Consider the following 288,358-nt stretch of genomic DNA (forward strand, 5'->3'; position numbering starts at 1 on the left):
ATGGTGTTATAAGCAAAAGTAGAATAGTGTACTTGAGGTCAAAAAAGTACAATATTTTCCTTAAAAGGGATTCTTTATCAAAAGAGCCTTCAAATCCTGTGCAAAACCCAGAGCCTGCTTTTCCCCAAACAGTGTTGCACAAACTTCAAGAGCTAAAGATGTTCCCAGTATAAAGATAACAACCTCAGGCAGAGAGACAAGTGGAAAAAGTCAAGGACATAACACAGTCTTCATGACAAGAATTTTATTTTCTTTTTTTTTTAATTACATTTTGCATTAAATTAAAGAGTTTTTTTTCTTTACAACATACATTAAGCTGTGAATCAGATGTTAAGGAAGTGGAGAGAGTAGGGCAAAAAACTTTGTGACGTCACGATATCTTACAAGCTTACAAAGTTCAAAAGTTTGAGAAGTTGAGAAGAGATTTGCATCTAACAGCAGTGTATTTTAACAAGGGTGAAAGACAAAAAGGCACACACCAAAGAACCTCACTGTCCACAGCAGCCTTCATATGTCCAACCTAATACAAATAAACCTTACTCTGATACCGAAATGCACCCACAGCTGAATGTGCTCGTCCACCCAGGATGTGGATGTCTAACCTTCTCGTTCACATTCTGCGTGGACGAGAGAGCCGACACAGCCAAACACGTCTGGAAAAGAACCATTCAGCTGCAGATCAGCATTATTCCAGGCCTGGGGAAGTTGCTGTTTTATGTACTCAGTACACTGGAGGGTGTAAATCTTTTTGTTCCCTGTCACCAGTTTAGTACAACACTCAGTGGTGATGTGGAAGTCTGGACTGAAGACACAGATCTTCAAGATAATGCTGGGTTTATTAGCAATTAATTAACCGTCTCAACCGACTCCCCTGGCTGCGTTCCAGGCTGGACACCTTCCACCTGTTGCTTCATGACCTCGTCATTTGCAACCCGAACCCTGCGAGAGTCAGATCCTTCTCTTTTAGCTGTGGATTGAGACGCAGTTGGCTTTCCTCCATTGAGAAATAGAAAAGAAATTGTTCAATATCAAGAAAATGTTTACCTATCTACACGTACAACACTAAGGGAGTGCCCCACTGATTTAAGTGTTTAGGTGAGGGGTGGAGTGAAAAAATGTTGGATTAGTCGAACTCTCAGCCATCATTAAGGCCTTGATAATGAGAGTTAGTGAAGCAAAATTAAAAACGCATCTCTAAAGTGTGTTTTCTCTTACAAAAAGGGGGTTAAACAAAGTACAATTTCTAATATTGTTGTTTTAAAAGGTCAACTTTCTTCACAGGAACCAGCCTGTGCTCCATGTTGACGATGCACACGAGAAGCCTGTTAGTACACTGGGTGCTCTGTGTGTATCTTATACTGTACGTTTGCTGTTGGTGATGCATTTTTTTATTTATTTATTATGATCAATATTATTGCAGTGCACCGGAAAGATACACATACGTTGGCCTTCTCAAGTAACAACCGTTAATTGTTCAATTAATTAGTCCAATTAACCATCACTCCGACAGACAGCAAAAAAAAAAAAACACAAGTAGAAACAAATACCAGGACTTTAAAATTGTACAAAATAGAAAATCAAAAAACACTCACAACGTCTTCATCGACACTGCCAGCACAACATAAAGGGTTGCTTTAAGCGCATTAATGGCACAATCAGAAATGAACCACAGAGATGTGTGTACACGTGTGTGTGTGTGTTTGTGTGTGTAGGTGCCGGAGAGTTAACGAAGAAAGGCCCTTTCCTTTGCTCCCTCCAGACTGTAAGTGTGTGTTATGTCTAGGGACCAGAATTACAACAATAACACCTACATTCTTTAATTGCATTTTTATCAAACCAGGGAATGATGATGTAAGAAAAAATAAAAAAAATACAACAAGGAGACAGAGTTAACAGCTATTAAAGAAAACATTGTCACTACTTTAGGGTGTAAGGCACAAATTTACATGTGGAAAAAGAAGCAGGCAATACAGATGTTTGTATAGTTTTCCTTATACGCCTGCACATGTGTGTGATGCCGCTAGAAAAGCTGTTTTTCTGGCGGCCTCACACGCAGCTTGTTTTTGTGTTTTGTGTGTGTGTGTGTATGCGGATTCCCGTACTGTTGCTGCTTCTCTTATATTTGCAACATGCAACAGTGAGCTTTGATGGCACTGGTAAGCCAGCAGCCAATCAGGACAGACGTTTCTGACTCACACAAAACCACAGTGCTGATTGGGAGATTGAAGGGAGGACGCTCATTGGAGGAGTGAAAGGGTAAGAATCAGGAAGTCTTTTTTTTCTTTCTTTTTTTTTCTTTTTTTGTTCAACGATTGGTCGAAAACAATGAAAATTCGGGTCCATGAAGGTAAAAGTCCTGGTCTGGCACAGTTTAAATAAATATCTCCTCCTCGTCTCAGAGGTCATCTCAAGCTGCAGGTCCCACTGAGGACACAGTAAGACCAAGTGGACCTTTAGTCATCAAGAAGTTCTACTGGCTCCAGTTTAATGACTTTAAATATTTTTTTTTCTCACACTTGATTAATTAAAATTAAAAGATCTCTTCTTTGTCCTTTCTCTCTCCGAGCCTAGAAAGTCAGTCTGTTTCAAAAGCACTTAATAAAAATAAATACAACAAGCTATTAGTATTAACAGTCATGTGTTATTCAGTAACCAGTACAGTAGAAGATTCTTCTGGTCCGGGCTTCCAATGGAGCCCAGGCAGGACGTGATTGCTGTAACACTGAGAGGCTTTTCACAGTTTCCGACAGAACTCAGGCAGCTGTCTGTCCTTTCAGTCCGAACTCCATCTCTCCAAGTGCTTCTTCGCTCTGATTCTCCGTTCCTCAAGGTACTGTACAACGATTATTCTCCAACCCACCCCGTGCTGTTTGTTGATGTGCTTTTATTGACGACCAAAGACACCACAAACAAGAGAGTCTTGAATGCTACAGGGCGTCTATGGATGAAATATTCAGGACAACCTTCTTCTTCTTCTTTTTCAGTAGCACATGTTCCCATGTGTGTTTACAGAGGACGTGAGAGCCGGCCAGAGCATGAGCTCGATGGCGGCAACGACTGACGAAACAACCATTTTATCATATTTACATATTTATATAAAAAGAAAGTGTTTCTTTAAAAAAACAAAAACGGTTTCATTTTCCACTGTACTGTACACAAAAACAAAAACACTAAAAGGAGATGCAAGTTGTACAGTATTCCCTGTTTTTTTCTCTCTTTCAGAAAACCCCTTTCACTGCTGTCTGTTCACATTGGACTGACCTGCTAACAAGCTGACTATGTGCCAGAGTCACTGGACTTGACTTTTGTCGAGAGTGAGACTACGGAGGGTTTGGGAGGGACATCAGGCTTGAGATATTTGACGCCTGTTCGAGGCAGTGAACCGTAGGAGCTCATTCCAGGCTGCCGTGACAGAGATATGCCCTGTGCTGTCATTTGTATGGAGTCCACCCTCTGCGGCGCAGGTGGCGGAGTCTCCACGCGGTTGAAGCTGTGATGTCTCGCCAGATGGGAGGAATTAGATGAGTTGGTGTTGTGCTTCTTCAGGGCAGAGGATCCAGAAGCAGCAGACGCTGATCCTTTCCGGAGCCCGTACACTGACGAGTGGACCTCCAGGCGCTTGCCCATCTGTGGGACAGCGGGAGGGATGGTGAGGGAGGCCTCTCGTTGGGGCACACGCGGTGGCAGCGGCCCATCTGGATCCACCATGTTGAGGTTGTGACATGGGCTCTTCACTGTCTTGTACTCCAGGGTCGCCCCCTGGTCATCCATGACAACGTGGCCCATGCTCATATCACTATGATGGGGCTGCTCCACATACTCATGCTGGTAGGACTGCTGGTGCTGCTGCAGGTGAGGCTGAAGCTGGTGTTGATGCTGTGGCAGAGGTAGAACTACCACGCTGGGGATGTGACCCGGTGAGGCCCTCAGGGGCAGGTCTGTCGAGATAACAGGGGAGCCCATGGGTGGCATGTCCTTGGTGCAAGCATTGATGAGGTTCTGGTTTCTCTCCCACTCCCGGCTTCCCCGACTGGGCTTGCGGCGCGGCTGCATTGGAGTGGACTCAGGCGTTGGCAGAGCAGCCAGGTCCAGGTGGTGTTGGTCTGCTTTTATCAGCATCTTCCCATTCGACGTCAGCCTCCCGTTATGCATCAGAGGAGTGAGAATCGCCTCAGGGCGACCATCTTTGGCCTGCGTCTCGAACAGGCCCGTCAGCTTGGTCACACTGTTCATGGATCCCCGGCGGAGGTGGTGGTTGTCTTTTTCCTTGCGGCCTGTCAGGTCCATGTCTCGCCGCCGGTGGTCACAAACACAGTAGACAATAATGCCAGAAAAGATGGCACCCATGGCAAATGCCAGTATGACAGCGATGGCCAAGAGGGTCACGGGAACCAGCTGGTCACGACCCTTCTGGTAGCTTTCACGTATCACACCTGCACAGAGAGACGCAGAGATGACATTTAGAGTGGCAGAGAAAGAGATGGAGCCATGACACTGCTTCTGGGTGTTTGTTTCTATGAAAAAATGAGCTGCTGAGACCAGAAAATAGAAAACGACACAATAATTAAAATATATTTTCTAGTTAAAAAGATTATAGGTTTCACAGAAATCCTGTAAATACAGAGTGGTTTATCCCATCAGAAGAAGCAACTATTCTAAACGAACACAAATGGTAGCTGAAGTAGCTACATTCAATATTTCCCGAAAATCCAACCTTTGAGTGAAAGTGTGTATAGGAGGGGTGATTATGATTCACATTATAAATCCCAGATAAACCTCTCTGCTGAAATGAAAGATATGAGCGCAGATAAAGGAGCCTGAAATACCCAAACCCTTTCTTCTCATAGATGCAAATGGGAGACTTTTCATAAAGCTTGGATCCAATCTCATGAATCACAGAGAATACATTAAAAAGCCTCTGATTAGGCGCTAAATCCAATGAGCTGTGTCATCAGTGTCTCATGAAAGCGCCACTTTCAAAGACCGGCAAAGACGCGCTGCGATACAGCCCAATGAAAGATAATTCAATAAAAAAGCAGCTATGGAGTATTTTAGCAGTGGGAGTGCGGGAGCAGCAGGTTGTGTGTAATAAAACAGGGTCAACAATAAGCTCCACACTCACATACACACACACATGTGAGTGTAGACACATGCACCTCCTACACACATGCCCACAGATGATAACCTGCAGCATGCTGATGAATGCAGACATCTAATGCAGCACGCTGTTCCTTAGGTTAAACACGTCGGTCCACGGCACAGAGACAGAGATTTATAATGCATTCACACATGACCTGTGGCCACCACAGATCAGTTACCGCAGACAGAGGATTAGCCAGGTGGGCTCCATCACTTAAAAAAGCTCCCACAGTGCACCGCTGCACTTGATAACGTGACTCGGTTACACATGTGTGCCGCAGGCCGTGTCTTGTATTACAGCGCATACATACCTTTGAGCTTTTTGTTGTACGCAAAACAAAATCCTAACCCTAAAAGAAGGAAGATTTTATTCCATACAGCGGATATATCCAAGGAAATTTAACAGATGTATGTATGGAATTTAACTACCACAGTGAGTGTTCCTTGTAAAGAAGAGCTGTTTGCAATGATCGATGCTCTGAAAGAAGCATTAGGTGGATGATATGATTGTCATATTATTCAAGGCATTTTAAAGAGAATAAAAGGTAATTCATAAAGGTGCATTGTATCCTGAGTAATGCATGATATCTTTGATCACACTGTATTTTATTATATCTTATCTAAAGTGCACAAATTGCCATTTGAGTGCCAAATGGCTGCTTCAACCTGCAGATATTGTATCATATAAAACAGGACACTGTATACCAGGAGCAAATACAAGTCCCTAAGCATGAGTATGAGTATGAGTGAATACAAAAGTGCAATTTTGCTGTTTGGTATCAACAATGTTTCTGTAATTGTTCAGAAGAAGCTAAATCGCTATTTGCAGTAATTCTCTAAAATCCTGAAGGGGCTGGCTAATCATGTTTGGCTTTTTAGCTGTGTCACAGAGGATGCGGTTGAAGAAGATCTTCTTTCTGCGTCTCCTTCAGCGAGACATAACACAGACACAGAGACAGCATGGTAATCTGTTCTCATGGAACTGAAATCCAGACTCTCTTAAACTAACATCCATAATCCTCACTTGCTGCAGTCATACTTCATTAGACCAACGACGCAGCTCAAACCCATTTTCTGAGATGAAATAAAGCACTGTGATGTGTTTGGTGTCTCTGAAAAGCCCAACCTGCTCTGATCATCCCTCATTATTGTATAAACAAAACATCACTTTTCTCTGTAATGGAGTGCTGACAACATGCAGCTCTGCCATATCTCATTTAGCGTTAAACAAAAGGTTTAAAAACATCTTTTTTTTCTGGTTGAAGTCGCTCCTTATCGTGGACGCACCCAACTGTGTGGATAGTGTGAGAAGTGATGAGTGTTATCTGCAGCAATGCATTGAGGTTTGACAAGTGTTATATCGTGTAACCAAATGGCCCGTCTGACGAAACATCTGCTTTCCATCTCGTACCGTAACATCCACAAGCGAGAGAGATACTTCTCCTCACTGTTATCTTTCACTCTGTTGACTTTTCTCTGTCCTCACTTAGATCTTTTTTTTCACATTTTCTGCTACTTCTCTGCTTTACGGGCACAATGAATCACTCTTCTGACTCTGTTCTTGTTTCACAGTGTTTGCTTTCACACTGTTCGCCTTCCATATGGTAAGCGTTCTATTCGGTGGAAACTTGGAAGCCTGTAATTACAACCTTGTGGTCTTTGTGAGTTATCATCCTTTGGCAGAACTGGCGGTGGTGACGGGCGCTGCTCGAGAGCTGCTGGGTTAAATATTTTTGTGAACAAAGAAGCGATGGATGAGGAATTCAGCTTCACTTGAGGTGGAAATCTACAAAGCCATTTATGTAAAGAAATGAAAGTGCAGGCATAAACAAATACTTTGGCAAATGGCTCCTTTTCCATAATCCTTGTTAAATGTAAATACACTCATTCATCTCTGTCAATGGTGCTTACATGCTGAAAGAGCGAGTCAGAACTGTTTCGAATTTTCATGACAGTGAATTTATTGCTACTAAAGGTTAACTTTCTCAAACCGGGCAATTGGATTTCACATTGAATAACAAAAGCTGGAGGGCAGCAGAGCCAAACGGTTGTCCATTTTGGAGAAGGAGGTGAACTGTGGAGCTGGATCTTTGTCTTCTATTCTGGGTGTGGGAGCCGAGGTTAAAGCCCTATTTAACCTGCACTGCATGGCTCTTCCTGATAAAAAAAAATTCTTTCTTTCTTTCTCACATTTGTCCTTTTCTATTCATCAACACAGCACTCACATCCATACACTTCCAGAAGGTACTCAGCTCACGGCCTTGACTAAAACACAAAAGAAAGAGAAAGAGGCAACTTTGAAGACATCAATCTTTCATGTGAAGAATTGTTTCTCATCCTAACATCAAAGAGAATGAAAGCTGCCACAGAGGACACCGGAGCTGTCTCGGTCGTATCACAGGACTTCAGGGTTTTGAATCTAGGCGACTATGACGCTCACTTTTTTTCTGATCTTGGTTAAACTTTTTCAAAACTTCCACAACACAACCTTGAAAAGTATCAAAGTGTTATTAAAACCCACAGATTTTTCTGCTTTGGTCTCCTCTTGTTGGGGGTTCTGACTGTACAGTGACTTCTAATCTTCTGGTTTCAACTTGCTTCACCCCCAGAGTGCATCGCAAAGACATCCTGCAGTTCAACAGTTCTCGCAGCGGTTGAATTGATTTGAATTTCACACCGCCTCGGGCCTCAACATTCAGATATTAAACACATATCTCAGATACTCAGATATTTCTTGATGTCAAAACAGGCTGGGTCGGCAACACTTGTAAATCAGAAACATTGTAATCTGCTGTGACTGGAACGTGTGAATGCTCTCTCTCTCTCTCTATCAGCCTGACACACATAGACACTCTTACACTCTTTTAATCTCTTCAGAGGCACCAGCTGACTTAAGCCCACAGAGCTTGTCTTTGTGTTGGTGTTGGGAAAACTTCAAACGCAGTTAAACATCACAGAGGGGTTACAGCGAGGGCCCTAACCTCTGACTACAGGCTGCTACACAGACATTGTCTGCAAAGTGATAAAAATCTTAATCAGACTTAACTGCGCTCACTGATGTGTCACCTGTTGAAAGACAGAACGGTGGACCTTCACAGCTGAACAATGGGCCTGAAGACGAAGAGGAGGAGCAGTTTGCTCTGCCATGGCTGCAGCGAGTGCTTTCAGTTTGGTGTCATCGTTCAAAAACAGGACGATGACAGCAAAACCCTCCATTCGGACATCATCCCATTAAGTCTTGTGTATGCTGGGGTTCAAGAGCCACTTGCATTAATGTTGTTATTCAACATTTAAAGAATTCATCAGACAATCACAACTCGGTGCACAGCATACTGATTAGCCAGTTATGATATAATTAAACTCTTAATTATATCATTCTGCACCTCACATATTAACACTGATGTACTGACCTATCTGCCTGCATACAAACTGCAGTGTTTAAGAGCCTAAATTAAACATCCCTGGGAACATTTTTCATCAGCAGCTCTTTGTATTATCAGGTTAAAGATTTGTTAAAATACACCGCTGGCATCAATATCGCAACACAATTAATACGATTCCTCATCGGTGATGTAACGTCCTGACTACGTGCTTCACTGCACCACAAAGGCACACACTGTGATTTGTGGTTTACCACGTTTGTCTGATGTGTCTTAGGTTTCTTTTTTATGTTCTGTCCATAGAAAAGCACATGATCCTGAATTTTCTCTGAAAGATGAAGTGTTTCCATAACTCAGAACATTCTCCTACTTTTTAAGAAAGAGAAGACTGTATTCAGTGTTTATAACGTTTTTATATTAGCAGGAAAATCCACTTTGACATTAAATGGTGAAGAAGCTAGCTGCAGACAGCTTTGTCATGTTATCTGTATTTTTTTCCTCAAACTGTGATCTTGTTCTAACCCTAACCAAGTTGTTTTTTCATAATCACAACCTCGTGTATAAAAGGTTAAAATGACTAGTTAGGAATTTAAAAACGTGTTATACTTTTTTTTTCCTCCCAAAACATACAAAATTATAACATTAAACACATTTTCCTTCCAATTTCGGCTCCCATTAAGTTGAGTCTCCATGAACATGTGGGGGTGCGTCTGGAAACATCAACCTGATGTTTTTCCTGGGTGAGGATGGGAAACTGACTCATTCTGTTGTTGACGTGTAAGTACACTGGAATATTTTATTTATTTATTTTCTTTCTTTCTTTTTTTGAATTTAGAATTTCTATGACGAAAACCTGCAGTCTGAAATCATGTGTAGCTTTTTTTCAGTGACTGTTGACTCCTGTTAATTAGTACTCAAGTCACTGTAATACCGACTGTAATACCCACTCAAGTCTATTTTATCATGCCACGACCTTATGAGCCTCTGACTACAGTGCTGCACTGATATTCATTCTAACTCACCTACTTACAAATGCAGAAATCTTTCAGTACACAAGCGGCCCTACACACTACCACCAGAGAACAAAGGCTCAGCCTGTATCGACTTGATGAGCGGCTCACTCATGGACATCGCGGACGTGGCCGTTTAAATTCAGTTCAAAGTAGAGTAATGACAGCTGAATGTGTGTTAGACAAAAAGCACACACACACAAAAAAAGGACGAGCTGCTGTGATGTGAGATTCAGTCTCACATGGCCGGAAGACAAAGCAAAGCTTTTGAGTGAACCAGCGATGGCGAGGAGGTCTTACTGAGAAGCATAACCAAAACATAAAATTGGAAAAGTAAGCAGCAAATGTGTGTCGAAAACAAAAGAGGTCTGAGAGAACAATAAGCTAATCAGCGGAGGAAATTATGGCTTATGGTTTGACGTCAGTCAGGGAAGTGCGTAACGCTGGGAAAACATCCAGTCCGCTGTTTCTATTATGATTCACAATGAGCTGCGAATAATTCATCTGCTTTACAAAGACCTATTACAATCTTTGGCCGGCAAGAAAACAAAGTCTTCAACTTGATATAAATGTAAAGGTGTTAGAATGACAGGAGAATGAGCAACAGGATTGTTTCATTAAAATACGTGTTTCTTTCTTTTTGTGGCAAAAAAAGGGCCACTTCACCAACTTTAAACCTAAAACCCTATCATCCTTTTTTATTGGATAAACCTAAACCCTATCAGTCACCTGCAGGCACATTGGAAACATTAGACTCCCAATCTGATCAGCTTTTTAGGCTCCTTTTAAGACTCCAGACTCCAAAAATTGTCTGACTGAGTTAAACAAGGCCAAAGCCTCCATTACCTCAAATCTCAGCTCCAAAAGAGAGCAATTTGAGTCATTTCTCTAATAACAACCTCTTCTATGTTGGCTCAGTAATGATGGAAGAAACTGAGTGTTTGTTTTGGTTCATTTTACATGAGGAAACTCCACACATATAACACACAGTTATAACAATTGAGGTTGAATTTATTTAAAAAAAAAAAAAGAAAAGAAAAAAGTTTGGATCTAGAAACTGACTGTAAACAACTAAAATGTGTTATTACTGGCCGTATTTGACAGCCCCCCCTCAACATCTACAGATTGACATAGCATCCCCAGTAATGATGGAAAAATGTTCCTTCAGCTACTTCCCAGTCTGCTGAGATGAAGTGAAATTCGAAGGCTATCAAGACTTTTTGGCATGAAAAAAAAATGGTGCTGTATCCCTGTCTAAGCAGGGTCACAGTCTGCCTCTATCATAGCAGCCTCACCTTGGCACACAGGTGTCAGAGAGCTGTCTGCAGCCGAAAATAACCCTTGCAGAGCAGCTGTCACTTGACAGTTGGTATTACTGTGAAATCCTGACATGCAGGGGAGTCACATCTCTAAATAAATTACAGTAGTAGTCGCGTAATGGAAAAGAAATCTCATTGAAATGTTTTTTTTTTTGGGGGGGGGGGGGGGGGGGGGGGGGGGGGGCATCAAGTTTGTCATGATCAAGATTGAAACATCTTTATCTTCTTTTTCTTCTTCTGCAGCAGTGAAGTGACACATGAATACTAATTTAGTGAATGCTGTGCTGTGACATGAGAGAATAAAAAACTTCTCACCAGATAAGCATCCCTCCTAGAGACTGTGTTTTTATAACATTTGCACAATGACATCATGGTTAGAAATGTAATTTTTGCCTAGATTATGTAAGATGACAGCAGTGTCTCCAGAGTTAAATGCTGTACACTCTGTTGTCAGTTTATTATGTAGCTCTTTCCAAATGAAGAGCTGCCGTCTGCACTGAATTCTCCCGATTTTAGTACAAATCTGTATCGATCGGCTCTTAGTGAAGCATCCTGTCTCCTGCTCCTGTGATCAGGTGCATGCTTTTGTTCCTCTTGAGCCGCTATTGTCGCAGAACAAACACAATACCTTTTGTCTGGGAACGTTTCACTGATGTGCTAATTTTGCAATTTGCCAGTTAATTAACAATCTCATTATGTAGATACAATCTAATCTGGTTGGCAATACATTTACTTCAAAATGAATGTGGTGTAGCAAGTTAGTGAAATATAAATTTAATTTCTAGGAGACAGGGTTGCACCAGATGTACTGTTTAGGCTTTGACACTCACGCCCATGATTATTAAGCAGAACATGCATGAAACATTCAATTCTCTGCTTTTGTCTACATTTTCTAATGACACTACTAATGTTCCTGTTTATATGCTGGAAATGTCTGTGTGTTTTTGACCAAAACATTGGCTTTTTCTTCATCTCTGTGTGGCTATTTTTGGCTTGTTAAAGAGAGACAAGTGTATTCATATTCCTAACCCCTTGTACACATGTCCAAAGATTGCTCTAAAACCCCACCAATCCATGTCCAACATGTCTTACTCTGGAAATATCTAACCTGAATAGGCTGTTTTCATGACCTGTATTCAAATTCACAATAACATCACATTCAGAATAATAGTGGATTATTAAAACTGACTGTTTGGCCACAAACATCTCAGCACATCTTATATCCTTTCTGCTTCTCCATTCTCCCATCTTGTTTGTTCAAATCTCTCAGCCAGCTTGTCTACCCGCTATCGTCCTTATAACCTCCACCGCTACATTATTGTCCTGTTCTGTTTAATAAATCTTTATCATGTGTCTCCCTATCCTCCTCTCTTTTCCCATGCCTCTCTCCCCTCGGTTGTGTCTCTCCATCCCTCTTTCCCTTTCCACCTCTCTACCCTGGATAGCTGCTGTAATGAACCCATAAATTGGAGCAACACAGCGGTGGCTACAGGTCGGGGTTGGGGGAGGGTTATTGTAAGAAGGGGGAGGGGGTGGGGGGAGATAGAGCTGACAGAGAAAGAGACAGGTAGAGATGGAGGGAGAAAGAAGGGGGGAGCAGGGCAACGGTTCATTGCAGGGGGAAGAGATATGACTCCAGTTGGAGAAGAGACAGACTACAAGAGGAGAGAGAGGAGGTGCAGAGATGGGGGAGGACAAGAGGTGGTGGTGGAGGAGGAGGAGGAGGAGGAGGAGGAGGGGCGTTGGGGTTGGAGGCTCCATATATTGGTTCAGGAATGATTTTGCACTAGGTATAAGGTATAGCCTTGGAACATGCCATCCCAGTCAGATGAGAGAGGGGTCCTGTGGAAGGGAGACGGATCACAATGGCAGCAGATGGTGGAAAGTGGTAGGGCGGCTGCTTTTTGAAAGATGGAGGCAGGGTGAGCGACGGGAGGAAAAAGGGTAGAGGCGTATGGAAGGAGGAGTAGAAGACAATGTGACACAGACAGATGAAGCTCAGACAGAAAGACAAGTTAAAAAAAAACAAGCTCAAATGTACTGTGAAACACAAGCAGCCACCTGGCGACGGCCCCACTGGAACGGTAAACAGTGATGCTGCCGGGTGCTAAATATCATCAGTGTGTGAATACTCATCATTTGCAGCATTTCTAATTACTCTGGTGGTGTTGGGCTAATACATATTGGCAGCACTGTAATATTCATTAGCAGATAAGATTCTACAATGTCTCAACTGCAAATGAAAAAGTTAGGGAGCAATTCTAATTTCTTTAAATCGTGAACAAGCGAGCTAAGACTCTGGATATGAGCTAATAGATTTTCACTTTCAGAAACTCGATAGATTGATGGTACAGTTTATTTTCCTCTGTATAATGGGCTGCACAGAGTTTATCTCTTGAAAATGCAGATAAAATGATGTCTTTTTTTTCATTTTCACACACGTAGTTTGTAAAGTTTTCACAGTACAGTTGACACCTGAAGCCAATAATACTGAGAGCGTCAGGAAGGAAGAGAAGGCAGGATGGGTGGAGCGGGAAATGAGTACTGTTGGCTGTGGTGCTCAATTTGCCATGCTGAAAAGCATTAAGCTGTATGGAGGCAAAACTGTGCTTAATACCATCAAAGCAATCAACACAGGAAAACAGCAAATATATAAATAGTTTCAAAAAAAGGAAAAAGGTCTCCAGACCAAGCCATGCAAAATATCAAGAACTGCTCACAAGAAACTAAAGAAAACCAAAGGAATCTCATCACGCGGACTTCTCCCAGAAAAGAAAAAAAGAAAAGACTGCAGCGCTGAAACTGAACTGATAAACAGAGAAACAAGCTGCAAAGGATTCTCAGAAATAATAATAATAATCATAATCACACAGAAAAAAACAGCAGGAAGCATTGTTTTGAAATGTGAAGCCCTTTTGCATTGACCTGAGCATGCTCATCAAGTATTATTACATTAAGATATTCAGTTTTTATTCCCTCACCTCTCTTTATGAGGCCGGAGCACTGTTACACCTGCTCAGGTTAAGGCAACAAGGGGAGCGACAGCATGTTGTGATGCTGGCTGTAGGCATGCTGTCTGAAGTCTCTGCCACCATTGTGCTTGGATCTACCTGCTGGTGTCTGACTGCTTCCAGCTGACACGGCGCCGCTGTGCCTCTGTCTGCTCCATAGACAACGCAACGCTTTATTTCGCAGAGAGAGACGGTGTGGACTCACAGATAGTCTAAGGCTTTCATGTAATTGTGATTTGTGAATAGCATGTGAATGGTGGAATATGTGGTTCTATTACATCTTTTACCTGTTTTACATGATAACTGGTAAGACAGTTAGCAGTTTGCTATGTGTCAACTGCAACATAAATGATTTATAAATAACTTTTATTGCTTTGGTATAAACTTTTCCAGGTCTCCTGGGGTCCATTGAAAGGAGCAGGACTGCCTCTCTGTAGAATGTCTGTGAGAGGTATCTACCGGGCTGCCGATGATTCACAGTATAATTTTAATCAATATCTCCTCAAGGCCATATTGCCTGTAATAGCATGAGCTATATTAAGTTGCATGTTGTTTTAATGGGATCTATGTCTGTCTGTTTTATTAAGGGACAAAACAGCAGCACTACATTGACCTTTTTTTCTCCCTCCCTCTATCCGCTGTGTGTCGTCCCCTCGTCTCCTCCTCCTCTTCTTTCTATGCTTCTCTCTCATTTATCCAATGAGCCGTCCTTGAGGCGGTACAGCATTAGGCAGGTTGTTAACACTGGAGAAAAGGGCGTTCAATGTCATGTCACTGTGTCGCAAAGCATGACAGAGCCCGGGACTGGGCCATCTTCTCAAGGAAATAAATACATCGCCATCTTCCTTTTCAGAGTGTAATGGTCTGGATATTACATCTCCTGTGGGACATTACTGTCCATGGATAATAAATCCATCCTACAGAGTGTGTGTGCATGGGCTTCTGTGTGCCTTAATGAGTGCCGAATGTGCATGTGCCTGCATATGTATGTGTCGATGTGTTTGCGTAGGTTTGCGGGGGGTTCACGTGCACAGTGTGAGGCAATTTGTTCCCTAGAGAGAAAGTGATCCAGTATCTCTACACCTCGTCAGCTGGAAGCACCCAGGCAGCCGTAAATCTCAATTACACAAACCCCTCCCTGCCAGTGCGTCCCTCCCCCTCCCCCTCCCTTGCCACAGGTGACAATGGACCCAATTGACTGCTCACTGTTGCGTTCCAAGGCTTACCATTGGCTTCGGGCTGAGTCTGTGAGGGCACGGCCACGTAGGGTTCCTCCCCTTTATCTGAACTCATGGGGGGGTCCTTCCGCTCCACCATGCGGCCCCGCCCCAGCGGGCCCTCTGCGGCCTCGGGGAGGGCCGAAGTGGGAAGTGAGAGGGTGTGGTGATGGTGGTGGTGATGGTGGCCTGCCGGACACAACACAGGTTAAATGATGCTCACAGCGGACAGGGACAGGCTTCAGTGTATGCAAGCACAGGCCAGCAGGGGTGGACACACACACATATACACACACACACATCTATTCCTCCTTTGAAGCACACTGACACACACATACACAAGGACAGCTGCTGGGCTGTGTGAGGCAACAAAGTGTTCCTCCCTGTGACCCTGGGCTACTCATTAGTAGACGTGTGTGTGTTTCTTAGCATAGATTCTTTTTTTCTGTCACTCGCTGCCTCTCCCCATCTTTCTCACTCTCTCCCCCCGCGCTCTGACTGACATGTCAAAGCTCCGTCGGGCCTGTCAGAGCAGAGCAGAGCTTTTTCTCCACACTCACCACAGGGTGCCCACCTTTGATATGAAGGACAAGAGAACAAACTTTGTTCCCATCGCTCCGGTTGAGAATTCTGCCTGCAACTTTTCTTCAGCTTAAAATTTGAGCTCCAGTTCTTCTCGCATTATTCAAACTTTCTCATCAGTCAACCAGTCAGTCAGTTTCTGTAGCAGTTTGCTTTGTTGCATGTAGTTCTAATGTCTACTAAAAGGTCTAAAACAGAACACTTTGGCAACTATTTTAAAGGCCCAGGAAATGCACTAATGATACAAAAAAACAGAACTTTGGATGGTTAATGTTGTCTTTCCTGAACCCTGAACCATGTACATTTATTGCCAACCTCATCAAGAGCTACACACACAGCAGCACAAAATGATGGGAAATTGTCTTAAAAAAGATTAATGAAAAAAGAATAAACCTTGGATAAAAGCAGGTATCTCACAACAGCAGAGGTTTTTGTTATGAAACTACACCATCGTCTGTCTACATTTTCCTCAAAAAAACTCAAAATATTCTGTGGGTTTAGCATTTTAGGTGCATTTCAATTACTCCTCTTCATCTCGTGTCTCTTAAAAGGGAACTTTTTTTAACACGAAAACACACAACTCTGTCCACAGATCTATAAATTGAACAAATATTTGATGAATTTATTGACACTGACGCTGAACAACGCACAGCCTGTGTGTTGTAATGAGTTCACCGAGAGTGCTCCTTTATGATGTATAATACCAACAGTATCTCCTGGCTGTCTGTGTCTCCACGTGGCTCCAACAATCTGAGACATCCTGCATCCGCCTGTCTCATTTTCTTTCATAAGCAGAATTTGTGCTCCAGCTTTGTCTGACTGTTTATTTTTGAACCATGTTAATCATATTACCATCCCACATGCTTACAGTTAAGCCTCCCTACACAATTTTGCACAAGCCATATACTGTATTTAATATAATGCTTTTTCAACCACATGTTTAAAAGCCTCTCCACTAGATGAAGACTGACAACACTTTTATCAGCAGCTTCTTCTGGAGCTCAACCTCCAGTTAGCGTTTTGACATGCTCTCTCTATCCACGGAGGAGGTGACAGTAATGTATGTGTGTGTGTGTTTGTTTAGCTCCTTTTCAGTGTGTGTTTATGCTCGTGTTTGAAGATGGGGAGGTGTTTCAGAGAGCTAATGCTGATGCTGCTGGTAGAGTACACACAACAGACACCCACACATACAACACCACCCAGAGCCTCCTCCTCCTCCTCTTCCTTCTCTGTGTGGCGTGGCAATCATTAAAATGATTTATTTAACTATTGGCCCAAGGCTGAGAGATTAGTGTGACAGGCCTATTTTATAATTCATTCCCCCACCGCCAGGGGAAGTGCAATTCAGGCAGATGACACACATAGAGAGAGCTCGGAGCCTCAGAGCTCCTCCACGGATCAGGAAAAAAAAAAAAAGCCCTAAACTGCCGACGGATGCACATCCCTCTCTGTCTACAGATTAAAAGAGAGGCGAGTATGTCTCGTCTGGAGTAGGAGAGAGGAGAATGGAGAGGGGGCATTTATTTATCTTCAAATCCATATCAACCACCAGCAGATAGATGTGCACAGGGGCTGGAGACTTTGTTTGGGGGAGGGGGGTGGGTTGAAAACTGGGTGTGTGCCTGGAAACACGCAGCCAAGCCTTTGGGAGCATATTCAGCACTATAGGGGTACACAGAAACACAGATGCTTTTTCTATTTTTCCATGACCCTGGATGTCCGAAAGAAGGGAGAATCACAGTGGGGGTACAGCCACAGGAGGGGTGGTGGTGGTGAGAGGGAGAGAGGGAGAGAGGAGCGCTGGGCTTTCTGGAACAACTTCAAAATATCTATTCTTGTCATTCTGTATGGATCTAACTGTTTTGATCTGGCAGCTGCAAGGTGTGTGCGTGAGAGAGAGAAAGACAGAGAGAAAGATTCACTGTAAACTAATGCGCCCTTCGATAAAAACATGCTGGATGTTGTAGTTGTAGTGTAGATGTGGGTAATATGGATAACAGTGACTTTGCTGCAGGCTAATCACATCTGCTTATCGTTCTTTAAAATAAGACTTGAGTGAGGAAAATGGTATCAATCAGCCCGTAGCAAATTGTGATTGTGATCAAACATATCGGTGAGAAGGAGCCGGCAGTGAAAGTCTGCGTGCATCTTAACGTTAGCCCCTTTGAATGAAGCATCTTTGACTGTGCAGAGAGTCTGTGTGTTTGGCACAAGCATATTCACTGACTCCAAACAGGCCGGTTTGATATCTCACTCTCTCTCTCTCTGTTGACACATGTCCTGTTTAATGTGCACACTGAGGCATTTCTTCGCTATCAAGGCCTTAAACAACCAACAACCAGATCCATCCAATTAGCGAAGCAAAGGTCAGGGCTAATCGATGCTATTGCACAAGGGATACAGAGGAAGGGGCAGTAGGCATGAGGTGGGAGAGAAGGTCTGATAGAATTAATAAAATCAGAATCAACATCAAAGATTTTTTTTTAATTCTGATTTCTATCTCTACGACCTTTATTCTAAACACCAAAGGAGACTGCATGATGAGAAACGCTACAAGCGGTGAAAGTGACCGACCGTGTCTTAATGTTTCATTACCTTCGTAACTGGAAGGGACGTCTATCAAAAAGAAGGAATGAAATCAATTCAGTTAAAACCTTGAGTCATTAATAATCCGTCTTTACACATGTGGGAGGAGATTTCATTTCCCTGAGAGCGGATGATTGACTGACTAGATGAAGAGGTGTGGCTGAAGTTAAAGAGTTGGGGGAAATTAAATGTAGCTGTATAGCTTTTATTTGATTGCCTGTGCAGAACATGTGGGATACTTACCATTCAGTGCCACAAATGTATCTGGAAGAAAGAAAGAAACGAGGAGAAACCTGTTATTGCTCGCAGTAAAGGGAGCTTTCGCTTTAATGTGATCAACAGCCATATCTTTTAAAGTAATTCAGAATCGACAGGCTGCTCGATATCCTCCTAACTTCTAATCAGAGAGGATCTATATAGCTAATGAAAGCCAAGATTACGGAGTCACCAGACTAAACACACTGATAAAACCGAAGGGTAAATTTACACCTGTATTTGCTTTGAGTAAACAGCTGGATTTGAGGTGAAATAGACTAAAATGAGTTATTTATTGTGAAGTTTCTTACATAAACTGAGCAGCTCAGTGGAATATCAACAAGGTATCACATTTAACAAATCCAAACAGTTTTTGTGGACATGAAAATATCAAACATACAGGCTCCATATGTGTTATTGCCCATGTTACAGACTTAAAGAGACCTTTCAGCACTTCGGTTCAGAGCCCTGTCTTGTTTTGTGTTTCAAAATGAGCCCCATGGCTGCTCACTAGTGAAATCCCTTCACTGTGTGTCGCTGAATGTTTGTGTTGTGTTTTCGAGGCGATGTGCAAGAAGGAACCCAGTCTGTGCCCAATGGGACACAACACACTATTGACCGGGGGACCAGAGAAACAGCGGGGAGAGGACAGAAGAGGACGAGAGCTGAAAAGGACAGATGGATGGAAGAGGCTGAAAGAGAGGATTGTGAGGGCGGAACAGACGGGGGGAGAAAAAAAAGGTGACGGCAGCGAAGAAGGGCTGAGAAGAGGAGACGGACCCTCCGAGAGAGAAGAGAGGAATACTGGTGGTGGGTATAAAATAGAGGAGGAAAGATAAGAGTGAAGAGGGCCTGCTTACTTTGGCAGTCTCCCAGGCCATCTGTGTTACCATGCTCCACGTCCTGCTCAAAGGCTGATCTGCGGGGAACAGAGACATCATGGTCAGCAGTGGAAAACAGGCCAGGGCATGCAGGCCGCCACACCTAACAAAGCTATAGGAGAGCCAGTACAAAAACATCACCAAACACAGCATATCCCAGGCTAGCACACAGTGTAAGCTGCAGAAAGCCCACAAAGCTGGACCAAAATCAAAGGACACCTAGCAGGTGCCCTGGAGGCCTAAAATCAGTGGTTATGAAGAATACAGGCAGGCTAGTAAATCCATAGCTGGCACAGGACTGATTGCCAGTGGTGTTGGTAAAAATAGAGATTTTATTTGACCAGGATAAAAAAAAAATATTTTGTGTTGCTTTAGAATCATTGAACAATTTGGATGCTTATTAGCTTTCTTGCCAAGACGAGGTGGAGTAAAGGTGATGGAAGACTCTGATGGCTGTGAGATGAAGGCAACCACCAGCCAGTTAGCTTAGCTTAGCACAAACATTGGAAAACTGATGGAAACATATATTGCACTGAACTGGGACTCTGGGAAGCTGTCCACGTAAAGTTTGGATGGGATGAAATGTCTATTATGTTTTGTCCGCTCACTTCAACCAATCAGGTCACTCGTGTCATCAAACCTAGCACGCACCTGTCACTGCAGGTATTTCCTCACAATATACTGATTAGTCTGACCCATGGAGACAGAAGTAAATATCATGAAGCCTGGCAAGATGGACAACAAGGCCACATTTTGAATGATATCTTATCTTATCTTTGGGATATGTTGCTATGCAACCAGTAGAGACTTCAGGAAGTCACTGGGCCATCATACAATAAGGTCCTTTCATAAAGTAGGACCAGGTCATCAGATGTGTGGTTTTTGTGCCAGACAAGCTGTTTGTTTCCAAGGCTATGCTAAGCTAAGCTTATCAGCTGCTACCCTTAACTTGAAACATAATCTACAGACATGAGAGTGGAATCAGTCCTCACATCTACCTCTTGGCAAAAAAAAAGAGGTACATGTGGTATTTCCCAATTTTCTGTTTTCACGATCTATGCTCACACAATATCAGACTTGATCTAGCTTCAACACAGATCTGCTATAATCACATGGGCCAAGACCCGAGCAGTGAGGGGTAACCATGCTTGAGGGCCATCATATGACACAGAGGGAGAGAGTTTTGGAGATGTTATTTTCTGATGCGGTGTTCACCGAGACCTGTTTTCTCCCTGAAAGACCACCAAGCAGGCAGTAAGGAGATCTGTGAAACAGAGCGGACCAACTGTCAACCAGGATCACAGTCACGCATGACAGCTTTTCACAGTCCTCCTCAGCTTCACCCCCGTCACTACTCCTCCTCCTGCCTGTCCACCCGCCTCTCATCTTCCTCACCCTCCACTGGTCAAATTATAGCATGAAAAGAATGATTTTCCAAAACAGCCTCACACACACACACACCCCTCGTTCCCTGATCATAGTCAAAAACATGAACCTGACAAGGACAGGAGTTTTTTAGGTTGGAGATTGAGTTTGCACCAGAAACAAAGCCAGAGTCAAGGCTTCATGTATATTTATGTGTTGGAGATGATTGAACTTTTTCATGCATTCTTCTATTTGTCATTCTTCCCCGCCGTTCAATCTTAATTGGGAAGAAGACAGTGAATCTTGATAACCAATTCCCCTTCAGAATGAAGCACAACAACAACAAGAGCGGCCTCCGTGTTCATATCTGGGGGTGCAGTTAATCAGCTTATCTGATGTGCTTATCATACACAGTCATAATCACAAAGCAGACGCACAGTTGCACATTTGAACCTGTCAAAGCACAAACGCAGTCAAAGCACTCCTGGTATCTGCTGGATATCCCTCGCAGACATTGTCACCTCATCCCACCCTGTCGTGAAATGCTGTTTGTCTTAGAAAACACCAAAACATGGGCGACCTCACAGTCATGGTATCAAATATAGGTTGATAACACCATTAAAAGGCTGTGGCAAGATGAAGATTTCAAGGTTTAAATCCCCTTGGTCTTAAGATGAATCGACAATGAGCAGTCACACTACAGCTGCAACGTCTGGGCACATGTAAAAGTGAATGAAGCACAGTGTGAACCTTCAGTTAAAAGGGTTCAGGTCCCACGGCGGCTGCATTATAGCAACAGAAGTGCAATCTGTTCGAATGTGACACTACAAGCATTCAGCTCAGGGTTCAGGATCCCAGTGCAACCACATAATGCATATTTAAATCAGATTCTGGCTGCACGGGTTCAGCCAAGGCCCCCATTTTATGTTAGCATGCATCAGATGTGATTATTATATGAGGGATTGCCCAAATGCAGGTCAGGCATTAATTATTCATATCAGAAGTGAACAGGCGACCAGGGACATAATATACTGTACGTATAGTGCAATATAAGAGGGCATATGGTTTTATGATTTATTGTTTTGATTTTAAAAAAGACACAGCCTGAAATTATTAGCACTTAATTATTAACATGTCGATCATCAGAAAAACTGTGTATCTACAAACCGTTTACAAAATAACAACCACATAAAATCATATGCAATTACATGCAGGAGCAGGGGGGGTGACAGTGGACCATATTGCAGGAGACCAGAGTGCAAGCTGTTTATAGGCAGTAGGTATAAGAGGCATAACTCCACATGGGAAAGCTGGCACGCCGGCATCAGGGCCAGATGGAAGAAGAAAGGAGGGGAGGGTTGCAAGAGAGAAAGGATGTCAGAGGAACGACAAGAAAAGAAAGATGGATTAAAAATAGATACACAGATACACAGGTGAGAAGATTTGTGGCTGGTCAGGTGGAGGGATCCGGAAATGGTGAAAGTGATGAAGGAACAAGGTCAAAGGGAAGATAGATTTTAGGAACCTGGCTATATGAGCAGACCTCTTTAAACAGCCTGGCAGCCTCCTCTACAGCCTGGCAAATGTTTTCAACAGCTCACCGCACACCATCAGATCATGCCGGACCTAATCCCCTTTCCCTCTCTAACTTAGAAATCTACAGTAAGGGAGCAGGGTCATCTGCCCTCTTAATGCCGCTGTGCTCCTGCTCCAAAGTGGAAACTCAATCAGAGCAGTCCACCACTTCAGCTTAATAATAGCGGGCAGTGTATGTGTGTGTTTTTGCTACACAAGCTCTGTGTGTACATGTGGCATACTGGCAAGCTACACCAATCATTTTGCAGCAGGGGGATCAAATTCGTTCATCGTCAAATAGCCTGTGGAGCACTGGTCCTTTTGTTATGACTTCATCTGTAAAATGTTTTTTCCCACCACAAAACTCCATATGCTGTTTGTTCAGAAAGCATAATCTGCTTCTGTGTCATAACTACAGCCACAAATTATAGTCACTGTGACCATCAAGCTTTCCCCTGCACTGCGTACCAAACCCCTGAGCCAGGGGCAAACAACGCTTTCCTTCCATCCATCTGTCCAACAGCTCCTTCAGCTATCACTTACGCACCATAAAATCAGAAAGATCTCAGATATGGCAAATGGAGAGGGGAATGACAGCAGGTATGAACACACAAAAGGTGTAGTCCAAAGATATAAACGTGGTGCACAGTTAAATATAGATGTGGTTTAGGATAATGTGGTGGACAACCCTTTAAAATAATGCACATTTAGAAATGTTTTCCATAAGTTTCATAAGCAGGGTGGAACTACAAAAACGACAACACACACAGCTGCTGTTGCTATGAGGGAAAAATGGCATAATGAATTTTTCAGGTTTAGTATTGTTAGGTGAAAGATTTTATTTTGCATGATGTTATTATGTGGTGTGGGTCCACATATCCAGAAGTGTGTCCCTAACATGAAGTTTTCATTTCTGTATGCATATTACTGTAATGTGTTTTATAAGTACTTATGTGTTAAGTAAGTTTTACAGAAGATCAAAAAAAGACCGGTATACTGAATGTATTGAGAAGTGTGTAATTTCCCTACTTCTCATAGACTTTTGTAATTCATTTCCTTTGTTAGCTGTTGTCTGCTCTTTGGAGACAGCTCTGGTTGATATCAAGCTAAGGTTGTAAATCTAGATCTTGATTGAAGTAATGTGTTCATCCCCTATGACCCCATTTTACGACCCACCTTCCTGTGAGTTTGGTTTCCTGGTCACTCTCAGATTTGACCCACAGCTTATGAGATGTTAGGACTTAAAGTGAGCTTACATGGGGGAAGAGGTGTAAGCTTTTATGGGGCGTCATAAAGTCACTCGTATGGGACAGTGATCATTCTCGTGGAGAACTTATCTTCAACTTAGGTTTACGACTGACAAAAGGGGACCCCCTGCTATTTCTTTCTGTTTTCTCCTGACTCTAAGGTGTAACCATTACCAAATAAGGTAAACTAAATATCAGTTCAGCTGACCCCATTGGTGAAGAGTTAGGGAAGGACATGATTTTATGGGATCTCAAGATAGGATAAAAGGTGTTTACAAGAATGGCATATTGTTCTCTGGCTGTGAGGCCAGGCAACCACAGAGATCTCTGTTTGTGTGACCCAGAATTTGCTTCTTTACTGTTAGAATAAATTGTAATTTTGAGACCAGATATTGTCAACTTCTTCTTAATCAAAGAACCGGGGAAGATGAATGAAAGGATCCAGAAGATTTTTATGTCCCCTAACAATTTGGTGTTTCCGCCCGGTTTGAAGAAGTGAGGGTCTAACAACATCCTGCCTGACTGAGTGACTACTGGCTAGCCAACAACAAACAAGGTAAGCAGAAACCTGTTTAATCAAATTCTGCATATTGGACACTCTAAATTAAGTAGTCACTGTGACTGGTATGGTGTTTTAAAGTTAAAATTGTATGAGGCAAATTGTGAGTCCACATAATTGAAGAATTATTCAAAAATTAAATATTAAAATAAAAAGAGTAACACATAAAAATTTAAGAAAGTCATTGGGTTTTGCAGCCCCGACTATGTTTGGACGCGAGCATAGATAAGCTCGGTTGAGAGCCCGAGGGAATTTGATGACCCCTGAAAAGAAAGAATGGATTGGCAGTAATAGAATCAAAGTGTGTTAAATGAATGAAAAAGTGAAAAACTTGATGTAAAGATTGGGCGTAACCAGAATAAAAGCGGATTGGCAAAAATAACGATTGATTGGCAATACGTTTAAAATGTTTTAAAAGATTGGCAATAAGTTTCAAATGTAGGCCTAAGTAAATTGAGAAAGCGCTGTATTATTGAGAGAAAGATAAACCGGTGATTTGTTTTGTCTTGTCTTGTTTTGTTGTGGTTGTTTTATGTACTCCATACTGTCGGAGAATTGTTGTGTTTAAAACTGATTCTGCGTTGGCAGAGAAGTGAGTTTGTGCAGAGTGTTTGTTGTAAGTTGAATGTGTGACATGAATGTGTGAACGTGTTTTTAAGTGAAAGTGTGACTCTGTGTTGTCAGAGTCACAGTGAGGGACAGAAGAAGGTACATAGGAAGTTAAATTTTAACATATAGAAGGAATTTGTAAGTGGTAATTATGTCTGAGTGGAAGACAATTGATGAACAGATGAGTAAGATGTTAAGTCGTTGTCGTGGACAGGTAGGTCCGGACAACAAGCAGAAGGTAGCTGCTGAAATGCAAGCAGTGGTTTGTGAAGCGGTGACAGAACAGGGAGTGAAAGGAGATGATAAAAAGTTGCTAAAAAGTGTGATTGCAACAGTGGAGAATAAAGTTAAATTAGAGAGAGAGAGAAAGGAGGAGATTATTAGATCCTTAGTATTAGAGACAGTTGAGTTGAAGAAGGCAGTGAAGGCTGATGAGGAGAAATGTAAGATTTTATATCAGGCATATCTGTGCTGCATAGATGATGATTGTGAGGAGTCTGGTAGTACCACTGATATTAAACAAGAAGTAGAGAGCGAGGGAACTCAGGAGGCGGAGATACCACCTCCTTATTCGCCCGCCTCCACAGTAGCCGCTGCGCTATCTCAGACCCCACCTCCTGGGATGTACCCCATCATGACTGTCCCTGATGGGAGGGGGCGAGTAACAGACAGACAGACAGGAGAGAACTTTAGTCAACCTGGTGCCCAGCAGCACTGGTATAGACCAGCAACAGTGGAGGGGCTTCCCCTGTTGCTTCAGCAGGCCTGGAAAAATGACCCTGATTTACCAGGAAGTGATTCTGTTGCTTGGAAGAGACATGTTGTACACCATATGAATCTACACACTGACAAAGAGACCATGGAGATGAAAGGGCTGCAGACACAATTATTAAAGCTGCAGTTAGCTCAAGCTAGAAAGGAAGCAGCATATCAGAGGAAAATGAAGAAATACACCCATACATCACAGCTGGTAGTTCAGCCTCAGCTCACTCTCCCACCTCAGCCACAGTCCCCAGTTGTGGGAGAACCTGATATGTATTTAACCCCACCTTGGGTCACCCGCACCCACTATCGTGATGGGTGGTGCCAAAGTCATAGAGGAGGTAACTGGAGGAAGAGGGGTGGCCGTAGGGGAGGGGGGCATGGAAGGGGTGGATACAGCGGTATGCGTGGGGGTGACTGCTTCTATTGTGGAAAACCTGGCCATTGGGAAAGAGACTGTCCCTACAGAGTGCAACCCCTACACTGCCCACAAGGGGCTCCCTGGTATCCTCCCCAGGGAAATGGCATCCAAGGATCACACTGATATCTGATATCATTCCATCAGTTGGCTTCTTTGGGGAACTTCAACATCTGCCATTCACAGAACTTGTGAAACTGCATTAGCAGACCAGCACAGACATTGTTTCATTTGCTCCAGCTCATCACCAGTGAATGTGATGGGCAGAGACTTGTTGATCAAAACTGGAACCTCCATTATGTGCTCCCCAGATGGACTAACAGTGACATTCACTGATGAACAGAACTTTGCCTGCTCCCTGAGTGTTGGAGTAACTGGATAGTGGCTGATGACACCACTAAGATACAGAGACTTGTGCAGATATCTACTGGATTTGCCTCCTGCCTGAGTTTCCTCAAGGGGGTGGTCTCCTCAGTCTATTCCAGCAGTGGAAACCCTGGATAATGTCTCTCCGATCCTATAGGCTGCCACAGACCCTCTGTATGTTACACTCTTCTATGACAGGCATGAGGATCTCTCTACCAGGAGAGGTTCTCTTCCTTATTAGAGGGACGAAATTGGTCCATCATAGTAGATGATATGTTTGTGGCTGAGGAAGGAGTAGTTGCTGATTTTAAGTGGCTCAAATGTGTGCCACATGTTTTATTAGCCATTCATCCAAACTATCAAGCTGTAGAATTAGGCTCCATGGTCAAGAAATGTAAAGCTACTTCTGATAGGTGGCTATCACAGCGGATAGGTATTCAGCATTCTTCATCCTCAAACCTTATTAGATTACCATTCACAAAGTAGACGATTCCATGTTTTTTAACACAAACACAAACAGACGGTATAGCAAATGATTGATCATAAGGCTCAGGAGCTGTTAGCTACACTACCACATAATTTCTGGATGTAAGTTGTTGTGTCACGGTACTCTTGTCTCTTTCAGAGTCTCAACTTCCACACTGATCTGGCTCTTCTAGTATCCACATAAATTGTTATTAGAGGTAGCAGAGCAGTCATTTATTGACTTGAAGGAGTCTCTGGCATGTGCTGTTGGATTAGCCCTCCCAGACCACTTAGTTCATTTTACTTGATGTTTCTGAAACAGATGGAGATGTGCATGGTGTTCTGTTTCAGAAAAAGGGGGGTAAGAGATAGGTTTTAATTTGTTTTAACTTGGTTAAACAGTTAGATTGCACCAGACATGCAGCAGGAATTATTAAAATGGTGCAGAAAATAGCTTATCAGGTCTTTAACTTCTCCCAGGAAAAGATGGTCCGGGTGTAGAGGGGGCAGAGTCAAGAGATAGAATCAAGATGTATGTGATGTATTCCCCAGAAGGGAAGCCAGTGCTTCCACCACGGCTCAGGAAGAGCGTCTTAAATGAGGTGCATGGGCCTGGATTGTGGGAAATAAATGTTGAGGAATTTGACACATTGGTGGCATCCATGTATGGCAGGGATCGACCAAGAATTGAGTAAAAGAGTGTAAAATATGTATGAGTATAATTCCAAACACATAGTGAAGTCAGACATGGGAAGTTTTCCACTCCCAGTTGTACATGGACAGGAAATAGTTATTGATTATACAGACATGATAGAGAAACACCAGGAATGTCAGTACCTCCTGATGGCAGTAGATTTGTTTATATGGTGGCCAGAAGTGTGGCCTGAAGAGAAAAAAGGTGTGTGTTGAAGAGAAAAAGTGTTTTATCTGATAATGGGTTTCACTTCAAGAGTGCAGACCTAGAAAAGGTGGAGCAGGCTTTGGGCCTAAGACACAGGTATGGTGTAGTATATCACCCACAGTCACAGGGAAAAGTGGAAAGGATGAACCAAAATTAGAAACAAAAATTGGCTAAAATCTGTGCACAGACCAAATTTATATGGGTTCAAGTGTTTTTATTGTATTAACGTGTATATGATGTTCAGTGAATAACGCCACATAATTCACATAATATGAGTTTTTTACAGGCTGACAGCCTCTTGGAATGAATTTTAAGCTTTGGTGTGAGTATGTATATCACAGGTGAAAGGAGAAACTGAGAGACCAGATGAGGACATGCCACACACTGAGGGGGTCCTCATGAAGGTGATAAAGAAGAAGTGGTCGGAGCCTAGGTGGACAGGCCCTTACCAGGTGGTGGAGCGCACCTCCCATGCGGAGCGGCTGAAAGGGAAAGGAGGCCCCTGGTATCATTGGAGCTAGTGCACCCCGGCCTTGGAGCCAGGGCAGATGCTGGCCGATATTCAGATGGAGCAGGACAAGGAGAAAATACAAGGGGCAGAATAATCCCCTGAACGCAGGAATGTGACCAGTAGGTAGTCTACCCTACTGGTTGAAGAGGACGAGACGGTGAATTACAGCTGACACGAGTGAGCAGTTGATAAGAGGAAGGTTTGAAGCTTCAGGAGCGGAGGTTCTGGTTCCTGTTATCAGGAAGACTTTGACTGACAAGATGGGACTCTGGGGAAAGTGGAGAGTGTTGGGTAGTTGTATTCTATTGTTTGTAATTGTTGTTGTTGGTTGTTGTTGATTCTATATGTATGGTATTGTCATTAATCACTTCTTTTGCAGCATTCTTGGGTATTTTAACTACATATGGTGGTTGTTGTTGTATTCTTTTTGTGCACTGTTTAGGTACTAGGTTAATTGCATTAGCTATTGAGAAGAAAGATATAGGTGTATGTCATGCCTTTGTTGGTAGCAGAGGTGCCTGAGTCGGGAGATGAGGAAGAGGAAGCTTTGTTGTGAGCTCTTAAATGAGCTCAAAAGGGGGAATTGTTAGGTGAAAGATTTTATTTTGCATGATGTTATTATGTGGTGTGGGTCCACATATCCAGAAGTGTGTCCCTAACATGAAGTTTTCATTTCTGTATGCATATTACTGTAATGTGTTTTATAAGTACTTATGTGTTAAGTAAGTTTTACAGAAGATCAAAAAAAGACCGGTATACTGAATGTATTGAGAAGTGTGTAATTTCCCTACTTCTCATAGACTTTTGTAATTCATTTCCTTTGTTAGCTGTTGTCTGCTCTTTGGAGACAGCTCTGGTTGATATCAAGCTAAGGTTGTAAATCTAGATCTTGATTGAAGTAATGTGTTCATCCCCTATGACCCCATTTTACGACCCACCTTCCTGTGAGTTTGGTTTCCTGGTCACTCTCAGATTTGACCCACAGCTTATGAGATGTTAGGACTTAAAGTGAGCTTACATGGGGGAAGAGGTGTAAGCTTTTATGGGGCGTCATAAAGTCACTCGTATGGGACAGTGATCATTCTCGTGGAGAACTTATCTTCAACTTAGGTTTACGACTGACAAAAGGGGACCCCCTGCTATTTCTTTCTGTTTTCTCCTGACTCTAAGGTGTAACCATTACCAAATAAGGTAAACTAAATATCAGTTCAGCTGACCCCATTGGTGAAGAGTTAGGGAAGGACATGATTTTATGGGATCTCAAGATAGGATAAAAGGTGTTTACAAGAATGGCATATTGTTCTCTGGCTGTGAGGCCAGGCAACCACAGAGATCTCTGTTTGTGTGACCCAGAATTTGCTTCTTTACTGTTAGAATAAATTGTAATTTTGAGACCAGATATTGTCAACTTCTTCTTAATCAAAGAACCGGGGAAGATGAATGAAAGGATCCAGAAGATTTTTATGTCCCCTAACAGTATATAACATTGAACTCAGCAGCACAGGCTTTTACCACTCTAACTTACACAGTCTCTCTTCTATTTTGGAAAAGATAGAAGAGGTTGGCCGCCTTTACCTTTAAAACAACGTGTGATTATTTAAGCATAGCATGATGAAGACCATTTAAGTCCACAAACATCAGCGTTTACTTCACCTATGCTCACCCAAGACATTTGTGACATTTCCTGTCAGACCAGGAACTTTTATGTTTATGCACCAAACTGGCTTAAGTTCAGAAAACAGATGTTTGGGGAGAAGCAAATCTTAAAAAATCTCTGGTTTCTCCACCTTCTTGTGGATAGAAATCCAATGGAGGACTCACAGCTACCTAAACAACATCTGCTTGTTGTCACCATCCTGGTGAGGACAAGATGTAACTTTTGACACTTTCCATCACATTTTCCTCCCACTTTGCACATCTCATGCTTGGTGTTTACTTACTTAATGTTGCCAACCACCTCTCTGCAGGCTCCTTCTGACACCCAACCACAGTATGGGTCTCTTGAGGCTATACAGGACCTGCAGGACAATAATGTTCTCCGTTATGCACTGGGACAGTGTTTACCTTTCGTTTAGAGGTGCTTCACAGTGTGTGTGATTTAAAAGGCAAACATCAAACTTACTTCTTGCACCGCCCGTGCCTTTCACAGCGAGACAGCGGCACCTTAACCACACAGGAGGTGAAGGCGACCCAGAGTGCGTGTCCCTTGCTGTCTATCTGCATACCAATGATGCGTTTGTCGTCCACACCCTCTATGCTGCACCTAGAAGAGGTGAACAGAGAGGGATAAAACATGGATTACTTCAACTATATTGTGAAGAAAAAGTTAAGTTTGAAGAGTTCATTTGAAGAATAAAAAGAAGCAGATTAAGATGTGGCAGAAAGACAAACTGTGAGGTCAATAGGAACAGAGATAATGCTGGACTTGAGATGAGGTCAGGGTGGGAGATAAAGAGAGATAAAGGAAGAGGTGATACAGATACAACAGATAAACAGACAGATGGGCACTGTGAGCAGTCAGCAATAGCACAGCACTTAACTGGAAAATCCACTAACACTAACTCAAACCTTTTGCCCCCCTTCCATCCCTGCTAGCTGTCTTTGTCTCTGCAGCCCCACAGGAGCAAACTCTAATCCCTCTGGGGCGTGTCAAGCATCTTTCTATCCCTTCTCTCCCTCCACTGCTCTCTCCCATCTTGCCATCCAGCTACTGGGATTTAATCTCCCCTATACGCAGAGCTCTGGTCCTGCATTAACGCTCTCAATTAGGGCTTACAGTCCATCTACACTGGGTAATGCACGACAATCGGGTCTAGGCTGATCCTGCCGGCCAGGCAGAGAGGCAGGCGTGCAAAGTGTACGCAACTAAAGCCAGATGGCCGGCAGCCGGCGAATGCTCGGCCACAGTCGTAGAGACAGAGGAGAGGAGAGAAGAGAAACAAAGAGGGAGGTACAGCAAGGGGAGAGGACAGAAGCGAGGGCCTGCCCCTTATCCCTTACGTGCGGCTCGTCACATGGCAGCAGCGTGTTGGATAACAAACAGTGGTAACCTTGGAAGCCCTCCCATCAAGTCCTCACTCTGTTTCCCTTCTTCTTCTCTGCTGTCTAACATAATAATGTGTTCTCCCCTCGGCTTCTTCTCATCTCTCCTCCCTGGTCTTCACCGCTGTTCTCTCACTCCCTCTCTCATGTTTGCACTGCCCTCCATTCCCTCTGATCCATTACCTCTCAGCTAAATATTTGCTTTGGCAGGATCATTCTGTGGCTGATTTTTCCTTATTCACTTATACTTCAAATACCCAACAATGCTCAACTCACCCCTCTGTTCACGTACCACCAGACGTGCAATGTATTAGCGAGAGATCCCAGGTTGGCTCTGAAGACAAACACAGGCCTAAGTGTGTGTGTGTGTGTGTGTGTTTCCTTTAATCAGCCTGTGTTTTGGAGGAGCTGGGCTCCACTGTGGTCAGGAACCACAGCACTATGTTATCCAGAGCCTTAGGGTCTATGTCTTTAATTTAGTAGCTGTGGTTGGGCAGAGTGTAACCTGATAAAACTCTTTTAAATGATAGAGTAGCCATCTGGTTGGCTGGCTTCACTATATAACTTGGGTCAGGGGAACCGACTGGTAGTGATGGAGCTGGTGGGTTGGTGGGTTGGCTTGGTGGAAACATGCAAAATCAAACCCATTCTTTTTCACTTACACACACATGCAACAACGGGGCTTCCTACGTTTGTAGCAACTGTATCAATGTCTCTAAATGTGTGTGTCTATAAATCTCTCACAAATGTATTCCCATTGTGGACATACTTGTCAGGGTTGTAGACGTTGAGCTCCTCTAAAAACAGGCTGTCGTTGAGGAAGCCGTTGTTGATCTTGACCAAGAATTTGAGGATGATGCCTTTCTCAGATCCCAGAAAGACCACGGTGTGGTTCTTATGGGGGCCCGCCTCACTGTCCACCACAATGCGTGTCAGACGATACCTAGAGAAGAGAAGTCAAATCATCCCGTCAGTCAATCAATAAGTCAAGTTTACCCACCAACAGAGGCCCAGGTCCACTGATTGGAAGATAAACAGAACATCACCTGCTGCATAAGGTTCAAAAAGTGAAATTTAATAAATAACCAGACGAATATAATGAATGTCTCTGACAATAATTATATCAACCAATCAATCATTTAACGTGCCTTCCATCAAGCACGTCAGATGTCTAAAAAATAAACAGCAGGAGACTCTTATAAATTTTATTAATTGATTGTTATTTCATTAAAAACTCAGTCAGATTGCCATGGGGCATGTTAAGTGCTTCCTAAAAGTAGCTGAAGCAACAAGCACTACTTTCTACTTGATAACTGACAGCTGCTGATCGCACAGCTTGGCTCTGCACCAGTTGGACGTGCTTTAACCTCCCAGGCATACCAAGAAGGGTCCAGGTTAGCAAATTAAACACCTGCCAGTCAGACAGTTTTGGATTGGTGCCCTGTTGTGCTTATAAACAGATAAAAAAAAATTGAGAACTGCATCTTGAGGCTATTTACTTTAACCATATGATTTCATTGCATCACAGATGTTGGTATCTATCTCATTATCAGGGCAGAGAGACTGTTAAAGTTATCAGAAAGGTACCAATTTGCACATCAGTGTGTATTATGCAAATCAGATTTTTTAATTGAAGGAGATGGGATTTAAAGATTAGAGATGAGAGCTTATCTGGGTATCTAAGTCCACTTTTACCCTCATTAATGTTTATGGAATGTTTTCTAAAACTGGGTGAAAAGGTAAAACAGTCATTATGCTAAAAGAAGGCTTCATGACAGAACATTTAACCCTATTAGAGTTTTTCCCCTTTTAAAAACAAGGTCACATCCTTTCATCCTTTCTACTGTTTTTTTTTTTTTTTGATATTTGCGTCACTGCCTTTGTCCAGTTAACATTAACAACAATCTGAAGGTCTACAGTCATTTTTTCAATCATAACAGGAGCTCCAAGGACTGCAGTCAATGGAATTTGATCTCAGTAAAATAAGACAATCTCAAGGAGTGAGACAATCTCTGGCTTTCCTATTCAAGATAATAAAAGTCATAATGGGGGGAATTCTTCTGAGTGTTTTCCCCCCCTCTGAGTGATTCATTGTGCCCAGCCAGCTGAGGTCTTTGCCACACACAGCAAGTCTCAAGACAGAAAGAAAAAAAAAAAAGCGATTTTAGATTTGAAGCAAAAGCTCTTGCTGGATATGGGGGTGTCCTCTCCAGGGTGTAGCACAGATCAAACCCTATTACTGATTTCATTTCCAATTGACTTCAGCTGAAGAACAGTATTCCACATCAGAAAACAGACACAGATAAGGCCTCCTCCAACCCCACGAGCTTACATAATACCTTTAACCACTGCCTTCATAGGCTCTGCTCAGAGGGGTGATATATTTAAATCAAACAGCCTGACTGATGATTATGCAAAGGCAGAAACACTGTGTCATATGATACAGTAGCCTAATGAACACAGAGACTTGTAGGGATAACCTTAATGAAAGCTCTTCATATTCTGACTAAGCCAGCACAGTATGTAGGTCAGACCTCAGCAAAGCGGCAGCAAGATGTGATACGATGCAAATAACTTGAAGTTTTTTTTATGTAGCTGATTTTTAAAGTGATGTTACCACCACCGCTGAGGCCTGTCAAGGACCTGGCAAGCTGTCCTGACCTTAAATCTCACACAGCTGCAATTCAGAAGCAGGTCCACATTTTTCTACTTTTTTTTTATATATATATATATATACCAAATGCGCTGTCAGCTCATTTTGCATCGCAGACGGGATGGTGGTGCGCTGTCGCGATCCCCCCAGAGGCTGGCTGAAATGTCTGTGTGTGTGTGTAGTGGAAGTAAAACCCAGACAGACCTTTATGATCAAACGGCATCAGCCACAGTGCACTGGCTTTTGGGAAATGGGCTTAACTGCAGAAAACTCGAGAGAAAAGCCAACCACAGAACAAAAAAAAGTACTTTTTAATCCTAGCATCTCTTTGAAATATCAGCCCAGTTTCACAGAAAGTGAACAGTAGTTACCTTAATCTATAGCTCCAAATGCAACCATTTCAAAGTTTGTCTACACACCTGGTTGCAACAAACTGCTGAAGGCTGTTTTTAAAACTAAATAACAATTTGAACCCTAAAGATGGAAGCAATAGAGAGGAGATCAAACAGTCTGAGATCCTTCATTGTCAACTTTATACAGTGTGTGTCAGGTTCTGATGTGAGCCCAGGTTAGAAATATCCCAACAGTAAGTAATGTTGTGGAGCATGTTATAGTTTACTCACTACACAGTCACTGAAAGATAGTGTAGTGTAGATTAGTTTCCTCTACTCCAATGAAAATAGGTCAGTGGTTGGTTTGCGGCGGAGTACTGCTGTCTTTTAATGAGGCTGACTCTCTGAGCAGCACTTCATGTAATTATTGTCCTGGGCTGAAGAGGCTCACAGACCTTCGGATGATGACTTTGGTCTTTCGAGTGAGTAACACTTACCGGACCATGGTCTTGAGAAACCATGGCCTGTTAGCAATGGAGGGCACGGCCTCATCCATCAGAGGATGCATCTTGATGAAGTTGAGTGTGTCATCAGGGAACTCATTGGATACCTTGTACCTCTCCATGGATGGAGTGCCAGCACAGCTGCCCGGCCTGAGGAGGAAGAGGAAGGTAATGAGGAGGAGGAATGGTGAAGGAGAGGGGAAAAGTGATGAGCAGGAGGAGGAAAAAAGCACAAATGAAAAATCATTGAGTGAGAGGGAATGAGCAATTCTTCATGGCGAGAGCTCCAATAGAAGGCAGAAAGTTCAACTTCCCCAAAATCAATGGGGAGTGCAGCTTTAAATCACTTAAACCCTCATTCCAAGAGGCTTTGGTCAAACAGGAGGACACAAGATGTCTTCTTTTCTCTGGATTCAGGGTAAGGCACTGAGACATTCTATCTATCTGATCCTTTTACAGGCAGTCGGGCCGCGTCTTGTAAAAGAGAAGCTGCTTTTGATAGCATATCCCCTTTGCAGGCATCTCACCTCACAGAGCTTGTAAAACCTCTTTACTGCGTGGTCTTTGATACCTTGCCTCTGAACGTATAATCCACATCAGGTCCTGGCAATATTAGCCAGCTGGCCGCTGACGTTGTCAACATTTAAGGATCAAACCTTAAAATATATATTGGTGGTGTTACTGTAAGCTTTCCAGTCCAAAGTGGTTCGCTATATCTTTTTTTCAGGTAGTATTATTTGCTCCGAATGCAGATGAAAGCTGCTGCTAATTTCAACAACTCCCACTGTAAGACAAAGGCAGTAACGCTCAGCGCTATAATATATTTTCTGGACAGAATGGAAACAGACACCCCTGAAATACAAAAAAAAATCTGTAAATGATTCCGAATGACAGTGTAACACATGGAGGAACAGTCTGCTGCAGGGCCAGACCTAGGTGGCATTGATACAGCTCTCCGTCTGCTTTGCCTGCAGAGAAAAGGTTCTGAACACGGCAGACGATGGAAATGAAATCAATCACATCAATTACTGCAGAAACAATAGCAGGTATACCCGATCTTTGAAACGTCTGACCTTGTTGAACATAAACACGTAATTACATGCTAATTGAGGAGGGTTCTCATATGTATACCACTTTATTCACACAATGTGTGGAGGTGAATGAGCACATGAGCTAAGTACAGGCGAGGAAATGCCTCCTCAGCCATATGGGAACACACACACACGCACTAACAATTATCATGGCCTAGATCTTTGTAGTAAATCTGCCTTTTTTGTGGAGTAGCTCTTAGCGCACTAATTAGTGAGCAATAGATGTAAGATTGATCAGGTTGGTACATTTGTGGAATTAGCCAGCCATCTGTAAAATGATCTCATGCTTCATTTGTTGATACCGATGCAGCTGCATGTGGGGGGATGAGGTAATGGTTTAAGGTGTAAGAGTGCATGCAGTGTGTGGGTGTGACGCAATGAGACATAGGATGTGTAACCTCGGACTGAAATAATATGGGGACATGTTGCTAAAAAAAAAAAATGACGCAACATGAGTTAAAAGTGTGGTGATATTAACACATTATGAGTCTTATGCATTGATTAGCGGGCCAGTTGTTGTTTGAACAAAGAGGAAGAGATAGATGTGTGTGTGTGTGTGTGTGTGTGTTCGTGCATGTGTGCAGTGGTTAATTAACTGCTGTGTACCTTGGCTTGGGAACCTTCTCTTCAGGAAAAGGCGTCCAGGTGGAGTCTGGGGATTTCTGCTCTTTGAAACGCCCCGTGAATGTGTTGGCCACCTCCGCCATGTCATAGGCACACACAGCTGAGCCTGGAATACTGCCATGACACACACACACAGAGGAAAAAAAATACATAAATAACTCTCCTGACTGACTGAGCATATAACACGTTGCCAATTCTGGACAATATCACCAAGACATGAGAGAGAACTTGATTTAAAATTTCCCTTCGGTAGGGTTAAGTCCCTCCATTACGGCTCATTTTAGCTGTTTGCGCAGTGTGATACAGTCAAATTTCAAAAAGTAGTCAGAGCCAAGTCAGATTATTAATGTTAAGGGCAACAAATTCCTTATCCTTACTTGCATTATTTATACAAAAAGACTAACTGGGTGGTGCAAATGTTGCATTTTTAATAGAAGAGATTAAATTTTGGAAGCAAACATTTTTATCTTGTTATATATACGTTTAGAGTGATGTGATAGAGAAACTTGATCTAAATGATTTCCATGAAGACATGATGCCAACATAGGGGAGGCAAAACTGGACTGCTGAATTCAAATGAGGCACAGAGAGGCTAGAGGATGACTCCTTGGACCTGATCAGAACTGGATTCAGCATCAAGTGCTGCTGAAAAGGGTCACACTTTTACAGAGAGATTCTGCATTGATTTTGTGAGACAACTATGGGAACAAAAAATCAGGAAGCCTGAGTGGACAAGGAGTGCTCTTCCACAAGTCCTCAGTGATGATGACTGCCATCCAGGAAGGTGGATTTAAACTTGTCTGTCTCCCTGTTCATCTGATTGGACACCATCAGTGTACGACTTCCCCCCCATGCTCAGGGAAGCTGCTCAGTGATTGCCATTTTGAAGGCTCTGTGACTGCTGCACTAAATACATATATGTAGGAGTCAGTTATGTTATGTAAATGTGCTTGGCCATGAACCTATCAGTCAGTCCATGAACAGTGTCTGAGTATCATGAGGATACACATTCCCTCACTCTCCAGTCCCAGACTGGGTTTCCCCAAAAGCCTGGAGGCATCAGACCTCATCCACTGTTGGCCTGAAAATATAGACGATAGATTATCTTATTATTGCTTTTCATTTTAACGGGAAAAAAGGCCATCTTGTGATAGCAGTGGAGCCACTGACTTCTCTCTGTCTGCACAGAATCAATGCATAGCAGATTACTGAGTCACTTTTCTATTTCTTTATGCATTTGCAGACAAAAATAAAAACTAAGAGCTGTTTACAGAGAGAAAAATGTCCTTCTCTCGCTCTCAGCTGGCTGGATTTTCTTGCTGTTGCATCATGGGTTAAAGTCATTACAGAGACATTGGGGAGACAGCATGCACAAGGGCAGTATTATAGAGAGCAAGGTCAGAGAGCTGTTAATTCTTGACTTAGCTGCTAAATTACAGTAATTACCCTCTGCATTGGCTATGTACAGAACGCTAGCCAGTCGTACTGTATGACTGTTTATGGCTGCTAACAAGGCAGATAGATGGTGAACGAGGCGTCCTGATACTGTGACTCAACAAGTGCGCAGCTACACGGCCAGACACACAATTAAACAACACAAACCCCTACGTGCTGTCTACAGTCTGAACGTGTTCCCTTCCAATTTCAACGCCTGACTATGTAATGGAAAATTAATGCTGGGATCAAAAACGGCACTTATAGAAATTTTCAGAGACACCGCTTCATTGGGTTTTAATGTCCATTAACTATGCTCAATTGCGTTGTCACAAGCAATTGTCTTATCTGCTAAAAAGCAGCCATAAAATGGAAAATTACAATATGTGCAAGCTATCAGCCGAGCTCTATGACTTGGTGGTAATTTTCAATTTAGATAAAAACTCCCACTGCCTGCGAATATGAAAGCAGTTGTGAATGTGAATCATAAAAGGGAAAATAAGATTAAACACCTGCATGTCAAAAGGGCAGCAGAACTGTTTTGACAGAAGATGTAAATGTTGACCCGGTAGGCTCAGAAATTACATGTCGCCAGGAGGCACAGCAGGAGCACACGCTAGCAACGTTAACAAAGGTCAGGCTGTCATGGTGTTGATGAATTGAGGGCATTTTAAAAAGTACTTCAAGCTGAGAAATATAATCAGGATAATAAAGGGAAAGTTGTTGACACATTCGAACGTGTCTGAGATGAGAGGAAGAGCTGAATGAAATAACCTCGAACAAACAGCAGCTCAGCGCTGATTTTCTGTCCTTCGGGGTACCTGTTGTATGGTGTGGAGAAAGTTGCCATCACTATGTCTTTCCCACTGATGTGAATGACATCTGTCACAGCCTGCAGGATGTTGAAGTAGAAGTGGGAGTCGCCCGGGATGGAGCAATTCAGGCGAGACTTGAGAAATGAGGTCCACTGCTTCTCCAGGACGCGAGGCGAGCCGCCACGGTCATTCTTACAAACCCTCGCCACCCGAGGAAACACCACCTGATGGAATAATGGCATGGCGATGAGGTTACAGACATTTTACCCTATATTCTGCAACTTTATCCCAAGATCAGAGAATTTTAGAGGTTCATAATGTATTCATATTTTGCTTGTCATGTCTGCACATTTTAGGCTTTTTCACCCTTTTTACAGCCTTAGAGGAAACACTACACTGGTCCTACACAGCTTGAATTAGGTCAGTAACTGCCTCTATTTTTCCACATACACAGTCCTTATGAGCGTTCACACACCTTCAGCCTAATGTTGATTTATTGATCTTATAATGATTGCTTTTGTGTTGTCTGTCACCTATAGAGAATATCCTTAAATTTGGTACCAATGTCCATTAAGAATGAACTGGATGTTGATCGATTTGTGGTCACTGAACCCAGAACTCAAGCATTCATGTTGTAATTATTACAAATTTCATGCAAATGTATAGACATTTTATATCTAAAAGGCCAAAGCCTTGATTTTCTTTACAGTAATCAATATGTGTATTATCATACTGGACACATATGGATGTGTACAACCACGAGTTCCAATCTTTCTTACTTTCTAGCCATTCATTCATTTTTTGTGGCATTCATGTTGTAAACAAGATGTCCACAAAGTTCTCATGAACCTCCACTATTCCTTTTCCTGCCGTTCTCACTATAGGACTTGTTTGGATGACAACATTTTTGGGAGACACCGCAGTGACTTAATCCAGTGTTTCACCACTTTATTGTAAATTAAAGACAGGGGAGTAAATTGGTGCGTTTGATTTGGTGTTAAAGAGTCCACACCTGGCAACAGAAAGTTTAAACTACACAGCTTCAAATAGGAGCAAGCGCCATAATTACAACACTGCCGCAAGATCGCGTAGCCAGTATTGTAATTAGCCGTTGTCACACTATACTTAACAGCTATAAATCTAACCCTGACCTAAAATTGACAGTGTGAATGGGAGCAAACATGCATTTAAACCAGATCCCTATACACACACACCCTCAGACAACCACACACACACACACACACCAGCGCATACACACCATTGACACAAATATGAGTTTAGAAATGCAGCTAAGAAAAACAGAGCCGACACAGTCTGTGAGATTTTGAGCACGGAGATGATAGAAAATGGATTCCACCGAACAGGTAAGGCTCTCAAGTGGAAGGTGGAATTATGTCAGCTTTACACATTACGGCTCGATGTGTCACACACGGGATTATCTGGGCACAACTAGACACACAGAAAGGGGCGAATACACATCATTCACATCGAACGAATACCTCACTCCAGGCTTGTTGATTCACTCGTGTAATGAAATATTTATCCTTTTGTGTTTCCCAGATAATAATGTAACAATGCAGCATTAAAACCAAAGCAAACGCAAACCTGCCACAGCGGATTTATCGGTTTGCCATAAAGCAAAGACGACTGTGTACATTGTTAGTGAAGGCCATTCTGCTGTGTAATAATGAAGAGATATCAGTCACTAAATGTTGAATTGCTCTCTGCTCCATCAGTTCTACCACCACATGCATAATTATACTGACACTGCTTTCAAAACACCCAGCAGATTGAGAGGCCTGATCTGCATTTGTGCTCTGTATAACACATGGCTGTCACTTCTGGCAGTGAATCCATTATTTCTGTGTTTCTTGTTACCTCCGCCCCTCTCTCATGTCCTCTCCGCTCTTCCTCACCCTCTCTTCCTCACCCTGTCCTTCCATTTATTCTTTAAAGTGCATATTAAGCAATATAATTTGCATTTTCTTCTACCAATTAAACCTTCCCAAGGCAGGGTCCAGAGCTGAATTGAGGAGATTAATCAAAAATAAATGGCATCCTTCTGGTGTAATACCTGAGGAAACCTTTCCTTTTCCCAGTTCGTGACATTTCTCACAGACTCTTGGGTGGAATCCCTCTTGGGATACATTGAGACGATAGGTCAAATGGGAGCGCTGCGGGACGATGGCGGACGTGCAATTCAAATGTTATATTTAGACTTCAAAATGAGATCTCCAGACATCCATAGATTTTCTTTTGAATCTATTTTAGGGCCTGCATCCTGCCCAGTGGTTAAGTGTTGCTAAAAAAATGTTTTGGCCTCTTTACAGCCCCTGAAAGCCTCCTTCCCGTTATGTGATACACCCATATCCTGTTAGTTTCCTGTGGCACTTCCTGATTCTCCCAGTAAATAGGAAGTCACCGCTGATTAGAGTTCAAACAACAGCAGAAGAATAGGTCCTGTGCTTACCTTTCCCATGGTGTTGTACTCCATAGCAATTTCCCGAAAGAAGAAATAGATGAAGTCCCCATAATCGACTGCCTGGACAAAGTAAGGCTCTGCAGGAAGAAGAAAAAAAGGAAAAGAAATGTGAGCCAAAGTGTCGTTTTGCCGTGACAAAACAGTTCTGACACCATATTTCACAGTAAACAGGCGGAATATCTGTCATATTATGCAGAAAAGCACCGACTGTGAGCACTGAGAGCTTCAATCTATCATCCATCATATCAGCGAAATAATTTGCATGCAGGAAAAGACAGATCTCTCTATTGAATTTTGACAGACTGGACAATTTAAACTCCATGCAAGAAGGCAGGTCGGCCAAATAACGGCACCAAACAGAGCATGCAGCATTAGCATAAGTGCTTCTGCTCTTCATACCTGCGTTCACACACCGAGGTGCAAGGACATGTTTGCACATAAATCATAAGTCCCAGAAAACAAACATAGTCAAGCATGCATGTAAAAACCCCAGTTTGTTTTCTCACTTGTCACTCAGCTTGGTGCTCTCCAACCACAGCGACTTTGTTTGTGTGTCCCCCACTCACCTTTCAGCCATTTGGAGTCGTGTTTGACAGTGCGCAGAGTCGGGCTGTCTCCAAGGCTACGATAGATGACCGCATCGATCGCAAGAAAGTCTGTTACGGTGGCCGAGTACAGCTTGCCATCTGGAGAGGACAGACCACACGGACAGAAAGAGCAATAAGGGGGAAAGATGAAGATGAAGTTGAGGAAAAGAATGAAGAGAAAGAGAGCCATGAAGAAAGAGAGAAAGATGAAGAGAGTGAAGTTAAATCAAGACAGAAACACATAAAGCACTCAGAGATTTCTGAGGCTGGGTACACAAACATGTTTCAGATGGCTCAGGCCTAGAAAATGAATGAATCACAAAAACCGAAGGCTTCTTTGATGGACAACAAACAGGCTGAACACACACACACACACACACACTCAAACATGTTTCACATTTGTAATTGCAAACACTGCAATGTGCACAAACACTGAGGGCCTGCACACACTTACAGGCACACACGACAACACAATCCACCATCGGCATGACCTCAGCCTGCCTTGGATATAACCACAGTGGAAACTCAAACTACATAATTGAAAGGATAGCAACCCTCTTGATTACTCAGAGCTTCCACCTCCTTCCAAGTGGCTCTGCTACACATTAGCTGGTCAAGCTAAGGAGTTTGCTCTCGTGCTGCAGAGCGGCAGGGACAGCTCATCAATAGTGCCATAAATCGGTTCACAGCAAATGTGAACGGAGGACTGGATGTCTTTAGCAGCCCGTGGGTCCGCTGCATCAGAGGAATCACACCCGCCAACGGAAAGCTGACTCACTCTGGTCCCTTCCATTTGTGACTTATTTTTAATCTTATGCATTTTGAAAGAAAGTGAATGAGCATGACAGAAAAGAAGAATAAAAGCCACAGACTCTGTTTTTACTGTTGCCACGGCACTGTTTCCAAAGAGAATCTAATGAGAGGCGAATACTCTGACACAAATGTAGCCCCCAGTTTGATGATTCGCTCTAGTGCGTGTTGTCGGAGAACCATTGCCATTAGAATAAACCGCAGGGTATTAAGAATAATATTAAATACAACCGCAACTAATCCCTCACTCAGATACACTCAACTTTCCCATCTAGCTCACACATGTTCCAATGTCTAATAACTGCAGATAGGAGAGTATTGGGATTAATGTTTTTGCCTCATGGCAGTTGAAAAACAGCAGAACTATCATTGTCTACATTCATCTCTTGGAAACTTGTATTTTTCTCATTTTGGACCACAAGCACAACTTGCCACACAGATGCAGTCATGTTTAATCTTACCAGCAAAGAGGGCAACATTGGCGTGCTTGGCGTCATACGGACAGCGTGCCATCCCACCGATCTCATCGCCCAGAGCCTCCAGGGTGTCCATCTACGGGCAAAAATGAGGTGAAAGGTCAGGAGGAGGTCAAAACAATGTAGTATGTGGTGTCAAACAAGACAATAGACTGAAAATAAAACTTTAGGAAGAGTTAATTCCCTTTTAGAGGTGAAAATCTAAGGGCACTAATAAAAATAAACACGTTATAATGAAGAAATATGGTGTGAGTCATTGTAAAATTACCCCAAATTCTGTGTTACACAACTGTCAGTGTCCGTCAGACTGCCCTAAACTAATATACTTTGGATGCCACTGTGGTGTCCTACTGAGGGCTGTCAAAGCAGCCCATCTGGGAGTATCTGGGAAGCTGTCATGGTGCGAGGTTTAAAAAAAAAAAAAAAAACAGACATTCTCCACAGCAACATGTTTCACAGTATGGGTGGATTTGGTTACACTTCCCCCCCGCCATCTTTTATCCTTCAAATGTACTAGTGTCAAAGAAGAGTTAACTACCCTCAAGACAGATCAACCCATTTACTGCAGCGCTTCCCTCTGCCCTGATTTCTAAAGTCTGTGCTTTTTGCTGGGCATAAGAAGAAAATGGGTGAGCACACAGCCCTGAGCGGGGAACGTGAGAATTTTTTACCAAACCACAGTCGTTTTTAAATAGCAGATCATACAGTAGTCATTAAAGCCTCAGCTTTTGTCTGGTGCTAAGAGCTTTTCCTTGGGCGAAACTTGTTCCCTGATTTGTTGTGTTTCATACTTAATTCTGCACCAAGACAGCAGGAGTGTAGTTTCTCTAATGTGTTATTCAGACACTCCATTCCTCTGCACTATTTTCAGTCGTTGTCCTTTGTTAGCAGGAAGATCTCTGTGAATTGGAATGTTGACAAGTTTTTCTTGTTGTGCACCCGTTTTAGTTGCAGTGCGATTGGCCCGGCACGGCGGAAGATCAGATGTGGGTGAAAGGTCACCATCATCCCACCATGGGCAGGCTTGTCTTACGCCTCAGGACACTCTCTTAGCCTGGCTAAAAACCACGGATACACACAAGCACACAGGCCTAAGAGGAACCACACAGCTCTGACGAAGAGGCTGAGGTCAGAGAAGATTACTACACACACAGTTTGCCAACAAAGCTCACAATACATAGTCATTTTTCTTCTCTATCTCTGTTTCCATCTATCTCTTACTCTGCTTCCCTTCTTCCTCACTTTCTCCTTTTCTCTTGACAAAGAGGAGCGCCGCTTGCCAGGCCTGCAAACTGCTTACGCCGCCCTTTTCTGGTCTCTAAACAGGTCATTTTGTTTTCTATTCCTGTCTCGGCGGAAACGGTTATCATCTGCCCACTAAAAAGGTCACACACACACGCCGGCGCAATGCTGGAAAATCTTGCCAGAGAAATTGTTGAGGCTGATTTGGCAGAGAAAATTACAAGTGACCTTTCACAACAAACACAGAACCACCAGCAGCAGCGGCAGCAGCAGCAGGAGTGCGTTTCTCCATCTCTCATTTCTTCTGTTTGTTCAGAAATTACAGGAGGGTAATATATGGAGGAAAGCTGGACATATATTGTTATTAGACAGTGGAGACTATAATTATAGATTAGACTGAGTTAATCATAAGAGACGTGAGTCGCTGAAGGTCAGGTGTGTCTACTGAATCAGTGTGTACGGGGTGACATGGGAACTCGGTTAAGCTTGAAACGTCAGCAGCCTCTGTGTCATCGACCTAATGCAAACACTGCCTCCTCCTCTGACACATCACAAACATGCACTCACATATCTGTAACACCACCACCACCACCACCACAGCCCCCACCACAACTCCTCAGCTTGATTTCACAAAGGTAGTGACCTCTGTCTGCTGGGCATGGCCGCCTGTCACTAATCTATTCCTGCCTTTGAAGAGAGGAAGACACTCCCAGTCCGGCTGCAGATACGGCTTCAGTCAAGCTGGCATGTGAGGAGAAACAACAACCTTTCTTCCCCCATCATTAGCTTTGTCTGAACCAATATCCATTTTTTAAAAAAAATAAATAAATCCATAAAACTGCTGCTGCATTTTTCAACATTACCATGAAGAAATCTGATGCCAGAGCAGCCCGCCTTGTTTACCTGGGAGACATTATTATTGCTGTCAAGAAAGAAATGCCTCTGCTTTGTTGCAAAACACAATTCAAAGTAATAGGAGGGGAACAGTAGCAGCACTGTCACACATCACCAGGCCTGCCTTAACAGCACACTGTTCTGTAGGGACCGAGCAGATGAATGTACAGTAACCTTGGCTTCGGGTGCAGTGTATCTAGATGAATTAATTACTATAACAGCTCATTGGTGTTTTCCATAGGCTATATGCTAATTAATTAGACAAACACAATGTAGATTCAAAACATGCCCATCAGCAGGGTTATAATTGGTTCAGTCTTGGCTCCGGTATGCAGGGTTAGGGATACTCTTCAGATTCTGTGTCTCTTGTTTTTTTATGAGGACTCTTTTATGGGCTTTATTCATCATTGCAGAGGGATTTGTGAAATCTTACTGAGGACAAATATAGGGCAAACTGAGCCACTTATTAACGATATGTCTGAAACAGCTTGCTTGAAATATAATGGACTTGTCAATTTACCCTCATGAGGCCTTTGTGACAGTGTTTGCAAAAATAACACCAGATAAATGGCAAAAGTGAGATATTGTCCTAATTGTTGGAGTCTCAAAATGCAGTTTGTGACATCTGTATAACACCCAACAGTCCCAATCAGTCGACAGGGCATTAAACTAATCAGCACAAAATCTATATAATGTCCAATTAAGCCCATGTGCAAACAGATCTGATTATTGCACTGGAATGTTCAGCCAGTAAGTGTACACATTGGAGATGTGTAGCACCCTTGCTAACAGTGCCTTGATTATGGCCAGTCTCCTCCGCTGTGCTACATTTGTCCAACTTCTAACTTTGTTTATATGTGACTTTGACTCTGTCCATGTGTAAAAATGCCCAATGGTCCCCTGCTACCAGCATGCTAATAAATATTTCAGCTTTGTGACCTACAGTTTGCAGCTGAGCTCCAGCTACATGTCTTTGTATGCAATCCATATTTCCACCTGCAACAACCTTCTCCATCCATAAAGGTCAAGTGCACAAGTTCACACCTGGGCCATAAGCGGCTGTGTAAACCAAACAAGGACATATCTCCCTGGGAGATTAATAGTCATGGCCCATTTCTCTGCAACCTGTTTCAGAGCAGCAGGAGGACGAAACCTTTCGCTGACCAGTTTTTACACCAGAGCAGGAAGTCTGCTGAACTAAATGTGTTATTTTAAGCAGCAGGATCAGAAGCTCACAGGAAAGTGATTGAACAGTACTTGCACAGGTATTATTATGATTTATCATAATAATAATAACTTTTATACTATTTTGTCTTGTAAGGAACATTGTGTTAGGTACAGCTTCTGGAACAGGTGACTGTGGATGGATTTTCACCTGACTGATTACAATAAATCCCTCAGTGTGCACACATCATTTCAAATGCAAAGGCACAGAATGGATGAAATTTCCCAGTACACCTCAGTCCACCAGCATCAAGTTGAGGACACATCACCTGGGAGCCGATGCCTCCAAGACGCCCCACCGATCCCCCCCGCTTCACCCAGCAACAGGCGATGAAACTGACTCCAGTCATATATCAGCCCAGCTGGATCGGGTGTTTATTATTACAACACAGCAAGGGAGTGACAGAGGGAGAAAGCAACAGAGGGAAAGATGGCGGAGTGGTGGGAGCAACGGAGGGGGAGAGGAATTAAGGCTGGCAGGAGGAGAGAAGGAGAGAGAGAGAGGGGGGGGGATGAATAGAGGGAAAGACGATGTTGGGTGCTATGTGGTGCTAAGGGACTGTGCCATGCTGCCAAGGTGTCTGTCTCTGTTCTTTCTATAGCGTTACAGTGTGTGTTTAAGCAAAGGTGACACTGCCAGCACGGGATGAAGGCACAACGAGAAGAATCGATACATTTGTGAGGACATTTAGAGACTGGGAGAAAAAGAAAAATGTAACGAGGTGCAAAATGTGTAAGAAGACAAAACAACATGGGATCTGTGGTGGATTGGGCGGATACCCTCCTTGCCCCCTTTGTGTCTCCCTCCCCTCTGTTTCCCTCCACCTCTGCTCTCCCTCCATGCCTCCCATCCCCTCCCGCTTGCCCTCACAGTGTTGTTGATTAATGTGGGATGAGGCTGGCCCCAAAACAGAAGCTCTTTTCAGTGCTGTCACACTGGGGAGATGGAGAGGCAAACTGTGGCCAAGGTGGATTTAACCACAAACACACACACACACACACACACATTTTTGACCAAGCAGAGTGGATGAGCCCAGCACGCCATCAAAGGCCTGGTATCTGCCCAGAGAGTCTGCCAGCCTGCCAGCACAGTGTGTGTGTGTGTGTGTCTGATGCTTTTGTAGAATGTGTGTTGTAAGGTTGCATGTTAGCACAGTTGTCACAGTTTGTATGGGTGCATACACACATTTGTATATCTATAAAAAATGCATACATGTTTGTATTTTTGTGTCCAAGTGGTTATCATTTTTGTTGCATGATTTTGTTAACGCCTCAATTATTTGCTGTCTTCAGCACAGAATATTGTCATTTGAATGATGTTTTTTAAGGAAGTGAGCAGTAGTGATGCTTGTGGTTTTATTATATCGTTGTGGACAGATGTTTCAATTTTCAAAAAATTAGTAAATCAAACTAGACAAGCATGCTTTTCATTTTTATGTTATTCCTGCCGTGTTTTACAACACTTCCTCTCCCTTCCACTCAACTCCAGCAGGCTATAGCAGCAATATCAGTGCAGTAACAGCTAAAACACAAACCTTGAAACCATAACCGTAGGCACTATAAAAGCTAACCACGCCTGATAAATGCAGAGGCATAAATTCCACTTTCCCTGCAGGAGGAGTTGGTGAATTGAAAGACATCCACTCTGTGTGCTTAGCATGCTGAACCACAAAAGCAACGAAGCGGAGATGTCTTGTTTTTCTGGTAAACAGATCTAGTGAACCAAAGCAGGAGAGTTTTCCCCACAGGCTACCTAGATAACATCTCCGTGTGCTGTGACCATCACATCACATCCTAACAAACCAAACAATAACCTCTCCTTCAGGACAGAAGCACTGCACAGTCTCTCTCGCTGTCTGCTCGTCTGTCTTCCTCTGTCTTTCTTTTCTTGTTCTTATTCAATTTTTTTCCAGTGTATATTTCTTCCTCCTACTTGAATAAAATGACAATTGTTTTGGTCTTTGGTTGGTTTTGAATCTTAAGCATAATATGCACCTGAAAATTAATGACAACCAATTACAGTTGCTTTTCTGTCCTATCAGTAGTCCAACACTTTTTGCAAATGAACCAAGGCCGACTCTCTGTAACAGAAATTACAGATATTTCACATAAAAACATCATATTTATGCCACCAAGGAAGGAAGAAATTGGGACATTTTCAGCCCATCCATGCTGTCCATCTGCCTCCCTGTATACCAAACGTCCTTCTCTTCTGCCTGTGTACCTTTTATATTGACATATTTTTGTCCGCCAAGTCAATCTTAATGTCTACCTGCTCTCTTTATTGACCCGAGGTCAATAAAATGCATCATTTCTTTTCATGGTTTGACTTTTTCCTGATGGAATTTTGAAACTATTCCAGACATGCCCACACAAATATGACCAGGAGGAATGTTTACAGGAGAAGGTTGAATTAGGTTTCAGACCAGTGTGTGTGTGTGAGTGCAAGAAGGTGGTTGGGTTTCTCTGCTTCTAAATCGAGCATGTCAAAGTACACCTGGAGATAAAGACATAGAAGGAGGTCCTGCTGAGTTGTGAAAGTCATCCATCTATGTCCATATCCCTGTTGCCCCCTCCTGTGAGCTCTCACATGACTGGGGTTGAAAAAAGTACTCAAAAGTGTGTTTGTGTGTGTGCAACAGAGCAGCAAAAAAAAGTTTAAAGAGGCCAAATTATGCTCATTGCCATGCTGCAAATTTGGGGGGTCTGCCTGTTTTAATGTACAATATGTTGGAGTTACTGGTTCTTTAAGGCCCTTCACAGTCTGGTCTGATTAGACAGATGCCCCTTTCTGGCCACTAACAACACCTGGTGCACAAGAGTGAGATTAAAACAATGAAGTCTCTTCAACCTCAATGCTCGCCATCTTGGCAAAGTCATGTAAAAAGAACCATTTTTCTAACTGGCAGCCAAAGAAGCAATACCACACTATACAAATGTGAACCAATTAGACTATATGTTTATTAGGTAGCCTGTAATGATTCAGTACCACAAGCTGCGGACTTAATAGATCACTGCATATCTTTTCCAGAACACTGCCCTGCCAAAAGTGATGCCCTACACATGTATGCACTTGGTGCACACATTGTGCTGCAGCATGTACTAATGAATTATAGGGTGATGTAGATGGGTAACAGAAGGAAAGGCCAGACAGAACAGTGTTTTTAGTGGGAAAAAAGTAAATCCTCCTCTGCAAGCACAAAGAACCATATGGCACATTAAGAAAAAGGATAACCTCAACTGGCCTCTTTAAGACACATTATTTGTTGAGTATAGATTATGAGTGCCTGTCACTGAGATAAAGAAAGGGGCAGAAATGCTGTGTATTAACCTTATGTGTGTATTCTCAGATCCCTGTGCTTCCTTACCTTGTAGGTTCGACAGGCGGGGTTAAAAGCATTTGTTCCACAAACAAACAAGGTGTCATCATTTTGCTGCAGGAGGACTTTGATGAAATTGTGGCACTCATCCTTCAGGGAGCGCGGGGCAGCAGAGGAAGAAAGAGAAACGGAAGAAATTAGGTCCACGGTGACATTAGTGTCTTTCATAATAGATACTTTCACATGTGGCTTGTAATACAGGAGACTCTTTCTTGTCGTTCTTTTGAAGTACGGCATGTAGTGCTCTACAGACAAGTAAGAGGCGTGTGTGCAGCAAAATAAAGACACTTACATACTGCAGGTTTGTCGAACATAAACAAATTAATCTTTCTTTTTCAGTGGAAGGAAAATAAAATTATACTGCCATTAGATATGAAGACTCCCTCTGATGTGCTCCATTAATCACGATAGCAGAAGGTTATATGAACTGCGGGGAGTGTGTTATTGCACCTTCAGGGTCTCGTGTCAGTTAATGTGTGTGTGTGAGAGAGAGGGTGAGACAAAGGAGAGGAGACATTGAGAGCTATTGTGTCTGCCACAGGTCGTCTGCAGTGTACAATGTGTGATTGACTAACGAAGTGTTTTGTGAAGAATAGGGTGACATTTGTTCTATAAATGAAGCACAGGAATGTGTGTGTCAGTGAGTGTGTGTGTGTGTGTGTACCTTGTGCTTCCCTTTCATTCTGCAGGTATCCACATCTCCCTGTCTGGACTTCCATGTCATTTTCTGAGAGAAAAAAAGTGAGACCAATAAATTACAGAGAGCACTGAAGATAAGCATCAATAGTCAATAATAATCAGTAATGATCATCTGACATTCTTTGTTATTGATTCTCTTCACGGGGCACCTGCTCTGAGGTGAACTTTATTCTAAGCACTGTTTGGAGCTCAGTTTACCTCCTTGAACGTCAAACTCTCTGCCAGAGAGAAGAAAATACGATACCGACCCCGGATCAAAGTCCTGAGTTCTGTCCAAGGACAGAACTCGGAGCAGAGAGCCGGTTTCTTTGGATTGATAGGCTGTCCATCCTTGTGCACATGTACATACACACAAGGCCTGCCTTGGCCTGTGGGTCAAATCTAGCCCACTCCTGTCAGTCAACCCCAAACAAACACTGTAACACACACTTACGAGTTAGTGCTATCCAGCCACACACACACGTTATTGCACATATACACCTCTGTCGTCCCTGCCCCTGTGTGGCCTGAGGGTCAGCGCTGAGCCTCCGGTTCAGGCTGCTGCGTACCGCCACTGTTGTACAACATGTTTGGAGCTCAGCCACTGATTAAAGACCCCTCAGTCATCAATCAATCTGCACATCTACCACCAGCCTTTCATCTGCAGCCCGCTCTCATTAGGACCCACTCGCCAGGCTTTGACATTGAAGTGGATGAGGCGGTGGAGGGACGGCGGGTTGTTGTACACGTGAAAACGGCCTTGTTTGAATTCTGTTTGCATGCATTATATTAAGGGCAAGTGATGCCAGCGAGGAGTGGCTGAAATGGAATGGAGAGTGGGTTCTTACAGTGGAGGGTCTAGTATGTATGAGGCTTTTTGAATGAGCTGCAACTCTATGGTGTATGGTTTTTCTCCCCCCCTTTGCCTCCATATTGTCTTTCTCACCCTTCTGTAATTTTCCCTCATTTTACCTTTTCCCTGCTGATCCTCTGCTATCCCTCCCCCTCACTTCCTCTACTGCACTCACAGCTTCCGTTACACACCCATCAGCCCTTCCACTGTCCCACTGATGAGTGTGGATGACGCAGGCAGTTTGCTAGCTGATTGATTGGATAATCTTCTTAACGGGGTCACCATGGTGAACACTGCAGGCTCACACCGGTGAGAGGGTGAGTAAGACTGCTGGCAGGCGCACCCACGTGCACACAAACACACAGCAGTACTGAGGGTGAGGTTATTAGGGTTACATTGTCAATCAGAGCGCAGTGGGAACAACACATCCTCAAAGAGACAGACGTCTCACTCACCTTACTGAAAAAGATCTCGTCACTGTTGGCAGTGTCTGTGTCCACCGTGTATATGTGATCCCTGTGAGCGATGAAGGGAGGGCGAGAGAGGTTGAGGAAAAGCAGGGAGAGAAAGGGGAAGATGAGAAGATAAGAGGTCAGACAGCGGCAGACAGTCAAAAATTCAACAAACAATAAACCATTTCTCTTCTTCTCTGTTTTTTCCCCTGCAGGCAGCAAACATCGTCAGAAAATGGGGCTTTGTATAAACTTTGTTCAAACTTCAAAAAATGACAATAAACAAAAGGAGGCCAGCGCTATTTGCTCTGTCAGACAGAAACAGTCAACAAAGGTTTAGAGCACTGCGGCGCAGGCCTGGGGACAAAAGCCTCTTTGTCCCAGAGTAAGGTCTTGAAGGGGGGGTGGAGGGAGGAGGGAAGGTTGAGACGGGAGGTGCCAAGTCACTCAGAGCTGTTCAGGTCAATTAAGCCTAGTGTTTGAGCCACAGGAAATCTATACTAACACTCATTATAGCTCAGACAAGAAGACTTATGTGTGCTGGCCTGGAAATATACAGGCTTCTCCTGTATTACACAGTCCAGCCATAAAGGCCCCAGTAGGGCATATGGAAGACATAAAACACACAAGGGTTAACTACATCTCAGACAGACGGACCGGCTGGTTGACTAGGCATGTAGCTACACCTACTTACCATGGAGAATTAGGGTGCAGACGGGGGGTATAGAAGGTGTTGGTGGTGGTGAAGCAGGATGAGGCAGAAAGAAAGGGGGATTTATCTCATTTAAGGAGGGAACCAAAGGTGACCATGCCAAACGATGTAACTGCTTTAATTTGTTGGAGATTAGCTGTTGAACGTGTTTTTAATCAAAGTGTGTAACAGTGGCATCGTCAGACTCACGGCTTAATTACGTTCCAGCTCCCCAACCTGCGCTCAGTCAGCCTGCCTGCCTTGCTCTCTCATTAACTAAATCTAATAAAGTCTTCGGAGGAACAGGCATCTTGAAATGAATCCACTTATATCGCCTTCCTGGGGGCCACCACTGTCTCCCGGTCTACTGTACATTATCAGCCACCATGCTTAAATTGAATAATTCATCTTTGAGAGAGAGGTAAGAAATTAAGAAAACAGCAACTTCCTTACCACTTTTACCTTAATTGCTGTGATATGTCAGAACTGACAACAACTTAATATTTCAGTATAAAATGTGGGTAAAGAGCAAGTCGTAAGTCACTGCATCCTTTCACTTGTTTGAGCAAATGCAAGATGCTGCCATGATTAAAAACGTCTCAGGCCAAAACCACACACTGCACTGTAAAATGTTTTTCATTAAGATTCACTGGTTGCACTAGTATTACACTACTCTGTCCTAATTGATCTGGACTGAATTTCCTGGGCTTCTATAGGGCCATGTTTCATTGTTTTCTCCTCCTACTTCCAGTGTAACAGGATAGCCTAACACAAAAATCTAATTTACTGTGGCAACTAATTCAATTAAAAACTGCAATTTATGAAAAAAAAATCAATCAGGCTTCTTTCATTATGCAGGAACGACAGAAATAAAAAAAAACTAATGTGATGGGTAATATGATTGCAATGTTCTGATGCGTCTCCTTAAGTTTTGCAAGTTGTTCATTTAACTTCACATATATCTTTATAATAAAATTCAAACTTTATATTAAAAGAGACAAACTAAATCAAAAGCCATTAAATCAGAGGATTATATGGCGGATTTAGTGTAATCCCCTGGGTTATTTTACTGCCTGCAATTTCAAAGGAGCTCATGAGTAATCTGTAATTGACTGCTCCATAATTTTCAACAGTAACCTTCCCAGTTATTCTCCCCTGTCTTGTGCCTCTCCTGCTGACAGTGTTCTCGAGGGCCACGGCCTTCCAGCCACAGGGTTTTTGGTTCCAGCAGAGATTAGAGGGAGCCAAGCGATGAGCCGTCCCTCAAACATCCTGACTGGAGATGGAGGAGGACAATGGAGCGGCTGTGTCTGTGTCAACACCAGCTCTACAAACACTCACATGTGCAAGTAGACCCCTGCCTTCTTTTACCCCAAAACGATCTCACACACACACACACACACGTGCACCCGCTCCCCTCTTCAAGCACTGCACCTGAACTCATATTAGAACATAGTCACTTCCCTTTTCTGTATGAGTCACATGTAATAGGGCCAATGTTGTTAAAAAAAATGAGGGAAAACACACACTAAAGTCAACAGGAAAGAAATATGAGACGTTTTTTGGAAAATGCAAAAAAAACTTGAAATCTTTAGAACCCAGATTCATCCTCACTGCAGAGATCTGCCTTCATGAGATCCTTTCCTCCTCCACATTAGATCCTTTTCCCTTTTTCTGCTAAACCATCCATTCTGAATGTTGGAACAGAGAGGAGTTTATTTTTAACAAACTGTTAAAAACTTAATAGAGACCAGTGGGCATGTTCTCCTGACCCAGCAGCCTGCAGTCGAGTCTGGTTTCAGGGCCATTCCAGCCGGCTGAGCACAGTTCAGTCTGAACAAGCTGCAGCCTGGATTGGATGGAAGAAAATATGTCACAGATTTGTCCTACAACCTTTTATTTGTGTTGAGTAATTCACTGTGAATGCACCAAACCTGGAGTCGATTGTTTACTAGAATAGAAGTGTTTACATTACTGCACTAAATCACTCCAACCAGACCCTGAAAACTATGGGGAACCATTCTTTACATTTCCCATGATCCTATTGTGGGGTCTGTGCACTGGAGGCTTTAACCGTTTGTGGGCTGCAGCTTCAGTCCTGTTTTGTTGGGCTATATCAGAGATAATCCCATCTTCAGGAGCTGGGAGTCAATGGTGTTTCATGAGTTCAGAATTATGGATGAACAGGAGTGCTTTTTGGTGCAAGCTGCATTTAACTTTGAATTTAGGCTTCTACATTTGTTGCTCTTACCTTTGTCACATGTGACCAAATTTACCTAAAGTCCAGCCAGAATTAAGGCCTTTGTGTTGTTGTCTTTGCTATAATTTCTTTTTCTGGAAATCAAACAGTCAACAGTGACAAAGTTGCAGAAAATATACGTGTCTGTAGGGGTTGCAGTGCTGCTGATGTAATTCAAAACAACGTTGATATTCCAAGGGAAATGAGACAGCAGCCTTTGACAGCAGATAAGTGCGGAACATTGGGTGTCAATGTGAATCACTTGGCGTGGATTTCATGTTTCCCGAAATTCAGTGACAAAAATGCGTGAGTAGGACGGAAGGTATGTAAATATCCTCCAAGGCACTGTAAAAGGATGGGTACACACTGAGAGAATGAGCTGAATGATCAATTGAAGACAGTAGACCAACTGAGTGCGGGCAAGAGTGTGAGACTGAGTGCAACAAGGTCTCCGTCGGACATGTAGCCATGCGTGGCCATGAGAACACAGCGTCTTTGTGTGGAGGAATGTCGTTTTCATAACAGCGCGTTTCTTCTGGGGGTGACCGCAGGCCAGCTTGATCCATCTGCCGGGTCTTTGTCAAACTATCTTGCACTCCAGAAACAGAAAAGCGGGGGAATGTGATTAGCATGCACCCCACACCTTTTGCCACCGCCCAAAACTAAATGCCTGCACATCCACCCTCCTCCTCTCCACCTCCCTCCCCCTTTCTCTCTCATCACCCACTTCACCCATATTCCTCTCTCTTCATAACTGGATCATGGGTGGTAGAGGAGGGCCCATTGTACATTGTTTTGGCCTTCACTGGTTCAAATCCTCTTCACAAAGTGGATGGGAGGGAACCGAGGAAGCCAGCAGGCACCTTTGGGCTGTGAAGGGAGTTGTTGAGGTTGTGAATGGGCCGAGGGCACAGAGAGGCCCTCGGTGATGTGATGGCATGAAATACAACAAGCCAGGGTTCACTCACCCCCAAGCTGTGGCAGGTTGTTCTTTTGGAAGGTTGAGGTTCTCATTATGGTTGTCTACATTGTCTAGAGATTTACTTGTGTGTGTGTGTGTCCATGAATGCATGTGTGTTGTGTGTGTGGCAGCTTCAGAGGGTGAGGAGCTTAGAAGGACTGAGCTGAATTAAAGTGTGACTGCTTCTGCAATTGTTGTTTAAAATATTTCCACAGCTTCATTTTTTTAATCTATAGGGTCCAGAAATTAATCATTTGTAAAATTACAATTTGCATTTTGTACTTCACTTGTGCTCATGAATTAATGATTTGTACATGCCAACTAATAGAATATGCCATCAAGCAAAAATATACCATGTTAATGATGATCATGATATCGACACATCTCTGTGCAAAGCATTAGTTTTTCATTACCTCACCTCATTTACATTAGATTACTATATGCAAATTAATTTTTATTAAGAATTGAATTGATGGTGTGTGCAGCATATATACTGTAGTTGGCTAGTAATGCATTAAATACATGTAGCCAGACACACTTCTGATTGCAAAAAGCCTTCATTCCAACATTATGTCTGTAAATTGTAAAATTAGTACCTTGAAAGTAAAAGTAGTAAAGCTCCCTTTCCCAGTGCAACTGGAGGAGCCATTTTTTATTAACCATCATCATGTCATGTCGTGAACTACTAGAGTTGCATGCAAGAATGAAGGCCAACGACGGTTGTAGAGGTTACTTTATGATAGTTTGACCGTTCTTTTGTGGCTGCAGAGATGCAGAAGTTGTTGAAAGAAGTGCAAAAACCTGTGTCTCCACCCAGGTGTCATGTGGTGTCTAAGCTGGAGCACTTGAGTCACTTGATCCAGTGCCAGATGCTTGATTGTCCAGTGAAGACAAAAGCCAGATGTTTGTGGGTCTAGGTGTGTCCTGTGTGAACAGAGCTTGACTAACCAGAGAAACCACATCAACCTGTAACTTCAGCAGCTCCTCTTATCATAATATTGCATAATTAAAGAGCACCAGTTATGAAAGCAGACCTCCATCTAATGGAAGCTTGTTTCAACCTAATTCAGGTGATCATGATTAGTGTGTGCTTTGCTTCAGAGTGTAGACATGGTTGCATGTCGTTGGTGCTGCGAGGAGAGGGAGAGGAGGCAACCATGTAATCCTAGTCATTAGTGGGTTTTAACAGGATTTGGTGGAGCTACAATAATGGCGACTCTAGTGGCCTCCACTGCGAGACCCAAAGAGACCCAACAGGGAAGAACAGTGGCCACAGAGGCAGCACTGTTCCAGAGGACTGAGAGCTATGAGAGCTGAGTAAAGGTAATCAGGATTTTTATTTTAATGTGTGTGTATGCTCATGGAAACCACAGATTTTAGTGCTTGCAGTCACAGATCACTCTCTTACACACACGCACACACACAGATTCTCTGACTCCCATGCTCCCCAGCCTCATAGAGGGGTGTAAACAGAGTGTGGCTGGCGTTACCATGGCAAAGGCTGACTGAAGCCCGAGAATGGCGACTATGCCCCGCATGTGGAGAGACCTAGGACACGCTCGCTATAGGCTGGGTATACAGTAACACTTTCACACATATCCACAGGCACAAGCTGTCTCATTCTCTGCATGTCTTCTCTCCTCCTGCCCTTAAAAGGAAATTCCTCTATAATGTAACCTGGGTCACCTCTCATAGTTTTAACCATCATTCCTTTTGATAAAATTGTGATAATTAAGTTCATTGCTAAGATATTGGAATTTGTGATTGTGTGTGTGCATACATTTATTTTCCCAATTAAGCTGCTCTCACCTACATATTTTGCATTTCTGCTGCCAGACAATGGATTGAGTGTAAAATCGTGACTGTAACATAGCTGGTTATTACTACATCCTGATTTGTCACCTAACAAAATCATCATAAAGACAACAGCTGTGCTGACATAGTCAACCTTCATCGTCTGGTGGTACACTCAGAGCCGAGGCGAGTGCAAGACGGGGCCACCCACCTCTGATTAGAGGGTGTTAACATTCTTTTTTTAAATTTATCTCTTGGCGTAAAGAAGGTTCCAGCAGCAGATGGTGTGCTGAGGCATTTTAAACCCCTTATTCAGTTGTTTAATATATGCAAATTTGGTAAATGCTAATATTAACACTAGTTTTGATTTGTTTAATTACATCCATTTTTTTCATTGTGGGTTATTTTAACTGATAAAACGTTTAACGGCCACAGTGGTGGAGCGTGTGCAGAGCTGAGGCAGACACTGACCTGTCACTCACAGCGGCCACACCCAGAATCTTGCATAACTAATTCATGGATGAGGTAAATATTCAGCCCTGTACTGTTGTCATGTATTGGACAAAATTTCCTATAGAGAATACAGCTTTTTTTTCTACCAGGCTGCAAACACGCTTATTTCCTTCCATTTTTGTATTTTGCAAAAAATGTTAGAATTTGATTAACCATTTATCCTGGTAAATAATACAGTTAATGGTCACAGTCTCACATTCACATGTCTGAGAATTAAGGGTAGAGTCTGACTCCCTCTGTCTTCAATCAGGTCAGTTAATTGAACACACTCTCACACATGCTTATGCTGTGGATACAGATTTGCATGCAGCTCACATTCTCATGCAAACATTAATATTTTTCTTTTGCAGAGATCAAAATGATAAATGTCCCGTTGCAGTATGATGAATCTCCTCTGAATGCTGCACATAGTGTACCCTGACCATGAAATACGACCATCTGGGAAGGGAATCCTCACGCGTCCGTCGTTCTCTGAACAGTTTATTGCTTTTAATAAACGTGACTCTGCTGCTAAACGCCGAAAGCACACATAAACCACTGAGGAAGTTTTTATGTTCATTACCCATAATTCAATATACATCATGTATCAGTTTATCATAGCTCTCTGCCGTCTGTGCCTTCACAAGCACCTCTTGCTATGACTCATAAGCAATTATTAGAAGGTCTTGTATTCCTCCTGTTAAAAGCAGATATTTAAGAGGAGAGCAGGAGAAATCAACAGTCTTTCACTTAAAACTGAACAAACAAGAGGATTCCCATAGCCCGCATATGATCACACAGCAGTCTAATATCTTCTAAAGCTGCAGTGTCTCTCTGGATAATACACTTTATGAAAACTAAGCCATGAAATAAGATTCACAATGTTAATACTAATCTAGGAATGAACAGAGTTCACATTCAACATATATATATGCACAAGAAGGCAAATGATATTTAAAACTTAATCCACACAGTCATTTTTTTCCACACACAGTAACTGAGACAGGACTGAAAAAGGAGCATCTGATTTCACTGAATCAATACATTTCATTCACAGCTCAAAACTGAGGATAAATTATCAATCGCTGCATCTGTTGCTCAGTTCCTCTGTTGCCAAAAACTTGACTCTTTGGATTAAGCCACTTTTGTCTATTTACATTTTCACCAGTTGCTATGTTTGTATGCATCTTACAGCTTAAAAATGTTTTTTTTTCTTTTAGTTTTTTGGCAATGCCAAAGAAAGAGCCAGAAGGGATTTAATACACTGAGCAGTCATTCAAAAAACAGCCTGAAACAGTGTTGGGCTTTGGACTGCATTCACAGTGGCCATCTGCAAGCTGCTGTGCACCAAGTACTGAGGCGCAGTAGTCTAGAGGTATGATGGCAAAGCTGTGTGATGCTGGCCCCAGAATAAACAAGCCATTTGACTGGACAACCATCATAAAGGCAACTATTGATGTTTTTTTTTTTCTGCAGAACTGTGCGTTGTGTTGTAGCTTGCTGGCTTGGCCGTTTGCTCTCTTTCACATTGATTTCTGAAGTGGTAATTGTCTCTGCTGTTTGCCTTAAACTGTTTGTCATTTAACTTTTACATGCCTTTATCGATATCCCGTTAGAGTCAATGAATGTTTGTGCACTGGCCGTCATTTGTGTGTCCGTGTTATCGACTCCGGCATTCCTCTCAGTGTCAGGATCAATGGCGGTCATCCGGCTCGGTCTAATCTGAGGCAGCCATTCCAGCCATCCAGGGGTCACATAACTCGGCCATGTGTCAGCATTCCCGTCTGCTTTAAGCAAGTATGTGTCCGACGCACCAGGTGACCTCGTACAAACTAGCCCCTTCATGCACATACGATCACGGGCGGCAGTCCCCACACCCACAACATATGTTCCCCATCCCAAATTTATATCATATACACACATATGGCCGCATGCTACCCCCAAAAAATCATTTTTAAATCCACTGGACAACTGCTCAGCATACTAAAGTTGGCAACACACACACACCCCTCCAATAAACCCTCTGTGTCTCATTTCCCTTCACTACCCCTCAGGCCCCTGCCACCCCATGTGGAGCAGGTGGGCGACAGGCAGACCAGAGTCTCTGGCACCCCACCACACACACACACACAGACTCTCTCTTTTCGCTCTGTTTCCTTTCTCACTTTCCACACACCTCCTCTTAATGACCACAGATACGTTAAAAGCTCTGCCACTTAAAGCAGCCGCCTCCCTCGGCCACTTAATTTGACATGCTTGGGAGGAAAACAAAGAAAGACCCCTATTGTGGCTTTCAACAGTATCCAATCAAGCCTGCCACTCAATTAGCCATGGACGTCAAAGAGCAAGCATATAAGGATCCATTTATTTGGACCGTTTTTTTTTCAGTGCTGCACATTTTGTAGGTAAACCTGACTGTTTTTCAGATTACTCATTTTTGCCAGAAAGTGAAGTAACACGAACATTTCTAAAATACCGATGACAAGAGAAGATGACAAAATCAATATCGATTTTCTCTACAGCTCCAGATGATGGTGTAATTGAGCAATATTATCTCAGAAACAAAATGAGTCACACAAAAATACACTCAACAAAAATATAAACGCAACACTTTTGTTTTTGCTCCCATGTTTCATGAGATGGACTTGAAGATCTAAACTTCATTCCAGATACACAATATTACCATTCCTCTCAAACATTGTTCACAAATCTGTCTAAATGTGTGATAGTGAGCACTTCTGCTTTGCTGAGATAATCCATCCCACCTCACAGGTGTGCCACATCAAGATGCTGATCTGACATCATGATTAGTGCACAGGTGTACCTCAAACTGCCCACAATAAAAGGCCACCCTGAAATGTGCATTTTGTTTCTGCTTTATTGGCGGTCTGGGGACTCAGAACCAGTCAGTATCTGGTGTGACCACCATTTGCCTCATGCAGTGCAACACATCTTCTTCGCATAGAGTTTATCAGATTGTCTATTGTGGCCTGTGGAATGTTGGTCCACTCCTCTTCAATGGCTGTGTGAAGTTGCTGGATATTAGTGGGAACTGGTGCACGCTGTCGTATACGCCGGTCAAGCACATCCCAAACATGTTCAATGGGTGACATGTCCGGTGAGTATGCTGGCCATGCAAGAACTGGGACATTTTCAGCTTCCAAGAATTGTGTACAGATCCTTGCAACATGGGGCTGTGCATTATCTTGCTGAAACATGAGGTGATGTTCATGGATGTATGGCACAACAATGGGCCTCAGGATCTCATCACGGTATCTCTGTGCATTCAAAATGCCATCAATAAAATGCACCTGTGTTCTTCGTCCATAACAGATGCCTGCCCATACCATGACCCCACCACCACCATGGGCCACTCGATCCACAACATTGACATCAGCAAAGCGCTCACCCACACGACACCACACACGCTGTCTGCCATCTGCCCTGAACAATGTAAACCGAGATTCATCCGTGAAGAGAACACCTCTCCAACGTGCTAGACGCCATCAAATGTGAGCATTTGCCCACTCAAGTCTGTTACGGCGACGATCTGGAGTCAGGTTAAGACCCCGATGAGGACGACGAGCATGCAGTTGAGCTTCCCTGAGACGGTTTCTGACAGTTTGTGCAGAAATTGTTTGGTTATGCAAACCAATTGTTTCAGCAGCTGTCTGAGTGGCTGGTCTCAGACGATCTCGGAGGTGAACCTGCTGGATGTGGAGGTCCTGGGCTGGTGTGGTTACTCGTGGTCTGCGGTTGTGAGGCCGCTTGGATGTACTGCCATATTCTCTGAAACGCCTTTGGAGACGGCTTATGGTGGAGAAATGAACATTCAATGCACGAGCAACAGATCTGGTTGACATTCCTGCTGTCAGCATGCCAATTGCACGCTCCCTCAATGCTTGTGGCATCTGTGGCATTTTGCTGTGAGACAAAACTGCACATTTCAGGGTGGCCTTTTATTGTGGGCAGTTTGAGGTACACCTGTGCACTAATCATGATGTCAGATCAGCATCTTGATGTGGCACACCTGTGAGGTGGGATGGATTATCTCAGCAAAGCAGAAGTGCTCACTATCACACATTTAGACAGATTTGTGAACAATGTTTGAGAGGAATGGTAATATTGTGTATCTGGAATGAAGTTTAGATCTTCAAGTCCATCTCATGAAACATGGGAGCAAAAACAAAAGTGTTGCGTTTATATTTTTGTTGAGTGTATATACACAGGTGGATCAACAGAAAGCAATAAAGGCAGGTGGCAGACTAGAAAAAAACAACCTGAGAAAAGAAACAGAGTTTTTAAAACTCAATTGGGAGGTGTCCTGTATTACTGTTTATTGACAGCATATAGTGTGTATTAAGACCATCCGGGTGGTCAGATGTGAAGTGTTTTCTTTAAGATTTTCATCTGTGTGTGTGTGCTTGTGTGGTTGTTTAAAAAAAACAGGCCACAAGTCTTCAGGGACGTCTTACAAGGTAAAGGAAGTTTTAGCAGACGGTGACCTCAAAATAGAAAAAAAAAAAATGGAGGGGGGTCCACAGTGATTTAGAGCAGCAGCGTTTTGCTTGAATTAGTCCCTCCTGAATCAAGAAACTTTAAGAGAAAACAGCACAGCGAGGCTCCACAGTTCCGTTTGTTTGGTCACAACTGCTTCACAGCCCTCGGCCAGTTAAAACATGGATCACATGTCCACAAAGCAGCTGTAATATGAAAGAGGATGATGAAGGATTTAATAATCCTGGTGACGCCACACTTGTTCATGGTAATTAGCCTAATCTATTATATGCTGCACATTTGTTCTGTGAAGAAAAGTTTAAAAATTCAGTTGTCTGTCTATTGAAAGGGGTTCAATAGAGAATTGAGACGCATAAAATAAAGTGGATAAAACAGCTGTCCTCACTCACCTGGCAGCGATGTATAACGTCCTGTTCATGATCATAATGAGCTGGATGTCCAGTTTGTGCCGCTGTGTGTTGTTCCTTCCAGGTTTGTGGCCTACAAATGCTGGATACTGCTTTGTGTCTGTAGGGAGAGAACAAAAATTAATCCCTGCGTGAATTAATCTTCTCATATCAAGATTGATAAGCTTGTGGCCTAAAGTAGATGGAGATGAGCTCTCGTTACATGCACATGCAGTTCGGCTCTATTTATGTTTGAAGTCAATGACTTTAGTGGTATTTATGGAACTGAAAATTTAAAGACCACAAAGAAAATGGCAGAGATTGCCTTGCATGAAGTCTACTTAAAGGATTATTTACCTAAGCAGGTCCAGGAGGACACAAAGGGAAGGTGTTCTCTCTTACAGCATAAGAAGTGGGCTGCTGAACTGTGCAATACTTTCTTTATGCCACAAACTTATCAATCAGTCCGTGTAAATATTGCACTGACTTTAGAAACGTGTGAATGTCACGGCTTTTATGAAAGGGTCTCGTGGGTCTTAGGTAAAATGTCAACCCGTGTGTCTCAGCTGGATAAGGAAATGCTACCACAATTGTTGGTTGAGCTGCTCCTGCAGCCGTAAATTGTATAGGCTAAAAATATGCTGCACTGTACCATGCAGACATTCTATTGTTAGTGGCTTTGGATGAAAGCGTTTGGTTTGAATAAACAGTCTGATAGAGGACAGCGTGGCTATGGGAGGCTGGCTGGCTGGCTTGTGTTTCAACTCCTCCTGGCCAGGAGATACAGCGTTACACCCCAGGAAGGGACGAACACAGGCAGAAACAGAGGAAAAACAATGACCATATCTTTATAGCCTGCCACGGCGTTTATACTATCACACACAGCATTAGGAGCCCAACAGAAAAATAGCGGATTATCCTTTGATGTAGGGTGGGCTCCATTTCAAATGCTGCCTTAAGTCCTTCATTTTAGTGTGTGGAGAGGGCCTATCCTTGGGCGCCAAATTACACTCCATGCCTTTAGAATGTGTAGGAGGTGGAGTGTGGAGGGGGTTTAAGAGGAAGCAAGGGTTGCGAGGGATGTGGAGGAGCAAAGGGATAGAACAAGTGAGACAGATATAGAGAGGGGGATTTGTGAGGTAGAAGACAAAGAGGGAAAGGGAAACTAGTGCAGGCAGAGAGAGCGAGAGAGGACTTGTAATGAGAGAAGGGACAGTGCACAAGAAGAGTAGGAAAAGTGGGCATATACTTACAGTTGCCGTGTGAGATGCTAATAGGCTCGGTGTCTTCGGGGAAGCCTGCCCCGGCTATCTGCAGTAGCGTGAAGTAGAGTAACAAGGCCTCCGACCTCATGGTCGCACCAACGCTGCTGCTGGTCCTCTGCTACAGATTTGCCTCAGCCTGTGCATAGAGAAACAGAAGTGGTGGACCAGGAGGAGGAGGAGGAGGAGGAGGACAGGGAGGAAGATGGAGAGATGAAGGGGAGAAGAGAAACGAAGTTTGTCAAACAATGTTTTTTACCTGAGTGCTTCAACAAATACTTTCCCCTCATCAGTTTTCTGCATCTTTGGTTTAAAACAAAGAAATTTAGAAGCTTTAAAGGAATTTCCTGAACATATTTAAGTCCACCTGAATTAGCTGTTTGTGCATTTTGCATGGCCCATTGCAGCCTGTCAGAGATGTATTTATAAATGCATTTTCGATGACTCAAATAAGCCGCATTGCAAGCGAAACAGAATTAATTGGATTAGGGTGGTAATATGCGTCATAGATCGATGTCAGGCAGAGAAGATCTCTCTCCCTCTCCCTCCCTCTCTCTCTCTCTCTCTCTCCCTCCCTCTCTCTCTCTCTCTCTCTCTCTGTGACAGGGTCTTAGTGAAGAGGGACAGCTCTTTGCCTGCTACAGAATATCAGGAGTACCATGAGATGTGGCAGGAAGGGCAGTGAACCCGCCTCCTACAGTTTAATGACAACATCCTCTAATAAACATTTTACCACAGTAATGACAGTGCAAGCCACCTTGAGGCTTTTATCCCTCACCACATTTCTCATTGCATTTAGTCTAAATACCAAATGTTGACTCACCTCCCTCACTCAGTAAGCATGACGAATGCACCCAATACCAGTATGATCATTCTCCTTTAAATCCTGGAAGTTGAATGAGTTGAACTCAGCCAGCTAATTTTCGAATGTAACTTATATATGTGCCCAGTGAAGATGACTTTACAGCAGATGCCCTACGTTGTGTTGATGTAACGTCTTCGTGGCACAAACCATGGCAGCCAACCCTTTTTCTTACTTGCTAGGTTGTGGCAACCAATTACACCCATAAATCATCCATGACAATTATTGCGTCTGTAATCTAATCAAGAATAAAGCATTTAATTTGCATAAAGCACTGTTTCTTTTTCTCAGTTGAGGCTGCAGGGGTGAGATGTTGCCGGGTAGATAAAGTCAGGGATGCTTCAGGGATGAAGAATTGAATAAAATAGTCGATTTCATTTGCTCCAGTCTGATAAAAGTTGTTTATCCCACGCTGTATTTTCAATCGCTATTGTATGTCCAAGGGGAGAACGAACAGGAGGAAGGAATATGGGAGAAAAGAGAGGAGGGGAAGGAGGAGGTAGAGGGGGTTACTTTCTCTTTTCATTGTCATGTCTCTCTCTCTCTCTCTCTCTCTCCCCCTCTTGTCCCCCCTCCTTCCCTCTCTCCATGCTCCTGTGAATCTCATTCAGGAGAGGAATGAAAACACTATTCACTGGTAGAATCATTTTACCACTGAGGAGAATACCAATACTAAAGCCTGGATACGACCTTGATCTCACAAGCTGCTCTGTTCCCTTCCCTCCTTTCTTACTCCTTGGTCTCCCTCCTCTTATCCTTAGACTATTTTTTTGTGCCACACTATATTTTATGAAGGGAAAAACACAAAAATAACTTCTCCCTCACCTTCCTGTTCATCACACAGCCAAGACTGACTGAGCTGCACATTAAAACATTGTCTAAACTGAAAATAAAAAGTTGGATTTCATCTGAACGGTACAGTAAACCTCTGTAGATGGATATGAATGTGTGTCTCCCCTGAACTTTGACCCGGAACTCTTCCAGTAATTGACTGATTGATGAGCAGGAAGTGGCGTACGACAGAGTGGTTAGCCCTGAGGGAGCCAACACCGTGAATGATGGATGGAGGGCTGCGCTGACCAAGAAAACAAGATGTGATCCAGCTCTGTGCAGTCTGATAAAAGGGGATAATTCTGTAACTGTATTTTTAGATTTGGACCTGATTATGTCAAAATCAAAGTATAATGGGTGCTTGGTCCATATGAATGCAGAATGCTGTGTTTGTTTGTTGAAATTGATCTCAGGAGATTAATCACCCTGCAGAAATGTCTCCTTTTAATCAGTGGTCATTGTATTTGAGTCACATCCTCCCGCTACGTCAGTAGAGTGTAACAGAATGCTAAAAACTGTTAGCCAAAGAATCTCGCACTGCCTACTCTAATACACAAAATAAATTGAGCACAAAATGACTTAAGTGAAACCTCTAAGCCTTCCAGTGGCCCTTTCATTACCAGCAGCCACACATGAGTAACAGGAGGGAGAGAGACACAGTCTGTCTTTACTGAATTACACTCTCTTTCTGTGGAGGAGCAAATAGCTTCCTTGTGTGTCAGTGCATGTGTGTATAAAAACCCTGAAATGCTACTTTTGTACATCACTGCAGACACATGCAGAACACGAGGTTTGAAGGCTGAAACATGTGCTCAAACTTCAACAATATACTACCTGCTACCAGAAACCACACTCAGGCTGGTGGAAGTGTGTGGATTTCCTCTCTTGTAAAAGACGTCTTTTGAAAAACAACCAAAAAGGAGACATAAAGAGTAGCAGTGGATCCCTGTGCCTCCTACTCCTCCTCATCCTCCTCAGGGTTTTACTAGATAATAACAATTTGAGAACATTAGCTGCTATTTCCCTATACCTGCACACTCGCCGTGATAAAGTAGCTGTTTGCGTGCTTGTGTTTTTTGTGTGTGTGTTCACATGCGTGTGTGTGAAGCAGAAGAGGGGAGAGAGGGTAGAGTTAATCAAGCTCGATGCTGGCAGGAGGCCACCAGCAGGTAATAAAAACACAAGGACCCCCCAGAATCCCTGAACGTACTGCACCATCTTATGAATAACTAACCACACATGTGCTTGCGTGCATCATTCAGTCAGTCACCTTGTAACGCTCACAGATAGAAGCACAAAGCTTTAAAAAAAACACACACACACATAAATTCAAACTGTATTAGCAATAAGCAAATTCATGTAACTCACAGCCGCCCCATGGGAGCAGTGTACCCAAGCATGCATTGGATTTAATAATAAACACATCAGCAGGCCTAATGATGCCATTGCTGCTGTTGCATCAACATGTTAGCTATGGGTGCTGAAAGTTAAACAACAACACACATTCATTACGAGGACAAGGTCAACTGCAGTGGGCTTCAGGTGAGGAGGAGGAAGGAAATGCTACCCAACATTAAACTATATGTTTGTTTGCACAAAGACATTCATGAAGCTTCAGGGAAAGATTTTCACACACACACACACACATGACAGGCTGATAACGAGACATTTTATCCCAGTGCCAGACTGCGGAGGAGGAGGAGGCCATTAGACTTCATCAGAGTAGACCTGTTGATGCAGTTTGCCATCAGAAGAACAGAGGTGAACTTTTAAGAAGGTTGAAGAGTAGCTTCTGTAGAAGCCCTCCCTTTGCCGTATGATTAAGTCCATGTAAGTTCTCACAGTCAGGGATCAGAGAAACTTATTGCAAGACTTTTTCAGAACCTAACCGAGTAGTGTTGATGTCCATTTATACCACCCTAGCACTGTTGATACACAAGGCCTCCCCTCAACTTGGAGGACTTCTCCGTGCCTTCTTTCCTACTTGCTTCATGACCAATTGTCTCTATATGTCTACTGTCAGTGGCTTTACATCGCACCACTGAATACAACAGTCCTCCTTTATATGTTAAGATAATGCTGTGTTATGTCATGTTGTGCCTCACATGATTAAATCGTGCAATAGCGGATATTATATCTTCAAATATGTCATTGTTATTAACAGAAGCTTGTTTTTCCACAATTGGGCTTTTGATCGTAGTCAAGGCTGGAGAAAATGTTCCATATGAGGGTTTTAAAGTAGCAGCTTCTTGTAAATGCTGTCTGACAGCTTTGAATAGAGCGCAGTCTGCTTGTGTTTATATTTGGCAGCCTGGGTAATGTCCACAGATTGGTGCTGAAGGTTTTACAGATGACAGGAATGCCACAGAGAGGGGGCAGCTTACTGGCAATGTGCTGCTATGTGTCTGTAATTATGGCCAGTCACCATGTTAGGAGGAGGCGTAGTCATTTGTATCTTTAACTGGATTTTTGTTATAGCTGACACACGCAGTGTTAGGATTTGTTGCGTCATGGATTCTAACTTGTAATCAAAGTTTGGGTTTTTCCAACTTAGACCACAGGCAGAAGAACTTCCAAAGAAGTTCACATAATTACCGTGAGAAGCCATTTTTGTAATCCTTCAATGTGTTCAGGTGGAAGCAAAAAGTGTGAGACACCCCAACAAGTACATTCAAAAATAGGCACATGCCTCTACAGTGCTACAGATAAATCCACCCTTTACACATCAAAAAGCAGTAAATGGATGCCTGAGTGAGAACTGGAGTTTATGTTGCATTTCATGGTTGCTGGAACTGAATAAAAGCTGCTGTGATTTAACAGATGAATGAACGACGGCGGGGTAATTCCAACAACTTCTGAAGCGTCTGCTGCGCGACAATCTCACAGCACTACAGAGCACAAACCGACCTTACACGGAGGTGTGATCACCCGTCACAACACCAGACCACACTAAAAAACCAGACACTTTTACGACGCAGCCACATAAATAGCATGCTGCTAAACCTAAAGGAGCTTGCAGCCATCGTCCACTGTGACACCTGCTCGCAGGCATCCTGGAGGAAATGGTGTTTGAGGTGAGGTGTGAAAGTAGAAAGAGAATTAGACCAAGCAGGGAAGTTTGGAAAGACAGCCCGGTGAGAATAATGCATTGATCCACCATATGGGGATAAAAAATGGAACACATCCAACCACCTAGGGCTCCCAAATAGGGAGGATGCTCTGGCAGGTGTTTACACTTGTCAGTCTTGGCCTGATAAATCAGAGAGAAAAGACAGGAGGAGCTGTCTGCCTGAACCCAGGAGGCCATGATAAGAGGAAGGAATAGAGAGGGAGGAACCTGCCTGTCTTTTTGAGAGCAGGAGCCAAACTAGGATCCAGTATAAACACACACACACATACACACATCCTCCAACATATAGCCTTTGAGCCATCAAAAAGCATACTGGTGTTTTCCTTTTTTCCTCCCCTTGTTTTTCATGCTTTCAAATGAATATGTCTATGGAGGTAATCCATCATGGTTTGATTATTAAAAGACAATGAAGTGGACATGAATGAGGCACCCTGTCGCTGTAGGCCCTTTTATTGAAACAGAAGACCAAACGCAAGAACGTCTCCCTTTTAAAGAGGTGACGGATTGATTCTGGAAACGGGCCAAAGACGACTCAAAAAGATGAGGGGGAAAAGAGAAGGAGAAGGAGGACAGAAGAGGGAATAGAGGCAAAGCGCCAACTTGGAACAACAGTAACCTAACAAAGACATTCAGAGTCTGGTGATAAGCTGCTATCTTTATAATGCTGACGCTGTGATCTAAAAGCCATTAGGCCTGGACATGCCTCTGTGGTTCTTAATCATTAAAAACAATTATCTGTTCCAAAGCAATGGGTATCCTTTTTTGGGGGGGGATGTATTAAGGACACTCTTTGAAGCAAATTAGCATAGATATAGCAATGAGGATGATTATAAAAAAAAGTTAAACAAAAAAGTAATGAGTAATAAGGAAAGGAAAGGAAAGGAAAGCAAAGGAAGGGAAAAGATAGAGCAGACAGAGAGGAAGAGGAGGGGAGGTTAATGGGTGTTTAATGCTGTCTGACAATGATCCAAAGTAAACTGACATCACACCAAGCTCGCCACCAGCAGAAATCAGCCGCGGAGAAAGATGAGAGGAGATAACTACCACTCACTACATTGTTTTCTAAAGTAGGTCAAGAACTTGTTGGGCTGCCGAGGCTGAGATGAGCTCCCAAAATTACACTTGAACAACATCTAACAGCTGAAGATTTAGCTTTCAGCCAAAAATAATGATATAAGATAACATAGAAAACAAATCGGGGGCGACTCCTCAGTCAGTTACCACTGAAACATCTCAACAGCTTTTAGATATATTAAGACAATTTTGTTTTAAGAATCATTTTTGTTTAGTCTTTAAACTATACATACAACTGTATATTTTCCAGAGTGCAGTACTAAAAGCTGCCAGCATAGCTGCAGGCTCTTGTTTTCTCTTTGTCTGCCGGGCCCACACAGCCCAGCTTTTTGTCCTCAATGTTCCCTCACTACCTCTCACAGACTTAATGAACATTTGTTATGTTATCACCATCGTTTTTTTTTCTTTTCCTTCTCTCTCCTCATCCTCCTAATGCTCTTCACATCTCTTCATCTCTGTGAGAGTGGCAGCAAAGCATAAAACGGTGAGCATGGTGGTGCAGGCTGCTCTTTTGCTTTGTCTGGAAAAAGCATTTATGAATCAAAACAAGCCCTGCTTGGTGACACACATTCAACTATACAAACACAAAGCCTAACTCTCTCTCTCTCTCACACACACACACACACACACACACACAAACTGGTGCTTAAGAGATTGACCCCAAAAAAAGAATGAGGTTACATATTTAAATATCAGAACCTTTTCCAGGCCTGCCAATCATTGCTTGTGAGGATACTAGCAGGGCAGCTTCATCAGTCTGGAAGCAGCTGATACAGAGCTGTGTGGGCAAAGCAGAGAAAATTGCAGCTGATAAGGACGTGCTTGGTAGCACATGGCCTTCTCTGTGTCTCTTTTGATTCAATTATCTCTTGTGCCTTAGTGATGGTTGGACTTCACCCTGTTTACTCTTTATAAACCCTGTAACATCAGGACATACTTTTGTTATTATACGTCTATACCAGTTTGTGCTGAGTTTGACCCTTGTCAGAAGAGCCAGGTGCAAAGTGACTCAATTTTTTTTTCTCCTGAGAAAAAAAATGTCAAAATGTCACAGAGCTAAATGCCACATTAACTCCGCAGAGACAGATGCTGGAACGACTGAAGCAGTGCCCTGTGGAGCAGCGATTGGAGTGTTGAAACTGTCATGCAACATAACGGCACATTTTACTTAGAAACTCGCTACACGGAGGGCCGACTGCAGGGCGCCTTCAGGCGATGCTGCGCCATTTCATTCAGTGCTTAGTCATGACACAGACCTCAGCCTGTACGAATGGAGAGTGATGCTTTGAAATGAGCTGCACAGGGTTCGATACATACATTCAGCTGTGTGTTTAAACACATACTGAAGGAGCTAAAGAGAATCTCTCATTCGCTGTAAACAGCAGCGGAGCCATCAGCAACAAGAAGCAGAAGAGAAAAATCTATTTCTGTGGACCTACAAATCCAAAATGCATGAGTCCTTAAATGATTTTTTTATGTAATTTCTAGAAGAAAAATAAAAGGTTCAGTAGCAGAAGGAGAGTGCAAGGCTTGACAGACTTGCAGCAGTTCATGCATAAGTTCTTTGAGTCCTGGCAGAAATTAGTCTGGGTCTTTAGCGAAGTGCAGGAAAAGTAGCAGAGGGACACAAGTTTTCCCCCACAAATAAAAAAAAAAGGATGCGCAATCAATAAAACAATAGCTCTAATGTTGGCCCGAGAGCGGGATAGTTACAAACCCTTTTCCTCGACAGGCCCCGGCTGTAAATGAGAAAAGTCTCAAAGTCAATATTCAACGGCGGCTCGCTAAGTGGTTTTTACTATGGATATAAAAGGCTCAAGGAGATTTGGGGGAAAGAAATCGGAATTTATATCCTTGCTAGACCTTGACTAAATAGACACAAAGCTGTAATCAATATGGTATGTATGTAAAGTATCATAAAAATCAAACGCATCAGTGTCTGCAAGCAACTGATAAAGACACAGAACCAGTCATTAACCTTGTCTTGTGGTACGACAACACCGCCTCCAAGAATTCACTTTGCAATGACATGACCCTATCTACACATATACACTGCATTTGTTTGCATGTGCTTTAACACTCAGCCCGTGCAGCTGTTTTTGTGGAGTTCTGCTGCTTCCCTTCTATTAAACAAAACCAGAGAAGCAGACGCAGGATGTAAGCAGGGTGGCCTTCAGGGACTGTCTGAGAGGTGTGATGGTTTTCTGTTGCTGTATCCATCTGCTGCAGTTTTCACATCTCACAGCCTCCTGCTTCCTCATAATAGGTGTGCTTCAGAGTTTTATAAGGTGTGATACAGTCTCTATCAGCACCTCATTGTGTACCTAACACAATCATCAGTATGTTCGCTGTTTGCAGCAACTTTTCCCACAATCAATCCGAGCATTTTTTTTTTATACCTGCACCTTTTTGCAGAGCAGCGGTGCAAAGAGAGGGAGAGAGCTTATATCATCAGTTACATGTGACCAAGGAAAGAAATAAAAGCCATTCTACCGTGTAAGTAATGGTGCTGGATAACACATCATGTGCATCTGTTTTGGCCATAAAGTTCTGTGATTTAATTTGCTGTTTTACTGCCACAGAAAATCATTTCTGCTCTCTTGATGACATTTTTTTTTCCTTGAGCTCCCAGCTCTTTTGATGCAGGTTCCATTATGCTAAGTGACTGTGAGTCTGTGTCCTCGCTGATAACTGGCTAACTGGCCTTCCGTTCCACAACAACGGGGTCCTATCAGATCTGACTAAGCATGATGCTAATCTCTATTAAGGTTAAACATGGGTTGGGTAAGGAAGAGCACACACACACACACACACACACCTTCTTATTCTTTCATTATCTGTCCATTTCTTATGCAAAGTGTAGACCTTTTCTTTCAAATATGTTCAATCTTTCCTGCAGCTACACACCAAAATGCATCTCAATAAAATAAGATCCACAGGCTCTCTCCATCTGTGCCATGACAGGAAACATATATTTATAATGGAGTAAACTAAACACAATTATGTTGTGTTAGCCAGTGATATTGTAATACTGATAACAGAGTATCTTGTTTGCTGCTAGTGCATCATATCCAATAGCATTATGAATCATCTGTGATAAACCAGGACATTCAATCCTGCTGCTGCACCAAGGCCGCAATCACCAACTGACAACGCATTGTAGCACAGTAGCTGTTGTATTGCCAATGTTCAGCATGAATCCGCCTGAATGTTGTTATCTCCACAGACCACATTGTAGAGAGAGATGCTGCTCGCATCCAGCTCTGAACTAATGAACGAGATGACAATGCTCAGGCAGGCGGATCATTGAGACGTCCCGCCTCAGCATCCAAAAAAAAAAATCAAATAAATAAAACACAAAATGTATCGAGAGGAAGTGTGCTACACGATGCAGTACATAGAAGCACTGTCAGTCTGCAGTAGAGTGTTGGTTTCACATAATGAACTGACAGTGCAGTGGCTATTTCCTGTTTGTGTTTTTGTTTTTTTTACACTTTAAGCAAATGAAAACTAGCGTAGAAGAAGAAACAGATTTTGATGAGATCCACAGGGAAAGTGAGTCCTTCATGTCTCTGTCACTGAACCTGATTAAAGCCAAGCCGATCAGCACAATTAGTGTGTCACTACAGCCATGTTGCTGTATGTCCAGTTATCTGTAAGACATGTTTCATGACAACAGGGATACATGCACATCTACAGGCCAGGCCCCAGTCAGTGACGGCCTGTGAACACTGTGCAAAAACACACTTGAGCTTCTCTATAAGTCCTTATTGTAACCTGTGTAGTGATGATGTCATGCAGCAAACAGTAACACAAACTACTTAGTGTCATCTAATTGTCCAAACAAAGCTACGAGCCTGCAAACACAATCCCTTTAGGTTTGTGCGTACATGGAGCTGGATTACGAATTAACCTCAGTTAACTCAAGATGTGTTATTGGCAGCGTTTGGGGTCTCCAATGGGATCACGTGATAACAATTACCACTATAATACAAGTTATAATAAATAGAGTTTGGTGCTTTTTTAATGGCAAACAAGTTATAAAACATTGAGCATTTGTCTGACGGGCAGGCAGGCACTGAAGCAAAAGTTAATAAACAGCGAAAGCCAGCGTCATGTAATGAGCTGTATGAATACTGGTGCCACAAGAGAGGTGCATTCTTTTTAATGAGACCACAAAATCAATACAGACAAGGCGCTCCGCTGCTCCACGAGTTCATTTATGCAGCGGCATAAAAGAAAAGCTCTGGGATAGGCAGTGAATCACTTTAAAAATGTTGTGCGATCAGCTCATGAGAAAAAAAAAACATTAAATTCTCCTGCTGTTGTTTCTATACTGTAGCATTCAAAGCACTTAGCAGGTCGGAAAACGCACATATGCTAATTGGAAATATAACAGCTTGTGACAACTAAAAATACATGCTGTTTTCTTATGGGAGGTCATTTACGACAGAGATGAAGAGGTCCAACACTTCGGAGGTTAATGAGACATACAGAAAAGAATACAACCCTGTGTTTTCTCTACAGCTGTTTGAACCCAAACCCTTTCTCATATGCTGGGTAATTATGCAGTAATTACAGTGTACGGTTACAATGAACACTGGCTGTGCCTCACAGACGGAGTCAAAGCATGTACTGGCGAGTGTATGAAAATGGATGAAATTACATCTGATTGACCTCCGTGTTATCATTTGTGTTGAAATCCACTTCAACCGCCATTCCAACCCTTTAAATTTATTTCAACTGTCTTACTGGATGCTGGACAATAAATTCCAAGTGTCACATGAGAGTTTACAAGCCTCTCCTTCTGAAGGAACACACACACACACACACACACGTCTCTGTCCCTGCCTTCCATCACAGATTTCAGGCAAAGTGCAGATGACGGTTCTCCGATAAGTCATTTTCCATGCTATGTCACAGCATCTTTGTGATCACTAACTTCTTATATAAGCTCTGTCAAGCAATTTTTCTAATGGAAATGTTGCATTAATTCAGTAGCCAGGGCCATATATCACGTCTGTTAAATTTCCCATGTGGGAGCTGAACTGAGCCGGACCAGACCACGCTGGGAGCTCATCTGTATGACTTGTGCTGGTTGAGATTTAGGCAGCTCCTTCTTTCTGTGCGCAATCAGTTCAACTTTTTTTTTTTACCTCACATGAACTGCCATCATGATGAAATCATGTTCTTTACTCTTCATGTCTGCCAATTTGGAAAAAAAACATAGTATGTGTGGCCCACAGTAAACAATAAATGCATCATAATCGATTCAACAAAGAAACTATATTAAGCAGTGTAATTTGCTGAATACAAATGAGCAGTGAGCAGAAAGAAAAACCTGTTTGCACTGCATAATTGCTGAAAACTTGCAATCTGGAAGGTGGGGGACACAATTACTCTTTCTTTCTATGCTCTCTTGTTTTCTCCTTTTCACACCATAACTCGCTAAGTGTTGTTCCTCTCAAGTGATAAAAGCTCTAACAGCCTACCATTTCACGCCTACAAACCCTGATTACATTTTTTTTTACATTTATTTTGTATTTTCATAAAATAGTTCATAGTAGTTCTTGGGAAAACCCTCCTGCCTGCCAAAGAGCTTAAACAATTCTCCTGCCCTTTGATGTATGACCTCCTAACCTCTTCTGTTACCTCCCTCAGAAACATCTAAAGATCTGCGTTTACTACTTCCTGTCATCGTAAGGGCAGAGGAGGGGAGAATAAAAGCGAGGGTTGCCAGACTGAAAGTGGCGAGAGCCTCGGCCTTGAACTATTGTTCTCAGTCTGAGTGATAATGAAGGACAGAGTGTGAAGAAGAAGACTGCAGCGATGGCTTGTTGTTGAGTGTTTGTGCAAAGCGCCCTTGCTGGTGTTGTGTTACAGTCAGTCGGTCAGGTGGTGGGCGTGCGCCTACCTGCAGCAGCTCCAGGGCTTTACACAGTGGAAACACAGAGGGAGAACCTGAGCCAGTGCAGCCCACTCACTGTGATGTTAAACTAATGCCAAGATTACTGCTTCCTTTTAATCAGAGAGCATGAAAAAAATCTACCTGTCTGCTTTTGTCTTCTGACTGACTGCCAGAAGATAGTGCAGACACACAGGTTCCCTCAAACTTCTGCTTAAGCTGTGCACGAGACTGAAAAAACAGCTTCTCAGTTCATGGAACGATTTTACACAGCTTAAGGAGAAGTTTGGGGACAGCTGCTGATGGAAAATGTGCTCAAAAAAAGTCTCACTTTTTGGTGAAGAAGACGCATCTATCATTGCAGTTTATTCAGTGGATAAGAGTTATCATGTCTGCCCGCTGTTCAGAGGGAGTTTGATGAATGGTGTGAAAGGAGCCCCCCTCCCTTTGTCTCAAACATTTCAGTATTTGAATGAGACAAAAGCACGCTTTATCAAATCTGAGTGATTGAGAGCCAGAAGACATTGATTCATGCCTGCAGCAGCGCCTCTGTACACCTTTATTTTGCAGCAGATGACTGATTATTTGGCTTTATTATTCAAACCTAGCTCTCTGTGGTTGTTACACAGCAGCACTTTGAGCTAAATGTTCAGCAGCGCATTACTGTAGCAGTTATGCATTTATTTTACATTGATAAATCTGGCAGACAGGCTAATCTTTGCTCTTTTTGGGGGGGAACAATATGTTCCTCAAATTCTATCCATATTTGTTCAAGCAGTGTTGAAATATTTTGCTGCTGAAAGGCATTGGAAACAGACAGAACAAAGGAAAACATGCTGTTTGTTTCTGTGACAACACATCCTGGGAATGATCTGATGAAGCCACTCAAGGGGCCATGCTATGATTTCAGTTGCCTTGGTTTTAAACTTCTGCATATAGCATGATGTGGCTTATCAAAAGTCTTCACAGACACCCCGGGGATAAGAAAGTATGGACTTGTATGCAGTCCCAGCAGCCCACACAGTCTCCGCGATGAGATCTTGTCTTAGCTCCAGAAACAAACACCATCCAGACACCGAGTTCTACATGAAGGTCAGGACAGAAGTTCTGCATGTCACCCCTCACTATACACATAAATATATGTGGACTAACAGCCAGGAAATATATTTTTCCTCAGAGATTTACTGCATGACTGTAAATATTATGTGTAAATTTGAGTGTGTGTGTGTGTGTGTGTGTGTGTGTGTGTGTGTACTCTATAACCAACCATTTCATTTCCCCATAGGAGGACTTAGTCTGGCTGTGACTGCATCCTCTGGCACACTCGCATTAACATTTCATCCTGATTGTCTCTGTCAAAGTAATTCATCATCATTGACTAAAAGACTGTGACTGGAGCCTCCCCCGACTCCCACTTTCTGTTTCTAGTTTCTCTCCCTCTCCCTCTCTCTCTCTCTCTCTCTCTCTCGCTCTCTCTCTCTCTCTCTCTCCCTCTCTATCTTCTACCTCCCGCTTCCTCTCTCAATGTTTCTCTATCTTCCTCATGTCCATCTGGCTCTTGAGATAAACACAAGTCTGGCTCTCCTCACGCAGACAAAATATCTATAAAAATGAGCGTAATCACAGTGAACTATGCTGCTTTGGCAGTTTTAGTCCAAGTGACCCTCCGGTAGAACATAATCCATCTGTCCACCTCTTTTTTTTCATACCTCAGTTTTTCTTTTTCTTTTTTTCTTTTTTTAATTCTCCATCGCAAGGTTTCAGATTGACAAGCAGATTATTTCCAGGGGAAAATATGATTAATGAGTTTGCCTGAAAAACTTAAATCAACCTAAGTTAATTGGAGGCACAAAAATCAAGGAGCGAAGAGGAGCACGAGGGAGGAAGAGACGGAGTAGAGTGCTCAGGGTTCAAATATCCACTCAACTGAGAGACAACAGTAAGCAGGCCTCAGCTGCTGTCACACTGGCCTTATAGAGAATAAGGGAGGATCGGCAATGTCCTCTTTTTTTTTCCGTTCTTCTTGCTTCCCTCATTCTGTCTTCCTATGATTAGTCCCCGGGGTAACCTGCCCCTCCCTTCCAGCCAGCCATCCATCCATCCATCTCTACATCCAATCCTTTTTTCATCCACATATGATCCTATCCAACCATTACCACCAAATCCAAGGACAGGAACATCACACACACACACACTTATATGTGCACACAATCATGGAAAAAGCCTGCAAGAAGGCACGTTACAGTCTGCTAGCTGCAACCATAAAACCTGTGCTGTGCTGCCGGAGTTAGGACCCCTAAAGACATAAGAGGATCAAGTTGCTCATCCGGTACCTTAAACCATTAATTTGTTTGTGCATTTAATTCGCCTGACATGCAATTTTTTTCAAGAGAAAACAATGCAAAGGAGCTATCTTGTCTGACAATGTGGAGGCTTAATAACCCTGATCAAGCTAGCTTAATGGAAATACTCCTACAGAATTTAGAAGACTACTTATGTCAAAGGGGCTTTTAACAATCTTAGCAATCATAAAGATGCATGTATGTGTATTTTCAAGGACTTTAAAATCTGCTTATTTTCTCAAGAGTGACTTGCTACTTTACCTGCAAACTGTGTCTTTGTGTAATTGACTTAAAAGATGAAGTTCAGCCATACGGAGCGTCAGCAGCATCTAGTCTCATTGTTAAAGGAGGATCTGCGGATTACTACCGTCAACTTTAAGGTCTCTAACTAAATCAGTAAAAGAAGGATACCGTAACAATGGGATAATTAGCAATATGCCTGATAGGGTCTTTTGGATTTAACTCTGAAGCACAAAACACTCTTGAACTGACTCCCAGCTTGCATTTCTGTACACAAGTTATTTATTTAAAAACTAATTATATTACTGTTTCACTAACCGGCAACATTTATGAAACTGTGTAAAATATTTAGGATTATATTTCTCCCTTTATCATTTTTTTAAAGTTACTTGACATTTATGTTAAAACAATACGATTTCATGTTCATACAGTTGTAGAGTTTAGAATTAATGTCGGCAAAACCCCGCATTTCATATCTTCCTGTTTTAGCCTTGTTCATACAAGAGATAAGAACTTCAGCTGGAAATAATTAGCATGTGTAAATCACATTCATATACTGTGTGCGTCTAATCATTTACTGTCTTTGTTTCAGCCTTAGCTCAGGGTGTTAATTGGTAGTTCAGTTTGCGATAGAACCAATTCGGTGCAGCAATCCAGAAGACTTCATTTTTTCATTTCCATTTTCCTCCTGCAAAGATAAACCATCTGTGAAATGATACTGTAGAGGTTCATTCTCCGGTGGCATATTAATGTGAGGAATTAAAATCGCACACTGACAGGTTAGAGGAGAATTGGCAATTTGGTATTTCACTTTAGGTCGATGTGGGGGTTTTGTTGTGTTTTTGCATTATGTGAAGCTGGTTTTAACACCTGTGTGGCCAATGGCTGTTTTGAATTTAGTATTTGCTGAAAGGAGTTTCTCTCTGGGGGGGGGTGTACTGTAAAAAGACACACTCTGTATCTTTATGCCATGTTGAATCCAAGTAATTTCTGCAGAATCAATCCAGGCTACACAGGTATGCTTTCATCTGACATGTTTGCAGAAGCACACACAGACATCTGCTCCGGCCTTTGACACCGTTTCTATCTGTCAAAAGCTGAAAATTGAAGTGCTGTCAAAAACTGCTGCTGCGAAGCAAAATGGCCCTTCTGGACTGTTGGACTACAAGTACACTTGTTGTGGCCAGTGAGAGCAGTTGGTTGGTTGGTTGGTTGGTTGGACAGGACAGCAGCAGCAGCAGCAGTTAATCCCCTCGTGCCATGGCAGCAGAGCATGGCACGAGGGCGTACACACGCAGCTGACAAACAGAGGTCAAAGGTGACAGGTTTAAAAGTGTAGCAGGAAGTGGCAGAGACAGTCACATTAATTCAGTAGCAAACATTTTACACAAATGCCATTAACATGCTTATCTACTAACCCTAACCACCTCCCTGTGGCTTGTGTGCACTACAGAAATGTAATACTCCCTAGTGAAAAAAAAAACATCACCAGGAAACATAATCCAGGCAGCAATTACCTTCCAGCACAGAACATAATTGGAAAAACAAATTAGTAGTACACAAACGTAATTTCTCGGAGACCTGGTAGGATGAGGGCCACTTAAGAACAGGACTCATAGGTTTGAAAGGTCCCTGCAGTGTATTTACATGTGACTCTGTAAGTGTACATGAAAATACATTAAGTGCTTCATGCTAATCCAGATGGACAAGATAATCTACAGGCCATTCAGATATAATCTCAGTACAGTTCATTTCATTATCCTGAATAACATTACAGTCTCTGCAATGACAATTAAGCACAGTGCAATATAGAGTACAGTGTTCAGACAAGTCCGAGTAAAGTTCCCTCGAAACAGCAGAGCCTGAAAACAGCCTGATGGAGCCTAAAGTGCAGAGAAACAGCATCATCACTTTTATTTTCAACACTGAACACTATTTTTAAGGTTCCTGGTGGCTCACAAATATGAGACACAACCAGATAACAATGGAGCTGTGATTTCACCAGGTTTTTTTTTTAACCAAGAGTAACAAAGAGACAACAAACGAGAGCCTGAAAAGTAAAAAGACAGCATTGATGTCACAGAAGAATGTGTAATAGTTACATCACTCAAAGCACTAAATCACGAAGAAAGGCTGAGATAATGTGAGCTGTGCAGTGACCGTGGTAATCTTGTATTAACCATCTGTTAACACAGATTGGAACTGTACAGCTTTTATTATGAAATACTGCTGGACAAGCATTCTTATGTCAGTCTGTGTTGAACGTAAACATCTTGCTAATAGCGAACTTATCTTTTCTTGTATGCATCATCAGATTAAAACCTTGATCACCCCCGATTTCTATCACTCTAGATAAGCACCTTCCTTTCATAAACAAGGCTTTCCCAGTATATACTGTGCAACTGTGGTATTTGCATCTAGAGCTGGTGCTATAGAGCTGAAGAGATGCAACAACAACACAAGCTAATCCGAGCAATGTGCCTCAGAGGGGTTTAGCTCATGGGAGGGACTTAGAAGAGAGGGGGAGAGACGGAGAAGGAGAGAAGGAGAGAGAGACTTAAAGCAGTCATTGTCCCTCCAGGAGCAGATTAACTATTTTAAAAGCAAAGGTGACGTCCTCGCTGTGAGGGCCAGCCAACTCTTGTGTGAGCTCACGTTTCTCCGTCTAATTGTTTATCTCTCTCTGCCTATTTCTCTTTGCCGGGCGCATTCACCTTTTACTCTGGTTTCTGTCTTTATCTTTCTCCCTCCCTGTGTGCTCAGTCTTTCTTTTCCCTTTTGATCAAGAATAAGCTCACTCGGAGCAACAATCAGAATTGCCTGTGTAGGGAGCGGAGCCAAGGCCATAATGAAAACACTGGGTGCACAGGGAAGACTGCAGATTAAAAGTTATTATGCTGCTGCAGTGGCACCAATGAGTGAATGGGAGATGTGGGGCCGTAGGGGCTCCATCCACAAATGGGTGAAAGAGGGGAGCATACACATGGGTATACAGTGGATGACACTACTTGAGGAGGGGGGGGGGGGGAAGTAGGACGCAAATATGAGGAGGAGGTGAGGAGTGGAGGCGCCACAAGGGAGAGAGGAGATAAGCATGAGACTGGAGGAGGAGAGAGGGATTTTGAAAGTAGAGAGAGGGCACTGCACACAGGATACACTCATGTTTACTTAAAGGAAAACAAAGACTGCTGTGGAAAAGCATGGCACAGAAATGCAAATACATCCCCGCTCTTTGCCACCAGAGTGTTTTATTAAGTCTATGAAACAGCATGAAAGATGGAAGGAGGGAAGGGAGAAGAAGCAATCATTATTTCTGTCGCCTTTTGTGTTGTGCGTGTATTGTAATGATTCGTCATACTTTTCTCCCCCCCTTCCCTCTCCCCCCCCTCCCACCCTCACACAGCAAACTAGTCCTCTTGTGACATCTGCATAATGCATGAATTCTCTGTATAGACTGTCGGGGGGAAAGTTGGGCACAGCAGCAACAATAGAAAGCGAGCAGACTTTATGTATATGTGTATAATATGTAGTTCTAATGAATTATTACATAAACCCCTTCAGTGCTTTCTTTGAATCTGCAGGAGTTCTGCTCCTCAGCAATATAAAGACATCCTACCGTAAGTGTTCACTGAGAAGAAACATCTTGTTGATACACTCCAGCACTCCTGAACATGGCCACACACACATATACACACACACTGAATGAACATGCTGCACATGAACGCACACCTTCATGTCACCCTGCAGCATCTGCCACTCCGTCTCTCCCTCTCTCTCTCTCCATACAACACTATTCAGCTTGGTCATAATGAGGCCATCATGATGAGGGAAACACAGAGTTAACAGACAGCCATTCATACAACAGAGCCGTGGAGTCTCCTCAAATCTCTATCTGGCACTAACCCCAGTGTGTGTTTTAGTGTGTGATTGTGTGTGCGTGTGTGTGTGGCTGCCAGGCAGGGTGGGCCCCAGAGGAGAGGCCTACATGGCATGACCTCAGCCAGAGACTTCCCTCCTCCAGGCCCTGGCACTCACACACACACACACACACACTGTGTGTGTGTTCCCAGCGTTCCTGGCAGCACCAGTCGATCCAAACCACTGCTCCACATTTTTCAGTTACTGTTGAGCTTCGTTTATCTCTGCTATAACAATTTATCTACATTGTCCAGTTATCTTACAAAGACGTCTTTGATACCAGAACATGTTTGACATATTACAAAAAAAAATCTGCTTTGTTTCAACGCCTGGAAACTGGGAAATGATTCAACAGCAAAAACACAGGCAGCGCCAGTTTCACTCAGTGTTCACATCATTCATATCTTGCTACGACCAGTGGTAGGAAGAGCGCCCAGCTTTTAAAGATGCCAATGTCGGTCAGCCGGCTGCATGGTCAAACAGGGCGGTCAGCCCAAACAAATTTTCAGCGCTTTCACAACTTTCAGTAACCATTTCAGCTGGATGATCCTCAGATCCCACTTCTTGTATCTATATTTATCACACGAAGAAAGACAAACTTCAAGAAAAACATCTGGTCCAGTTATGGCAGCTCTACTTTTATCCAACAGTTAATGTGTATAGTGTTTGTACCCTTGTTAAAGGGACAGTACACCCAAAAATCTTGTGGTTTCTTAGTTTCTAAGATAAACTCTGTTACTCAACAGACTTGCTGTGAGCATTTTCATGTAACTAATTTCTACTGAACTACACCCACCATCCATCCATGACCAATGACAGATGTGGTGTTGAAATGTTCCCTCTAAGGAAGCTGTTGATAGACAGTCTGACCAAAGAAGAGCAGCTATTTTGTCCAGTTCCTTTCATCAGGTTGTCATGACTAAATGCACAGTGTGCATCTCCTTTCAATATCTTCCCCTACATATACTATGACTAATTTCCTTGTGCTAAAGGCAGAGTCTCAGATTTGCATAACTGTGGCGTATGGAGACATACAGCACCAGCCTTTCTGTGCATTGCATAATTCATCTGCATTACAAGATATCGTCCAAGGAAATCAAATATTAGAACTCTTAAAAACAAACACACAGTTTAAATTTGAATGAGGCCATTTCTTATGCAATGAAAAAGAAACACTCACAAAGTTTTTTAAAAGGAAAATACAGATCTTTGTTTAAGGACATGCAAACTTTCTGGTGCATATTTGATGAAAGAGACGTTTTCACTTAAAAAAACAGGATTTCAAACTTTATGCACAACACAAAATTCAGCCTGAATCAAGGTTAAATTGGGTAATATTTAATGCTTAGAAATAAAAAGTCACAGATAATATAAGAGACATTTGAGCACAGGAGGAGTTGTTGTCATGCTAACGAATGGAATGAATTATAGATAACCTGCATCACCCCAACCCAACCTCTATCGCTTCCTTTGTCTGTCAAAATGTGATGAGCTAAGAAACTCAAGAAGCAGCTTTGGGTGTGAAACTATATCCGTCTCAGGGGGTTTCAGCCATTTTGTTGAATTTGCATCTTAACAACCTTTCTGAGTAATTGAAAAAGTGGTGTCAGAGCCCAGAGTCTTGATCTCTGATATGGTAATTACCTTCCATTTATGCCAGAGACTTTCAGGGAGTCCTGAGATCCAGAGGCAGCAGCTGTCTTTGAGGAAAAAGCGTAATGACCTGCATATGTCTCGCTCTTCTTGGGAGCTATCAAAATGCATTTGGCCAGGCATTTTCATCTGTGGTTGACATGTCTGATTATAAGATCCAGTAAAGTTGTCTAATCTTCTAACAGCAAACGAGCGGAAGGAGAAAGAAGAAAAAAAAAGGGAGGGAAGGGGATATGGGTGGAAGGATAGGGGCAGGCCTTTCTTGTGGTTTTCACCCCACTCTGAAATGGGTTCCAGAAGCGAGCCTGCTGCGTACACACAGCACTTAACTCTAAGCTTTTGATGACATGCTACTGGTTTTGGTGTGGTGTGTCTGCTGGAAGATGCATTGTGAAGTCTGTTGATCAATGACAACCCTCACGCACACACAAAACACACACAAAAACATTTCAGTCAGGCCCATAAATCTATCCTTCTTACTTTTTAGTCAAGATGGGTTGTGAGCTGAGTAAAAGTAGGCCAGGAATAAAGTAAGAGACAACATAAACGAGCTTGACTAAAGCACACAAAAAGCACGTAAAGCAGTACTTAGCCATACATACTTTAATGGTACAAGCAATTAACTGCAACAAAGCCTTTGATAGAGAACTCCTTCGGAAAGATGCAGACAAACGCCTCCTCCGAGTCTTTACTTTACCCAACACGAACGAACGTTTAATCTTCCTAGATATACCTAAAACATGACAGCTGACATACATCCGCTGCCTGTAGGACTGCTGCCGCTTTTATCATTTTATTCAGCTGCATCTTTCATCTGGATCTATGGACACCGATGCTGCAAGACGTCAAAACAAAACAGCTCAGAGGGACCACTTCAAGAAAGAGCGCTCTGACAGATGAATGTGTTTGTCTTGGCTAATGTAAACATCTTCAGTAAGCGTGTGTGTGCGTGTTTGTGTAATGCATGTGTGCTACACTGATACCTGATTGTCTAACAAAAGAAGTGATACCAGGTCAGTATATATAAAAAATGTTTTCTGGGTAAATACCTTCATCTGAAAAATATACACTTTTTAATTGCCTTCCTGCTTGACCTACTGTGAGGCCACACTTTACCTCAATCGCTTGATTAGCTTTAAAATCATTCGTCATTTATATTACTCTCAGTCCACCCACTAATCACGGGTACATGGAGAGGGAAAAAAAAACGGTGGAAGCATGGAGAGGATGAGAATGAATTAAATGATCCATGACACGTTTGTAGCACCCGTTCTCTGATTTATCCTCTTTATGCCTTTATGATAAACTATTAGTATTAGCTTCATCAGCGGCTTTTAGCAGCATAAATGCCCGAATTCTGGCTGAGGGTGAACAGGCTAAAAGGCTCATAAAAACATGCAGAGAGATAAATGATCAAACTATGTTTAAAGAAAATGAGCATTTTACTTATTGGAACAGATGTTTCCCCCTCTTTAGTGCCTCCTGTGCAATGTCACTATCAGGGCTGTGGTGCTAATTACATACAGGACATTATCCCTTGGTATACATGTAAGTCTTCCTCTAAGTCCTAATCAATACTGAGTTTGTTAAAGAGCCACTAATGTCCATGGCTCCATGCATCGCAGACACTAACGACCTTGCTCTGGATCCAGCTATGACAGCTGAAGACATCCAGCACACACAGCAATCAATACTTCCTCATACTGGGTCAGTCTCTCACTTGCTGTCTGTCTCACCATCTGTCTTATTGCCTCTTTATTTTATCTCTCATGCCTATCTTTTCCTCCCCTTTCACCTCTGTCATCTCAGCTTCTTATCTCTTCCCCTCTTGTTACCAAAGATGCAATCTCTCTCTGTCTCTTTTACCCCAAACACTTTCAATACTTCCTATCACTTCATCTGCACCTCTCATCCATTACGTTGGTCTCTCAATTATTCACTCTGTCCATCTCAATTTATTTCTCTCCGTTTCCTTCTTTCTCTTTCTCTTCTACCCATCTTTCCACCCCGTCCTTTTTCTCTCTCAGCCCAGCCAACAGCGTCATTGTCCTTGGGTCGGGGTGAACAATGTCGTCCCACATGGGGCCCCAGTGCGGTCCCAGCCGAGAAGGCAGGGAGCACCGGAGAACACCCATAACTCAATGTTTCAACTGGGCTGTGGGATAAAGGGAAGCCTCACACATGGCTGACTATGTGGGTCAGCCTTGGATCATTTGTAGAAGAGGAGGCCAGCAACTGGCACCAGAATCCCCCACTGAGTGTGTGTATATGTGTGAGTGTGTGAATGAGTGAGTGGATGAGTGAATGAGTGCGTCATGTCCCCCTTGCAACCGAGTGGCAAAGACCACCCCCCCCCCTCCCCTCCACTCGCTCCAAGTTCATCCCAGCCAACTATTCTATGGGAAACCTGCTCTTCTCTCCATCCTCCCTACTGCCACTTCCCCTCCACCCCCATATACTCTACCCGACCGCACCCCGATGCCTTTGTGAGCAGCGGGGACAAAACAGGGGGCTCTTTGGGGCCACCAATTAGTCCTCCCCCATGGGGTGACATGGCCGATGAATAGAGAGACCCCCAAACCGTCCACGCATATAATCTCAGCATTCCCTTTGGTGGCTGCGCTGTCACAGCCACACAGATTCAACCTTGTTTTATAAAGGTCTTCTTGATTTAAAGGCACGACCCGCTGGTCCAAAAAGCATCCGGATGCCAGTGAGTCATTTTGTCAGGAGAATAGGATGGAACTTGTTCCTCTCGCTGTGTGTTCATACAAGGATGGCTCTGGGAGGGGAAATGTGGGGAGAGGAGGGGGTTAAGAGAAGGTGAATTTTTCCCATCAATCACCGAGTGACATAAGCAACAATAGCAACTTGGAATCCATTACCAAAACAAACAAAGACATAGCAGGAGAGTCTGCAGCAGGAACCTCAGACAGAGGGACGGGCTATGTAAACTGAAGTGGTGATTGAGTAGGCGCGGGGGGAACTTTTGAATGAACAGCCCAGATTGCTGGTGAACCAAAACACATGTCACAGTGACGAGATGTCTCAATAGTACCATTATCACTTCTATGAGCCCCTCCCCCCTCTAGCAGCTTATTGATAGTTTTTAAGGTGGAAAAAAGGCTGATGATGATATTCATTGCAGTACCTGAATTTACAGAAAAGACACATTTCTCTCTGCCTGTAAGTTCAGTGAATGTTTTTATGACTCCAGATTATCTGAATCTCCACTCAGACTCAAGAGGATTTTCTTAGCCTGTGCCTTTCTAACATTAAAACATCCCTTATGTCTCCTTGCCTCTTTGAAAAACAGCTTCTATTGACTTTTATATGAGAGATTATGCGCCCGAGCTGCACGCAGACAGTCTGGCACTAACCCCCTCACTAAGCACGCTAATACACACTAATTAACACACGCACACATACTACAGGATTAAACGTGCCATTTTGTCTTCTCACCTCTTCCGGACTGACCATTGGCACAGAGAACATAGCACGAGAGAAGAGTCTGAGCTCAGATCTCAGGCAGAGACGATGATGAATGTGAGATATTTGCGGACCTGAGTTTTCTCCAACAATCCTCTCTCCTGCTGTTCATCCCTCCTGTCCAATGTAATAACAAGCCAGGACAGGTGAAGCCTGCACAGCAACCTCACATCTCATCAGGTTCTAAAATAAATCCACTGTTAAACCAGACCTTTTCAAAAACATAATCCACTGCATATTCTTTCTGAGAAATGGTTAATATGTCCCAAGTGCTGCAGATATTCATTGAAGTCATGCTTCAGTTAAATGATCCACTCCAAAAAGTAATTTCATTATTAAAGAGCAGGCTAAAGCTTTCCCCTGAACAGCAGCAACACAACAAAAACAGAAAAACATCTACCCTCCTGCAGAGGCACACAGTCTCTTTGTTCATCATCATCCACCATAATGCTCCATCCAGCTGTTAAACACTTAGCTGCAGAGTCGGGCAGTATTTTCTGTCTTTGTTTCACTTCAAATACCTGAGGAATAGTTTTTATCCCTAAATGCGGCACAGGGCACGGATCTCAGGGTCACAAAGTAGTAACATCAGCCTGTGTTGTGTGAGGCTGATGGTGTCACTGAAAGCATTTTCGACTTGGGCTCCTTTCACGCTGATATTTTATTACCTCACTGTACAGCTGGTATGCCATCTGAAGGTGAAAGCTGCAGGGTAGAGATGCTTTGTGGGTTCTCACTGAGAGGAGGAGATGGAGGATGGGGTAGGGGGAGGTTGTGGGGTGCAGGAGGGCCGCTAGGCAATAGATCAATGACTCCGTGTTCCCACTGAGAGATATAGGAAGTACAGGGCAAGCATCAGCCAGCACCTTAAAATAGCTCCACCGACTGCAGCTCAGCTTTAACCCAAATAATGGGGAGGCTGACCAAGGTCTGCAGAGGGCTCTACATTTTTGATTAGCTCATGACCTCCTGATACAGTGGAGACAGAAGAGAGATTTCATTCTGAAGAGATAGAAAATTGGGGCAGGTTTGACCTATTCTGTCTCCGTCTGTGGCCTTGCCAGTCTTCTTTGAGCCGCTGCTTTGGTGAACATTCGAGTAAAAGTTCAGAGCGTGAGATGGCAATGCAGCCCACACACAACAGGTCCATGTGTGTGTGCGCGCTATAAGAGTGTGTATGTGTGGAACGTCTGCATCATCCATCACATCTGTCAGATTAGACCTACCTTGTAATGGCTTCAGGGGGAATGTCAGACAGGCACCCAACCACCCACACACACACACACACACACACACAAACTCCCATCTCTATCCATAACAATTCTGTTTTTCAGAAACAGAAACAGACATATGAAATGTATAATTATCAAAGACTTGGTGCAGCCAATCTAAGTAAACATTAAGATAAGTTTACACTTTGTGGTGTCAGTGGGTTCATTATTACTATAAAAAAACGGTGATGCTCATGACAAAAATGATCGCACTGAGTATATATTCAGTTAATTAATTTGATTCCAACTAGACAGATATTTACCTTTCTCAAAGGTGCTCTGACAGGTATTTTAATGTTTACACTACAGGAACCAAAGGGTCATTTTTGGGTGTTCCCACCAGGAACTTCCCCTCTAAACTCATTCAGGAGAAGTGTGTCTGTTAGACGCCACAAGAAACTGTTATTGCTCCATTAGAAAATAAATTGCACAAAACATAGAAAACCACCCACTGCTAGTTTAACTGGACATGCCGATGTTTTCCTCAATTATCTTCCTTACCTACCATTTGTGGTCAGATGCTATCAGCCATAACCCTTCTGTGCACCACAGTGTCCTGTGGCCTCTGACAGCACTGCTGCTCATCTTAACGGCTGTTTTTACACATTTGCATTAATATTGATTGCTGTCTGTGGGCCAAGCTGCACATTAAAGCTGTTTTCTGCTCCTCTTTATTGCATGTGAAATCAATCTCTCATGTAGGTAAAAAAAAATCCCTATTTTGCATTTTTTCATATATTTTCCCTGCAGAGCCACAATATCTGTTTGACGGTTATCCTAATGTGGCTTAATGAGAAAAGACAAGACTCAGCTTTTCCCTGACCCAGAAGGCAAAACAGCAGATCAGCATGCAATAAATAGGCAAACCATAAATGGAGCCGTAAATAAAAATTCAGTAAATAATTAGAAGGATGATGATTCTGGACAAGTTACCTCATTAGTAAACAGGACTTCAGAGGAATCTATCTTATTGTGCGGAGCGTTCTCCAATACGACTTTTTCCTGTCGACTAAACAGATTCCAGTGGAGAGCTGCTTTTGCTATAATGAAGCATCCTTTCTTTTCTTTCTCCCTGTCTCTCACTCTTTATCAGTTTCTCTTTTCTATTTTTGCCCCCCTACTGCTCTGTCCGTCTCTCTCAGCCTCCCTCTTCTTCTTCTTTCTGCACTCACCCTCCTCCGCCTCCACCTCCCCCGTCTTCACTCGCCTTTCTCAGGGTCAATTAAGCTACAGTAACTAAACAGCAGTGCACCCTGTCACATTCCATCCAGTCCCCCTCGCTGAGTGACTACAACTTTCACTAAAACAAACGGGCTTTGAAGGAACCCGCTTCAGCAGCTATTACCATATGAACAACTCACTTCCTACCACACAATGAACTACCTTGACAGACCTTCTGTGGCCTCAGGCTGTCCTTCGTAGAACCCTGTTATTAATGGCGCATAAAGAAGGGTCTGTGTGCAGGGTTGTCTGCCCTGTTTCGTCTCTGCTGCCTTCTCGGACCCGGTCCTCCTTGCTCTGCTTTCCCAGCGTTGCAGTATTTACTTCACGTGGGGTCAACAGAGCAGCGAAGATGCACACCTAAGGTTCACACAGCCTCACAGCAAGGGGTGGGCATAAGTACAAAGAACACAAAACATGAAACAAAAACTTTGAAGTGCGCGCACTCGCACATAAAATGCACACAAAAACATGCACACACTTTCAACTACGAGAGCGCCATACTGTGCACTCGAGAGGCCGACCTCCACCAAAGGCAGATCTATTTCTCATCTCCTCATCCACCTCCTCACAGAAACAGTGCAGTATGTCAACAACTGACATCTTTAAGAAGGAAGAAAGCAGCTACTTCTTGTTCTTTTCTGAATTTTCAAGCAGTATCAGACATTTTCTTGTAAATAAATTGTCTGTTTTTTAAAAGACCCAGGTGGACCTTTTCTTGGAAGCATTCTCTTTGCAAGAATTAGAACAACAACCAGATAATATGCAGCAACATCCAAAATCGTTGAATGAAATGTGTCAGTTTTCACACTTTGTCTTGTTTTACTCGGGAAAGGACAAACTGCATAGGTGGGTAACATTTCTTGTGGTAACAAACCTGTAGGCAGGTAGATCAGCTTTTCTAGTGATCTGATACTTTGCATTGCATCTCTATGTACCTTAAAGGCTGAGAAAACAGACCTGCAACATTCAAACGAAACAGCCGTATTGACTGAAACAGAGAGGAGGAGGAAATATCATATGATTTGGTCAGGCACCCAACACGAGTTTGTTTGTCCTATCTATACATTTGATCTGTTTAGGGGAGGAAGTGCTGTTAAAAGGCCCTTTGTGATCGACCAATATAACTTCTAGCTTACATCCTGGGCCTGCAGGGTGGGTGGGCATGAACGCAATCAGATAAGGTTTGATTGAACACTCAACGGCACTTAATGGAATCAAGTTCTTTTCCGTTTGAACATGACAAAACCAGATCCATAGTCGATGGATGTGTTCAGGAAAACACACCCTGCTATTAGGTCTACCTACATCCTCATGACACGTCTCAGAGAGGAGAGAATTCACCACGCTGCAATATATATGTAATTGAGGAAACAGTCAACTGTTATGACTCAGTGTCCTTAGTTTGGCTGCGCTCTTATGTTCACATCCACAAACATATTGTGACTGAAAGAAATTGGAAACAGCAGATGGTGTGACAAAGTGTTATTTTATGCAGAAATATTGTAATGTACCTTGTTTTAATGCTCCCAGTTGAGTTGTAGGGAGTGGTGGTGCCAAAAACAATCAAGACAGGGAATTACATGGCTTGTGTCAAGCCTCTCTCCTTCTCTGGGACTAAGGAATTTGATTAAATAAATCAATGGACTGTATTCATAACATGTTCTGTGTTAATATATCGTACAAAGAGTAATAAGTTCCAATATTGGAACTTAAGATGATTTTTGGTGATCCGAGTTACATATAAATAAACAGATTTTGACAACTTTAGATGAATGAATACCTTAGAAAATATTTCTTTAAACCTACTCAACTGGACAAAAGTCCAATATTTTACACATGCACCATCAGGAAACTGGGAAAAAACTACAATTTCCCATAATCTGAAGCCCTTCCCACACTCAGACAAAACCTGCCATTCACTCTCAGGTCAAATGACTCTGCAGTATTCATGGGTGCTTATCAGCTCCAGCTTCATTTGGAATGAGTATAAACATTATACCCTAATGGTTGTGTCTCATTCTGACCAAATTCAGTAGAAATCAGTTCAAAACACCAGCAATCATAAATGATTGTAATAAAGCCATCACAACCCCACAATTAGGCAGCTTAACTGTCTCAGTAATAGATTGTTTAAATGTTTTTTTGTAGCATTCTGTGTAAGTCTCCTAAAAGATGAATTAATTGTGTCATTTCTGGCCCTTGCATCACACGATAAACTGCCTTTTTCATCATTACACTGTGGTCTCCAGCAGGCATCTGACTCCTACCAAACAAAGAAAAACCTGAGTCAGAGAATCCGGCTTCTCGTGGATCAGATCTTCATCTGACCACAAAGTCATCCGACTCCCAGCACATGTCTGACCCATCGACACTTGATACACTGAATCCAGCCCAAAACCCTGATAGTAGATACCACAGAGGGCAGGGACACATGTGCAGCCCAGCTCGCACAGCATAGCATGTCTTTAACCTGAGGCACTGAACGCTCCTGTGGATGTATGCGTGACACTGAGAGGTACACTTCTAGGATACACATGCATGTGCGTGTGTGTGTGTGTGTGTTTGTGTGTAATTTTATGCATGCCATCTAGGATTTCCAGATAGCTGTCATATTGTTATAAAAGCTTATCTCTCACACATATTTGTTCATCTAACTTCACAGTAAAGCTCCTCAGAGGTGGATAAAGTTCCTTCATCTGCTAGGTAATAAAATACACTATTTGTTCTCTTATACAAATGGCTGCAATACAGGTGTGCTCCTCTCTCTCTGTCCATTTGAGAGATAGCTATCAGTTAAAAGGGTAACCAAAGCCTCTCTACTTGCCAGGTCCCCCCGCCCCTTTTTTTTCTCCTACATTCAGCTCCTCATTACGTCCCACTGTGAATAACATCTTTTAGCTCTGTTTACTTGAAGCATATGGCAGGCCTACTGTAGTCAGCAAGCTGTCTCTATGACTAACCCTCCTTCCCTACTATGGTTTTCTTACTACACTCTTATGACCATATCATACGGTTTGGGCCATGAGCTGAACTCATGATAGAAGTGGTAAAGAGGAAGGAAGCAGCCATCCACGAAAAAGAGGAAAGACACACAGGGCAAAAACAGTATTAATGCTTCTATTGATTACAATCTCACCATCCGCTCCTACACCCTCCTTAGATGTAACACAATGCATCCCAGGGAATGAATAACCATTGCTAATAGCTATAAAAAGCTCCTGAGAATGGGCTAACATTCTTGCCACTAAAATCGATATCTCCCCCAACCACAATCTTTATTTAATCTCAATATAGTGGCACAAGGAATTAAGCGGATGAAAAGTGGATGAGAAATTGCTCCGTCAAAACACAACAGGGGACCTTGCTCATTTTGGATTATCCTAAATTGACTGAAGCGCTGCTTTAGCACCTATCCAAAGTTTGCACACTACAACAGTATGAGCCTGATTCATCCGTGCTAAAAAATCCACTCTGTTACCATCCACCAAGGTACTCTGGATAAAAATAGTGCCACTCTCCTTCTGTGGTGTCAGGCCGACTCACACGCACAAGATTCTGAATAACAATTAATTCATTAAGAGCATCTCCCCTGTGCTCAACCCGTCCATTCAGTTGATGCTGTACTCACAGCCCTGGCAGTATTTACTATAGTAATTAGTCCAGTGTTACAACCATGGAAATCACCGTGATGAAGGAGTAACTATCTCACTGCCTCCAGGGTGGGACAGGCAATGAGAGCACTCAAATAGAAAGTCACACCTTATTATGCAAGTGGTGGAGGTAAGGAATACAGCCTCCCCAGGTAATTGAGGCCATGTAGAGATGCTGGTGTAACTCTGCAGTGGTCTGACCTGTAATCAGCATATCTCTCTGACCAGAATAAAATATCAACTATTCAAATATGTTACAAAAAAAGAGCAGATTGTGGGGTTGCAGAAAAGCAAAGGGAGCTGCCACTATATAATCCGAATGCCATGTCTCTGCTTGGTGCTAAAATGGTAAGCACAACTGTGGCACATATGCATAGAGCTATGGCCAATGTGTGCAACTTGAAGCATGTAGAGCCATAAAACATTGGAAGACATTACTATGTGGGATGTATTTCAAACTTGCTCAGCTGTTACATGTTTATTGGCTTTTGGTCTTGCTTTATTGAGTTCAAGATGCTTGTGTTTGTTTGTGCATGTGAGTGTATGTGTTTATAGGGTAATAATTGACCCCATCCTCACCAAGAAAACGTTTTTCAGGTGTTGAAAATGAAGGAGAAGTTTGTTGTAGTGTGCTGTCTAACATGTATTTAATGCGTCTGTTTTACCTGAACTCTGACTTCCATGGCCACTTGAGGGAACAGTCTCCAAATCCTCATAAACCTCTATGTTAAAATGATCAAAGAGTGTGATACCTAAAGGCAGCACTAAAAATGCAAACCCCCCAAACCCTTCTGTTTGCAGACTCAGTCAGTGTTTACTCTACGTCACCCTAACCATCATTTATGTTGTTTCAGGAGTCCTTGGCAAGTGACCTATTTTTGTTTACGTATGAGAATGTGTTGAAAAGACCCAGTTATTACAAATAACATCCTCATTCTTCACAGTGATGTAATGACATCCCCGTCTTGAGCTGTCTGCTCTCTCTGACTGTTGATTTACTAAAAGTCCGGGTCACCCAGAGTTAGATAGCTTAACTAACACAAAGCACACAGACAGACGGAGACAAACAACATTTGCAAGCCCACACTAAGTCCTTCACCTGTTAATGTGTGAAACAAATGACTGCTGCGGCGGCGCCGGAGTGAACACACCACAACGTCCCATCTTATCAGCTGCCTGCATGAAAAGCTGTTTGTTCTAGATAGAGTCTGCTAGAGGGAATTCAGCTGGCCCTGGATGACTACACCTCACAGGACGGAACGGAGTTAAGAAATCCTTGCGCAGCGCAGGGGAAAGCATGAAGATCAAAGTCAGGTACAGACTGCATGACAACAACAGGCCTACACCACAAGATTAACTCCAAACTCCAAATCTTATCTAGGTCAGAGCTACACCTCCGAAGACTCATCCCATCTCCTTCTCTTGCTGTCTGAGTTCTTTGTTGTCATGTGTGGTGATGTAATGTACTGTAATTTTGCAGCGTAAACTCAAAATGGAGGCCAGGTTGTAGAGCTGTGAGATTTCTCTCTAAAAACACAATACGCTCTCTAATAACTGAGACAAAAAAAAGATGCTTCAACAAATTAACCCTTTAAAACAATGCTCCACCCCACGCTCAAAGAACAAGAATCTGCAGGGTTGTAAAAAAGACAACGTGTAAATGATTAACACATAGCGGGTCAAGATAGGCTCACCTGGACCCAGTGTTCCTATCTAGTTACCAGGCTAGCATTACTAGACTAGCTAGCATTACTAGATGTCATGCATCCAGCCTTAGTTCACAGGTATTATGGCACTTACGCAGGGGCAGAGGAAAAGATAGCAAGAGAGAAACTGAAGAGGATGACTAATGAATTAACCATCCACTGTTTTTTTCTTCTTGTTGAGAGCAGCAGTTTTAAGCTTTTATTCAAACAGAGTTTAATACTGTGAAAACACACAGATTCTAATCATCATCTGAAAACAATAATAACTCTCTGACCAGTTTTGACTCCCTCAAACTGTTCACAGGAGCTGGGCGCGCGGCCACGCCATGCCTCCTCACTCACCTTCCAAACTCAATTAAATAATCAAGGATTCAATTGCTGTATAATAGTGCGATCAATAAACAGAAGACGTGTTGGTTATTTGGCTGAAATTAAATTGATCCCACAAGAAGACAAAATACAGAGAACTTATCTGTGAGACAGATGAGATTGAAGATGGAAGTAGATCAAAAGACAAGCCTTTCAGTATGCAGCTGCTGCACTGCCCAATCAAACCAAACTACTCAGAGACCAAAACAGGCCTCATTGCAGAATTCTTAGTCTCTACACACAGCAATTTATGCGGGAGTGCATACACAAACAAGACACAAACTCACATAGATTCACACACCTTCACAAACCCACAAGCAATCACTTCCTGAATAATCCAGTCAGCAAACCTTAACAGGTTTAAGAAAGCAAGGAGGCTTTTTAACAAATAACGTAAAAAAGGCCCCCAGTAGACTGTGATGAATGAATCAGCCCAACCATGCTGTGAACATTATCAGAGTGGGGGATGAATGAATACATTATCATGCAGGGCACAATTTCTCTTTTCCTGCCTCACAGCTTGTCTGTCTTCCTGCCCATCAACCCAGTTGCCTGATTACCTGTCTGCACACAGAGCACCTTTTGTCCAGATTAAAGGGGGATGGATGGAGCAGGGTGAAATATTATTTCTTTTCACAAGAATTCATTTTGAAGAGAAGAGTTTCTTTTTCCTCTGTGTGCCTCAAAGCCTTCGTGCCTGCCTCCCTCGCTGCTCAGTCCAGACTCTTCCTATTACCCTCTCTGACTCTCCGACTCTCTACCCGTCTTCTTCAATATCCCAGTTACTTTTGTGTGTGTACCTGTGCATTCTCCCATTACCCTGACCTGCAAAAAACATAAAATAAATAAATCTGCATACCTGTTTCTTCTCATCTCCAACAAATTTCATTTATATAAAACTTAATTTGCATGGTCACCCAAAGCCGCACCAGAAGGCTGAACTGCACACTGTTAAATGAGGGGAGCTCCCATTTGCATCACCAGCTGCGTCAACTCTGTCCCTATAGAATTACAAAGCAACACTCTTGTTGCCTAACAAGGCAATCAGTATAAAAAGCTCATAGGTCACTAAATTGTTTGGCGACGCCACCATAATATAAAAAAATCCAGTTGTAACTGGAACTAAATTAATCTTCTGACAGATTTTTATGCATAATAATTTTTTGTTACTAAACCATGTGTTAGATGTTTGTGGTAAAAACAGAATCGGTTTTCCCTTTTTAACACTGTTTAAGTTGCTGCTCCATTCTCACCTCCTCTCTGTAGCCTTTATGCAGTATAGATTAAGACTTTCTGGATTTCCAATTTAGGCAGCAATTACATTTCTGCAGCAAGGTAGCTGCAAATTAAAACTGTTTACACGTATTTTCGCTGGAGATCATGTTGCCTTCCTATTTGTCTATCTGCCTGCTTTTCTCCTTATTTTCCTATCAGGCTTTCTCCCTCACAGTCAGCTCAGGCTGCTGTCACACCATACATTTAATCAGTCCGGCAGCCCTGACTACACCGAGCAGTCTCCCTGTGCTGACTGAACTGTGTGCATGTGTGTGTGATGTGAGTGGGCCTTTGTGAGGCCTCCACTCAGCAGAGTGATGATAAGTACTCCCAGCCCAGCGCTCTGCATGAGCTGATGGACAGACAGGCCAAGAACACTGGGAGCCTTGTGGCTGTGTGTGTGCATGTGTGTGTTGTGGTGAAAAGAACGAAGACGGAAGGCAGTAGCTGGGGACTAGAGTGTGTTCGTGGTGTGTGTGTTTTTTCTCCACCAGCCATGTACCAGACCATACCACATGGCTGCAATTTGTTCATTAACTATGTAATAAATGTACACACACACACACACACACACACACACAGAGGTAATATTGTTCAGAGTTCTGCCTGATTGGATTCTGAGATAGAGGACCCTCCAGGGAATCACTTGTAGTCTGCCAGCCACTGTGACCACCAGAAGAAGGATTTCCTAACAGGGGTTGAATCAAACTCTGAAGAAGAACATGCCGTTTTATTTTTTATTTTTAGCTAAGATAATGTGTGTTGTATAAAGTTTCATGTTGTCCTCCAGAAAAACCACAGGTCATTGCATAGATTTAGCAGTCACCTGGAAATAATTAATATGCACCCAGGACAGATTAGAAGAAATCAATGGTCATCCTCAGATGAGCTTGGGATGGCTGCTGCAAATTACCTTCTGTCTAGGATATCAGTCTGAGATGAGCTTGTCCTGCATGAGGTATAGTGAGCACTATTAGATTATGTGGGACTATATGCCTGCTGACAGAAACGTTGCTGTGGAGAACATCCAGAAACATGGATGATAAAGTAAATCTGTCTAGCCTTGTTTGGCCCCTGCGTGGAAACCAGTTGGGATCTGGAGAAGAAGCTGCTTGTTCCACATTCAGCGAGGCATATAGCCTCTGGGAGAGTATGACTGCTGCTCTGCCATGAGCATACAGATCACCTTACACACTGGCTCTCCTCTGCTTTGATGACTGACTGGCGCACGCACACACACACACGCACACACACACACACACACACACACGTCCACACATCCACAGTCATGCATGCCTGGCTCTACTGGTACTAGGAGCATTAAAATGCTGGATTTACACACACACGCACACACACAAACACACACTCTGTTACCCCATCCCCCACCTGGATTAATTCACCTGCTGCACCTGAGAATGCAACCGCTATGATGTCACCTGCAATCCCATCACTTCAAAAGCACAAAAGCTCCTCAGTGCCATCAGCACACAAAAGCAAACACACACTCTCGCCTCTTCCTTTGTCCCACTGTCCCCTAATGGTAATTCCCCTGCAGAAGTCCACACTTGGTGAAGGGAGAATTACAGAGTGTACTCTACAATCAGGTATTCTTGGGTTTCTGCCTCCTGGCACCCGTAGTGTGTAACACTGTAATGACAACAAGCTTCCTTTATTCTTCTCTCTGACATGAAAGAAACTGCCCCTCTTGTCAAATGTGCGTGCACTAACATGTGGATAGATTTGAGTGAAAGGAGGTTGTAGCGGTGAGAATCCCATGATTACAGCGCTGCCTGTTGCCTGCTCTCAAAAAGCTCCCACTGGAAACACACTCACAAGCTGGGTATGATGTGATGAGACAAGGCGATAATACAACCACCACATTAGTGCATGGTTAGCAATTAAAAGACCCAAATGAGATTATGGGGTCATACGGGAGGTACAAAGCCTTCAGCCAAAACAAGAACCACTTACTCAAAGTAACCGCACATGCTCAGCACTCACTCTGCACCGATGGGAGAAAATCCTATTGTGAGAAGAAAAACAGGACAGAAAGAAAGATGTGCAGTCGGAGGCTCTTGATAGCAAGAGGTATCCCCTAGCTTGGAAATTTCCATAGAGGTCGATTTGTGCAGTAATCCGTCATTGAATAACACATGAATTCAGCATGATTTACCATCAAAACATCCAACTGAGCATGAAACAGGAGGCCCATCTCAGCCCAGTGGAAGGTTTTTCCATTGTAATGCAAGGTGAAATAACAGCAGCTCAATGTACTGTAACCCACTGGAGATGCAACAGCCCCATGTGTGTGCTATTCACAAGATGATGCCTACTGTGAAAATATTCTTCTGCTCTCTTTAGGAAGGAGAGTGTTGAGGGATGGAGAGAGTTTGTGTGAGAGACTGAAAAGATGCACACACAGAAGGAGATAGAGGATTTACTGCTGAGATAAAAATGGAATTCATTTTGGTTCTTGAAGCACTCTCATCCAGAGTGTGAGGACCTGCTCAGTGTGTTAGGCTACCATTGCTCTTTCAGTCACTTCCTCTCTTTCCTCCTCTGCTCTGTTTCAATTGTTCTGCTTTCTGCACACTACACTCTTTATATAGTTTTCCACACAGTCACACCTCCTTTCCTTTCCTTTCCTTTCCTCCTCTTCTTCCTCTCACTTTTCCTCTCTCCAGGCAGCCAGGCACCCCAACACTGTCTCAGGTCCTGAAACTATGGCAACGGAATGAGAGAGCAAGCGCTCTCTATGATTAATAGATGAGAGATGCAGTGCCAATCGCTGGGGCCTGGGGAGGAGGGACAGATGCACTCAAACAACGCCACGCAAACATGCACACACACACACACGGTCACAGTGAGTACACACAGTGAGCACACACTCAGATCCCCTCACCACCACCACCACCAACATTAGCCTCCCTCCGAGCTTTGTGGTAATATACACACAGATAATTTTAAACACACCAAACGGAAACGCATAGGCACGGCCATGTTAAGGCTAATAAAGCACATGAAGAGGCTGCAGAGTCTTCCTCATGCTTAACATGCACATGAGACCCACTTCCTTAGTGCTCCCAACAAGCAAACTAACCACAGAACTAACCACAGCCTCAGCAATGGAAGCAGCCCTAATGAGTCTTAACAGACTGCTGTCTTTATGACTCACAGCTGCCTTCCATCACCTGTAAAAGCACTAACTAGGACATCATATTTTAACACTGTGTACCGTGATTTACATCATCTGATCTGAAATACAAGACTTTTCAGGGCCAGACATTCATCCATCTCCCGGGCGATCACACAAAGCCCTGCTGCTTTCTGGATTATCTCTACAAATGCATTCCCTTTCCATTTGAGTAATGACAGGCCACCAAACTCAGCTGTGACAAAGGTATTACCACATGTTAATGTTGCATGTACTAAGTATCTTAAAAACATCCTGCTGGGAAACCTGATGCTGTAAGCTGGGTTTTACATGTTTCTGTGGATGTTTTTTTGTTGTTGTTTTTTTTTTTTGCATCCATGTAACAAAGTCTGGCTCCTGAACAGTCTTCTCCTCTAGTCGGGGCTGGCTATCACTTTCTAATTCACTTAATTTCTAACAACAAAGCCATGCCAAGGACTAACAGCCAAAACACCAACAGACACTCGCTTGCGTGGTCCTTCATGCCTCTGGCTTTTTTGGCATACACTACACAACACGCTCAATCAATTATGCTAATGTGATGAGTATGAAGGGTGTTTAACTCATGGATGGTTAATTCAATGGATGCTGTGTGGAGTTTATGGAGCTACAAGGGTTAAAGCTAAGCACACAGTTAGAACACAACAAGACTTGGTAACTGGAGCATCTATGTATATGTGTGTGTGAAAAACAAGAGAGAAAGCAAGCGATTAGTGAATGATTACATCCTCACTGAGCCATGCTGCGCAGAGCATACTGGACCGTACTGCACAGTGATATATGTCAGACACCCACAGTACTCTGAATATCATTTATCATCTCCTATAAACAGTGGGTGCTCTGCTCCAACTGAACTAAAAAGGATGGGGTGGTGAGCAGTCAAACTTCTGTCTCTCAAGGAAAACAAATATATAAACAAATCCGACATATGCAAATGCAGACAGAGGTTTTTCATCTTCTCCCATCCTAAGTAACATTATTCAGTATTTTCTTAGATAAAATGAGTTCAACTTCAGCGGTAGCACGAGGTAAAATAGGAAAATGTTTACATAAAGGTGGTTGTGCAATTCATTAAAGTATGTCAGAATATCTTCCCTCCTCTTTTTTTTACCTTCTGAATCACAGCAGACTCCCACTGAATCTGAAAACCCGAGCCAACGAGTCGAGTACGACTAAAATCAGCAAATGTGCCACGTAACACGGTGATGGACAGTTCCATTAAAACACAAACTCCTTTCATCATGCTGACCTGTATTTTTTTAAAATAAAATGTGCTAAAACACAAACTCATTTTTTTTACACCCCTTCCTACAAGGGGAGGTTTTGCCATTTAAGGCAGTGTTAATTGAAGCAGCAGCAATTCAAAATGATGCAGAAAATGGAAAATGGGTTAAGCATCAATAAATCACATTCAGATGAGTGAGATGGGTTTGATGCTTTCTTGTAGTCTAATTGTTTCAAAAAAAAGCAGCCCACACACCGAGGAAGCACATCAATAAATCATGGCTTTTATAAAATATGCATAAATACACACACTACTGAATGCCCGGTATTGACACTGACTGAATGAGGACCAGTGCTTAACAGCAGCTGACCGGTCTCATTGTTTATAATAGAAGGCCAATTCATTTGAACAGAAGCAAAGCCAACTATCAATTATTTAGACCCACTGTATACAGACAGCATCTGTCCACGAAGGTAAACACTAACTCTCTCACTTTCTTTCAGCCTCGTGTCCTCACACACACACACATACAGTGTGACAAATCCACATCAGTCACACACAATGCCATCCCCATTGCTATTGTTAGGGGATCGGCAGATCAAACGCTCCACAGAGCATTGCTCCAAATACAAGCAACAACTCTGGTCGCTCCGCTCTGTTCTGCTTCTCCAGGAGGACAACAGGCGGTCTGTTCTCACAAAGGTAATCATGCTGTAATGCATGTATCAGCAACACACAACATGTCAATGTATAAATGTGGTCATAGCAGGATTAGCAATCTGGTTTGTGGGGTTGTAGTCTCCATGAATGCTGGGATTTACAGTTTGTGCAACATCTGGGGGAAAAAAATGCCTCCAGGACATGTGAATGCCTTAAGGCTAATGTTATAGGAGGAGCAGCGGTAAAACAAAGCATTCTGCTATTTTACATGTAAGATCTATATATATGTGTTATCCCCAGCACAGTGTGTACAGGCTGCAAACAAAAAAATAAAAACATAAGGTCACAGATGAAAAAACAAGCCAGGGAATATTTCCAGTTATTTCAGGGAAAACCACTGAACTACACAACACCCTGTGCTCAAATTTTCCTCCCCTTTTTAAAGCTGATATGTTTCCAAAACACCATGTGCTGCTGCAGAAAATCAGCTGATAGGGGGCTTTTCTTTTTCATTTTTTTCATTTTTTTTTGCTGTGTGCATTTTGTAGATTCGCCTTTTTCTATCAACTCCCTTGCACCCTTCCAAATCTATAACCTACATTTAGAGTTTCCAAATCCTTTTTCCAGCATTTCCCAATGCCTCTGGGGAAGTAGGAGAGGAGAGGAGAGGAGAGGAGAGAGGAGAGGAGAGGAGAAACCACAGAGTGACTGGGTGTTGGCACTGGGGCTGCTAGATGAGGTTTGTAAGGCCTCTATCTTCTCTCCAAGCTTATTTAAAAAATAATGTGCACCAGCACTTAATCTAATGGCAGATCTTTTTTTCTTAGACTTGTGCTCTTGGTGAGAATTACAAGCATTTGATCTTTGACATGAGTAATAGTGACCACTCCACCGCCTGCTCCCCTGAACACACCCTAATCAGTGCATGTGTTAAACAGAGAGAGGAAAAAAGTCTCAGCCTGCGGATTAACCCACTTAACAAACAAAAAAAAATCAAAAAGTAAAATGACTAATTCATTTTATCACATCTCTGATTCAAGTTAGAGTTCCAAAGAAAACTAATTTGAATACAGAACAATCAAACACAGGCTGAATCACAGCTGTTTTATTTTTTATCCACTGTAATAACGAATCAAGCACTTGAGTTCTGTGCAATTTACAACTCATATGATGACTTTCTGTCTGATTGTATACTGATAGCTTTGGGGGCTGTTGTTCTCAGGCATCACAGATTGGTCAAAAAAGCCATTAGGTCGATCTAGTTCTCCAAGTTCCTACAAGCCCAGTGTTTATCCTACTTGCCGGCGCCGATGTACCTGCTACTCGTACTGATGTAGACAACTGACACTGTTATGTTCGCATTTTGTCATGAAAAAAAAAATAGGTCCTCTGAGACTCACACTTCTTTATTCCATGTGGGTAAACAGCAGAAGAGGGATTACGCATGAAATGTGGTCTGTCTGTGTGGGCGGAATGTATTCTTCTGGCAGAAAAAAACATCGTGGTTCTCGCGTAAATTAAAGATAAGACGCCTTCAGATGTTTAAGTTTAAAATAAAAGCGTGTCAAAACACAGAGAGTTGACAGAGTAAACCTGTGCAGCGTGTGCACTTGTCGCCCGGTAGCTTGGCTGTAGAGAAAACAAGCCTATACGGGGCTGGAGAGAGACTGGTACAGGCTATAAGCTCATAAAGTTTAGAAAAAAATAAAGAAATCTTACCTTCAGCTCATGAATGAATATGCCTCGGAGTGGTTTACAGCTCTGCCTTTTAGTAATCCATGAGATACGTCTCTCAAAGCAGTTCAGATGGTGCTCGCTTCAGAATAACAATACGAGCGCTACTTTTCTCTTGCGCTTCTTTTTGTTACATGCCGCGCTCAAATCACACCTCTTCAAATCGGAATATCCATCAGAAATCCACACTAGAGAGTGAACAAAAATGACTCTTTAACTCCCCTCAGGTAAACTGAACGGACGGAACCAACCGGGTGTCCCAGAACTATAGCTACGGAGCTTGAACGCAGTCCCTTCCACAAAAGCCGACGGTCATCCTATTTGGAGATGAAGCTTCTTACCAGACTGGAGCGGAGCGCAGAGAGCCCAGCTGTCACCCACCCGCTACACACACACACGCTCTCTCTCACACACATACACAGGGAGGAGCTACGTCTATGGAACGGGGAGCTATTGTGTCAATGGGTGCCAGTTATGGACAACTGTATTTCTATTTTTACGCAGAGGCATTTCATAAGAATGCGCGTTGGAGAGGGAGAAAGCTTAGGTGCTATTAATAGAGTGGACACGGAAAAAGAAAAATAGGTAACTTGGAATTTAATTAAGTTTTACTGGTTTGTTTTGTAGACATGTAGACATGGAGTTTGGCTGCACACTCATTTTGGAGAAACAATAAAGCCTTCCGCGTGTCCACGCTCTGTGCTGATGCGAATCGGAATGTGATCAGGATCAAAGTCTCTCTTGTCTGTTGTCTCTGGGCTTATAGGACTGCCCTGCCTTCCCTGGTGGTCTCCTGCTGGTCCCAGGGCGCGCGAATAAACACACACACACAAAAACAGTGCGTGTAAAAATCACTGGGATTTTACAAATGAGCCCTTACTTCACTCGACTCTCATCTCATCAGAGAGGCCATCAGGTAAACAGCAAAGTTCAAAAAGCTGTTGCTTAAATTTATGCCACATTTAGAGTCTGATGAGAGTGATGCATGCTCCACATACCCTGTCTCTCTTACACAAACACATACGCACACACACCTACTTAAAGCAAGCCAAAAACAACATCAGTTTATCAGATTGAAACCTGAAAGCCTACCACACAAAGCACAAACTACTTACACATGCTCTCAGAGACACAACCTCACACACACACACACACCTGTGTAGAAGCCACCTGTGAAAGCAGTAGTGTAGTTGAGTGTGTGTGTGTAATTGTGCTCCTATAAGTAGAAGCCTGTCAGGCACCATTGCTGTCTTGTTACTGTACCAGCGCTGCCTCTGCAGGCCCAGTGCCAAGCACTATACTGTGGCCCTTTAATGTAAACTAATGCGCTCCTGCCTGCCAAACCTTTCCTCATCTGTTATCATTTAATTTGCTTTAAAAACAGAATTCATTTGCCGCCATGCATCACACAAGTCCGTGTGCATATAATGGAGAAAACATAAGCACTCAGGGCAGTTTAGACTCATGTGGATGTTTAAAAATATCTTATTGTGAACAGGCTTTAATTAAAATGTGAGATGTATGCAAATACAAACATCCACACATGTATCATACATCCGATCTTACAGTATAATGTGCAGCAGGCCTGTTGGTGATCATTAAAATTCTGTGTGAAAAATGAGGCGGGTTACTGTGTGCTGTGTTAACACATGCAGGTGAAACATCATGGATAATATACATTTAAAAAACAGGTGAACAAAGCTTATTTTCATCTGCACACATCAGCGACACACGTACTCTGCATGCCTATAACCAAACCTAATTACATACAACTTGTTTTGTATTCCACACACTCCATCTATACATTCTTTAATCTCCCTCTCTCTCTCACACACACACTCGAGTCGTACGCACGCTTTGAAGTGGAAGTGTTCCAAAAGTGTGGGAGGTGGGAAGTGTATAATTCGAGCTCAATAATGTCAAGATGCACACCAAATAGTTTGAACTCTGGAAATATATTTGTGTGAGAGCTTAGCTCGTTTATCTTCCTAAAGTTCCCCCAGTAGCATTAGGACTCTGTGTGTGTCCATGTGTGTGTGTGTGTGTGGAGTTTGGAATGAAACACCCATCACATGTTGGACCGGGACAACCAGCAGACACACAGCAGTTCTTCAGGGGATCACATCCCTTCTGTTTAGTTTAGTTCTAAGATCCTGTGACTCTTTCCTACTCTACTGCTGGTCTAAACGGATCCATAAAGAAGTGCGCCCACTGTCCTCTGGGTTGTGTAACATTTTTGCACCAACATGCAGTAATTTCCTGTGCCTCTGACACTTCACCCCGCTTCTCCTCCTTTGTCGATACACCACAGCAGTGCTCCTGTACTTCAGAATCAGAATCAGAATCGTGTTTATTGCCATGTAAGTGAAGGGGTTTCACATTACTAGGAATTTGCCTTAGTGATTGGTGCATACAAAGAACATATAATAATTAACATGAAATGATAAAGCCACTAGAAGCTTGTTACAGAAGTCAGTCTTCATCAAAAATGCCCAACTATGGAAATAAACATGTTTACAGTCTCCAAAATGTATTCCATTTTTGAAAAATGTAAGGTATAAAATATACTGTAAGGCTATGGCCTTATACATTCCATGATAGAGAGCGTATTGATAACAATGAAAAAGAAGATTGTTATTGTTTCTTACTAATCACTGCTTTTCATGACATAACTGTAAAAACAAATGTATCCCTCCAACAGTTTTGTTTCTCAATCAAATGATCTGAAGGGAAAACGTTTCTTTTGGTGGTTCTACATACAACTCAGAAACAATCCAAGTGCCACAAGGGGCTTCACATAAACACTGCTTTTGTTTGTTTTGAGATCACAAGCCCAAAGTGTTTGAGAAGCACAGGTTTCATCTTTAGCTGTGTGTTTTATTAGTCCAATATACTGTATGTTTCTCAATCTAAAATGTCCCAACACACAGCACCATTTTCCAAAAACAATGTTGTAAGATTAAACCAAAAAAAGAACACTAAATGTTAAACTACCACACTCTATATGATTGGAGTGAATTGCAAACAATTCAGACTACAGCTTTAAAAAGTGCTTGTTAAGAAATAACAAGCTTGGGCTTAGACAATCCCGTCATGTGTCTGTGGTACAGGTTTTGGATCTAAGCTGGTCGGAGTCACAGGAGTGCTGTTTAAGCTTTCATATCACAGTGTAGTGCTGCTGCGAGGATGTCTGTTCGAAGCCTGCTGAGCTGTGTGTTTTACAGCCGGACCACTGGAGGAGCATGATTTGTTAAAACTGCCATTGCTGCTGCTGCCTGAGTCCTAATGGCTGCTGCTCACCTGTGGCTCACACAGACAGCCGAGAAGGAAACAAAGCCCATTTACAGTGGTAACTGCCACTGTACTGTTGCTGGCCAATCTCCCAGTCTGTCTGCTTCCACTCCTCTTAGTACCTTAATAGGCATTGTTGTGCTGTTTACTTCCCCCCCAAAGGTGTAAAGTGTAAAATACATCTAAAAGTTGTAGCTCATGTAGTGCTGATTAGCAAGCCTTTCTATGTTTGACTGCACTTGCATTAGTAGCATAGACTGTTTCTGTCAGTCTTACAGTAGATGTATACTTGTGGATCATGTTGACAACAGGACAGGAAAAGGGGGGATTATAAGGATCTATTGTAACACTGGTAAACAGCTGGAGGCTTGAAAGTGATACTGTTGGTTTTTGGAAATACTGCTGAGGTTGAGTCCACTGGATTATGGGTCTCTTGTAGTTTCCAGAAGCCGAGGAACAAGCAAACACTAATGTAAAAAGGGTTTACCTTTGACGGCTCATTGATTTTGCACATAAACAGTACTTCTTGTATCAAGTAAATTGTTCTATACCTTAAAGAAGTAAGAATTTATGTGGGGTTTTTAAATTGAAAAAAAATCCTAAAACTGTGTGACACAGCAGAATATGAATCTTCCTCGAGTGTCTTTGAATGTCCACAGTCACACTCATCTGTTTTTCATCAGAATAGGAAATGTTTTCTTCTGATGAACTACAGATGATTTAGCCTTTGTAAACATTTACAGAAGCTTATAAATTGTATAATTTAACTGTATGCATAATTGCTGGAAACCCTACACCGCCCGAAATAACTGTTTAAACTGCACATAGAATAGAAAAATGAAGTGCGCAGTGCCTTTGTGTTCCACAAATGTCTCTCAACTGCAATTTAGCACTTAGGCTTGATCGAGGGGAAATGATTTAACTGATGTCACTGTTGTTTTCCACTCTGAAAGCTTTAAATCTGTTCCTTGCTGAACTCAATTAGACTTTAGAAATTGTAATTCCAGGTAATAGATATGTCAAAAATAGACTTTCAATGCCGTCCATAATTGCCTACACTGTCTATATTTTTGTCACAAATATTGTTACACTCACATTTTTTTGGCACATTGTGTGTATTTCTCTTTTTTTCAGTAGGTACAAGAACAGTTTTCCTTATGCTTCCCTCTGTTTACAGCACATCTGATGTGTCATCTGCTCCTTTGTGAGGAGAACGACAGTTACTTGGATGATGAGATGTCAGTTTATGGAATGTATACCAAAACAGAATAAGCTGTGATAACTGTTGTTTTAAGCAGCAGCGGCAGACATCAGCTACCTGACAGTGGTGTCACTCATACATACACAGATTGGCATGCACATACATGCATACAGTATATCGGATAATTAGATGACAAATGCAAAAATTACAGGAAATGAGAAAGTGTCGCAAGTGCATTCAGATTTTTTTTAGCACCATCCCACCGGCAAATATAACACTTCCACACAATTTTAATTGGTCTCTGAGAAATTTTTGTCGACTGAGTTTTTTTAAAATACCGACAGCCCTTTCAAGTAGAACTGTTTGCACAAAAAAACCTTACTTGTATTCAGAGATGACTGCTAGCTGCTAATATAGAACAATTTAAACAGCTACTTCTGCTTAGCATTGATTTTACCTGTAAACATTCGGAACATTAGCTGCTATGTTGCTGCATATTGCTATCTCCTGTTGTTGCATTCCTGCTATCTTACCGACGTGGGCAGGCCTTATCTGTAAACAATGCTCTTAGCTGTTATCAATGCATCAGCTAAAATGGAAATGTATGAGTATAGTAGTATGAGTAATGCATGATAAAATATAGTCTCCTTTACTGCGCTGCACTGTATTTTTCATCAATATGTAGTAGCCATAAGTGTAAGCTGAAGGCATCTGTGTCAGCATATATGCCCTGAATGTGTGTGTCTGACCTGTAATGGTAAAATGATGTAAAGCACGTCTGAGTAAGGTACAGTAAGAAGTTACTGTAAGACACAATACACACACACACAGGGCAGCCTGCTGGGCCTCGCCCCAGCCAGCTTCAGTTTCCTCTGTGCATCCAGGTTTGCATGAAAGCCATGAATAAGTCAGCATTTCTGCATGATAGGTCTGTAACTAGGAGTGACAGTTAGAGAGCATAGTCTTCAGAATCTCAGATGGGATTCGGTGTGTGTGCATGAATAACTGTGTGTTTGAGTGTATGTCTGTGAGTGTGTGTGCATTTGAATGGATGGCTGAGGAGGAGGGGTGCTGAGTGCTTGTGCATGTGCGCCTGTGTCCTCCTCCTACCCACTCCTTCATCTACCTCACAAATGGACGTCATGCTGCTGATGAGGCCTGAAAGAGAGGAGCAAGCTGGTTGACGTCAGCTGCTAATGGAGCTGTAAGGTGAAGAACCAGTAAGGGTTCAGGTGTAACAGAAAGGCTGGTCACATTACCAAATGTCAACAGTACTAAATATTTTTTTTATTCTTATTGTGTGCGTTATGGTCACTTGATGTTTCCTTTTAGGAAACCAAGATGTTAAGTCAGCCTGTTTACAGTTTAAAGAAAATAAATCTGAAAATAAGTCATGAATCATATGTTTACAAAAAGTTAACATTCCAATCCTAAATAATGCTATGAGGATGTATTTTTATTGCTAAATATTCATGTTGTAATGGCCGGGCACTACATTCTTAGCCCTGTTCCTTAAGTTTGTGTTGTGTAAAGAACAATTTAAACAGATGATCCAGAGTTCATGTTCACCTACAGGTGTTTATCTGCTCTTTTCCCAGACTTCCTGTCAGAGTGTGAGACTCCAGTTAAGGCAAAGGTAACAGTTCCACTTGCGCTTGTGTGATAAATGGAAAGGAAATAGAATAGCGCCTGCTAATGAGAGTTAGCATATGGTCTAAGCATACTGTTGATTGTTTGCATGATGCCAAGCCATGTGAAGAAGCCTTGTAGTGTCAGGCAACAACACCTAAGCAGCAGAAGATCCTTTAAATCCTTTAAGTTGTAACTTGGAGCCGTCATGGATCAGCCTTGATCTGACACTTCCTCCACCACACTGTCGCCAGGTTGCTGTTTTAAGGTCCTATGACCCAGTCGTCTAAGTCACCATAACAACTTGGCCCTGATCATAGTCTCTCAGGTCTTTATATGGGTCTGTTTCACCTACATCCAGCACTGAGGGAACCCACTTTTCATCAGATCTGTGGGCGCTGCTGTATTTTTGCAGAATGTACAGCTGACGTTTGTACCCTTGTTCATGAGCCAGCAAGATATTTGTGTACAGCACTGTGTGCCTTGTTGCACCTATGAACGCATATCAGATGTTGAGTAAAATTGATTTTATGAGGAAATGATGTTGGCAACTCTCTGAAGGACTGAATGAATGGCACACAAAGTGGAAACAAATGTTCTCCTGACTTTGTATATTATTATTATTATTATTATTCCTATCTCATATATATGCCCACACATATATATGGTAGATCCAGATTCGACTCCAGGTCTCCACTTCACCTTGAGTATGATTTAATGACATGTACACACAGTCCCTCCTGAATAAGTCATCTGGCCTCTGCTTACACACCCAAAGGGCTCATCTATTTTTTAGTCCAGGGAACCTCTATCTTTCCTTCTCACCAGCGCTCTGTCTGCCTGTCCCTTTGTCTGTGGGTAGTATGTTTTTTTCAGTATAATTATTCTTATTTACTGTAAAGTCCAAAGGCGGTCACTTCTGTTGAATTATATGTGGCTGGGATGAAGCAGCAGGAAGCAAACACATTGGTTGAAAATTGACCTTTTCTTGACAAACCCGCCAGATTTGCATGTACCACAGGCCGTCATAACAGCCCGATGATTCCTTTTATTGAAAGTGATCGTCAAAACAGTCGCTCCATAGTCATCCTCTCTTCTAGTTTGTTTTCCAGCAGTACATGTAGGTATATAACACTGGACTTCCCATTTGTTTTTTTATTTTTTTTATTTTTTGTCATTGGAGAATTAATGTCATTATGATCAAGCCCTCTGCGTTCCTCCACAGACAGACCTCAGCTTTGAACTGCTAAATGATTGATGGCTGAGATGAAAGTGAATGTAGGTCACTGTGGGTGAGGGTCGACGGAGGCAGCATAAATCAGACAGGCATAATAACCAGATATCATGGAGGATAATGATCCAACCAGAGACATTACAGGTACATTCAACAGCCATAACTCAACAATCTGACAAAGCCACTAAACACTGTATTGCACATTTTAGTGCAAACAGATAATTTGATGTTGGAATCACAGAGGGTTTATGTGAGGCAAATTCCTGATTGGAGGTCAGATACAGTTAACTGTGTGACAGTGAAAGTGACAGAAACGGCACCAGTATAGATCTTCAGCCTTGATTCTTTTCCCATGCTCCGAATCTGGAGTAAAAAAAAAAAGTCCTGTAGTAGCATAAATGTTTTTCATCTACTGCGTGTGTTGTTTAAAAGAGGAAGAGAGACGTGTTGTGGACGTCTGCTCTGTGATCTCTGTTTAAATCATGGAAAAATATTCTTGTCTCCTCATTAAGTAAGTTCACGCTACATATCCTCAGACAGCAGGAAGAATGATGCCAAAAGTATCTGATGATAAAGAGACTCCAGCTCAAAGAATGTTTAAAATACAGTTCAAACTCACTCTGAATCATTAGTGCATCTTACTGCTGTGCTATAAAGACAACATACCTACAACTTTGAATCTGATAAGTGGGATTCAAACAGCCATTTCCAGGAATGACTGGGATGCTAACAGATCCAAAATATCACTACATGATTGAATTAAATCAATGAGGTTTGGTCTGTTTTGCCAACATGGCTAAAATAATTCACTTTAAATTTGCATACCTGAGAATATAAGGACATCAAATTCCTCATTTTAGTCAATACCCATACATTTCTTTTATTACAGTACATTGTTGTGTATCATGAAATATTCATAATGACATAACATCTATATTGCATTACAGCTTGCCCCAGTTTTCAGCTGTATTTTTGACACACATTTGGCTCAGTGCATAGCTAGTCCTCAGCCTTCACCAGCGATTTCCATCAGAAAGAATTTAGTTCCATCTCCAGTCTATTTGTGGAAAAGGCAGCACTGGGTGTATCTCTATCTGTTTGCAATCTGGAGATCAGCTGCACATTCAACACTGAGAGGGAACTTGAAGTTCTCAGTGGGTGAAAATGACAGAAGGAAATTGAGGGTGATGCAGGGCTCTCAAAAGAGCAGAAAAAGACACAAATAAAGGGCCAAAATGGGGAACAGATGGGGAGAAAATAGATGTGAAAATCATAAAGGGCAGTGTCACACAAGAAGAAAAAGAGGTTGAGGGCCATAAACAGCTGAAGCTGGTGTCAGGAGTTAAGGGTGAGGAGACAGAGGAGAAAGTTCTGTTGTCAGCATAGAGAGGACGGCAGGTGATGGAAGGATAATGACAGCGGGAGGAGCTAGCTTGACCCCTTCTGACCTCCTGCTGGATCCGGCTGCTGGGAAGAGGTGAAGGAAGTGGGCGCAGCAGCATGCACTCCTAATGTGATGGGATATCCTGCCGCCTGCCTGCTAACCCCACTTCCTCTGATGGTAATGTCTGTTCCCATCTTTCTACAGACACCTCTGCAGAATGACTGTGCTCCAGAGCAACTGAAAACACACAGGACATACACTCATAGACAACTCATGCAATGCTGACGCACACATGTTCACACGCACACACAGATTGATGCATGCACTGATGTACGCAGGCCTTCACACATGCTGACAGCCAAGAAACTCTCTCTCTCACACACAGACACACAGAGAGAGAGAGACGTAAACACACCTACAGTTGACTCAACATTCGCAGCCAAGGACGCATTCACTCCGGTCACTGCATTACGCACAAATGAAGGACAGTGTAGAAATGATACAACAACAGTGGACCATTACAAACACAGAAAGTCTGCCAGAGATGGCACAAACAAAAACAATATTATCATGCAGTCCAGAGCAGCTGGTTTGGTTTACTGAGCACAAACACAGCCTATTATCCCTCTCAGTGCCGTCTATACATATATACATTCGAATGAAACCTGAAAGAGTGTTTAAAGGATACACGTAATTACCCTGAGATGAGACTATTTATCATTTTGTGATTACTGAAGTCAAATGCTAAATGGTTAGCCTCCACAAAGGAGCAGTTGTTTTATTCTCCATTATGCTTCATTATGGTCACTTACTCGTGTCGCTGTCTGTCAGACAAAGTTCAACGACTTGTGGGTATTTTTTCTTCTGTGGAAAAGCTGCATTTGCTCCCCCCATACACCCACCCACCCACTATCCCCACCACCACCACCACCACCACCAATGAAACAGACATCAAAGCATGGCCACACTGAAACTTCAAGCCCATTTTGGCATTGCCCTCCTACCTCCAGATCCAGTAATTACAGCTCATAGAAGACATCAACATTATTACTCGTCAAACCACAGTATAATAACACCACAAAGTACTTCAAAGAGACAACTCACATTTCAAGGGAAAAATAAAAACTCATGGATTATGTATAAGGAAGACCTGACTCAACCCTCTAAAGCAGATGGGGTTCAATTCATGGTATCTGGAGCTAGACCCAAACTTGATCATCATCAAGATTTACTTTTGGTCTAATTTGAAAATAAATTTTACATTATTGTTAAAACGTGAGCAGGCCAGTGGTTTAGGGAGTATTTTTCAGCAGTCTGTGTTTTGCATTTAAAATGTTGGGCCTATATTTTACATGTAACAATAGGATCATGCAGTGGCCAAGTGTGAATTCAGAGAGTGAGGTTAAATTGCAATGTCCTGACACTTGAAGGGAACATTGGCACCAGATTTTTTTTTCTTTGTACGTTTCAATACTGCCCTCTTGTGTCTTGTGTTGTAAGAAAATCTCATCTGATGTAGAATATTCCTTAAAAAATGACACATAGTGAGTAACTTTTCCAGTTCTCCCAGAAATACCACATATAATGTACAAAAACAACCAAAAACAGGTACCAAAGATCAAAATTAAATGCAGTAATTACTCTTAGAGAATAACGCTTTATGATAAGGGTGCAAACAAATCATTATGTTTTCAATAATGAATGATACAATATGGGTTTTAGTGTGAATTAATGTGGAATGTATTGTTTTCTCAGCCTTAAAAGATGATCAGTCTGCTACCACTTAATGTGATAAGCTCACATTTACAATGATAAATGATATGGATTCTTAATCATTCTATACATAAAGTGATATGTGAACAATTTCAGATTCACATTTGATCTCTCAAAACAGAATAATACAGTTCTTGCCAAGCAGAAGCAAACAATGATAATACAGCAAGTTAAATTTAAATTATATATATATATATATACCAGCTTCCAAAACATAGGTGTAACCAACCTACACTGAGCTTTATTATTTACAGGTTCAGATAGAAACAGAGAGTGTATTTTTATGTACCAACACCTAAAAGAAAAACTGTTGCTGGCAAACAACAAGGCATTCTTACACAAGCTGAAATTCAATAGTCCACTGAGCAGCAATATTTCTTGGACTAGAGTTTGTTTTCTCCTTTATTTTCTGTTTAAAGGGAAATCCACTGGTAGAAACCTAAGATGTTCAGATATCAGAGAGGGTCAGAGAGGGTTACATTATTACACTGAGATGGGTGGTGTATGTGTGTGTGTGTGTGTGTGTGTGTGTGTTGGGGGGGTATATGTGTGTAGGTGTGTGCAAGTCTGTGAGCAAAAATACCCTTTCAGTGTTCTGTGCACATACATTGATCACTTGTGTGCATCAAGACTGGGAATCAATGCAGTCAGCACAGTGATGCGATGCAGCTACATCTTTAATAATGCCATGACCTACTTCCTGAACAGTCAACAGATTGATCATCTCTAAACGTCGCAAACCTCCCCTAACGTCACTAACATGACGGCTATTTTAATTAGTCATGGAGAGTGCCTGTCCCATTTATCTCAAAACGCTTTAATTGGGTTAGAAGCATCCAATCCCACATCCTCATTTACATCCTCATACTGGAGTCTGTGTGAAAATACAGTGAAACTTAAGAAAGAAATGAACTGCTAGATAATATGTTGATGAAGATTCTCAGCTGTCCAGGTCATTTTCATTCAGAAGGTTGAAGTGAGGCATCTGGTCGTCCAAGCAGCTTCATCACATAATGCAAGACAATGTACAGACTACCAGCATAACAATGCATATCATTAAGCAGTCAGTATTAAATAGCAATAATTGGCTATGTTGTTTTTGGTGAACATATAATGTGAAGTATTTATACAGAATATTGGAATACATCAAAACTATTAAATTACAACGGTAGGATGGCTAATGGGTCAGATTTACTAAGCAACAGTGACACCTTGTGGTTATATGAGATCAGTGCTAGTGACATCAAAAATCTCCCATCTCATCCCTCTGTCACATCACCAACAACAGCAGAAAGATGCATTCAGTTTTGACTTATTCTGATGACCTAAAACCACAAAATTTGAGGTTCCTCTCTGATATATTGTGTGATAAGAATGTTTCCTGGCCTCTGATCAGAGTCCAGTGCACCTATAGTCATGGTTACGTACCCCAGTACTTCGGTTTGCTTGCTCACATTTGGATTCCTATCTCACAATCTCCTCTGGACCTTTTAGGTGTGTCAAGGTTCTACTGGTTTATCCTGTGAGCTTCTTTATACCTCTGCTACACACACAACTGGAAACACCTGTCTACCTGTTTGTGACAGACCCTACAGCACTAAAACTACTTTGTGTGCGTCTGAAGATAAATTTCACCTGTTTTTTCACTGTTTTACAGGTTCTCTACATGTTGACATTTGTGTACATTGTCCTTGTGTAAATAAAGTTTAACACAGACACACCTGGAGATCTTTGGAGATTTCAATACAAACACACAAAAACAACCAAAAGATGGAAATAATAGCAGAGAACATGTACAAAACAAAAGAGCTATCTGTTGTTTTTTTCGTGGTTTTGTTATTTGACATTTAAAAAAGTGTGGCTGTAATGACGTTCCCTCGCGTAGCTGCCAAAGCGCGACTACAAGAACCATGATGCATTGCAGGGAAACAGTCATTATCATGACACATCTTCAACATAAGGAAAAGCTTCCTCTTTGGAAGCGTTTCATTTGCTAAGCTGAGGAGAGAGTGTCTCCTACTTATTGTTAGCGTTTTCATAAGTAAATAGCTCTTAGTCTTGGCAAGCAAATATTATCTGCCACTAAATATGTGCTAAAACTGATCTACAGCTAGCGTTGTAGCTCAGGAGCTCGTTAAAGGGGCTAATACAGGCTAATGCTAGCTAACTGAAGAGACCGAAACGGAATTAAATTGGAAAGCTATAATATATTCAGCAGCTGACAGTGGTAACTGTGGATTTTATGTCCACAGGATATGTTACAAAGTGCCAACACAAGGTAAGCAACTCATTACTTTGTGACTTGCCTTGTTACGATGTCTATATAAACTGCAAGTGGCTAGCTAAACTTGTCAGCTAAGTTAGCGTCATGAGTCAAAGATTTGAAAACGTACAAGTCTTAAGTGAAGTGTCCGTTTGAAATTACGGTATCAAGGAGTTAAAGACACATTTTTATATCTAAACGCGTGACACAACGTTAGTCAGATGAGGTGTCAGTTGCTAGATTTAACGTGCTGGCGTGTAAAACATTATCACGTGAGTTTCCACAACACAGGAAACATACAAGAGGTAAACGCGGTTTTAGTTATAAAACAGCCTAACCACACTGCTGTGGTGTAAATGTAGGACACACTGCTGTCGTAGAAAGGGCATTTATTTCCATTTTGTGTAAATTTGTTTTGTAGCATTAATATTAACTCTCTTAAATTCTTGCTAACATCTGGTGATGCAACAGTAGCAAGCAGTGTCTTTACAAATTCACCTCTGGGCACTTTACATAATATGGTCAAGTTTGTACAATATAATGTTGATGAGAGACAGCAACTTTTCCTTTGATCAAGCATTTGGTGCCTGCTTTGACCAGTGGAGGTGAGACGACAGTAGAGAAAGATGACACAGGGAAACAGCAGACAATAACCCTTAGCAGGTTGGTGGGACCAACAAGAGCAGATGTGAAAAATGCAGCTGAGGAACTACATATGAGTGCAGACGTCTGCAGAGAGGAAGAAGAAATGACACATGCTCAGTTAGTAAACCTGCTGGGGTGCCATGCAAGAGAAGCGCACTCAGAGTTACTGCCTGTCTGGTGTACTCTTTATGTTGTCAAGTCAGGTTTGTGTTGTACCGTTTCCTGTAGGTGCCCTCAATGTTGGAGGACAGTCAGAAAGACATAGTGGTTCATGTAGTGCAAGCTTACTGCAACTCAAAATGAGAAGGGAAAATTAGAAATGGTTTAAGTCCCTCTATAGCCTGGGCCTGTAGCTATCTTTTATCATATGTAACAATGTCTATGAGGTGTCCACCAAGACTGCCTCCCATTCTACAGTTCGATACTCTAGGAACCTGCTCTCTGAGAGCAAAGTGTTCAATTGTAATAACACAGTAATATGAAGCCTCAAAGACAGGGTGGAGCTCAATCATTAAGAAAAAGGAGCTAACATTCTTTTCTCAGTTCTGCAGGAAGCCTTAATAAGGGTGAACATAATCTCTCTTTGTAGCTTGGATGGCAACAGATTAGCATAGTCCAGCCTAGATAGAACAAATAAATAGACTGGTTTTTCAGGATTGCTCCAAAACAGGATGTTCCAAAATTTGGCCATATCGTGCACCAGGAAGGCAGTCCTAATGAAATGCTTTTATTTCATTAGGACAAGTTAAAGGACACATCCTGGTGAACAGTGTTTGTGACGTGTCTTTATTTCTTTAACTCACTGTCAGCAAATTCACTGATTGAGGACTGCAGTGTTGTAAGGTTTCAGCCTGCACTGCAGTGACCTGCTTGACCCGCTTGACTGTGACACCTACTCACAGACAGCAGCAGTTTGTGTCAAACTTTCTTTGCTCTCATGGAATCTATTAGTAAGCTATCGCACAGTCTTATCAGCTTTTATTACTTGAGTATCTGTTGGAATTGTGCCTTACCTCAAACTTAATAAGTTTTAATCACTCTAAGATATCTGATTGCCTGACTGCGCTTCAGTATGTTTTCTCTTGCAACAAAACCACCTATCTATCTGATGCCATTTCAGTTATGTGTAAATATGCATTAAATAGTTTTGCATGGGGACAAACACCACCTTGCTTGACTCCATTTATACTTTCCTCCCGTTTCTAACTATCACGGTGGTCAGTTCTGGTTCATATTTGTGCTCATTAACCAGTCAAGCAACAAGGTGAAGGGTTTATATTTTCCATGAATTGACATTATAATCATGAGGTTTAAGACACAGTTAATGGCATTTTTTAAACAACTTGGAGACAGTTTATTTCTTCCTTGACATCATTACAAGGGCAGCATTAAGTCGATTAGCAGTCAATATCTGGGAATCACTAATATACATTGGGTTTGGTACTTAACTGTTAACTCTTTTCTGAAATTACAGGCTACAAACAAAGATGCACACATCCTTCCCATGGTTTCCCATGAATCTCACCTGGTGTGGGAGGGTAATCTGAAAGAGAAGAGAGGTGACAGGAACACACAGGGACGATAAACAAGAGTCATGAATCTCCATCAAGTCCTTACGGGGGCCGTCAACCCTGGGGACAACTGTTTCTCTGTAGGGAGCGTCAACAATGTGCCATTCACGGTAAGATACGTACTTAGGAAATATCTCCCTTCCAGCTGTTCAGGGGCTCTGATTCTTAAGGTCTGATTTGTCTGCATGAATTTACACTTAGTGTAACAAGTACTCATGCACTCATGTTTCCTGAGAATGAAAAGCTTTTTGGAAAAAAAAGAGCAGCTGGCCTTTTTGATGCTGTTACAGGAAGGTGTTTGTTGGAGAAGGACTTTGGTTCCATAAATACACAGCACTCTGATCTCAGGGCAAACTATGATATACTACTCCCATGCTATTCTGAGTGGATCAATAGGAGAACCATATGCGTCCTTCTGTCCTCTTGTGATGCCAGCACGGTCACAGTAAATCAGAGCTCATGTGAGAAACTCTTTTTAGGAGCCAATTAAATAGAGCACAGAATCTTATCTGCTTGTACTCCAGTGCTGTCATATAGAAGCACATGTGATGCCTTGACAGTAGCTCCAGGACATGTCCATTTCATGTGACCCCTCATACAGCTCCAGCTGTATAAATCATGTCATATTCACATCTTTTCCTCCACTTCTTGCTGTCTCTGTGTCTCTTGACAGGCCTATGCGTCAGGTTGTGACGTGGTGATTTTGGGAAGCGATTTTGAGCGGCTGCAGATCATCCCAGGGGCCAAACATGGCAACATCCAGGTCGGCTGTGTTGACTGCTCACTGCAGGGTGGACAGGTAAGTTTAATGGAGAGGTCCTTTATCTTACTAAAGTTTAACACACAGCTGAGGCTCTGTAAAAAAAAATTGTATCTTAGAATCCTGTGCAAAGTTTTGATTCAGTATCTGGTTCTCTGTTCGTTTTTTTGGATTTGGTTGTAGATTAACTGCTTTGCGAGGCGCATTAGTGGCAAAGTCTGGTGCCCTCATATTAGGTGTTTAAAATCAAACAATGTTTTAATGAACTTTAGCTCCCCATCATCAATTAAAAGTAGGGGAATAATCGGCCAGTTAAGCAAGCAGCGGTACAGCAGGCACATTTGCTGCTCTAACAGTTTGTGTTTTTAAGAACAGTTGTGATGTGTTGGTAATTAGCAAACTAATGGGAAAATGGATTAGAGTTCTTTAATGTTGTGTATCATAAAGAACTAATTAGATCAGCAACTCAGAGACAACAAGAAGTCTCTTTTGTTCCACTGCAGCAGATTTAGATACAGTACAGTAGTTGAACCCTCTTGATCCTACCCCCAGGCTGGTTAATTTTGTGGTATTGTCAACCTTGTATTGTCCCGTGTGGATACTGTAGTCACAACTACCAGTTGTTGCTGAGTAGTAAAACACAAAGGGAGGATTCCAGGTACCACTTCACGTAACAATAAAGATGATAAGGTCAGAAGTCAGCTGTAATCTAGGTTTATATTGAATTGGGAAGAGTGTTGTTAAAATAGTCGACAGGCGTGATATAATTCAAATGAAATAGAAAATGCTCACCCTGCTTTTCACCACTCTGATCATGTGATGTATAATTCAATTCACTTGGGCCAGAGCTACCCTCACATGCCTCCAGCATGGTCTAGCATCTGTAAGCATGCAAAGTCGCTATGCTTGCCAGTTCCACTTCATCACCCTTTGCACACTGGGATGTTTGCAATGCCATTTAGTTTACATAGTATATCCTGTTGGGGCTTACTTGAGCTGGTAAGATTTTATAAGCACAAATGACCTGTTCCTGTGAAACGTGTTTATATGTATTACATTCTGTTTATTTAAGTTGTCTCTGTGGGAGTCTGAACTAATGCAATGCAACAGTATGGATGAAGGTTAAGGTTATCTCTACTGACACCAGAACGCAGTCAAATTAATTAATTTTTGCAACTGAAACCAAATTTTTTTTTACCTTGTAGAAACAACTTGTTCCTGGTTAAATAACACCTTGCTGCTGGAGTTTTTTTAATGAAGACCAAAGAAAAGCTGTTTTTTCTCTCAGAGAGTGTATGGTGCCTACTTTATTATCTTGAATACATCTGCAGTATATGTAGCACTTTTCTAACCAAATATTGAATTTGCTGCTTTTATAGAATTTAGATTTTTTTTAAAGTGTTTTTCTATAAATGATTGTGGAGCAGTTCAGTTCAGTGCATGTGTGCGTGTCTGTGCACATGCACACATGTAATTGTGTACATCTACACACGTGCATGTGACTGCTACACAGTATTCATTCAGGATACTCAGGATAGTTTTTACCCCATTGAAGACACAGCTTGTATTCACAAACTGCCATAGAAAGTTTACCCATTTGCTCGGTTTAACATTGTGTCTGTGGCTCTAATGAAAACACTTGAGCATGGAGCCCTAACTGATGTATAAATGGGAAGTGTGCATTCAGTAGGAAAGGATATAATCTCAAGGATTTTGGTGTGCTGTCTTGGCACTGTACCTTTAAGATATGTCAAGTTGTATTGAGTAGGCTGAAGATGAATTTGCTTAGATCTAAAACAGGCACATTTTTTGCATCTTTAAGTTGGTTTTTGTTTAAAATTACTACATTTTGAAAATGATGTGTACAGCAATATATGGTTACAATATATGCTTACAGTAATATCCCATTTAATTCTGTGTTTTTTTTCTCCATTGTCAGATTGCAGCTTCCTATGGAAGCATTGTGTGCATTTTTGAGCCTGTTAAGAATCCAGATCTAAAGGAAACATCGTTGACTGTGAGTATCTGTGCAGTTATGCATGTTCAAGTCATACACAAAAGTAAAATGCCTCCCTTACTCTGCTGAGGCTGCCTTGCAGACACACCTACCTTCACAGAAATACTGTATATTGTATAAGGCCTGGCTTACAGCCATTGTAATGTTTACCATTATTTCCTTTCTGGGAATTTGAACAAATTTCTGTTAAGTCTTTTGACTTCTGGTAAAGACTTCTGTGAATAGTCGTAAGGAATGGAAAGAATTTACACCATCTCAGACACAACTAGTACCTCTTTCTATTCTGGAACTTCCCTAGGATTACAATACTGCCCATGTGGCTTGATCACGTGAAAAAAACGTACGCTTTTGGTTCTTGTTGATTTTTGTTAGCTGTATGTACACTCCAGCAATTATTTTTATTTTAATTATTTCCTTCTTAATTATTATGTTGTCATTGTTTGTTGTGAATAGAAGTGGAACTGCCAATGGCAGAAGACTGGTCAATTTGTATTACAATCTATGGTACGGAACCTGGCCTGGCACCCCACAGGTACATTGATATATAACTCTTTCTAAATTTAAGGTACTCTAAATCATGTCTATGAATGTATCTTGCAAAATCAGTTTAGTTAAATGAATATTCGATTATATTTTTGTAAATCCAGGCAGTACCCTCCTAACAGGCTCTAGTAGCCTCCAGCTGTGGTCTAATGATGGAGAAAAAGGTGAAGAAGAGGGAAAGCAGACAGAAATGAACATGAGAGACTCTCGTTCTGCTTGGAGGTGCATCTGGCAGAGCAAGTAAGAACTGAGAAGTGGTTTTATTAATTTCAACAGTATCCACTGCAGATGGCCTTATATACAGAGATACCTTATATACATGTAATTGTAATTTATTTGTTTTTGTCTGCAGGACTGCATCTCCAGTCAATTTAATGAAGTTTTCTCCTGATGGGGAATTCTTTGCTACTGCCGGACAGGTAAGTTGCTAAACCAATATGGATTTTAATGCAATCAAGTGTGTGCAAGTCATGTTAGTTTTTCCATCATTTATTTACATGGCCAAACACTATTTTAAGTTAACTTAATAGCAATCCAACATAACACTAATTATATCCCTGTCAGGATGACTGTCTGGTAAAGGTCTGGTACAGCACCAGTAAATGGAAGTCTAGTGTTTCCAGACTCTTCACACCTCCAGAACCCACTGTGAGTGTCCAGGGAGACTTGACCTTCTCCTTTGTCTACCTGGCCCATCCTCGCTCCGTCACTGGTTTCTCATGGAGGAAGACGAGCAAGTACATGCCACGGTATGGACATTGTTAGCATCTCATCTGTTGACTAAAAGAAATACAAGAAGCACAAAGTGAACACATGTTTATCTTTTAACCATATCCCTTGGTTGCATAATGTATTCTATTATCAGCATTAATAAAACATTGTGCTGTGTTTTTCCCTTTCTTTCTGATCAGAGGTGCAGTGTGTAATGTTCTTCTCACCTGCTGTAAGGACAGCGTGTGTCGGCTGTGGGCAGAGACCCTGTTGCCAGGTGACAGCCTCCTCTTCGGTCACTATAACAACCACATGTTTGGTCAATACAATGAAGCACTCAAATGTGCTACACCCTCTAAGAAAAATGGCTGCAATGGGAAGACACAAGAAGTAAGTGCCTCTGATGATATTGGTAATGCTTGTTGAAATGAGTGGTGGCTAATATAGCAGTCCTGCAATTGGAGTTTTTTAGTTTTCCTTAAAATGACCATTGATATGGTACAGAATATTCCTTTAGGACAACTTTCTTAACTCTCACTTAAATATTGTTGCCATATTTTTGCGACAGTATCTTAAAGCACTAAAAACTTGCTTTTGTTGTGCATGTTTTGTAAAGCTGTTTCATATACATCCTCAATTTTGAATGTACAGTGTAAAAAGTGTGTGTGAAATGGCTATAATTTACTTTTGTGGCAGAAATTAAATGATGTAAATGATGAGATCCTTGTTTTCCCCATTTGCCCTGGAATGAGAGCCAGAGTATTGTATTTTCTTTTTTGCGTCATGCTCAGGGGACTGCAGAGATGAGGAGGAAAGGAGCAAATGCAGACTAGGAAATTATGAAACAACACTAAAGAAGCAGAAAACAACACATGCCGAGAGGAGTTTAAAGGAAAGAAATCATGTTCTCAGGCATAAGGAGGGTTTTTGAATCTTTGTAGGTCTTTAGTCAAACATCAGTGAAAATACTGTCTTGTTTCTGTAATCTGTGCAACACTCTCTAATTATTGCTTTTGATGCTTTTCTTCTGCTTTTTGTTACAAGCTGTTCTTTTGCTTGTAACAATGGTGTCGTCTGTCGTAAGTGACCTTGGTTGTTGCTGACATCCATAATCAGTGTAGGTCTCAGAAACAATTCTAACATCCATTTCAGTTTGAACATTTAAATGGTTATGGGTCTCACTGGCACTTACAGGGCTCAGGGCACATTAGATTATAGGAGAAAGAGGTATGCAAATGCCTCCACGGTGCCTTGAGGAGAGTCTGTAAGAGTACCTGTGTGGAATTATTCATCAAAAATTACAGGCTGTGCTGGAGGAGCCAGGCAGTGTTAAGTCTGAGGTAATTCTCTCTCCAAAACTGAATAGATGGACAGTACCAAGAGAGCCCTATTTTACACCTAAATTTAGTACAGTGCCTCCAGGAGAATTTGGAGTACAGAATTACTTGCAATTTCAATGAACTTAATTAGGCCCAGTTTTTCTCGATAAGGATGCTGTTTGCTGGAGGTGGCAATCATATTTCCATTTCTCTGCTTACCATTTAAAAGTATGTGTATCTGCCTTGTACCCACATGTATGGTGCATTGGTGTATGTAACAATACATTATAAGTAACATCCCAAAAGGAAAAACCTGTTCACCACGCTAAGCAGCTCAACACGAGCAGGGAGGAGAATAGTGGAGCCTTGTTAGTTAAGTTGATTAATTCACATTGTTCGGAAGCAGGTTTAATCTGCATTGTTCTCAGTCCCTCAGCCTAAAAGAGGAAATTGTGGTGTTTCATTTCCTTTCAAGTTAACAGATCTCGGAATCTGACAAAGCATTTGTTACTGAATATTAACATGGAAGAAGTATTCTTTAATAATTTACTACATTAAATATGTTTGTTTATCCACAGTTCAATTTCCAAGAATCCTGGCACTCCTCCTTTTATCGGGATATACCCCAGCCCTCTCTGACTGGCGGCCTGCCTCACCATCAGAGCCGACACTGTAACCACAAGAAAAGCAGCACTAGCATGCCCCATGCCAACGCTCTCTGCCACTTCCACATCGCTGCCAGCATCAACCCTGCCACAGGTTACACTCACACAATCATCACCATCAGCATCAAACAGCTTCTCTAAATATATGGAAGAATCTGTAGCTACAGCAGTAGGAAAGATTTAGTAACACCCAGAGTGCAACAACATTAGTCATTCCTAAAACTTATAGATTGCATAGATAGTTAGCTCTGCTTGAATAAAATCAGCTGGAGGCCTGAGGGCTTCTCTTTTCTTATGGCAAAAAATGTGATTCATTTTGTATATTGCCTGAGGTTGTTTTTAAGCATCCCAGTGAGTTTTTATGCTCAGTGTAAGCATTTAATTTTGTTCCTCTCAGTTTTTGTGGGGCAGCTTAATTTGACCTGAATTCAAAAGAAATCCTGTAGGTTGTTGGAGCCTTGAGGCTTAGAGCTGCTGTATGATTGTATTTGCATGCTTCCATTTTGTTTTGGACCAAATTACTACTTTTATTCATGCAAACCTGTTTTTGTCCTACAGTTGTGTAGTTCTACTTATTCTTTGTTGAAATGTTATAAGATGTGTATCACTTTATTTTTTTATAGACATTCCTCTACTGCCCTCCATCTCCTCCTTAAGTGCTGTGGATGACGATGAACCTGGAAGTCTGTTTACTGTCCACTGGCTCAATAACAAAGAGCTTCATTTTACTTTAGCTATGGAAGTCTTCCTGCTCAGAGGCAGTCTGCAGCAACAGAATGAATGCTCCAATGAAGGTACAGACATGAACACTTCATCTGACTTGTGTGTGTGCATCCAAAGCTGGAATGACAAATGTCAAACCTTTTGGTAACAATGATTTGCATTCTTTTTTTTTCCAGAGCCTGAGATTGAAGATGACTTTGATGAAGAAGATAACAGTGGCAGGCCAAGTGATCCTCAAGGAGCTGAAGCCGTAAAGCTTCCCACTGCAGCAGTGGAGCACCAGGTGGATGTGCTGTTAGAGGAGTGGAATAAAGGGGCTGACATGCTGTTCAGTATTCATCCCATGGACGGCTCTTTGTTAGTCTGGCATGTGGACTGGTTAGATGAATATCAGCCAGGCATGTTCCGGCAAGCTCAGGTATGTCACTGTCATAGCAGTTTACATAAAACTATTTTCAGTGCATGTTTTATGAACATATGTGTTCCCCTAACCTCTGTCTACAAATCATAATTGATTTCTTTTACCTAATTTGTGCAGCCCTACTTCAAAGGCTGAAAATGGAATGTAGAGACATGCACATGATTATAATGGGAAACCAATAATGCAAATATTAATTATATTTTTGTTTTATGATTTAATGAGCACTGTAAATTAAGCAGACCTGCCTTTAATCACTCTTTCTACCGATCCGTCTGTGTTCCCTAAATTCAAGAAACACACATTTATCACCTCAGTGAGGTTGTGAATAATTTTGACAGCCATGATGGTCTAGCTGTTCTAATAACAATCCACCCAGCCTTTCAGTCAATTATATTGTAATTATGTGTGACTCTGTATCAAATCTATTAGCGGCAAACATAATGAGAACAGCATGACCGTGCAGAGCTGGAAGTCAGTCAGGCATGGCAGTTTAAAGAATCTCAAGTTTCCTTGACGTTCAGATTGATTTGGACTGGCTGCTTTAATTAGTTAAAACAGACAGGATCCTGGTATTATAATTAGCATTAGTATTATTTAAATTTTTTCTTTCTATTTTTTTAAATATATATGAAGGAACAAGTGGAAAAGACTTTAACCCTAGAGTCTCTATTACTGTTTTTGTGAATTAATTTTAGGAAGTCACTTGTCACTCACAGTTTTAATGGTAGAATTCTGGCTCTGTGTTTCAAACTTACCCTTTTTCAAAATGTAATCCGTGTTATTGTTAGCGCATTTTCATGACAACTGTTGTTGTTTCATAACGTATAGTTGACTTACTTAAAACACAATTACTTGTCTGACTGCGTCCTATCAGGATTGTGAGCTTGAGGTTGAAGTTGCTTTTTAGATTTCTTTATTATGATGTCTCTCTTTCTTTCTCAGGTTTCGTTTGTGTCCCGTATCCCTGTAGCATTCCCTGCAGGTGATGCAATTTCCCTGAGCCACAGTGTCGTTATGTATGCCTGCAACAAGAACGTAGATCTGGCTATCCAACATGGCAGACAGCGACCGACTGGAAGTACGTTGCCTCAAGCAAAATCTGCTCTAATAAGCTATGGAGGTCAAGGAAAAGCAGCACCCAGCAGTAGTCTTCGACTGAGCATTTTCACCCCCAATGTGCTCATGATTTCTAAACATGCTGATGGCTCTCTAAACCAGTGGGCAGTCAGCTTCGCAGAAGATTCTGCTTTCTCCACTGTGCTAAGCGTGTCTCACAAGTCACGGTACTGTGGCCACCGCTTCCACCTCAATGACCTGGCCTGTCACTCATTGCTCCCTCTTCTCCTCACCACCTCACACCACAATGCCTTGAGGACGCCAGAGGCAGACAGCATCCTGGCTCCTCCAGAGGCCTGCTCCTCTGGTTTCTCTCATTCCACGTCTCTGCCCTATGGGTCCCGACCCAGCCGGATGTCTCTCGGTGTCATTTCCCAGGATCCAAATGCGATCTACAGTGAGCTGATTCTGTGGCGAGTGGACCCTGTCGGCCCACTGTCTTTGTCAGGCGGGGTGTCAGAACTTGCTAGGATCAATTCCCTTCATGCTTCAGCGTTTGCTAATGTAGCCTGGCTTCCCACACTCATTCCCAGCAGCTGTTTAGGTGAGATAATATTTTTGCTGAGTATTTTATTCTGTTCTATTGCTTTAACAATGACCTATTGTAGTGTGTACTACTTCATTATCATCATGCGTTTTTGTTTACTGAACATTTTTTGGGTTTGAGTAATATAAAGGAAACTTGTTTTTTCAGGACAATTAATCATAACAAAATGAGACTAGTGCTGGTACATGAAACACATATTTTTTAGAATAAAATCCATCAAGCTTGCACTTTACATGTGTACATAGATTCTGTGGCTTTATTACAGTAGTCTTTAACCAAGCTTGTCTGTAATACGTATGTTCTTCCTCATTAGGTGTGTACTGTAACTCTCCGAGTGCCTGCTTTGTGGCAAGTGATGGCCGGTCACTCAGGCTCTACCAGGCTGTTATTGAAGCTAAGAAACTTCTGAGTGAGCTCTCTAATCCTGAGATATCTGTAAGTAATACATCTGATATAAAATGCTTTCAAGCACAACTGAATGACATGAAAAATTAGATTAACTGCAATGATTTTCTAACCCAATACAGGTTAGTTAAAATCCAGCAAAAAAAATTTTTTTCCCAGCTAATTGGTTTCTTTGGGAAAATATTTCAGAAATACTGACTTGATAATATATATTTTTCATGTTTTTTTTTTTGTTTTCAGAAATATGTTGGTGAGGTATTCAACATTATCAGTCAGCAGTCCACAGCAAAACCAGGGTGTATTATAGAGCTGGATGCCATTACTGACTTTGTAAGTACAAATATAGCCTGAGTGAATATAAATGTAGTTTATCTTAATTCACATTCCTCAGAGGAACAATTTTATCATATCATATTCTGAAATTATATTCTGCATTTGTGTGATACGCTTTAAAAGCTTTTGTTGAAATCTGGACAATTTAAGTCATGAAACATTCTGCGTAGTTCTGGGTGTTTGTGACAGGCCAACCATGAAAAAATGAAAAAATGTTTTCGGAGCAAATCTCTCATCCCCTCAGGTAGTTTGTGTCGGTACACGTAAATAATATATGTATACAATAACACAGCCTGTGTCTGTGTCGGTATGCACACTGCCTGAGTGTCTGCCCCTGTTATTGTTTGATGATGATAGCTGCTTTTGTTCCCTGCAGCAGGGCAAGGAGACCCAGCTCCTGCATGTTTTTGAGGAGGATCTGATCCTTGGCATTGAGAGAACTGAGAGCACACAGGAAACTCCTGATTCTCCTCACAGTGGTATGAAGTTTTTGTTCCCTTGTTGCAACTTTATGCTTAAATGTGATATATAAGGTTTACAAGCACCTACATGCACCGTCTTCAGCATTAATATTCTCTGCATCTTTGTATGTTTACCTACAGCCTCCAGTGAGCCAGCCTTCTCGGCACGTTTTTTTCTGGTGGTGGTAGAATTAACCCCAACAGGTCGCTCACTCCTCCACATGTGGCATCTGCATCTTGCTGCTCGGCCCATCACCATGGGTGGGTACTTAAAAGGCCAAAGATCCTACATCTGAGGATACAGGAAAAGCATTCTATCATCTTGTGTAATCCTTAGCTAGATAAATGAATGGAAGCTTAGAGGACAGTTTCACCCCAGAGAAAAGAAGAACTGGAATTCAAATTAGTTAGTCCATTAGTGAGCAATAGCTCACTTTCATGTTATCGCTTCTATCAATCCACACGGACTCAGAGGCACTTATCACTGTGAAACACCCCACATTTGTTATGCTCCAAGTCTGTATTTTTTTTTTTTATCTCTGGCAAGCCTAGTGAGGCATAATCTTCTTACACAGCTGTTTCTACCGCACACATCATCTCCTGTTTATGAGTTTTGAACTTAACAGTATCTGATGATTGAAAAAAGGCCCCCCAGTATCCTTGCACTTCCTGGTTTCACTGTATGCATTGTATAAATGAATTAACATCCTAATTTCTCAACAATATTTCCTTCTGTTTGCGTCCCTACAGAGGAGAACATGACACCGAAGGATGCCACTTCAGCTTCTCCTCTGAACACGTCTCAGTTTATCTTTGACACGCTCAGTTCTTCACTTGCTCAGAAGAATAAATCCTGCACTTCCAATCTGCAGAGCGCCTGTCGCCTCAGCCTCACCACACACAGGCTGTACAGCCAGGAGATGGCTCTTCCAGCAGGGGTAGAAGCCATCAGTGTTACTCCCTCAGCAGGTCAGAGGCAATGAGGAAATGTATGCACATACAAATGATGCCACAAAAGATATCATTCCTTGGTTGTGAGATGAAGCATTTATTGAAACTTGTATGCTTTTATACATAATTAAATCAAAACATATTATGACCTTTTCAAGAATATTTTGTTGCTTCTTGTGTAATAATTGAAATAAAACATAGAAACTGACAAGGACAGGAATTTACATTAAGTGTACATCACCTAACAGTGCATTATGCCCTTCTCTTCGCAGGTCACTTGAGTGCATCGTGTTCTCTGCCAGCTGGTCGTGTGCCTTACCTACTAGCTACTTCCTGTTCTGATGGAAAAGTGCGCTTCTGGAGGTGTAACGTTGTCACAACAGAACCCTCCAGTATGGACAACCTGGTGTATCAGTGGGAGGAGTGGCCTCTTCTAGTGGAGGAGCGGCTTCCCAACAGCAGCGCAGTAAGTGTGCCAGGCCGCCCAGTAGAGGTGAGCTGCTGTCACACTGGACGGATTGCCGTTGCCTACAAGCAGACATCTAACACACCTCTGAACTCAACACCTCATCTGAAACCTCATGGACTGCTGACTTCACCTCCTACCTTGGCATCTTCCCCCTATGTGTCCTCCTACAACGACAACAACACCAACACCTACACCTACATAACTCCAGCGCTCACTGTACAGCACAGCCAGAATCTTACACTCAGCCCTAACCTAGCCAAAGAACCACTGGTCCACATTGGCATCTACCAGTGTGAGTCTACTGGTGGTTCGCAGTGGATTCTAGAGCAGACCATAGTCTTGGACACCACAGAGGCCACAGCTAACTGTGGTATTAGCAGCAACATGATTGGAAGTGCCGATATTCCAAATAACACAGACTTCTCAATACCAAATGAGAATTGTCTTGGTTCTACTAGTAAGAGTCTGGTTCATTTGGACTGGGTCTCCCAAGAGGATGGATCACATGTTCTGACTGTTGGCATTGGAACAAAGATTTATATGTATGGCTGTCTAGCCGGAAAGCCTCCAGAACTGGGACTGTCTTCTGATGTGAGCCGAGACCAGAGCCTGTCACGCCTGGTTCTCCTTCGATCAGTCAATCTGGTCTCGTCTGTTGAAGGCTCATTACCTATCCCAGTTTCCCTCTCCTGGGTGCGAGATGGCATCTTGGTTGTAGGCATGGACTGTGAGATGCACGTCTACTCTCAGTGGCAGCCTCCGCTACCCCCCAAACCTAATGTCACAATTACACATGACACAGATATCAGCAGTAGTGTGTCCTCCATCGTCTCAGCTGTCAGACAGTGCCAGGAGGAGTGTGTGTTTCTCGGTGCCCCCACATCTTTACTGGCCCCTCCCAAAAAGGCCCTGACAAGATCGATGATGAGCCTGGCTCAGAAACTCAGTGGGAAGAGAACAGCTTATGACCTGCCTGTAGAGATGGAAGATTCTGGGCTTTTTGAAGCATCTCACCAACTCTTTCCCACTCTACCCCAGTACCATCCTGTGCAACTGCTGGAGCTTATGGACCTAGGGAAGGTAAACAGAATGGATTACTAATAAAGTTTTAAGCCTCAGCTAGAAGGAGTCAATTTAATTCATTTTAATTAGGATTAGTATTAGATGAGGTCTGGCTGATGTTCCTATTTTTCCTGACTTTCTCCTCTTAACATGTCTAGGTTCACCGTGCTAAAGCGATTCTTTCCCATCTGGTGAAATGCATTGCTGGAGAAATAGTTGCACTTAAAGACAGTAATGCCAATCCAGAGAAACGTTTGCGCTCTCGAACCATCAGTGCAGGAGGTAGCACTGCCACAGACCGGAAGATGTTCAGCAAAGCTGAGAACGCCACCACTGACTATACAGAGATAAGCTCTATCCCTCCTCTGCCTCTATATGCCCTTCTGGCAGCTGATGAGGACACACCAAAAACTGGTGGGTACACTTAGTAGAAATGTACTTTGCATTGTTGCTTCACGATTCATTTTGTGTCTGAGGGTACAAAGTAAGAACAAAAGCACAAACTTGTATACAGTGAAAGGAAAAAATTCTGCTCTTTGATATTTTAATTTAATCCGCTGTCTCCTCAGCAGGAGGGAATTTGTCTTCTGGTCTCTTATGAAATGCACTGGTTTAATACAGCTTTTTCCTTTGCCTCCCTGCAGAAAAAGTGGGCAGTGTGAGTGCAGATAGTGGGCACGGTTCCAGCCATACTGATGCTTATGATGAGCTCTTTCATACACCCAACATAGTGGACCATGACCCGCTGGACACTGATCAAGAGGAGGCAGGGAATAAGGTCAGTTCCTGTTGGGTTGTGCTTATTAATTAAAGAAAAAAACAAATAGAGGTCACAGTAAAAATGCTTCCAATAGTGTCTTATAAATTGTAATGTCGTACATTAAATGTCAAAATCTTGTTTCCTGTCTATAGGTTATCGACCTGTCCCAGTACAGCCCCACATACTTTGGTCCAGAACATGCCCAGGTTCTGTCCAGCCACCTCCTTCACTCCAGCTTGCCTGGATTAACTCGTATGGAGCAGATGTCTCTCATGGCACTGGCCGACACGATTGCTACGACAAGCACTGACCTCAAGGATAGCCAGGGCAAGAGCAAAGGTACTGCAGGGAAATAAAACCATAAATATGAACTAAGATAGAGGTTATGCTCCCCATCATTCAACATAATGTAGTAATACTTGGAACTGACTGTTGTTCATTTACTAGGGGGAGAGACACTGGATGAGTGTGGTTTGAAGTTCTTGCTGGCTGTCAGACTCCATACCTTCCTCTCTACCTCCCTGCCTCCAGCACACCGAGCGCAGCTGCTCCGTCAAGGTACAGCAGCATCATAGTTTTCCAACTGTTTGATTTGATTTTTAACAGACAGGAATGAACAGGCAGCAGGTGGAATTCTTATAACTAATAAGCCAAATGCCCCATATAATTAGCACACTTACAGTAAGCCCTTGGTCTTAATGTAAATTTTGTGCTTGCTGCATAATTGCTGTCTCCCTGTAGACCCTTTAGAAATAGCTCTGAGGTATCTGAGCTGTAACTCTACAGGAAAGCCAGGTTACTGATGGTCTCAGTTGTAAATTCTTGACTGTAAAAGCCTCAGTGGAGTAGTGAACAAGCCACAGTCTATTCATCATCCTCTACTACTGCAGTTACCTTTGAGCAATCTATAAGTGCTCCCATAGAACTCCTTAATGGGCAGCAGCACAGCTGTCAAAAGACTCTCATGGCTTTAAATGTTTAACCGTTTCTGCACCTGTATTTAGCCACTTTAGTTTATATGTTGATATTTTGACTATGAACAATTGTTTCCTGTGTTGCAGGCTTGTCAACATGTCATTATGCCTGGGCCTTCCACTCTGAAGCAGAGGAGGAGCTGCTGAACATGCTGCCTTCCCTACAGAAGGGAGAGCCCACCTGGCCTGAGCTGCGCTCCATGGGGGTGGGCTGGTGGCTCCGCAGCACCAACAAGCTGCGTCGGTGCATTGAGAAGGTGAGGCAAATAATGAAAGTATTAAGTTATCATTCTCACTTGTCATTTTCTAGACTTGTATAATTCTGTGGTGTATATTTTTGCTATTTGGTGTTGTTAGGAGAAACTTAAAAAAAATATTGTTTTTTTCTTTTGTTTACATTTTCACCTCATTTTCTCTACACTTATTTTGAACTGGTGCAATTCTGGCACACTCACCACACTGAAGTACTTTTTCAGCTATGGTTTCCATCTTTTGTTGCCCATTTTCTGCACTGTATAAACATGGCTGCCAAATAGTCTGAATTTTGCTCATAAGTGAGTCAAATTTGGCTTTGTGGCTTTTAAGTAAGATTTTTATTATTTTGTGATTAAATTGAGGTTTAATTTGCTCTCTGGTTGTGTCGCTAAGCAACACATAGACTGAACCAGTCCTCTAAAGAATTGTCTTCCCTTTCTTCAAACTGAATAGTGTAGAATGATTCTCTTGATTCTGTAAAAAAAAATCTACACACAAAGGCTTTGAAAGTCGGCTGCTAGTGTGGAATCTCTGTGAACTTTATATTGATTGCCTCGTTTCAAAATGTGAAATTCTATCAGACATTTGAAAGTAGCGTTTTGCTGAGATTGAGTTACAACTTATTCTGTAGATAACACTGTATAGACTATGGAGGTGGAAGCTTTAGCTAAACGTGTTTGTTCTCTTCCTTTTTGTTAGGTTGCCAAGGCGTCTTTTCAGAGAAACAATGATCCTCTGGATGCAGCTATATTTTACCTCGCACTGAAAAAGAAGGCAGTTGTTTGGGGATTGTACAGGTAGGCAGAACAACCATGCTTTTTGCATATGAAATATAAAGGCACATATCGACTTCACAGTATTTGCCCCCACCTTTAACAGTGTCGTTCTGTCACACTGCTGAAGCCCGCTGACAACGATATTGTTGTGAATGTCATTCTCTTCAGGTCTCAGAAGAATGCAAAAATGACAGACTTTTTCCGCAACAACTTCAGCGAAGACCGATGGAGGAAAGCAGCTCTAAAAAATGCCTTTTCTCTGTTGGGGAAGCAGCGGTTCCAGCATTCTGCTGCCTTCTTCCTTCTAGCTGGCTCCCTTAAGGATGCTGTGGAGGCAAGTGGAAAAAAGACATGACACAATGTTTCCAAGAAGCACTTGTTCTTTCAACAGCACTGCCACATCACAGCCTGAAAATCCTATGTTAGAAAACCTTGCCTTTGGTTTAACTTAATTTAAGTGTCTTATTTTATTTTGCAAACTACCCGTGACAGTGTAATTTGGTCCTTTTCCACTTCTTTTCATAGTCAAGGGCAGCATTTAATGATAAAATAAAAACCACAGAAACCACATTGACAAAAACATGCTGCCCCACTAGAAATTCTGTTGTGTGCAGGCTTTTTATTACACCTCAGTAAATTCCCACAGTGGTATCTTTGTCAAGCTTTTAGCACAATGCACTGAAGAATTATTGATGTTAGCTGCTGACTCTTGGGTATTGCTGTCATTTTACATTTATAAACCAGTACAACCACGGCCTTATGACAGCTGTTTCCACACATGTAAATATAGATTGGGTATGTATGAATAGATACATTTCACAGGGTTATGTTCAGGTATACAAATGTACAACATAGCTCTCCATATCAAGAAGGCCGCTCCTAGTCATCTTGATATTTTTTAACCTTTTATTTGTCAAGGTTATTCCTGTGTAGAAAGTCCCTAAAGCAATGAGTCATATTATTTCATGCACATGAGTAACTGTAATTTCTTTGAGCAATTTATGGAAATGAGCGTCACCCAGGCGAAAGGCTATCATTGACTTTGCTCATTCTCTCTGGCTGTGAGGTAGTCTCATTGAAATGCACCTCACACCTTGCCAGTTGGGAGCAACCGCAATGACTTCTACTATCCACAGATTTTTTTTATTTTTTTATTTTTTTTTTGCTCTGAGCACAGGCTGTTATTTATTTATTTATTTGCGTTTGGCTCCTTAATTTTTCTTTTAACGAATAAAAAAACTAGACAGCTGTGCAGCTAGAATATATATTATGTGTCTGCCTGTGTCTTCTGTTGTGTGTCTTCTGCCTGTGTCTTCTTGTTGTCCCATACATTTTTAAACAATGTCCTTTTCCTCTTCCAGGTGTGTTTGGAAAAAATGCAGGACCTCCAGCTGGCCCTGGTGATCTCCAGATTGTATGAGTCTGAGTTTGAGACTGCATCCACCTACAAAAAGATCCTCCAGAGACATGTTCTGGGACAAGACAAACGGGTACAAAAACACTTTTAAAATGTATAATTTCTTTAAACTACTGATGTTCAGCACTCCAACATGAATGCTCTGCAGAAACCAGAATGTGTAATCTCCTGTATAATTCAGATTCCAGCCCACCAGGACCCATTCCTGCGGAGCATAGCTTGCTGGGTCCTAGAGGACTACAGCAGAGCCTTGGACACTCTAATTGAGCAGCCTGCTAACCGTTTGGGGTCCACTGAGATCAAATCAGATGCTGGTAGGTCAGCTGGTGCTGCTGCTCTGCAGTGCTTTACATATTTGTTCTTTTTTTGCGGTCTAGGTTCACTGTCACATGAATTCTTTGTTTTTTATTTTAATGATTTGGCATAAATTGTACCATCTAATAAAACTAAAACATAGTTTAGACAAAAATTATGCACCATTTTTCTTGTGGATATAAGAGGTCAATTTTGGCTTTGTAGGTAAAAGCAATAAGGAAGACTATAGGGAAAGAAGTGCTTCATATTGTAATGTGACACTATGAGGTCAAATCCTCTCAAACTGCCCCAGCTTTGCAACTATTTTTGTCCTTTAAGTGATGAGAAATTACTCAAGTAATGAACTGAACTTTATATGAACTCCACTTTGACTTATAGTAAAAGCAAAGCATATCCCTGATGCTACATGTATTTCAAAAGTGATGTTCTCAGAGCACACTTCGTTTATAGAAAAGGTAACACTGGCACTGAGAATTCTTATACTGTAGAAAGATTTTCATTAAGAGCTGCCATGTCCTTTGACATTTTTATTTCTGGTTGAAAAGGTTGAACTTGCTGCTTCACCTTTTCTGGAGCCATTCCTAATTAAATGCTAATCTTCTGTTTGGTTTAAGGGATAACAGAATTCAGTTTGTCAGCCATATGTGCTTCCATAGCTGCAAAACTAACATTATTTAATGATTTGACATAAATTCAGTTTATTTTTTTGTCCTTAAGAATCTCAGATTAAAACTTTTTTCTCTCTCTCTTTGTATCTATGGCAGGCTCCTCTTCTGTGTCTACATGTAACCCTGAGGTTTTCAACTTTTACATCTACCTCCGTACCCATCCACTCCTCCTTCGCCGGCATTTTGGCTCTTCAGACAAAGCTAAAGTTGGCCTGACTGCTGAAGGTCGCAGAGCTGACTCCATTAGTCTGGAAGAAAGGAGGCTGTTTTTCACCACTGCATATGCACATCTGCATGCTGGATGCCCTATGCTAGCTCTTGAAGTCCTCTCCAAGATGCCTAAAGTCCACAAGCATTCCAAACTCCTCAGCCAGGAAGATACAGGCATCGCTGGTGAACTCAGTGTGGGGAGTAGGAACGAACCAACATCTGACCCTGACTGGTCTCAGCCAGCTCTGAACGGCTATGAGTCAGACGGGAACAGCTTATCCAACAGCCAGTCGGATTCAGTGTTAAGTTTTGATTGGAGTCAGCCGTCGCTGACACTTCCAGACGAGCCCCTGGAGCTGAAGTGGGACAGTGACAAAGATGATGAAGACAATGATGACAATGAAGAAGAAACTAAAAATGATAAGAGTGGTAGGACTGCAGACAGTAGCAGCGTGTTCCAGGACACACAGGATGCCATTTCAACACAAATGGAGACAGTAACGGAAGAGGATGGCAATGATTTCATTGCACCATCTGACGACATCTTGGTGGCCCAGCTCAAGTTTACTGCCTGCTTGAAGATTATGACCAGTGAGCTCCGGACACTGTCGACAGGCTATGAACTGGATGGAGGGAAGCTGCGTTACCAGCTCTATCAGTGGTTAGAAAGAGAGGTAATGACACACAACTATCAAAACTGTCTACATTTTTAGAACATTTTATGTGTCTGTGCGCTGTGTCAGTATCAGAATATTTGGTGTAATGATTTACTTGGTCTCCCATACTCATGCATTGATTTTGGTTAAGATAAAATTCTGTTTTTCCCCAGGTGGTGGCTCTCCAGCATTGCTGCAGCTATAAGCCTTGCCTGCCAGAGCTGTCAGTCCAGGGTGATGTACCTGTTTCTGGCCTGGTGGAGGAGGAACAGGTGGGTGTCAGGCGCTGGCCGCATTGTGATTTGTCAGATGTTCATAGTGCAGAATCAGTTCAAAGTCTTACTATGTCTTGTGACAGGAATGTTTTCGTTTTGTTAAATGACATTTTACATTCAAAAGATTCAGTTGTGTATTGACGGAACAGATTAGTGTGCATTGTATTTTGCCATACATTTATTTGGCTTGTGTTTGAACCCTAGCCTACTGGATAATATTGATATATATGCAGAAATGCAGAATAATTTGTCAGTAAAATTAATAAATGCTTTTCCAGCCTACCAGCTCACATGGTGACAGCCAGAGGCGCAGGAGACACTGGCTGCAGAGCAACCAACCCTTACTGAGGATGTTCCTCAGCTACTGCAGTCTGCATGGCTCTCACGGTGGGGGACTGGCTTCTGTACGCATGGAGCTTATATTGCTGCTTCAAGAGTCTCATCAGGTAATTGCTCCAAAGATGAATTACTAATTTAAAAAAAGTTATTATAAATAAGTGCTAGACACACTTTCATAAATGTGTTTCTTTACTGGAATATTTTCATATACTATTTTTTGGCGGAGTAGCTCTGGTACTTCATGTTGGAATGCTGACAGTAGTGAGAATAAACGAGAGATGTTCATGGCTACTTAATGTTCTCAAAATGGAGATGCAGTTCTTTCCATCACAGTTAGTGTTTTAGGTTGTACAGCTTGCCCAAACTTTATCTGTCAAAACTTTCAGCTTATCTTAAAATTTTGTCTTAATAATGAGCTGATTACTTGGATTAAAAACATCAGTAACAGGACGAGATAAATATATCTTTGTGCAACTCAAATGACTGCAAGATAATAAGTGTTAGCTGTGAGAACATTGTCATGCTGAGCAGAGTGCCAGTATTATTTAGCTGATTACATATTCTCTTTGAAGGGAGGGATACTGAGCAGATGAGCAGAAAAGTATGCATGAAAGACGAACATTAAGCCATCTGAAAAGCTAGCATTAATGCAAAGAAATTCCCAAGTCTCACACACGCACACACACACACGCACACACACAGGCTCAGACCTAGTTATTGTGCAGTTGCGATTGTCTGCACACCTCCCTGAGCTCCTAAGGGAGGTCTTGCCTTAGGCTCACTATTAGAAGGTTGAGTCAAATTTTAGGAGGTAAACAACTCAATGAGCCAATGTGGGAACAGAGCTCTTGACTATTGGCATGGTGGATGGGCACTGGGAGTCCTTTATACTTTCTTGCTTTGATTTTGGAATAAAATCTGTTTCCCTTGTCCCAACTCTGGTCCCATGGTTGTCAAATTACTGCAATGTTCTCTAGGAAATTTTTGTATTTTTTCCTTTGTCTCGACTTCAGTCAGTGTAGCGCTTTTGTTAAAGGAGGTTAGTGACAACTGAATGAATCATCAAGGGTGACAAACATAAGCTTGTTGTGTTCTTACTCACAGTCATGTTCAGGAATGTGAGAAATACATCCTGTACACAGTGCACCATTGTCAGAGGTTTGTTTTTAGCTCTTTAAATGTCATCCACACACATGCTGAGAAACGTATAGTCATGTATGACATTTCCAGCTCATCTTGGCTTTATTATAGCTTAGAAAAAGGCTTTCAGAGGTTCAAAGCAGCGCCCTGCAGTTTCTACTTCTCTTTGTGAGCTGTGTGTTTTATTCTGTCAAAAAAAAAAAGAAATGCGAATTGCATCTGCTCTTATTTTTAAGTTTACTCTAGTGTGATTTTAGGCTGCTTCATTGGAGCATCTGTTTTTCAGATGGAGATGATTTGACAAGTTTTTTTTTCTGCCAACAGGATGGCATCATTCAGTCAGAGGTGACATCAGCTTCCCAACCTACCTCGATCCCTCTTCTGATGGCATGTACGGCCAACGTGAAGACAGTGGTGGCCAATCCCATTGTCTACCTTACCAACCTAACTCATGACATCTTGCAGACCATCAATGCACTCGACTCTCCTCCACATCCTGATGTTGTAAACAATGAGGTGATTCAACTCATCTTTACCTTGGAGTAGGATGTATTGCCTTAGTATGCTGCGCTGGAGTGGAGTAAATACATAGAGAAATCGTTGTAGAATTATTTTTTTATGTAAGAGCAATATATGGTTGACAGTTTATATATCCAGCAGATGCTGTGTGCATCACAAGACTTGTTTGTATAACGAATACAAGTTCAACAACCACCTACCTTTTATCTCTGTATTGCTCTCCATTCATTTTAATGAGAAGTTCAGTTGAGTGGGAGCAAAGTGAAGAGAACCAAATGATGTTGTGAGCTAAAGGAAGCTGCAGTTCTGTTTGATAACATATGCACCCTCCCCCTTTTTAGCCTTATTGGAGAAAAAAATGCAGCTTATTTGAACATTTATAGCAAGTGTAATTTTTAAAATGCGTCTTATTGCAGATCTATGTGTTGCACACCTTGGCTGCCTCCTTGTCTGCCTGTATATACCAGTGTCTCTGTGACGGACACACCTACAGGTAAGTGCCTCTATAAACAACCCTTTTCATTGAGTATGAGGACTCACCCTCTGTGCTGTCATGTTGGAGGGACTGTTCACAACACAACATAATTAGCTGTTTTAATACACCACAAACCTTGAGAAACTAGGAACACATCTTTAAAAAAGTCTTTTATGCAACCTCACTTAAAAAGACTTGAGCTTAGAGTGGGTTATCCACAGGGTAGCAAAAATTCCTGAATTCTTAATGTCCTCAAGCGATGCTTACCTCAAGTCGTTACTTTTTTCCACCACATTCGCCTTGACTATTATGCTGGATAAAAATCTGTCACAAGATTTTTTCCTGTTCTAAAGACAAAAAAAAAAAAGACAAAAGTCACAATATGCATGTTTATGTGTGTCAAGTTTGTAGACTTATTGGAGCAGAATAATAAGGAATAATGTGGAAGGGACTCAAATGCTGGTAACCAAGCATACTTTATAATGAGAGGCTAATGCAGAGTTCATACTACAAATGTAATGACTAAGAGGAACAAGATTTTAAGATGTTTTTCTTTTCACAAAGCTCTATACAGTCGTGGTTTCATATGAGGCAGATACTAAAAGCATGTTTGATGTATGCTGACTAAAATATGACAGCCACTTGTCTGTTCTGATCGTGTTGAGTATGAATTATATATAATGGCAGGCTGCTGTTTGTCATTCTCATTCTAAATACTTGATTAGATTTTTGGTTTTGACAGATGGGAGAAGCATTGTTTATTTAATACTCTTATGTATAGTAATTCCCAATCACTGTGACAACAACCCAATAGGATTACATTTTTTGGACAGATGAATGTGTCCGTGCGTGGGATTCATAGCTCTGCTGCTATGTGACTTTCTGTCCTGTTTGTGTGATATTGTTCAACGTATCAGATAAGATAAGATAAGATAAGATAAAACTTTATTAATCCCGAAGGAAATTCTTGTGCCAGAGGTATCAAGTCACAATAAATGCAGTTAAGTACAGAGTATAAGTATAAGTGTCACTATAATCCAAAATAAGGGTACAGTACGCAGTATGAGCACAATATATGATACATGGATACAAATATGGAGATGTAAGGTGCTAAGTAAACATGATATAGACAAGTGGAGGGAATGACAGTGATGCCTGACATGATTATCTAGCGCTTCTCCCTACAGAAAGGGGAGGAGTTATACAGTCTGATGGCCACTGGGAGGAAAGACCTCCTGTGGCGTTCTGTGCTGCTCCTCGGTAGTCTCAGTCTACCGCTGAATGTGCTCCTGTAGGACAGCAGTGTGTCGTGCAGGGGGTGAGACGTGTTGTTACGAATACTGAGGAGTTTCCTCAGTATCCTCCTCTCCATCACCTCCACCACAGACTCCAGCTCCACTCCCAGCACCGAGCCAGTATCGAAATATTTGTAACCGCTGCTTCACCAAAGTGAGACCTCGAGCTACAATGCTCTGCCCCCCGAGACGGAATAGCTTGTACAGGTTAAATGATGTGTTAGAAGTGAGTTATTTTTAGGCTAGGAGAGAACAGCCATAATTCCTTAAGCGGTAGGTCTCTGACCTTGCTTGTGACAACTTTAAACAACTCTAAACAAAGTAATTAAAAGAGCAGTTCATCTCTACTATACATATGTGCATCCATCTATTGCGTACTGTGGGGAGACAGGCTGTCTGACTAAATTAACACCAGCATTTCTAATTTAACAGTCTTTGTTATGGTAATTATGATAGAAACTCTCCTGGTGTGTCGCTGCAGAGGTTTGATGAAATGTTTCCTCTTCTTGTGTGTGAGGTGTAAGAATGTGTGAATCTTTTAAAATACTACTAATGGTTATCATATTTACTTCAGTCTAATCTGGTTATCTGTTAGGAAACCAACCAGCAGGTACCGTACATATATCCATAGGAAGCCTTTGAATACATCCACATTGCCAGCGTTGTGTGTAGCCTCGTGGATTAACTTTGTTGTGAGTAACACGCTCACACCAGTGACTGCTGCTCCCTTCTGAATGACATTCCCTTTGACTTCTGAATTCTATTTGATGTGCAGGCAATTGGTTTTTTCCTAGAAGCTTAAAGGGGGCGACTTATTGGGTCTTAGAAACTTAATAGACTCCCTGGTGGTTTAAGCATTCCATATTCTCTGTAAAAAAAAAAAAAAAAAAAAATTCCCTCTTCAACCATCCAAGGGTTTTTTTGTGTGTGTGCATGTGTTGAAAAGCCACTTGACGTGAGAACTTGAGTACTGATGTTTTCTTTATCGCGAACCGTTTCTTCTCCGTTACCAAACAGCATAGCTATGCAGCTAACCTGAGATCCAGCCCATTAGTATTTCATGTCTTGACAGAGCAGAGCTTGTCAACGGTGCCTCATTCTTAGAAACAACATCTCAGGAAATCATCTTAAATCATGTAAAGTTCCAATTTCTGACATTGTACATTTACACCAGCCAACCCAGTTTTTAACATTTCACTTCTTAATACAACATTTCATGTTTAATGTAACTGCATCGCTTTGTGCCCTCATAACAACTCTGTGGGGTCCGTTTCATTCTCTCCCCCAGCCATGTGAACCACTTCACTGGGACTGTATATCAGAGTGTTTTGCTGTCTGAGAAGCAGACGGTGAGAACTGTCAGCTTGGATGAGTCTGTTCAGCCCAACACTTCTCCAGCCCAGTGGCCAGGTAAGTCAGTCTAATCATCCATTTTAGCTTGAGTCAAGTCTACTACTAAAGTAGTCTACTTTTAGTACTTTTTAACCTCTATTCCATCTTTAGCTCAAGACTAATACATAGTAGAAACTCAATACTTATACCACAGGTACTTTACATCATTCCACAGATTCTGCTTTGTGAGCCATGCAACACATATATTTGTCATGGAGCTTACAGCAGTCAGTAGTGTATATGCTGTGAAATAGGAGACCTTTGATACCCTAGTGAGCATTTAAAATTAGCAAGAACGTTGCATGTGAAATAGATTTAAATCATTGGGCCCATTGTCATTTGGGCCTTTGATGTGTTTCAAGTTCAGTTAAAAATCAAAGACCAATTTTTGGTAATTTTAAGTATTTTAATAGCAAGCTCACTTTTTTGCTCCGCTACTGAAAATCACACCAAAATGCTTTTTTAAATGTTGCTGTCTTCCTGCCTTCCTTCTCTTCCTCTCTCCAGGTATCGCCTCTCTGATTCGTCAGTTGAGCTCCGCAGGTGAGGACAGTCAGCCAGGCTTAGTTGTGCTGCTCTGTGAGATCTTGACTGCAGTCTTCCTCAGCCTGTTTGTTCACGGCATGGCCACTCACTCCTGCAATGAGCTGTTTCGCATCGTGGCCCACCCACTAAACAGCACACTCTGGGTGACGGTGTTCGGTGGCGGTGCCCGGACCCCTGTCATAGAGAAACCCAGCAGCCCGACAAGAACACCCCCGCCAGGTGATTGGTTTGGCATGTGTGTTTTTCTTTCTGACAGCGAGGTTTTCTTTTTGGAGGTGACCCAGTAGCTAAATGAAATCAGCCATTGCTAAATTAATTGGGCTCCCTGTAGGTCACGGTGAAATCCGTCAGCCTGTTAGTGTGGGAGCTCTTTGCCTCACACTCTGCCCATGCTGCTCTCTCATGGTTGGCAAAGGAAACCTGATGTAATGCCACTGTAACTGTGTGTTTGTTAAATGTGAGCATTTGTTTTTATTTGTAGGGATGTATTTAATATTATCTAAAGTCATGTCAAGACTTCTGCATGCTCTATTGAACTGGGGAAAAAGCAATGTAACAACGTCTCTCAACTCCCCAGCCTCGCCAAGCGGCTCAGACAGGAAGTCCAGAAGATTCAGGCTTCTTTCATCACGCAGCGGATCAAAGGAAGAGTCTGGGATAGAGCGGGAAGGACCATCCAGTCCCAGACACTTTCCTGTTGTTGAACAGGAAACCCCTTCTGTCTTTAAAGAGCGATTTGTTCCTCCAGAGCTCAGCGTCTGGGATTATTTTATCGCCAAGGTAATCCAGAATATCTGTAAAAGCATTATTTTGTATATCTTCCAGTTATATTCCTCAGCTTCTCTGTTGTTCTTTTTTTACGCTATTTAGCCTTCACAGCCGCCATCAGAAAACAGAATTGAATATGACTCAGAGGAGAGCCAGGGCAGCCAGGATGAGGACGATGACGATGACGGTGAATATGAGGATGTGTTTGACCCCAACTCTCCACAAAGAGAGCATTCGAACCACAATTCATACAGGTAATGATACAGCAAAGAGTGCACACAGTGACTCATGTACGCCACAAGGCGAGCTGCATAGATTAAACCTGACTGTGTTTACAGCGGTTGGTGTCTTTCTGTGGCCTCTAATTTCTGCTCCTCATTCAGTCTGAATACACACTGATCTTTATCATGTAGCAGTATCCATCAAAAGTGTCAGTGTTCAGAACTCCAATTTGTAATGCTTTCTTTTTTCAAGTTGGTGTTTGATGCGCCTGGCCATGGTCCAGCTGGTGTTGGTCAATCTCAAGTCCTTTTATCCAATGGCAGGATATGATCTATTAGGTAAATATTACAATACATTACACACAATGACATGCAGACACACTTACCACGTAAATAAATTCTGCTCTGTTGCTCACTCTCTCTCTCAGCTAATCTTACTCCCTCCTTGTTTGTGCTTTGCTTTTTAACACAGATCTGCCTGTGGGGTCTCCACTGTGTCATGCTGTGCTGAAGACGCTGCAGCGCTGGGAGCAGGTGCTGCAGAAAAGGCTGGAGATTTTTGGAGGGCCCCCTTCAAAGTACATCTCAACCTATCTCCAGGATGAAACGGCCACACCTGGCCCCGCCCTGCTCAGACACAAAGCCCTTTTTGAACCATCCAATACCCCATTCAGGTACGACTGTGTTTGTGTGTCCCGGGGAGTGTGAAGTTAATTTTTACAGTGCCCCTTTAGATTCTCTCACATGAGCTATTAGACATGATGAATGTTCAGTTGAATAGATGTTGATACTGATTTGAGGGGAAACATTCTGTTTTTTCCAGGACGAGCCACCAGTCAGCGCTCCCTGTGAAACGTTTATGGCAGTTTCTGGTCAAGCAGGAAGAAGTGCAGGAGACTTTCATCAGACACATCTTCACCAAGAAACCAGGCTCAAACCAGGTACGTCACTTTCACACCATGCCAGCCTGCTGCTTGAATTGTCTCTATATGGCACCACTAGCACAGTGAATTAACTGACGATGAATAACTCACTTTACTATTTCGTATTAATACAATTCACATCACCCATCTCTGGGCATCAGTATTGCTTTAACATCCCAGCCAGCTCATATGTGCTTATTTATTTTGTTCTGCATGACAGCCTCGTGTGTTATTATTACCTCCAGTTGCATGTTGAAGTAATTACACCCTGTATGATTAACAGCACAATAATTCAGTCTCTGTGTGTGTTTGCATGGTTCACCACTGGTTGTTGTTGTGTGTGTGTGTGTACGTGTTTTGTCTGTGTGTATCTACCCTGTGCTGCTTCGCCAATCTTTAAAGTCGGTTGAGGACCAGACTGACAATATGAAATATTCAGGGATGGACGAGACAGGAAGCAATCAGGTACCGCTACTTCCAATCAATTATTGGTTATGATGTTGGGTTAGGACAGGCTGGGTATCAAACCTCAGATGTAGAGTATGTAAAATGCACACTATATTATACTGCAAAAGTACTTTTGATATTCTTGTCACCTTATGGAACACACTGTAAAATTAGAGCGACAGAATTATCTATTAATACCATTGGACTGGAACATACACATCATATCCTTGTGCTTGCCTACAGTAATAAATGTGACCTGTCACAAATGCTATAATCTAAATGTTAGAAGCGTGATCTCTACAGAAATACCTTACATGCATTCTAAAAGCCATGAACTCACATGCGCTCCTGTCAGAGTTTGATTTTAACCTTACATTTAACTGTCTAAATATTTATGTGAATGTGGACCATAAATGTTAAATCACACTGTACACTGATGCACCGTAGAGGTTTCAAATCCTCTAGCTCTTCCTGTGCGAGCTGCCATGTTGCAGCTTCTCTGTTTGGCAGTGTTAATTAACCCAGTTTTCTCGGAGGACAAGTTATGAAGCTGAATAGCTTCTGATTAATGGTACAAACACTGTCGAAGTGAATCTGCATCCTACGGGCATTATGTGCTCGATGAAAATGGCAAAACACCATATTTAGATTTCTGCAAGTCAAGTTTTACTTTATTCCATCTGACAGAAAGAGACATGGTCTTTTCCTCTTGAATAAATGCGGTGATGAATTTAATTCACTGTCATGCTTTAAGGATGCTCGTCTCATTTTGAGTATGTCCGGCATCAAAGTATAACATCTCTATACAATATGCAGGGCTACAGTGTAGCCTGCCGTGCTGCCTCTCTATGGTACAGTGTGTACTCATGCTTGGTGCTCAAGGGGCTTTTGTGCTCATGCTATCTAATGTTCATAACCCAGTTATGTTGGCTGCTGTGGTTAACAATGTGGCAGGCTGCACCTTACTTGTCCTCCTGTAATCCCTAAAGGCAAGATAACACACAAACACATAAAGTATACTGAAGAAAACAATGAATAGGCTTAGCTTGACTCATGGTAAATAATTTATCAGCTTCGGTCATGGATCTTGTCAGCTCTTGAGTTCTGCAGCATGAAAGCGAATGTAACTGAAATGATGGTTGTTATTTGTCTGCAGGACATGTTTGCTAAATGTCTTAGTTGTGAAGATCAAATCTCCATGGTGGTGATTTGTGTGTGTGTGTGTGTTTTCTCCTGTCTGCAGACTGAGTCAGAGCTGGGATGCCCAGGAGGGAAAGCACGCATCATCCACAAGGAATCTGACATCATCACAGCTTTTGCCATCAACAAGGTAAAAGCCTTTTATCCAGATGTCACTAATCAACTCAAGACAATTCAATGGGTGCCGCTCTGTCTGGCCTGTACTACAGTAGTCTTCTTATTCAGACAGTTTCCTTTATTTTTGTGATGTTTATTGTTTATTTTTTATTTATTCATTCCTCTTGTATGGATCTTGTATGTATAATTTACCTTGACATTTCTGACAGACAGCTAAAAGAAGGCTGAATGTGGGAGTTATGGGGAGCTGACCAGGAACTCACAATATATATTTATATCACTCTCTGTTTGCTTGTTTGGCATTTTAACCTCAGATGCTGACAATCCCCAAGTGGAAAAAAAAATCTATTATTACTGCTTTAAGTAGTTATAGCTTAGCTGTACATAGAAACCGTTCTCTCTAATTCAGTGAAGCAAAAATTCCACAAAGAAAAATTACATTTTGTTATGAATTCAGGATTTTAAAGGGTAGTAGTTTCAAACTGAATTACAAAAATGCCTCAGTGCACCTTCAGATTCCAGACAAATGTAGAATTCTTTTGCCCAGTGGCACAACTCTTACAGCATATCCTGACCCTTTTGATGATGTTGTGCATGTGTTTTCTCTGTTTGATATGAAAAGCTTCAGACTAAGGTGGCCTTGCTAGCTTCTTCTCAACAGTTGATCAAAGAAAGTTGCACATCAAGTCGTCATTATAAGCAAAAAGTTGGATGGTTTTTGTGGCCACGGAAATTTCAGCTGGAAAAATGTATTTGTCTGTTTGCGGCCCGTCCAAGATTCAGCCTGTTTTCCTCACCCCTATCCTCCCTAACTTCCTCCTCTCCCATCTATCTGTCTTTCACAGGCAAATCGTAATTGTTTAGCCATGGCCTCCACCCATGACATTCAGGAGTTGGATGTGTCATCTATCTTGGCCACACAGATCTTGACATGGATCGATGAGGATGAGACTGAAGCCAAAGGGTATGTGAGCTGTGTGTGTGTGTGTTTGCATGTCCACCCTGTATTTGTTGTGACCAGTGGCTATGAGTTTATCCAGAGTAATATCAATTCACCTTTTCACCCTCATACCAACAGAGCTAAATGGAGTGTAGGCGTGGGACAATGTGATGGGTTTAGCAGTGGTTGTGTAGGCGGAGTTTGTGTAGCTGTATTCATTTTGTAGCAGAATTACTTCTATATCTTATATCTATGTTTTGTGTGTGGCTCCTTCTGTATAAGATGTTATTATTGGTTAGGTTATTATAACAGCTCACAGATTTTAAACACGGCTAATAAAGTAAAAAAACTCTAAAACTAAACTCTAATTAAATGTTTTAAAGTCACAGCTCCTGATCTGTCCCTTCACTTGTCACTTGTCATGTATGGATTGAGTGCACAACATCAGAAAGAGCTGTCACACTGTTTCTGTGACAACATCACTATGAAAACATACCACATGCCAGCAATGTTTAGATCTGGCTGATCTGTTCCAACAAATGGGCTGCTAATTCATTTCTGTCTGACGTTTCAGAAGAAACGGACATGACTTGGTTACTCAGTTTTTCTCAAGGTGCCCACATACCAAACACTAAGTGAAGACCTTTACAGTTCTTCCTCAAGGTTGTTTAAGAACCTTCTGTGAATTGAAGTTCATGTCTTCAGTTCGGGCTGTGTTTCCTTGCTCGTGCCTTCTTGTTACAAAATGCAGCTCTTCATGACGTGACATTCACTGCACGTTTGGGCTTATTGTCTGGTCGGCCATGGTCTGGATGGGTAATGAAGCGGTTATATCCATGTTTATTTTTATCCCTAGTGTTGGTGGCGATGACTTTCTGGTGGTCCACGCACGTGACGACTTTGTCACCCTTCACGGCACCACACCGTACACCCACAGTACCCCTGGAACACCCATCAATGTGCCGTGGCTTGGGGCCATGCAGACAGGCAGGGGTGCAGCGGTGGTAAGTAGCCTGTTTGTTTATTTGTTATATTGTTAATACACTGATGTCAGCTATATACAGTTATTTAGAGCAGTATGATCCTATAAGCTTTTCATACAGTGACTTCTTTATGGGTTTATGCTACTCTGCTTTTCTGGAATTTACTTATGTTGATCTGCTCTTCTTTGTACAAAGAAAAATCCTCTAAGCAGTTTAAATGACGTTAATAATTCATCTTTGTTTGCTGTGAGTTTGCCAACCATGGCTTCTTCCATTGACTTACAAAGGGAACTAAGATGTTGTTGACGGCTGCAGCTTGTGCCCAAATCTGTGCTTTCCGCTGTTTATCTGGAAAAGGCTTTAAATGTTGTACTGAGCAGAAGAACTTGGCGTTAGTAGCGGAGAGGAAGATGGGTTTGGTGAAAGCAGTGTCTTCGAATTGAGTAGATGTGACTCATGTTTGTTGATATTAACTGGTCACCCTATTGCTCTTGATATACAGACCGGACAGTAAGAGCTGCTCCGTGCTGTAATCATTTTATTCACTCAAGCAGTGTGCTCAAGCTTGGAGCTGGATACATTTAGACATCATAATTAATACACTTTTCAGCATAGAGGGGCGTTAATGGCTGCCTCTCTGGGCCAAGAGTCAGGTTAGAAAATAGCAGGTGAGCTACAGTATATTAAAAGAGATATATAATGTAAAATCCACTCTTTCTTTATATGTGTGGAGAGAATGTTTCAGCCCCTTATGATGTTGAAAAGGAAGTGAGCTCCTCAAGGTTGTTCAGACATTTACTGTTGAATTCCTGTGTTTTCATTTGCATTTAATGCTACAGACTCTAGCCTGTTAGGAATAAGTCTAGGAGCAGCAGCAGGCAGCATGGTCTCAGTCTGTGCAGTATTTAGAACCTAAACTTCAAAAACACTAAAAAGGGATTTCATCATTGCTGCATTAGACTGAAAAAATGTTTTCTTACCTTTCCACAACCTTCCACAGCTGATAGTGTTGTTATCGGTTGTGCTCCGTCCTACGATAACTGGTGATCATATACTTGATGTTTCAAGAATGTCCTGAGTCGTGTAATTGATCTTTGTCCTCCCATCTGCTGAGTTCATCTCTGGGACTGTGATCCTGAAATGTGATCCTGTCAAACTTTGACTTTATTGTTGTATTTAAGGTCTGTTTTCTCACTAATATTTTTCTCCACCTCACGTTTCTGTTCCCAGATGATCAAGAGAAATATCAACAATGTGAGGAGAATGACCTCCCATCCCACACTGCCATACTGTAAGTACCGCTCTGACGTCTGTCAGTAGATAGGAAGAGAGTCTGCCGTTTGGTACGACCCGGTCATCACATTTCTTGTGTTAATACGGCCTCCAGGGGAGGATTACATCAACCAAAAAGTTTCTTTTGTGTAGACATTTAGCAACTGGCAAGTTGCTTTTTTTTCTTTTGGTCCCACTGCTGCTGTTAATTTGGAAAAGGCTGAATGAGCTCGCTCGCTACAACCTTGTATTTGCCAGTCAAACACCAGAGTGGGGATACAGCTGTGAGGTGTTAGGGTGGAATGATTCCCAGCAGGTCATTCAGCGGCTGTTGAAGCGTGTTGAAATGAACTGTTTCCTTAATCAATTATGAAATAGATGATTTTTTTGGAACAATAAACGCCAAAGCCTCCTGTTGAGACCTCAGCACTCACTGAGATTTTATGGGATTTTTCTTTCTTGTCTACTTCTCAGACCTGACAGGAGCTCAGGACGGCAGTGTGAGGATGTTTGAATGGGGTCACTCCCAGCAGATCATCTGCTTCAGAAGTCCGGGCAATTCCAGAGTCACCAGGATACGATTCAATCACCAAGGAAACAAGGTTACAAAGTCAAACGGACACACAGTCACACCGCCACTGCCACCGTACAGATGTCAGTCTATTCTTAGCCTTACATAGTGATGTGAGCCTGTCAGATTCAGAGACATTCTCACACTCTTCACACACACTTTGCCGTTCAGGCACGAACCACAGTGGGGAGTTTGGCTTCAGTTCACATTGTTCCTCAGCTCAGTGATTCAACCACTCTGAACTCAGTCACTCGCCTCAAGCTAATAATTTTCTCAGATGGTGCCTCTCCTGTGCCAGTACTATCTTATCGGCTTCTTCTGGCCAAAAGAGTGAAAATATGCTTTGGAGAGAAAAAAAATGGAAGAGCAGACATGCAGAGCGCTTGATTTCAGTTATATAAGTGTGACTTTTGAGGCTGCTTTGGAGGGTAATTTAAGAACAATATAAATCATCTGAAGGCAGTGACGGGTTGACAGTATGTTTTAATCTATCAGCTGCAAAATACAGGACTTCATGACAGCAAAGTGTGACATCTGCTTTGTGTATGTGTCATGTAGTTTGGCATTGTAGATGCTGATGGAGGTTTGAGTCTCTGGCAGACCAACACGAGCGGGAATACACCCAAACCGTACCTGGTAAGAAACAACTCACTGTCTCTTTACTGTTTTTTTTTTTGTTTACTTTTCTCCTACTTTTATCATCACTGCCTGTTTCTCTCCACCAGACTCTGCACTGCCACAACAAGACGGCTCATGACTTTGTCTTCGTGGGCTCCTCCTCCCTCATTGCCACTGCAGGGCTCTCAACAGACAACAGGTACTCGAGATTTAGAAGGAGGGTTCAGACTGAAGTCATTTTCAGAAATTGTCCCTCTCAATTAGCTTGTCACAGAAACTACTTCTGTCCAATGATAAACTGTCACAGAAATAATTGCACTGAAGCATATTGTCATTTTATTCCACTGACACAATGATAATTAAATGGCATAACATCTCAACCTTGTGTCAACACACTGGCTTCTTCATACTAATGGGTCCCCCTCTCTTATTCTGCTTAAAGGGACAGTTCACCTTAAAATCATATAGTTAGACTGTTCCTAAGTATCCCTCTAGATTTGAATTGAACTGAACTGTTGTGTTAAAGAGTTTTGAAGTCATAGGACTTTTGCTTTCAGTGTGTGTGGTTTGCTTGAAATCATGACCTGTTTACTTAAGAAAATCCTCAAATGTGGGAACTATTTTTTTCCCCAACAACAACAACAGTCTGTGTTACTATGCAGACAGGAGCAGATTATGCCTTATTGTTTATTCTGCTTGGGACGTTTTGCTGGTGAAGGTGAAAACCACACTACTGCCACTGAGATGTGTCGTACTCATGTAAATTATGAACTCATAATGTGATGTAAACACAGCAGTGAGGTCGGCAGAACTGATAATGGTTGGGGTTGATATTGTAATGTAATTATTATGACAGAGAGCCAACACTCAGGTGAAAATTAAACATCAAATGAAGTGCTCGGTGTTCTAGTCACATAATCACAGGTCATATGATTAAAATGTGTGACTCCGCAGGAACGTCTGTCTGTGGGACACTCTGGTGACTCCTGCTAACAGCCTTGTACACGGTAAGACTTTTATACTTTAAGAAATCAGCTGATTTATAATATCTGTACAGTTGGAATTAGACTGAATGTTTTTCAAGCAACCAACATTTAAATATTAGTTTCCCCCCTCACCTACCTCTCTGATTCTCCTCAGCTTTCTGCTGCCATGAGTCCGGTGCCACTGTGCTCTCCATGGCCCCCAGGCAGCAGCTGCTTATCACAGGTGGGAGGAAGGGCTGGATCAGCGTCTTGGAGCTTCCCCACCGGCACCAGCGGCAGAGCTTCCAGGCCCATGACTCACCGGTCAAAGCGCTGGCTGTGGATCCGACCGAGGACTGCTTCATCAGTGGATCAGCTGAGGGCAACATTAAGGTATTTTTGACGGTCTTTATTTTCTATTTGGAAATGTGCTTCAAACAAAGGGGGGGAGGTCATTAATCAGTTTTGAATATGTGGATATTTCTCAGCATTTGTTGTTGGCTTCCTAAAAGAAGTTTTATTAAACTATCGATGGGAACAGTATTTCAAGAACCTTTGTAATATGAAAACAAAAAGACACACTTTAAAAGACAGCGTGAGCTCCCCCCTGACAGAAGAGTCCTGCAGGGTGCTTGGCACCCAGGTGTTAATGTCTCTGGCTCTCCTCCACCTTGACAGTCAGACAACGTTTGCGTTTATCCGTGGGGACATTGAGCTCCATCAAAGTCAATGGAAACCAGTGTCACTTATGATTAACCACCTGCTCGGGACAACAGAGTGACTGATGGAGAATAATGTGTAAGGTGCAAGTGAGGTGAACCTGGAAAAGGCAAAGCAAAGTGTCTGGAATGAGCAGGCGGGAGATGTGGCTGCCTTCAGCTAATATATTTACGCAGACAGCAGGTCTTTTATCTTTTCGACTTGAATATGTTGGTGCAGATCACACAGCTGTCACTCCAAGGATGAAGCTGCAATGTCACGCAGATGTGGAGGGAATGGTGCAGTGCACATCTGCTTGAAATTCAAAGGACTTTCATTCTGGATGATCGCTCACTAAACCCTCCAAAGCTCTGTGCCATGTTTCTCATTTCAAGTCATTAATTGTATATCAGCTGTGTGAAACTTTAACATGATTGTGCTGCACGTTTAAAAGCTTTTAAATTGTTTGATGAGAGTCAGTGGAACTGGGAGATTGGCTAACATGTGAAGACTCCAACCAGTGAAATACCTTATCAAATAATAAAGCTCCCAGACTGGGATTACAAATCAAACATTGCACGTTGCTCAGAGCTCATCGTGGTCGTCAGTGGACCCTCATCTTGTTTTAACAATTCCCTGTCTCTAGGTTTGGGACAAAAGAACTTACAGGGTGTGTATTTTCTGCAGCTGTGTCACAACTGAGTGGCTGCAGCCTCGGAGAGGATCTGGTCTGTGTACGGAAAGTTTCCTATTACCTTTAATACTTTTAATTTGCATTTGAAAATTTGATCCTCAGGAAGCCAAAGTTCCATTTGCTGTTTTGTCTCTCTTTAAAAAAAAGAAAAAGGAGAAGTCCCACTGTGTACAATGACTCGTGGCTCCACCTGTTGATTCCTTTGTAGCCAGAGGAAATGAGGTCTACATTAGAAGGCGGCGCTTTCGTGATGCAGTCCAGACACGGCTTATATTTTTCCTTTGGAGTGTTGCAGGTATTATATGTTATTGTAGACTAACCTGGAATTCTGACCAATCGGTGTCCTCTGAGGAAATACAGGCGGTAATGGGCATGTTTTGGGTGTGATGATGGAACACCATTGACGTGTGACAGATTACTTTTCATGCGGATTTGTTGGTTATCAATGCAGCAAAAATCCTATATGGACATGTTTTCAAAGATCTTTGGTGGTCGGTTGTGTGTCCTCTTTTGTCGATGACAGATTGTACCATCAGGCACATCAGGTTTTTACTGAAAACCACAAATATAAGCTTGATGGGAGCGCCAGCCTTTATTTTCTGTCTGTTTGTAACATTGAAGCTTATGTTCCTGCCTTCACTTGACTCAACAGGTTTGGAGTCTGTCCACACAGTGTCTCATCCACACCTTTCCTAACGAACATGCGCGCCAGTCTCTGTTCAGAAACCTTGGTACGGGCGTGATGCAGATCGAGGTGGGACCAGCCAATCACATCTTCTCCTGCGGTGCTGATGGAACCATGAAGATGAGGGTCCTCCCCGACCGCTTCAGCGTTACCAACAACAACAACCACGGCAACCTCAAGAGTGACGTAAAGTTCATCATTTAGACAGAAGCGTGGTGGTGTTTCACTGATCAACGTGAAGTGCATTTTAAAGTTTACGGCACCGTCGTGGTAGAAGAACGTCGTGGAGCGACGCCATGATGCAGCAATGATGCAAGGAGAATGTCTTTAATAGGATTTACGGACTGAGCTTGTCATCTGACCGTGCAGTGGAATGATCACACTTGCTGTGATTTGTTGTGAAGTCCGAGTTTGGCTCTAGAGCTGAGCAAACGCAGGAGCTTTTACAAGTATTTTAAACTTTAGAGGGAGCTAAAGCAAGCACAGCGTAACGACTGAGAGCACGTTCAATCAGAACAAATGGAAAAAAGGACAAAAAAAAACCCAGCAGGAGATTCTCTACTATAAACTGCCACCTCAGTGTCCACTGAACTGCACATGGGAAGCTTTTTTTGCACAGGAAGTGAAGCTGAAGCTGCGGTATCGATTTCTTAAACAGTCTCGTCTTCTCTGTAGTTGCTAGTAGTGAGATGGTGGGAGCCCCTCTGCAGTGTGTGTGTGTGTGCAGGAAGACACCACAAGGCTGTGGAGCACATTTGAACCCCTCAAAGCACAGTGCGGAAAGGCCAGTGGACACAGTCATATAAAGCACATCACATCCAATCACAAGGAGAGAAGACAAATGACACCAGCAAGGACGGAGCAGTGGAGGAGTCGGTGTTCGTCACGATCAAATCACACTTTAGGAATTAGCAGGTGTTTCATGTCACTGTTGTATCACGATATATAAAAAAATACATATCTTAACAGTTAAGCTTTGACATTTTGGGAGATTTGGTCATCTGAATGAAAGAATTTGGTTTTCTAATAGAGGTGATTTACAGAAAATGAATCAAACTTTTATGTTGGTCTACAGCCAACAGCAGGCTAACTAAACTCAGATTAAATTCAACGGACCTGGCCCTGTCCACCTGTAACGGCATCACCCCACAAACATCTAGTTACAGTGGATACACAGAGCCAGGCGGACAGGTTCTTCAAGTCTAATCTAAGCTTTTAGCTTAACACTTCATATTACATACAGGCGAACATGACACCTTTGGTTATATTCTAACCTTCTCTACGCCAGGAAGTAGATGTTTCCCAAAATGTGACCTGAGTGAACCGTCAATTCTGTATTTGCACATAATAGTTAAGCTAACTTATATGTAGTGTAACACATAAATCGATACGAGGCAGGATGACAATAAAGCAGTTCTAGACAATAATATATAGTGCAATGTATGTTTATCTGGGTCTAGATTTAACCAGTGGTATTATAATTATAATTATTATTATTATTAAGTGTCCTTAATCTCTAAAGACTACTTCTGCCAATCTGGCACAATACCAGTACTGTTGGTCCTACTATTATTGATGATCCTTGATATTCAGTTGCACAAAGTAGCTTTAATTTAACACGGCCTGGTTGCTATGGGACACCATGAATAATATCTTCTCTTTTTTGCTTTTTGAAATGTAAAGAAGATGTAGCAGGAAACTTTGCTGTTGACAATGTAAATGGGGGGGTTTGGGGAAGTTCAACAAGTTTTAATGCAAATTGGGTTTTTGTTGTGGAAATGTTTGATTCCAATAGCATCGACTCATTTTCCATATGGACCATGACTGACAGCTTGGCCTTGGAAACCATATTGTTTGCCTTGTAGTTCTTTTTTTTGTTATCAGACTTGCTTTATCTGCTTTTGCTTTTCTGCTTCTTCGTCACTGGCATAGTCATTAATTTCCTCATTTTTTTGTATCATTGACTTTTTTTTTTATCATCTAAATGCAGCACATTGCCTTCGCTTGGGAAAATTTAATTTAGGTTGGTACATGGTGCGTCTTCCACCTGAAAAAGGAAGGGGTCCTGAGAATATAATGCATTAAGCTAAGTGCACATAGGAACTTCTCGTGCTGCTGTAGGGAAATAAATATAATATTATCTTTGATTTCAGGGTGGATAAACTGAAGAAAACCCTTTAGATGAAGCAGGTTATGTATGTACATAAATCCATTAAGTAAGCTTCTCATAATACCTACATAATCACAGTAATTAGAAAGCTGGTGGGTGACGATAGGAGCCACTTTATGAAGAATATTCTGTACAAACAGGTATATTTATGAATATGTTCATATGTTTAGGATTGATTTAAAGGCAGATGTGATCTAATTCCTGCTTTTTTTTATTTGCTCCTTTGTGTTATTTCTTTTTTTCCCCATGTCCTGACGTGGGCTTAAAAAAACACATTGCAGGTTTTTGTTGTTGTTATTGTTGTTGTTTTCCACCCAAAATTAAAAAGGTTGGAAAATAACTGTGTACTCCTGCAACAACTGGAGAACAGAATCAATTTTATCAAAAAGCCAAATGCTGTGTACCTCTGCAGAAACTGGAGAATAAAACATTTTTTAAATCAAAAACATTGCTTATTTTTCCTTCTACAGAGACTCACGAATTAATCAGTTAATCAGTGATGAGCAGATGAAACAAACACACACAGCATCACTTTCAGCTTTCTTTCTTTTTTCTCCCCTCTTCAATCTTACAAATGTGAATTTGATCAGAAAATTATAATTTTTATAATGAAGATATTGTAAATCCTTGTATTATATATATATTAAAAAATGTACTGATGTAATAAAAAAATTATGTAACGAGCAGATGTGTGTTTGTAATTCATTATGTCAGTGTGCTCTTTTACATAAGCTCCACTCTGAATCCCCATACTGAGGAAACACACCATCTTTGCATTTTGTAATTTTCACTACTGTCATGTTTTTAGTCTGGGTTCATTTTCATTTGAAACTATGAAAGCAACAGTCATGGCTAGACAGAGACAAAAAATAGGCCACGTACTGCTTGTATTTATATCCTTTTACTTTGCACTTGAACCTGCAGATCAGCTGGTGGTCATAGATGAGCCCTACATTCAAGGACCACTGATAACCAGTGCAATTTAATCATCTTTATCTTTTAAAAATTATGAAAAAAAAGATAGTGGACAGAAATGAGCTTTTATTCTGAAAGACTTTTTATTTTATTATGAAGGATGATTTTTTTTTTAATGGTAGAGAACAAACTGAATTTCATTACAAAGTAAATCATTATTTTTCAGGAAGTCTACATTATTATACACTTTGTGTGGATTACAGAATCATACAAAACACTTTCTGATTAACCAATCGGTGACAGACTGACATTTAAAGAATGGTTCGGATCATATGACACAACTGTCAGAGGCACGTGTGTAAATTAACCAGCTACTAATTACTCTTCCTCCTGATGCCATCAGCCTATTTGCATGTGATATCATAAGGGTAATGTCTCACAGTAAGAGTTAATTTATGTGAGAGAATTCACTAATGTTACTGCACTTCTCCTAAGAGTTAAACCATGTAAGTACGTACACAAGAACAGCAGACAGAAGGAGAGGGCTGGTTAGTTCCTGAAGTCCCTGATTGGCTGGCCGAGGTGCTCACAGCTTGGCGTAGTCCTTCAGGATGACCTCCAGTTTCTGACTCAGCATGATGTTCCCTCTAACCTTCAGCTTGCCAGCAAAAAATGCCTAGAAAAACACCAAACACACACTCGAGTCAGTTTTTTTTTTTCCCCCTAAGGAAGCATAAAGTCCCTTTTTCAAAACGGCCGAGACTCCTGCAGCTCACACAAGTGAAAAAGCAACAAGCTCAGTCTGGAGCAGAAGGGAGCATGTGAGCGCTGGTGCTCTGGCAGCAGACCAGTGACAGAATATTCATATTCATGAGGGCTGAGTGTGCAGCAGGAAGTCCCTTCACCAAGTGGAGTGGACTATAGATGATGAGCACGGCTTTCCTCTGCAATTATATAAACAAAAAAAAAATCAATCACATGACGGGGTTGTGATGAACCTGAATGACAGTTAGCAGCATCTGTTTCAACTGCAGCCACTAATCTTTCCTCAGATGCTCCTTTCATCAGTGGGAAGACGGGAAAAGACCCCGCCTGAGGGATCTCCGGCACACACACACACACACACACACAGGCCTCAGATCAATACCGAGCGCTACAGGAAGCATATAAATTCTTCTCAGTGATGGCCACTCCCGGTGACAGATGAGATGCTCCAGACATAACAAGCAGTGTCGATTGATTACAGCCACTGAGTGCTTTCTGAACTTGGTCTGATAGATCATTGCTTCCATTTTTTATCCGACATGACGAGATCAAGGGAGAAGTCATTCCAGATTGAAGGGCTCCCCAAAGGCACTTTCACTTTAATTAAAATGTACACAGAGTGATTTCAACATCATAAAGACGACAGTATTTAACATATGAAGCCACAGTTGTACAAAAACTGCATTATTAAAGGACACTTTGAGCTGTAGCGTTCTCTTATGTGAACAGAAAAAGCTTTAAAGGAAATAAACATGCACCACACAGCACATAGGACTGATCGTAAATGTCACCTTCTGAGGGTTGAGCTTCCCCTGAACCACCTCCATGAAGTCTTCATCTGACACCGTGATGGTCACGTCTGCCTTTCCGCTGTAAGGTCCTTTGTGCAGGGAGCCGCTGCCGTTCTTCAGATCAATGGCTGCAGAAGGACGGCAGGAGAACAAGCGAATGACAAATACATACACGATGCTTCTGTTCTCACCAAGAAAGACTTGCTTATGTTTAGCAACACATAATGTTTTAATATTATTAAGTTAACAATAGCTCTGGGCATGGAAGTGTCTTAAACCCTCATTCTGTCCAAAGGCCAGCAGGGGGCGACTCCTCTGGTGGCGACACCTATAAGTATGGTCTCATAGTTTGGGAACACGACTAACACGAATAAGTTTATGGCCACGATCTCTGCTTTCAGGTGTTCTTCAACACAACATGAATTGACTTTTCCATGTTAAAACACCCAGCCTTACATCAGACATGAGCACATTTAAAATATGTTGGGTGTGTGTGGAGGATTTACACAGACAGAAGTCTCCAGAAGCTGCATCATGTATATTCAATGTGCATCATAAATGTTCTTAATACTTTATATTTGTATTATTTATGACAAACTGCATCGTGCCTCCCTGCATCATTTATCTTACACATGCTCTTCTTGATGCTGCTTTCCTTCTTTTATCACATTGACCTTTTGTTATGTTTAATACAGCATGTACAGTACAGCAGCAGCAACACATTAACACCTTCACTGCTGCTGCTTTTTTAATGCTGCAAAAATAATTTCCCTTCTGCGTGAAAATCAGAACTAACCCGTGCTTGTAAAAGGTTTGTAAAGCATTCTGGACACTCACTCCACTGTGCAACGTTTTTGCCGTCCTTTGTGATCTCCCAGCCGAACACCGCGTTCACCTTCTTCACCAGCTCTGAGCCCAAGTCTGTCATCCGACGGCCGATCTCTGCAAACACCAGCTCACTCTGAATGTCTCCTCCCTGCACACAAGTAGAATTTCCTGTATTTTTTTCAAGTACAAATTAATTCTGTTGTGCTCCTGTACTAAAACAAATGAAGGGTGAAATGAAGGTGACTAATTAAAATGGAGCTTTTTTTCCCCTCTCACAGACCTGAGTGAGAATTTCTGGAGAGTTATCTGACGCTCCGTGTAAATCCACATAGGCTCCAGCCAGCACAACAGCGCCCGTCTCCTTCACCTGTGTTAAAGAGACGAGCGAACACATAAACACACCCAGAAGCTAAAGGAGAGAGAGCAGCTCTGAGAGGAGTGATCACATTTGCAGCACTGTGATACTCACTTTACACTGGATGTGAACTCTGCTGCCTTCTTTCCACATCTCAGTCTGCAGCGACTCACCCGGCAACACAGGCTTCATGAAGCGGACCTGAGGAGCAGATGGATAAACTGTTTAATCTGTCTCTCTAATTTAAGCCAATAATTCCTTAGTCTTTTCCATGAACTACAGATCCACCCAATTACGAGCTGGATCACAAAAAAGAGTAAAAAGCTATAAATCAGTGGATGAAGACATAAAAACATGGATGACAAAAAAACAACCATGAAGCTAATGGTCAAGTGCCAAAAACTTGATGAGATGTTCTTACACGAGACCCTGAGGAGGTCCACGTAGCGCTCACCTTGATAGCTTTGAACCTGGAAGGGTCGTTGTCGGCGTACTGCTTGAGGACGTGTCTCGCAGCGAAGCCGAATGAGCACAAGCCGTGCAGGATGGGAGTCTTGAAGCCTGAACAAGGAGCATGTTTAAATACATGGTGTTCCACAAGTTTAACCTGCTTCACATCCATCCATGCTCACCTCCCATAGCAGCAAAGCTGGGGTCTATATGAAGAGGGTTCCAGTCTCCACACAAACGGTACAAGGCTGCCTGTGACCGCAGGGGGGAAGACATTGTTTAGATCTATATCTAATTCATAAACCCCTGAACTTCTCATACACAGTCGTGGGAAAAAATTAAATTATCATGAATAATGATAATTATAGCATAGATACCTAAAATGAGAATGTCTTTGAAGTGTTATAGTTGCAGTCATTTAAATGGCTTAGGGGATTCAGTTTTTATTCCCCCCTCTTTTTTTACTTTCTGCAGCGTCACACAGTCAGCATTCTTTTCTTCTGAGACCTTGTTCAACACTGTGTCTAAAACTTTATGATTATTTTAGAAGCACAAAAACAATATGTCCTATTTTCACCCACGTATTATCAGCGCAGCCGATTTATTCCGCAGCAAAACCCACACAGACACACTTACTTGGTCTCTCGTGGTTGAATCAATCATCACAGCATCTGGTGCTCGTTTAGGAGGAGGCAGAGGAGCCTGGGAGGAGGGAAGAAAAAAAATCAAATCTGAGGCAACAAATAGTGGCGATGTCTTATTCTTGTCCGTTTTGATAAAACAACAACTCGAACATGGAGAACGTACTTTGGCCTTCTCAGACGTTCGCTTTCCTCCGAAGCCTCCAGCTCCGACCACAAACACTGAAAACTGGTTGTAGCACACCAGTTCACCGCCGCTGTAGGTGTTCACTGGAAAGAGGCACAAATGTGCCATTTCATGGCAGTTTAATGCACCATTATTACGCTGCAATATCACAATTGTGACAAGCAGAAGCGGGGCACAGTTTTATAAGCACATATTGACATATTAGTCCATAAAAAGTCATAAAAAGTTTTACGTTTTTTTATTATTTTTCTTACCCAGAAAAGAGGTTAGGCCTCAAGGACAATAAACAATAAATGAAAACTTACACGACAACGCATGCTTATCTGCTATAATAGGGTAATATCCATATCTGTAGTGTAATTATGATAAGTTAAAAGGAGTAACAAAGATAGAATAGGTTCAGAATCATACCTTATGTCAAGTGAAGTATATACTTTACAATTTAAATACATTAGAATCACCTATACTAGTTTATTTTTATGAACTTTAAGCCACTAACTCAGCAGTCAGAGCAGGAGAGAACAGCCACACGGAAGCTTAATGTGAAGAAACAATTACCAGCTGACAGAAAGAAACCAGATCCACTTTGCAGCCAATGTGCTGCCTAGTTAACTTCATTAAGTCAATTCAAAATATAACCAGGCATAAAGGCAGAGCTTTCTTCTGCAGGACGTGGTGCTGAATGTTCCGTCTTACCCACAATCTCAGTGTGTAAAAAAGAAACTTCTCCTGTGTGCATGCTCGGGGGAAGCTCAGGTCCCCTTGGTATTTGTTTTAACTTGGAATAATTATAGATCATAGCGCTTCTAATATCATCCATCTCTGAGGAATTGTCAAACAAAAATATGAGCGTTCTCAGGCCATTATTTTTTCTGTCCCTACAGACACGGGCTGTAAATGAACTCTTATTAATTCAGCCTGCGACATGACTTTCAGGAAAAGACACATTACAACAAATATGCATATGGAATAAATACACAATATGTTCCTCACCATCCAAAAGGATGATGGCACCGGATCCTTTGTCCAACACGTCCACCACGGTGGCCTCAGAGGTCAGAGTTCCTGAAAAGTTTTTCTTTTGGTTACACGTTTACTTTGTACTTTTAAACAATCTTAGTGAGTATTAACAGCCTAACTGCTCACGTAAACTATCAGGACAAAATGGTCCGATCTGTCCCAGTATAAAGATTCATCACGTTCCCAAATCCTTATAATTAACAGAATGCTGGGTTAGGATGGATTTACACCTATTATAATGCAGCAGAGAAAAGTATATAGAGCAGACAAGGTTACAGGAATCTCTAAGGATTCCTGAAATATCATCAAAAACCTGCAGTCGGTGTTTTTAAACGACCTTCTGCTCTGGGCTTCTGATAGGTTGTCAGGGATTCATCTTCTAGAAAAATAAAACACGAGCTCTGTGACCTGAATGTAATGGTAATACAATAATGGTAAGAGGCAGAGGGTTGGATCACTCTTTTGGGATATATATATATAATCAAACAGAGTTAGAAACCATGTCTGAAGAGGTAAAAAAAAAAGGTGTAAACTATTAAATAAACCCCAGATCCCATTTATGATGTTATAAAGAGTAACAGACCATTGTAAAATATCCTCTGCAACAGTATTTATTGCATATTTATTATGTGAAATCTAACTGTAATTGCAGGCTGATACATATATGATGTACAGATGTCCAACGTCCCACCGAATACTCTCCAGTGAGCACCTGGATCAGCCTCTGGTGCGCTAACCTCTAAAGGGTGCCGCACAAAGGTCCCCAAACCACCTCAACTGGCTGCTATCAATGTTTGGGAGCAGCAGTTCTAGCCTAGCCAGATGTCAATAGAGTTGTGGGTCATCATAAAAAATGTTTAACTATCAAATTATTTTAATGTTTTATCTGCTGTTCTGGATTAAAATGTGCCAATGTTACATCCATGTTAGTCTTTTAACAGGACCAACACCTTGTTTCTCTCTTGACCACCATACATATTTTATGAAACAATGTGTCTGCTGACTCAAAACAATGATCCCTGATCTCATGGAGAAAGTACCTGAGGTTGGCAGAGGTTTGAAAAGCTCCAGATAATGCTCCCCATGAAGTACCTGCCACCAAACATAACAACAGCTGTAATATATAATCGACATCTTAAAGCCTCATCAGCATAAGGAATGTGTGTACCAGTGTGTGCAAGGCTGTGTGAAATATAGCATATGGATACAAATGTGCATATGTACAAGTTGCATAGATCACACACTGACACTGTTGGGCATGTTTTTCTAACCTGTGTAAAATCTATGTTGAGTCCAGGCACTGCGCTCAGCCCCCCCTCCATCATGGCTGCCTGCGAGGGAATGACCCCGAAGGTGGGGAGGCAGCCGAAGTCCTGATGGCCTTCATACAGGAACCTACATTCAAATGCAAGTGTTAGTGAAGTGTGAAAAAGCTTTCGGAGGAATACTTTACAAGTAAAAATAACAGCACAGATGGCTGCACAGGCGTGTGTGTGTGTGTCAGCATGGATGCATTCCAGTGCTTTCCCCATGCAGGGTCAATTTAAAAGTAATCATGACTGAAGCAGTGATAATCCATGAAAGGCCATTTGAGACATAATTTATATTTTCTCTTAGTTTCAGACAGTATGAAAGTAAATGTAGAAAGACGAGGTATGAATGTTGTTTCTTTGATCGAGGGTCATCCAGCTTCAGGCAGTCAGATAACCCCTCAGATATTAAAAAAAAAAAAAATCCACTGATGTACATCTATCAATATTATGGAGAAATCCAGAGTTTTAGGTCTGTAAGTGTAACCGTTTGCAAAATACAGCTCTTTGAAATTTCATTTTTTTTCTTAGTTTCTGGTCGATTTGCTTTCAGCCAAGTTTAAGCTTTTACTGCGCGGCCTCTGATGCATGTAGAAATCTGGTGTTAGCTGCATACATCAGTGAATTTTTTTGAAAAATATCTGAGGGGGACGCCCGGCAGTCCTGAATGATTTTACACAGAATGACCTTATAATGATCATCCAACAATATATTGTACACACCTCAGATGATCTGGGTCCTTGGTAGACATGCCGACTCCCAGTGCATAGAGGATACACTGTGTGTGGGTGAAGCTGAACGTGGTTGGTGGAAGTTTTTGTCCCACGGCTTCAGCCTGAGAGGAGAGGAGAGGAGAGGAGAGGAGAGGAGAGGAGAGGAGAGGAGAGGAGAGGAGAGGAGAGGAGAGGAGACATTCAGCTCACCTATGAATATCTAAATAAACAGTGAGTCAAAACTAAACTAAATGTAAAATTAGTCTTTAAGAAGCTTCTCCTTGGCTTCTCCATTGAATCTGTGATCAGCAGTCATTAGTTTAGTTAGTAGACCTGTGGCATCTCTCAGAGATCAGAGGATTCAGCAGTTCAGAAATGTACTCCTGGGCCGTACCAGGGAGAGCTTTGTAAACGATCAGCTTTTATCAGCTTTAAAGCGGGTCCTGATCTTGACTGGTGGCCAGCTCAGGGAGGCCACGAGCTGAGCGGCGTTCGATTTTAACAGGCAGTCAGAAAATGGAGCTGGAACTCCCAGGGAGAACATTGCAGTAATCAAGTGGTAACAACACAAAGCCGCAGATGCCCTTTAAAGCCCAGTAAGGTGGAGCCCACAGCTGTATTGTAAATGTTTTAAAACTCTCATTAATCCTGGCCTGTGGTGGTCCAGCGAATAATTCCAGACTCAGACTGCTCATTCATCTTCCATCAGACCTCCTACTGAAACAGGAGAAACCTGCTCAATCAACACTAATTATGAAGCAAACACCATGCTTCTAATTAACACACGATTCTACAGTTATATAATATTTATTTACCTTTTGATCTTTCCGCCTTAACCGCACAGTGCGATCAGGGTCACTGTTGTAATAGGAACAGCAGTGTTTGGGGTTATTCCTATACATTTTTTATGTCAAGCTAATATAATGAAGTTAGTTCTGTAGATTTACTGCAAGTTAATTCACCACATGGCTTAAATCCTAAACAATGTCGTTAAAAGACAGTAGTTCTGCAGCTGCTAATTTCTCATACTAACAACCAGTGAGCTGAGCCATTGTTCCAAACAATATGGATGTCATTCATATTCTGCATAATATCCCTTCTTCACTGGTCAAAAATTCATAAAGCCTCTGGAGGCCTATTTTTAATTAAAACTGCATCTGAATGCAGAGGGAGGACATATCATGTTTTTAGAATCATACCAAGAGAGGATTTAATATGATATGCTCCCATCCAGATAGAGATTACAGCTACAGCCGAGGAGCCGGAATAAAAAGCAGTGCGGGTGCGTGTAGGTGTAAGTCAGTTACTTTGGGGATTTATCCAGATAAAATGTTATTCACTTATTGTTTTAGAAAGGCATTGATCCATTTTTAGAGACTCCATTTTGAATTAGAAAACCACCAAAAACAGAAAAACCACCACTGTGTTCTTTATGTAATCATACAACATTCAGGACAATCAGACAGAAGAGAAGACAGTACAGGCACAGCGTGGCACAGCTCAAGCAATACATCAACCACAGACCACAGCAAGGACAGAGACACACACACAAACACAACTAACAGAGCATGTGTGTGTAGTACTACGGCAACAGAAAATACACACACACACACACACACACACACACACACACACACACACACAGCAGAGCAGAGCACAGAGCCAAGTCAGCTCAGGACACAATGTTGATGTTTGTCTTGAGGCTACAGTGTGACTCTATTCCAAATCTCGCATGCAGACAACCACACACACAGAAGAGCAGTGATATTCCAGACTGAGCGCACATCATTTAACATTTTTGGTACTGAATCATGATATTATTGAACCAGGCTGGTGGGCGTGCTGTTAATGTCTCACGAGAAGTGAAAGAGGAGAATTTTCATGCAGAAAGACAAGTTTCACACTTCAACACATTTTATTCCGCTTCACGCACGCCGCTTTGTTTGTGTAATGAGCTATTTTAATGTAAAATATCTGGAGAATTTAGACAGTCATGTTTTGAGGAATGCTATAAATATCTGTTATTGTTGCCTGACTACTGCACAACAGATCGAGCTCAGCAGAAGATGGTGGCTGCTTCTGTGGATAACTATTTCATGTGATGTAATTCTACTTGTGGCTTAATGTTTTATTTAAGCACCTCAGCCATATGTGAGCTGTAACTAGTTCACTTTCTGAGATGCACTGATAGGGAACACAATAAAGTGAAGGAGCACCTATCCAGGGACGCGTCAGCGCTCCGTTGTGCTCCGACATCTTTTGTACTTCACAGTTTAAGAACTAATCTGAGCGGGCATATGTCTGGTGCGTCACCGTTTCGCATTTACAGGAGACATCAAAGTACTTATGTATGTTGTAGGAGCCTTGCTGAGAGGGTTATTATTATCGGCCCCGGCTAAATACAGTGTGGAGGTATTAAAGAGTCATGAGCTGCCATGTTGGAAACAGTCAGAGTTTACAGCTCCGCGTTTCACAAGTCATTATCGTCCAACCGTTTCAGACACGGTCTCAGTAGGAGGAATGACAGAATAAGGAAGGAAAAACACCGATGCAGCAGTAGTTCATGTGAAGTAACAGTGATGAAAGGATAAAAAAAAGGATGGAAGGAGGGCGACGACAGTGGCAAATTCTGATTTGATTGAATTCAAATAGAATAGAATAAGATTTCACTTTCAGAGTAATTAATGATGAAAGCATAAAGAAAAACACATTTTCAGTTGTTCCCATAAGCACATGACAATTCTCTCTTAATGATATAAAACTACATTAATGTGACCTGAACCCAGATAAGCAGCAGGCAGAGGATGGGTGAAATTAAAAATGATTGCAGTTAATTGTAGATTTCTTTTCCCTGGAATGTGTCCTATTAGCGAACAGAAGTAGCTATTGGTACTGACTGAGACATCACAGCAGATTGCACAGCCTCTTGGACATATTATTCACTGTTCTTTTAGTGCCTCCGTGGCACATCCTCTGCACAGACTTCATAACATATTAAATAAACGGTTGTGACCCAGAAATAGCAGTGACAATCACTTTGATTAAGATCAAGACCAGATGTATTCTGCCAGAGAAAATGAAACGAGCTCTCTGATTTTTTCCCAGACTCTTTTTGAGCAAACTAGTCCTTTTTAACACTTGACAAAAGCTAAAGAAAAAAGGCAGTAATAGCTGCCTCTACTCACAGCATTAATCCCTGATCCCTCTGCCGTAGACATTGTAGCTGCTGTCAGGTTTGCAGCAACGTCTTCGTCCAACTCCACTTGAGACAGCACGCTCACCACAGAGTGCAGAGACTCTACACAAAGGTGACAAAGACAACGAAAGCCAGAGAATAAGGTGACAGATGAAATCATTCAACACTGTTTATTTATCATCTTTTCTATGCTGAAATTTAAACAATAAAAAAACACTATAACCAACTAATAAAATACTGGTAAAGGGGTAAAGACTTGCTTGTTAACATCACTGGCTATCAGAGCAGGAGGAAATACATACCTGACTACTGCAGTCATTTGACTACAGTAGTAGGTATCAGTGGTCTGCTGACATTATACCCACTGAGCCAGTGATGGTTTATAGAGTGGAGGTGAAACTATATTTAGGTTTCAGTGTATGCATTGTGTTTGTAACCACCTTAAAGGCTTAAAAGTTTAATTCTAAACAATACTATTGCTTGCATTTCTGTGGAGACTTTAATGACTAGAACTATAAATGAAAATTTGTTTCATCACAAAATTACCAATTTTTATGACTTTGCTTAACTAAAGACTTCCATTAGCTTCATATGTTGCATCTAGGATAAACAGTGGTATCAGATACCTCTATTAGATCAAGGCAATAAAATGAATTCTAAAATACAAAATCTTGCCATCAGGAATTGAGTTTATACAACTAAATGTATACAGTGCATATAATGTAAGCAGATATATAACATTTTAGGCTACACAGGTAGTTAAACAGTTAAACAGAACAATTAGTTGTTTTTTAGTTAATTAGTTTATTCAAATTTCAAAGAATGTTAACACACCAGTAACCCTTCTCACATGTTTAGATAATTAAGACTTTGAGTCCCCTCTGTGTTTCCTCAGTTTGCCTCAAAATAGAGCTTAAAAAGAATCCATGCAGGTAACACAGGATTTGAACAGCAATGCAGATTCAGACAGCACAAACAAAAGGAGACGGCTGAGGAGCAGAGACAGAGGGAGACTAGGAAGACCACGGCCACTCATTAACATCGCTCAGTGGCAGGCAGTTACCAAACAGAGGTAGCAACAAGTCTTCGTAATAAGCTACAAATGAGGAGGCACTACAAAGCCATGCTAATGAGACCAGCTAGCGCCCTGTGGGACCGCCACCCCCGTTCAGTTAATGTTAACGCCGCCACCCTCACTTCAAATGTACATCTGAGAGCATGAAGAGCAGGGGGAGGCAGGGAGTGAAATAATAACCAACATTTGCCACCTCCTTGTTTTTGTGCAACCTTTCGAGAACAACACTGCACATCGAATTCACCTGGTTTTCTTTTCTCCAATCCACATGAGCTGTTAGAGTCACTGACAGACTCAGTTAGACAATAAGATAACATGACACTGACCAGCTCGTTCAATTACTGCCGTCAGATTTGAAATTTTTAATTTTTTGTTCAGCCCAACTCCACTGTTCAAAACTTCAAACTGACCAATGTTGCATCATGTGAAATAAAATCAGAAAATATAAACAAATCTCAGCTTCAAACCACACTATTTCAGCATAAACCACTTTCCTCAAATGTGGATTATTATTTAATCCTCAGTACAACTGGGAAGCAACAAGTGATACCCCAAGATTGGTGACATCTACGGACACCTGGAAAATGTTGTCCATACTCACTGCAGTTTATTTATATTACCGATCTGCAAAATTAATTATCAGTCAATCAATAACTAATGTAACTCTCTTTTTATGATAGTGCTGTTTCTATAGAAGCGCAACACCTAATATTACAGTGGCACTGACGGACTAAAAATGTGAGAAAAAATAAAATTATTATTATTATAAAAATCTTAAAGTGTAAACATGCAGAACACAAGTTTATACACTAAAACAGCCGCTATTCATCCCATCTGGGTTTTTCATGCGGCTTCACCGCATTACTGTGTGTCACACACTGGAAAACATAAGTAAAATATATAAACAGTAAAATCCTAGATTGGTGTTTTTACATTTTCATGTGGATATAGACCTCTTTAGGCACATGCACCCATTTTGTAGGTTATTACGTGCATGAGTGTGTTGCTGGCACGTTACATTACTGACCTTGTATACTAGAAGGCTTGGTGGCGTCTGTGAAATCACAGATTCTGTCCCACTGGTCCCTGACGGCCTCAGGAGTCATGGGTTGGTTCTTTTTTCTCACAATATGGCCTTGAGAACGCTCCCAGCGCACTGCACACATGGACACACACAAATAAAAAGGGGTCACTGCGTAGTGAATATCACACACAATACAGTACAAGTGAAACTCGTGCTAATGAATATCATAAATGCATAGAGACATTTCCTCAGGGAAAAATACTCACATTTACCAATCCAGCCTGCACCAACCTGAAAGGAGATAAAGAAACATGCAAAGTTAGTAGAAATGCTATATCTTTGTGGATGTTAGTGCAGCATTGTTCTCAATGACAAATGAGGAAAAAGAAAAATTAGCCACAAGGCTACAGGCAGTAGAGTACACTTGTTTTTTTCTCTGTATACCTCAAACAGTCCTCCGTTGTCCTGGCATTGCTCATGACAGAGCCAGAGGACCAAAGGAGCAACATACTCAGGCTTCAGAGATGCCACCAGATCTAAATAAAAGAAAAAAAAGCATACAATAAAGCAACAGAGCTTCTTTTTATTGCAATACATCTATCCTACAGCTGTACTAAAGAGCAAAGGAGCACTCCTCCGTCAGAATCTCTGCGTGGTTGCCATAAAATGAGGCAGATATTTTGTTTGTAGACAGGCATTTGAAGCTTGCTTCAAGGCTTTGTTTAGGCAAGCTCTGAGGCAGGCTTCAAGCAGTCTGTATGCCCTTATGCTACAGTGCTAACACACATTAATACCTTTGCTATTCATTTTTAAAAATATATGTAAAGAAAAACCTATTTTGTTTTGTACAAACAGTAAATAAGTCTAAAATCGTGCATCTCCTGCGGGACAAATGGCACCAAACACAACCTAACACGGAGCTATAAACAACTTTCGTCTGGTTATTTTTGGATGAATATTCATAAAAGTTGAAAACAAAAGAACATCAAACTAATAAGCTGTTCCTGAACATGTTGGAATGAAGTCAACAATCAAGTATGGCACAAGCTTTTTTAATTTCCTGTATGAACCGTTGAAGATTGAATGCCAGACGCCATATGTGTGCTGAAAATATCCTGTGGCCCGGTGATAAAACAGAAGCCCCGCTCTCCTTCCCTGTACTCGCCCGGCGTTTAGATGAGTTTTGTTGTTTAGAAAAGTTTGAGTCGGTGAAAGCCAACATATGGAACGAAGTCACTTACTAAGGTGAGGCCATCCTGTGACAGTTGGCGCAGCGCAGTGTGACAGATGCTACTGTAGACCGGCACGGCAGGGCAACAAAAGCAGCGCTTTAATTTGTCATTTAATACCCGTGTCAGCAGAGCTGCAGTCACAGAGCGTCCCCAATATGCTCATGATGTACAGACATTTACAAATGTGAGGTTTGTTGGGTTGGAAAATATCAACAAAAGCCAGAAATGCCAAAAAACATACATTTTTAAGTGAGTGACAAGGCTGATGTTTAACGTCTTTATCTGATATAATATTTATAAGCAACATACAGTAAGCTATGCTCATAAATTACTTGTTCTGAGAGATATTTCTGCTGCATTGCCTTCTGTCTTGATATAAATAAATGTTTCATTAGCATACAGAGTAGCGTTTTCCTGAATACTTTGGAGGCACAGCTAACACCTACAGTAAAATATAGAGGCCAGAGTCGCCTGTTGAAATCAAGGGTTGACACGTAACTTTTAAAGCACTTACAGGATGCATGATTTCATCAGGCTGTTGGAACAGCAAAGAAAACACAGCTCTTGAATATTAGATGACAAATTTGCATGTCAAACGGGAGTGCTGTTGCCTCAAATTTTATAAATCAACATTACATGTGCATTACATTATGTGACTGCTCTGAAAAGAAGAGGGCGCTTTGGTTAAAATTTGTTTTCCCATTTTGGTCTGTCCCAAAACAATTAAAAAAAAGTCCCTGTGAGAAAGACATAACATGCATTATATAGACCCCCTGCATGCAATATACAGTAGCTACCTGGAGGCATGACGGTCTCTGTGAGGCGTGACCCAGCAACAGGAGCAATAGTGTTGCAGTGGATGTTGTACTTGCGTCCCTCGATCGCCAAGGTGTTAGCCAGTCCCAGCATGCCCAGCTTGGCAGCGCTGTAGTTGGCCTGGCCGAAGTTACCGTAGATCCCTGCAGCTGAGGCCGTCATGATGATTCTGGCCACAGACAACCAGAGGCAACAAGTCAGCATTAATGCAAAGTGACAGGCATCGCTATGGAGTAATAGGAGATGCAGGCAGCCCACACAAACACACACACAATCATACAAAGTGGCACACACTTTTCATGCATGCTTAAGCACACAGAAGTATGCATATGTAAGCACCTAGTCATGTAATGCTAGCCCATTTACACACACAACTACTGTATCACAGATACAGAATAACACACTGTAAATGTATTTGAACCACCCTGAGAACATGTAGAATTTATGCAGAAATAAATGCATGTGTGCACACAGCAAAGACGCCAGTGATCTCATGTAGAGAGTTCACCTCAGTCAAGAAAAAGTAATGAGGTTAAGCATGGACAGCACATTAACAGCAGGAGACATCTGAAACATGCTGTCTCTCTGGTCATTAGAAAGAAGCGATCCATATCATGGCACACTCACACTGTACACTGCAACTGAGCCACCAGGGGATTGGCAATGATAAAATATAAGTGCTGCCTCTACAAGGCAATTAGCCACAAAAAGCACATCTTTCAGTGGTTACAGAGCATCTCATGATAAAATATAACCTGATCTTTTCATATAGGGGAGTTTCTGCTGTACCTTTGAATGCACCATAAACTTCAGTTTGGGATGACTGTACACAATTATTACATTTTAAAAATGCCCACAGGCACTGCAGATATATCTATATAAAATCAATAACTATGATTATTCTGCTCGTCTCCCTACATAAACACAAGATTATCTTTATATCCCATTGTTTGCCACACAGCTGGGAATCTTTCTGCTTCACTGTTTATGGACTAAGGTCATCCCTCGGTAATGTAGGACAGTTTTTTGTGATCTAGTGAAGGGCATCTGTTACCTACAGTAACATGGGAGCAGAGCAGATTGTGTAATACAAGTGCAAAAAAAACCTTTTTTAATAAACAAACAGTCCACTTGTCAGGAAGAAACACCAATAGCACCAATATTAGCTGCATGGAGCAAGTCCAAATGTGATCAATGATCTGCTGGCAAGTCCAAACAGCACAATATGCACTGATGATTTCTTAATTATCTTCTTGCTGCTGCTTGTGGAATAATCAATTTACTAAAGATTTAGTGTTAAAATTCTATCCAGATCATCAGTTCATGACTGAGGTTAAATATTCAGTGATCAATAACATTGAAAAAAATGTTAAAATGACAACATTTAAAATCCTGCCCCATGTGATCTCAGAACAAAAATATTTACACAATGGCACCATAAGTGTGTTAAAGCAACTGTTCGAGTTGAACTAGCAGGTATGGTTTGTTGATTTTTTTATCTATTTTTCCATTGACATTACTACTTCAACCTAGATAGAAGAATCAATGGTAAATTTCAGCAATGGTCTGCTTTTGCAGCATTCTTTGTATGCTGCATAGTTACCTTGGTTTATATCATCACATCAGATTGGCTGCCTTACTGATTAGTGTGCAGTTTTTTATATATATTACACCATGAAACCAGTGGTGCTCGACATGTAACTGAAGGGATTTCATGTAACTGAAGTCAGCACATATCTATGATAATATGAAGGAAGACATGCTTTAAATACCGGTGCGTATCCTCCAGAGCCCACTTAAAGTGGGGCACATAAAAACCACACTGAGTATCTTTAGAACTGCAGCTGATGTCTGAATCACTCCACACACCATGCTAAAATCTTATTGATTACAATCCAGCACTGGTATGTCTACTGAGGATACTGTAACTTTGTTGGATCTAAAAAAAAAATCCTTCCCACGTAATAGGAGGATGACACAGTTCTTACCCACGTCAGTAGCTGTTACTAGCTGTGCCTCTTACCTGCCAAACGATTGGTTTTTCATGTGGTTCCAGGCAGCCCGAGTCACCAGGAAGGAACCTCTCAAGTGAACTCTATGAATCAGGTCTGAAATACAAGAGTAAGAGGAATGACGCAGTTGTAACACACAACAATACAGGCTTCTGAGATAAGAACAGTGAGGATGATCCAAGTTACGAAAGGAGATCTGGACAAGATAATTAGATTATTTAAAAAAAGCCAAACAGGACATGTTTGAGAACAGAAATGAAATGTCTGGTGTGGTTATAGAATGTGTTTAGGTGTGATATCAGTCACTGGTGATCACAGCACAGAGTGACAGTGACAGACGCTGTTAGACAAATGGTTCATCATATGATTTGTGAAGTATTTTTTACAAATGCCCACCCCTTTCAAGCAGTTTCCGAAGACCTCTTTTCTCTTTCCACCTATCGAATCATATGTGACTTACAGTTGGAGTAAAAAGTACTGCAGGGACAAGCTCTTCTATCATTAAGTAAATTGGCAGCAGAAGGGAATACCCAGGTGCAAAGAAAAGGCAGTTTTATTAAGTCAAAGGGAAAAAATAAACATGGTTACAAGCAATAAAACAAATAAATGCCACAGTAAACTGTGATGTAAAGATTACAGCTCTACAATTATTTTTGTGATGTTTGTCGTCAAACAATCCTGCTGCTTCCTCTTTAAGCAATGAGCTAATGCTATATGTTCAGTTTATTTTGTTTATCATCTCGGGAAACATTCCGCTGAATGCCTGATGGAGCTTTATACACTCCTCCCCAGAATATTCGGAAGCACTAACAGGCTTCAGTTCTCGTCAGGAAAATGCACTGTGCCAGCACCCTCCAGTTGCCCTCACCACAACTTTATTTCTGCTTCAGATGAATTCACATTTAAAAAGCAGAAAGTTTAGATGCTGCAGAGTCTGATGTTCAGCTCTAGAAGGTAACTGTGTCCAGTGTGAAGGGCACACAGGCTTCATTATAATGATTTCTTCAATCTGAGCAAAGTCCTGCAACTCCATTACAATAAAAAGTCAGGAGCCGCTTAACCACAAAGGCGACAGCAAGGACATGAAGTCTGATCTGATCAAGTATACAATCAGTAAAAGTAGACGTGTAACTTTTGAGGTGAGATGCCCAAGTTTATTTTATTCTTCTCTCCAACTCTTCTTTTTGATATAGATGAGAGGTTTTGCCTGATGATGACATAAATCTGATTCCATACAGAACCGGCTTACAGGTTTTAAAACTCCCACACAGACCATCTGTGTTTATACACAAAAGAGACTGGGACAACAAACTCAAGGATTCTTCTACAGATAACATGGAGAGGAGCCAAAAATAATATAATCAGATGATAAATATTGAGAGTGAATGTAATGATTAAATTTTTGAATTACCCCAGTCCAGATCGCTTGTCCTGGCAAATGATCGGTCACGAAGGATCCTAACAAAGAGAAGAAAGAAATGTAAAAGTTGTGCTTTGGTAATTTGATAACAGCACCCAAATGGCTACTGTTCGAGCAGATGATGTGATTAAGGTAAAAAATAGGGCGATTAATAAAAACGACTTACCCGGCATTGTTTACAAGAACATCTGGAAGAAAGAACATGGAGCCAGATTTGATGAATTATAGTGAAAACATTGCTGACAATCATTTAATTATGATAATGTAGTATTTGGGATAAGTATCAACTCTGATGACCCCAGGACTGGCATACAAAGGTAATGCATACCTATTCTTCCAAAGGCATCCAGAGCTGCTTGGATCACTTTTTCTCCATCTTCTACAGAATCTGTGCACACACAAGACACACAAGGTCAATATATATATATATATAAAATTCCACACTGAATAAGAGATAAGACTTACATGTTTTGACTAAACTGTGTTTTTTCAAACTGTCTGAGCTACCAATTACACTCTACTTGGCATTTACAAAATTACAACAGACAGAGAAGAGAGACATTTGCAGCCTCTCTCATTTTCTCAGTGTGTTGAGTAATGATGTGTGACATTTTAATCGATTGCTAAATACACTGTGGATAAAAGGGACGCCTCAAACAAATCTGCCATGTTCAAAATTACCACTGAAACACAACGATTTGTTTTTCTGTAACTGCATCTTTCGTATGTGAGCAGCACAAAAATGAAGGAAAGGCTAGGGAGATACACCGGCCTTCAATATTTGCTAACAGCTACATCAGTGAGCATGAGTCAGACTGACAGAAATCAATACTGTTCCTCAAACTAAATACTACAATGTAAACAGGGAAGAAAAACAGATGGGAGAAAAAAAAAAGTTAAGACAAGAAGGATAGTCCAAACTTCTCACCATAGTTCGCCACAGCCTTGCCTCCTTTCGCTCTTATCTCCTCCACCACCTTATCAGCAGCTGCAGAACTCTTTCCACCCCCTTTAGTGTCTGCCCCAAGGTCATTCACTTTATTGCAACAAGGAGAAAAAGATTAGCAATAATGGGGTGAGTTCTGCAATTCTCCACGAGTGATTAGGTTAAGAGAAGTGTGTAGCTAAGCCGATTCCTTGCCAGAGTTAAGTTCAATCCAGACGGCAGGAAAGTTATTTTTGGGGGTGGGCAAATGTTTATGCCAACAAATGCATAGACTAAAAAGTAACCTCATCACTGTGACGGTCAATGCAGCATGCTTTCTTCATGACATTTTCTGGTTTCATTTATCTTAATGCTACTTTTTTCCTTTACCTACTCTGACACTGAAAGCTTGGTCATGATTATCCAAGGTGTGTATCTGTATCTTATTATTGCAGCTGTAATACTGTGCTTGTGTGCATCCCTGATGAAATCAAAACTAGGGCACCTCTACTCTAGCTGTCATTTTTAGCAGTGTGTCCTGCAGGAGAAAGAATCTGCAGGCCATCATGTCATGCAGATGCACATCACTGCTGCTGCATTTGTGTGTACCCTTAGTCAGCAGCAAGTATATTAAACTATAGATTTGAACTGACTTGACCATCTCTCAATGACAAACCAAAAACAGGTTAGAGGTTACAGTGGTTCACATTTAAAAACCCTGGATCCACAAAGCAAACTAAAACAAAGTCCACAGTATTTGTTCTGTCTTTTATTTACCTACTACCGAGGCTCCTCTTTCAGCAAAAGCCAGCGCATATTCCCTGCCAAGGCCTGTGGAAAGAAGGAGAGAAGAATGGCAGGTCTAGGCAGACTTATAGAATAAACACGCCCCCATGGGCACCCACAGTTGTGATGATGTTGCGTGTGCCCTTTCACACACTTTCACTGGACTGACTGTAAAGCTGTGCAATATCTGCACTTTGGTCGCCTGTACACTGTAACTGAAAAAGATAAGAATATATATACGTACAGTGAAGCCCAATAACTTTGCAATTGGCAATATATTAAGCATTTGGGTCTGTGGCATGTACACGGAAAGATAGCAGACTAATGCAACAGCTGTCTATTAGGCACAGAAAACTCTGTAGTTAGCATGTTAGCAGTCAGAGCTAACATTATAAAGCGTCACGATTGTTGACATCCTTGCTAGCGGGGTTTTTACCTCCTCCTGCTCCGGTGACAAGCACGACTCTTCCCTCGAAAGACAGAGACATTGCTGTGTGATGTTACTGTCAGTTTCTGAGCACCACCGACACACTGTCAAGGAGATCAGCACCGCTTTTCTGAGACAGCAGCAGGGTACAAATTCCACTTCCGGATTTACGAGAGGACGTTCTCTGCAAGAACCAATCAGAATCCAAGTTTTTTTCCCACACTGCTGACTTCTTCTTCTCCACACTGTACTTTATGATTTCATACTTTCTAATTCTGTTTATTTATGTTGTCTATTAGGATCTACATATTTATTCTGTTTAACATATTACAATAATGTTCACATAGATTATTACTATCTACACAAGTGTAATTTGTAGATATAACAGTAGTTATTACGTGTACATATATATAGTATAATTACATATGACAGTATAAAGTATTAAAGTAAAAATAGTCATGTAATATAAGGTTATTGTTTCCTGTATAAGTAATGCAATCTATAGGCAGCTGCATATAAATAGACATGGATATGCCTGTTGATTTATTGATTTTCTTGTAGGTGGTTTAACTATTTAGATGAAGTGCAGCTATTATTCCTATTCTAAATCATTTATCTAACACTTGACTGATCTATGCTTTAACTGTGTGACCCTGTAATCATTGGATTTGCACCTAAAAGTGAGGATTAGTATCTTCCAGTACACACGCAATAACAAGTGATGTTTAGCATCATGGAAAAGGTGACACGGGTAGGTTTAGACTTGAAAAAAAGTAGTGTTAATGCCTACAGAGCAGGAGAAGGATACACACATTTATCAAAATGCTTCCAAATGTCAACAACTGGTGTGAAATGCAGTGGTAGAAAGCAAAAGGTGTTGAGAACAACTGCAAGTCACTAGAATCTGGAATTGAAGTGTCAGAGAGAACAATGTGTCCAGCAACACTGGGTCTTGGTCTTTGTTTTCTCCTTCAGCATGACAGTGACCTGAAGGACACATCTCTTTCAGTTAAGTACTACCTCTAGGAGAAATAAATGTTACTTACTGGCCTGCACAAAGCCTTGGCTTAAATCCAATTGAAAATCTGTGCACTGCAGGGGGCCATGCCAGGACACCATCAAATCTTGAGGAGATTGAGAGATCAGCCAAAGAAGCATTGGCAAGGATTCCTCAGAAGACGTGACTCAAACCTGTTGACATTTGAATAACTTTGAACATGAGATACAGCTGGATCAGATTTACCATCCCAAATGCATCAGCCGCTAGATAACTGAACCTTTTAATGCAAATGCTATATCAGGTATAAACGTGTTATCAGCTGCATGTTTGTTAATGTGTTACCTGTCTCTATTGATGGTGATTAATCAACTACATTTCAGCTTTACCTGTTGATAGTGTTTATCAATATAAACTAAAACAGGATATTTGACAAACACAAACAAAAAAATCATTGGCTGTTTGTGATGACATGTTTGGGGTATAGTGTGGTAATGTCTCCCGTGGGAATGCCAGTGAATTATATAAAGTACCGTCATTGACTTTGCATCAGTGGACTAAAACTGTGGAGACATTAGAGCACAATAACAAACATAGTTAACAGCGAGATGTGAAACTAAACAAACAGTGTCAGCAGCAGACGTGCAAGGATGCAGAGAGAGAGCGAGAGAGAGAGAGAGAGAGTGTGTGAGGGGGGGGGGGGGGGTGAGATAGAGCGCGAGGGAGAGTGAGAGAGAGCGCGAGCATGCTCTGCGCCCGGACGTTGGATGCTCAGACTCTCCAAGGAGGCAGCGATGGAAACAGGATGAACCTGACGGGCTGTTTTTCTGGAGTGCCTCTGGGGTGTCGTTACGTGGCGGCTTTTTTCCGGAGTGTTTTATTACCGGAACCGTCTATCTGGAGAGGAGCGTATTACCGTTTTGTCGATATCTGAGGATTATGGACTGTTACACTAACAGGCGTGCTGCCCCTGTTTCTTCTTCTTTCTGTTTTTTTCTGTAGCCACATTTTTATTTTTTGATTTTTATTTGTTGATTTTTTTTTTCTTCTCCTCACAAAATGTTGAATTTTGCGCTCCGTGGACGTGAAGGATATTCGTGCCACGTCACATTGTGTTGCTGTTGGACATAAACGCGTGAGATGCACAGACATGCGGACAGGCGCCGTTTCTCAGACAGAATGATACAATATTTTGACATAATCGTTATTTTTGTGTGTTACGCTCTATTGCGCATGCCTAGTGGTAGATATAGAATGCTGCCCGACGCCACTTCGCTCCGTCCTGGCCGCGGTGATGTGGGAGCAAAAGTGAAGGGAGCGGAGGACTGAATAAAAATGCGTTGGCAAAGTGGCAGCGTGGCGACCAAAGGATTTGACTTGAGATCCTTCGTGAAATAAAAAAAAAATTGTGCCATAAACTGAAGAATGTCAGGGACACCTAATGCAGAAGCTGAAGGAGTAGTCTCCAAAGTACAAGTGAAAAAGGAGATCAAGACAATCGTGGAGAATTTGGAAACCATCCTGGGAGACCTGAAGGATGTAGCCAAAGAGCTCAAAGAGGTAAATTGTGTAGAAAGAGTGGGCTGTGCCATGTGTTGTGTTGTTGTTTCTGCAGGCTGCTCTTTCTAAGCATCCTTGTCAGAGAGGAGATGGGGAGGCTGACATCCAGCACACTGGGGCCTGAAAAGGGCTACACACACACACACACACACAGACACACACACTCAGTCTGTGCTCCTCCCCCTCTTGCCCACTAATGTATGTGATCATTATCTCCAGCATGAAAGACATTTGGCACACAAGGATATGTTGGGTGTAAAATGACAGGACAGCTTCTCCACTCTGACTCACAAGCTTTGATGAAAGTGAGACCAAATGTATCCACAATTAATATTTAATGGACATGTTGGTTGAACCAGGAAAGCTTCTCTTTTGCATTTCATTTCATCATCTTAATGCTGACTGTTGTTTGCTGCAAATTATCTCCTGCCAAATGACATGGAAATGTTCTTTTTCACTTGTCATCTCTGGTGACGCCTCTCTGTTTGTGTTTTAAATCAGGTGTCTTCATACTTTCTTGTTAGCTATCAAAACTCTCAGAGCTGTCGGATTGGCCATTTAAATCTCAGGGATGCACAGCAGGAGTGCTGATCAGGTCAGTTAAGGTCTCTAGGATTTTTTTTTTAGTATAAGGTCAGTAACTCTACAAGTATTTTATTTATATCTCAGTGTTTCCTTTCATTGCCATCTCAGTTGGAAACCGCACAATGCTTTTATGTTCATCTTCCTCCACTGGCCCCAACACACCAGGCATCCAGACTGCTGTGCCAGACCTCTCACCTTAACATGACAAGCTGTCATTCTAATAAAGCCCTATTGCGTACAGCCTCTGGTTCCTACATTATGAATGGGTAGTCGACACAGCGTCTGTCTCCTTCTGCCTCTCTGCTCTCTTTACTCTTTTTTTTGCAACTTGAGCTGAATTAGACCTCTTTGTGTTTTCCAGCAGGTTACAGTGTCTCTCAGCAGGCACCAGACATGAACAAGAGCAAAAACATTTTTGTAATCTGTTGTGATTTTTTGTGATGTCCCCTGTTTTTTATTGTTATTGTTATTATTTTTCGCTTGCAGGAAATTGTGTAGAGGATCAGTTATTCTGACACCACACACACTAAACACACACCTCAGGGGGGTATTACTATCAAAGCCAATGTTTGGGGTATAATCCATTTGAAATGCAGTTATCTGTTATAACTCACAGACTGGGCTGGAGCAGAGCCTGGCTCTGAGGAGGGACCCTGCCCAGATGCTTGGCACAGCCGCTGAAGCTGCCTGGCCTACAGCATGGGGCTACACACTGGGACACTGGTGTTACCTCTTGTGTGTGTCCTAACAAATTATCCATTTAAAGACTGCATGCAGTGTTTAGATCCATTGCCTCTTCTGCCTAAGCCTTCTATCTTTCTCTCTTATCTCTCGCTCTCAGTCACTCGCGCTCACTCGCCTTTCTCTGCTCATCATTTCTCTCTAAGCCTCGTCTCAATCCACTCTTTGTGCATGCATTTGCTTTTAGATGGTAGCAATCAGGTTTTTAAAGTAGACTAAAGTACTGGATATTCTGAGATGAGCATCACTAATTCAGAAAATGAACCTAAGCACTTTATAGGAAAGTGTATTAACTTGAATTTCTGGTGGGATTTTCTACTTTGGTGGGATTTTCTACCTTCTTTAGACTTGCTGAGTGCTGGACTCTTAATAGTCAGGCAGCCATTAATAAAATGTCCCAACTCCACTTCAGCTGTGGGCATCAAAGAAAGCAAAAAAAACACTCCACCGAGGGAGGAGAAGCAGGGAGGAACTGTCCTCCAAAGGGAATGTTTTTGAAAAGACTCCTGAAAGTGGAGGTACCTGAATGTTGCCTCCCAGCAGAGCCGTACACCAGGTCCACTCTTTATTTAATTGTATGTTTGTGTGTATGAAGTCAAACAGCCTCTGGGCTTGTCACTGCAGATATGCAGTATATGGAAGAGTCTGGACAATATTTTGTATGTGTGTGTATATTTCCTGCATTATCAATTGTCACAAATAAACACTTTGTTGCAGCTGTTTTCTCAAACCGATGGTGATTTTTTTTATTGTCCCCTTTCCTTTTGTTATGTCTCTTTCCTCTTTTACAGGCTGTGTCTCTTTTTGTTGACTTGTTTTAATATATAAGTCAGAATCTTCCTATAAACTACAGTAATATTTTTTTCGTCAGTGGAGTGTTGGATGTTTAAGCTGATAAAGGGCTTCTTTGTCTTCTATTGGTTTAATTGTCACTTTTTTATCCTCATCCTTTTTTTTGAGGTTGTCACAGGTAATATTTCCTCAGCTCGTGCCACATTGTCACATTTGTTTACTATTTCTGACCTCGTCTCTCACAGTGACACTGCCTCTTCTCGTCACCAGGTTGTTCATGACATTGACACTCTGACCTGTGATCTGCAACTGGAGGAGGACGGACTGACGGACAGCTCTAAGACAGACACACTCAACTCCAGCTCCAGCTCAACCACCACAACCACCACTGCTTCCAGCCTGGAGAAGATGAAGCTCTTCCCTGATGACTGCATTTTTAAAACACCTTTGCCCCTCACTCCCATCCCTGTCAATCCTCCTGCAGTACTGACTGTGCTCAAGAAGGCACATCCACCCTTACCGCCGCCGAGACTTACCCCACAGAGAGCCGAGGATCACAACATTAAGAATCTGCCTCAACCGACTTTAGTGTTATCAGGGAATGTATCCAAGGCTAACGGGTCTTTACGGAATGGCGGGGTTTTCCCATTGAAACCAAACAGGGATTTATTCTCCTCCACACCGTGCTTCATCTCTAGTGACAGTGGGATCCCTGAGTCGGGTCTTGTTCCTACATTGCCCAGGCCTATGCCTCTTCTTCGTCATGAAAAGAACAAATGCCCCAAGGCCCCCGGCCGAGAGCCTCGCGAGAGGGAGCGTGTTCGTTTCAGTGAGAAGGTCCAGTACCACGGATACTGCCCAGACTGTGACCTCCAATATGATGTGGACGACACAGAACTACACTTACAAGCTGAGCTGAACGACTTGAGGCTCAGCCCAGTGCATTGCTGCTCTTCCTCCTCCCCTCCTCCTCCTCCTCATTCTCTTTCTCATGAACTAATGTTGGAAAACGGCGGTCTGACTGTCAGCCACAGTTTCCCACCAACAGCAAACACTCCTCCGCCTTGTGTGCCTCCTCACACACCTTCCCTCAAGCCCCAAAAAACAATCCTTCGCAAATCAACCACCACCACCGTTTGACGTTGAACCCCCTGCTCTGTCTAACTTAAACATTCTTGAATCATTCATAGTGTTTTCTACTTTATGAGCGCTTTCTACTCCAGTTGAACTTTGGATTATTCAAACAGCATCTGAGAGGAGGGTTTGGGAAATAGGAAACAAAAGGATGGATGAATTAAGTGGAATAGAGAGCAAGGCATCGCCATGGGCGCTGAGACGTACAGAGAGAGAGAGAGAGATCAGGAAGAAGCGGTGAGTGTTTGTGCATATATGAGTCTGTTTGTCAGAAAGGGAAAAAGGAATGGAATTGCATGTGTGCACTGATGCATTAGATCTGTCCACATTACGAGTTTATTTGTTTTGTATATTCATGTGGGTATACAGTATTTCTGTGGGTATATGCATGGGTGTACACAGTGTCTGCAGGCAGGGACCACTGACAGGAAAAATATACAGGGGGCCTAAAAATTTCATGAAAGAACGCTGACAACACTATAACCACATTGTATCTGTGTCTATCTGGATGCTCTAACGAGTTGCAAACTCTGAAAGTTCTGTCAGAGAGGGGCTCTGATTAATTCATGCCCTTCTGCATGAAACAAGAAAACTGGTTTCCCCCAGATTACATCCAAAGCCCTACAGATATCCCCATAAACTGACACCTACTTATACACAAACACTCATACAGGATGTACATCAAAGTAATTGCAGACAGGTAATTATACCTTTACACATACCTGTCTAAACAAACAGTTAGTGTGTGTGAGAGAGAGAGAACTCGAGTACCACCTCTTCTCGTTCTGCTGACAAGTCAGACTGTAGGAGTGAAAGAAGAGAAAATGACATGGTGGGCTGGAGAGAGAGAGAGAGAAAGAGAGAGAGAAGTGTTAGATGACACAACTGCCATTTTGATTTGTGTTGTCGGTTAGCTTTACAGCAAATTCTAATTAAAAAATCTTGCAAAAACATGTTTTGCCAATATAACACTCTCTTTTATAGACATCCACCCTTTCCATGTTCCCTATGATATCTACACCACCACCACCCCACCTGTGATATCTGTAAGATGAAACCAATCAATTCAGCTGTTGAGTGGACAAATTAAGGTGTAAAAAGTGCTTAACTTTATTTCCTCAAGGGAATATATGTCAGTAGTAATATCACACCATCCATATGAGAAGCTTTCTACTTTATTAGCTTCTATTAAGAGGCATATTTAATAAAGTGTGTATTTGTGTGTGTGTGGGGGGGGTATTTAAATGCATTTGAAATCGAGTGTTAAGGAATCCTTATGTGTGTTTCAGTGGAGACTTCTTTGTGTTTGCCTAAAAGTGCACAGAAGCACATGTCACTTTGGCAGACTTGGGGAGACAGCATACCCTGGAGTTAGATGAGAATAGTAGCACCTTCCTCCCAGCTATGCCCTTAATTAGCTGGATTATAGTACAGAAGATAACAGCACTGCTTCAGACAGCCTTTGTACTAACATTAGCCTTGACAAAGCCCTGAACTGCTGCAGCACATATTTCTTGTGATAAACAGAGCTGGACTAGAAACAAGGAGAGAGAGAGAGTAGGTAACAAAGAGACCTGAAAAAGGTAAAGTGTGGATATGTGAGCTCAGGGTTCGGGGTGTTATATAAACAGTGTATTTTAATATGTATATCACTCACTTGTATGTGTCGGGGTTGTGGGGGTGGTAAAGCTTGAAGGTTAAGGCTGACAAAATCAGGGTATGAAATAGTACACACTGATGACTAAATCCAATGTGTGACCTTGCCTGGCCTTACAATCTAAAATCGGCATCTGGATTAGGGATCAGTGGATATTCAGCCATGGGAAAAATAAAAAGTGAAAGAGTGGGGAAGGGGGGGGGGTTAAGGAAAGTGTGGAACAGAAAGGGAATGTGTGATGCTGATGCTGGCTGCATTGTGTTTTGGCAGTATAGCTGCACACGTGGATGCACGTTTGTCCTCTTTGCTCTCACTGTTAAACATCCACTGTGTTTACCTAGTATTAATGGATCCTAATGAGTCTGGCACATTGACATTTGAGCTGAGCAGACTGGAGTGCAGCCAGTATCATCAATAGCTGCAGCATCATAAGGGCTTCTGCTACTGTAGCACTGCCTTGCTAGCTAATGTACTATTCATTGAACTGGGAAAATTGACACAGTGGACTTGGACTTTTGTATTATTAAGGGAACACATTGAAAAAAATGTCCATCTGTGTGTTTCTTTTTTTAACTGTCAGATGTGTACGTGGAAACAGTAAAAAGCAAATAAAGCACAGAATACTTTCTTTAATCAAAAGTTAAGAGTCAAATCTGGCTTCTAATTTAATGTTACATTAAATTAATTGAATATTATTAACCACTTCAGGTCTAAAGCAAAAATACATGGCTGATATTTGCAGGCAACAACTCAGAGATGAGGTACAAAAATGTTGTTTTCTTTCTTTTATTATAGCGATTTTACAAATATTTTACTTCTGATATTGGTAGATGTTGACGATGTGTTATAGTTGATTTAAAAAAATGCATTGTTCAGGCATGAGCAGCCATATTCATGCTTCATTAAAAGCTAATTTAAACAAGGCAGCTGACTACTCAACATAGTCTTGCATATTTTAATCCACTGTGCCAAAAAAACAGTAGTGATGTTTGATCAACAATTTATTATGTCACTACTCTCATCTTCTGCCTGTATTCTCACAATATACAAGACACCTCGCAACTGTGGAGGAGAAAAGATAGATCAGTGTGATGTAGGAGAATCACTTTTGACACTAGCTTGACCAACTCTTGCTGCAGAGATGTTTGGATTGTTCAGTCAATACACCGATGACATGTTATCAGGCTGCTCCCGTAACACAGAAACCATCACTCCTCTGGCCATGGGTGTAGGAGTTTTCACTGTTTTTTTTTTTTTTGTAAAGGCTATCTGAGCTCCACAGCTCCAGGCTCAAGGATGGAAGTTGTAATGGGCAGGGAGGAGGTGGATCTTCACCGCCTCCAACATGAGTCAGGACTGACTCAACTGCACTGACCTACTCCCTACAGCTCACAGCTCTAGTTCATAGCCCACCTCTCTCTCTCTCTCTCTCTCTCTCTCTCTCTCTCTCTCTCCCTCTCCCTCTCTCTCTCACTATTGCTTTCTTCCTTCCCCCTTGGATGGTGCTTCACTCCCACTCAGCAGCATCTGTATGCATAACAATCTCTTTGTACACATGCATTTCTATATACACGTGGGTGAGGATTGCTATTATTAAAACATATCTGACACTACGACACCTTTGACAACATTTTCATTTCTATGTTCAGTCAAAAAGTTCTGTGAAGACCTGCAGCAGTCTCAGCATTCTTTCCGTCTTTATGCTTTTGAATTACAAATGACCTTCCGAGGGATGACGATATGTACTCCTAGTTGTTATTCATCTGCTATTTCATTATTTTGTGCAGCAGCTCCTCCATTTATAGCTTGTGTGTTTTGGATTTCAACCCCATATCCTGCTGATGTCACTGGTGCGACACCTCATTTGGTTGGGTAAATGAGTGAACCTGCTGCTTCCATAATTAATTAAAAATCTCTTAGATCTGATTAGATTTATAAATGTAAATCTGTTACTCTGATATGTACCTTGTACATGTGCCTAATAATTCCTCCCCTGGCTGTATTGTCATCATCATCCAACCTGGCAAGTGTACAATGTGCAGTAAGACTAAATAAATGTGTCAGAGTGAGACACACATTTTGCCAGTGAATATTAATTAGCTGTTGTTTCTTGGTCTGATTGTCGGTGGTGATGCTCAGCCAAGAGACGCAGTTGTCTGTTTGCTCATCCCCGTTCTGCATGCATCATTTACTTTGATTTTTGTTTCCCTCCATCAATCATGTTAGATTAGGATCATGTAAAAATGTTACAAACAAAACAAAAACCCAGTAATTTTGCCTGCCAGAGTTGATGAATCTGTAATGAAGACACTGTATGCAAAAGTTCATTATAATGTAGAATAGACATGACCTAAATTGCCAAACAGCAGAGCATTGAGAAGAAAATCTGGTGCACATTAGGCATGAATGCAGGTTTGTCCTGGTGTTTCTGTACCAGTGACTCAGACAATGTCATGATGTGGGAAAGTGAGTGGGCATGTGATTTGTCAAAATGTGTGTGCATCCTCACACACATACATTTTAATGTTAAAGGGATACATGTGTATGAGTGAGGTGTTTAAAAGACACACAGCCAAACAGTCAAAGGACGTGAGATGGCTTAGTGCACCTTGAGAAAGCTTTGGTGGTGAAGCAAACTTAATTGGAGGATTTCACGCTCCTCTGGAAATTGTTAAAACAGAGGCATCAGGTGCACCTTACCCAGAGAAAGGTAAACAATATCTCAACAACAGGATCAGATTTGTGAGAGCCACATTGGCCCAGATGGGGTCCCTCTGCTTACGGAACCACTCCAAACTTGACTAAGAAACACTGACAAATGACAGTTATTTAAAGAGGTGACACAGGGCAATTGTCTTCTCACACAAGGGGAAGGCTTAATCCACAAAGAAACATGTGCAAGACAATTCAGTCCTATTAACTTTGATGACCTGCGTATGTGTTGCTTTTGCTGTATTTTCATTTTGCTCTGAGAGGCAATTGTCATCGGAACTGTTACTGCTCTGTAAAGTGGCTCTCCTCTGTGCTGTCTTCATACTCACACTAATGCATTTCCTCTTTCCTCTCTGCAGGGCCCATTGAGAAATGAGTGAAAGGAATGCTTGCTTCACACACTGAACAACCCAGATTGGTCAGGGACAAAAGGAAGCCAGGAGCTGAGGTCAAGCATCGATGTTCTTTCGCATAAAGTACCATGGCTCTGAAGATCTTCTCTAGACCAATTCATACTTTGACTTTTAAAGCACTAGACAACCTCCAGGCAGGGCTGTGCTGGTGCAAACAGGGCTTACTCGAAGGTCAGTCGCTGTATCTATGTAAGCGCATACAGATGAATTCATAGATGTGAGGTGATATTTTTTTTTGTTCACGGTTGAATTAGAGATAAGGATACTGCTAAAATGCTTTCATCAAAACTTTGGATGAATATGGTGTGAAATGATGTCAGCCTGCATTTGATTGATGTCTACACAGACTTCTGCTCTGTGCATACTCAGATGGAAATCAATAGCTCCACTCAACCGAAGGAATTTGCCTTTTAAAGAATTGTAATTGTTTGTGCCTGTGGACTGCAGATAAGGAGACAATGTCAACATGCACCATATGCACAGATTATAGACTGATGCTTTGAAATGATGTGGTCACTGATCTGTGTCCAGACATTATGTTCATTGTACATCTGGTGCCATGCGAGCTATGTTTATTCCCACAATAACATGCAGTGCACATTCAGTGGCATCGTGTTGATAGTTACAGCTTTAAAGGATCACTGAAGGAGAAGTAATAATTTGCATCAAATTTTATCTGTATACAAATATACATGTACATGTTTGATATTGATATATTTCAGGCTTTTTTCTACAGAGACTTTAACATTTAAAGAGATGATATTTTTGATATTGTGTTGGATGACTGAAAGGTATTTAACGAAAGCTGACATTCCCTCAAGGTCCGTGTTCCTCAGCAGCATTGGCAGAGCAGGATGAATTATTTATATATTAGAGGGTGGATTAAAAAAACTTCAGTATTATTACTTCAAGATGCTTTACAGAACGGCTGAAGATGAAGAACAGAGTGGCGCAAACCAAATACCTAGTTGTACTTTTATCAGACAGAGAGGCACAGGGCTGGCTGAATGAATGCATGACTGACTCTTCACGTTGTCCTGCCATCACTGTGTTTTTCTATGCATTTCAGTGGAGAGGCTGTCTGTTGGTGGGTCCAACATGCAGAGTGCTTTGCCCTCCATAACACAGAGATATGAAGTGTTCTCATTTCTTCGTGTCATGTCAGGTTTATCCTGCAGTCACTATAAACCTGGGCAAATTGGTAATTAAGACATTAATCATAGTACAATAATGTTCCCTTTATACTTTCAAAAAGGCCATTTTGGACATTAAATGGTTGAAAAAAAAATTGGTGACACCACATATAAACTCCACCTCTTGGTTTGCACTGGACACAGAGACTGAATTCATGACCAAACTCTGGCTCAATAATCAGTTTTAATGATGATTGGAATGTCTGTGATATTTTTGTCATGTGCCCACAAACTGTTGGGAAATAATTTGTGAGAAGTAAACACTTTAAACTGAACAATCATTTCAGTGTTGATGTTATGTCTGTATAGTCTCTGTTGTATATGGCAGCTCTCATAGATTAAACTTTCATAATGTCAATATGCTGTGAACCGGGAGTCAAATGTAGGAAATTAAACTGACCGCAAGAGCATCACACTTAATCAAAGTTGCCAAAAAAGCAGCACAAGCAAATGCCTAAAAAAATAGGGGGGAAAATGAATTAAATGGCATCAGCAGCTCCATCAGTTAATTGAAGATTAGTGTGATGAGATAGCAGGCTGGCGGCGCTAAAGGCCATCAGCTGCCTCCAGAAGATATTCTAATGAATTCATGGCGGCTCGTCATGGTCGCACTTGCTATAATACAGGCAGCAGCACAGCACCATAAAGATGAGGGACAGGGTTACAAGAACAGGGCAGAGGTGGCCTAAAGGACAGACAGGCAAGAAGCTTGCTGAGATGTGGAATGTCATAACTTTGAATCGTTGGACTGGAAAAAAAAATCTACCATCCAAATGTGCATTGTAAAAGCACATATGAGGCTCATAATAAGGTTGTGCTTCTGTTTTCTGCATATGTGAACGGAAAGAAAGCATTGCTGTATTGTTAAAGGCCGCTTTATTGTAATTTCTGTATTAGGATTGAGTAATATGTTTATGAATCAAATAGATGAATGAACCACAAGTGACTACAGATGCTTAAAATCTGTCATTCCCTTCAAACCAGACCTTCGACCTAAGATGCTCCATTTTCTGTAAATTCCAACGGTTTCATTAGAATATGTCACCATAATTGGTAATTATGAAAGCATTTGATTACTCCTTTAGTAGTGATCTTATACTGTAACTTATGAATGAGCAGGGCTTTAATTGCCAGGACTTTTGTCTGCAAGGGGCACTGTATTATGTTATAGCCACAATTACTTATTGTTTTATTAAGTTGTATTTATAGATAAAGAAATAGGTGAAAAGGCAAACAAATTAATTGAGCCAGAAAAAAAGTTTTGCAATATCATATTACAGTAATATATTATAACATTATATATTTTATAAAATATGTCAGTTAGATTGTATTCATTGTAGGAAAATGAGGAGGAGCAATTCTTTCAAAGGCCTATTTTTATTCTTATTTTCCTATCAGGACCATCTCCAACATTTTTCTATTTAAATATGGATCACGTTAAACTTGAGAGGATAAACTCGGTTTAAAACACGGTTTCAGGTTAGGAAACTTGTCACGGTCCATCCATGCAGGTGAAGCAGACGCTGCTGCCTCACACATGCCACCTTTCCAAGGGCAAAGACCGGGCGCGCTCGATTTTTACTAACGCTTATCCGGATAGCCACCGTTCTGGAGACTTGGAAAGACGACCCCGCCCAAGCAAGCTGGTCGTGTACAACACAACGTGTGCATCCCTTCTCGGTCACGTGACAGAGAAGAGAGGAAGGGGAAAAAAGAAAGAAGCGAGGAGGAGATAAAGAAAAAACTGAACATCCAGATGATTATCAGCCCGGCAGAACAACAAGAAGGTGCTTTTATCAGCAGGTAATAAGTAGCACCACTCAGCGTTGTTGGCGTAATATTATCATAACTTGTGAGCTGTACGCAGCGGGCTGCTGAACTCACAATGATGACGCTGGCTGCATATTTATGTCTGCCAAAGTGGCTAAATGTGTTAAGCTAGTTGTCACGAAAACAAACGCGTTTATGGGCGTTGTAGCGTCTATTCGTGTCTTTTATTATTACTAAAACTGAATTCCTGGTAAGTGCTGATGTGTCAAAAGCTTGTGACCAGCCAACCAGCCCCCTTAAGACTGAATCATTCGACCTAACAGGGTTAGCTGGCAGAGGTGGAAAAAGCGGCTAATCTCTAATTTGTCAGCCACTTGTGTCTGGAACAAACTGAACCTTGCAGTGTGTGTGTGTGTGTTTGAGAGAGAGACTCACAACTTCTGTCTTATAGTCTTTATCAGAGGAGGCAAAGAAAAGTCAGGAGTAGGCATTGAAGAGCTCCAGATGTGATGGAGGACAGGGTGGATGTCAGCTGGACATGAAGTACCAACGTAAGTATCAACATGTTTAATGGAATATTGATTTTATTTATTGATTTGATATTGAAGATTTTTGCCATCAAGCTACAAGTACAGCAGCAACAACTTTAAAAGCTACAACTAAAGCTACATCAGGGTCCAGTTTTACATTGGCAATAAAACTGGATAGTTGTTTACTCAGAGGGAAAGTCTGAGCCCTAGTTTACACTAGACCATGTGATTAAACAACACAACTCAACAACTTTGCCTTGCTTTGTAAGCCTATATTTTGAGAGGGTCAGGTCTGCTCTACTTCCTTTACGCTATTCAGCTCTTTTCAATGCAATGTACTGTGGCAGTAAATATGAAAGCAACAGTGTTTGTGTTGGCATAATACCACAATGGGGAGGAAACCAGATGATATCAGTTGAAGTTTTTTTTTTGGCAAGCATATGCCCCTTTTAGGATTCACAGAAGTGCAACACTGAAAAGACCTGATGGTTGACATATTTTTCAACCCATAAAACACAAATCACATTCTCATTATTATTTCCATGTTGATTAACAAGTATAGAGTCGTGTGGTGCTTAAAGCCAAGAGGCTGCAGGTTTTTCCTCCAGTAAACAGATTAACTCAACTCAGAGCCGAGACAGCAGCTAATTGGCAAAATCTGCCTGTGCAGTGACTCTGAGAGGAAGAGCTGCAGACTCTTCTGACATCCTGGCAAATGCACAAATCCATTCAACTTTGAGAAGTGACCTTTGTCCTGACTGTGTTCTTTAGGTAAATAAAAAGGAAAAAATTGGAGGGGAGAAGATGAAGCTGAACGAGCGCAGCGTGGCGCACTATGCCACCTGTGACACACCTCCAGACAAGACGGGCTTCCTGTTTAAGAAGGGGGAGCGCAACACAGCTTATCACCGCCGCTGGTTTGTCCTGAAGGGTAACATGCTCTTCTACTTTGAAGAGCGCGACAGTCGGGAGCCCATCGGTGTCATCGTTCTTGAAGGTTGCACTGTGGAACTATGCGAGTCATCTGAGGAGTTCGCCTTTGCTATTAAGTTTGATTGTGCCAAAGCGCGGGTATACAAAATGGCTGCTGAGAATCAGGCTGCTATGGAGTCGTGGGTGAAAGCGCTGTCAAGGGCCAGCTTTGACTACATGAGGCTGGTGGTGAAAGAGCTGGAGAGGCAGCTGGAGGAGATTCAGGAGGCCGCATCCTTTGGCGGGGCTGGAAATGGAGGCCTACAAGGCAAGCCTAAGTCCTCCAGGCGGAACCAGGTGGCACGATCCAGGTCTGGGGCATCCTCGTCTTCATCATCTTCCTCTTCTTTATCATCCTCATCAAATGCCCCTCCCATGGCAGTCCCCTTTTCTGCCCAGAAGAGCCTCCAGGAAGAGGTGCAGCTCATGGCTGGGTGTTCCAAGGAGAATGGAGTTGCGTGGAGTAAACCACCGGCCAACTTGGCTAATGGCTTTGTTGAGGTAGCATCGTCCTGCGCGGTCTGGGAAGGCTGTGGAGACTCTGGGAATGTCATTGGTTATGGGGCTGATGGAATGAGGGCTCCACCAGTGCCACCTAGGAGGAGAGGAGCATCTCTAGAAAGTCCTGTGTCCCCCGGCACGGGCTGCTTCTCCAAACTTCACGACTGGTACGGCAGAGAGGTGGAGGAACTGAGAGTGCAGTGGCTGCAGAGCCAGTAAACTGATGGAGGTGGATCATCTCCTGTTCCAAATTTATTTCATTCCGCAACGGTCATTTTGCAATACTACCCCTTCTGAGCCACACAGACAATTTTAAGATACAGGTCCAGATCTTGTCTGGAACAGGGGGAATCTGTCTGTGTGTAAACATTCATCGTTTCTTTTGTACAATCTACAAATTATTATATATCCTCATTTTTACAGTTTTGCTGAGTGACTTTTGCCAATGACAGCTGAAATCTTAAGAATACAGTATCAGAATTGGTAATTATCCACTAAAATCACCAGTTTTTCTAATACTATGCAAATAGTGTAGCATTGGTTGGTCTCATAGAGACAATTCCTCAAATTGTACAGCTGTATATTGCCAGTGTTTTTCTGACCGTATAGCTCACATATATACTTGTGCAATTGTCTTGGAGTAATGTTTCTTAAAATTATGTGTGCAGGGTTTGTACAGGCAAACTGCTTCACTGAGCACCTACACAATGACAGAAAACGGGTTAAAAATCATCACGGGAAAGTTTCTTTGTACTAGAATGAGAAACAACAAGGTTCACAAAATGGCCATACAAATAACAAACTCAAGATTTTGCAAACAATAAATCCACTTAGTTCAGAGTATTATAAAAACATGCTAACTATCTCTACAAACATGTGGCTGAATGAAAATAAGGAATCGAGTTTTGATCTAAGGACGTACATCAGGACAGCATTTTGTTTTTAAGTTAATGAATTCATGTTTTCAAAGTTTCCTTCAACTTTAAACCACTTTTAAATGTGATCATTTTAATACCTTGACCTGTAAAGAATTATCTGGGAATAAGAATTGTTGGAGACAACTAGTCCATTCTCCCACTGGGGCACATCTCACCCTGGAGGCCTTGTGGTCGGTAATGTCAGAGCATCCTCTCCACAGTCACTGGGGAACCATGGTGGGAGCCGGATGTCTCGCTCAGAGCAACACACCCTTTATTTTTAGCCTGTATAAGCCAGTGGCCAGATGATGCTGTGTCATGAGAGAGCTTGTCACTTAGTTCTCTTTTGACTCTTATATCACAACAAAGCAGAGAGTCTGTTGTTGTTATAGTCATTTAACATGTTCTTAATTTGATCAAACTGTTGATTGGTTACAGCTGATTAACTTGAATGATACATAATAAGTTGTAGGTTTGTACTGTATATAAATATTTTTAATATTCCATGTTGGAAATTAACACTAACAGTCTTCTCTTGATTGCCTGTACTGTATTTCCTTTTCCAATCATAGATCTGTTTATATTTTGTTCTATTTTATGTGCCTTATGTTATCTTTATTACAGCTCTTCTTTTTCCAACTGTACTGCTCTTTCTTTCTCACCTTAGGCTCATTTCAGTGCAATTACTTTAAGACAATGGCTCAGTTACTTCAGTCTGCATCAATGCACAGCACTGTCATTATGGGTATATCTACTTGCTTGCGCTAAAATGACAACAAAAATGAGTGGGAGTGGCACAGTGCTGATTCTCTTTTTATCGTCAAAGTGGCAATATTGACACGGTATCCTTTTATATTATATATATAAAAAATGTATTAGTGGTGATTGTAATAAAACCAGATGTGAATGTGGCAAATTAAGTACATGATAATCACCCTGAGTGCCAATTGAGAAATGCAATTTAAATGCACTTTTTTCTATTATTTTAAGAACATTTTTCAGTGTTATACACAATTAGCATTATAATGAAATACTAATAATATTTAACACACTAGCCTATTATGGTACCATGAAAAGATTTTTCACTGTAAACCATTGAATAAACTGTATTGCAACTGTATTTTATTTTTGAGTTGTTGCTGTTTTAAGGTACAGTTTTCTATATTGCTGGGCTCTGCTTTTGTCATTGTTTTTGTTGGAGGCACAGTATGCAGACATTCCTGGTGCTCTTCGGCCGACCTCACAGCAGGGGTCGCTGTGCAACAATTTTATGCTATGTCCTAGACTTCAGTGCGATCACCTGGCATTACAGGTGAATCACCAAAAAACGATGTTTCAGAGGAAGAAAGAATTGTTCGTTTTTAAAATCCCTGCAATGATCGTGTTGTAAGCGCTAAGATACCGTCAATAAATGTGTCACCTTTGGATTGCCTCTCGTGTGTTGCAGTTTTTTATGTCACACCACTTGCAATAATTCTTTCTAATATTTTTTGAACTTGCGCTTGTTCCATTATTCTCCATTATTTCAAGGAATTGTTTGGAAACAAAAGGTGCCATATGATTTTGGTAAAGTTGGGACTATCATCAATAAACTACATTTACCAGTCGTGCATTACGTGAAAGAACGTCTTGTTAGAGTATGAACAGTTTGAGCATCTTTCACATACCGTTCTGGTCGGCCAGGCTGCGGACTTCAAGCACAGAACAGGGACGCTACTTCCTGCAGCACTTTCAGCATAAAATAACCAGTTTTATTCCAACTGCAATCTTGAACAGAATAAAAGCTGTCACATTGTTTTATCTATATGTCGTATAAATAGATGCTAAAAACAAGAGCACTCTAATTGTGGCATAAACATATTCCTGATTTATGGACTAATTAACTTAAAGGGTCCCTAACAAGGAAGGATCCATTTTGCCATCCACCCATCTTCTGAACCCCTTTGTCCTGCAGTGCAGGTCACGGGAGGCTGGAGCCTATCCCAGCTATCTACAGGCGAGAGGCGGCGTACACCTTGCACAGGCCGCCAGACCATTGCACAATAAACATCTTGACAAAAAAAAATGTTAAAATACAGCTCACCGGTGAGGTTGGGGAGAGTGATCCTAGTCTGTCAATCTTTCCTAAATATCACTATTAAGGTTAAGCTTAATATTTTGTTTTTTATACTGGGAGTTAGGGGTTATTAGTGCTTAGGGAGTACTTTTAAGCCTAGAGTACACAACTGAGTCACATAGTAGTAGTGCAAGCTGAGAATACTAGTGTGAAATTCAACTCTCATTTATTTTGGGCCATGCCACTGGGTTTATTTTGGCTACAACTCGTTTATGTCTCTTATTTTGAAAATCAGAGCCGGAAGTGGAGGTTGGAATTTCCGCCATCTTGACAGAGCTTGGACCGCGGCACATTTTTTTGACAGCGGAAATGAGGAGTCGCCACTTTTTTCCGCGTCAAGTTCGTGCCTGAAAGTTTTCTTTCCTCTTTTTTTTTGTAGCGGGAGAGCCAAGTCTCATGCAGCCACAATGAGAGAGAAAACGACAGGGTTTATAGCGCGCAGCTTTTCCTCTCTTGTCCAGTTTGTGAGTCTTCTCTCCGGCGTCGTTTAGACTTTAGATGCTTCTCAACACATTTCCGTTATGCGAAGTCCAACTTGTTGGTTAGACGTCGTGCTGCGGTGGGTGCCCGTCCGAGATAACGGAGAACGTGAGTATGTTGTGAAGACTTGAAACATTTGCTGTCAACTTTTATTCCTTTTATTCTCCTAATATGCTTTCAATATCCCTGAACTCTCGATTTGACCTGATGAAAACTAATTCCCAAAACGATGAACGGCTGCAGGAATGTGGACAAAGCTCCAGCCAGACTGACATTTTTTTTTCTTTATGAATTATCGTCGAAAATGTACTCGTGTGGAGTTTAAAGGGCTCTGCGTCTGTCCAGCGATGCTGGCGCAGATTATTTTGCTCTCTCTTTCTCTCTCTCTCTCTCTCTATCTATGTGTATATTTAATGAGAGAAACTGTGACTAATGTTGACTCACTTAGCTGTGTATTTCGTTTATCAAAATATTTAGCACAACACGTGCTTTTGTTTGGCAAATTTAAATTTATTTGGCATTTGTACAACTTTTTTAACGTTTGGACCAAACCGATCTAGTGGTTGTCATCATGGTGATGACGTAACACAAACCCAATTATGACTTAACTCGCCTAAACATGGAGGCAGACATTCAAATGAGCCCCCTTTGCTCATGAAATGTGTTTTGTATTGTGTGTATTTTAAGTTTTGAACGCTGTGTGTGTGTAGATACTGCACTAGTGGTCACCTGTCATGGCCGCTGGATGGAGAAGAAGGAACAAGTGGGGAGCAGCCACCTGGTTTCACTGTGCAGTTTTGTGCTTCAGAAAAAACAGTTTTAATTTGTCTTTGATGAGCGTGGAATCCATGTTATTAGCTTAGAAGTGAGGACATCTTTGGACTTTAGGCCTTTTAGTTGCAAAGTTGAAGTGAGTAGTCTGAGTATAAATATGTGTATTCACATTACACCTTAAATTATAGTATCAAATGCTATAATGTCACCCTATTAAATGGACTATTTCCCTTTAAAAGTAGAGAGAGCTACTGTTGTGCATTACATCTGAGGTATCCTTTAAAACATATTTGTCATTGAGGAGACACACACACATTTTTACCTCCTACAGTAAATCCCAACACCCTGTCTGAGGTTTGCATTCTTTGATGATTCACTCATGTAGATGCAGCAGCTGTCACTCCTTGAGTCACTGAAGTGATAGCAAAGCATGCCTGGAGGGTGCTGAGTTAACACCACATCTATGCAATGTTTCCGTTGTATACAGTTCTAGCTCTGGCGAATAGTTAATAATGCGTTCAAATGAATCTTAGATGTTTTGGTTGTGTTTTGTCTTTTGGTTAGCGTGTTATTGAGAAGAGAAATACTGTTTAAAAACATAATGACTACTATTGATAGAGGTAATGTATTTATCTTAAATTCTTTGAATATTGTGGTTCAAATCTTGGATTCTCCCCAGAAAGGGGCATGAAATTGTTCAGCGTGATTGTAACATGATTACTTGGTTGGGGATTTTATGCACCACAACACAATATTGTCTTGGAAGTTGTCTGAGCCGCATTTCCCTGAAAGACAAGAAGGCTTCTTCTTGTAATTCAGATGTGTTTTTTTAAGTTATGCATACGTGATATATGTTGTAGACGTGGAAAAAAAAAGAGTTAACTCTGCAGTCTCGGCTATCAGCCTGTCATGGCCATGACCATGTCTTTTAACTAAGATGTTATCAGACATCAGTTCTTCCGCTTCCCTCAGGGGTTCTAAGAAATCCACTGATGAGACCACGAGAGAGGTCTGACCCACATTGCCCCTATGGGGAAGGGAGAGCAGAGGAGGAGAAAAGGGAGAGGGACAGGAGGCGGAAGAGAGGAGCAATGGGAGATAATTTGGCAGGCACAAACTGAAGGAAAGTAAAATATTTTTGTCTGGTGACAATGGGGACCTGTACAGCACCTGGTTGCTGATGCCTAAAATCAGAGCTTTAGCTGTAATGTCTCACCACAAACACATATGGGCTACACAATAAGTTGCCTGTATGTGAACATGCTTGGGCAAATGTTAGGGAAGGGGGGTGGGGGATACACCTCCGTCCCAGTGTGTGTGTGCGTGTGTGTGTTTTTTCCAAAACAGCAATAATTAGAGACTGTGTGTATTTGCGTGTGTTTACCCCAATGCACCTCTGTTCTTGTTGCTGGAAGAATGTTGATTATAGGCCCAATTTAGCTGCAGCAGTATGAGGATTTTGCTTGAAATGTGTGTGTGTGTGCGCTTGTGGAGTAGGGTCTGTTTTTGCTTTCGTAAGACTTACCATTAACTTCTGGAAGTGAAATGCAGCCTGAATGGCATCTTTTTTTGTAGCATAAATACCAAAATGCTTCTAAAACATCACATGGAGAGTTTACAGCTCATTTAAAAGAATAGTGATTGAATATCTAATGCCCTTTTGTGGTTATATTTACTCATGTCAAGCATGTTGTTCAGGGCCATAGACTGTTCAAAATGTGGATGAACAGTGACATCGCCTATAGTTTTTTGAAGAGTTTTGAATTTGTGTGAGAGGTTTTGACCATTGCGCCATGTTAACAGCATGTAAGTCTGCCTGAACTTCTACTCTTTCCAAACAGTAAAGGCAAAACGACGCAAGTAGAGTTGAGCTGTTACTTAAAACAGGGCCCTTAATCGTGCAAAATATTAAGTCATAATTAAAATAATTTATATTAAAAAATTAAATCAGTACAAATGATCAAATGCATAATTTGTGCTTCTTTTGTGCACATCAGGCAGTCTTTGTTGTGTTTATTGCGTGTGAAGTATCCGTTTCAGCCAGCACACACACACACGCACACACACGCGCACACACACACGCACACACACACACGCACACACACGCGCACACACACACACACACACACACACACATAGTTTTTTGTTTGTATGTTTAGCAGAAATAGGACTCATGTCTCAGCTGAAGTGAAAGTAGGATCCTATTCTCATGCAACATACCCAATTTGCATCATGTCATATAAGTTTATTCCCAACACAAGCACAGAATTTGCTATCACTGCAAAAATACAGGATTATTGGGTAATTTTTGTGTGAGGGGTATTTTGTGAAAGCTAATACAAAAACTCTGTTGGCCCCTCATTGGTCCCAATGTGTAAAAGTTTATATCTCCTGAATTAACCTTCCAGGAAGTCAGATACCTGCAGAAGATTCACAGCCTGAATGACTGAAGGAGTCAATTATCTCTCAGCCAGACCCACAACCTCACACACAGTGTAGTATCACACATCTTAAATATGCATCCTGATAGTTTACAATGAATCAGAAACAGTTCACAAGTAGGATGACTCATTCATAAAGTGCTTGTGGATTTCAGACAGAGATGTCTATCATACTCTGCCTGGCTAGAACATTGGAGTCCCGAATGCTTGCATTGGCTGAATTGTATTGATTTGACTAAACCAAGATGTGAATGATGGATTGTTGTTGTCAGCTGCTCAGAAACTAAGCCTGTGTTTAAGGGTTCTGGTAAAAGGTTGAGGTCAGCTTTTTGGTGGCTTTGTAGCTGAGAAACATAATTAAGCTGTTTAGTTATTCAGAGTGTGCATATTTAATGTTCTGTACCAGTGTATGCCAGTGTTTATTTTGCATGGGCTTTAACGTGTATGTGTGTCTGGGTAGGAAAAATATTTCTGTGCATGCCTTCAGTTTTTGGGGAGGACAAGCCACTGAATAATCAGATGTGTGCATGTCCAGTTAACAAAATATGACCCTTTCAAAAGATAATAAGGTTCAGTTTTTGTAATTTCGCAGTAGAAACATGAATGAAGTAGCTGTTTTCTGCTTCATAAAACATCTGTTTTATTGAATAGTTTGACTCATATTCATCATTTCTACTGCTATGAACCTTATAATTTACAAATTGCAAGCATGCATAAAGTTTTAATGACGTAATCCAGAAAGCAATTTGTAGAAAGATATAATAATGAAAATAATCACAACTTTAAGCATTAAGTGTGTGGTGAAGATATCTCTGTACTGTGACTTAATGTATCGCAAGCATTAGACAAAAACTAATGCCTAATAAACTTTACTTATAAACCAGTGTACCATGATATGAACATTACTTCACTTCAGAATATGTTGGTTAATATCACAATATAGATTTTGTCTATATTGCTTACTTTTTTAAGATTTTTAGAAGAAGAAAAATGTTAATATTAGGATGTTATGCTTTGTAACACTAGCATTTTTATATTGGCAAGTGTATTATTTAAAGTGCCCAAGGGGTTGTGGTTGGATGTTGCAGGAAAAGCAAAAGGAAGTCCTGGTGTTATGCTGGCATAAAAACACAATCTTTTATACCCATATTTCATGCACATTGTGGTCTTCCGTGCCTTGCTCATAGTATTACAGTAAACTGTGAATTGTAAACCGTGTATCATGATGCACATTCATGAGCCAATACACAGGCCTGTGATTTCTTTTACACGTCCGCTAGTTTATGATTTTCTGACCAAGATTGTAAATTTGACTTCTCCCAGCCTTAATTGAAATGATATGTTTGCTTGTAGTGCAGATCTGACTTTGTCAGCTCTGAGGCCGGTAGTGTGTGTGATGTCTGACAGTTGCTGGTGACCTCATTCCTTCAGTCTCACATCCATGCAGCTGAATCCCAAACTCAATTTTTTGCCTGTCATTATATGAGACCTATAGTTTAGCATTTCCTCAACATGCCAGGGTCTGTTTCTGCTGCATAATGATAGACTCCAGACAGCACAGAGACATTTTGCATTAGTCACTGGTAGGATGGCGGACAGTTGGAAGGTTCCTTGTTAGTCAGAATTTTTTTGAGGTTATTGGAAATTACTGGACACATAATCATCAAATGTGCTGTTTGCTTTTGAGGTGAACCCCAGATTATTTGTTTTAAATCCTTGCTAGTGCTGTGTGATTTACTTCTTACAGTCACAGATCAATCTGGGGTTTTAGTTTTAGCTACTTTCTCCAACCTGGCCGCTGCTCTCCATTCCCAGACCACAGGAAATAGCCAGAAAGTGGCTGGGCTTTATTTCTGTGCGTCCTTAAGAATAGCAGCATTGTGTTATTGTTGTGGGAATGTAGGAACGAGCAAGAGACGTCTCTTAACAAAAACAAAAATGCAGTATGCACCCAGTAGTGTTTTGTCTATACATATAACAAGAGGCAGTGTATGCAGAAAGGCATGTCATTCCTGTCCATGTTTTCTTCAATCAATAGACAGTTGTAGATTTTAGGACAGAGAGAAAAGTGACTTTTTCTGCTGAAATGCCAAACGTAGAGGGCTTATCTTTATTTTGCGGTGTCAATTAGTTTTTTCTTTTCATATATTGTGTTACACAAAATACTGTATACTTCATTATGTTATTCTCATCTAGTATAAACCTGTACATCCTGAACTAAACATTCTTTAGTTCAGGATGTACATATTGATGGTTAGTGTGCTTAGTTGTGAAATGGCTACAGGCCCTTGTTTTACCCTGAATCAGCTGATGCTCTCCTCGGGCTATGGGAAGTTAGAGGCCAAGGTTATCTCATGTTTCAGCAGTACTTCCTCCTTTACAATATGTTCTTCAATTATGTAAGCTGTGTGTGTCTCGCTTTCTGCTCTGTTTATTATCAAAGCTCTTTCACATCTCACTTCACACAAACAGGAACACTGCACCTCAGCCATTCCCAACCCTGCAACTGTAGTTTTTTATTTTTTTAATTCAATGCCTGACTGATCAGCTGCATGAAAAGGAGCACTTTTATCTCTGTGTAGTCAGGTTGTGCCACTTTTGCTTGATGCATAGCAGCTTGTTGCACTCAAGTATAAAACATGAAGTGAAAGGGATGAATAAAGGTCGCACGGTGTCAGTTCGTGTTAACTGGTGTGTTGGCTACCAGGAGAGCAGGCTGTTTTGCCTGTCATAACAATATTAAATGGTGTCTGTATTGGTGGGAATTCCTGTATTTTTTTCTCCTGAAAACCTACTTGCATAAGAGTAGCTTGTGTGTTTGAAATTTTGTGAACATAGGATGTAATGTTAGCGTAGGTTGTATCTGTGTAGGATGGGGTCTGTCATTTATTTTAAATATATCTGAGAAACTACCTCCATTTAGTGAAAACATCAGTTTTCTAGTCCGGTACATTTGTGTGTTTTTGTTACCTAGCTTTGTAACTTAAATACATTCTCATCATGCTCACAGTTACATTTTTAACTAACCCCTGACGTAGGTGCTCCACGTCAGTATGCGTGTGTGCACAGTGTCTTTGCATGTGCTCTCTGGTTGCAGCTTGCCAGGGCAGGGCAGGGCTTCCTGTTGCTGTGATTGCTGCCCAGGCGGAGCCAAGCAGAGATCCTTTGGTCTCTGTTCCTCTCTTACTCTGCCACCTGGACCGTCACCCACAAACCTGGCGCCGTCTCCTCTCGCCTTTTTCACTGCCTGTTATTCTCACTTCCTGCCTGCTCTCTCATTATCTTCCTGCCTTCATCTCTCTTTCACTCTCTTACTCTTAGTGACTCTTATTTCTCTGTCTCATTTCTTCCCTCTCATTCATTGTTGCCTCCTCACTCCTTTCTAAAAACTCTCACATTCACACAATCACTTACTCCCCCGCAGTTTTGTAAATGTATCCACAGTTCTGTGATTCATTCAGTGATTCAGAGAATGAAAATTCAGAGGTGGTAACAAAATCTGTTTTTCATCCTAGACCCTGTGATGCACATGTTGCTGCATTTTTTTTAATGTATTTATTTTTTCCACTCTAGTTTTTACGGGAAAAGCTGTAGTGTTTGATGTCTCAGTGAGCCGTGATGTCACACAGATTAATTGAATTTATAAGAAATAGATCAGATCCAGCTGATTTCTGTAATATGGCCACAGCTATATAAAGGACAGACGGATGTAGTTTGCTGTAAATTACATTTGATCTAATTAGACAATTACAAGCATGTCCTATTTTTGCAGTAGAGGTGCACATGTACACATGTTCTCAGATGAGTTATGTTAGAGCAAGGATATTTTATCAACTGAGTGTAAGTGTCCCTTGCATTAAACAAGCTGTTCCCAACTGAGGGCAACAGTGAGCGCACAGTGGTGTGTGAGAGCTGATACCAGGTCCTCTTGATATAAATAGGGCCTGCCTGCAGTTGCAGCACTGATAATTATCTGTGTCATATAACTCTCAGTCTTTTAATTTCTTGCATAAAATGTAATGACATCTGTCTTTTTTTGTGCAGTTACTCTTTTTCAAATACAATGCTTCTTTCGAGGAAATTGGAATTTTGGCTGTGCTCCCAGTAGTAGTAGTATGTCAGGATGCTGTTTTAGGCACACTGTTGGCTCTTCCATTTTGGCATCAGGGCATTAAAACAGGAATGACATACCACAGTATCACACGTCGAATGTGTCCCGAGGTTGTTTGAAGGTTGTGTTGTTGCTGCATATCAACTCAGCGACTCGACACAAGTCATGAGGTTACTCATGCAGACAAGATCAATTCACGTGTGTATTTCACACATCCTGTTTCCTTCCTGCTTGATTAAAATCAGCTTTAGGCTGTTCCCAGTGATAAAAAAATAGCTTAGTTCCTCTTCTGGAGCAAGAAAGTCATGAGGAAAGGTAAGAGCTGTGTGGCTCGTTTTGGCATCTTTAATCCTAAATTGGGACAGATGGGCTAGATAGCAACTAGGTTGCTCTCAAGCAACAGGGCAACTATTTTAATTTTTGATACTCAGATGTCAGACAAAAAAATTACATGATATTTTGTTGACTGTCACTGCTGACTTTTTTTTGAACAGGTGCATTGGTCCAATAAAGACAAAGGGCTTTTTTTAAATTTTAAAAGGTTGACGCTCACCAGTTGACCACAGTGCAGCAGTTTTCAGGCTGCATGTGGTGTCACTGGTGCAGGAAAAGTCAAGAAAAGCAGTGTGCCAGTGTAGCATGTCACAGAGAAGAATGTAGGCATTGTTAAGGAAAGAAGGGGAGAAGGAGGCAGTGATGAGTAAGGTGAGGAAGAAAAGAAAAGCAGGAATGCAGGGACCTTGTTCAGGAATGTTTTCCGTTTGCAGCTTAGTGCGTTTGTGTTGGCTATATTTTTCTGTCATCTCCTGCTGAATGCTGTCTAGAAAAACAATAATACAATAACAGAGCACCACATTGAGGTCAGAGGTCCTGGATAAGAACAGAGAAAGGAGACACAAAACTATATTACTTGTCTTGTTTTCCCTCACAACTTGAATGTGGTAAGGTAAAAGTAAAGGAAACATGAATCCAAACACATCTGGAGATCCTCATACGAGAGGACAGAAAAGATGAAAAGAAAGGGAAAACCCTGGGAACAGAGATGGCCAAACCCCCAGAGGGATATGTTAAGAGGAAGTGTGTGTGTATGTGTGTATGTGTGTATATGTGTATACGTGCGCGCGCGTATGTGCGTGTGTGTATGTTCTGTCAGTCAGTGCTGAGTCATCGCTGGGCTGGCCAGACAGATAGAAACAGCCTTTGGGGGGGCCAGCTGGAGGGACACAAGGGGGCATGCACTGAGCATGCTCTGAAAAGTACAGGAAGGGAATTAGTTGTTGTGACAGGACAGATCCAGGAACTGTAGTGACGCAATATTCTATGATGCCAAGTTTTCTCAGCCTTATTGACGCATGTGTCCAGTGGTGTGTTTGATGGTAGTATTAAAGGGTAAAAAAAAAGTCTTATTGAAAAACCTGAGCTCAAAAATTCACATCTTTGAATGTTGTCACTTAGGACACGGGGAGAGATGTTAGGGAGATAACGAGACATGTTGCTCCATGTTAGGCCTGACCACAACTACACCCCCCCCCCTCCTAAACTCTGTTTCTTGTGGTTTTCTGTGATCTGTTGGACCACAGACTGTGACTCCCGCCCCCTCCCTATACCAGCCCACATATACCCGTATGCACACACACATTCATACTTCCTGTATTTACAATAGAGCCTTTCTGCTGCACTATAGGGAGATGGTACGTACTGTAGGCACATATTATTATCGTTGTTATTACTACTACAGCTTAGGTCAGGTGTGGACACATTAAGATCTGTAAAGAAAGCAGGCTGTCACCTTTCAGCTCAACTCTGCTACCTATATTGTTGGTGGTCATTGTGCTTTCCTTTGTCAGTTAGACCAGTCAATGGGCCACAAAGAAAGGTCGCCCTGGTACATTTATTTGTCAAGTTCTGGCTTAAGTTTTGCTGTAACAGGCACTCATTATAGGAACATGCCAATGCATGTTTATGTCTTAAAACGTCTTCAGTTTCTATAGACATCGATATTTCATGGTGAGTCAACCACAGTCATCATCTTATGCAACAAACTAAAGTCAGTTTCTATGAAAGCTTGTTAAAAGGCCATTATTCAGCTCTGAGACAGATATACAGCATGTACATTGTGACATCATCCATTGGTGTAGTGTTTTGCCTGTCACCATTTTTGGTTTGTTGAAAGTGATAGTGACCATATTTGGACAAAGGTCTTGGGTGAAGGACACTATGCATGCCCATACTGTGACTTTGCAATAGGCATGCTGTACTTTATTGGTCTGTTGCATATAAAAACACATGTGCTGAAAAAGAAGTGAAATTAGGGATTGAGACAACAAAATCTGTATGAAAATGTTAACATAACAAATCAAAACAGAATTTTTATGCAGTCTTATTTAGTCACCCCTTGCTGGACACTGTGGTTACCTCATAAAGCATAGACTAATTTTACTCTAATGACAACAGTAGCTGGTTGTTCATTGGGGTGGACAGCTTAGGGCATGAGTTAGAAGAGGACTGCTGCATGACATGTTAAGGTTTTTATAAAAAAAAAAAAAAAAAAGCTAAATCATTATGCTTACCATCACTGTGCGTCAACAGAAGCAAAAAAGTAAGACCATAACCCTAATAACAACTAGCAGAAACATACTAAACATACTATAGTAGTAGTTGCACAAGGCTGCTCAAACATCCCAACTGCAATGTATGTGAGGAAAACCGCTTTCCAAAACCTAAAAAAAAAATAAAGACGTTAAAAGCCCTCATTATAATGTATAATTACAGCATCCTGTTTGGAGACCCCAAAACTTTCTGTTATTTTTTACTGACTGTTCTCAACAAAAAAGTTAAAGACTGGCCAAAAACAGACTAGTTAATGTCTGGGTGTCTAAATGTTTTGAGTGATAATTCATGTCTCAAGCGATCGCTAACGCACTGAATGGGAAAAAAAGCAGAAGGAACCAGGAAGGGGATCACATGTAAACGCAAAAACACACAGATGGCCATGTCGGGAGTGTGGTTGATTGAGAAATGTACTAACCATACTTCCTCAGTCAGGGCCTCGTTTACTGTGTCCCTGATTAGCTTATTACTGTTCTTATTCATTTTAAATATTCATCCATCAACAATCAATTAATTGGACTGATTTGGTCATCAGTGTCTCTATCTTCACTCTAGGATATAGTGATCTTATAGCTATGCTAATATTTTTTTCCCTTTTTTTTCCCAACCAACAGAGACTAAATGGTAACTTGTCCTTTGAGTGAACTGAGGTCCTCCTTATCTACTATGATACTTGAGGAGTGGTTGAGAGATTTTCTTCAGGTCCATGTAATTCAATTTTTGCTGTGAAAGATTGAGCAGAGATAAAATTCGACTTGCTCTGTCTTAGGCTTAGTGTCTGAACTTTTTAAATAGTTCACAAAAAAAGCTGTGACTGTTTTGCCAGGTCCTTCTTTAGGGTTCCAGTTCTTGCACAACATCTTAATTATCTTGATCTAATTACATTTCCTTTGTTTGTCCTTCCATCTGTTATTCTTTTTCCTTATCTGTACCATCCATCCCTTCCCTCTTGTCTCCAAATGTCTCCATTCCTTTCTCTGTTCATCTTCTGCAGTGATTCTCGCCCAGTCTGGTTACTGCAATGAATGGTAACACTACACACCCAGCCAACACCACCACCACAACAGCAGGAGGAGGCCCAGGTGTTGCAGTGCACCCAAAAGGCTGGAGAGAGTTCTGCGAGCTTCACGCAATTGCGGCAGCCCGGCAGCTGGCTGGACACTACCGGAGCTTTGCCAGAGAGCGTCCCCAACATGACGTGCTTCCACCCGAGACTTTTTCCAAGCAATTCACCGACCTTTTCCAGCAGCACTTCTGCTGTGAGGTTGACAAAGATGGCACTCCACTCAGCCAGAGCATGTGCTCTACCACTTCAGGTAGTGCTACCTCCACATCTTCAGTGGCCCCCACTCTTCCATCACAGGCCATGATCAGTCGATTGCGGATCACATCAGTGTCTGGGGTGCAGGACTATCGGGAAGCTGGCCGACCAAGTGGAGGAGCTGCTCCGTTGACTGTATCCTCAAAAGTGGAGCCTGTAGTGGTGAGCAGGGAGCAGGAGCAGCCTATGAGACGTACTGCAGGAAACTCTTTTTCATCATCTTGCAGTATCAGCAGCGGGTCACTGCTGATTCGTAGCCGCAGTAATGAGGAGATGTCTGGCAGTGATCGTCGCCGGGTATCTGAACGGTACTCTTCTGACTCCTCAGCCTCCAACCCCGGACACACTGACATCACACATTTCTCTGTTAACCAAATCCAACAGACAGTAAGACGACTTTTTAATAAATTGCCCCGCTCATCCCAGGACCTGTCCCCAACCAATCTCAACCCCACCACAAACAACAGCAGTCCCCTAAATAATGGTGACAGAGTGGGTGGAAATCCCTCCACCAATGAGGATCTATCATCCTCATCCTCGTCCTCCCAGTCCTCCTCTTGTCTGAACTCTGAAGCCACACCCCCAGCTGCTTCACATCGGACTGGAGTAGTCTCTCACATTTTGGATCGTTTCCGGTTAAGCTTTAGAAGACAGAGGAGGTCAGAGGTAAGTGGCTGCTGTAAAGAGGGACGACTGAGGTACCTCCTGGTGGACGACACTGTCTCAGACTCTCATCCCCACTGGCAACGCTGCCGCCTGCTGGTCAGGAGGATCAGAGACGCCCAAGGTGGTGGAGGAGGAAGAGGAGGAGGAGAGAGATACCAGTTGGAGCTCTATGATCCTCCAAAGGTAGAAACACATGCTTGTGTACACATTGCACTTTAGGTCTATACAGACATGAGCAGCAACTTGATAGGTTGGCTTAGATTGCAAGGTGGTTAATATTTAATCTTTTAGAAGTGGGACTTGTTGGGAGTTGTTTGATTGTTGTTTTGATTTAGAATTGATTCATGTCTTTAAATGAGATCTTAAAACAGTTGGCAGATTTCCGTATTTCTCGTATGTGTACAAGTTAAGTCTGTAGATCTGTTTGTGTCAATAAGATGGAAAACCGCAGAAACCTCTAAAGGGTTGGTTTAATGTAAGTTTGCCAAGCAGTCACATACTTTAGCTAACAGACACACAAAGGCACAAAGTCATTTCCTGTTTCCAGCTGTTTTAGTCACAGGGGTTTCCCCCCCCTCCTTTTTCATATCTCCTTTTCTTCTGCCTGTGTTTGTTTTGTTTTCATAAATGGTACTTTGCTGCATCTAAGAAGCTTTTGGTGCCACAAGACAAAACAAGACAAAAGCTGAGGTGACCTTTAGCTTTGTCTCAAAAACCTGCTTGTTTTATACATGGTTTTCATTGCACCTTTGCCTCAAGGGAGGATTTATTTTTCGTCTGCAGCTGCAGAGTGTGCAGCTGCAGATACAGTGGACCAGATATTATAAAGGCAAAGGATGTGCTGTGAGGAAGATGACGCTGTGTATTGATTAGACTGCAGGTTATAAAGAGTGACTCAGTAACAGCTCACCTGTCTGAAGAGTAAATGGTTGGTTAGATTCTGTCTTCATTTTTCAGATCTTTATACAGCTCAAATATCATTATTTGCTCTAAACTAGTGATATTTAAGATTGGACAAGAGGCAGTTTGCCTTTAGACCCAATTAAAGAAGGAGGAAATTGAGTTTCTGCTTATATTAGTAAACAGATTTTATCAGTGTGTGCATCACTCAGGATTAGGACACATTTTATCAAGTACAATAATCTTTTTACCTTAACGCAGCACAGCAGTATCCCAATGTGGCATATATAGATAGACCATAAAGAATTTGCAAGATTCTTCTTTTACTCTGTTGTGATACGATAAGCCTCCTACACTATTTCCTGTTTGTTTGAGGTTTGTTTCAACTAGTCACAACGTCTCCGTACTTACAAAATACAAAATTATTACATCTACCAAACAGTCAAAAAATATGAAAAGGTTAATTAGGAAAGTTAGGATGAAGACCCCTTCCTTTGACGTTTTTGCTTTCATCATAGCACAGCAGGATGTTTTTTTTTTCTGAAATGCATGCTCGGTTCCCCACATGAGACCTTGTGGCATTAAACCCTGCAATATTTCCAGATGGGTCCAGCTGCGAGGCTGCATGTGTTTGCACACCCAGTCCCCTAAGATCCTCATACCAGTAATCAGAGCAGCTAGGTTGACTGCTGTCCTCGCCGCCGCCATGCATAAGGTCACTGTAAGCACAGTTCGGTCCCCTCGGGGTGTGTGTGTATAGGCACAGACCTCCATGTAAAAGGCTGCGTGTGTGTTTGAGTGCATGAGGGTCTATGCTTGCATGTGTATTTGTAGTGTTTTATATTTAGCAGCCCTCAACTCCTCAGCCAGCTGCAGCCCTAACCATGTGTGTGAGGTAATTCAGTTGATGATAGAGCCAGAGATGTGTGTGTGTGTGTGTGTGTGTGTGTGTGTGTGTGTGTGTGTGTGTGTGTGTGTGTGTGTGTGTGTGTGTGTATGCATGCATGTTTGTTCAGAATGGGTAGGTGTTGCCAGGATTTGCTTGGCTGTTTGCAAAGCTGCTTTAGTTAGCCAGCTGCATTGATGCTATGAGTGGTTTCCCCTGTGTGTGTGTGATCTTGGAATTGCAGATAGTTAAGGCCCTGAAAATGGCCTTAAAAGGAAGGAGATCTGCAGACTAGCATGCTTCCATTTTAACATGCACAAGGAATGAGCACATGCATTTGGACAGAAGATATTAGGACACAGTTTGTCACATGTTGAGGATGTATTATGTATTGTGTTGTTACAGTGTTTTTGTGAATGTAAATTGGGGTGTCACACATACAGAGGCTCTTTCTCTTTCTTCACGTAACTGTGAGCATGCATGTCTGCATGCTGCACACATCTCTTTCTTAAATGCACAGAGCATAAGTCCATGGGTAGTGCATGTGTATGTATTTTATATCTTTCTGTGTGCAAAACAAAAACAATATCAGTGAGCTCATTTAGCACAAAAGGACAAGCTGCATGTGAGCTGATAATGCCTTTGCGTGAGAAAGCAGCAGTCGAGGCATAGCCTCTAGTTCCTCAGTATTAGCCTGAAAAACGCTAAAAACCCTACAAGATAATCTGTCAGATTTTATGCAACACATTACATTATCACTGTCTATTTATATCAGGCACACTTTAAACAACAGTGAACACAATTTCCTTTATGAAAGATGCAGTCCTCCCTCTGGGTAAACCCAAAGAACATTCCACATTCACACAGTAAATGGCAGAAAAATAAATGCAAGCAGCTGCTTTCTGTTGCTATAGTTACTATATAGGTTGCTATAGGCACTGGTGTAAAGATGAAATAACATCTAGGAAGGTAAGGTTTACTCTAAGTGACTAGTCACAAACACAGAAGAGCAATTTGTGATACATACATTTAACACTGTGCAGTTATCATGGCTGTCTCATTCATCGCTATGAATGTCTAATGCAGTGCATCACAAGTCAGATTATTGCTTTTTATGCATTTTAACCTCCACAGTTTAAATGTGATGGGGTAGATATGACACAAATAATGCACAAATGTGAACGCAGGGGGTTTGTCTAAAGATAACTCTGGTGAGGCTTAAAGCAAAAACAGGATGGGAAGTCACTATGTGTATGCTAAGCCAATCACTATTCACACATAATGTTTTTTGGTCTGGACCAAGAGAACTGAACTATGTGTGAGCAATAGCCAGTAACAGTCAAATGGCATTTTTAAGTTTAATGACTGTATTGCCTTTGTTTTTATTGGTCAACAAATCACTACAGTAATTAGATGTATTTAAGGATAGTTGATTGCATAAATCAAATGGAAGTTGGAGGAAGAACCCAGCTACACACAAACAACTTTCTACTTTTAGTGGCCATTATATGAGCAAGTTTTTAGGTCTGTATGTTGTTTTGTAGATGGAATGACTGAATAACTAAGCCGATGCCAATGCAACTCATTCTATGCAGAAGTGAATCTTGTCATGTCAGCTTAAAAGAGCAGAAGTCTCTATAATGTTCTCAGTGTTGTCTGAGACGTTATCCTTAAATTGTCTGTCTTGTTTTGCTCTAACACCGGCCTTGAGTTCTCCGATGAGGACAGACTGACTTCATCGCCCATACTATTCCTGTGTTGTCAAGTTGTGTAGTACATTAAATTTTATTGTACCGTTTTGAGCTGTTTTCTTTGTGTCTTGGACTTTTGGACTTTTATCTGGTAAAGCTTTGACTTTCTTTCAACCAAAGTAGCTACAACTACAAGCCCCACTTTTCCTTTCATCTGACGTTCAGTAGTCGAGGTTTGCAGACGAGGTTTGCGCCTTGCCAGGAAAATCGCGGTATTCTGTCTTCCAGAGTGAGTTCCCACAGACTGCTTCAGTCTGATGGCGGATATGTTTCCTCAGACCTCCTGTAGACTTCATCTTAATCATACCCCTCTCATCTCAGCTGTGTGTGTGTGCATGCATGAGTTTGTTCCAACTCCTCTAGCCTTAATCTTTCCCATATGGTTTCATTTCATGCTTGTGTGTACATGTGCCTACACTGTGCATCGTGTTGGAGTTTGTCCTTCTCTGTCTGTAGTTGTTTATTTAGGCATAGAAGGTAAAAGGTTAAAGCCTTTGCTTTCCTTCATTGCCACACGATGCCTTATCTTGAGTCTTCTGCTAAAAGAAAATAGAAGAATTTCCAGTAACAGGCCTTCTTAGAAAATCAAATGTGGTGTAATAGCTAGTTAAACCAACAAAGCCAGAGTAATCTAGAAGTGAAAATGCATTTATGAACGTAATGGATAATTTTGCATCTGTGCTGTGCTTTTTTTCTCTCTCTTTGACAGTAAGAGAGGAGTTTGCAACATCAGTGGAAAATAGTTTTCCAACAACCAAACCCTGCTGTCCATCTGTTCTGTGTTACTTGTTGTACTTCAGTCTCTCATATGGCAACATGCAGCGTTAATTTGGCTCTTGTTGCATACCACAACTGAAGCCCTGAACACATGGACCCCAGTCAGATGAACAAGATGCAGAATGAAACCAACCAAGAGAGACACAGGAAACACAACGGCAGCAGGAGACACGAAAGAGAAAAGACTGACAGTTAGGCAGGCAAACAGTAGAGAGGAGGACAGATGGACTTGGTTTGGTACCATTCACATGGTACCCAGCTGTACCTTTTCGTGTACTGCTCCTTATATTGGTTTGCCATTGCTGTTTAATTCTATAGTAGTACTTACATACTGCAATTTTTCCCCATATATTTCCTCAAAAAGATCTAAATTGCATGTTGGTACAGTTCAGTGGAGTGTTCGGTAAGGCAAGTAAAAGATTAGGCTAACAGTAAGATCTATCGAGGTTCCAACTTTTTATGGTACTGGCTGAAGCCGTTGGCTACTAGCAAGATCACATCACATGTAAAATGTACTTGTTTGCCATTTCATCAGGCTGGGTGTGTTGTCCTGGTTTGGTTTACATTACAGATATTACAGCAAATCTTGCTAGGCATCCACAGTTACAGCAGCTTAAGAACTCAGTATGATTGTTTGACTTTTGGAGGGGGACAGGAGTGATGTGGTTTTACTCTCTCCTTTCTCTCTGACTGTCTTGGAGGCAGGCAACTGCCTGCCCCCAAATGGCCTGGGAGACCCAGGCCATTTGGGGGCTTCTCAGGGCTGTACGGCAGTGGCACTGAACAAAGTTTGCAATGACAGTAAGAGATCTCCCTGTATTTGATTTATTTTAAATGTGTGCAGCTTTTTGTTGCCGTCATATTATTTATAGCATACTAGACTCTGGAATCACCACTGCTAAGATGGACCAAGATAAATGGTGGTCTACAAGTTTGACTCTGTGTCTGTGGAAATCTAGGTAATTCTTTAAGCATTCAAAAGAAGCAATATATGAATACTCAATCAGTCAATCGAGAACCAATGAACTTGAATGAATATAATTTTTCTATGTATAATAATTTAAACAATCAAGGTGTATAATTGTAAAACCCTGTAGAACTTTCACTTTTTTGTAGAACTTGCTGACACCAGTATTTAGAGCTCCTCGGAGACAGTTTCATTTTACATCACAGCAGTCTTAGTACCTCACCCACAAAGTCAAATCTTAACCCCTTTCTAGGGATTGAGTTTCACAAAACCTAGAAATTACACTTTAAAGTGACTGAGTCATGCCAAGTGCGTGGTTGCACATGCTTTCTTGAGATTTCATTGAATGTTTGTTCACCACGCGTATACGTATGGTGAAGATATCATGTAACAGATCCATGTGAATCAAACAGGCCAAGCGTGAGGCTAGATCTCTTATGTTTTGTCTTCATTGGTTTTGTTAAACTGTATTACTTTTACCACAAAGTGCTCTTATAATTTAAACTCATCATATATATGTATCTGTTCCAGGGATGTTTTGAAAGTACAATCAGGATATTAAAACCTGGAACATTTAGGCGGCTGTCCAATCGGCTTTTAGTTTTCAAATGCCTCTTCAAACAACACCTGGTTAGTTGGCGTAATATATATTGTTTTGAAGTGCAATGACAGCCCACAAAAGACTGTCCTTTGCTTAAATTTACCCTGATCTCAAGGAAACAGAGGTTTGCATGAGATTCTTGCATTGTAAACAACCATTACTGGGCGCACCATAGAGGTCATTGGTGGGATGCTGCAGTTTGATTTACTAATGTTTTGGTTTTAAATACCTTATTTTTATAGGTTTTTGTATTCAGTCTCAGCATGTCGACCCATGTTGGGCTTAGTATATCATACTTTCCCGCACCATTTCTGTTTTCTGAGATTCTTCTCTACATTGCTTTAAGAATAATTCATTGTTAGAAAATGGTAGGAAAACAAAAAAAATAAAATGTTCAATATTAGCAGTTAACCAGTTTAATAGTTGTCAAATCTAAACAAATTAAGGCTGGTGCTAACTCATTACATAGTGTATGAGAGGACAAACATGCCTTGTAACTATAAACAGTAATTGCTGTCTGAAAAGCTGTTGTTCTTGATAAACAGTGAGATAGGTGTAAAATCCCCATGCTACATCTGCTTACGTCCAACTCAGATGCACTGAAAATCGCTTACACAGGGGGAAATTACAGGGGTCAGTTATTACATGACATCACCTGCACTGTAGGTGCTTGTACTGCCTCTATAGCTCAAAAGGCTAGAGGTACAGAGCAAATGCTGCCAAGGTGAGGTGTTGAGTTACGGAGTGTAACCAGTGCTGAAAACACTTAGAGTCATGGGAAAATGCAGCGAGGTGCTTGGACAAAAGAAGCCACAAAATTACCAGTGGATGAGGGCCTAGAGGGAGAATTTCAATGAAGTCAAAACACTCCAAAAGCTTGAAATAGTAGAACAAAAACACGAGACAATAAGCAAAATCTGGAAATAAGTTTCAAAGATACTATTGGTGAATAGTTTTGGATAAGAAAATGACTATTTAGATAATAAAGCTTTTTGTTGGAGGTGGATTTCAGGCTGGCCATCACACAGAGCTTTAGCTCATATCTCGTTTTTTCAGTATAATTCAGCATTTTGCTTCATCATTGAAAGTCTTCACAGAACACACTTGCATGGAAGTTGGCTTGAGGGATTAGGGGAGAGTAGAAAGCCAGTGTTTAGTCAAAGTCTGCAGTAATTGCTCTTGTCAGGAATACTGTGAGTCATGCAAAGATCCTACCAAGTTTAAACCCACAAATTTCCAAAGAAAGCACTTGGTGTAAATATAACTGAAGGCTTCAAAGAACTGAAGCCTCTCAGATGTTGTAGACTACAAACAGTAGATTATTTGATAATTTTCTTTTTCTTCAATTTGTCATAACTAATGTGAGTATAGGCTGACAAAACAAAAACGGATCTCACCCCTTTTTTCTTATCTAAGTTCACTGATGTTCTGGTAAACGTAATTGTAGATCACAGATTTGTGATTGAAAAGCTGTAAAACAGAATCCACAAGTTTTCTAAGCCAGATGCAAGTCAGTGAATGTGTTTATATGAACACGTTGACCAAGTAGTACTCAGCAAGAATGATCTGCTAACTTCAGTAATAGATCCATGATGGCCTTCACGATTGGAATTAAGCACAGACTCCAGCCAGTTGTTGGACCAGAAAACAACAGCAGTGAAGAAAGCAGGAGGCATGGAGCCGTCACGGCAGCCGAAACACTTGCGACATCACCATTCTGTTTACATTTAAAGATGCTTCTCTGAACTCAGATTTGCTTCTAGCTCTTGTTGTTGATGTTATTTTTACTGGCTTCATTGAATTATGACAAACCGGGGCGGAGTGTGAAATGTTTTAGGAATCAGAGCCAACTCAGTCAAGACTGTTCCCACATTGCTCTTCCAGAATTGCCACTTTTTTTTACTTGGGAGTACACAGATTATGAGTAAAGGTTAAATGGATTTGGAAATGCACACGCAGATACATGCAGCAGTGTAGAGCTTCCTTTGCAGGATGTTGCACAGAGTGAGCACAAAGTGAAAATTCTGCTGTTTTGACTCATGAGAAGACCAGTGATGTGGTTTTAGCAATAGATACCTACTGGGGAGAGCATAAAGCAGGCCAAGAACAAGCTGAAAGGAAATCGTATCCTACCCAGATCCTCTAGGAAGAACTAGACGTTGTGGCCAGGAAGAAGAAATCAGACACACTTCGCAAATCCTGTTGCAAGAACTGGCTAAATGCTTGCTAATACCAAAAAGAAGACTGACTGAAAATCAGAAGAAGCTGAGCTAAGATGTGGTGAACAACAAAAGCGAATAGAGGACAGGGTTTTCACATCATCTGTCACTTTTGTTTGAGTTTGTTTGGATTAAATCAGACAGAAACTGTATTCCTCGCAGAGTGGAAAACTTCTCTCACTGTGTCGAAAAATACATGTGCATTTGCCTGTGTGTTTCAGCGTGACAAAAATCTAGAGAAACATCTAAAGGAAGTAGAGTGGTTAGAGTCATGTGGTCAAGATGTTTGTCAGATCTCTTGTTCCGTCTCTTTCTAGTTCTGCGTCTTCTTCTGCAGAACAGGTTGTCATGCTGCATTAGTGTGCATCTTTGCTCATAATAATGGAAAGCTAACTTGTGTAGGTCATCGCGCGGCTTTCCTTTGGTCATTACTAATATTTAATACTTAATGCATGCACCTTTTTGAAGTATGTGTGTGTGCTCTTTTCCCCTTTTGATAATGTTTGTGTGTATGTGTTCACAAACTACAACCACAGTGCCAGCGCACATGACCTTGCTGAGTAGCGTGTGGAAAGCCCTTCAGCAGTGCAACACCCTCACCCAACATTTCTCTCTTGGCCTCTGTTCTTCATATTCACCTCATACATATTCTGCTCATACATACCTGCACACACAATCTCACACACCTACACACACACACATCACTATTGTGTTAACATTATGTCATGGTTTGAGTAAGCACAATTGCAGCAGGACTAGGTGTGTTTGAACTCCTAGCACTTACAGTTCAACTTTGTTTATCATGTCTGTAATGCATGGCTCTCTGCAGACCCAGTGCAGTGCACAGAATTGCAGACACTCTGAGCAGGCCATGAAGTGGCATCTGCAGCTAGGGCAGCATGAACAAAGCTGACCTGTTTAGGTTTTCTTCAAAACAATCATGCTGAAAAGTTTTACAGAATTTAAGCTGAACTGTTGATTCGGACAGGAGCTCTTCTTCCTACCTATCCGATTGATTCAAAGGTTATACATGTCCTGTTTCCATGGACACCATGTTTGTTTGCAGTTTCTGCAGATCAGCTTAACTAACCTACAGTATGTTGTCTCCTTCCGGACCGACACACAGAGCACCCCCACTGGTGCATGAAAGTGCAAGAAGAATGTGTATTGTGTTGCCAGTTTATTAGGTACACCTCGCTAAACCTGACCCTTCATGTGCAGTAAAGCCTACAACACCACAAAACACTGGAAGAAAAGCATTACGGCCTTCATGAAGAATTGGAATTATTCCTTGGAGTAGGGATTTTTAACAGGAAGTTGGTCAGTCTACTTTTTTGGAATTTCGTTACTGTCTACATTATAAGAAGATTTGTGAGATGCTGAAACTCCCAAATCAGCATCCAGTCAGGAGCCATTGGCTTGTTTTTGGTGTGACAAAAATTTATGGCGGAAACGATCTGATATTGGAAAGGGCAGGCACACTTCATCTACCACTATTTCTCATAGGCTAATTATTGTTGCTGATTTCACCAGGCTACAGAGCCAAACAAATCTAGCATGTGTTCTCTATCTGTGCCTCTTGACTTCACTTCAAAAAACTCTTACTAATCTTTTTAACATTTGTTGCCAACAGAGATCATTTGTGTATTGGCTTGTAGCATCTTAATAAGTAAAGCATGGTTTTATCTCCTGTGTTGTAGCCATTTAGAGTTCGCAATAACACTAGCAATTGATTATTCTGGTAAGGGTCAGGATCAAAGTCAATTTTTAAAAGCAAAGAGAGAGGGAGGATAGATGCTGATGTTTTACATGCAGAGGAAGAAGACGTTCACTTTTCAACCTGTGCAATTGCAAAACACACAACTTAACAACCTTAACTGACCATCACACACACAACTGCCATATGCCAGGTGTGGAGGATCCTACACGCATCTACTGCTGAGCAGATGATAAGCAGAAATTCTCACTACCTGTTTTTCTATAATTAATGCACTACAACAGTGAGCACAGCCTAGAGAACAGAAAGCTGTTCGACAGGTGTTGCTTGTATCAAATGTTTTGCAACATTTTTTCTTTCTAACAAAGATGTGTCATTGATGCAAAAAGAGGAATCTTACATTACATGGAAATTCAGCCGTAAATGTTCACACCCCACTCACCGCGATGCAATCGCTTGATCTATTTTCTGTTTCTTTTTTTTATACACAGCAAGGTGTTACACTCATCACCACAATGTGCATTACAAGTCTTGGAATAGCCTGGTGACATCTCGTCATTACTGTCAGAGATGGCAGACATTTCTCCAAAGAGAGTTTGAAAATTTTGGAAGATATTTTTGTTATTTTTATTTAATAGTGACAGTAAAGATGTGACAGCAAACAAGTGGGGAGACCTTAAGCCCTGAGTGGGACGCAAATCAAGAGTGTTGTGACTACATGGTCAACGCTCCAGACTATTGGGCTACCGAGGTTCCCTGAAGGTTATATATGTGTAATGCTCTGAAAATTATAAAGCTGCCTTGTGTTATCAAACAGTGCTGGTGTCTGTGGCCCTAAAGCATTAAGAAATGATATTTAAGACAACAAGAAATTAAACGACATCCTGTCTCTGCTGGATTTCAGCAATGACAGAATTCTCAGTGGTGAATGTCTAACACTATTTGCTGGATTACTTGCTGGATTTTTCAGTCCTTCAGACATTCTACTGGAAGAATGTTTATTCTCTTATAAATGTACTTTACTAAATATTTGGTTGTCATAGGAACAAATAAGCTATGTCTAAAAAAAATGGAACTACTTTCCTGGCTTCTTTTTTCTGTTCTGTCAGGCTATGCTAATTGGTCTTGTGCGCAACACCACAGCTAATTCATTTACAAAGAACTATGCTCAGTTCTTTGAATCTTCATCGTAAGGTCTTAAGCTGTTCATATTTGGCTCATATATCAGTATTTCTGAGAAGTAGACAAGGAGGGCAGCGCTACGAAGTGACACATTTATTCATCAAGAGAAGGCTACGTGTCTGACAGCTTCTGACAGGTTTCCAAGAACTCATCTCTATCAGTGTTGGTAACCCCACGTAGAGCACTTTGTATGTGCGTGTGCGTGAGCGTGCACGCATGTGTGTGCATGTTTCCCACATCCTCAATGATGCCACAGATAACTGACTGTGAATGCGATCAGTTCTAGTGATCTCCAGGTTGCATGTGCTCCACCTCCTTAACATGTACCATAAACCAGTGTGTACAGAGGTGGCTGTCCGGTTTTTCCGGTTTTTAAAACATTTTCTTTGGCTGTAAAAGAGCTGATCTGAAAGAATATTTAACATTTTTGTGATCACAGCTGCTTTTGATGGACATGCTGGATTTTATTCCATCGTTCTTTGGATCTGCTTTCTGAATCAGTTTCCACATAGACACACACACACACTGGAATGAACTGGGATCAGAGAGTCTATTTCTGTCCCACCAGCTATGGTGGGAGACCTCAGGAGTGTTTATCTGCACGACACAAGCAACAGGTGGTGCAGTCTGGCAGCAAAGTGGAAGGGTGAAAACAATGCCAGCTGCAGCAGATCACCATTAGCTGCAGCTGTAGATGTTGTATAAACACATTAAACAAAGGAACGCATTTGTCTTTGCTAACATACCAGGAATTTGTGGACAGTAGCTTCGATGCAGGCAAAGCTATGAGCTGTTTACCTTAAGTCAGACTTACACAGACTCAGTATAGAGATAAAGCTGAATGTTTCGTGCGGCTGTTATTCTGTCCGTCTTAGGCCTTTTCACACCTGTCATTAGTCTATGTATCTATGTATTTCACAACTCTGTGTGTGAATAAAGGTTCAGAATTTGCAAAGCATCCATTTCACTACTGTCATTACAGTGACTATCCTGCTGTAAGACTGCGAACAGCTGCTGTGTACCAAAGGATTTAACTGTAGCTGGAAATCACATGTAATTGTGTGCAGCGCTCTCTTTGGAGACAGTTATTTGAATTGTGTTATACTGAGCCTGAGCAAGCAGTCTGCACCTTCGTGAGCATTTTACTCTTGCGCAAAAAAAACACCAGGCAGTGGTGGGCTTTCTGTACTGCTGTGTCCAGCTTTTATTTGTTTACTACTTGTAACTCAGACAATGGCAGCGAAAATGAGTAAATCGAGCTGTAGTTGCAGAAAAAATTCTGCAAGTGTGGTCAAATTTGGTGCTAAATTTTTAGGTATACTGTAAACTAAGACCACGGTACACAAGTCCTTTTTGTTTTTGGATCGCATCATTCATTGACATTAAGCATGTAGCCAGAAAAAACAAACAAAAGAAATGCATCAATGATCCCAACCTGAAAGCAGGGGGAAGTACAGACAGATGTGTTTGAGGTTATGGCCTTCCCTGATGGGTGGTGGTCTAAGTCTTCAAAATGTCTCTGCATGTGTGTGTGTGTGCACGCACATACACTTTATAAAGTCTCTCCAGAGACCAGTTTGGTAACCTTGTGGAGTCTAAGGTCAGCCCAGAACAGACACACACATATGCATGCACCCTGGACAGCGCTGGCTATGGTGACCCTCTGAGGGATAGCGGAATGTTGAGTGTCAGTCAGTTGCCGTGGTGACGGCCTTGAGAAAGGGACCCTGGGAAGAACGTTTTGGACTCCAAACATCCTGTGTGTCACCCATGTGTGTGGGCGTGTGCACTCAAACTGTAGATGTGTTTGTGACTGTGTGGGTGAGAGGTTGTATGGTTGCATCTGTTGCTGTGTCCCTTGTTTGTTTGTGCACTGTTTTCATAAACACTTTATGCCTGCTATTTTAATTTCTTTGTATTATTTATATATTTGGCAGGGATAATAGTCGTTCATCTGAGTTAAAACCTTCATGTTTTAGTCACCAAGAAAGTAAAACTATTGTTTACAGTAAAAATCATGTCAAGATTTAAGGATTTACCAGCCAGGAAGTAGGCTGTGTTGTTACTTCTACATATCTGTGTTTCATATTCTCAATGTGTGCGTTTGTGTTTGAAGTTGAAACATTGTAGTGAAAGTTGAGTCAATCTGAAAAGAACTAGGAGTGAAAACTGAAAAGTCGCTGCGGGGTCATATTACTGGGACAGAAGCTTAATATAGATGCCTGTTGATGTCTTGGTGGTAAATCCATCTGCTTATTTTATTTGTTTATCCTGTTAAAATATGGCAACTCAACCATGTGTATCTATGTAGAGAAGATTGAAGCAAGGCGTCTGGACTTGTAGAGTTTTCTAGAAGACGTTTCGCTGCTCATCCAAGCAGCTTCATCAGTTCTAACTGTTTGGTGGGGAAACATGGTTTATATGTGGTTACAGACCTCAGTGGGTGGGTCTGGGTAAAACTTGAAAAAACTTAAAAACAATAGCACTAAATGTTTCCATACTTACCTGTGATGTTCTGGCTGACTGGGCCAGGTGTGTCTAACGACTGGCTAACGACTATGAAACTGCCGGAGGGGGACTGGTTGACAGCCCTTTGTTCTTACTGTGAGTATGTGCAAACTTCCTGGGAATGGATGGAATCACTGCATTGTATGTGGTAGAAAGATGGAGTCTGAGGCCACCACCTCTGTTAAGGGAAGGTTTTTCCAGCTTAACATAGATGGCTTCCTTGACTCCTCTTTCATACCACCTTTCCTCCCTGTCTAAAATGTGAACATTGTTGTCCTCAAAGGAGTGTCCTTTGTCTTTGAGGTGGAGGTGAACAGCTGAGTCTTGTCCTGAGGAGGTGGCTCTCCTGTGCTGAGCCATTCTTCTGTGGAGTGGTTGTTTAGTTTCTCCAATGTACAGATCAGAGCATTCCTCACTGCACTGGACTGCATATATCACATTGCTGTGTTTCTCCCTGGGAATCTTGTCCTTCGGGTGAACCAGTCTCTGTCTCAGTGTTGTCATCGGTTTGAAATGGACCGGGATGTCATGGTTGTTGAAGATCCTGCGGAGTTTCTCTGATACTCCTGACACATATGGAATGGAGATGTTCTTTCTCCGCCTGGTGTTGTCCTTCTTCTTGTTGTTGGGGGGTATCATGTGTATCTATCTATATCTACCATCTGGATATTGAATGCAAACGCAGAATACATTCTGTGCAGCCAAGTTCTATTCACCCTCCTCTAGCCTTTATATAGAAAGTTCCATAGACTGAGAAGTATAACTTAAAGTTCAGTGTGGAAGCCTATGAGGAAAAAAAACATCTTACCAAAGTTGTCAGATATTATTAAACAAGATGATTTGTAACGGCAGTTACAAGTTAAGTGGAAATCCAGTAGAATTCAGATAGCATCATAGAGATGACTAGTCCATCTGCAGTATGACAATGGCCCCTAAAGGCGTAAATAACAGTGCTCTATTTTTACTTTTCTATAATGAGCTGCTGTTGGTAAAATGTCCATTTGTTTTTAATTTTGGAGATAAATCTCTGATCTTTTTCTCCAGAGCAGATCCACTTTAAAACGTGTCCACTCAACAACATGGCAACATTTTGACATGATATCTGTTGGTTTGTTCCCTAAAGGAGATAATTAAGTGTTTAAAACATCTTAAAAAATATCATTAAATATGGACTTAAGCTAGGAGCATGTAGCGACCTTGTGTGTGATGTGCTATCACTTCCTCTGCCAGTGCAGGGAGAAAAACAAACAGATGCACAATGTGTTGTGAGCAGTACCGTAATTTAAGACATGAGTAAAACGCTTCCCTGAGGGTTTCACTGCATATTTACAGACTCATTATATTCATTCTCCATGGTTACATTCTGTATGTCTGGAGAAGTGTGTTGGTACAGGCCTGTTGCATTAGCTTTTTGTTTGTGGCAGTTTCTATAGTAAAGAGATCAGGTTTTCCAGTTAAACAGCACACAGTCACACCTGCACATGACAGACAGGTTTAGAAGTTCAAGAGGTGGAAGGAGGCTCTGTGCAGTTTTTAACACGTCGGACTATTTGTAAATGAGTTTGTTGTGGTTGTGGTCATTTTACGTTTGCCTACAGGCATTGTACTCCTTTCTGTGTTTGTGCTGTTTTAATTTTTTCCTACTCTTTGGTGTCAGTTTGTATCTTTTGTATGTTTTTAAGCCTCTTTTGTGTCTTTTTTGTCATTTTGCATAACATTTTGTGATAACTGTAAATCTCTTTTGGTCATTTTGCCTGTCTAGTTGTCTCTTTGTCTTCTCTTTATGCATGTTGCTTACAATCAGTCTTATAGTAATCCAGTTATAACATGAACAAACACTGTACCTACCATCATTTAAACACAGACCTACACAGGCTTCCCACACTCCCAGCAGTTGTTGAAGGAATTCTATGCAGACGACAAAATAAGAAGAAAAAAAGGGCCTGTTGAGTGAGGGTGAGAGTCTGCTTGTGTGTGTGTCTCTCAGGGGAGCGTTACGGACTGTAAGTTTGCAGTAATAGGAAATGTGCTGTGAGCTTAAACGTGCTCCCCTGATGAAGTTGATTCACAGAAATCAGGCCTGTTATTGCTCAACAAGTCAGACATCTGCAGCATGTTTTCTTTTTTTTTCTCCTCAGACACACATGGTTCCTCAAAGATGTTCGTACTTTGAGACTCATTCATATTTTCACAATAAATTCCTATGAATGAGTCACTCTAAGCTCAAATGCTTACACACACACACACACACACACACACACACACACACACACACACACACACACACACACACACACACACACACACACATCAGCAAGAGTAGCTGATCTCATTAGCTGTCGCACTTCTGGTGTAGTTAGGAAGGTGAAGCTAAACTCACTCATACCAAGAACGCAGATTTCGTTCTTGGTATGAGTGAGTTCAGCTGATCAGCTGGGCTCAGTGTGAAAACCACTATATGGTTCCACAAAGCTGACTTTGCACACAAGGTGCATTTTGTCCAGTTTGTGCTCTCTGTAGTAAGTTCCTGAAATTGCTTTCAGGGCAGCAGTAAAGGTCATCAAAGCACTGAACTGAGAGCTGAATCATTAAAAGGAAGAGCAAAAACATTCAAAAGAAAGTTGCTAAATAAAGTTCTGATCATTGTGAATCAAGTGAGGTTGAAACAAGATAAATATATTAGCAAAGAAGGTGACCATATGCGAGTGAGTGTTTTTTTGTGTGTGCTCACAGAATATCACTTCTTGAAAGTATTTTAAATTTATTGGTTTTACTCCACTGCCTCTGTAGTGAAAACAGCTCAATCAGCAAGATGATTTTTCGTTGTATCTTGTTGTTGGTTTGTTTCTGCTGTACCCTTCCTTTTACACTTTATCACTACATCTTTCTTGCCCCCTTATCTCAAGGTTCTGTGGAAAGGAATAAAAAGAAAACGTTCAACTTTTAACCTGAATCTAAAGAAGCACAAACAAAACATCCTGGACTAAGTTTCAGCTGCAGCAGCAATTTGTTGAGTTCACTTTTTGTCAGTTCCTCATGCAGACTCAGGTCTCACTAAATGAGTCACATCCCTCTCCTCTCTGCGTCATTGTGTTTTCTATTGATAATATTAGACACTGTGGTTGAGAAGCAGAGCTTTAAGAGTTAAGAGGGAGGAGGAGTGAATCTATTCTTTTGATGTGTGTGCATTTCTGTCTGTTTTTATGTATCTATGTGTGTGTGTAGGATTAACATAGACATTCCTCAGGCTCACACACTGTCACATAGACTCAAACTCATCCGGTGCACAAAGCCCTGGAATCCGTCCTCCCTGCACTCCATCCCTCCCTCTCTCCCACCTAACGCCGCGTCTTTCACTGTCTCGTCTGTTTCCGTTCGTTTCCTCTGCTCCCTCATGCTGCTCGGCCCCTCTGCTTGTTATTTGTCTTTGTTCTGTGGCACAGGACTACATCTCATTAGCCTCCACTGCTGCTGTTGATGCTGATGTTTGTGTGCATCACATTAATAGATTTTAGTTGAGCTGGATGTTAATACTAAATAATAATAACTGTGGCAATGTGAAGAGAGTCCCTGTGTTCTTAAGAACATTTATCAACAATCCCAGATTCTGATTTTCGGTCCATAATTATTTTACTCAAATAATTAAGCGTCTTTTGTTCAAATGTCAAAATGAGGCCCACAGTCAGGAGCTGAATATCAAAATTTACTGAACAACATGCAAGCATTACTGTGATTGGCTGTATTTAATGCAGCCTAGATCTGTTTTATATCACGCTCCTGTGCTGCACCCTGCTTCTCTCCTGGTATGTCTCACTTTTGTATAACAGTGTAACAGTCGCGACAGTAATAGAGGTTGCTGTTTCATCACTTAGAACGCCTACACTGTGTCATTGACATTTTCAGTTGACCAACATACTGTATGTACACACATATCGGACACATACACTAGTTCTTCAACTTTTAATAACAATTGCTGACTCTCTTGTCTCCACGTGTTTCTATCAGCTGTTGCCAAGGCTTCATTTAGGAGCTGACTTTTGACCCAACGCGCCACAAGCCTGTGCACATGGCTGACCGAGTCATCCATCCGTGTGTGTGTGTGTGGGTCTGCATGTGTTTATGCCAGCGGCTCTGTTAGTGCTTGTTTGTATCTGATGCTTTGAAGGCTCCTCATTGCTGCATTAGTGACGTGTGATTAGTTCGAATGCATGTGTCTGTCACTGCACAGGCACGCACTCGATCCTTCAGTGCAGCTGAGCCTCAGTGTATAAAAGTAATTTATGGTTTTGTTGGTGGTGGACACAAAGTCACAGGAGGTCATGTTGCTCGGGTCCAATCAAGCAGCCACCCAGCAGCTCCTCATCTCTCATTTAACTTCCTTCAAATATTCAGTTTGTCATAGTGGCGTCAACCTTGGAGCTTCGCCACAAGAGCTCCCATCATGCTCTGCTTCCCACTGTTCACTGAGGGATGCCTCCGTTTCAGCAGCACTAACTCTTCACACTCACACATGCCTACACATATAGAGACTGTACATATGCACTGTACACATACACTTAAATAAACATCAGAGAGAAACCGCCTGCTGTGCCTGGTTCCCATTAACTGTGTGTAAACACAGCAAACAATATCTGTGTTTCACACATGTTCTGTGTAGCACATAGCACGTACGGCTGAGTTCTGTTCACTGAAGCTTTCTGTGTTGCATCAAGCAGCTGGTACACACCACTTGACTGATGTGCTAAACATTTCCCCACAAAAGTGGGGAAAAGGGGGGTGTCCAGAGAGATTTCTTCAGTTATTTGAGGACATCTGTCTAAGATTGGCAACAAATGAGTAACAAATCTACAAAGACTTTGGGAGTTTGACTGCTGGAGCATTTTGAGCCAAGCAAAAGCACACAATTGTTTAAAAGGCCTGGATGTTAAGACCAAAGTTTACCACTACATTTGACAGGCTGATTCACTCAAATCCCAAAAATGATATTCTCCTAGAGAGCTTACTTTGAGGGTAATCTTTTTCACAAAACTTGGCCTTTAGATTCGGCACTTCGTGAGAGCGATTGTCTACAATAATTATGTCTTTACTGTGTTTTTCAGGCCTACAGTCCCAAGCTGACGACTCACTGCTCAGATATCCAAGAAGTCCGTCGTTGCAACAGACTGGAGATGCCTGATAACTTAAACACATTTGTTTTAAAGGTATGCGACTAAACTCTCTACAGAATTCCAGTTTCATGACAACACAGTAATTTTACCACTCACTAAATCTCTAAGCTCTATTTTTGGTTTATGCTCCACTTAAATCTTTCAACTTAAAGAGGGGGGAAGTGTATTAAAGCACCATTAGAAACCGTATGTATGTATGTATGTATGTAACCGTAGTGTTTGAAAGCATCTTTATGTCTTCAGGTTAGTCGAGGTAGTCTGATATTTGAGACAGACAACGACCAGCAGGTCAGCTCCTGGACCACAGAGCTAAAAGAATGTATCAGCAACAGGTGAGAAACATGTCGGCATAACACAAACACACACACAACTGTAATATCAATGTTAACACCATGTCTTTTACAACATTAAAGAACTGACAATGCATCGTGGCATGAATTAGTACTGTCGATCTAAAGACCCTTTTGCAGAGAGCCAACACATACTGACCGTACTCACTTGAGACAAAAGCCAGATGTGAGTGTGTGTGAGAGGATGAACTGTAAGAGCGAGTATGTGCTCGAGAATAGCTGTGTAGGACTGAAGGACCAGTTGTCATTTTACATCAGTCTCTGCTGGGCATCTTTGGTTATGAACAGATTTAATAGCTGTGCTTCAGTTCAGGAGAAACTGAGCTGATACTGCTGTTAAAATGGAGTTTAGGTTTTAGCTGAGTTTTAAATGGAGGACGTTGAGTTGTGTAACACCTCTACCTCGTCCATATCATTTTTTTTCCTCTGAGATCCCCAGTGGAAAGATTTCACACTTGGCCGTTTTTTTCTGTGTTTGTGGGTGTGTTGGATGTTTACTCGTGCTGAGGTATGTGTTTGCAAATGCAAGTGAGAATATTTCTTGGTCCGTGTGTATATATGGACAAATGAGTGTTTTTTTTGTGTGCCCATGCTTGTTTGTCTATTCCTCAGCTCTGAAGTGAGGCTGTGCATTTGTTTGCTTTAGGGCTCTACAGAGTGGAGCAGGTTGTGCCTTGTTATATTTGGAATATTCCTGGATATAATCAGTCATCAGACTCATCAGTCATCTTAATTTTTACACTAAACCTTTCAGAGGTTTCATGTCTTCCTGTGCAGAGAAAACAAGCGGCTGTAGTTCTAAAGCTGCACTGAGTTCAAGCAGGGGAGCTGTGTGGGAGTCCTGAAGGAGGTCTGGCGGTTTCTGTGATTACAACGTCGGGCTGTTTGTTACATGCCCACCCTCTCTCCCTTCATTTCCTGTTACCTCTCCAGAGTGGACGAAAAACACTGAGAAACAGTAGAAAGATGTGATTAAGTGAAAGTGATCACAAGGCTCAGCCAATAGTTTTTTTATAAACAGGTCAGACTATAAGAATTTGTCACGCAAATCAGCAAAACATGGCTCAGAGTTCTGTAAAATAACGTGTCCGTAAAGTGGGAAAAAAAGTTATAATTTCTTGAAAGGAGTGGTAGCGTCTACTCTCAAGTAGTACTGTTACACAAATGTAAGATAGACATGATAATTACAGTGTGTGTGTGTGTCCTTCTGTGGAGGGAAATGTGGGGGAGGTCTGACACTGAGAATCACTGGATCTTTCTCATTTTTGCAGATGTCTGGAATTAAACAAACACACACACACACATTTTTTTCTACAGAACTTAGAGGTATTGGTTGTCTAAATTCAGAACAGACTGAATTTTGACCTCAGCATGCTGAGAAGGCTCTGTTCAGAGAAATGCAGTCATTGATTGCATTGTCAAACACTTCCAGACTGTCGACTAATGCAAAAATAACTGAGGCATACAGTTTGAATAGGTGGAATATATATAGAAAATGATGTATGAACTGCTGTAAAACTGGGTGTTTTAGGCCTCATGTGGCTGTTTGAGGAAGTGCCTTTTTAATGAAGTTGCTGCTTAGTGCAGACTTGCTGCAAGTTCATAGAATGGAGCCTTTTGTTAATGTTATTAGTAACACCTGTGATTTTCTTTCAATGACACGTCAAAATGTCTCCAAAAGATTGCACCATTATTTGTGTGATTCATCACGCCGGGACTACAAAGGCCACAGAAGGCACATAAACCTGGTAGAGGCAACATGGGGGTGGTGTGACGGGTGTAAACACTTCTCTCTTCAGATGTGGTCGGATATGATTGGTTCAAACGCACTGAGGCCTAATCCTCCAAGCTTTGCTGACTGGCTCAAATGTCCATACTTTAAAAAAAAAAAAGTCTTCACTCATCCAGAGTAAAACCACAAAAAGATTGTCACACATAGACTAGGAGCACACACACACACACACACACAGAAGAGAAACAAGTCTTCCTGTTATTCAGTGCCCTGCATACTCAACTCAGCAGTATTTTCACCGGATTCCCTCTTTAACACTCACACACTTTCACACACACTGTCTGTATGTCTGTGATTGTGTGTGTGTGCATTGAAACAGAAGAACAGTAAGTCTCAGTTCAGAGCTGAACTGGTGAACTGGACTCACTTCCTGTCTGTGCTCAGTGTCTTTGTGTTCCTTCAGCCTGCTGTTTCCTCCATGTTCATCAGCTTCTCCACACACACACACACACACACAGAAACACGCTTGCTTGTTCATGTTGGTGCAAGGACTCTTTATTAGCATAATGCACTCTTAGACCAGTGTAACTATAAAATCATCTTTTTTTGTGGACTCCACAGTGAGAATAACATTTATGTTTTCCTCTCTCTCTGCTCTTGTCCTTCAGGTCAGGCAGTGTGGATCTGGAGCCCCTCCCCTCCCCAGTTGATAGCTCTGTACCAACCAATCACAGAGGGAGCTCAGAGCCAGGAAGTCACAGTGAGGGGACATTATAGAATCCTCATCTAGTTGCTTTCCACCTGCTAAAAGCTCCACTGTCTTCGTTAACAAGTCATTGACATGCAATAAAAACTAGTTTGGTGCAGCGAGCTTGACGCATCATTTCTTCCATACACCCCATCCAGGTCCTGTCACCTTCTCCATGCCGGAGCAGGTCATCCAGAAGACAGATCACTTCCTGTTCTCCTACCCCTGGTTCCACGGGCCCATCTCTCGGGTCAAGGCGGCCCACCTGGTTCAGAGCTCTGGACCAGAAGGACATGGAGTGTTTCTGGTCCGACAGAGTGAGACGCGCAGGGGAGACTATGTCCTCACATTTAACTACCAAGGAAAAGCAAAGGTCTGCATTGATACCTGCTTCCTGTCAAACCAATTTGCAATTCATTCCACATCCTGACGTGGTTCACCCAAAACAAATTTGGAAATATCAGTAAATACCACATTCTTCTTCTTTTTGTCTGCTTACATCAAACTGGTGTTGTCAGGGCAGCAGCAGTAAACCTCCTAAATGAGGAAGTATTATGCAAACAGCTGCTGGGAACGACCTTAAACAAGTGCGAACACTGACCATTGGAGTTAACAAAGAAGGGGGGGCAGTTAAGATCAGACCCGAAACATCATTAAACATCTTTTCTAAAGTGATGAAGCTGCTCAGAGGAGCAGCAAACCTCTTCAAGAAACTCTACAAGTCCAGTTGCCTCTTTTTTGATGTTGTTCTCACTCCTCTGTCTGTCTGTCTGTCTGTCTCCCTGCAGCACCTGCGCCTCTCCTTAACAGAATGGGGTCAGTGCCGGGTGCAGCACCTGCGCTTCCCCTCTGTCATGGAGATGCTCAGGCATTTCCGTCTCTTCCCTATTCCGTTGGAGTGCGGAGCCGCCGGTGCCGTCACGTTGTCCAGCTTTGTAGTGGCAGGCTCCAGTCCTCCATCACAGGGTGAGAATCATCAGTTCCTCTGTTTGTATCTCTACAATATGATTGTGCGACCTTTTTAGTAATTGTGACAACTCTGTGGACTTTAATTGGGAAGGAAATGCACAAATACTCCAAAATAAACTGTAGGATTTTTATCTTTATAGTTTTGAGTGTACGATACTAATCAAACCACTGACGCTCAGTGACGAAGAACGCGGTGCTGTTAACTGTCAAACACATACATAGCAGGTCTGATCAGGAAGTGTCTGTAATCTAACACACAGCTCTGTAATAGGTCACAGGTGTACTGCAGAGGCAGACATCCCTCATGTCCTCTCTCTCGCTTTCCCCCAGGTCGGCTGTCAGGCGCTCTGCTGGTCCCCTTCTCCCTCCATCGGTGGAGCTCTGAGCCCAGCTTGGCTCACTGCAGCCTGGCTTGCAGCTCCAGTCAGCCCCCTTCCTCCTGCTCCACCAGCAACACCACCGCAAGCCCCACTTCCAACCCCAGCACCGCTTCCCAGCTGGGAAATACCCCGTTCATGCGCACCAACCCTTTCCCTGACCCCACTGCAACGGCTCCACCTCCCCTGCGTCGGAGCGAGTCAGTGGGGAGGAGGCCTCTGCTTCGTCACCCCAACCCCCACACTTCCATCATCCCTCAGCGGGACTCAGACTATGAGCTGGAGCCCGACCGCGGTCGCAAGCGAGCGATTGACAACCAGTACATGTTGCTCTGACCCACAGCAGCTGCCTGTGAAGCCAACATGTCCACACAAACACCACACAGACACAGTTTGTTGGACAGAGTGTGATGCTAACCTGATGAAGGCAGACTCATGAACTTGAGTGAACAAGTCTTTGTCTGAGGAACACGAGACATATACACACTCACCACATCTGTGCTGGATGTGTCCTTACCAGTGACAGACCCACACACCCTCCACCCAGAGTGTCCACAGTGAATGTATTTTTATAGCAGTGTTGACTATGATGAGTATTCTCGTTTTATTGATGGTGAGTTTCTGTGTGAGAGAGGCAGTCACATGAACGTGGCAAAAATATGATGAATTCACACAGGTGTACTTGATTTAATTTCATTAGCACTTAACCTGAACTGATGGGAAAGAAAAAGTAAAAAAAAGAAAAAGCGCTCTTCTAAAATATTTACTTAGACTTTGCTGTGTGGAGCACTCACTCTGTTTTAGAGTGTATTAGACCAGATACTCCTCCTCTTGTGCATTATTATGTATTTAAGTGCACATTGCTTTCAGTGCACTTTGGAAACAATGTGTATTTTTCTATACACAGATTATTTTGTAAGAAAAAAAAAATTCAAAAAAAAAAAAACTCAGTTGGGAAACTTTTCATAAAAACGGATCTTCATATCTTCAAACCTTTGCTGAACCACAGATATAAATCAAGATCAGCTTTTTTTCATCCAAGTTCGTGTGTGTGTGCGTCTGGATGTGTGAGATGAGTAAAAGCGTGTGTGTTTTTGTGATTGATCCCAGCCTCAATTATTGGCTTTTCCAAACTCACCAAAGGTTTTATGTGCACAAAATCACACAGAAAATCTTTTCTGCCACAAAATCAAAGAAACTAATAGAATCTTTAATCATTCGATGTTATTTTTATTAGCAGCTAGCTAATGTTAGCAGGTAAAGAATGTGATTATGTCTGTAGCTTCAAAGACCAAACTGAATATTGCAGCTGGTACTTTATGTAGGTTGTTTTAGAGATGCTTTAAATCTAGATGGTTGCAATCTGCAGCCTCACCACTAGATGGTGTAAAATCCTAAAAACCTATGCAGGTTGATTTGGTGCACATAAATCAGTTACCAAACTTGAAACTTCAAAGAGCATGAGAGGGGGAAACGCTCCACATTGAGATGAATCAAGAGCATAATTTAAATAAAATTTGGGCATTTAACACAAAGCTTAATGACATGTCGTTTCAGGTGTGGATTCTCTGACACAGTGAGGGTCCAAATGCTGGAAAAGTTTAAAATAAACCCTTAAAGGGTTCTTAAATGTAGACGGTGACATGATGCAGCCCACATTTCACACAAGTGCCTGTTAAATATTAACATGTGTTTTCAACACACAACTCTGCAAGCAGCATCATGTCTCCAGCTCTACTTTACACACTCTTAGCATTAATTATTTTTCTGTATAACTTCACCACAGTAGCAAAAAAAAAAAAACTAATGAAGGGCTGTGATAATATCTTTACATAATATGTAAATTTAGCCAAACATTCTATGTTTTTAATAAGAGAACTTTCAGTCAGCCAGGCTTTGAAACCTAAGCCTTGTGGCCACATGTGAGCCTCGTCTCTCCTTACAGAAAACACACACAGTACTTCATGAACAAAAACCAGCCTTTTAGACGTCACACGCCAAAGATGAAACTTTTCTGTAACTTTGTTTTTCCCTTAACTGAAACGTCACTTCCATTAACAGCGGGGATGCCTTTGGAAAATTAGTGTGCTAGGACTTGTCTGTTTGTTTTGCTTTAACACTAACTTTAGCAAATAAATGTAGATTTACTTTCTCTCTCTCTGTTCTCTTTATCAGTGTAGTTTCCTGTTTTTAAGAGAAATGCATGAATGCAACTTGATTTCTGCTATGATTACTTTTGTTACGCAATAAGAGCTTTGTCTACCAAAGGAGCATTTTTACAATGGTTGCGTAGTTCTCTTTAATGTATCATCATGATCTTGACTGACATCTTCTAAGGGGAACAAAAACAAGGATGTTTTTGGCAAATGTACGGTTGGTCTTCCTGCCTCAATGTGCCTGAGTCTAAACAAATTCCTCATCAACTCTCCCTGTTTCACTTCTGCTAAAGGAAAGCAACGGTAACAATGACTATTAGAATATCAATCTTTTTTTTTATTTAAATGGGAGAATAACTGTACCTTTGCCAGAAAGCTGCTGTTTGCTTTTCCCCTATTTCAAAAGCTCAGGGTGTGATTGTGTAGAGTGCAATATCTGAGAGATGCCCAGTGCTTCACACCTTTTTTATGAATCAGTTTGCACCTGCTCTTAGCTCTTAGCAGAACACGCTATGATTAAAACCAGAGTTGTGTTGCTTTTATGGCGTATACATTCATGAATCAGCTAGAGAAGATGCCCCCCCTCTTCACCTTGTACCTCAGCTGCCAACACCTTCTCCAGGAATGCCTTTATTTGAAAATGTCATGTGTTCTCAATACTGTTCATCCTGTTTGTTAACTTAGCACTGTAAACATTCCAGTTCTACCCAACATCCCCTCTACAGCCAATGAACACCCCCCCCCTCCAAAGAGCTTCTCAAATCTGTCGTTGTGTTTGCATCCCCTTCAGTTACACGCATCTAAATTATATTAAATATATATCAACTGTATATTTGACTTTTTTAATAAACGTAACCAAAAAACCTCAATGCTCCAGTTGTGTGTGTGTTTACAAATAAATAAAACAGGGCTGAAAGAATAAGCACCTATTTTTTTCCAGAATATGAAATAAAAATTGTATTGCTTATTAAATATATATATATATAAAAAATATGGTCCAATCAGTGGAGCTGTGTCTTCTTTGTCTCTGGCAGGACTACATTTCATTAGTCAATGCCAAAGAGAAAGAACATTTTTCCAATACTAAATATTAATTAGAAGAAGTTCAATCAATTAAATGATCTGTGGCTCCTTTGTCCCCTTGTATTCTGACCCTTAAATGCCATAATTAAGTTAAGAGGTGCAGGACTGACTGACTGAACAAAGTACTGACAAACTCCACAGTAAGCCGTTCAGTTTTTAAAACTTTTTTATTGTTTTTAATTTTTTTTGCTCATTTTTTAAATTATTTATATTATCTACAAAGTAAAAGTTTTAACTTAAAAGTTACATAAGGGTCAGGTGAGAAGTGGGATCTGATCACCTCAGCCATTATAATTTCATAAATAACGTTTCTCCTGTCCTCTCTCAGCTGCTGAAATGAGTTTATTTCACAGGAAGTTTCTTGTCACTTTTTTTTTTTTTAGTTTGGTTAGAAACTTGTCATGTAGTCTGGAAACAAACGCAGCACATAGCAGCAGCAACAAACAGTAAGATTAATACTGTCTAAAAGTTGGAAGATTTTTTTTTTCATAACAAGGTGCAGACATAATACAAGTTCCAGTTGAATTTTCCTCTTCTTCACTCACTGATTAGTTACTCTCATTCTCTCTTTCACGTCTTACTTGGCAAGCTGACTTAAGTTGCAAATTGGGACCCCTGAAAATGTGGGTGTGTGTGTATCTGCATGTGTTTTGTTTATATTTGTGTACTGAGTGTGTGTAGATGCTGTGTGTGTTCACAGGGCCTGAATAGGAGCAGTCTTGTCCATTAAAACTCTCTAGCTCGTTAAAACATGTCACTGCATCAACCTGTTAACATTCTCTTATTGCCTAGTCTGGGAGGGAGGGAGAGAGGGAGGGAGGGAGGGAAGAGAAAAGCTGATGTGAAGCATGTCTGGTGAGGATGAGGAGAGGAGAGGGAGGAGCTCGTGTTCTCTTCATGGCCTGGTTATGAAGGCTCTGGTTGAAAAGCGCGTAGCAGAGCGGGTCCCTCGGCTCGCTGGCGCCCTCTATCTACAGCTGCTGCTGATGATGAGGTTGCACTGCAGGGATGAGACAAAAGTCAGTGATAAACTAAGATTTTTTTTTGCAGTAACAAAAAGAAGCCCACACATGCTAAGCTGTCATCAATACGCATCTTGCAAGCTGTCATCCGCAGCTAAAGAATGCCCGATAACATGCTACAAAACTTCAGAAATGTTCCGCATAAACAGAAGAGAAGCTGAAATTCAGCAGCTGCCTGTTTATTGATACAAGTCAGGCTGTAATTACAAGTGGCTAGCTAGTGTTAGCATCTAACCTATGGGTAAGGCTGTACAAAGTGGTCATTCAGTCAGCGTGCTCCTCTGACTGAATGACCACTTCAACTCGTACCTTGTGGATGTGCCAGGTAGGAGAAATGTGTGGTGGAGGAAACAGGGATGGGGTTGAGGGCAGTCTGGGGCATGGGTGGCTGTGGACCTCCTGGAGGACCCTGGGTAGCCATCAGCATCATTGGGGGGTGGGTGGGCCCCGGGTGGTGCGACGGCACAATACCGGACTGCATATGAGCCTTAAGTGTCAGAAGAAACAGAAAAAGTCTGAGTGTGAGTAACTGTGTGACAGAAAGTGAGACAGCGAGAGCCAAACACAGACAGGAGACAAGTTCGTTAGAAAGATGAAGCAGAGGGACAGAGGAGTGACAGTCACAGCTTTTGCCTGCGTGTTACTGACAAAAGCCAAAATGACGAGGAGCAGCTGCCGAGTGAGGATGGATGGAGGGGAGGACGCACACCACATGTCGGCCATGACATTCTGATGGAACAACGTATAGCAGCACACTGGCAAACACAAGATCAATAATCTGACTGTACAGCTTGGATCCAATGCCATCACACTCTTAAACAAGTCTGCAGGCATGCTGCTGATTAAAGACGCACAGTCCTCGGATGTAGTCCGGCTTTCATGAACAAAAGGTATTATATTTGCCTGGTATACCATCTGTCATTATTGTTCAAACAGGATTTTCAGGAACACACTACAATATTTGTTTCTTGTGCAATATGAAAAGTCTGGATGTGAGGATCACCAACCAGCACCTCTGCAACATGCTGTATTTGTTTAAACCAAAGACACACACAACTTACACTGCGTGATGTTGTATTGGCATAAATCTGTTCCTGTGTGTTCCCAGGGTGGCAAGAACAACAACAAAGTTCGTATCGGCCCGGACATCTCATACTTCACGAGAAACATGTGCAGAACTCCATAACCACAACTATACGGCCCTCCCACTACAGCGCCACATGCACACATGCATGCACACACATTTTTAAGATGTTTCACTGCTGAAAAACAGCAGAAACAGCCGTTTAGGTGAAGTGGAGGAGGAGGAAGATGTGTTGCTACTACTCAGGATTTTTTGCTTGTTTGCTCAAATATTCGTTTACCTGAAAGAGGGATGATAACAAGCTGCTTTATAGCATTATAACAGGTTGGCAGACAGTACTGTTCGACCTGTGTGGATTCTGAGCACCTGAAGAAGCTTTTCCTCTTCCCCACCTTGACCACGCCCACTCTGAAGTTCTGACCAATCACACAATAGTTCCTCCAAAACCAGCGCTCAGAGAAGAAAGTGATGTCATTTTATTCTTGGAGCACCGAGAGCAAGAACAAAGTTTCTCTGTTCTCATGGAGAACAGCCTTTAGTTAACGGCCAACATTAGACTTTGTGTAGCTGCAGTAGTGAGATTTTTCATTGCAAGTTGCTATGTAAAGATTTCCTAACTCAAGGCACACAGACAGTGCTAAACTTTCCCTAAAAATCAGATCACTTCTAAGAATGCTCCACTATACCTTTACAGATAACAAGGGCCAGTTGGAACCTAATTTGACAGAACACAGGGTCCACTTTCTACTCTAAACTTCCAGACTGTCTGAAAGTATCCTCTGCACTATCAACACCAAAATATGACTAAAACGTGTAACACCTGCTGGAACTGATCCCAGGTTTTTATCACTCACACATTTAAACCCAGCAGGAGAAACACTGCCAATCTGATTACTTGGCTGGAGCTGCCGTGGCTGAGGTCCAGCAGGCAAACAGGAGGTTGTGACCTACCTGCTGCACGTGTGCCATGTGGTTGGGGTTGTAGCCATGCTGCACTTGCTGCGGGTGGATATAGACAGTCTGCTGGGCAGAGGGGAACGATGCCTGGGGAGACTGGGGGTTGGGTCCTGGAGTCATGGAAGGAGGCGTTGGGGCCAAGGCTGAGTACATCTGCTGCTGTGGGGGCTGGTTAGCCAGGTGAAGGGCCGCTACGAAAGAACAAAAACATGTCATAAATACCGTGCTCCAAACAAAATGATCATTTGATCAATGGCAAGAAAAATCAGAGCTTCCACTCACCTGCTGCTGCCTGAGGGTGCTGTGGGTGCTGGACTGGGCTGGCAGCAGGGTGGCTAGGAGGGCCTCCATGTTGTGGGGGTCCACCTTGCTGACCTTGGCCTGTAGGTGTGGCAGAGGGCTGTGGGTGCTGTGGGTGAGGGTGCAGGGTGGCACTGGGGTGGGGGTACTGCTGAGGCATTGGCCCCGTAGACACTGTGACAGAGAAATCAATATTAGTAACAAGCATCAAACATTGTAGCCTGTTCCCACACTTGCAGCTGGCACGTCAACGTACCATACATGGTGTGTGTCTGCTCTGGGTACTGTGTAGTAGAGGAAGAGACGAGGCTGGGCTGGCCATGTGTAGGAGGCGCCATCATCCTGGCACTGCCCTGCATCACCGGACTGAACACATGCTGCGCCTGGAGGACACACAAGGACAAGAGGAGGCGACGTCAGCATCAGACTCAGAGCCTAGAACTAGATATTTATAGCATTTAATGACCCAGAAGTAATGATCTGATCAGTCATTTCCTGACTTTTTGTAGAAGGAAAGTGTAACAATGCACATTTCTATTTCTAATAGGCAGATTAACTCAATCTAACCAATAATCAATTTAACCCAGTCTGCCTTTCTTTATGCAGTGGTTTTATCACAGCCTTGCAAACAAGTGTGAGAGGCAGGAGTGTGCAGTCGGCTCCCCAAATCAAGTGATGAAACGCTGGCATCATACCGGCACCCCGTCAGGCTGCTGAGCCGCAGGCATCTGTCAGACAAATTGCTGACTAGTGAACAGCTGGGAGAGATAAAAGCTGCCAGCTCTAACTGATAATACCACAGTAACTTTAATGGTTACATGTGGTTTTTAATACAGGAGCCCCCTGGGCTGCTGAAAGGTTGTTCTGACGGGGACAGTAAATCTTACCTGTGATTGGTAGTGTGGCATCTGCTGGACGAGCGGCTGACTGGTGAACTGCTGCGGGCTGCAGGTGAAGTACTGCGCTGAGTAGGCCGGGCTGGGTGCTACGATAGGTGGTCCTGCTGCTGTCGCCGGGTGCATCATGGTGGGTGTGCCAGGCGGGTGGTGCTGGTCTGACCTCTGCTGGGGCATGTTGGGTACTAGAGATTCATGTTGAGAGATGACACAGAGATGTTTAATATCCCATGAATAAGGAAGCAATGACACAGTGCAGGTTAAAACAAACAAACTGGCTTGTCCTACATTGAGAGTGTGTGAGAGGGGAAAGAGCATGGAGAAGCAAAGGTAGAGATAAAACTGGTTATTCTCACCTTTACCTGGTCTGTAGGGTTTTGACTGGCTGACCGTCATATGAGGCATCTGAACCTGGTACATAGCTGGAGACTGGAGGGAGGAGGGGGATGAGGATGGAAGATGAAGAAAACACATTTATACTTCTCAGGGACACAGGATCATCTTTCCTACCTAATGAAATCCAGCCTTGAGTTAAAACTGGTGTATTTAACCTCATTTGTGTCGACCTGTGAATAAATATTGATCTTTGTGCACTGTTGCTTTAGTTGCTAACCTCTCTAGTGCATACAGAAAAAAATAGATATTTGAGTGATTATCTTACCTGGGGCCACATGCATTTTTACATCTGTCTATCAATAGGTACAAAAAGGTGTTTTACAACTAAAATTGCTTGTCCATTCACTTCCTGTCTTATTAACATTTTACTCCATGCATTTTGATTACATTCATTACAAACAGTGCGGCAGCAAAGGAACAAAAACAAACATAAAAAGGCTTAAACTCCTAGCTTACAGCCATTTTTTGGTAAACAGGTGAAGCCATTAGATATCCATCTGTAATGGCATCGCAATAAGAAGTTGGCAAACCAACATCTGATGGCATTAATTCAACAAGCAAGCAAAACACCTCAGCACTGATTGGGCTTTAAAAAAATAAATAAATAAATAACATAACGATTTAAAGAATAGAAATCTTAGAAAAATTCACAAACCTTCCATATTATGCTTTTCTAATGGAGCAAGAGAGAGGGGAGGAGGAGGAGGGGGAGAAAAGGGAGAAAGAACCACTCTTTAGTTGTTATTGTCTGCACGTGTCTGATGTTGGATCACCAAGTTTATCTTAAAGCAAAAATATATACATACACAACTTCAAAGATTAACAGCCACAAACTTTCCATACGTGGTGTGAGAGTACTGACAACATTCTGACAATCAAAAATGAAATGACGAAGAAGAACGATGAAGAATGATGAACAAAAAGGTTATAAAAGGCGTGCTTGGTCTGTAAAGATGTAAATGTGGAAAAATGATCCCATTCATCACAGATGGAAAGGAAAGAAAATGAACAAATGAGGACACAGAAGCAGACATGGGTGTGGCAATAGTTGTTAAAGATGAATGTCTAAAAACCTACAATTTCACACTGACGCATCATGATGCTCTTGGTGATCTGTACTAAACACAAGTATATACACCTGTCTGCAACCTGTACATGCAGGTACGTGTCTCACCTGGACTCCGGGGCTGACTGGTGTGAGTGGATACATCTGGGGGAAGCAGACTGTCTGACCGTAGACAGCCTGAGGCTGCTGGACCACGATGGAGGGGCTGGGCTGGCCCTGAGGCCGGGGAGGCGTTGGGGTGTTGGCTGGTTTGGGCTGATGATGAAGAACACAAAGTAAGAGAAGTTACAAAACGGGTGTAATAACCACCCCAGTTTGTGCAGTCTGGCAGCAGCAGGGTATACTGACCTGTGTGTTAAACCTGGGTTTGAACTCATTGGCATTTGGGTTCAGGGTTGATTTTCTTACTTGACTGCAGACAGGAAACAGACAAAAGGTTGAAAGGATCAGCCTGGAACTGCTTCCTAAACAGCTTTAAGATCAAGAAAGTTCCACTCACTCTTGTACGGCTTCTTTTTTCTCCTCCTTCTCTTCATGCTTGGGTCCGCTGAATGTAGACGTGGCTGTTGTCTGAACTCCTTGTGACGTTACATCCAGTCCTGCCCTCTTCTGGTCTGGGGCTGAAGGTGATGGGGACAGAGCGGCGGGGCTGCCCGGCTTACTGGTGTTTGTGGTAGTAGACGTAGCAGAGGTGCCACCAGGAGTGCCAGCAGCAATCACAACAACACTATCTTCAGCACCTTCCCGCCCTACTGTGGAAACTTTGTCCAGGGGAAGGTCTTTAGGTTTGTCTGTCGTATCTCTGGCAGGCTTGGTCATCATCTGGTCAAAGGCAGGGTCTGGGTTTGAACTAGACTGCAACTGGGAAGAGGGACAGTAAAAAACAGAAGAGCTTTATAACATGATAGCTATGTACACATATTAAGCATTTCTATACGATTTAAATGAAAGAAATACTTACCCTAAAATCTACACTAAATTTCTTTAAATTATCTATTTGTTTTCTGTGGTCTGGTGCCATAGAAGGGGGTCCTGTGTGAAGAAAAAATAATTTAGATTCTTGAGATATAGACACATAAGAAAACATCCTCTCTACAATTTTCTTTTTAAAATTCTTAAGGGTAACATTAAAGTGAATGCTGATGTCCATCATGTACCTTTACAGACTGGTCTGGTGATACTAGGTGAGCTCTCCAAAGGCTTGATGTTCTCCTTATTGGATGAAGGGGATGTTTGTCTCGTCTCCTGGACACGACACTCTTTTGCTGTATGGAAGAAAAAATTCTGGTCACTATCAACATAAACACCAAGCAGGGAGACCACAGAGAATCAGAAGGAGATATAACGTACACTGAAATAACAAAACCATACAGAAATCTTTCTCAGTCATACTCAGTGAACATACGCAGAGCACTGTATGCGTAAAAGGGGCCTCAGCGAAAGTGAGGGCTAATTTGAAGCTTACCATCTCCTGTTGGAGAAGCAACTATGTTTGGGGAGGTACTAGCAGCAGTAGGAGAGGAAGCTGATGTTGGCGTAGTAACAGTTTCCACAGGAGCTGTTCCTGTCTGGGGTGAAGGGAGGGAGGAGGAACCAGGGGATGCTCCACCCATATTGTTCTGTCGAGGGGAGCGAGGTCTGTGAGCTGCAGCGGGAAAGAGGAGGAATACGATTCACTAATCTTGATTTAGTGGCTAATGTGGTGCAAAATCTGGGGTTTTGCAACAAGCAAGGTCACATGGTCACGAAACACATGGCGCTGCTAAATCAGGATCTCTGATCATTTGTGCACATGCAGAGTAAAAAAATTAAATTAATTCTACCTCCACTAACCACCGATGACCACGTTCCTCCAGAGCTACTTCTGGTTGGAGGAGTCACTGGAACCTCTCCAGGGGCATTGTGGGAAATTAAGTCCACTCCTGGGGGCACTCCGCTGGTTCTGCAGGGTGGCACTCTGTGAGCTCGGGGCGTCCGCTGGGATTTTGGGGACATCCTTGGTGGACCTGTATAAACACACAGTGGCATTGAAGAGAACAGTTTCCTACCATCTCCGTTTGACTCACTGGTGTCTCACAGACGCTTTCAAAGACCCAAACCTCAACACTGACTGCATCCTAATCTGCGGATTAAATACCACATCAAACAGTGTTATTTGGTGACATGCTTGTTAGTGGAAAAGATCCTGAAAAGTGATCAGATAGCACATCACACTTCAAAACATAACCAAGTGAAATGAGAAAAGGGGAAACAGCTGATGAGGTGAAGTGGACAACTTGGTGTTTAGCACAGCTTGCAGTTAACAGTGTCTGTTGCACAGTCCCATGCAAAGCAGATCTTTGAAATTTGAAAGCTATGGTTTTTCACTTGTCTGGTGGGCGATATGTGGAAGAATAGAAAGTTGCAGTGTATAAAATATGGATGGAAATGCAGTGATTTCTCATCGAGATATTTTAAATCCAACACACTGGATTCTAGAACACCAACTTGAAACCCTCATAATGAATCGTCTATTTAAAAAGTTTCCATTCAAACTTAAGTGTCATTTAAGTGTCATTCTCTTGCTTTTCTACACATCTTTGCTTTTATTTTTTTATTAAAATACTGAGCATCATCTTACTTTAAATGTGCTATTGGGGGAAAAAATGTTAAAAGACTAGACAGAACCTTTTCACTGTTTTTGGTGTAAGTGTTAACTAGGCAGAAAGCACAGCACACACTGTGGTGCACCCACATGCCAAGGTGAAATTGCCTGACACACTGACAACGGATCAGCTTTCTGCTTTACTAAACTCTCACAATTTCCACATCTGTGTGAAAATTGTTCATCTGATCCAAAAATCAGTCTGAAGAAGCATTTTCACCCGTTTGTGTTTCCACACTAGACCTGGGCAAATTTATATATTTTTTTTTTTGGTAACACTTCTTCAATATGCTTGTGCATATAATTTCCATATTGAGTTCAACCCCTCCACCTTCAGCTCATGCCTTTGCCCAGGTCTATCTCCACAGTGATGTGGGTACCTTCTGAAGACATGCGTTTGGGCAGAGTGGAGGCCGGCGACGTGGGCCCATGGTGGGAAAAGGAGGATGAGGAGGAGGGATAGGAGGGGTGGGATGAATGAGAGGAAGGTCTGGAAGGTCGAGAAGGGGGTCTGGAGGGTGGTCTGGTGGGCGTTGTCGCCCGAGGAGGCAGGGAGGAGGGGCCAGACTGGTAACGAGAAGGGGGGCGGGAGGAAGGAGACGGACAGGGTGAGGGCCAATGGGATGAACCTAAAAGAGGCAAGGACAATTGATCAAGGATGACAAACAGCAGATGACGACCAGTTAAAAGTGGCGGAAAGAAAAGCGTAGCAGAACAGGAGAAACAGAGACATTGATAACTATGAGAAAGGATGGCAAGAAAGGAACAAAATGAACTCACAAATTTAACAAGAAAACATTCCAGACACACACAAACACACAACTTGACATCGCAGGGTGGCAGCAATAACTCGCTCATTAAGTAAACGACTTCTTTACAAGTATTTGTATATATATATATATTAAGTGCGGTGGTAGTACTTTAATTTTGTGAGTGATGTTTTAAACACACCTCCATTAACCACCCTCTGGTCGGCCCCGGAGCTGGGACTGTAGTCGTGAGGTCCGGGTCGGGGAGCAGAGGGCCCAGCAGAGCTCTGACCCAGCCGAGGTGAGTTCTGACGTCCTGGCCCCCATGACATCGCCTCCCTGTTCCTTTGACCTGGAGGAATGTACTTGTTCTCTCTGCGTACACAGACACAAACAATACAGGCAGATGGCTCAGTTAACTACACAGTAAACAAAGTTGAAGAAATTAATTCTACACTCTATTACATTCAGCTAAGTACTTCTCATCATCCAAAATGAGAATGCTTTCTTTAATTACCAATGAAGTATTTGTTTTGGGAGCAGCTGCTGTCTGTTTAGTGAAGTAAGGGTTTTATGTGCTTCTCAAGAAAAAAAAACAACCTGTGTGATGCATGTCGTGGATGAAATATATGGTTTTCACAACAACAGCCAAAAATAATTAATTAATTACGAAAATAATTAAATCTAAACATGCTGGGTGCAAAAATGTATTACGGAATGATTGTGAGGTGTGTACTGACACACACCGAAGAGCAAAAGATCTATGGACTGGCTCTGAATGCTTAATGTGTACTGTAGTCTCACCTGCTAAGTGTGTGAGTCTCCCTTTCCCCTCGCACCACAGCAGTGTATTTCTCCTCCTCGGTGCGTTCATCGTTCTCCAGGGCCACGCGGGCCTTGTATGCCGCGCTGGCCTCGATCTCCTCCGCCAGCTGGGCAGCACGCGCCTCCCTCTTCAGGAACTCTTCTGAATTGTCCCGCTCTAAGGGGACCCTGGGAAACGAGCTCGGGTCAGACGTGCTTTTACCACATGAGCTTTGAACAAAGATGAACTCCAAAGAGAAATGCATGTGAAGGTCATAAGGAAGCTTACGTGTATGTGGACAGGCTGCTGTCATATGTGGACAAGACTCCATATTTCTCCTCATTGTATTTGAACATGTCATTGGGATCCCACCCGTTCGACTGAAGTAAGAGAGAATAATTAATTTAACAAGAAGTCTATAAACGGGTTATTAATGCTCAGAGGACTCATCGCATAAACGTTTGTTATGGAGTCCAACAACAGTACGTTTGTGTCTGTTTTCTTACCACATCTGTATCTAGAGACTCAAGGCTGTCAGAGTTGTGGGTCTCTCCTCCATCCCAGGGCTCCAGATCTTTTTCTTTATGCTCACCATTGATCCTTCCACTAACGGCTGCATCTGTGAAGTTGTCTGCGACACACACAAAAAGACTTTTTTTTTTTTGCACAGGACACTGCCTAACACGAGCGCAGAGAACAGCTCACGACAGTATACAGTCAAATGGCTACACTATTTATGTGCTCAAGCCTCAAGCGCCTCTGCCACACAAGCTCTCACAGCAAAGGACCACACAGAGATTTCAACAGACACAGTCACTCACATACAGACATTGGTCCAACGGGATTGGCAAAAATCCTTTCAAAAAGATTTTGAGCTATTGCCTGAGCTGGCCTTGGTCAAACTGACAAAGAATTGTTCTGGAGCTGTAGGAATATGAATGCATCATCATAAAGAGAGGGAAAATATTAGCCCTCCATCATTATCCTCATTAAATCAATGTGTTACAGTATTTTCAGCAGCCAGACATTAAATTCTGAAGTCTGTATCACAGACCGTCTCCAATGCCCGACACTCCCCTTACTTCATTTATTAAGAATTGCCATGGCAACACCTTACAAGGCAGCATTCACATATAAATATAACCCTTTTTCAGGATGATCATTCACTTTTTTAGAATGTTTAAGTGAAAAACATCAACCTTGGCTCAACAAACTTATTTAAGTAAGGGCAGGCTTGCTCAAAGACAACCCCAATTATATTTGAAAGGAAACCTAATCTCATGTTAGCCCAAGTCTGCTCTTATATTCTAAGAAACCCTGCTGTTATGCTTTATGTGCATAAAGCATAACAGCCACCTGGACATTATATCTTTGCCATCCTAACTCACCCCACAGTACAGAGGGCATTAAAGCATTTCTGGCACAGGGCGAGTTAAGAGACACGAGATTAGCACATCCAGATGGGTTTCAGTGGTTCTTGGCATGCTTTGTGCACACTCTCCATCCAAGAATTTGCACATAAAATAAATTTTACAAATCAAACATGGAAATAGTGAGGGGTAAGCAAACATGCATTACAGACTGCAGTCCATTATATGACCTCAAAGTGCTTATGGTCCAAGACAAATTAAATAACCCAGCTTAATTTGATTACTACTATACTGATCAAGAAAGCAAATAAGATGCTAGTGAACAATATGAGTTTGTGATATGTTGCTTTCAGTGGAATCATAATTTCCTATCCATCTCTGATTTGAAAGTGTAATAATAGCTGCAGTGGAACCCAGCATTGAAGATTAAAAAAACAAAAACATATCCCTCTTCTTTTAAGGGTGAATCATTGCTGTATGGGTACCAATGCTGCTTGGCTATGTAAAAGCCCCACTTGCTATTAATGAAGTAATAAAGTTTAAACAATAAATATTGTTAGAACTTCTGTATCCAGCTGCTCAAAACTACAACTAACAGTTTAAGAATCAGCATAAATTTAAAAAAACATTAGCCACTGCTATCCTAAAATCTAAAAAAAATAAAAAATAAATAGCAAATCTTCCACCGAAAGCAACATTCAGTCCAAAGATAACAAAGGATCTGGTGAAAAGATGGAACAGAATTCATCTGCATCATATTTCTGCAGCTTGTGTTTATGATTATAAGAAAATCCCAGATTCTTTCACCAAATTGGAATTAAAATCCAGTAATAACTGGTAATAGCTCATACCCAAACCATTTAATTTCATGTTTTTAGTAGGGTGTGTATGTTTGAGTGCATACAGAGATGTGCAACTGGAAAAAAACAGCCATATATATATATATATATATTACCTGTATCAGAGGAGACTAGACCGTAAGGAAGAAGAGACAGACAGATGACAATGTCAGAAGATGGCCTGACAGAATGACTGGCAGGTGATCACAACAAAAGTTGACTCTCTCCTAAACCCTTATTTAAGTCACAGAGTCTCTGAAACATTGTTCTTAGCCTTGTTGACTAAGACAAGCCAGCAGATTAGCAAAGTATATTTAAATATTTCACTTTTCTGCAAAACAAATTTTCAGTCACATCACAAATCCATGTACCAATTTGATTTGGCACCAGAGCAGCACCTTGTCTTTAAATCATGCGGCAAAAGCCCTTACACTTCTGTCCCTGCTCATTTTTAGACAATAAAACTCTCCCACACAGTCCATTATCGTTCAAAAGGAGCATCACATGGGTCAAGATGAATTACATGAAGCCGACTCATTCAGCATTTATCGAGTGTCCTTGCTGTGCTAGGGCAACCTTCGGACCAATCAATAGATCAAATTAGTCTTGAATGACTGGCCACTCAGAGCAGACACACAAGATTTAACTTGTGGCAATGCCACCGTGACATCGAGGTAGTAAATACAGACTGAAAAGGACCGACATGTTGTGTGTATGCACTGATGGGAATTCCAGCATGCGTTTGTGTATTTAACTTACACAGAAGCAACTCATCTAGTCTCATTGTGCATGGTATATAAGTAGTGAGTATGTAAAGGATTAAAGGTTTGTAAATGTATGTATTAAAATGTTATCTGCCAACACAAACAGTCTCAGTACCTTTCTTGGCGAAGTTTAGGTCCACATCTTTGAAGTTTACCACTACGACATCGGAGGCCTTGAAAATGATGCTCTCTACGATATCTTCTTTCCTTGGGCCTGGGGTTGGTTCTGGGCTCTTTCTGTGGGCTGCATCTAACACCAGGTCACACTGAGGGAGAAAAGTATGTTCAACTGGATTTCAGACGAAGGTGGAATACAGTAAAGACCTGAAATGGCTACATGACAGATGACAGATGAAACACTGTTTAATTGGTTCATTTGACTGGAATAAACATCTCTGATACGGATTATTTGGCACACATTCTGGGTGGAAGAACTTCTGTGCTGCAAGACCTGACAAGACCTCAAACCTCCCCAACACAAGACGTTACACTGCAGCCATTGTAACAGCGATGGAAGAAAGCTCAAAAGCCCTGCAACCAAACATTACAGTGTTGACTAAGAGACTGTGAACAGAGGGGCAGTGAGTGCATCAACATGTGAATATTTCAGCATGTTTGATTGTTCAACTTGCATACCCTGTGGTAATAAAAGCCAAATGTGATGATTTGTTTTGGTCTCAAAACAAAAGGGGTGTTTGCCTGTGCAGGAACACCAGAGTCAATTTCTTTTGGTATTCTGCCAGCTTTATTCACACGTCAAGTCATGCAGCCTTATAAAAGAGGTACGCTACGTAAGATGCATACAAAGCATGGTATGAAAAGACAAGATAGCATATGTTACTGACATCCTTTCTAGAACTAGGTTAATGCCTAGCTATATTAAATGAACTGGACAGAGTGGTTCCACTGGTCAGGTTTAAGCTGCTCTTGATTTGAACAAAGTATTTTCCCACAGAAGAAAGATTGGGAAATACTTCATCCTAAAAGGGAAGATGAAGTGCCACATACCTCTCCACCATAAAAGGAAAGATGGAAAGATCTTTGTCTGAGCTACCTCAGGGGTGAAGCTGCTAGCAGGGCACTATCACAGTTAAGCTTAATCATTAGTACTGTAGCAACTGCGAAAGTAAAAGATTTAGCACCTACAAAGTACATCACACGTTGTATGATCCTTACCTCTGGACCGTATGTCTTAAATACTCCTTCATAGACTGCTCCGTTTTTCACTTTCAGCTCACACTTGGTCCCCTATAAATAAAAAGGCTTATCATTATGCACTGTATCCAACACTTACAGATTTGTTCATTCAATAGTGTCAATGTCAATTTACACATTTATCCCATCTGCTTTGAAGCTGACAAATGACTGATCAATTGCTGCTTTGTTTATGCAACCAGCTGTCTCCACAAACAGGCTTTGTTTATTGCAGTGTAGACATTTTGAAGGAACAGCATGTGGTGGAAGACACGCTGCAGTAAATACTGCTGTTACTAATTTATTTACAGTAAGCACGGTTCGCATGGCGGCTTCATTTTTAGGATGTTTTGGAACTGTGCCTATTTCTCAGATCATTGTTTTGATTTGACACAAGACAAAATTCAAAACACACTAGAGATCCCAAAGACCTTACATTAGAGAGACAAATGGTAAACATACCACCACTGAAGTCAAGACATGGACCATCCTCATATTTGCATATACACCAGTGAAAATTACCTGAAGAAAAGACAATCAACATCTGTGTGACACCTACCAACCATACGTTTCATTCATAATGCACATTAATAAATAGATGTGTAGTAAGGTAGGTTCAGGGTTCTCCAAGGACAACTGTGTGCCTCAAAGGTAGGGTAGGAGATTTTGAAAACTCAGTGAGAGTCAGCCAGATTTCAAAAGTAAACACACGCCCCTTTCTCTCGGAGCCACACCTCCCAATCACATGGACGTGATGGGCGTGTAACCTGAAGACGAGCTGCGGTCTGTGACTTCGGCCATCATGCACGTACCTCTCTGGTGCATGCAGAGCAGGAAGAGAGTGACAACCAGCCAATCCTCCGTGCAGGGTCGTCCCGGAGGATTGGCTGATGTTTTTAGTGTTTTATAGCTTCCACAGATGATTCATATTCTTCGTTTTAATGGTTGCTATCGGATTGTAAAGAGAAGTTACACTAATTTAACAAAAAGTGCATCAGAATGAAATCTCCTACCCTACCTTTAAAATACTGTATTCAATCTCTCTACACAGACTGAATGCAAAAAAAAAAAGTTAAATCTAGAGGAGGGATTCAGCAGCTTCACTCAGATACACAGCATTTCTTTGACTGATATAGGTCTCTGTACCACAAGCACTAGTTTACATTGACTTAGGAGATAACAGGTTACTTACTGCTGCAGGACCTTTGCCACTGTGCCTTCCCCTGAAAGGAAAAAAATGACCAAGATTACACTGAAGTTCCTCGTAGCAAACACACACACAGCCTGCTCTCATTGATCGGTCTCAGAAAATCGCAGTCTATCAAAATGAATCTCAAACTGTCTAGATCATATATCATCATGCAAGGAAAGGTTCCCACAGATTTCAGCCATTTGCTGCTTAGAATAATGGCAGCCAGCCAAACACTCAGTAGCCTATATTCCCCCCCAAGCATGTCCTAAAATGCACCTTGTTCAGCAGCTGGCACATGGCCAGCCATTCACACTTGATTCAAAGGCCACTTATTCCTAACACATCCTAAATCAATGATAGACTCACTACAACATACTTAATTGCAAATTTAATCCCGAGTCATCTCGAGCAGAAAGATGCATGAGCTGCATGCATGACTCCATCTGGCCCAGGTTTATTATTTTACAGTAATATCCGCTCGGCCTCTATAGATGGAGCCTACGCAATGAATGGGGCGTACTTTCCTACTGACCGGTGGATACAAGCCTGACCGAATTCACGCTACCAAAAATAATAATAATAATAATCACGATATGCATACAGTTCCTGCAGTGGCAATGCGTGTTAGCGTCATGTTAGGACGACATGTACAGAGAAAGTCATGCTTCAAGGACACTATTTTTTCACGAGCAGCAACGTCAAGGTTGAAAGCCCATCGGTCTATTATTCCTCTTCTCCTCCTCACCCCGGTTTCCACACCCGCCCCTTTCTTTAGAGCGCCCACACGCTTTTATATCAATTTCTTGGCAACCCCGTTGCAGCAATGTTGCGGTAACGATAACTACAACACAGTCAACTAAAAAAAAAAAAAAAAAAACAAACGCAGTGTTATCGCGCTGTAAAGTCGTCAGGCTGTTAGCTTGCTTTTACAATACTGACGGACTGGATCGCAAGCATGGGCTGTCAGATGGCTAATTAACGCTAGCCAAATTGACTCCGAGCTGATAGTAAACTGATATCAGCAATTTGACAAGCAGCGTCACTGTTACACACGCACGCACACGTGAAAAATGATATTGGTACACCCAAACATGCATAAGTGCATACCCAAATAGCAGATGGCATGTTTTATTTAGCATGCACATCAAGATAATGTTCCGTCGAAGTTGCAACATTATTGGACCAAGCAGACAGGCCTCGCTAGCTAAACTGCATAACGTTACACTGGATGACCAACACGTCGCAAGGCCCGCATACCGTTCACAAACACGTACTAGTTTTGCACCGTTTAATGATAATGTCATCTCTCGTAACCGATACTGTTGGAACTGACTGTGTCCAAGTACTAAAAATTGCCCATATCCACCCCTCGCTGCTGTGTTTCAACTCGCTAAGTCAATGTTATAATTTCACAGACCTGCCCAGATTCTGTCTTCCCCCGCCGCTTCCTCCGGCACCGGAGGCGGCGGCACCACCGGTGTTGCCACCACCGGGCTTGCTGCGATTTCCACCGGCCTTCATTGACATGGTGATCCCATAAAAGACAGTGTCTTAAAACGACCAGTTTCGCACCGCAATTTCTTGACGATGACACGGCGTGTGGTTATGTGACAGCTTGCTAACGTTAGCAATCCGAAGATCTGGCTAGCTAGCAGGCTAATGTCAACGTGCCTCTTGAGAAGGATGCTATGCTAAGCAGCTAGCTAGCTGGAAAGCAGTTGCTAGCTAAATTAGCAATATGTACAATATCTATTAAAACAGAAAAAAATAATATTAAAAAAAGACAACACGCCCCAATTACTCTTCTAAATTTAACATATATATTACACTTCTTGTCAATTTGTTACGTAGTCCTAACAAAAAAATCGATTATCTCAAAATAGGGTTTGCAGCTATCTCGGGTTCCTTCTGTGCTAACAGCGAAAAGACCAAAACAGTCTGAAAGGGGACAAAAAACAGCGGAGGGATATATGAAAGGCGTAGCGTAATGTCTAACTTAATATTCATACACCGTGTTTTTTTTTTTACTAATGTCAATCTTTTACGAGAGAATGTGGCCACATTTAATGTCGATCATCTGGAGAAACATGTCATTAATCATTTTAAAGATTACACCTAAACCGTGGCACTATTTTCAGGAAGTCCATGAATCTTCAATGGCTGTTCAGTGGCATCCACGTGAGCCGGCGAACACACTACATTCACAGGCACACACGCACTATTTACACTCTGCAAGTGGACACATATTGATGGCAGCAAAACATGACAGCATGATTGCTCACAATTGACAGGATCAAGATGACGCATTGTAGCGTCTGACTTCAAAAATCCTGATATGAGCAAGACGTACATAGTGATGGAGGGGGTGGTTGCACGAGTAATAAAGTCATATATTAAACAAGGAGTGTTGTTTTCCCAGGTTGAAACATACCCACCCTATACATATTTAAATAATTCACTGGTAAAAAAAAAATCATAATTAAAATACATAGACATTGTGGGGACGTTTATTTTTTAACAAAGCATCATATAATATTATAAAACTATAAACATAAATAAAGACCTATATCTAAGAACTGGATGATTGTATACAATACTATATGCCGCTCCGATTCTGTAATTAACAAATGACCAACGTTGTCACACACATTAGGTAGATGTACGTAAACACGATTTATATTTCTTTGAATTATATTGACCATTAATGTGAACAGGCTGAAGGTTGTTAACTAAACTAGGTTTCATCCTGACCAAAGTGAGGTCTATACATTTATTTTAACCCCCTGAATCCGCATTGGTATCGGGGTCCTCATAAGGTTCCGTCACCGTCTGTCCATTTCAAAATGTAGTTGCTAAAAATTCAGAACATGCCAGATTACAAAAAAATAGACTAATAAGTGTTAGATATGTGTAAAAGTCAAGAGTATATTGAGAGCTTATGAATATGCATGCTCCTATTTCGGACTTTATAAAATATATGCGTGCTTTTTGATCAGGCGTTCTGCTTGGACCGCTATTGCGTAGTGCCGACATGGGTCCTCTGCTCTGACAAGAAGCTATGGGATTAGCAAAATAGAACAGAGATGCGAGTATCTCCCTGCTCACCTGTGAAAACATTATCTGTCAACCCCTTTCCTAATTGAGATTGTCTTCTTGTTTCTTACGATCTCTGAGAGTTATTTGAATGTGTTACTGAAGAATGTTGATATTCATGGCTTTGATCAGAACGGGAAAAAAACTTGTCTGAGTTAGCTCGCTAGCGCGTTAGAAAGCTCCTCTCGACGACATAATAAGCTGATGTGGTTTTGGGAACGCGGTGTGCCCGTTGTGTCAGAGCAACCCAGTTGTTACTGAGGGCAGCATCAGTCATTTGTAGATGGTATCTTCGGCCTATGTTACGTTTCACAATTGCCTTTGTTGCGTAATCAGCTCCCTTGACCGTGAGATGGAGTGGCATCCGCTTACTTGCTAGCAAGCGAAGCTAACAGCAACTCAGTCCCCAGTGTCTCCGCAGCGTTAGCAGAGCACTGCTCTCATTGCGCTGGCTAAAAATACCACTTCAGGAACCATGCGTAGGGTGCCTTCAAAAGTGTTGGACTAGTCCACATTGGACTTGTCTTCGGGTTTTCTGGTCACCTTGCTCGGAGTTGGACACTCTACATGGTCACTACACTTAATCTGAGACGATTGCAAGAGCGAGTCGGACCCCGGGGTTGTTGTGAGCTGAGCTGGCCAGATCTAAGGTTAAGTCGCACTGGCTGCTGGGCTTCGGGTCTCCAAGGGAACGACACTCGGCTTTGGCTGATCGGTGCCCCGATATCCATTTGCCCTAATGGCGTTGTCCTGTCATCAGTAGTAGTATAACACGCCTTGGTTCGGCCCAGGGTTGCAAGATCGAAACGTTCTGGTCTGAGAAAACGCTTTGTTTTCGCCGTCTACTCTCTGGGATTGGAAAGGCAGAGTTCAGCTGTCCAGAGCAGAACACTATGTCGGAGGATAACAACGCAGACAAGTTCATCAAGGTAGTGTTATTATAAAATGTGATTCTCTGAGCCACTAGATCAATGATGTTTTTGACTCCTGCACTGGTCAATGAAAGATAAATGTTATTTCTGAAATGCTGAAGACTTGTCAGTGCTAGTCCTCTTTGATTGTATTTGCATTTATGTTATGCTGAGATCAGTATTTTATCACACATTGTATATAATAAGCCTCAAGATGATCTTAATTGCCTTTTGCTCACAGAAAGACCTCTAAAACTAATCTTGAGTCATAGACTGATTTAACACATGGTGCTCCAGACAGTACATGATTATTTTTTGTCATTTATGATGGCAGAAATGTGAACTTTGGATAACATGGTGAAGAAGGGTCTACCCATGACCGTGGGTCCGCAGTATGTTGTCATGGTCATGGTCATTAACAGGGAATGTGTCCATACAAACGGGGTCTGGGATTTGTTCCTGGCCTTTTCCTCTCAATGTGTCACAGCCCAGGCATCTGTGTCAGCAGTAAAATGTGATCTCAAGTGGCCCCAGCCCCCGCTTTCACAGTGGGGAGGGACATAGTTGAGAATAGGAGCACACATTAGGGTTGTTATCATAAAGATAAGTGGATTAGCCAACAAACCTTTGACTGAAGCCAGGCTCTGTGATGTCAATGCTACCTATGCTGCATAACTAACCTGCTCCAGAACATGTTGGATTGCATCCAAGTGTGGTTTTTGCACAACCCGATTGCTCCACAGAAGGCAACAGTGCCCATGTGTTAAATATGCAACACACAGATCTCTATGTGTTTAAAGATGAAGGATACATTCACTATCTGGGACCACCGTTGTCTATAGTGCAGAGAGCTGTGTGTACTAAATACTAGTCCCTTATCCTGTGTTGCATGAATAAATCCTGGATATTATGATCGTCTTTGTGTTTAAACAGAGCAGATTGTCCTTGGCAGAGTACTGGTATTACCTTATGGTACCCTCTGGCATCGGTACAAAAAGATAATGTAGTGGACAAGACCAGTTCAGAGTGTGAAGGTGTAAGCTGAGGATGTGTCAGTCCATATAATGTAATGTTGAATAGAGTTGATTGCAAAAGTTGCCCCTCTTTTATCCAGTATAAAGCTTGCCCAGATGCACATGTTTTATGACAGCCATCCTGTCTTTTTCCAAGCATAATCAGTGTGAAGGATTAGCACTATTGTGAAACTAGAGGTGATAATTGATATATAGCTATTACACAACACAGTGCTAACTCAGTGGGGGAAAACATACATGGAAGTCTTTCTGAGCAGATTGTTGGTCCACCAAACAAGTGCATCTCATGAATGTTAAATTCTATGTTAAACATCTATACAGAAGTTTCTGTAACGTATTAATCGGGGATGTAAAATATTTCCATATGGACAGAAGTCCTATCTTTTCAAACTTGTGATAAACTGTCTGATTTTTCAAACAGGAGACATCCATTCTGGATGAGTACAACATAAACTGGACTCAGAAGTTGGGAGCTGGTATCAGTGGACCTGTCAGGTGAGTTAAGAGAGGCTCTTTTCCATCATCATTGTCTAAATAACACATTGACCTCACATTATTGCTGCCATAGCAATAATATCATCATATTATCTATCTGTTTGAAATAACCTGTTAAGCTTCGTTGTGGTGTCTGGAGCTTGCCATTGATAAGGCTTGAATATTTGCACTGTGCTTTTGTTTTAGTGTAGGTTTGAAAATTGTGTATCCTTTAAAAGTTTATGATGTGATTGAAGAGTGAGAGGGATGAATGTTGCTGTTCCCACAGCCTCTGCAGTGGATGATTAAATCACTGCTGCAGAGATGATGTCGGAGAAGACTTGGATTATTTGTGATGTCGGCTGTTAAATGGCAAAGGAAAAAAAACTCATGCATTTTTCTGATGTCTGCATTTCCTGTGTCAATGTGGCACCAGTATAATACCAGCACTGTATCCTTCATACATGAACACATTATTGGTGATATATGTGAATCATATAGATGCTTGTCGGCACTTACTTTAACTGACTGGACTAGCATGCAGCACAACATCACGTCTGACTGGAGGCGTGATGTGGAGATGTTTGGCATGGGTTCTGTTTTTGTTGTTCTTGGTGTGGGATCAGCTGTATCTTTAGCATCCTGGGCTTGAATCAAACCCACAAAAACTTTGTCTGTGGAAGTATGCATTTACATAACTGAATGCAAGTTGATTTATGTGAAATTCTTTGGCTTTGCTAAAGCTGATGAAGCTGGTGCTTGTGCATGCATCATAAAACTCAGCAGCTGTGTTCCTCTAATATTATATCTTATGCATAAAAACACATCTCTGAAATGCTAACAATAATTAGCAGTGACTGTTAAAGGCCAGATCTATGCATTGTCTAACATCACTGTACTGTAAAGTAGGGATATTGTCTGTTTGCCTTCAGTGTTGTGGCTGCTCTTGCAGTTTCCTACAGTCTGCTTATGCTCTGTGCAGTTCCCTTTGTGCTGCTCTGTCTGCCCTGCTGACTCCAGCTACACACAGCCTGTAATACATCAACGTCTGCTACTGATTCCTTCTGCTCAATCTGCAATTTGAAACTATCACAGTCGTGGATCAGGGAGAGCAACCTGTTATTTCCTAATGTGCGTAGTTCTGGCCTCAAGTGACAAAAATACTGAGAGATTGACTCACCAGCCCTCCATGTAAACACACACACACTCTATGATTCATGCTGTGCTGTTTCTTTTTCAAACACCTCCTGCTAAAACTTTCTCTTATTTATCAGACACTTTCTTTCACTTAGACTCCTGCCTTTGCTTTATCCCACCCCACCTCCCCACTCACCTGCTCACCACTTTTTGTCTCATAACACATTCATGTCTTTTACTCTACCAGCCCCCCTTTCTGTCTAACTCTGTGATTCATTAGGTAGGTATTACTTTCCAGTGAAGTGAACTTTGGCCGAAGCAGAATGTTTCTTGCAGTAATGCTTTAATAGTGTAATCTGAGTTTGGGGGCCAGAGGCTGCTGTTTAAAGTGAATATTTGAGTCCACTGTAGTGTAACTGTGTTTCTCATAAAAACAAATACATTTGCATACTTATTCTGCTACAGTGTTTGAAGCAACCTGTGGCCATGAGATATTTAATTCCTTTTGACCTTGTGATGATGAACATTATGACACATATTACACACACTTGGCTTTATTTTTGGTTTTACTGGAGTTACAGAGATGCTGACAAGATTCAGATTTCCCAGAACAAAGTGTGATGTTGACATAATACAGCTGGTTTGGTCTCTGTAGGTGGTCAAATGTAATCTCATAGCACCTATTACCCAGACTACATAACAAAATACAAATGTGTATCAGCTGAATAGATAGTAATGATAACTTTTGCTTATATACCACAGTTATAAACAAAGTTGACGTAAAAGGCGCAGCTTAAATTGCTTAAATACAAATTTTAGAGGACCAGACAGAACAACATCAAAACCAAAAGTGCAATATAAAATTTGAGCAGCACTTATTGTTCAGGGTCTTAAACAGCAACATCTGGTCTGTAGGTGAAATTTCATAACAATCAAAAGGCTCCTAGAAAGATCACAAATGTTGGCCCAAGATTGGACATGTAGAGCTTTAAAAGCAGGAAATAGGTCAGTAAAAGTGTGGTGATCTCTCCTGATTAGTCCATTATCAGTTAAGTAAACAATAAAAAATCTCCCTCTACAATGATAACTGTGTATTGATGAAGTATTTTTGGTACATAGACAGATAGTTCCACCATTAACAGCTTGTTTTATTCTGTGGTTGTGCTGAATGTTTCTGCCTTTTGTGGAGAATCCTGCATATAAGATGATTTCGGCACGTTTGGCATTAATTATTTCTCTCACTGCCATCATCATATGGGATCAATGAAGAGTTACAACAAGCTGACAGAGAACTCCGTCCGTGTGTGTGTGTTTTATATACAGACACAGTGATTACATTTTTACTCAGATAAGCATCATCAGTGACTGGTAACAGAAACACCTGAGAATGGGGGAAATATGACAGGTTCTTGTTGCCTGACAAACATTGTAATCCTGTTGTGCGAGAGGTTTGTTGACTGTTGTTTGCTTCTCATTCAGAGTTTGTGTGAAGAAGTCAACTCAGGAACGCCTGGCTTTGAAGATCCTCATTGATCGCCCCAAGGCCAGAAATGAGGTTAGAGGGAAACACTGCCATGGTTGTGATTAATGCCAGCTGTTTGTTGTCTTGGCTGTTGTTCCGTCTGCCTGCCTGTTATCAGTCTTTATTCATTCCAGGTCTTCTTTCCTTGTCAGTCTGTCTCTTGTGTGCTTTGGTCTGGTTTGTATGCATTTCTTTGTCTGTAAAGCTGTCTCTGCTGCAGTGAACAGTTTGTGCAGCAGCCTCTCCATGTCATTTGCAGCCCCCCCACATTTTGATCAAGCAGCTTATACAGCAGTTATGCAGTGAGACATGCAGTGAAAACAAGCTACACAGACTTTCCTCACACAAGCTCCCACTGCTAAACTGTAAAAGCACATTCTTCCTGCTAAACAACTCACAGTATTAATGAGGATCATTTTTCATCTTCTGAAATGGGAGGTGTGCCCAGTGTGCAGTACGCGCTGAATGCAGAGGTTAATAATGAAGTAGTTTATGACAGTAACACTGTCTTGGTCTGTCTAATGTGCAAATGTTTTTCTGTATCTGACAGTGTAATATGTCTCACTGTAATAACTGGGTACAAGCCTTCTTATTGTTGACAGAGCAATTTGAATATGAAGTACCTGTCTCAACCTGTCTGCACCTGGTCATCCATCTCGTACTTGTAAATGTCCTCATTCTTAGAATGCCTCCTCAGAATTTAGTACAAATGTTCACATGAACTCAAGGATGATTCTGGGGGTTAAAAGTTTACTCTAATGTACTGATGACTTGTGTCATCTAACCCTGTAGAAGCACTGAAACACTGCTTGCTGCCTTTTGGCGGTGCTGTGAACCAAGAGGGCTTTTTACCCTCTTGTCTATATGTCTGTACATTCATAGCAAATCTGGCTTGAAACAAACACACCGATACAGTATTCTAATATATATTATATGTGATATAAACAGGTGCGTCTCCACATGATGTGTGCCAACCATCCAAACATAGTGCAAATCCTGGAGGTTTATGCAAACAGTGTCCAGTTCCCACACGAGTCCAGTCCAAGGTAAAGAGTTCTGTTTATGAATTATTTTGTTATTATATGTTATTGTATGGTAATTACAATCTTTTCTCTTTGTTGTTTGGTGACAGAGCGAGACTCCTGATAGTCATGGAGATGATGGAGGGAGGCGAGCTGTTCCACAGAATCAGTCAGCACAGGCACTTTACTGAAAAGATGGCCAGTCAGGTCACCAAACAGGTAGGTGAACAGATACACACCCAGTCTACAGGCAGGTTCTGCATCACATAACATGTTAAACATTTTGAGTAATGATGTGTGTGTCAGAGGGACACATGCTTTAATAGAAGCAACTCACACCAGCTTTACTTAGGCTGTTTTAAAATGCTTTGACACACACACACACGTCTCAGTCTGATGTTTCTTCCCCTTGTAGATCAGTCAAGCGTTGGAACACTGTCACTCCCTAAATATTGCACATCGAGACCTGAAGCCAGAGAACCTGCTCTTTAAGGATAACTCTCTGGTGAGCTGCTCAAATTGCCTGCATGGACGTATTTAAAAGTAAAACCACTGCTCCTGAAGCTTTTCAGCCGAGCTGAGTCCCGATAGTGTTGAAATATCTTTTAAGTCTGAAATCAGTCCTCGCTTTTGCAGCTTTAGTGACATCTGAGATGTATTCCATCAGAGAGAGTCTATCAAATTAAACTTACCAAAGGTTCTTAGATGTTAACAAACTGAAGCACCGTATTTATGAGCCTCACTCTGTGATCCCGTCTCTTCTGCAGGATGCACCTGTAAAGCTGTGTGATTTTGGCTTTGCCAAAATTGATCAAGGAGACTTGATGACCCCTCAGTTCACTCCTTATTACGTAGCACCTCAGGTAAACAAAAACACAGAGTGCACAAAGACACGCTTGCTGCTTCTTTGCTCATCAAAATGACATGACATAAAAAATAACTGCATACATTCCCGTCTAGGTACTTGAGGCTCAAAGAAGACACCAGAAGGAAAAGTCTGGAATTATCCCTACCTCACCAACTCCTTACACCTATAACAAGGTAAAACCCACATCTGTGTGACCAAACCAAACTTTGGGCTAGATCCAGTATAGAATTCCCTTTTTTTTAATAGAGTCATTCTTTTCTGTCTGCAGAGCTGTGACTTGTGGTCCCTTGGTGTGATTATCTACGTGATGCTGTGCGGCTATCCTCCATTCTACTCCAAGCATCACAGTCGCACCATCCCAAAGGACATGAGGAAGAAGATAATGACTGGCAGCTTCGACTTCCCTGAAGATGAGTGGAGCCAGATCTCTGAGATGGCCAAGGACATTGTACGCAAGTAAGTCTGTTTCCTCGCTGTGTCGCTACTCATGCAGCTTCTTTCCTTGCTTATGTTCATTCATTGCACATTCAGTCATCCCTTTTCTGTAATGTCTACTCCCTCCTCTCTTCACCTGCTCCCTGCAGGCTGCTGAAGGTGAAACCAGAGGAGAGGCTGACTATCGAGGGAGTTTTGGCTCACCCATGGCTCAACTGCACCGAGGCCCTCGACAACGTGTTGCCCTCTGCGCAAATGATGATGGACAAGGTGAGCGAGGCGTCTATCAGTGCAGAAATGCTGCAGCAACATGCTGCTCTTTATGTATAGTCTAGCTGAGTGAATAACCTTGGAGCCTGTGCACATAACTAAACTCTTATTGTTCGCTGTCTTCCAGGCTGTAGTCGCAGGTATCCAACAGGCCCACGCAGAGCAGCTGGCCAACATGAGGATTCAGGACCTGAACGTCAGCCTGAAGCCTCTAAACTCTGTCAACAACCCAATCCTCAGGAAACGGAAACTACTAGGGTCTGACTGCTTTTCATGAAGTTTATCTGCCAGTCTTTTCATATGAAAGTATTAAACATTTTATATACTATACACTAGGTATTTCTCTAGTCATTCCTAATCCTGTATATATTCCTCTGCCTCTAGATACTTCATTATGTATTAGAGAATTTGTTGTTGTTGTTGTTGTTGTTGTTGTCTGATAAAATGTCAAAGTTCGGTCTGTTTTTTGACGTCCATGTTTCAGCCCCAAGCCCAGTGACGGTTTCTTCATTCATGACCCAGAGAACGGAGGGGAAGACTCCAACGTCGCACTGGAAAAATTACGAGATGTCATTGCACAGTGTATACTACCACAAGCTGGTCAGTACACCCACACTGATGTAAAGGAAGAAATCCAAATTCACACACGTTTGACACTGTGTGTTTTACATATAGGTGTAAATGCTGCATTACAAACACCTTTATTTTGGCTCAGTGGGTGTTTGGAAGATTTGCTTTTCATTTTGCCAAAAGGCACACAGAGGACACAACAAAGAAACTGCCAGTCTGCATGGGACACAGATAAGCAGTCACTAATATTATTCTGCTCTTCCCCCAAAATTGAGTTTACTTGTATAAGACACAGAACAGATAAAATGAGTAAACATTGCTGGAATTTTGAATGAGCTTATAGTTTACAGTATGTGAAGCACAAAGCAAAATCTCTCTTCAGAGAAAGAGGCAGGGAAGGTTGCTTCTGAAGTCATTATTTCTGTTTGTCCAGGAGAGAATGAGGATGAGAAGCTGAATGAGGTGATGTATGAAGCCTGGAGGTTCAACAGAGACTGTAAGCTCCTGAGAGATGGCCTGCAGGGGCTCAGCTGGGATGGTCAGTACCACTTCAACTAGTCCAAAAAGCCCTCCATTATATCTCTTAACCATTACAAGTATAGCTGTTCATTAATACCATCATAGGTCCTGAATATTCTATCAAATTTACTTAGTCCCCTCAGTAGGTGGATTTTTTTCTCTGGCTTCTTACCAAACAGTAAAAGCAGCTGCAGAGAAACCACAGAAATTAGGCAAAAATATCTAATTACTGCTACAACATGGACATGATTTTTAAATGGCTCAGAAGTGAAGGGTGGATTAGATATTAGATACTTCATTTTCCTCTGATTAGAACCTGAAAACATGTATCCAGTTTTTTAGTTTCTCTGGATTAACTCAGCCTTTTCTGGTGGTTTAATTAAGCAGCACAGTACTTCAAATGTTTTTAACCACAGGCTTTCTTTTTTCAGGACGCGCCTTCTCTGATAAAGTCGACCGCTTGAAGTTGGCTGAAATAGTGAAACAGGCGATTGAAGAGAAGACGAATCTCCAAGAATCTCATTAGCAAATGCTGTCTTTCTATCTTTTTTTTATATTGTTTATTATGACCCTTTTTAACCCATATCTAAAAAAAAGAAGCTTTTTTTTATGAAAAATGATACGCTAATCCACACACACACACACACAAATTCACTTGTTGACCCTATTGCAAGAGCTATTGTACAGCTGTAGATACATTTCAAAGAGGACTCATTGGTACTATAATTTTTTTTAATGGACACTTGCAAATAACATGGAAAAAATATATTTTCATTTTTGCAAAAAAAACAAACAAAAAAGATAAAAGAAGAAAAATCTGTGAAAGAAATTATTTTCTGAGAGGGAATTTTTATTAGCTGCTTATACAAGATGTCATGTGTTTTATCCCAGTTATTTCATTTTATTCAATTTTTATTTTAACCACATCCAAGATTTTTATTTATTTAAGCAAAGAGTTCCATTATTTTATACCTTACTTGTAGCTTGATAGTGAGCTCATCTAAAGATGAGAGAAGTTTTCTGCGATGTGACTTTGTTCTTCCACACAGTCTCAGACTACAGGTAAATTATATGAATCTTTGTTTTTTGTGCAACTTTCGCTTTAAACTTTTCATTGTATATTGGACAAGACGAGTGGAAATGGTGTTTGAAGGACGTGTCATAAAACTTAAAAAAAAAAAAAAAACATCAGTCTCAAATGTGTGTGTTTTGCCACAACCCCTTTCTTGACGTTGGTAGAAAGTGGCACCAAACAGATCTGAGCTGAGTGGATGGACATAAACACTGGCTGGTTTTCTTTCTGACCAACTTAAACAAGCAAAAAGCATCTCTGTACAACCTTTCAGCTGCGTCTCACACTTATTATGAGATGTCAGAAGCAGTAAAATTTTGTTGAAATGAACTTTCACATTTAAACATTAGATCCGTGAGCTTTTCATAACCCCTTTTGTTTGTGTTTGTTCCTAGCAAGTCAAATGAAGTGAATTGTTTCCCATTTTTGATGTGATTCAGAACGTCTTTGTTTAAAGTCATTGATCTGTTAAATGGACACAGTCTGAACTGCTTTGATGCAGATTTGCTGGAATTTACACCTGCTCATTTAATGTTTAAACTTTCAGATTAACAGTGGTTGTTACAGAGAGAGAGACTGTCATCATTTTCATGCCACAACACATCAGTTGGAAGGTCTGTTAGGATTTCTGTTTATGTTCTCCTGAATGTGCAATAGTGCAATAATTAGTGCATGCATGTACATGTTGGTGAAATTATATGCATCCAAGCTGCTAGTATTGCAGACCTTCCCTTCTTTGTTATCATATCGCTGATTGGCCAGAGTGATGTGTCACTGTTGTAGAGATCCACACATATCTGATGTTGTTTCTCTAAAGAGGGGCTGAAGGAAAGGGTTCATGATCAGGTGTGCTGAGTCTGCAGAGCAGATGGTTAATACTGTTCAAATCTCAAACTCACTTCTCTGTTGTTGATCTGTTGTTCCTTAATTTCTGACTGTCTTTACATAGAATTGTCTGTATGTTGTGACTCTATATCATCACGATCCAGTGAAATCTCCTTAGAACTGAAGGATTTTATTTCTGGGCCACATCACTCTTTTTTCCATATAGAGGCATGTTGGAGGTGTAGGACAACCGATGATGTTCACTTGGATTGTTTTTTTGTTTTATGTTTTTTTACACCATTTGAAACTCACATGAAGAAAAAGTCTTCCTGTTTATGTTTCTGTTCTAAAGGTTTGATTCAAACAGAAGTCTGTCATTAACATGATTCTGAGTTGACTGTCTAACAGTCTCCCTTCAAAAGCTGTTTGAAAAGGCCTTATTATTACAAGTTTTATGCTCAAATGTGCCTTGTTGAAAGGGCGGCATTTTCATATTTTACTGCTCTCATCCTTACAAATAAATCACAGGATGAAGGGGAACTCATTGTCATTGGAAGTAGGGATTAATAAGAAGGTTGTTGCGTCATAGTGCTTAGGAAATTAAACTTAAAAAATATTTATTTATTTAGTTCAAAACATGTACACAACTGAGAAATTTAAGGAACCCCCCTACCAGCTTTATGTTTGCCCAATGAATATAAAGCTAAAGCTAGCAGCCTCGGTGTTAGCTTTGCTGTGAGCTTAGACTAGAACAGGAAAAAAGTTAGCCTCAGTTCAGCTGCAACAAAACCTCTGGACACTTCTGATTTTTACCAAATAACATCTCATGTGTTGGATATTTAACCTGTCTTTTTTTTTTTTTTTTTTTTAAAGCAAAGTTCTAAAGCCGATTTTTTGCCTGTACAGCAAGTAGCGTTCATTTTACCTGTGTACCGTGGTTGCGAAGTAACGGTCCGCACCCTTAATTTGTCCGTCGGAAACACTGTCAAATGGCAACTATTCCGGTTCTTTAAAAAAAATCTTTAACAAATTGTAATGTGCTATTTGAGAGGCTTTACAAATACTCCTACCAGCTACACAAATGCATTTATAATGGACAGCTGTGGGGTTTGGCCTATCCGATGTTGAATCGATTGTTTAAGTTAACACATCTTTGTTAAAAGTGGAACCAAATGTTTTGTTATGACCATATCTGTGTGGATGTGTGACTGTGTGTAATTAATTTATATGTGAGTATGTGTGCTACTTTTTATCAGTAAATCAGAACTTTTTCTATTCTATTCTCCCGCAAACCTACAAATAACCTAATTCCTATCTTCTGCTACCTGAGAGAACATTACTGTTGTTGAAGGGCGGTGTATTTATTAGTGTTTTTGTACTGTAAAGTCAAGGCATGTACTTGATGAGTCCTAACAGTGAAAACTCTATGCTCAGACACCATCTACCTGCTGTCCGCTGCTCTGTCTGGCTCAGTGTTACTAAAAATTCCAGAGAGCAGATGTTTCTGAAGAGGCTGCATCATTTTACTGAGCAGTCTGCTGCAGCAGGTTTATCTCAGAACGACAAACCAAACTTTAGATGACTCTCAAATATTGCTTAGCTTCCACTACTTGCTTCCTCTGGCTCTGTGGAGAGATAAGCTTTCTGATTTTTATACCAGGGAGAAAACGAAGAAGATTTCTTGTTTATACAAGCTCTCCCAACATAGATGCTGGCATAAGATGAATTTATGTCCCCACCCCCTTTTAAAAAAATGCATGCTCATTAGGGCAGAAATGGCTTTTTCAGCACTTCTGTTCGTAATAAACATCAGTAGCTTCCACTTCCTCTGCTGTATATGTAAAGTACTGAGAGGTTTCGAATTATTTGGTATCAAATGAATGTGAAGTGGAAGGTTTTATTTCTCCTGGAGTAGCTGTTCCTGTTTATGTTGAAACATCAGGAGGAAATGAAATCATTTCAAAGTTTGGAGCTTTTTTCTCTGTTATTACCAGTCCTCCTGATTTCCTCTGGTCTGGCAGTTATGTAGCATGAATCCCTCATCAAAGAAATTGCTGTATTTTTGGTCTATACATGTCCGTTGCCCTTTCTGCCTTCTTGGAATGTCATCAACATGCTGACTTTGTAATAAAGGAATTATTTGACTTTTCATAAAAGTGTTTTTTTCCCTCTATTTGTGAATTTGTGCAAAGTCTGAATTGGATTAAGGCGGAGTAAAAATCGTATTACATGTAAATGATAGGGTTTGTTTGCACTCTCGGTAATTAGAGGAATTTGGCTTGCTGTGAGAGGCTTTGAGTATTTAATTCTAATCTGTAGGTCTGCTTCTGTAATTAAACATGCCATCAGCAGATGATTATTTCTGAGGTAAACTGATTTTCTCCCCCCTAAAAAAAACTTCTGCTTAATGTAACGTTAAATTAAAAATCTTTATTGCAGATTGGAGACAGAGCAGATAGAACTCTTTAACAAATTCATCAACCTCAGACAAAAATAATGTTCACAATGATACACAACTGAAGACACACACAAGCTCTCTTACAAATATTTAAGGCACTTTTTTTAATTTGTTGGAAAGCAGCAATAAAACCAGACATTTGGTTCCAGGATAGAAAACAAAAAGCATGAAAAAAAATTACAGAATAAAGTCTAGTTTTACACGGGACATTGTTTTTAGTTACACTTGAGTAATGGTGGATCTTTAACAGCAGTGGAAATGTTATAACAGAGACCAAGATATAAGCAGGAGAGTCGTTAACAGGTGAGATTACTGCCATTCAAGACCATTAGTTTTCACCCATTAAAGCCACTTATGCACATTCGTCACAGCCTTAACTTACTTTTTAAAGGGCAAATACAGGTAAAATCTGACCGAGGAATGTGTATAAATGGATCTAAATGGTGTCTTATTGTCCAATTTCCTGCTCCTTGTGATTGAGTTTGTAGTTTAGTAATTTAAGTGGGACTTGAAAACTTAACTAGACACAGACCAACATCAATCTTTTAATCTGCACCGGCACTTTAATTCCCAGTTTAATAGGTTAAACATAATCTGTATGTTTGGAATGTGTTTGTTAGAGCTTTGGTCCCTTCTCCACTGCGGCATATATTCTGCCCACTGTACACCAACCGATGCCTTAAGACAAATTCCCCCCGTGTGGAAATGTACTTGGCAAAGCAGGCCAACTTCAAAACGCATTAATTCAATGCTTTGAAATTCACACTAATGTGACACAGAGGCCTGAGAACCGAGGTGTTTTGCACAAAATAACTGAACTAAAACGGAGTTACGGTTAAAGCAAATCCACTTTAGGTCTGCAAGAAAACTCATCAGCCCCCCCCCTCCCCTCCCCTCCCCCCCCTCCCCTCCAGAACCCAATGGAAGACAGTGACCATGTTTTGACGGGTGTGACTCAGTCTGAATCCTCGTCATCCAAGTACTCTTCAGCATTGCTATGCGTGCGGGTGATGTCTGAAATGAGAACAGTGGACGGGTTATGAGACGAATCTTCACATTAAATTTTTATGCTCTTTACCCACAATACATGGGTAGCACATGAGAAAATATGTGTATTCTGCATATGTGAGTGCTGTGACGCTGCCCCCTGGTGGCAGCTGCACTTACTGCTTCCCTGCTTTCTTTTCAGGAGTGAAGCACACTGGGCGTTGGTGGCCATCTCCAGAGCGAGCTTGTTCTCATTGTTCCTGATGTCTGTCCTTGCATCTGAAACAAACATAATAAAAATCTTCAGGAGTATTTCAAGCTGGATGCACATGTTCTCAGCAGGGAGCTCAGGTTTACATCCACCCAAATAAAAAGAAAAATAATCCATTATTTTTTTCAGGAGGCATGTCTGGATACTTACTCTTGTTAAGCAGCATTTCCACAATGTCAGAATAACCTTTCCAGGCAGCAGCATGCAGCGGGGTGTCTCCGAGTTTATTCTAAAACACAAAACATCATTAGTAATCAGTTTGTGTCCAAAACACAGGAAGCGCTAATCCCATTACGCCTTACAGACCTCAGTGCAGTTTTTTGAAGCAAACTAAAGCCAGCAGTACCAGAAAAACTAAGAGGCAGTGTTGCTGTTTAATTCAGACATATTTTAATATCATTACCCCATCTAAATAGATGCTAGGGTTATCATTACTAGGCCTTGATCATCCAGTTCCAGAGATTTCAACACTACATTACTATGCTGCTCTTCTTCACTGGGAACCCTGGATAACTGCAGTCTGAGGCTGCTATCCTGTCGTTTGTCAAACATTAGTGAGGGAACTTTAATGTCTGAACGAAGTCTTTCTCACCTGCTGGTTCAGCTCCACGTTGGACTGGCTTAACAACAGCTCCACCACATCTGAAAAGAAGGGAACTGATTTAATCATGCATATCGCATAACAATCACACAGGAACAATGGAGGGCCAAGATCAACTTCCTGTTTTAGTCTTTGTAACTGTATGACAAAATGCCACAGACATCTGTGAAATTTGTAAGTCATCTGAAAATGTACTGTGTTTGTTAATTCCTGCAAAATCCACATCATGAAGTAACCGTTACCTTTATGTCCTCCGTGACATCCCCAGTATAGGGCAGTGTTTCCAGCCTTATCCAGCCCATTGATGCCAACCTTGTTCTCCACACATTCCCTCAGCCAGCTCAGATTGCCTGTTTAAATACACAAATATGTGTGCGTGCATGCACAAAGCAGATGCAGAGTTTAACTTAATCTAAATACAAGGATGCCACAATATTCAAAATATTTAGAGACCTACCTCGTTTGGCTGCTTCATGCATAGGATTGTCAATGGACTCTGCCTGCTCAGCCACTAGAAAGCAACAAACATTCATGCATTATGTATCATTTACTACTAAGACAAGATTAATGCCTACAGCAGTCCTGTTACACTTAAATAACGACTTTTCCTGCTGACCATAGTTACTTGGAATTAATCCCGTCCTTCCTCTGCATGTCCCTTTCCACCAGTTAGTGTCGCTCTGCAAACAATAGAAAATAAATAAATAGAAAGAAACGGATGAGATAAGGGAGTGGGAGTAAAAAGTCTGACAAAAGGGCAAAACGGAGACAAAATGCAGAGAGTGCAGGTTCCAAAAAAAGAAAAAGAACGAAAAAAAAGAGGAAGAAGGAGGAAGGAGACCTTTGAGGTTTTACTGACCGTGTCAGAGATGTACAAGATGTCTCCTTCTTCAAAATACAACTCGTCCGGCTAAAAAACAAGCAAACAAAAACAAAACACATGAGACTTATTCAGCCATAGTGCACTGATACTATTCTAACTTTCATGTTAAACTTCTTTCCCTAGCTTCCTCTTCTTTCTCCCCACCACAGCCCTGGTTTTCAGTGGGTTTACCTGAGATGATTAAATAACCATTTACAACACATTTGCAATTTATTAATTTTCCAGTTATTTGTTGACTTTACGTAATAATCTCACACAGATGTCAATAGATTTCAACACGAGCAAGACTTTGTGAGTGTTTAATGGTGATTAAATGATCAATTGATTCATCCTAAGTCTTTTACTAACAGTGATATGAACTGATAATGAGGAAAGATCAAACATTAGAAAACAAACTATTTTAACAAAGGTTCTTACTGTTCTGGGGTCGAAGGTGAACAATGCTCTGAACACTTTGACTTGGCCTAGAGAGAAGAAAAAACACAACACACACAAATACACACAATGTAAGTTACACTAAGTGTAGGAAAATCATTTGTACGGAGTTTGAGTTAAAGCATAATGTATATCTGAAGGACTGTGTTCTAAAGGCTGTATTTTTTAGAATGATGTTGGTTAGATGAAATAAGGTCTCAGGAGATTGTCACACTGTTTACGGTATGTGTCTTAAAAAGATGATGCATCATTCTGGTGGCACATAAGAAGTCTGAGGCCACAACTGGGTCAGTTAAACCTGCAGCTGAGGGTAGAGTTTGTAATGTGGTAAATGAGTTTTATATAGTGTTACAAAGATAATCAGCAAAAATGCAATAAAGAGCTGGTTATATCAAGCCAACAGAATTCTAAGCAGTACTACATGCAAAGCAAAGACACACTGTGTGTGTGTGTGTGTGTGTGTAGCTGCCCTTAGGGCCTGTGGTGGCTCGAGGCCTGGTGTTAGCTCTGCTGCTGGAATGCTACCATAGTGGTTGCGGCTTTAGCTGAACTAGTTTGCAGAGACCTACAAATGATCTTAAAGAGACACTGTATATTTTTAAAACATACATGCAAGGTTTACTAAACAGACTAATGAGTCCAGTCTAATCCAGCACTGCTTCAATCCTACTGATTTGCATCTGCGCTTCAGCACTCCTGTTTAAATGACATGACACGTGTAGTTTGACTGATGCCTATCTGTCTTTATTCAAAGTTTTTTTGTGCTGCTTCTAGCATGACAGTCTTTAGAGTTAATGTTAGTAAATCACAAACCAGAATTCAACAGTCTAACAAACGTGGTGATGAATCATGAATTAAAGCTAACATTTATGTTTACACAGGGCTAAACGATGTATGGTTGCAGCTCCCCTCTGCTGCTGCATGGAGCTTCTGTTTAGCTTCAACACTGCCTCAGTGTCTCAGAGCTGAGCTGCCGCAGCACAAGTCCTGCTCTGTTCGACGCAGCAAGCATGTCTGCTCTGCAGGCCCAGTCATGCAGCTTCAAACACACAAACCCCTGTGCTGCTGACGTTACCAGGTTTTAGCTGCATTTTACACCCTCGGGGTAAATATGAGGATAAATTCTAGATTTAAAAAAATAAAATGTGGACATAATAAGAGAAACACCGTCAGTATGTTTTGATGATTCCCAGCTGTGTTATTTTATTGCATAAGCAATTGCAACAGCTCAAATCCTCCCCAACACACACACACAAATGTGTCTGATCTAAGCTATCGCACCCCCAGTCTTCTTTAAAACCAAACCCAGCAACTTGACCAACTTCTGATCATTTCTACTAGACACTGCACATGGGTCTTACTGTGCTATAACACAAAACGGAACCACATTCCTCTTCTAAAAGGAGAGCTTTGAGGGAAACAATAGGAGAAACACACATGCTTGGTCTTGCTCATAGTAAAAAGAGGCCGTGCATCATTAAAAAGAAGTCGTAGATAATGTGTACATCAAAGTCCTACCCTTAAATCTCACAATCAAACATCTCCACACGAATTACTGCATTAGGTGGATCAGTCATGACTACTACTGTCGCACCCCTGCAACCTGCCATCTGTCACAACAGACCATCTCAGTTGCTGTCACAGCCAGGTGAGGTGTCATGGAGCTGACTCATTAATATGAACGTGAGTGTTAAGAATGGGTCATGACATGTGTTGGGCTCTGTTTCCACAGGGGGCCACAGCAAGCAGGCACGTGTTTGCAGATATTTATCCATTTACCCTCTGTGTCATTGCAAAGCATATGTTCACATGTTTTTATAGACATATACAACAGCTCCAATCTTATATATGAGATCATGAGCTGTTAAATGTGACCACATGAGCGTTTAAGGATGCAGCATCCATGCAATACATCCTACATACACTACTGCCCAAAGGTCTGGGGTCAGCCAGGACAGTTTTATAGCTTCCCTGATCAGCACAACAGTCTTCAGCTGTGCTAACATAATTGCACAAAGGTTTTCTAATTATCAATTAGCCAACATGATTAGAACACCATTAGAATACAGGAGTGATGGTTGCTGGAAATGGGCCTCTGTACAACAATGTAGATATTCCACTAAAAGTCAGCCAGAATAGTCATGTACCCCATTAACAATGTCTAGACTGTGTGTCTAATTATTTTAATGATATCTTCATTTACAAAACAGTGTTTTTTGTGTTTTTTTAAAAAGGACATTTCTAAGTGACCCCAAACATTTGAAACGTTTTGTATATGGCCTTTATGACCCTAAATTTATGACCTATGAACCTGAACATTCAGCTTTTGTGTTGAAAGGTGTTGATTTTTTTTAGACTAAATATTTGAAACAATCCCCCAAAAAACTGCACTTTAGCTTCATTACATAAGAAAAAAAATAAATTTGAGCATTGAGAACATTTCACCTTGTTGTAATAAACCAATATTTTGATTTCAATTTGTCAATGACATGAAATCAGCTACAGATGCAGAGCTGTTTCTATTTTGTTCTCTAGTCATGACAAAATGTGAATCACATCTGAAAAAACACATGACATGCTGCAAAACCATCAATTTCCCACTATATTTCTGACACATTTCCCCTAGGTTTGGCAACAGACTAATCATGGAGGAAGTCAGACTGATGATGTAAGTGAGCATAAACTCATCATCACCTTCTAACCTGCTACCAGTCAATGGAAGCGCTCTCCTTGTCCGAGTTAAGTGGAAATAGGGAAGTGACAGAGGCCTGCAGCTGAGAGCTAGGTGTCCCTCTGTCAATCAGCACTGCAGGCACGAAAACACTTTAAACAGCCCAGCAGCAGTCCTGACACCATCAGCAGTAATGGATACTGCTGTTGTCCACAGTTTAAGACCTTTCTTAACACTAAGGGATAAAAGTTTCACAGACAAATCAAACTGTCCTCTGAAGTGTTCACCGCCCGTCCGTTAACGCTCACACCGCCGACAAGGTGCGCTGTCCTCGTCAAAACACACAACTTTTTGGCTAAATTTAAACAATAAGCCCCCTCTCAGTGGGACTCTTACCTGGTTTGGCCGGTTTTGGAGGAGGCTTCGACATTTGTAAGGCTCAAATATAAGGTGAGAAGAGAAGAAAGACGGTGTGTTTGATCAACTAAACCCGTCGCTAGAGCGTGAAGCACTTTGCTGCTTACACTCCCAATGAGGAAGTACGGTTACGCGGAAAAGTTAGTCTGCGCATGCGTCGATTCTGACGAGCTAGATAGCTAGATCGATCGATTTAACCTATATTTTCTGCATTTTACGCTATTTAATCGATTTATTTCAATTTAAATTACTTGTTAAAGTATTTTGTATACTTAAAAAATATGGTTGCACACACAGTTTGTACAAAGTGCGAACTATTGTTATTTGTCCTATACATTTATATTTATTGTTTTATTATTTTTTTAAATGTATCAAATTCATCAATTTCGCTACATTTATAATAATCAATGTCATAATGATTTGATTTTTTTTTTGTTTTATTCAATGGGCAGGTCGTCAGTGACGTAGCAGCTCCCTCAGCGAATCACGACCGTCCGATAGCGGAAGCACAGGGGTCCTCAGGGCAGGCCAGGGTTGGTGCACATCTGCAGGCAGCTACAAACATGTTGCGCCCCAGTAAAGTCTGCACATGAACTGATAATCAATCAGCTGTTACCAGCTGCTTTAACGTTATATTTGCACGGAGGAGCCGCAACGAGTCAAAATGAAGACGCTTGTTGTTGGAGTTGGAGGGTAAGTAGGTGTGAAGGATTGTAAATATAATATGGTGATCTGCTTTTGTTGTCCCTGTGGTATTTTGGGTCCAAATAGGCCATGTGCATGAGTGAAACAGCAAATTAGGTGCAAAGATGTTTTTATTTGAGCAGATAAGGTAGTTCACTTCTGAGGCCACACATAGAAGTAATGTACATTAAAGTACATGTTAATAGTGGCAGACATCGGCAGAACAGTGAGGACACCAGGTCAATGCAGCATGTGACAACCGTGTGGCAGCAAAGCTGATAAGATTTGTTTGCTCTTTAGGAAAAAAGACAGCATTCTTTTTCAGTATCAGATCACCCTTTCCATGTACTCCCTAATGACCTGTTAAATACAGGCCAACCCTGATCCCTGTGTGTGTGTTTGTTTTTTCATTGTCAGGATGACCAATGGAGGAAAATCTACTCTTTCCAAGACTCTACAACAGCAGATACCCAACAGCTGCATCATAGCTCAGGACTCATATTTTAAGGTAGAATCATTTTTATACTTTGATCTGCTGTCACAGAGATTTGAGAGCTTGGCTGATCGCATTAGTTCTTTCTTCAGGATGATTCAGTGGTACCAGTGGACCACAACGGCTTCAAGCAATACGACAGTAAGGATTAGACAGATTTACTCATTTACATTGAGTTTAGTTTTCTAATGATTATAACACACAGTATTGTAACACATCCTTCCTACACAGTGAGAAAATGTTCAATCGCAGATCAATCGCTTATCTTCCTTTATTCTGACTATTTCAAGTGCTCGATGCCCTCCACATGGACACGATGATGAGTGACGTTGACTCGTGGAGAAAAGATCCTGAGTCGTTCTTGAAGCAGCGAGGCCTTAAACCAGAGTCTGGAACACCGTGGGTCAATGAGGAAGAGAAGGAGGAGGAGGTGTACGTGCTGATAGTGGAAGGCTTTCTCATTTTTAACTACAGGTACGCATGTTTATTTAAGTTGATCAGAGAGTTTCTTTGTTTCTGAAGGTGAAAGGATGCTGTAACCCCCCGGTGTCTCTTCATCTTTCACTCATCCAGGCCTCTAAATGAGCTGTTAGACAAAAGATATTTCATGGAAATTCCTTATGACGTCTGCAAGAGGAGACGGAGGTACTCGTCCTTTTACTGTGCATTTTCTTTCCGTTTTTGCTGTTTATGTTTGAGCTTCATATATATTTGTGGCTGTGTGTTGCTGTCTGGTTGATTGACAGTTTGAGGGTGTACACGCCTCCTGATCCTCCAGGCTACTTCGATGGACACGTGTGGCCAATGTACCTAAAAAACCGTCAGGAGATGGGGAGCATCGCATCCAAAATTGGTGAGAGGCCACCTCAAAACCCTCTTTGTGTTTACTGTACTGTATGTATGTGCCAGTGCTGCATGAAGATATTGATGCCAGTTTTGTTGAATAATAAAATGCATGCACGTTTAATCTGTTTTTCAGTGATTCTTGATGGTCTGAAGTCGAAAGAGGAGCTGCTGTCTGCTGTGTATAAAGACATTAGTCAGGAAATAGAAAGACTCAGGGGTGAAGTTGCTACATGATGAAGAATTATGATGGTTTTCACAACAATTAGGCTAATTTGAAACTAATTATTCTGTATGTTTTGAGCTGTTTTTGTCTTCCAGGCTACTGTTTTTAAAAATCTTTGTAGGTACAAAGTTTGAGTTTTAGATATATATTAATGTTTCGTTTAGGCCAGTTACAGTATAGAAAGCCTTAAATGTATGGCACAAGTTAGGGAAAATAAAATCACATGAGCAACAAATCAAAAGCTTTATCTTAAGATTTATAATTGTTGAATGTGACCACAAAGATTATGCAGTAATTCAGTGTAAATATTTTTTATTTGTGTATTTCTTCTGGACTAATGCAAAACTGAAATGACCAAAGTTCTGTGACTGTGCTGATCTTCTTGTAATATATTAAGTGGCTGCGCTGGAGTCTGGACTGTAACATGATATTTTTGTCATTAAAGACCCGGTGTTTCTTAAATCTTGATACTACAGATGTTAACTCCTGATTGTTTCCTGTTGTTTGATGATTTTTTGTTTCATTTTCATTTCTGCCGTTTCTCTCTGTAGCACTGCAAACCTGATGAGAGGGGATGAACTTTTTAAATTTCACCAATTATTCTGTTTATTGTTTCTGTCCAGGCTGTCATCCAAGTGCAGGTACAGAAAAAACTGGCAAGGTAAACTGTGGAATGAATTAGGCTGCGAGCTGGCTGCTGGACAACAAATGGGTTCAGACATAGCTGTAGATTTCAGGCTGTAGCTGGACACCTGAGGGCTGGAATTTGGTCCGGTATCTATAAACTGAGTTGGGACCTGAATGAGCAGGGTGAGCAGAGCTAATGTGAAACAATGGGTTAAAAAAAAGAACTAAAAGGATGGATGGATGGTTTACGTTTTTGTGATGGGGTGCTGCAGCTGCACAGGCTCAGAGCATGGATCTCCACTGTGCAATCAGGTAAGAGGCTGCAGAGGGTGCAGTTCTTTATCCATCCATCAATTCTTTTATCCTGCTTCATCCCAGTTGTGATTGGACAGTTTGCACATGTATCGCAGAACCAGAATCCAGCTATATAGGTTATAGTGGCAGATTAGTTACAGTTAAACCTTAAAGTCTCCAAAAATTGTACGTGTCTCTAACTACCTAATTAATTCACTCTGTTTTGGGAAATGTTGCACAAGTGATTTGGAATTTTCATCTGCTAAAAAGTGAGCATATATCACGTGTGAACCCCAACCCACTCAAATATTTTACACAGCTTTGTTAGCACCAGTGAAAACAAAGTGCACAGACCCAGAGTCAGCCCTGCACGCCTCTGCTGTCTGCTTAACACACTATAAATAGAAGTCCCGCTTTCATTTGTGCACTGAAACCTGTCTGACTGCACTCTGACTCCCAGAGTGCAGCATGAAACTTCCTAATTGCTTTCATGAAGACTGCTTGGAACTTGGAACTTTTACGTGCAAAACGCATAAAGCTGCATCATTTCCCACACATTAAAGGATCAAAAGTTTTTACCAAAAAGTCCACACTGTCAGCAGAAAATTTGTGTTTACCTCAGCAGTCAACATGTGCAGCACAGGAGTTATCACATGTACATCTGGGCATTCCGTACTTCCCTGTACTGAACATATCCGCTTCTAACACAACATATATAAGGCTGCTGCTGCTGCTCTTGTAAATCAACTTCCCCAGCAGCCCTATAGGACAGTTCTGTAGAAGTTAATCTCGGTCAGTGACTGAAGCAAAATGTCCAGCACGGGATTTTTAACAAACCTTTGCTTGTTTTTTACCTGCTGCTTCTGTTGCAGCAAAGCCATGCCGACTGAACTCAGGCAGGAGGCTATGAATGACAGACCTGTGATCGGTGAGTACAGTCTTTCTCTTAGAGGTGCTACACATGTTTAAAATATAGCGGGCAAATGGCAGCTTCTCCACCCCTCTGCTTTTTATTTTACAGGTGTTTTAACTCAGATAGTGACGGATGAAGTCTTGAAACCATTTGGGAACACTTTCATACCTGCATCCTATGTGAAATATGTGGAGTCTGGAGGCAGCAGAGTGATGCCGATCAGGTGAGAATCTGCTCAGATTTCACTGCTGGGTTTTGTTGGACAGTGTTTTGGAGCTATTGAAGGACGGTTCACACTTCTCACCGCTTGATTTTCTCTGGTTTACACAGATTGACTCTCACCACAGCTGAGTATGAAAACATCTTCAAGAAAATAAACGGGTGAGCTCTCAGTATATGTGACTGTGAATGTGTTGGATTTATATGTTAAGAAGATAATAATGACATTTTCTGTTTTCTGTGTTTGGGTGTTTTAGTCTGCTTTTGATCGGAGGAGCTGCTGATTTGGAGACTTCAGATTTTGCAAGAGTGGCGAAGATTTTTTACAGACTCGCTCTGGCGGTTTGTACGGTTCAGCATTGTTGTCATTGTTCCTCTCCCATTCTGTGTGTGTGTATAAACATCAGTCCTGCACACGGTTATTAGAGTTAAACTTAAGCTTTAGACACAAGGAAACATTTACTGAAATCACACTGTGTAAACAATAATGTTTTTAGATTGTCAACACAACATGCGTAAAGTGTTGTGTTTGAGATGTTTACACTGCAAATTATTACATATTAAAAATAAAGCTATACCTGAAACTATAAATCTGAACTGGAATGAGGAAGCAAACTTCAAAACTACCTGAAACTCAACTGAAAGAAAAGAAATCATTAAAAAATGGATGGAAAATAAAAACTATAATTACTGCTCCCATTCAGCTATTAGTTTTGTTTTTATTAGTTTAATAATCTGATAAATTATAATATATGGTTATGTGTTAAAATACCAAACATTCAACTGCTTTTCTTTGCCATAAACTGAGCGAGATTTTGTCCTCATGTGTTTCAGGCCAACGATGCTGGGGACTACTTTCCCATCTGGGGCACCTGTATGGGCATGCAGCTGCTCACGGTGCTGGTGGCTGGTAAAAACCTGCTGTCAAACACCACAGCCGAGAACATAGCTTTGCCCCTCAACTTAACCACAGGTGCTCACCTCGGTGCTGATGTGAATCACACGTTTTTCAGTAACTATGGTTTTGTCCATGCAGTTCCTAGAAAACATGCATGCATGGACCGAGTCACAACACTTGGTGTCAGTAGAGGCAGCGCTGTGCCCTCTCACTGAGCCGTCTCTGTGCATTCATCTGACCATGATGCTATTGTTTGGCTGGGCTGACCTCTCTTTGGCCTACAGAAGCCCACTCCAGCAGGATGTTCAAAGATTTCCCTGATGAGCTGATGAAAGCTTTGACCCAAGAACCGCTGACTGGCAATTTTCACCACTACGGAGTGACAGTAAAGGTACAACATACATCTGCTGTGTTTCACTTCCTCTGATGCGGTTTTATTTGTCATTACTGTGCTGAGAAATACAATCCCACTCTGACATTTGATTATTTCAACATCAAGAAATAGATCAGGAAACATTTGGCATGTAAGTGCTTGGTGGGTCCCAAAAACACAAGTTTACAGGGCGGAAGTTGATTAATGAAGTTTTTAGCTCTCAGCTGCATATTCCTAAATTCATTTATATTTAATAAAATTAACATTCTGTACTACTGCACAGTGTTTTTGTCTCATGCTCTCTAGATAATAATAACATTTACTGAGAAATCTTCAGAAGAAATCCAGCTAAGTTACCATAGCAATGATTCCCAAATAGAGAGTTCGAGTAATAACCTCTGACTTCTTGCAGAACTTCCACGAAAATGAGAAGCTGCACAGTTTCTTTTCCCTCCTGTCTACAAACACTGCAGAGAATGGAGCACACTTTGTCTCCACCATAGAAGGTTTAAACATTACTTTTTTTAAAATAACTTGATGAACTACAAATCCTCGCTGTGTTTTTACAGAATTTGTATGCACTCATTTGTTACTCAGGTAAAAGATATCCGTTCTATGGGGTGCAGTGGCACCCAGAGGTGAATCGATTCCAGTGGAACACAGAGCTGAACTTCCCTCACTCCCCTCACGCAGTTCACATATCATCACTGCTGTCGGAATTCTTCATCAATGAAGGTAACATTGATCATATTAACTCCTGGTACTGATCATGTTTTAATGACATGCATCTTATCTGACTTCTGCTTTGTTTAGGACGCAGGAGTTTACATCAGTTTGAAGATCCTGAAGAGGAGGCTTCATCACTGATTTACAACTGCACCCCGGTCTACGCCGGAAACTTCACAGGATATGAGCAGCTCTATTTTTTCTGAGATCTTTGTGTGTGTCACTGTCTGCACAGCCCCCCCCTCCCACACACACACACACACACACACACACACACACACACACCCCAAAAAAAGAAACAAACAAAACTTTTTGGCTGTTAAATGTTGTGACATAAATGTGTTTGGAGTCTACTTTGATTTTTCCAGAAATGTCCATTTAAGTCCAATGAACAATAAATAATAAATGAATCTGATAAATCATTGGTTTCATAAGTGAGAAACATCATGTCATTTAATACATTTCTATTTCCCGGAAAAAAAATTTTTTCTTTTTTTCCCGGAAAACATCTCTCATTCATGTTGGCATTCATTTATTTCTGACCATGGAAACTCAATACACTCATCATATCTGCAATGTCAAAGACGGACCTTCATTCTCAGATAACGTGTCCATTCATTCTTTGCTTCGCACCCCTGCAGGGGGTGGGCAGATGATTTTTGCCCAGGCCCCTCTTTAGGAGGATGTATGGCTCTGTACAGAGTCATTAAAATCCTGACCAAGGCCTTTATTAATTAGCTTGTGACACATGATAAACCGGAGCTGATGAACAGGCAGTCCTCTCGTCACAGCGCACGCACAGGCGCACTGGTGATTGGTCTCGGCGCACATCAGTTGCGCCTTCGCGGGGCGGGAGCAGGAAAACCGAGCCAGTGCTCTAGTTTCCCCTCTTACACAGATGCTGCTGCTGCTGCTGCTGGGTCACTGTCATGCCGTCTATTAATAATAACAGAGTCAAAACAGCCACAGCAGGAAGGAGCAGCAGCAGGAGGGGGGGTCCACATCACCGTTCTTGCTTCTTGCTTTATTTGAGTCAAAACCTCGCTCCAACTTCCGACACAGTCGCCTTTTTATCCATTTTGTGTAGCCCTGTCGGTCTTTTACGTCCTCCTTTCAGATGCTATTGTCTCGCTCACCTTTAACACTGCTGGCAGTCACGGACTCCTCCACTTCTGTGCGCTTTGCTGCGGTCATCCATCCACACGGGCGGCTGCGACTTGTTGGTAAACACGAATCGGATCCCGCCGGCAAGGACTCCCTCTGGTGCATTGATGCACCCGTTTCAGTGGTGTAACGGTGAGCAGTCATTTTGTGTTATGAGAGCAGTGTTTTGTTTTTTAGGCCTCTGTCACATCATGTGTTGTTTCTGTGGGATGACAGAACACAGTCAGTCCAGTGTTTCTCAAACTAGAAGAAAAAAGACATTTGGTTGGACTTTATACTCCACAAAACAAAAGCACTCACAGTGATGATGCTGCCATTTGCTTTAGTAGTTCATTCAGATGTCATTGATGTTTTTATTTGAGATAGATATGCTGATTTCTATTATAATATGGGGTTTTATGGGAATATGTCTGCACAGGAACAATAACCTTTGTTACTTCTAACTGCCATTTCAGAGAGAGAGTTTATCGATTAGTCTGCTGAAACTCAGGAGTTTGATCATTTTCCATGACCTAATGTTTCATGTTTCCTTACATTTAACTGAGAAACTGAATCTTTTATTTTCTTTTATAACATTAGAGCACACTAATCATCTTTGGACTGGTAGCCAAACTACCAACTTCTGATCACTACTGTTAATAATTGTGGCTAAAATGAGGGTTAACGGTGCAACTTAAAGTTAAATTTGAGTTACAACGATTATCTTAATGTCAATAAAATGTTTTTATTGATAGGTCTCCTTGGTCAATAGACTCTTATTTTCATCTTAAGTAATTCCATTTGAGAGCCACACAAGGCCGATCCTTGTTCTCTCCATCTATCACTTGTCCTCTCTGGGTAATCTTGTGTACTGACTCTGTCTTCAGTTTGTCTCACAGACACCCTCCTCAGCAATTATAAATTCAAAGGTGAAAAGTCTACAACAACTTCTCTGTCTTGCTTTGTGTGTCCTGAGGACAGAATCGCTCATTGTCCCTGTGAGACCTATAGTGAGGATGATGGATTGGTGCTCTTTTCTTCTTCTTCTTCCTCTGAGTTTGCCTGTTTGAATGCAGTAGCCTTCTTGGTGGACTGTTGGTGGTGTTCAGACAAGAACAATAACTCCCTTTGTGCTGCTTAACTCCCCTGCTATTCATAGGGGAAACAGTACACACACACACACACTGTATCAAAGAGTGTCATTCTGCTGGAAAAATGAAGCAGTATCAGGCAGCAACAGCTCTGTGTGTCAGTGCATCTGTGATCATGTCAGTGTCGATGTGTGACACATGTAACTCTTTTATGCGTGTGATTGGAGGTGGTTTGGGTCCAACCTACTTTCTTTATACACAGCAGCAGCCATGCAGGCAGCAAGGCCAGCCTGTGAGTGTTTCCCCCTCCATGTGAAGTGCTGAATATTTGATGGGAAGTTCTGTCTTTAGTGCAAGCAGAAGCTGCAGCAGAGGCAGCTTTGTGTGAAGGCGGGCATATATAGGACAAAACCCCACCAGGCATCTCGTAGGAGCTGTCAGGGAAACTATAGTCGAGGTATTTTACAGCTCCATCAAATCACTGAGGGACTTCCCCGCCTTTTCAGCATCGGAATCTGTCTGACTCAGATTTTTATATGTCTTCAAAAAATGAGAACTTTCGCTATAGCTAGCTGCATCTGCTACTCTCAGCGCCATGGCAACGGGGTGCCTCACGAGAGCATCAAGATATAGGTCAGCGGTCATGCCAGGCTCCACCCAAAGCAAAATATCACATATAGCTGTCTGATTTCCATGCATGCTGAAGGTGGAGGAGGGGGTGAATGTGAGCTCACGTCCTTACAGACAGTCGTGACATGACGGCCCAAACACATACACTTTGAATACAAATGACCCAGATTTGGAGTCTGTGGCAGCTTCACAGGTGATTTGTGCCATCAGCTGTGCAGTGACATGAATACAGGAGCAGACGCGCCCCCCCCCCCTCTCTCTCCGGCTGAATGTGTGCACCTCTTTGTCTGCAGATGATCTTTGTGAGGCAGCTTGTTTGACACACGGCCTGGACAGTGATGTCATTTCCTCAGAGATATTCTGGTAACAGAGAGGCTCTAATGTGTTTACAGTTAATGCATATGCTACAGCTATTATGTTGGTTTAAACAGTTGACTATATTTGGATTGCACCAGTGTAGATTAAGACAGGAAATGGTCTGAAGAGAACACTTTTATCAAAAGTCTATTTAAAGAGAGCTGTATTAAGGGAAGTCTTTTCAGGAAACTGCACTTAAGTATCAATGGTCATTATGCAGAAAATTGACCTTTGAGGCTCACGTGTTATAATAAAACAGTATAACACTTAACTTCATGTGTTTGATGTGAAAGCAGTCAAATATGTGCACACTTTGGCAGGTTTGGTTCAAACAAAACAAGCTCGGGTCTGTTTCTGCAGTTCATTTGAACAAATGAGAGCTCTGCCATGCAAATGCTGGTGGAGGTGGGGTTTCCAAGCTGAAAAAAGAACACTGCACCAACCATCAAAAAAAAATGATGTGTCACAAATACAGTTTTGAAGTCACCCCTTGCAGAAGTGATAAAAATTGCAGATCACCCCTGTAGCCTCTAGGTGCTGGCTCTAAAAGCCAGTCAATCCCCATAGACTCCCATGTTAAAATGGCCAAATTTAAAGCAGAAATAAACAAGTTTACAGCCTATTACAAAAACTGTTTATTGAGGAATGTATTTTTTTGTGGGTGTATTTTTATTATAATTCACTCTTTTTAATTTTATGGGCTTAACATTATACATAATTGAGTGAGCGACTGCCTTTAGCAGGTCACCGCTGACTGTGTTTGAGTTTAGGCGGAGTGTGACAAAGGCAGAAGCTTCATCCATATTTATATGCATGTTTTCATCACCAGAAAACATGTGTTTATGCTGCTACACGCCCTCCTTTGGTTGTGTGAGTAGCTGCATGTAAAGTCTGACAGTTGGAACTGGTGGAGAAGCTTGTTGCAGACAGAAGACGTAACATGTATAATGTTGTGAAAATGTAGGCCCTGATCTTCTCCCTGAACCTGGACAAGATGTTTGGGTGTTTAACAAAAATCACAGGATGCACATCCACCCAAGCAACCACATGTATGACTAAAGTTTACAGCAAGAATACAGCACTTGTTGCTGGCCTTTTTCAGACTGTTTCAGGTGAAATACAAAAGAAGCAATGCAGTAAAACCTCATTATTCTTTGCACTTTGTGCTACTGTCAGTGTTTTATTCACGCACTCGTGTTGTTGACGGCGTTGTTGGCTGAGGACTGGCCTCAGGCTTCAGTGTCGCCTCTCGTTGAGTAAGGCGGCGGGACTTCAGCCTGCAGGCAGCGAACAAGCCTTGAATAATGGAGAACCGCAACTTGTTTAGTATGAGTGGAACCAGGAGGCGGGAAGTATTGATCCTCTCATACTGCAGTCTCCACTGGGAGGAGGGAGAAGTGTCAGATAGAAATGTCAATGTGTTACTTTAGCTACAGGGGTGACTGGAAATACCAGGATTGATTAAAAAAACTGTGCTGAAAGAAAACAATAGTTATCACAGAGGAAGGCAGCTGGTAAAGGTCTGCATCCATCTAACTTTTAATCCATCCATCCATGTATCTCGCCCGTCCATCCATCCTTTACACAGGTGGCAGGTAAACACAGACAGACACCTACAGTCCGTTCAGAGGAGAAGCAGTGGGTGGTGAAGCTTTTAACTCTGCAGTTTTTTTTATTGTTGCAATAAGCTTGTTGCTATGTGGCTCAGAAGACCAAGAGTCTGGAGCTCTGTTATAAACAATACACAATCTGATTTCACTGATTACCACCTTGTCTCTGGGTGAAAGCGCACTAATCAGTGGCTGCTGCAATGTTTGAAGTGAAAACTCTCTCTTCGCCCTTCGTGCTGTTCTCGTTATAATCTGAACAGGCTCGTATGTATCTGCAGACTGTGATGACTCTTGCTCTGATTTGCTATCACTCACTGGGTTAGCGTGACCTTGATCTCACAAAGCCCTCTCTCACATGCAGATACTGACTTCTTATTACTCACACAGACGCACAAAGAACAACTATCTGGATCCAAATATTCCTCAGCTCTTGTTTCTCATTGAATCTTTGAATCCTTGAATTTTATTTGTGCAAGAGTAGCTGTAATATGCAGAAACTGTACGAGGATGTTACTAACAACCATCTGCTACAACTCTTGAAGCAAATTATTCTTAGTAGTAGTGGTAGTAGTATTTTATTGAGCAAAAACATATATATAACAATTTCACTTCCTGTTTAAAACATCATTTCCTGCTATGTCAAGTCAGCAGGTGCATTGGAGGTTTTTGGCTTGATGCTGCAGCCCAGGGTTACCTGATGCTCTGTATTGCTTTAATTTCTGTGCAGGGTTCTTCTCTGGATGATTGGAGGACTTACAGTTCCACATTTAATAATCGAGAATTGTATGTAAACCCCAATATAAAGACACACAACATCAGATATTGTACCTCACTGCAGTTGGCTCTAATGTCATGCCACATTTGTTCTCCCTCCTCTGTTCCTCTGGCCTTGACTGCAGACAGCGCTGCCAGAGTGGTGATCTATTTCATGGTTAAACAAACACAAACACAGAAGCATAGCGTCAAAGCAAGAAAGGATGGGAAAAGGAGGGCACATTTAATGGGAATACCATCTGTTCATCCAAAAGCACCTAGTTAAAGGCCTGAGTGCTGCATCTGTGCTGTAGTCTCACTGTCTCTGTGTTTTATATGGGTGAGTCACCTGCCAGTGCAAAAATACACATATTCTAAAATTGGTTTGAGATTCCTTGAAGCCTTTTTTATATAATTTTGCACTCAAGAAGTCTAATGAACTAGATTTCATCTGACATTATGATGATGTTATTATGATGTTACGTGTTTTTTCACCTGAGAATGAGTTCGGACTGATGCTGACACCAACACTTGCCTTCAGTGAACAGGCCATGTGATTAGGAGGCGTGGCTTCAGGGTGAGCTCTGAGAGAAGGAGGCGTGTGTGTAATTTTACAAATCATGCTGTTTCTTACTGAGATTCAGTCATGTTGCTCGAAAATTAAATAAATACATTTTTCCATCTGTCTTTGTTTAGGGTGCTTCTGTGGTCTGGGACTGGTTTACTCCAACAAGTCGTGCACCATGCCGCCCATCACCTTCCAGGACCTGCCTCTCAATATCTACATGGTCATCTTCGGGACAGGCATCTTTGTCTTCATCCTGAGCCTCATCTTCTGCTGTTACTTCATCAGGTGAGGGGAAACAGACACATGGAGTCTGGGAATGTGTGGGGAAGAAACAATTTGAAGGTGTTTCAAGGAGAAGGTTTGCTTCTCACATTTTTCACCTCAAACCAGTCCAGAATTAATCTAAAATCTAGATTCTAGACCATTTTCCAAGGTGATCTAAGTGACCCACAATTTGATGATACGCTGAATGAATGAATTTTACTTGCACATCCACACTTATTCCAGCAGCTCAGGGAATTTGTCACAGTTATGTTATGTTGTAAGTTATAATTTGTTGAAAATTTGTCTAGTAAATGGCCCACAAAAATAATCACACATCACACTCTGGGGGACATAATTGTCTCCAACAAAGTCCACAGGTCAGCTTTCCTGGACCTACACTGACCTTTCAATCACTAAAAATCTCCCCAGTAGGGACATTATGTCTTTGTGCAGGTGAGACACACAGCGAGGGAAGGAAAGGAGGTTAAAAACAAAACAAAACAAAAAAACATGAGGAACAGAGTGGCCTCTCCCACTGTTGACTGTGAACTCCCTGATGAGCTGAGGGGACGTTTGTGTCTGAAGGACGGGATATGAGGCAACAGGAAGCCGCCCGTCACAATGTGTGAGGACAGCGCTGAGGAAAACTGCAGAGAAACTCTGCTCAGAATAAACACGGCCTGAATAGCACACAGTGGGAGCACACAACACCATCACAGAGTGTACAAAACCTCATCAGGAAATGCCAACACCTGCAGCAGGGTCTGTGGATGACTCTGCGACTGTATTTAGCAAATTACTTGATATCTCATTATGTGGCGGCCTGTTTTTCTACACATACTGGATAAGATATAAATGTCGATGGCTGCAACACAATCTTTTTACTTAAGTTACAACATAAAAAACGGATTTAAAAAAAGGATTTAAAGTTCAATCTGAACCTTGAAACAAAATAATTTCACTATAAAAAGCAGTTCTGGAATTTATTTGTTGTGTTGTGTTAAGTGAATCAAACTTGTCAGACATCATGTCTAATTTTGGAGTTGTGTTTCCACTGTTCTAAATTAAGATCAATGCATGTTTTGATATCTGAGAAGACATTTAGTACACTGGTGGGATAATTGGAAAGTGGAGTGACTGGTGACTGACTGATGGTTGCAGTGTTGATTAGTGTTTGTGTCCTGGGTTTAACACTTAACTGACCGTCAGCTCTGTCAGAAACGTCTCGGCTCTCCTATCCCTGCTCGACTCTGTGACTCATGACCAGTGACTCACTTCCTTTGGCTCCATTAACATGCTGAAGGTGGCTCCCAGGGTAGGAAGTGTGATTGTGAATTTGTTTATAGGCCGAGTGATTCATCAGATGAATGCTGAGTGATGAATGTCACTCTCTGTTGGGGGCATGTTTCCTATTATCTTTCTCAGACATGCTCTCTCGTCATTCTGCTCGTCACATTTTTACGGTAGGGTGACTTAAAAATCTCTGTTCATCTTTCATTTAAACAAATGCAGATACACTGCTCAAACAAATAAAGGGAACACTTAAACAACACAATGTAACTCCAAGTCAGCCTGTCCAGTTAGGAAGCAACACTGATTGTGAATCAATATCAGCTGCTGTTGTGCAAATGGAACAGACAACAGGTAGAAATGAGAGGCATCATCAGTTATCATCCTATAAAGGAGAGGTTCTGCAGGTGCTGACCACAGACCATTTCTCTGTTCTTATCCCTTCTACCTGACGTTTTGCTCATTTTTGCATTTTATCAGTGCTCTCACCCCTAGAGGTAGCATGAGGCGGTGTCTACAACCCACACAAGTTGCTCAGGTAGTGCAGCTCATCCAGGATGGCACATCAATGCGAGCTGTGGCAAGAAGGTTTGCTGTGTCTGTCAGCACAGTGTCCAGAGCATGGAGGAGATACCAGGAGACAGGCCAGTACACCAGGAGATGTGGAGGGGGGGGCGTAGGAGGGCAACAACCCAGCAGCAGGACCGCTACCTCCTCCTTTGTGCAAGGAGGAACAGGAGAAGCACTGCCAGAGCCCTGCAACATGACCTCCAGCAGGCCACTAATATGCATGTTTTTTCTCAAACTGTCAGAAACAGACTCCATGAGGGTGGTATGAGGGCCTGACGTCCACAAGAGGGGCTTGTGCTTACAGCTTAACACCGTGCAGGGTGATTGGCCTTTGCCAGACAACACCAAGATTGGCAGATTGCTAGGCCTCATGTGGCTGAAGTGTGTCAGCAGTTCCTGCATGATGAAGGCATTGATGCTATGGACTGGCTTGGCCGTTCCCCAGACCTGAATCCAATCCAGCACATCTGGGACATCATGTCTCGTTCCATCCACCAACACCATGTTGTACCACAGACTGTCCAGGAGCTGGTTCATGCTTTAAGATAGAGGTCATACAGGCACGTGGAGGCCACACACACTACTGAGCCCCATTCTGACTTGTTTTGAGGAACTTCCACTCAAGTTGGATCAGCCTGTAATGTGATTTTCGACTTTCATTTTGAGTATGCTTCTAAATCCAGACCTCCGTGGGTTAATAATTTTGATTTACATTGATAATTTTTATGTTATTTTGTTCCACTATGTAATGAATGAAGATTTTCAACTGGAATATTTCATTCATTGAGATCTAGGAGGTGTTATTTTAGTGTTCCCTTTATTTTTTTTGAGCAGTTTATATGTCGGTGCACACATTAATAATAGCATATCTTTACTTACACCCTTTTGAGTTTATATCCAGTAACAGAGCAGCTTGTCAAACCCATGCCGCGTAGGGCGCCAGCTGGTGGTGTTCTTAGGCAGGCGATACAAACATCATGAGTGATCTTTGAGAAATTGCTGTAATGCTCAAATATCAAAGGCTCTTTTTTAAAGCTTAGGACAGACGTTCATTAGAAACCAGGAACGTGGCTGCATCCAAGCTTTTTAGTATGATGACAAACCGTCAAGCTGGAGAACAGATGTTATTTCGCCTGCTGACGATTGGAGTGTAGGGGAACATGAAATGGATGAACTGAGCTGTAAAGCAGCAGAGAGGACAGACTGAAGGTCATCTGCTAAAAACTGCAACCTTGAACAGTTAATGTGTAGAAATTCAACATTCATGACACAGATAAGGGATGTAAAACAACACAAGCGATAGCTGTTGATTATAAGGTAATAAGTTTAGAGGGGGAGGAGGGGGGTGGGGGGTTCCCTCTGTAGGAACTCTAACTGGGTCTTTTTCACTACGCTTATCCCGGCTTCTGCTTTTGTTTTCACCATCCTCTGGGAGCTTAATCTCACTGCGCCTCAGGA

The 288,358-nt window shown here is 41.8% G+C and overlaps 12 protein-coding genes across 26 annotated transcripts in view; 8 read left to right on the forward strand and 4 right to left on the reverse strand.

Moving 5' to 3' along the window:
- Positions 1 to 324: 324 nt before the first annotated feature.
- sema6a (sema domain, transmembrane domain (TM), and cytoplasmic domain, (semaphorin) 6A) lies at positions 325 to 104,204 on the reverse strand. Of its 2 annotated transcripts, XM_028413688.1 has the most exons (19): positions 103,810 to 104,204; positions 64,065 to 64,212; positions 62,815 to 62,932; positions 51,734 to 51,794; positions 50,412 to 50,474; positions 49,736 to 49,837; positions 42,993 to 43,083; positions 41,701 to 41,820; positions 41,123 to 41,211; positions 38,659 to 38,876; positions 36,386 to 36,517; positions 34,683 to 34,838; positions 31,970 to 32,143; positions 30,281 to 30,421; positions 30,099 to 30,176; positions 19,360 to 19,418; positions 18,488 to 18,508; positions 15,086 to 15,265; positions 325 to 4,433 (listed from the first exon to the last, which is right to left on the reverse strand). In XM_028413688.1, the coding sequence occupies exons 2-19, from the start codon at positions 64,162 to 64,164 to the stop codon at positions 3,277 to 3,279; spliced, it is 3,060 nt and encodes a 1,019-aa protein (XP_028269489.1). In that variant the 5' UTR covers positions 64,165 to 64,212; positions 103,810 to 104,204; the 3' UTR covers positions 325 to 3,276. The 2 variants fall into 2 exon arrangements, with proteins under 2 accessions (XP_028269489.1, XP_028269490.1); XM_028413689.1 differs by lacking the exon at positions 15,086 to 15,265.
- A 12,067-nt stretch (positions 104,205 to 116,271) lies between these two features.
- dmxl1 (Dmx like 1) lies at positions 116,272 to 157,280 on the forward strand. Of its 2 annotated transcripts, XM_028413150.1 has the most exons (51): positions 116,272 to 116,614; positions 118,719 to 118,925; positions 119,489 to 119,614; positions 121,515 to 121,592; positions 122,046 to 122,124; positions 122,240 to 122,375; positions 122,488 to 122,554; positions 122,700 to 122,884; positions 123,047 to 123,236; positions 124,744 to 124,924; positions 125,454 to 125,624; positions 125,730 to 125,971; positions 126,917 to 127,634; positions 127,951 to 128,072; positions 128,283 to 128,372; positions 128,752 to 128,854; positions 128,978 to 129,097; positions 129,587 to 129,805; positions 130,060 to 131,336; positions 131,477 to 131,732; positions 131,963 to 132,096; positions 132,231 to 132,417; positions 132,526 to 132,636; positions 133,140 to 133,309; positions 134,007 to 134,104; positions 134,252 to 134,417; positions 135,445 to 135,573; positions 135,682 to 135,814; positions 136,580 to 137,367; positions 137,523 to 137,621; positions 137,903 to 138,070; positions 139,428 to 139,619; positions 140,039 to 140,115; positions 142,681 to 142,802; positions 143,292 to 143,549; positions 143,908 to 144,110; positions 144,201 to 144,352; positions 144,573 to 144,658; positions 144,792 to 144,993; positions 145,143 to 145,260; positions 145,645 to 145,707; positions 146,933 to 147,019; positions 147,852 to 147,970; positions 148,803 to 148,950; positions 150,160 to 150,220; positions 150,676 to 150,803; positions 151,331 to 151,408; positions 151,498 to 151,589; positions 152,345 to 152,397; positions 152,531 to 152,748; positions 154,401 to 157,280. In XM_028413150.1, exons 2-51 carry the CDS (start codon positions 118,839 to 118,841, stop codon positions 154,635 to 154,637), a joined length of 9,324 nt encoding a protein of 3,107 aa, XP_028268951.1. In that variant the 5' UTR covers positions 116,272 to 116,614; positions 118,719 to 118,838; the 3' UTR covers positions 154,638 to 157,280. The 2 variants fall into 2 exon arrangements, with proteins under 2 accessions (XP_028268951.1, XP_028268952.1); XM_028413151.1 differs by lacking the exon at positions 145,645 to 145,707.
- A 357-nt stretch (positions 157,281 to 157,637) lies between these two features.
- On the reverse strand, positions 157,638 to 177,659 carry hsd17b4 (hydroxysteroid (17-beta) dehydrogenase 4). The gene is made up of 25 exons (XM_028414706.1): positions 177,501 to 177,659; positions 177,056 to 177,109; positions 176,282 to 176,389; positions 175,682 to 175,741; positions 175,520 to 175,541; positions 175,345 to 175,391; positions 173,945 to 174,029; positions 171,903 to 172,090; positions 170,318 to 170,409; positions 170,140 to 170,164; positions 169,877 to 170,005; positions 167,764 to 167,876; positions 164,588 to 164,700; positions 163,827 to 163,950; positions 163,596 to 163,647; positions 162,529 to 162,600; positions 161,515 to 161,618; positions 161,344 to 161,409; positions 160,890 to 160,959; positions 160,712 to 160,818; positions 160,372 to 160,458; positions 160,183 to 160,269; positions 159,912 to 160,050; positions 159,075 to 159,202; positions 157,638 to 158,194 (listed from the first exon to the last, which is right to left on the reverse strand). The coding sequence occupies exons 1-25, from the start codon at positions 177,550 to 177,552 to the stop codon at positions 158,105 to 158,107; spliced, it is 2,214 nt and encodes a 737-aa protein (XP_028270507.1). The 5' UTR covers positions 177,553 to 177,659; the 3' UTR covers positions 157,638 to 158,104.
- A 2,079-nt stretch (positions 177,660 to 179,738) lies between these two features.
- Positions 179,739 to 183,474, forward strand: prr16 (proline rich 16). The gene is made up of 2 exons (XM_028414883.1): positions 179,739 to 180,048; positions 182,437 to 183,474. Exons 1-2 carry the CDS (start codon positions 179,914 to 179,916, stop codon positions 183,304 to 183,306), a joined length of 1,005 nt encoding a protein of 334 aa, XP_028270684.1. The 5' UTR covers positions 179,739 to 179,913; the 3' UTR covers positions 183,307 to 183,474.
- Positions 183,475 to 190,943: 7,469 nt separating this feature from the next.
- LOC114441298 (sesquipedalian-1) lies at positions 190,944 to 195,395 on the forward strand. The gene is made up of 3 exons (XM_028414145.1): positions 190,944 to 191,078; positions 191,497 to 191,596; positions 192,347 to 195,395. The coding sequence occupies exon 3, from the start codon at positions 192,380 to 192,382 to the stop codon at positions 193,265 to 193,267; it is 888 nt and encodes a 295-aa protein (XP_028269946.1). The 5' UTR covers positions 190,944 to 191,078; positions 191,497 to 191,596; positions 192,347 to 192,379; the 3' UTR covers positions 193,268 to 195,395.
- Positions 195,396 to 196,370: 975 nt separating this feature from the next.
- Positions 196,371 to 234,361, forward strand: sh2b3 (SH2B adaptor protein 3). 3 transcript variants are annotated; one of them, XM_028414143.1, is made up of 8 exons: positions 196,371 to 196,673; positions 207,492 to 208,667; positions 227,092 to 227,193; positions 227,404 to 227,492; positions 229,911 to 230,002; positions 230,149 to 230,363; positions 230,779 to 230,956; positions 231,290 to 234,361. In XM_028414143.1, exons 2-8 carry the CDS (start codon positions 207,519 to 207,521, stop codon positions 231,670 to 231,672), a joined length of 2,208 nt encoding a protein of 735 aa, XP_028269944.1. In that variant the 5' UTR covers positions 196,371 to 196,673; positions 207,492 to 207,518; the 3' UTR covers positions 231,673 to 234,361. The 3 variants fall into 3 exon arrangements, with proteins under 3 accessions (XP_028269944.1, XP_028269943.1, XP_028269945.1); XM_028414142.1 differs by having other exon boundaries at positions 196,371 to 196,669; XM_028414144.1 differs by lacking the exon at positions 196,371 to 196,673 and adding an exon at positions 204,077 to 204,202.
- A 362-nt stretch (positions 234,362 to 234,723) lies between these two features.
- Positions 234,724 to 251,806, reverse strand: atxn2 (ataxin 2). 6 transcript variants are annotated; one of them, XM_028414136.1, is made up of 26 exons: positions 251,271 to 251,806; positions 249,854 to 249,884; positions 249,124 to 249,183; positions 248,644 to 248,715; positions 247,583 to 247,733; positions 246,820 to 246,834; positions 245,001 to 245,125; positions 244,783 to 244,874; positions 244,494 to 244,682; positions 243,892 to 244,064; positions 243,321 to 243,569; positions 242,120 to 242,302; positions 241,762 to 241,941; positions 241,454 to 241,561; positions 241,258 to 241,328; positions 240,796 to 241,157; positions 240,645 to 240,708; positions 240,405 to 240,551; positions 239,886 to 239,903; positions 239,197 to 239,263; positions 238,826 to 239,019; positions 238,195 to 238,321; positions 237,921 to 238,112; positions 237,633 to 237,829; positions 235,907 to 236,084; positions 234,724 to 235,575 (listed from the first exon to the last, which is right to left on the reverse strand). In XM_028414136.1, the coding sequence occupies exons 1-26, from the start codon at positions 251,378 to 251,380 to the stop codon at positions 235,547 to 235,549; spliced, it is 3,384 nt and encodes a 1,127-aa protein (XP_028269937.1). In that variant the 5' UTR covers positions 251,381 to 251,806; the 3' UTR covers positions 234,724 to 235,546. The 6 variants fall into 6 exon arrangements, with proteins under 6 accessions (XP_028269937.1, XP_028269936.1, XP_028269941.1 ...); XM_028414135.1 differs by having other exon boundaries at positions 239,191 to 239,263; XM_028414140.1 differs by lacking the exon at positions 249,124 to 249,183 and having other exon boundaries at positions 239,191 to 239,263.
- A 1,113-nt stretch (positions 251,807 to 252,919) lies between these two features.
- Positions 252,920 to 262,944, forward strand: mapkapk5 (MAPK activated protein kinase 5). 2 transcript variants are annotated; one of them, XM_028414080.1, is made up of 14 exons: positions 252,920 to 253,875; positions 255,313 to 255,386; positions 257,982 to 258,057; positions 258,973 to 259,070; positions 259,157 to 259,265; positions 259,462 to 259,551; positions 259,814 to 259,909; positions 260,007 to 260,087; positions 260,183 to 260,370; positions 260,499 to 260,619; positions 260,747 to 260,877; positions 261,104 to 261,219; positions 261,623 to 261,727; positions 262,140 to 262,944. In XM_028414080.1, the coding sequence occupies exons 1-14, from the start codon at positions 253,840 to 253,842 to the stop codon at positions 262,232 to 262,234; spliced, it is 1,416 nt and encodes a 471-aa protein (XP_028269881.1). In that variant the 5' UTR covers positions 252,920 to 253,839; the 3' UTR covers positions 262,235 to 262,944. The 2 variants fall into 2 exon arrangements, with proteins under 2 accessions (XP_028269881.1, XP_028269880.1); XM_028414079.1 differs by lacking the exons at positions 261,623 to 261,727; positions 262,140 to 262,944 and adding an exon at positions 261,295 to 261,609.
- Positions 262,945 to 266,143: 3,199 nt separating this feature from the next.
- ostf1 (osteoclast stimulating factor 1) lies at positions 266,144 to 272,450 on the reverse strand. 2 transcript variants are annotated; one of them, XM_028415019.1, is made up of 10 exons: positions 272,308 to 272,450; positions 269,223 to 269,269; positions 268,782 to 268,832; positions 268,548 to 268,602; positions 268,380 to 268,433; positions 268,165 to 268,272; positions 267,914 to 267,963; positions 267,472 to 267,550; positions 267,231 to 267,329; positions 266,144 to 267,077 (listed from the first exon to the last, which is right to left on the reverse strand). In XM_028415019.1, exons 1-10 carry the CDS (start codon positions 272,339 to 272,341, stop codon positions 267,019 to 267,021), a joined length of 636 nt encoding a protein of 211 aa, XP_028270820.1. In that variant the 5' UTR covers positions 272,342 to 272,450; the 3' UTR covers positions 266,144 to 267,018. The 2 variants fall into 2 exon arrangements, with proteins under 2 accessions (XP_028270820.1, XP_028270819.1); XM_028415018.1 differs by having other exon boundaries at positions 268,539 to 268,602.
- Positions 272,451 to 272,886: 436 nt separating this feature from the next.
- Positions 272,887 to 275,036, forward strand: nmrk1 (nicotinamide riboside kinase 1). The gene is made up of 7 exons (XM_028414397.1): positions 272,887 to 273,021; positions 273,430 to 273,520; positions 273,598 to 273,646; positions 273,796 to 273,979; positions 274,079 to 274,150; positions 274,252 to 274,358; positions 274,485 to 275,036. The coding sequence occupies exons 1-7, from the start codon at positions 272,993 to 272,995 to the stop codon at positions 274,583 to 274,585; spliced, it is 633 nt and encodes a 210-aa protein (XP_028270198.1). The 5' UTR covers positions 272,887 to 272,992; the 3' UTR covers positions 274,586 to 275,036.
- Positions 275,037 to 276,203: 1,167 nt separating this feature from the next.
- Positions 276,204 to 279,036, forward strand: LOC114441495 (gamma-glutamyl hydrolase). 2 transcript variants are annotated; one of them, XM_028414455.1, is made up of 10 exons: positions 276,204 to 276,287; positions 276,368 to 276,423; positions 276,517 to 276,631; positions 276,739 to 276,789; positions 276,885 to 276,969; positions 277,462 to 277,600; positions 277,810 to 277,916; positions 278,311 to 278,404; positions 278,496 to 278,633; positions 278,712 to 279,036. In XM_028414455.1, exons 2-10 carry the CDS (start codon positions 276,375 to 276,377, stop codon positions 278,828 to 278,830), a joined length of 897 nt encoding a protein of 298 aa, XP_028270256.1. In that variant the 5' UTR covers positions 276,204 to 276,287; positions 276,368 to 276,374; the 3' UTR covers positions 278,831 to 279,036. The 2 variants fall into 2 exon arrangements, with proteins under 2 accessions (XP_028270256.1, XP_028270255.1); XM_028414454.1 differs by having other exon boundaries at positions 276,234 to 276,423.
- A 491-nt stretch (positions 279,037 to 279,527) lies between these two features.
- rnf122 (ring finger protein 122) overlaps positions 279,528 to 288,358 on the forward strand; it is a 16,037-nt gene continuing 7,206 nt past the window's right edge. For 2 of the 3 annotated variants that reach the window (XM_028414941.1, XM_028414942.1), the window contains exons 1-2: positions 279,528 to 279,920; positions 284,905 to 285,061. In XM_028414941.1, coding sequence (XP_028270742.1) covers positions 279,896 to 279,920; positions 284,905 to 285,061 — 182 coding nt within the window. In that variant the 5' untranslated portion in view covers positions 279,528 to 279,895. Of the gene's footprint in view, positions 279,921 to 284,647; positions 284,786 to 284,904; positions 285,062 to 288,358 lie in introns of those variants that run through there. The other variant, XM_028414943.1, reaches the window with a different exon arrangement.

The sequence above is a fragment of the Parambassis ranga genome, chromosome 9 (assembly GCF_900634625.1).
Source record: "Parambassis ranga chromosome 9, fParRan2.1, whole genome shotgun sequence".
Taxonomy (NCBI): domain Eukaryota; kingdom Metazoa; phylum Chordata; class Actinopteri; family Ambassidae; genus Parambassis; species Parambassis ranga.

Excerpts from the sequence above, each read along its gene's own strand:
- nmrk1 (XM_028414397.1), top strand. The coding sequence starts at position 272,993 with ATGAAGACGCTTGTTGTTGGAGTTGGAGG. Across the intron at positions 273,980-274,078 it reads TTTCTCATTTTTAACTACAG|GCCTCTAAATGAGCTGTTAG; the intron begins GTACGCATGTTT and ends TCACTCATCCAG. Across the intron at positions 274,151-274,251 it reads GTCTGCAAGAGGAGACGGAG|TTTGAGGGTGTACACGCCTC; the intron begins GTACTCGTCCTT and ends GTTGATTGACAG.
- LOC114441298 (XM_028414145.1), top strand. The coding sequence starts at position 192,380 with ATGAAGCTGAACGAGCGCAGCGTGGCGCACTATGCCACCTGTGACACA.
- mapkapk5 (XM_028414079.1), top strand. The coding sequence starts at position 253,840 with ATGTCGGAGGATAACAACGCAGACAAGTTCATCAAG. Across the intron at positions 255,387-257,981 it reads GGTATCAGTGGACCTGTCAG|AGTTTGTGTGAAGAAGTCAA; the intron begins GTGAGTTAAGAG and ends CTTCTCATTCAG. Across the intron at positions 260,620-260,746 it reads CGCAAATGATGATGGACAAG|GCTGTAGTCGCAGGTATCCA; the intron begins GTGAGCGAGGCG and ends GCTGTCTTCCAG.
- atxn2 (XM_028414135.1), bottom strand. The coding sequence starts at position 251,380 with ATGTCAATGAAGGCCGGTGGAAATCGCAGCAAGCCCGGTGGTGGCAAC. Across the intron at positions 239,020-239,190 it reads ACCCTACAGACCAGGTAAAG|TACCCAACATGCCCCAGCAG; the intron begins GTGAGAATAACC and ends ATGAATCTCTAG. Across the intron at positions 235,576-235,906 it reads CTACCTGGCACATCCACAAG|TGCAACCTCATCATCAGCAG; the intron begins GTACGAGTTGAA and ends TCATCCCTGCAG.
- LOC114441495 (XM_028414454.1), top strand. The coding sequence starts at position 276,306 with ATGTCCAGCACGGGATTTTTAACAAACCTTTGCTTGTTTTTTACCTGC. Across the intron at positions 277,601-277,809 it reads GCCCCTCAACTTAACCACAG|AAGCCCACTCCAGCAGGATG; the intron begins GTGCTCACCTCG and ends TTTGGCCTACAG. Across the intron at positions 278,405-278,495 it reads CTTTGTCTCCACCATAGAAG|GTAAAAGATATCCGTTCTAT; the intron begins GTTTAAACATTA and ends TTTGTTACTCAG.
- dmxl1 (XM_028413150.1), top strand. The coding sequence starts at position 118,839 with ATGAATCTCCATCAAGTCCTTACGGGGGCCGTCAACCCTGGGGACAAC. Across the intron at positions 122,125-122,239 it reads CCTGGCCTGGCACCCCACAG|GCAGTACCCTCCTAACAGGC; the intron begins GTACATTGATAT and ends TTGTAAATCCAG. Across the intron at positions 138,071-139,427 it reads TGCTTCAAGAGTCTCATCAG|GATGGCATCATTCAGTCAGA; the intron begins GTAATTGCTCCA and ends TTCTGCCAACAG.
- sema6a (XM_028413688.1), bottom strand. The coding sequence starts at position 64,164 with ATGAGGTCGGAGGCCTTGTTACTCTACTTCACGCTACTGCAGATAGCC. Across the intron at positions 62,933-64,064 it reads TAGCATCTCACACGGCAACT|ACACAAAGCAGTATCCAGCA; the intron begins GTAAGTATATGC and ends CTCTCCCTACAG. Across the intron at positions 38,877-41,122 it reads AGTACAACACCATGGGAAAG|GTGGTGTTTCCTCGGGTGGC; the intron begins GTAAGCACAGGA and ends TTATTCCATCAG.
- prr16 (XM_028414883.1), top strand. The coding sequence starts at position 179,914 with ATGTCAGGGACACCTAATGCAGAAGCTGAAGGAGTAGTCTCCAAAGTA. Across the intron at positions 180,049-182,436 it reads TAGCCAAAGAGCTCAAAGAG|GTTGTTCATGACATTGACAC; the intron begins GTAAATTGTGTA and ends TCTCGTCACCAG.
- ostf1 (XM_028415018.1), bottom strand. The coding sequence starts at position 272,341 with ATGTCGAAGCCTCCTCCAAAACCGGCCAAACCAG. Across the intron at positions 268,833-269,222 it reads TCACCTTCGACCCCAGAACA|CCGGACGAGTTGTATTTTGA; the intron begins GTAAGAACCTTT and ends CTTGTTTTTTAG. Across the intron at positions 268,434-268,538 it reads ATTAATTCCAAGTAACTATG|TGGCTGAGCAGGCAGAGTCC; the intron begins GTCAGCAGGAAA and ends GTTGCTTTCTAG.
- sh2b3 (XM_028414143.1), top strand. The coding sequence starts at position 207,519 with ATGAATGGTAACACTACACACCCAGCCAACACCACCACCACAACAGCA. Across the intron at positions 208,668-227,091 it reads AGCTCTATGATCCTCCAAAG|GCCTACAGTCCCAAGCTGAC; the intron begins GTAGAAACACAT and ends TGTGTTTTTCAG. Across the intron at positions 227,493-229,910 it reads AAAGAATGTATCAGCAACAG|GTCAGGCAGTGTGGATCTGG; the intron begins GTGAGAAACATG and ends CTTGTCCTTCAG.
- hsd17b4 (XM_028414706.1), bottom strand. The coding sequence starts at position 177,552 with ATGTCTCTGTCTTTCGAGGGAAGAGTCGTGCTTGTCACCGGAGCAGGA. Across the intron at positions 163,648-163,826 it reads TCAACATAGATTTTACACAG|GTACTTCATGGGGAGCATTA; the intron begins GTTAGAAAAACA and ends GTTTGGTGGCAG. Across the intron at positions 162,601-163,595 it reads CAAACCTCTGCCAACCTCAG|GAACTCTGACCTCTGAGGCC; the intron begins GTACTTTCTCCA and ends AAAACTTTTCAG.